We start from the raw sequence: 288358 nt of genomic DNA, 5'->3' as shown, positions 1-288358 counted from the left end.
CATCACATCTGCCTTGATTATGGGGAGAATGTGTTAACATCATTAGACATCAATACGATATTGAAAAACCAACGATAAATATATTAACACCAAATTATAGCCCCTATTTATGGGGTAAAATTATATTACAGAACTTAAAATTGTTTCTGCAAATGTTCCAGGTTCAATGACTGGTTTGTTATACAATCATTGGAAAATTTTCTCCGTTGACCATCCTGCTGTCTTGAGGATTTGGTCCATAGGAACATCCAACTTCATAGCTGCCGATGTAGCTGCAGCCATGGTGGAGTGAGATTTAAAATGCTAGTGTCTACTCCAGCCTTTATTAGGTCCTGTTTTAGCCATCTCAATATGATCTGGACTGTCACTTTTTTGTGTGGCTATTTGTAGCTGATTAAAAGTGACATTTCTTTGCCTCTGATGATCATAGTATACTCCATATATAATAGTAAGTGTGTTACAATACAGAGACATTCATCTGTCGGGTAGGCCCTGAATTCTGTTTTTAGGCATGCTGACCCCTGTCTGTTCTGTTTGACTAATTCATTGATGTGAAAAGTTAACTTTCCAGATGAAATAGTCATGTTGTCCAGCCTTAGTTTCTGTAGCGACTGGACCCTTTGTGCCGTGACCAAGGCCATCAGCATGACTGTTTTCATAGTCAGTTTCTGTAGGGACAGAGCTGTAGCTGGAGACCAGTTTCTTAACATGGTCAGTACAATGCTCACATCCCATATTTGGGAGTACCTGGTTCTTGGGGGATTAACATTAAAATGCCCCTCATGAGTTTGGTTACCAGGGGGTGTGTCCCAACAGAATGCCGCTCTGTTCCTTGCCACAGGTATGTTGACAGAGCACTTCTGGCGCAGTTGATGGCATTATAACTGAGCCCCTCATCGTAATGGAGGCTTGCCAGGAATTCCAGAACAGACGGGATGTTCCTAGATCTGTGGGTGATGTTATTGTTGTGACAGTACATTTCCCATTTCTTGATGTACACCAAGTACTGTTTTTTGGTGGACTGTCTGTGGGCCGCTGAAATAATATCCACTGTTCGGTCCGCCAGTCCCAGGTGTAGTAGAGGTGCTTTCAAACTCTACAAATTAATAGGTTTATATAATTATGACATGGGTAACTTTCCCTTGTTGCGGGATGAACCAGTAAATTAGGTCTATGATGGATGGTGATGCATGGTTCTAATACCATGTCGAGTATCACCGGGAACCATGGTTGAGTAGGCCAATCGGGTACTATCAAAATACCAGACGCAGAGTCTTGCTGTATTTTCCTTAATACCCGACTGATGAGGCAGAAAGGAGGGAATGCATAAATAAACAATTTCCCCCCAATGCAGCGAAAATGCATCTGTTGCCGCTGCCCCAGGGTCTGGTTCCCATGAAACATAATTCGATAACTGGTGATTGAGCCTGGATGTGAATAGGTCGATATCTGGTGTTCCATACCGTGCTGTAATTTCAGCAAATGCATTTTTATCCAACATCCATTCAGTGTTTTCATTGAATTTGCGTGACCTGGTGTCTGCCACTAAATTTAGTTTACCTGGTAAGTAGGTAGCTGATATCCAAATATCTCTCTGGATACACTATTGCCAAATTGTGTTGGCCAGATTGTCACATGATGTCGATTTGTTTCCACCCATATGGTTGATATATGCTACCACGGTGGTGTTGTCAATTTGTAGTCTAACATGCTGGTGATATAACCCAGAACAATATGACTTAAGGCCATGGAATGCACTTAACATTTCCAGGTAGTTTATGCCCAGTGTTTGTAATAATGATGCCTCCTGTGCATTCCATCTCCCCCACAGCTGGAGATGGAATTGGTAGCACCCCAACCAAGTGCACTGGCATCAGTTTGTAGTACCATAGACGGGTTGCTGATAATGATTGGATTGGAACAATGCCTAATGTTATCTTTCCACCATTTTAGTTCCATTATGGCCCCTGTTGGTAGCTTCATTGGTCAGTCAAAATGACCACCATAAATTTTTGAGTGCTCGTATTTTAGCCCTCTGTAAATTTCGATAATGTAAAGGTCCGAATTGTGTGGCTGGAAACGCAGCCACTATCTTGCCAATTATTCTTGCTACCAGTCTGATGGATGGTTTAGTGATGTCAATGATTTTGCTGCAAGCCTCTATTAAGCCTGTAACCTTTTTTTTCGGCAAAGTCACTGACATGTGAACTGAGTTAATGGTGAACCCCAGATAATCCATTGTGTTAAATAACATCTGTGGTCACCTCTTATGGGTACTGTATAGTAAGCATCTTTTAAATCGATGCTTGCCATGTAGTAACCTTTGGAAATCAATTTCTTAGCAGTAACAAAGGTTTCCATCTTGAAATGAATATATTGTACGAAAGTATTCAAATTAGTCAAATCTATGATGATGCGGCAACCACCATCTTTCTTGTTTATGATAAAGATTTTGGACACGAATTCCTGAGATTCGTGTTGGGTTTTCTCAATTACTCCTTTTTTATATAGCCGCTGTAGTTCAGCATGCGCTTTTGATTTTCCTATGCCTGTAAGCACGAACATTCGGTTCGGTACATGCTGAACTGGAGGGTTATGTTTTTGTATAAATTCTATGGTATAACCCTATACTGCTTAAAATATAAGTGTCGGTAGTTAACTTATTCCATGCATCCAGATAGAATTGTAATCTCCCACCAACCTCCATGCTCCCTTTAATTCGTAAGGAACCAGGCCCACCTACCTCCATGGTTACTAGTGGTAGGTTTGTTACTTTTTCGGCATCCTCCGTGGACGTTGAGGCGTCGGTGTCTGGATCTGTAGTTGGGTCAGTGTTGAGGGTTAGCGCATTTCCCAGGAAGGCCGGTCTGGGCCATGGCCTAAAAAAGACCGATGTTGAGTGTTCCTGGCCTTCGAGCTTTCACCAGTTTGTCTTGGCCGACTGGTGGTGCGTAGGGGTGCTGTTTCTGGCCGAAGTAGTTTTTAGACGTTGCTTTAATGAGCCCCAGGGTTTTAGCCTCTTCGTCAAGTTCTTTTACCTGTTTGGATAAGTCACCTCCAAATAGTAATATTGGTGGTTTGGAGGTTCCAGGTTTGCACAGGCCTGCAAATTTGGGGTCTAAAGCCGGTTGGATGGCACTCTTCCTAATGCTATTTCTCATATTGGGAGTTGCAAAATAAAGCCAGTGCATCCTGGTGATCTTGTGTCATGTCTTTTCGTTTATTGTGCGGGCGAAAGCCGTAATTCCCGCTGTTAGGACTTTCAGAACTTTCTGTGGTTTCAAGTCCCTGGCTCTGATTGAGGCTCCGACATGTTTCCAAATACACTGGATGACACTGGGAACATTCAGTGATTTGCAGTTCCCTGGTGGTAAGTGTCTTGCTGTGGTGTCCAATAATGCCTGTCCTTATAGCTGGTTGAATGACAAGTAGTCGATACTTGCAGCTATTTTAGGCTCCAGGTTTTGGCCAGTTTGGTCGGGTTGAATGAACTGGGACACCATATCCAATAGGTTTTCTTGCACCCCATGCACGCTAGGGGTATATTCTGCACACCCCTCTTCAGGGTCAGCCCAGAATTGACCACCCGTACTCCCCTCTGATGAGGGAGAAATACTGTGCAGCCCTACAAGAGGTACTGCTGTAGGACTTACTAGCTGCCCACTGTGACTAGTCTCCATCTCCTGCCACTTTGGAGTATTTGCTCCAACAGCCGCTCCAACTGGCTCCAATGCTCTCGGGCACTGGCCACTCGCAGCTGCTCCTGTTCCCCCAGCCGCTCCAACCGGCTCCAATGCTCACGGGCACTGGCCAGTCGCGGCTGTTCAAAGTCGGACTCATCGGAGTCAACGACTCTGTTAGTTTTTTGCTTCGCTTTACCGCCCGGCCGTGGCCGATGCGGGAGCGAAGTCGGGTATAGCTGTTCCCATTACGGAAGATTGGCGTGCCGTTGGCTGCTGCTGCTGGCTGCCCGCAACTCCGCGGTTCTCCCCCGCCAGCTTTTTCGCAGCCTTCGTGGATCTGTCCATGCCTCCACCTGTAAAGTAAGTGGAAAGAACGCAGAGTCTCCTTACCTGCTGTTCCCGGCTTTCAAATTCTGCCGCTAAGGGGAATGTCGTTCCCCCTGCTGTGACTCGTTGCAATGCATGTAGCGATATGACACACATGTGTCCTAGCGGGGTTCTTCACGTAGTCACTCACGTGACTCCAAAGTAAAATTACCGATTTTTGAAACGGCAACCTATTTTTAGTCGCGGCCGATTTTGAATTTTTTGAAATAATCGCCGGTACATAGAAGAAGCGGAAACCACTTTCGACCATTAGGGAGATGGACAAAAACCTCTGGGAACCGCATGGAAACCTTGGGTGGGGCGCAAAGCCTCCAGAGGTTTCCGTTCAGGTTTCCTAAGTGGGACAGGGGCATTAGGCTATTTTAAAAATATATCCTTTTCTTAAGAAATGGAATCTACGGGACATTCTTAATGGGAAAGTAGTGGGCAGAAAGGCATGTCATGCGTGGTTTGAAGAGCAAACATTTGTAGTTTGCAATGCCAAAAGTGAAAAGTTGAGGAAAAACAAGGTGTACAGAGTTGCTTATTGGTTAAAATCTGAGGAGTATGATGATGCTACTGATTATGATATGCCAGTGAACCAGCTAGCAACAATAGACAATAGACAATAGACAATAGGTGTATCCACAAAGACTCCACACACCCTTGTAATAGTCTGTTCGAACCTCTACCTTCCGGCAGACGTTACAAGGCCTTCTACGCCCGCACCTCCAGACTCAGGAACAGCTTCATCTCCAGAGCAATAGCTGCTCTGAACTGGCCCTGCTGAGTGCCCCCCACCCCCCATGAATTGTCTCCCTCAGATGGTCACGTTGGACATCGACCCAGCACAGACATATTTGCACTTTAGACTGTTTTACTGTTCTTTTTTATAAATCATGTTTCTCGGGGTATCTAAATTTTATTAGTTGTTTAAGTCGTGACATCGGATGGAAGCTGCATACCAAATCTCGTTGCACCTATGTGCAATGACAATAAAAGATATTATTATTATTATATTATTAGTAGGCCATTCGGCCCTTCGAGCCAGCACCGCCATTCAATATGATCATGGCTGATCATCCCCAATCAGTACCCCGTTCCTGCCTTCTCCCCATATCTCCTGACTCCGTTATTTTTAGGAGCCCTATCTAGCTCTCTCTTGAAAGCATCCAGAGAACCTGCCTCCATCACCCTCTGAGGCAGAGAATTCCAAGGACTCACCACTCTCTGTGAGAAAAAGTGTTTCCTCGTTTCCGTTCTAAATGGCTTACTCATTATTCTTAAATTGTGGCCCCTGGTTCTGGACTCCCCAACATCGGGAACATGTTTCCTGCCTCAAGTGTGTCCAAGCCCTTAACAATCTTATATGTTTCAATGAGATATCCTCTCATCCTTCTAAACTCCAGAATGTACAAGCCCAGCTGCTCCATTCTCTCAGCATATAACAGTCCCGCCATCCCAGGAATTAACCGTGTAAACCTACGCTGCACTCCCTCAATAGCAAGAATGTCCTTCCTCAAATTAGGGGACCAAAACTGCACACAATACTCCAGGTGTGGTCTCACTAGGGCTCTGTACAACTGCAGAAGGACCTATAAAGGCCAACATGCCATTCTCTTACTTCACTGCTCTTCTCCATAAAGACTTGGTCTATTGCCAGAAATTGTAATTTATTTACCTATCTGTTACAGACTTACAGCATCTAATACAATAATATTAAAGTTCTGATCTTGAGAATATCACATTTTTTAATTTTCAAGGCAGTCTGGGTGTTTATTACTATTTTAGCCCTATTCTATTGTGCTGCCCCATTTTGAACCTGCCTCAGAGGGCGGTGGAGGCAGGTTCTCTGGATGCTTTCAAGATAGAGCTAGATAGGGCTCTTAAAAATAGCGGAGTCAGGAGATATGGGGAGAAGGCAGGAACGGGGTACTGATTGGGGATGATCAGCCATGATCATATTGAATGGCGGTGCTGGCTCGAAGGGCCGAATGGCCTACGAATAATATAATAATAATAATATATTTTATTGTCATTGCACATAGGTGCAACGAGATTTGGTATGCAGCTTCCATCCGATGTCTCAACTTAAACAACTAACAATCTTCGGTGTTAACCAGCAGCTGCAGTTCCTTCCTACAAAATGACTCCCCTGATCTTCTGAAGATTGTGGATTGCAATCTTCCACGTCCATCTGGGGGAATCAACCATGCTTCAGTTTAAAGTCATTTTTGAAAGATGTCACAGCTTGATCTTAGCTGAGGATTTAGAGGAACAATGATAATATAACATGCATACTTAAAATGAAATATGAGGATTTCAGTGAAGAAGGTTGTGAACATATAATTTTGTGAAGCAGCAGTGAAATTGCTACCAAATGAGCCACTTCTCGTGTCTGTTTTATCAATTGCTAGTGATAACAATGAAGCATTCTACATTTCCTTACAATCATCTGCTTTGATCTGTCGTTTTCACACCTTACCCTTCTGTACCTGTAGACTCCTTCTCCCGTGACTCTCAGTCTGAAGAAGGGTCTCGACCTGAAGCGCCACCTCCAGAGATGCTGCCTGTCCCGCTGAGTTAGTCCAGAATGTTGTGTCTATCTTCGGTATAAACCAGCATCTGCTGTTCCTTCCAACCCGAGTGGTTTTATGGTATAGAAACATATAAAATTATAAAAGGACTGGCCAAGCTAGATGCAGGAAAAATGTTCCCAATGTTGGGCGAGTCCAGAACCAGGGGCCACAGTTTTAGAATAAAGGGGAGGCCATTTAAGACTGAGAAAAAACATTTTCACCCAGAGAGTTGTGAAATTGTGGAATTCCCTGCCACAGAGGGCAGTGAAGGCCAAATAACTGGATGGATTTAAGAGAGAGTTAGATAGAGCTCGAGGGGCTAGTGAAATCAAGGGATATGTGGAGAAGGCAGGCACAGGTTATTGATTGGGGATGATCAGCCATGATCACAATGAATGGCGGTGCTGGCTCGAAGGGCTGAATGGCCTCCTCCTGCACCTATTTACTATGTTTCTATGTTTGGATAATGATGCGAGCATTTCTGATCAGCTTTGAGCACTGAAATGTGAATTTGGAGAAATATATATAAAGCCAGTATTATTGAAGCATCCTAGTTTATCACATATATCATGATAAATAGCGTTATATGTCAACATCACCTTCCAAAGCAGAAAACCTATCGATCAAAGGAAAAACAGGAAGGCAGCTTCTTATTATAGGATGGTTGCAGTTGAAGACTGATATATATATGTCAACAAAATAGAGAGAGTACAGAGGAGATTTACTAGAATGTTGCCTGGGTTTCAGCAACTAAGTTACAGAGAAAGGTTGAACAAGTTAGGGCTTTATTCTTTGGAGCGCAGAAGGTTAAGGGGGGACTTGATAGAGGTTTTTAAAATGATGAGAGGGATAGACAGAGTTGACGTGGAAAAGCTTTTCCCACTGAGAGTAGGGAAGATTCAAACAAGGGGACATGACTTGAGAATTAAGGGACTGAAGTTTAGGGGTAACATGAGGGGGAACTTCTTTACTCAGAGAGTGGTAGCTGTGTGGAATGAGCTTCCAGTGGTGGTGGAGGCAGGTTCGTTTTTATCATTTAAAAATAAATTGGATAGTTATATGGATGGGAAAGGAATGGAGGGTTATGGTCTGAGCGCAGGTATATGGGACTAGGGGAGATTATGTGTTCGGCACGGACTAGAGGGGTCGAGATGGCCTGTTTCCGTGCTGTAATTGTTATATGGTTATATTATATGGTTATAATAGGACAGCCCGTCAAACAGTTAGTAATGCAAAAAACATTCATATTTAGCTGTTATGTATTCCCCAAAGACCTACAGTAAATCTGACTGATCTATCCTTATTTTGAACGTCAAAAAAATGTCTATTTTTTATCTCATGAATTACTGGATTTAGTGAATTAATAATAACTGGAAATCATAGTTTTAAAAGCTACATTCTGATGTTGCACCCAAACTAAAGGACTCCTCAACGAGGGTGGAATATACATCGTAGACAATAGACAATAGACAATAGGTGCAGGAGTAGGCCATTTGGCCCTTCGAGCCAGCACCGCCATTCAATGTCATCATGGCTGATCATCCCCAATCAGTACCCCGTTCCAGCCTTCTCCCCATATCCCCCGACTCCGCTATTTTTAAGAGCCCTATCTAGCTGACAATTGATTTCAATACCCTAATAATTGATTTCAATTCTTGGAAAATTCATATTTCAAATGTGCATTTCAGATAGAAGGGATCGGTTGCTGAAGTCACAAAATTAAAAAGGTTTTCCCCCATTATGTCCTGAATGCCTTTGCCAATATTTTATGACTCTCTGCCCATATTATTGTGCAACATTTGTTCATTTGATTTATTTTGAAAGGAAATGCATCTCTGAACTATCGTCATGCCACGGTACCATGAATGAAATTGACAGCATTGAAACACTGACTATCATTTGCACTTGCTCCATATTTCATTTTAAGTATGCATGTTATATTATCATTGTTCCTCTAAATTAACACTGTTCAGTTAAACATTCAATACAAAAGCAATTAATTACATTGAATATAGACACAAAAAGCTGGAGTAAATCAGCGGGTCAGACAGCATCTCTGGAGAAACGGAATTCTTCGGAAGAAGGGTCTCGACCCAAAACGCCACCTATTCCTTTTCTCCAGAGATGCTGTCTGACCCACTGGGTTACTCCAGCTTTTTGGTCTGTCTTCAGTTTAAATCGGCATCTGCAGTTCCTTCCTACATAGTTAATTACATTAACAACGAGGTTTATACAGCTTTTAAACTTGCTAAACCTCCAAAGAGAGTCCACAAAACGTGAACATGCAAATATTACATGAAGGAGATAACCAGGCAAATGCAGATTTACAGCGCAAACAAAGGGAGGAAAGTGAAGTAGGGAAATGGAAAGTTGTCAAGAGCAAATTCCAGGGCAACGTGCCTCAACGATTGAATGCAGACAAAAAATCAGCGGGTGAGGCAGCGTCTATGGAGTGAGGGAAATAGGCGACGTTTCGGTACAAGACCCTTCTTCAGACTGATGTGGGGGTGGGGGGGGGGGCGGGAAGAAGAAAGGAAGAGGCTGAGACAGTGGGCTGTGGGAGAGCTGCGAATGGAAGGGGAAAGAGGGAGAAAGCAGGGACTACCTGAAATTGGAGAAGTTAATGTTCATACCGCTGGGGTGTAAACTACCCAAGCGAAATATGAGGTGCTGCTCCTCAAATTTATGGTGGGCCTCACTCTGACCATGGAGGAGGCCCAGGACAGAAAGATCCCTCCTTGACTCCATCCAAGGACCCAAGCAGTCTTTCCAGGTGCGGCAGAGGTTCACCTGCACCTCCTCCAACCTCATGTATTGCATCCGCTGCTGTAGGTGTCAGCTGCTCTACATCGGTGAGACCAAGCGTAGGCTTGGCGATCGCTTCGCCCAACACCTCCGCTCGGTTCACAATAACCAACCTGATCTCAAGGTGGCTCAGAACTTCAACTTCCTCCTCCCATTCCGAATCCGACCTTTCTGTCCTGGGCCTCCTCCATGTCCAGGGTGAGGCCCATAGATGCCGCTGAGTTTCTCCAGCATTTTTGTCTATCAACGATTGAATGTATCTGTTCTTGATGAAGAGATTAAATCCACGAGTGATCGAACAATAGAGGGGCTTTAAACTCTGGTTGTCAGAGGGCGAGAGGACATAACAGAGAGATTGAGGAGTGGTGTTAGGAAGTGATTTCAAAACAAGAATGAGGTTTCATAACTGAGCTTAACTGATAGACATTGTAGGTCAGTGCGGATAGACACAAAAAACCAGAGTAACTCAGCGGGACAGGCAGCATCTCTGGTGAAAAGGAAGAGGTGACGTTTCGGGTACAGACCCTTCTTCAGACCAGTCAGATAAGTCAGTGAACAAGGGTTATGCGGGCTGACATTACTTCTAAATAGGCTCTCCAAGGCATACTCAGATCATCCACAAAAGAGTCATGGGTTGGTACGGTGGCACAGCAGTAGAGTTGCTGCCTCACAGCGCCAGAGACCCAGGTGCAATACTGACTATGGTTGCTACCTATACGGAATTTACACATTCTCACTGTGACTGCATGGGTTTTCTCCGGAATCTCCGATTTCCTCCCACACTCCAGACGTACAGTTTTGTAGGTTAATTGGCTTCAGTAAAAATGGTAATTTGTCCCTTGTGTATAGGATAATGCTAATGTACGGGGGAATTGCTGGTCGGCGCGGACTCAATGGGTCAAAGGACCTGTTTCACACAGAGAGTGGTGAATCTCTGGAATTCTCTGGCACAGAAGGTAGTTGAGGCCAGTTCACTGGCTATATTTAAGAGGGAGTTAGATGTGGCCCTTGTGGCTAAAGGTATGGAGAGAAGGCAGGTACAGGATACTGAGTTGGATGATCAGCCATGATCATATTGAATGGCGGTGCAGGCTCGAAGGGCCGAATGGCCTACTCCTGCACCTATTTTCTATGTTTCTATGTTTCCGCGCTGTATCTCTGAACTAAACTAAATTTGACCAAAGATTAGAAATACCCAATAGGACATGGCTCAATTGAATGCACTGTTCCTCAATTTGCCAACTGATGGCAACATCAGCCCCTCAAATACATAATCACTGGCAGACTGTAGCTGTGCTGTGGTTGCCTTGCAAGATAAATAGGCTGGAGAGGAGGGAAGGCAGTCTTCCGTTTCACTCAAAGGGATGAGCAAATCTTCATTGGAAAGGTATGGGCCTGTCCCACTTGGGCGACATTTGGGTGACTGCGGAGCATCAGTGACTGACACCCGTAAAACCGTCAAGTTGCACGACATACACGCTGACGTATGCTGTCATGTGGGTGATGCCCGGTTAGGGCTGAGGCTGTAAAATATTCTTCCTTCAATGCATGGATGTTAAACATTAATATGTTAAATTTAATACAATAAAGTCAATTGAGCAAATGAAAAGATGTCTGTCGGTCCGTTTTATTTATAGATGTATTGGTCCGCTTCCAGATCCGATCACCAGGGATGGATTCAGTGAGTGTAGACTGAACTCCCCTCTCCCACAATGATGGCGCATGGGTTCTCAGCAAACAATTGTTCCATCGTGCGATGGAAAACTTCGCTGGCGGAGTTGATGCCAAAGGGCATTCTCAGAAATTTGTATCGACCAAAGGGGCTGCCGTACGTAGTGAGATTGGATGAGTCTGGGTCCAGTGAAATCTGCCAAAATGAGCTTTTGGTATCTGGAATGGAGAATACTGATGCGTTGCCTATCTGAGCAGCAACTTCCTCCATTGTTCGCATTGGGTAATGTGGGCGTTTGATGGCAGTGTTAAGATCTCTGGGGTTTATGCAAATACGTATCTCCTCCTTGTTTTTCTTTGTCGCGACCACCATGGTGGAAACCCAGTCAGATGGGTCAGTAAAGGGCCTGTCCCACGAGCATGCAACTGCATGCGGCAAGCGCGACCAAACTGGAAGTGGGGGCCGCATGGGGGTCGCACGGAGGTCGAGTGATCCCCGTACAGGGCCGGTCCCACCAGCGCTGCAAGTGCGACCAAACCGGAAGTGGGGGCCGCGCGGAGGTCGAGTGAGTGATGTGAAGTTCGAGCGAAGTCCGCGGGAAGTTCACTCGTGACGTACGGCGTCAAGATGCTGCGTCCAGCGGTGAAACGCTGCGTATGCCCGCCGAGGCGGTGCGTATGGCATCGAAGCGGCCGCAGGCCGGCAGGCCGTTGCCGCGCGGAATTTTTGAACACTGTCAATTTTTCGGAGCCCCGCGTGATGTCGGGACCAGCTCCGCACAACTCCATACGGCTCCGGCGATCGAAGTGGGACTGGCCCCACAAGGCCGTACGGCTCAAGCGACCACGTTAGGTCGCGCTTGCCGCATGGAGTTGCATGCTCGTGGGACAGGCCCTTTACCTCAGCAATAACACCCACGGAGACCATCCGCTTGAGTTCATTGTGTACTCTGTCACGCATGGCATGCGGAACACGATGTGGTGCACGGACCACAGGAGTGACGTTGGGGTCGACAACAAAGTGGTATTTGATAGGCAACTTGCCAAGCTCGCCGTTAAACAGATCTTTGTGTTAAGAGAGTACCTGTTGAGTGGGTCCATCAGCAAGAAAGAGTTGATGGACAGCACGGCCAAAGTATACCAGGCCTAGATCGTGGCATGCATTGATACCGGGCAAAGTCTCCGAATCCCCCTTATCAATATAAAACTTTAAGGTACGTGTCTGCTTGTCTATGGTGCACTTTAAATCAGCTTGTCCAAGTGGGTGTAGAACATCTCCCCCGTAAGCCCAAAGTGTGGTCGAGGCCTTTTCAATACGTTCAGCATTATAATTTTTTTTAAACTCTGATAACGAGATGACATTGCATTTTGCGCCAGTATCAACCTTTGCGATCAAAGGCCTGTTATTTACAAACATGGTTATCTCAGTGTCAAGTTGCTCATTAGACATAGGGAGGAGAGAGTTGATGGCAGAACTGGTATCTGTACTCTCTGAGAGCAGAGCGGGAGATGGCAAGTCAGGCTCTTGGAAGTCATTATCAGCAAGCTCATGTTGTAGCAGGTGCAGGCTCGTCCTTGAAGCTGCTTGAGTCACACGAGAATGGCAGCATCGAGCAAAGTGGTTTAACCTCTTGCAGAAATGGTAGGTTTCACCAGAAGCAACACAGAACTACCGACCCATAGCATGGAAATAGTTGCAATTTTGACACCGAATAGTAGACCCTGTGCAGATGTTACGGGAGGAGGAGTCTGTAAGGTTAACACTATGCTGTGAACGGTGACCGGAGGGCACAGACTCAGTGTGGGAAGATGTTATCTCAGCAATCTGACAGGCATGCTCTGCTTGATTAAGGGGTTAGGTCAATATTATGAAGAAGTTCACCCCGTAACTTGCAATCAAGCATTCCTCCGACATGTTTGTCACGGATGAGCTAATTGCACAAATCACGAAATGGGCAGCATGCAGCCATGTGTTTTAAACCGCTGATAAAACGTTCAATCGGTTCACCAACCTGTTGCATACGAATACTTGGTCCGTTCAATAATGTAGTTCGAGGGCAGGTCACACAACTGTCTGAACTTTGCAAGTAAGACAGCAGGGTCGTCAATCGTCTCAGCAGGCACCAGGACCTGACAATTTGCATCCAGAGCAGCAGGCTCAAATGTGAAATTGTCGGCACGATTCATTGCCTCAGGTCCCGCTACGTTGAGCAATACAGAAGTACGCACATCGAGGGGGTTGTTGCGATGAACGATGCGAGCATAATAAGTGTAGTCGCGCTCGAAAAGACGCCAGCGTTCAGCAATGTCAGAGTCAAAGATCAGAGGACTGGGACGGCGACATGAATTTGCCATGATGGAGATAATAGACACATAAACTAATGGGAAAAAAACACGATTAACATGGACATAGTGGGCAAGATTCACTCTGACACCATGTAATGAGCTGAGTCAAACACATATCAAGATACAACACATGTTTATTAAATCTATTTACAGCATAGATCTGCAGGACATTACATTTACTAGCAGCTACTCATGCTAACTAGTGTTAGCAGGCTCTTGATAATATAAAGCTCATAATAGGCGGAGTCACTACTAACAAGCACTATATTTGGCTAATAGGAAATAGCCAATCTACACCTACCATAAAGTAACCCTAACCCTAACTCTAGGTTGATAGGCTTGGTATAAGTATAAATTGTCCCTAGCGTGTGTGGGATATTGTGCGGGGGATCGCTGGTTGGTGCGGACTCGGTGGGCTGAAGGGCACTGTATCTCTGAACTAAATGTGACACAGGAGCCCCAGGGGTTGGACTCGAACCCCCAATGGTCTGCCTGCTCCTCATGGGAACTAAACTGTTGGCCACGAGTTGTCCCAGAGGCAGATCTCTCTTCCAATGGTCTCTCTAAACCCCCAGAGGCAGCGGGCTTTTCAACTGGGTACAGGCAATGTTGTCAATGTACCAGTGCCACCCACCTGCTCCAGCCACTGAGTCTAAATACCCACCACCCATTGTGAAGCAAGGCAAGGGAGCGGGGTATTGTTCCAAAAGTCTGCATTTATCCCATAGTCAATGTTACTAAAACGGATGATGTGGCCTTTGTGCAGTACTATTAGTGGGATCTAGCTGTCACAGGCTGGGTCCACAAATGGGGGGTCGGGGAAAGTGTTGGGGTGGGGGGGGGGTTGGAGAATGGGAGAAGGGAAGAAGGGGATGTGAGGGGAGGGGGTAGTGGATCAGGGGGAGAATAGTGGAACGGGTAGAAGGGAGGAGAGGGGGACGCCCCCCATTTGTGGATCCAGCCTGTGACAGCTAGATCAAACTAACAACTCGTGGCCAACAGTTTAGTTCCCATGAGGGGCAGGCAGAAGCTAGGGTTGGGGCTAGGGTTAAGGGCCTGTCCCACCACACACACACACACACACACACACACACACACACACACACACACACACACACACACACACACACACACACACACACACACACACACACACACACACACACACACACACACACACACACACACACACACACACACACACACACACACACACTGCAAAGGCGGGGGAGCGCTGTCTGAAATTCACACCCACGATGAACTGGAAGGTAAAAGACGGCTGGCACAGTTACGGTAAGTCCTTTAGAGAGCGTGAAGGGGGGAGATGGGGAGAAAGGGGGGGGGGGGAGAAGGGGGGGAGAAGGAATGGAGATACTTTTAAGAAGCCAGACAACTTTTAATAAAGTTTAGCGGGCATTTAACATTACCGGTCGGTTTACTTACATTCTTTTTCTCAACGAGCTTTACCTTCAAATACCCTCGATTACCTTCGAGTGCCTTTGATTACCTACGATAACATTACGACCTACTACGACCTACCTTGACTAAACCTACGAGTAAAAAAATATCTATTTTTTCCATGACGACCTTTTATATTACTCGCGGGCATTTTTCAGCATGTTGAAAAAAATGCTGCGACCTAGCTGAGGCCTCGAGTATGTGGGGACTACTCTTGAGCATGAAGGGGAGTTACAAAGACCTCCGAGGACCTCGTATCGACCATGAGTATTAATCGAGGGCAAACTCTTCTACAGTCGCGAATTAGGTTGCCGCAGTGGGACAGGCCCTTTAGGGTTAGGGTTAGGGTTAGGGTTAGGGTTAGGGTTAGGGTTAGGGTTAGGGTTAGGGTTAGGGTTAGGGTTAGGGTTAGGGTTAGGGTTTCCACCCGCACTCCAAAGCCGCACAGGTTTGTATAAATTGTCTGTAGCGTGTGTGGGATAGTGTGCGGGGGATCGCTGGTCACAAGCTGGGTCCACAAATGGGGGGTGCCGGGGAAAGTGGGGGGGAGGGAGGAGGTGGAGAATGGGAGAAGGGAGGGAATGGGGGGGAAGGGGATGTGAGGGGAGGGTGGGTAGTGGATAAGGGGGAGAAGTGTGGAGCGGGAAGAAGGGAGGAAGAGGGGGGAATGGAAGAAGGGGGGGAGAGGGCAGGGGAGAAGGGTAGGGGGGAGTGGAGAAAGAGGGCTGGGGGCGTGAGGGGGGAAGAGAGGAGAGGGGAGTTCAGTCTACACTCACTGAATCCATCCCTGTTAAAAGAGACGGTGATCGGATCTGGAAGCAGACCAATACATCTATAAACAAAACTGAACGACTCAGACATCTTTTCATTTGCATAAGTGGTTTTAATGTATTAAATTTAATATATTAATGTTTAAAATCCATGCATTGAAGGAAGAATATTTTACACCCCATCTGTGGTCCCTAACCCCAACCCTAACCCTAAATGGGCATCACCCACAGGGCAGCATAGGTCAGCGTGTGACTGGGCGCATGACATGATGATACACCCAAATGTCGCCTCTGGATTTTGAACATTCCAAATTCCTGGGGCGAAAGGGAGGCACCGCACGTTCCCGGGTGTCGCTACATGCGTCACCACGCCTCACTACGCGTCACGCCCGCGTCACCACGTGCCAACCTCTTTTTCGGCTGTCGCCTAAATGTCGCCCAAATGATGCCCAAGTGGGGCAGGCCCTGTACACTGCAGGAGAGAGGTCTTGTGTTGGTTACCAGTGCCAACCAGATGTGTCTAGAACGAGCTAGGAATGTGGTTCTCTCTCGGATAGATCCTGGAGATCGAGATGCTAGAGCTCGCCAAGAAAGTGGTTCAACCTTTCTCCTCTGGGTGTGAAAACCCTCATTAATATGTACATAAAAACAGACAATTAGGAGCAGGAATAGACTACATCCACTGAAGTCTGGTCTGCCATTTAATATGATTAAGGCTGATTAGATTGTCACATCCACACTGCATTTTCATCTGTACGCAGAAACATTTCACTCCCTTGCTTTCTCTGTCTTAAAAATGTTCAAAAACTCTGCTTCTGCTGTCCTTTGAATAAGTGTAAAGGGTCTGTCCCACTTGGAGATGTTTTCTGCAACTGCCGGCATCATTGACTGGCGTACCAGGTCACTGAAAAATTCACGGCGTTATGGGGCGGTGACGTGGCATGACGCGACGTGATGACGTTCGACGCACGGTGTTTTTTCAAGTCGCAACTTGCTTCCTGTAGACTGGAAGCTGCCATTTTCCTAAAACAGGGATCACACAGAGATCAAATACCCTTCATCCACCAAAGAACACTTTTCTATGTGGGCAGGAACTGCAGATGCTGGTTGTAGATCAGTGCATGCTCCTTTAACATAGTGACCTCACCACTACTAACCACTCCCCATTGTCTCTTGTATAATTGTAGCTTCCCCACCTCCAGCTCTCTCTCTAGCTCCAGTGATGACCACGGACAGCTAGTCCATAGTGTGTGTAGTGCCTATAATAAAGTTATATAGTAAAAGACTTTGTGTGACAAGCAAGTCATTTTACACTGGTTCAAACCGAAGATGGACACAAAGAGCTGGGGTAACTCAGAGGGTCAGACAGCATCTCTGGAGAAAAGGAATAGGTGACGTTTTATAAGCTTACTCTGCTTGCAGTCATCAAAGACACTATATCACTCTATGTCTTTTCTTTATAAATGTGGTCATATTCCAGCCTGAAGTAGAAAGTGCATCGTCTCCCATGCTTTAATAGGCAAAACATTTAGCTGGGTTAGAATTATATTAGTATCTGCATTTATAAGTTAAGGCTCATTATACTTGGTCCCTTACATCTTTTATGTTGTGCGAGTTACATTATCGTTCTCTTTCAGCATTGTGAAATGACTTTCTCCAAACTGTTATCAGCTTATTAAATGCCAACCAAATTGCCTCAAGAAGGATTATAATGTTTATCGATTAATTTGTATTTCCATTCTGGAGAAAGCTAATTTGTTAGTCATAAAAGTATATAGGATGTAAAACAGTACAGCACAAGAACAGGCCCTTCAGCCCACAATGTGTGTGCTGAACATGATACCAAGACTATCACTTATCTACAAGCACTGTAAATCCTATACCTCCATTCCCTGCATATCCACAGCCTTTCTATATGACATTTCCACCCTGAGACAGAGGTTGTGACTGACTACCCAATCTACAGTATGTTATAACGTTATCGAGAGACCAGTGGACCCAAGTGCAATGTGGACACGGGAGTCAGTAGTAAGTTAAATTCAAAACGGCTTTTACTGATAAACAAGAATGGAATGCAATACTTTAGTGTCCTGTGTGACTGGGCACAGTGAGATTATTTGCAGTATACCCAATGTATACAAATAGCAGCCACCTACAGCGCTGCAAGGCTCGGCATAGGGAAATCCTAAACAACAAGTGTACAGATTAGATTAGATTAGAGTAGATACCGTCATTGTCACATGTGACCAGTCACACTGAGATGCTTTGTTTTGCATACCAAGGTATACAAAGTGTTGCAACATAAAGGGCACTGCCAAAGTTACAGTACCCCTTTTTTTGCCCCAATGGTTCCCTCCCCCCTTAATTCTTGACGTCTCCCCCCACTCCCCCTGTGCCTGGTCCCCCTTACCTCACGGTCCCCCTCCTTTGTTCTCAACGGCCCCTGATGCAACTCTGGGATTCGGGCCTCTGTCTGCTGGACCCCTGACCGATCTCAGCCGCTCCGATGCTGCTCCATTCCAGGAGAGTTCGGCAGGTCCTGGAGTCGGTGTGGGCAGAGGATGGTGAAGGATTGTCCGCTCTGCCCGCGGGCACCTCCATCTTGCTGCCGCCACTGCCAGAAGTCCTCCAGTTAGCACAAAACGCTGGAGTAACTCAGCAAGACATGCAGCATCTCCGGGGAGAGGGAATAGGCGACGTTTCAGGTCAGGGCCTGTTCTTCAGACTCATCTGGCTCAGCAGGAGACTCAGCATGAAAAAATGCAAGACTGAGCAAAGATAGAGACTAACATTAACACTTCAACAGGGAACTCAATAGGTAACACAAATGATATTAATGCACAAGTGAAGGCACTTAAACATAAATGGACATGCCATCCTCATACTCAGCAGAGGGATCAGCAGGAACCATAACTTCATCAGAGTGAGAGTCAGGGGAAAGGGGAATGAGAGTTATAGACGGTGATATAGAGAGATATAGAACAAATGAATGAAAGATATGCAAGAAGGTAACAATGATAAAGAAGACAGGCCATTGTTAGCTATGCTAGATGAAAACCAGTACAGACAATGAAACACAGTAGACGACTGAAGAAGGGTTTCAACCCGAAACGTTGCCCATTCCTTCTCTCCAGAGATGCTGCCTGTCCTGCTGAGTTACTCCAGTTTTTTGTGTCTACATTCGGTGAAACCAGTACAATGATTAGGATGGGGGACGAATGGAGAGAGAGGGGAAGCATGGGTTACTTGAAGTTAGAGAAATCAATGTTCATACCGCTGAGGTGTAAGCTGCCCAAGTGAAATATGAAGTGATGTTCCTCTAATTTGCATTGGCCTCACTCTGACAGTGGAGGGCTCATCGATTTGATTTGATCTGGCAACGTGTAGCACCTCACACTTTGCCCAGATTAAAGTCCACCTGATATTGCTTCAGCCATACCTCAAACTGACCTATTTCCTGTTATATTCTTTGACAGCCTTCTTCACTGTCCACAACTCCACCAATGTCGTCTGCAAACTTGCTAAACATTTCTGGAACTCTGGTACTGAGACGGCAAGATATCTCTGGAGAGAAGGAATGGGTGACGTTTCGGGTCGAGACCCTTCTTCAGACATTCAGACCCTTCTCCTAGATATTTTGATGGTTATCTTAGACACTGTGACATGAACCAGCTAATTCTCCAAGCCTGGACAATGGAGCAGGACTGTATACTGCTGGCCGTCAATGAAAACTTTCAGCACCACATCTTATATTGATAACAAATACAAATCTACCATGAAAACAAATCGGACTGCAAATGTTTGAATCTGGAACAAAAAAAAAACTTAACATTGGAAGAGCTCAGCAGGTCAAATAGCATCATCCAAGGTGATAAATGGTGAATGTTAATATTTTGTGTTGAGATCCTACAACCAGACTGAGAGGAAAAAGGAATGATTGTACCAAACACGGGCAGGTGGGGCTAGTGTAGCTGGGACATGTTGGCCGTTTGGGCAAGTTGGTCCGAAGGGCCTGTTTCCACACTGTATCACTCTATGAGTTGGGAAAAGTGGAAGTACAACGGGATCTGGGGGTCCTTGTTCATCAGTCAATGAAAGTAAGCATCCAGGTATAGCCGGCAGTGAAGAAAGCGAATGGCATGTTGGCCTTCATAACAAGAGGAGTTGAGTATAGGAGCAAAGAGGTCCTTCTGTAGTTGTTCAGTGCCCTAGTGAGACCACACCTGGTGTATTATGTGCAGTTTTGGTCTCCAAATTTGAGGAAGGACATTCTTGCTATTGAGGGAGTGCAGCGTTGGTTCACAAGGTTAATTCCCGGGATGGCGGGACTGTCATATGCTGAGAGAATGGAGCGGCTGGGCTTGTATACTCTGTATTTAGATGGATGAGAGGGGATCTTATTGAAACATATAAGATAATTAAGGGTTTGGACACGCTAGAGGCAGGAAACATTTTCCCGATGTTGGGGGAGTCCAGAACCAGGGGCCACAGTTTAAGAATAAGGGGTAAGCCATTTAGAACAGAGATGAGGAAACACCTTTTCACACAGAGAGTTGAGAGTGTGTGGAATTCTCTGCCTCAGAGGGTGGTGGAGGCCGGTTCTCTGGATACTTTCAAGAGAGAGCTGGATAGGGCTCTTAAAAATAGCGGAGTCAGGGGATATGGGGAGAAGGCAGGAATGGGATACTGATTGTGGATGATCAGCCATGATCACATTGAATGGCGGTGCTGGCTCGAAGGGCAAAATGTCCTACTCCTGCATCTATTGTCTATTGTCTATGACTTTGTACATCTGGGGGAGTGGGGGAGGAGGATGAGACAGGGACTAGTATGTCATCAAAGGAGCCAGATGAAGGGATGGGATGATGGACAGTGGGTACCAGGTGGGAATAGGGAAGAGGCAGAGGAGGTGAACAAAGAAGAAGAAAGATAGATGGTCAGATGAGTGTTCCTGGGTGGAAAACTTGGAGGAGTGTGAGTTATATGAGATTGGAACATTTATATTTCATACCAGTGGTTTGTAAACGATCCAGGCGGAAGGTGAGATGTTGTTCTTCCAATTCACATTTAGCATCACGGCAGACTGACGGCGGACAGAATGGAGTTGGAGCAGGAAGGTGCACATAAAGTGACATGTAACAGAAGCTCAAGATGACCTTTGAAGCTCAACACTCACCCATGTTCTCACACACACTCACCTATCCATCTAGGTTTCTTCTCCATTATTTACTTTTCCCATCCCCTTCCCCCACCACTGGTCCCTTCTACCCACCACCCTCCACCAAACCCACCCTCATCTGGTCCCACCAGTCTCGCCCCATGTTACCATATACTGGTAATCTGTCCTACTGCCTCTCACTCCTAATGCAGAATCTAAACTGATATTGACTTATCCCTAATCAAAGCCAACCATAACAGTAAGATAAGCACTGTGCAATGTTATTGAAGCATGAACTGCTTTCACACACAGGGGGCTCCAGCTGAAACTACTGCATCTTTTAAAAGAAAGTGTTAAAATAATGTAAGGCAGAGAATGATGCCGGGCATGCAGTAGAATTAGCTTGGATTGTATTCATAAAGACCACAGCGAACTTCGATACGTGATGAAATGCTTTGAGAGGCTGATCATGGAGCAAATCAACTCCTACCTCGACAAAAACCTGGACCCACGGCAGTTCGCTTACCGCCACAACAGATCAACGGTGGATGCGATCTCGCTGGCCCTCCACTCCGCACTGGACCACTTGGACAACAAAAACTCATATGTCAGGCTGTTATTCATCGGTTACAGCTCGGCATTCAACACAATCATCCCCTCCAAACTGGTTACCAAACTCGCAGAACTGGGTCTCTGTGCATCCCTCTGCAACTGGATCCTCGACTTCCTCATCCACAGACCACAGTCTGTTCGTATTGGTGGAAATGTGTCAGCCTCGATAACACTCAGCACGGGAGCACCTCAAGGCTGCGTGCTCAGCCCCCTGCTGTACTCACTCTATACCCATGACTGCGTAGCCAACCACAGTGCGAACTCCATCATCAAGTTCGCTGACGACACCACTGTTGTGGAGCGTATCACTGATGGGGATGAGTCAGAATATAGAAGGGAGATCGAGCAACTGTCCATATGGTGCCAGCGCAATAACCTGGCCCTCAACACCAGCAAAACCAAGGAACTGATTGTGGACTTTGGAAGGAGTAGGAGGGGGACCCACAGCCCCATTTATATCAACGGGTCGATGTTTGAAAGGGTCAAGAACTTCAAATTCCTGGGCGTGCACATCTCTGAAGATCTTTCCTGGTCCGAGAACACTAACGCAATTATCAAAAAAGCTCATCAGCGCCTCTACTTCCTGAGAAGATTACGGAGAGTCGGTTTGTCAAGGAAGACTCTCTCTAACTTCTACAGGTGCACAGTAGAGAGCATGCTGACCGGTTGCATCGTGGCTTGGTTCGGCAATTTGAGCGCCCTGGAGAGGAAAAGACTACAAAAAGTAGTAAACACTGCCCAGTCCATCATCGGCTCTGACCTTCCTTCCATCGAGGGGATTTATCGCAGTCGCTGCCTCAAAAAGGCTGGCAGTATCATCAAAGACCAACACCATCCTGGCCACACACTCATCTCCCTGCTACCTTCAGGTAGAAGGTACAGGAGCCTGAAGACTGCAACAACCAGGTTCAGGAATAGCTACTTCCCTACAGCCATCAGGCTATTAAACCTGGCTCGGACAAAACTCTGATTATTAATAACCACTTTCTGCTATTTGCACTTTATCAGTTTATTTATTCATGTGTGTATATATTTATATCATGGTATATGGACACATTTATCTGTTTTGTAGTAAATGCCTACTATTTTCTGTGTGCTTAAGCAAAGCAAGAATTTCATTGTCCTATACAGGGACACATGACAATAAACTCACTTGACTTGAATGTGTAGGAAGGAACTGCAGATGCTGATTTACTGTGAAGATGGTCACAAAATATTGGGGGGCTCGGCAGATCAGGCAGTATCTCTGGAAAAAAGGAATAGATGACCATATAACCATATAACAATTACAGCACGGAAACAGGCCATCTCGGCCCTTCAAGTCCGCGCCGAACACTTATTTTCCCCAGTCCCATCTACCTGCACTCAGACCATAACCCTCCATTCCTTTCCCGTCCATATACCTATCCAATTTATTTTTAAATGATAAAATCGAACCTGCCTCCACCACTTCCACTGGAAGCTCATTCCACACAGCTACCACTCTCTGAGTAAAGAAGTTCCCCCTCATGTTACCCCTAAACTTCTGTCCCTTAATTCTCAAGTCATGTCCTCTTGTTTGAATCTTCCCTACTCTCAATGGGAAAAGCTTATCCACGTCAACTCTGTCTATCCCTCTCATCATTTTAAAGACCTCTATCAAGTCCCCCCTTAACCTTCTGCGCTCCAAAGAATAAAGACCTAACTTGTTCAACCTTTCTCTGTAACCTAATTGCTGAAACCCAGGCAACATTCTAGTAAATCTCCTCTGTACTCCCTCTCTTTTGTTGACATCCTTTCTATAATTTGGCAACCAAAATTGTACACCATACTCCAGAATTGGCCTCACCAATGCCTTGTACAATTTTAACTTAACATCCCAACTTTTATACTCAATGCTCTGATTTATAAAGGCCAGCCAACCAAAAGCTTTCTTTACCACCCTATCTACCCTATGACGTTTCAGGTCGAGTCTGAAGAAGATCCCTCTTTTCGCCAGAGATGCTGCCTGACCCGCTGAGTTACTCCAGCATTTTGTGTCTATCTTCGACAACGTACACATTGGTTGCATTTCTCTTTTATGATATAGCCCTGACACAGATATTGTGGAGACAAGCTTCATTACATACTCCCCTTCAACCCCACAAAACACATTTGGAAATAAGTTTGAACCTATCTAGCTTATATTTGTGACCCATGAATTACTTTTAAATCAATAAAATGAAATATAAGTTTCACAGACAAGATATCTGTTAAAAAAGGACAAATATATGGAATAGTGACAGAGAAGTGGAATGTGTCGTTGATTTACTACAGGCTTTGTATTTGCAGTTAGCATTAATCTTCATTGCCTCAGACAAAAGTTGGCAAAGCTGATGTTTTTATAGCTTCAGAGGAACTAAATACTCGCACTTCAAAGTAAATGTTCGATGAACCTGCTTTATTACGAATGAATGGGTGAATGTGTGCAGTCCTACACTTGCTGACTGCCACATTCCTTTGTCAGCTAATTCTTCATTGCATTAAAGGTCTGTGGCACCAGGAGGTGGGAATATTTCCTCTGAATGTCTTTCAAGCAGCATCCGATTGCAGAATCCAAACTGAGAGGTCCATCAGCCACACAGTTGATCAGGACAAAACTATAACAAAGAACACAGTTCACAATTTCACAAAACATAGGAGTAGAATATGGCCATTCGGCCCATCGAGTCCACGCCGCCATTCAATCATGGCTGTTCTCTGCCTCCTAGTCCCATTTTTCTGCCTTTTCCCCATAACCATTGACACCCATTCTAATCAAGAATTTGTCTATCTCTGCCTTAAAAATAACCACCGACGTGGACTCCACAGCCCTCTGTGGCAATGAGTTCCACAGATTAACTACCCTCTGACTAAAGCTCCTCCTCACCTGCTTTCTAAAAGAGCGCTCTTTAATTCTGAGGCTATGACCTCTGGTCCTAGACTCTCAGACCAGTGGAAACATCCTTTCCACATCCACTCTATTCAAGCCTTCCATTATTGTGTAAGTTTCTATAAGATCCCCCTTTAACCTTCTAAACTTCAGTGAGTAGAGGCCCAGTGTTGTCAAACGCTCATCATATGCTAACCCACTCATTCCTGGAATCATTCTTGTAAACCTCCTCTGGACCCTCTCTGGAGCCAGCACATCCTTCCTCAGATATGGTGCCAACATTTACTCACAGTCCTCCAAATGCGGCCCGATCAGCGCCTTAGCAATACATCTGTTTTTGTATTCCAGTCCTCTTGATATGTAGTAAATGCTAGCATTGTATTTGCCTTATGATATGATCAATTAGAGCACTGATCTCACAAGAGGAAGGAATCTTACATTATGCAGAGATGAATAATGGATGTCTAAGAGTGACCGGCAAAATGAGCGCAAGCATATTTGTGTGCAGAAAGGAACTGCAGATGCTGGTTTAAACTGGATAGACACTAAAAGCTGGAGTAACTCAGCGGGTCAGACAGCATCACTGGAGAAAAGGAATCGGTGACGTTTCGGTTCGAGACCCTTCTTCAGACTGAGACTCACGGGGAAGGGAAACGAGAGATATAGACGGTGATATATAGAGATATAGAATAAATGAATGAAAGATATGCAAAAAAAGTTCGTATGAATATTGTTTTCGCTAACTTCAAATAAAACTTGCAAATCCCCGCTCTCTCCATCCCTCCCAAGTCGTGCCAGCTACAAAGTTGTCTTGTTGAGTCTTATTGTGTGTAACTCGTTCTCACCCAGCCCACAGCTAACAATGATCTATCTCCTTTATCATCATTACGTTTTTGCATATTGTTTACTCATTTGTTCTTTTATTCTCCACATCACCATCTATATCTCCCGTTTCCGTTTCCCCTGATGTTAATCTTTCCTTAAGAAATGGAAAGATGTTTAGATCTAGTAATTGAATTTTGGAATTAGCTACAATTGGGTAACTAACTAATTATGTGCTTTAATTTCAGGTCATCCAAGTAAGATTGTTTAATATTTGTTTCAGAATGCTTCAATCTATAATAACTGAAAATTTCTTTCAGTTCTCTTAATTTTTAATAAAGTTATGGGCTTAAGACTGTCCTCGATCACAGCTTTTGTGTTAAGTCAATGGAAAATCAATAGGGAACAAGATGCTAATTTCCGAGTATGAAAATGGCCATAACTTTTTTAATACTGAAGATATGAAAGTGAATTAGGTGTCAAATTAAACTTATTTTTATGCTTTATCTGATGGGATAAATTGCAGACTTCATTTTTAAAATCTCAAAATTTTGTAACATTGCTACATGGATAGGTGTCTTTACCAATCCATTCTCCAGGGATGCTCTGACCTGCTGAGTTACTGCAGCACATTGGGACAAATGTTTCATTTTAATTGGATAAAAACCATGTTGTAAAATTATTGGTTACAGTAATTATGATACAATTTTTATTTTTGAACCAAGGTGAGATAACGTTGGTCAGTGGTCGTGGCATCAGCCGGATTAAAAACAGTAAATGAACGATTTCCAGACCAGGACATCTGAGATGTCCCCATTCTTTAGGGAACGGACGGTTCCCTCTTCCATCACAGATGAGGCCCTCACTAGGATCCCCTCGGTATCCTGTAGCTTCGCTTTTGCTCCCCCTCCCCCCAGCCGCAACCGAGACAGTGTCCCCCTAGTCCTCACCTTCCACCCCATCAGCCGTCACATACAGCACATAATCCTTGACATTTTTGCCACGGGAGCCCACCACTAGCCACATCTTCCCATCTCCACTCCTTTCTGCTTTCTGCAGATACCGTTCCCTCTGCAACTCGCTGGCTAACCCATCCCTTCCCACCCAACACACACCCTCCCTAGGTACTCTCCTGCAACCGCAGGAGATGCAACACCTGTCCCTTTACCTCCGCCCTCGACTCTGTCCAGGGACCCTGACAGTCATTTCAGGTAAGGCAGATGTTCACTTGAAACTCCTCCAACCTCATCTACTGTATCCCCTGTTCCAGGTGTGGACTCTTGTATATTGACAAGACAAAGCGCAGGCTCGGCGATCGTTTCGTTGAACACCTTGGCTCGGTCCGCCTAAACCTACCTGATCTCCCGGTTGCTAAACACTTTAACTCCCCCTCCCATTCCCACACTGACCTTCCTATCCTGGGCCTCCTCCATTGTCAGAGTGAGGCCCAGCACAAATTGGAGGAACAGCACATCACATTTCATTTGGGCAGCTTACACCCCAGCAGTATGAACACTGACCTCAAGCTTCAAGTAACCCTTGCTTTCGTTCTCTCTCACTCCCTCCCCCACCCTAATTCTCCAACTAGTTTCACTGCCCTCCTGATTAATGTTACTGATTGTATGCCTCATTGTCACCTTCCCCATCACTAACAATGATACTTGATCTACATATCCTAGATCACCGGCTGCCTTGATCAGTTATTTTCACACCTTACCCTTCCATATCTCTTGGTCTGAAGAAGTGTCTCCACCAGAAACGTCTCTCCAGAGATGCTGCCTGTCCCGCTGAGTTACTCCAGTATTTTGTGCCTATCTTCGGTGTAAACCAGCATCTGCAATCCATTCCTACACAATGAATTTTGTTTAAGAAGGAACTGCAGATGCTGGAGTACCTACACATTGAATGATGCATTGTCCACTGTGGCACTAAACCCAACCGCTAGGTGGCGCTGTCCTCCCTATCCACCACATGGGAAAACAGCTCCTTTGAAGAAAATAATTTGAATTCTCCAAACGTGGTGTGAGCTGAATTTATGTTATTCTGTACATCCTTACGTACACATTTCAGACGCGAGGTGAACCTATTACTATTTTCATCCAGAGCAATGATAAAAATGCTATCTTTCAAAATGGATATTAATTCACTAAAATATCAAGCAGGAAGTACAGAAGACAGAGGTCACACCAAACCTGGTTTTAGAAGTTTCCTTCCTGCAATTATCAAGCCCTTGAACCAACCTGTACACCCCTAATCATACCTCGACCATGGAACACTGCCGACAACCTCTTCACCACCATCGATTTGTTATTTTGCTAATTTTGCATTAATGTCTTATCTTTTTCTATTGCAGTGTTTTTCTTTCATTTGACGGTCCTAAAAAAATGTTATGTGTAATTTACGTATAATCTATGCTTTTGTGTGTTTGTGTTAGTTTGTGTGTCAGTGATGGTGCTGCAAACAAGATTCTCATTGTATTAGTGCTTCACTGTATGTGTGCATACGACAATTAACTCAACGTGACTTGAAGAATCAAATTGAGATGCAATACAAAACCTCAGAAAAAGTGTTACAACGGTTTTGTAATCATTTTAGTAGTAGATTTATGGCATAATCAGAAAACAACCGTTTAAAAAACTGAACCCAATTAGGGCTGCACGGTGACATAGCGGTAGAATTGCTGCCTTACAGCACCAGAGACCAGAGTTCGATCTTGACTACAGGTGCTGTCTGTAAGAAATTCGTACGTTCTCCCCGTGACCTGCGTGGATTTTCTCAGAGATCTTCAGTTTCATCCCAAACTCCAAAGACGTACAGGTTCGTAGGATGATTGGCTTGGTATATATGTAAAATTATCCCAAGTGTGTGTAGGGTAGTACTAATGTGCGGGGATCGCTGGTCGGTGTGGACTCAGTGGGCCGAAGGGGCTGTATGTCTGAACTAAACTAAACTAAATATTTATCTTTCAAAGTAATAGAGCTGGTTATTTTGCCCAAATAAGGCAGTGTTCTGTCAAATAATAGAGTAACAGCATTGAGAAAGGTCATTCTCGCCATTGGGTCTATGTTAGTGTTTCTGATCCGCATTAGTCTCCTGCCAGCTCATAGCTTTCCATTATTTGGTACTATTCCTTTTTCCTTCATTATGGATCGAAACTTGATATATATCATCACTATATCATTAATTATATGATCACTATATCATCAATAATATCATCAATATATCATCACGATATCATCAATAATATCATCAATATATTATCACTATATCACTATTTTCTATTCACACAGTGAAGTCCAGATGAACTGAACGAGTTCTACGCACGGTTTGAGGTTAAAAACAGCACCCAGACACGTGCACTACTGCCATCTCCCAGTGACCAGTCGCTCAGGCTGTCCGCAGCCGGAGTTAAAAAGGCCTTTGCCAGCATCAATCCACGCAAAGCTGCAGGGCCGGACAACATTCCTGGATGCGTTTTAAGAGACTGCGCCGAGCAACTGAAAGATGTCTTCACAGACATTTTTAACATCTCTCTCAGCCAGGCAGTAGTGCCCAACTGTCTTAAGAGTGCCACCATCGTCCCTGTCCCGAAGAAACCAAACCCAGCCTGCCATAATGACTTTCGACCAGTGGCTCTAACACCCATAGCAATGAAGTGTTTTGAGCGACTGGTTATGCAGCACATCAAAAAGAGTCTACCTGCCGACCTAGACCCACTGCAGTTCGCCTACAGAGCCAACCGATCCACAGAGGACGCAGTCTCAACAACACTGAACCTCGTACTGTCACACCTTGATCGGAAAAATACTTATGCCAGGATCCTCTTCATAGACTTCAGCTCTGCGTTTAACACAATCATTCCGCAGCAGCTGGTGGAGAAGTTGGAGCTATTGGGGGTTGATGCTGGCACATGTAACTGGGTCCTGAACTTTCTATCACAACGGCAGCAGACAGTCAGGGTGGGCAGTAGGACATCAAAAACCATAGCCGTGAGCACTGGCTCGCCCCAAGGCTGTGTCCTAAGCCCCCTGCTGTTTAGTCTGCTTACACACGACTGTACTGCTAGACTCAATAACAACTTCATCAACAAGTTCGCTGATGACACAACAGTGGTGGGTCTCATCAGTGACAATGATGAGTCGGCGTACAGGATGGAGGTGGAGCTGCTCACAGGATGGTGCAAATCCCACAACCTCATTCTCAACGTGGGAAAAACTAAGGAGATGGTGGTTGACTTCAGGAGGGCGGGAAAACAACACCATACACCTCTGCACATCGATGGAGCTGATGTGGATAGGGTCAGCAGCGTGAAGTTCCTAGGACTCCACCTGTCAGATGACCTGATGTCCACAACCAACACCACAGCACTGGTCACGAGAGCCCAGCAGCGACTACACCCTCTCCGAAGACTACGTAAAGCAGGTCTCCCCACTACACATCTACGAACTTTTTATAGGGGGACAATCGAGAGCACATTAACCAACGGCATCACTTCCTGGTTCGGGAGCTGCAAGGCGTACGAACGGCACCAACTTGACAGGATTGTGAAGACCGCCAGCAGGATTATTGGTGCTCCACTCCCTTTCTTGCTGGACATATACAGGAAGAGATGTATCAACAGAGCCATCTCCATCATCAAAGACCCCTACCACCCATCGCATCACATATTCTCCATCCTGCCATCTGGGAAGAGGTACAGGAGCATTAGCTGCAAAACCTGCAGGATGCTCCTCAGCTTCTTCCCGCAGGCTATAAGACTGTTAAACGGACTTTGCCCCCTGCCAAAGTATCGCGCACCAACCACCAACCTGGACAGAGCTACTGTCGTGCCGCTGCCGATCGGAACGCCTGTTGATGTTTAGTTGAGAGTAGTGTTAAACTTGTTCATGATATATGTATTTTTATTTCTATTTATTTTTTACTGCACACTGAATGGACACTGGTTTGAGTAACGTTTTTTTGTTTCCTCTGGGTATGTGAGTACTCAGGAAAATAACAATAAAGATATACAATACAATACAATACAATATATCATCACTATATCATCAATATATCATCAATAATATCATCAATAATATCATCACTATATCATCAATATATCATCAATATTGCATCACGATATCATCAATATAGCATCAATATAGCATCACTACATTCTTTGAATAAAACACCAATCTATTCTCTTCGAAGGTAAACACAAAAAGCTGGAGTAACTCAGCGGAACAGGCAGCATCTCTGGAGAGAAGGAATGGGTGACTTTTCGGGTCGAGACCCTTCTAGTAATTTCCGCTAAATATTTTATTGGATCCATTAGTGACTATCCCATATTTATTCCGCCATTTTCTAGATTCTGTAACATGGAAACAGTCTCTCCTCATCTATCTTATTGGACACATTCATAATCAAATACATTGAGCCTCCTTATCAGGGAATAGAAAGCAAACTCCTCCAATCTTTATTGATGGTAATACCCTCTGTCTTCTGTAATGAGCCATGAATATATCTTCTGTAATTCTTTATTTGGTAACATGGAGACTCAGACCCCACGTGGTGCTTGCTTGAACCTAATGAAAGTTCTATGTAAATGTAACAGGGGTTCAACCCTTTGTGTTGTCTTTCCCCAGGCACCCCAGTCTGAAGAAGGGTCCCGCCCCAAAACGTCACCTATTCCTTCGCTCCATAGATGCTGCCTCACCCGCTGAGTTACTCCAGCATTTTTGTCTAACTTTGATTTTTCCAGCAACTGCAGTTCTTTCTTAAACTATAGTACTTTGTTTGCATCTTCTGTAGCCCTGTTCATTCTGCTGCTTCTTAGAGTGATTTATATTTCTCTGTTCCCAGATCTCTTTGCTTCTCTATCCCTTTCGATGTCATTTCTTCATCCAAGCAAAGCAATAACTTGACTCTTCACTGTCATAAATTCAATTTAGTTTGTTGACAGAAGAGCTACGATGAGGATATTTGGACTTTGCAAAAAGATTAGTTGAGTGATTGGGGAAAAAATTAGATACAAGGAACTGCAAATGCTGATTTACAAAAAAAAATACAGAAAGAGCTGAGGTTTTTGGAGTTTAGTTTCGAGTTTCGAGTTTAGAGACACTGTGCGGAAATAGGACCTTCGACCCACCAGGTCCGCGCCGACCAGTGATCCCCGCACACGGTCCAATTCTACACGGCCATCGTAGAGTCTGTTCTCACCTTCTCCATCATGGTCTGGTTTGGCTCAGCCACCAAGCACGACACCTGGAGGCTGCAGCGAATCATCCGATCAGCAGAGAAGATTATTGGCTGCAACCTTCCCTCCATTGATGAACTGTACACTGCAAGGGCCAGGAAGCGAGCGGGCAAGATCATCTCTGACCCCTCTCACCCTTGTCACAAACTCTTTGAATCACTTCCCTCTGGAAGGCGACTCCGGACTGTCAAAGCTGCCACAGCCAGACATAAAATCAGTTTTTATCCACGAGTAGTTGCTCTACTCAACAGCCAAAAATCTGTAGCCTCCCTTTGATCTGGTATTTTGTTGGTTCACATGCTTGATCAATGGTGTTTTATCATTAATGTTTTATTATTATTAATGTTTAGTGTTTTCTGAGTCATTCGTAACTGTCACTGTATGTCATGTTGTTACTTGTGGGTGGAGCACCAAGGCAAATTCCTTGTATGTGAATACTTGGGTAATAAACTTACTTACTTACATACTTATTTAACACTATCCTACTAGGAACCATTTTTACATTTACCAAGCCAATTAGCTTACATGCCTGTACTTCTTTGGAGGTAACTCAGCAGGCTAGGCAGCATCTCTGAAGAACATGGATAGATGGCATTTTGGGTGGGAACCAGTGCCATTGCTTGACCTGTTAAGTTACTCCAGCACTTTGTGGGCAAAAGCTTAGCAAGTGGAGCTTAATGCAAGAAAACGTGAGGTCTTGCAATTCAAAGGGAGGATTCAAAGGCAGATCATCATCTAAATGGAAGGAGATTTCAAATGAATGGACTACAGATGGTCTTGTGGAGTAGGTTGATGTGCATGAAACCCAAAATGTTAGCATATAGGTAATACTAGACTAAGTGGGACCTGTTGGGTCCCATGTTCACACGGGAGGCCTGGTCCCCCAATGCAATATTCCACCTATCCACCAATTCCAATATTGCTAACCAGCGGGGGGGGGGGGGGGGGGGGGTCTGGAGCACTAGTATGGGTGTTGTGGGTCAAAGGGACTGGTTTCCAGAGGGCTAGTATGGACATTGTGGGCCAAATGGATTCTTGGGCTGGCAGCTCAGTCACTCAGGCTTGGTGGGCTGGCAGCTCAGTCACTCAGGCCTGATGGGCTGACAGCTCAGTCACTCAGGCCTTGTGGGCTGGCAGCTCAGAAACTGCCAGAAATTCTGCCCAAAACAGGTGAGAGACTCTGAGGGAGAAGGGGGAGGGTGGAAAATCAATTTTAGACTTTTTCATCTTTTTCTGCAGATCACAGCAATGAAGGAGGAAAGTCTATCCTGGCCTGGATCTCACAGGGAGCCAATGAAGGGAGGGAAAAAATACTGGGGTGAGCTTTAATACTTGCAAGGGGAATACTTACTGATGGGCCGAAGGGACTCCTGGGCTAGTACATGCCTGATGGGCCGAAGGGGCTCTTAAAAAAAAGAGTGAAACCTCAGTGAAAGGCAATTTTCTGGACTTTTCCTGGCCTGGCACGGGCCTTTTGGGCCAAAATGCTCCTCCTGGGCTAATACGGGCATTTTGGGCACAAGGGACCAGTTTCTCGGCTAATAGGGGCCATGTGGGCCGAAATTAGTGGTTTCAGGCAGGCCAAACAACTAATTTCATTTAATTTCCAATTGCATTGCAGTTTCAAGCACAGGGCAGGCCGAATAGCTCATTGCATTTTCATTTAACTTCCATTGCCATTGCAGTTTCAAGCACAGGGCAGGCCAAGCCAAACAGCTGATTGCATTTTCACTTCATTGCCATTGCCATTGCGCTTTCAAGCACAGGGCAGGCTCAAGCTAAACAGCTGATTGCAATTCCGCTCCATTTCCATTGCCATTGCATTATCAAGCACAGGGCAGGCTCAAGCCAAACAGCTCATTGCATTTTCACTACATTTCCATTGCCATTGTAGTTTCAAGCACATGGCAGGCTCAAGCCAAACAGCTTATTGCATTTTCACTTCATTTCCATTGCCATTGCAGTTTCAAGCACAGGGCAGGCCAAACAACTCATTTCATTTTCATTTTGGGCTAGCAAATAATTTATTCAAGTACATTGCATACTCACAGTGTTCTGTAGTTTCCCAGTTCAGACAGAGAGCTGTGACCTCTCTCTCGCCATCTTGCAAACAGACTGAGCCACGCCCACACTTCTGGGTTTTATAGTCCCTCCCCCCTCCCACCGGAAGGGGCGTGGCCTTCGTGGCGGATTGACAGGAGAGAGAATCTCAAGATTTTTTAAACACTAATAAGTCTTTTACTTTTCATCGATGGGAAAATTCCTCGGGGCCTGCGCAGCGAAGGAGGACTCTGGGTAAGATGGCCAAAAAATCACAGCCATATGTGGTAGCGTTTTTTCTAAAATCAAAGCACAGTGCAAACAGGAAGTGGTCAGGAGGAGACTTTTGATTATATAGATACGTAGTTAGGATAGCACACGGTTTATTGGACTTTAACTTATTCAGTGCCTTGCCTAGTATACTCGGGTCATAAGGGATAGAAGCAGTATTAGACCATTCAGCCCATCAAGTCTACTCCGCCATTTTTTCATGGCTGATCTATCTTTCCCTCCTATCCCCATTCACCTGCCTTCTCCCCATAACCGTTGACACCCCTGTCATGGTCAATAATGGGGGGAAAACTTGGCAGTGAATAGGTTAATAGACCGGGGTTGAAGCTTGAAAGCAAAGAACATTGGTACAAATATATAGTGTCCTGGAACACTGCTTTATTTTATAAAGATTCACTTCGCTCATTTCTGGGATGAAAGAGTTGTCCATTCATGATTAGCTGAAGAGAACAAATTTGTTAGAATATTTTAAAATTTCAAAGAATGAGGTGTGTTTTTTTTTAAACGTATAAGATCTTACCCAAGCAGGACAAAGGCAAAGTTAAGTTATTTCCACTAGTTGGAGAATCTTGAATGGGGAGGATAATTAGGATTTTTTAGGGGAGATGGTGAATTTCTGGAATTCTCTGCACAGGAGAGTTGTAGAGGCTACACCATTGGAGGTACATTTCCAAAAAATTGGACAACTGAGTCAACGTGGAACTTTCACTGAGAGGAGTTTGAGAACCTTGATGGAATGGAATGGAGTGGCAAACTCGAGGGGTCAAATGACTCAATTCTGTTCCTATTCTCCTCTGCTGTTTTACTCTTGCTATTTTATTCATCCAATTATGCTTCTGGGACTTTCCAACGACTTCAGTGCCCACTCTTAGTCGTTACTGATAGATTTCTTCTCAATGCCTAAATCCACCAGCCTAAGATAAACACAAAAAACTGGAGTAACTGAGCAGGTCAGGCAGCATCTCTGGAGAATGGGAATAGGTGATGTTTCAGACTCGACCCGAAACGTCACCTATTCCTTCGCTCCAGAGATGTTGCCTGGCCCGATGAGTTACTCCAACTGTTTGTGTCTATCTTCGATTTAAGCCAGCATCTGCAGTTCTTTCCTAATCAATCCACCAGCCTAACCTATTATAGTATTGGTGCATTCAAACTAATGACGTCCTCATGGCAACAATAAATAAAACAAAAATGCTAATCTGTTCAATTGAGAAGCTTGGTGGGTGTTTAGTTCTTGTTTGTAAACTGAAAATAGCATGAAACAAATAAGAAGGAACTGCAGAACTTCAGAACTTCAGAAGAAGGGTCTCAACCCGAAACATGAAACAAATGTGCATTGCTCCAGGTTTTCACACCAATGTGACTTTCAAGTGATTATTATGGCTTGGACGTGTTTTTATTGACAATAGACAATAGACAATGGGTGTAGTAGTAGGTTATTCTGCCCATCGAGCCAGCACCACCATTCAATGTGATCATGGCTGATCATCCCCAATCAGTGCCCCGTTCCTGCCTTCTCCCCATATCCCCTGACTCCGCTATTTTTAAGAGCCCTATCTAGTTCTCGCTTGAAAGTATCCAGAAAACCTGCCTCCACCGCCCTCCGAGGCAGAGAATTCCACAGACTCACCACTCTCTCTGTGTGAAAAAGTTCCTCATCTCCGTTCTAAATGGCTTACTCCTTATTCTTAAAGTGTGAACATATACAAATATACTTTCATTACAAAATAGTTTACAAACTATTTTATGATTCCAACCTGATAGCAACAAAAGGCGCGCGGTACACATGGTTGCAGCAAAGAAGAACAAAGTTACGTCTTGCAAATTACCACACGTTTGAGAAAGAATTGTTGATGGCTTTGTGAAAATGGTCTCTCACCCCATTTGCCACTTTGTGATTTCCATCACATTGCTGTTTTGCACAAGAATTGCCTATTACAATCACTAAAGAAAGAGAAGTGTAACAATTTCCTACGTAAGTATATTTTTCCACTGTGTGCTGTGCGAATAACTGATAATCACAATTTCTGCTGGCTTTCAGTGCAATAAATCAAAGCACTCCACCTGCTTCATGTGAGCATAATCAGGCAGGAGTGGATACCAAGGCTAAATGTCATTAGATGTGGTTGGAAGCTGCTGTAAAGGAGCATCTTAAAGGATGAGTGGGATAAAGAAGCACAAATGTTTATAGGCTAGATCTGAAAGAGCTGATAATAGAAATTTTAAAATAAAAGATGCCCAAGTTGTGTTATGAAAACAAAAGAATCTCGGGCAGGAATTTTAAAGTCAAAAACGAATTTTAAAATTAACGTTTTCCACAATAGTTTTTTTTTTCTGTTAAATTTTTTTTTAAAATCTTAGTTCATTCTGTATTCTGTATACTATCACAACATGTAAGGAACGTTTGGACAGGTACATGGATTGGTACATGAGCAGGAAAGGATTGGAGGGATATGGGCCAAACGCAGGTAGGTAGGACTAGTGTAGATGGGGCATGTTGTTCGCAGGTTGGGTGAGTGGACTATGACTCATCATACTTCATAGTTCATTGTAACTACTCTGCAACCTCATCAACAGGCTTGCTTCAAAACTCCATTCATTTTATTCCCTGAATACTACCAATAATTCTGCGCCCACTACTCGGTCAAACAATGCATTGTAGATCATAACAACAAACTGCCTTTAAATAAAATCCTCAGAGTTTTGGGCCTTTACCTTAAATCCATATTCCTCTGGTTATTAGTGGTTCTGTCAATATAAATGGTCATTTACACTATTGGAATTAGTTCTGAGCATCTCTATTAAATTTCATATTGATTTTCGCAGCTCTGATAACCAGTCTCTTTGTCCTGGTATCATTCCAGTAAATTATTTCCGCATTCTGTTTCAAGCTTATCATCTTCCTTAATGATTTGGGTTCAGAATCAAATACTATTCTCTAACTGAAGCTCAGCCGGAGAACTACAAATGTTTAGCATCATCCTACGCCTTGTGGCTTCTCACTCCATTCCCCGTCCTCCTAGCTCGAGCCCACCCAGGATCTAAAGCATCTATACTCCGTGCACCAGCTCTCCCTTCTCCCTCTGCGTTATATTTTGTACCTTTCCTTCCCCTACTCCAAGCAGTATGAAGAACAATCCTGACTTGAAACACTATCTATCCATTCACTCCAATATGTCACAGGTTACAAGAAGAAGGCAGGAGAATGGGGTTGAGGGGGAAAAATAGATCAGCCATGGTTGAATGACAGAGCAGACGCGATGGGCCGAATGACCTAATGCTGCTCCTAGGTCTTATGAACCTATGTTGCTGGACCTGCTCGATTACTCTGGTACTTCGTGTTTTAATCTACAGTTCCGTGCATCTCTATTGAGCATAATCTTGTTATTTTTGTCATGTATTAATAAAGTCCAGAAGTTAATTTTTCCCACAGCTTTTTTAAAATCTGTTTGTATCAATCACATTGAATGGCGGTGCTCGCTCGAAGGGCCAAATGGCTTGCTTCTGCACCTAATGTCTATTGTCTAATGTCTATATACTATAATAAAGTTGTATACTTTCACCCCAAAGTCTCCCTCTTGCTGCACTCCCTTAAAATTGCACCTTTTAACTCACATTGCCTCTATCAGCCTCGCTATTGAAATGATTACCCTATAACTCAGTGTTCATTTGCTTCATCCTGTCTGCCTATTTCACTAATCAACAACATTCTATAATAGGATGCCGTTTGTCTTTATTCACTTTGCTCCATATACTTTGTAATGAAATCTCTACAAGTATTTCTCCTCCTCACATTATGTGGATGGGCACGTCAAAGCCATACACTCTGTCTCCACAACACTATTACTTTACATCCCATCAGCATTACTCTTTGTTAATATCATAAAATGACACAGCACAAACAATAAAGCATAGCATCATTGAGTCGAGTCTCATTGTCTGCTTTTTCATCCTAGCACGCAGCTAACAATGGTCTGTCTCCTTAATCATCGTTACTTTTTGCATAGCATAGAAACATAGAAAATAGATGCAGGAGTAGGCCATTTGCCCCATTGTGCCAGCACCACCATTCAATATGATCATGGCTGATCATCAAAAATCAGTTCCCTGTTTCCGCTTTTCCCCCCAAATCCCTTGATTACTTTAGCCCTAAGAGCTAAATCTAACGCTCTCTTGAAAACATCCAGTTGATTGGCCTCCACTGCCTTCTGTGGCAGAGAATTCCACAGATTCACAACCCTCTGGGTGAAAAAGGTTTTTCCCTCATCTCAGTCCTAAATGGCCTACCCCTTATTCTGAAACTGTGACCCCTGATTCTGGGTTCTCCCAACATCGGGAACATTTTTCCTGCATCTAGCCTGTCCAATCCCTCATGAATTGTATATGTTTCTATAAGTTCCCTCTCATCCTTCTAAATTCCAGTGAATATAAGCCCAGTCGATCCATTCTTTCATCATATGCCAGTCCAGCCATCCTGGGAATTAACCTCGTGAACCTCCGCTGCACTCCCTCAATAGCAAGTATATATTTCATTCATTTGTTCTATATTTCTCTACATCACCATCTATATCTCTTGTTTCCCTTTCTCCTGACTCTCAGTCTGAAGAAGAGTCTCGACCCGAAACATCACCTATTCCCTTTCTCCAGAGATGCTGAGTGTACTGCTGAGTTACTCCAGCTTTTTGTGTCTATCTTAAACCAGCATCTGCAGTTCCTTCCTACAAAGCATAGAATGTTGGGGTTTTTTAATGTGTAACAACGTTTCTGCCATTCCAATGTTCTACCAAACCTATCACCATTGAAGGGTTCCAATTAAGATTGGAGTTAAGAGTTTCATTGGCATATGTACCAGCAATGGGACAATGGCATTCTTACTTATGGCAGCATTACAGGTCTATTAACACAAAACATTCAAAATTAAATACAATAATCAATAATGGAAGAAATAAATATTCAGTGGTACTAGGTAACCAGACTACACTAGTTTACACCATGTGCCTTTTCTATTACATTTCTCTTTCTCTTATTTGGTTGTCAGTTTTATCATTTTATCACTGGGTGTATTAAAGAGAGAATTGGATAGAGCTCTTAAGGCTAACGGAATCAAGGGATATGGGGAGAAAGCAGGAACGGGGTACTAGTTATGGATGATCAGTCATGATCATATTGAATGGCGGTGCTGGCTCGAAGGGCTGAATGGCCTACGCCTGCACCTATTTTCTATGTTTCTATGTCTGCGTTTCTATATGGCATTAGGTTGAATAACAAAGAGTTTTTAAAGCAAAATAAAACATTTACTCTTCTGGTTATGAAGACAAAGTAGTTTCACTGCAAAACCTATCCAAACCAGGTTAGAAAATCCATGATAGAAATGCTGACTAAAAATCACCGTGATCTACCCAATTGAATATGTAATTTGTTTTCAAAAAGTAGGCTCGTTGTTTGATTTTGGCTGATGGTCATCTGCCTGCTCATTGTTAAAAGATTCCAGACACTCGCAAAGTGTTCTCGTCTCCACAGGTTCACATTACAGCAGCTACGATTTCAAGGATACAAAATAATTTTGTAAAGTACTTAGTGTTTTTTCCTTATTACATGCACAATTCATAACAACAGAATGTAAACATTATAATGGAAAACTATTCATTTCAAATTGATAAGGAGTACTAGACTAAATGGGACCCGTTGGGTCCCAGCATCACACGGGAGGGATGGTCACCCAACGCAATATTCCACCTCTCCACCAATTCCAATATTGCAGGCCAGTGGGGTGGGGGGCTTTCTGTTGCGCTAGTATGGGTGTTGTGGACCGAAGGGACTGGTTTCCAGAGGGATAGTATGGACATTGTGGGCCGAATCGATTCTTGGGCCAGCAGCTCAGTCACTGAGGCCTGGCAGTACACTCACTCGGGCCTGGCAGGCTGGCAGCTGAGAAACTGCCAGAAATTCTGCCCAAAACAGGTGACAGACTCTGTGAGAGAGAAGGGGGAGAGGATGGACTGAATGGATTATTGGGCTGGCACTTCAGTCACTTACGGCTGGTGGGCTGGCAGTTCAGTCACTTACTCACGGCTGGTAGGCTGGCAGTGCAGTCACTCACGACTAGTGGGCTGGCAGTTCAGTCACTTACAGTCGGTGGGCTGGCTGTTCACTTAGTCACAGCTGGTGGGCTGGCAGTTCAGTCACTTACAGCTGGTGAGCTGTCAGTTCACTTACTCACAGCTGGTGGGCTGGCAGTGCAGTCACTCACGTCTGGTGGGCTGGCAGTTCAGTCACTGACAGCTGGTGGGCTGACAGTTCACTTACTCACGGCTGGTGGGATGGCAGTGCAGTCACTCATGGCTGGTGGGCTGGCAGTTCAGTCACTCACAACTGATGGGCTGGCAGTATCCTTAAAATAATCGCAAACCGTACGTGGGTTTTGAATTACATTTTACTCAGATGCAAGCCGAGGAATGGCATAATTGTTACCTGTTAATTGGACATAATTGATCTCAGCAAATTGACAATATCCTATTGAAAGGGAGTGGGTGTTTAAGCTGTCAGGACATTTTATTATTTGCCAAAATATACATCTCAATACCATAATGATAGAAAACTTACTTTTCCACACACCACTCATAAGTCTGGAGATTTTTTTAATGATAAATTTAACTTCAGAAGCATTTTCATTTTGCATGTAAAAACCCACTTCAGAATCATGGGCGATTTTAAAATTTTACAGCCAGATTTATCACTTCTGAAACATTTTAGATACCAAAGGAATCAAGAAAAAAACACAAATAATGCCTTGATGAAATGCAGTGAGTAAGCGCGATAATTCCCAATATTTTCAATCTCGATATCTGCACGGCGAATGCTCTCCAAGCACTTTAGCTGTTGTTGGCCCTTCAGCTCTCGCTACTCTTTACCTTAATTTCTCTTCGCTTTTGGAATTCTGAAGTAGGATAGATGTCTCTCACGGTTACCCCGACTTCCACAATTATTTACAGCGCAAAAATTCACCATTTTGGCGGTTTTTAATAGGTAAGAAAGTACGCGTTTCGTGTATTAACAGCATATACTGGAAGCTGCGATGTCCTCCAGATGGATTGAGCGGTTCCATTCTTCAAGCCCTTTCACCCGGAGACCTTACGTGCAACCCCCATGTACTCACAGACACGCAGACACACAGACACACAGACACACTCAACCAATATTAAAATGCCAAGTAACTTCAGAACGTGGTGAACATACAGTGTGTAAACTGAATTATTCAAATGTTTAAAGCCTCCTGTCGAGGCTGCTGCTGAAGCAAAAATGTGCTTTAAATAACATCCACCAAACACACTCACCAGAGACAGAGCAGTAAGCTCTTTTGAATTATTCAACGACGTCTTCACTCTGTGCCTTCTGCAGTCAGCGCCATCTTGCCACGAACCGTAAATCACACACTCAGTGCCATCTTTCCGCTAACCGGAAATGATGTCATCGGCGCAATCTTGCCACTAAGTGGAAGTCACGGAATGAGCACCAATTTTGCAATTAAACAGTCCTGATCAAAGTAAAATGGTTATTCATGCTTTATGCATTCGAAAACTGTTGAAAGCCCTTTAAAAAGCCAAGCAAATTGGGCAAACACTTTGCAAGTCAACAAACCCATTTTCTGAAAGCCCCTTAAAAAGCCAAGCCAATTGGGCAAACACTTTGCAAGCCAACAAACACATTTTCTGAAAGCCCTGTAAAAATGCCAAGCCAATTGGGCAAACACTTTGCAAGCCCACAAACACATTTTCTGAAAGCCCTTTAAAAAGCCAAGCCAATTGGGCAAACACTTTGCAAGCCAACAAACACATTTTCTGAAAGCCCTTTAAAAAGCCAAGCCAATTGGGCAAACACTTTGCAAGCCAACAAACACATTTTCTGAAAGCCCTTTAAAAACGCCAAGCCAATCGGGCAAACACTTTGCAAGCCAACAAACACATTTTCTGAAAGCCCTTTAAAAAGCCAAGCCAATTGGGCAAACACTTTGCAAGCCAACAAACACATTTTCTGAAAGCCCTTTAAAAAGCCAAGCAAATTGGGCAAACACTTTGCAAGCCAACAAACACATTTTCTGAAAGCCCTTTAAAAAGCCAAGCCAATTGGGCAAACACTTTGCAAGCCAACAAACACATTTTCTGAAAGCCCTTTAAAAGCCAAGCCAATTGGGCAAACACTTTGCAAGCAACTAACACATTTTCTGAAGAGTCTTTAAAAGCCAAGCCAATTTGGCAAACACTTTGCAGGCAACAAACACATTTTCTGAAAACCAAATCGAGGGGACTCACCGTGGAGTAGACGTGCGTTCAGTGTTATTCACAACTCAGAGAGCCGTGACCCTCTCGCTTCCTCCGTCTCGCAGAGACTGAGTGAGGCACGACACTTCCGGGTTTTATAGTCTCTCCCCCTTGCCGCCAGCGGGGGCAGCTGAGAGAATGGTGAATTATTTTAAAACATTAATAACTCTCTGATTTTCCATCGATGGAAAAAATCCTCTGGTCCAATCCGGCGGAGGGGGACTCTGAGTGAGGTGGCCAAAATTGACGGCCGTAAGTGGCGGCGTTCTCTTGGAAATCTTGAAACAGAAAGTCGAAAGCGGTCAAGATCTTAGTTTTAGTAATATAGATTGTGTAGGAAGGAACTGCAGATGCCGGTTTAAACCAAAGATAGGCACAAAATGTTGGAGTAACTCAACGGGTCAGACAACATCTCTGGAGAAAAGAATAGGTGATATTTCGGGTCGAGACTCTCCAGAGTATTTTTGTGAAGACCTGGAATGCAAGTCAACGAACAGAATCATGCAAGTCAATGACTCAAACCATGAAAGCACAGGTTATTCATTATAATCTCATATTTATATTTGTTTTCAAGTGAACAATCACAAGTTAATTTATCAGCATTGGCAACATTTGATATATGTTATTTGAGGATGCCAGGATAGTGAGCTGGTTATGGATTGAGTCAATATCAAATATTGAGCCAATATCAAATATTGAGCCAATATCAAATTTCAATATCAAATATGAATATCAGTCAGAAGGATCTCGCCCATTCCTTCTCTCCAGAGATGCTGCCTCACCCTCTGAATTACTCCAACATTTTGTGTTTACTTTAGATTTAAACCACCATCTGCAATTCTTTCTTACATGAGTCAATATCAAAACTGCAAACTGCATAAGTACAAAGAAACCTGAGAGATAATACCAACATACAGAAGCAAATAGTGGGAATGTCTGGTTTATATACTCCCAGGATACAAAAAGCTTTTATTGTGCTGACCACTATAATGTGGGAGATTATTTTGATGAGGACTGAAGCACTGCAGACAATTGTGAACAGCCATTGTCCAGTGATAGCCACTTGCTGTTATTTTATATTCTGTAACACACAGTGAATATCATTGATGGATAATAAAACTGAGACTATTACCCAGTGAGAGAGGACAGTTATTGTCTGCTCAAAAGGAAAACTGGTCTCATGTAAAAGATTCATGAATATAAATGGCAACCACAAATGCTGATGATGGCAAGTAAACAGTTATCTACGAAGTGCAGCTGCGATCCACCCAGTGATCCGTTATCAACGGCAGTAGCCCATGTGATTAGACGCTGCATCAGTGGGTTTTGTTTCGCTTCAGGCTGGAAATTATTCTCAGTATTTGCATATGGATGGCCTGGGTATCTTTGGGCCTGGATAAGAACGTGTTTATACCTGTGGGGGAATAATGGAGGCACAAGGGACTGCTGGTGCTGTAATCTGGAGCAAAAAAAAAACAAACTGCTGGAGGAACTCAGCAGGTCAATGTTGTGATGCTGTGATGTTGCTTGATTCTGAGTCATAAGGTCATAAGTGATAGGAGCTAAATTAGGCCATTCAGCCCATCAAGTCTACTCCACCATTCAATCATGGCTGATCTATCTCTCCCTCCTAACCGCATTCTCCTGCCTCCCCCCCCCCCCCCCCCATTACCCCTGACATCTGTTCCTCGAGCTGTATGTTTCTGACGAAATGATGTCAGTGACAACTTTCTCCAAGCTCAAGAGACCAATGTAACTAATACTATTATTATATTACTTTTATTTCCTCTGGATATTTCAGAGCACTCCATAGTCATAATGATGCTATTACAACTGAAATGCTATGTGATCTTGTCCACGAGAGCATAAGAAACTGGAGCACAATTAGGCCATTCAACCTATTGAGTCTACTCCACCATTCAATCATGGCTGAGGAGCTCAAGCCAAGAAAAGACCAGGACCAAATAGGGCCAAATAGGGCCAGCTACAAATGACCTCAGGGAGGGCGTCGCATGGCAGGTTGGTTGTTGGCTGGTGAAGTTGTGATCTGAAGATGTCAAGAACTGTGGAATGGTAAAAAATTACTGGGGAAGAGGAAGGGGGCAAGGAGTGAGGGTGGAGTGGAGGGGAGTATGTGGTGAAGTTACTTAAAAGCAGAGAATTCAATGTTCATGTCGTTGGGTTGAGAACTAGGATGGGGAAGAGATGGAGGGAGAGGGAAAGCAAGGGTTACTTGAAGTTAGAGAAGTCAATATTCATACCGCTGGGGTGTAAGCTGCCCAAGCGAATTATGAGGTCCTGTTCCTCCAATATGTGTGTGGCTTCAGTCTGGCAATGGTAGTGGCCCAGGACAGAAAGTCAGTGTGGGAATGGGAAGGAAGGAGTGTTTAAATGGTTGGCACAATATGAGAATGGGAAGGAAAGTTGAAGGTTGGCAGTGTTTGGGAATGGGAAGGGGAGCTGTACCTCTTCTTACCTCATCTATTGCAGGGACCCCTAGAGTCCTTTCAAGTTAGACAGAGGTTCACATGTACTTCTTCTAGCCTCATCAACTGCAACATATTGTTTCCCTCTTGAGATCTCACCTTCCCTAGCCAACAATGGGCCTACCAGGCAGCCCGAGGTCATTTGTGGCTGGCCCTGATTGGTCCTGGTCTTTTCTCACCTCCAGCCTACACCTCCCTCTCATCCCTACTTTCAATCTGAAGAAGGGCCCCGATCTGAAACAAATCACCCACCTATCTCCAAATATGCTGCCTGACCCGCTGAGTTACTCCAGCACTTTGTCTGTCTTTGGTATAAGCCGGCATCTGCAGTTCTTTGATTCTACATTTGTACTTGCAAATTAACCTTTTGGGAATCCTGCACCAGCTCACACAAGTCCCCATGCACCTCCAATTTCTGAATCCTCACCCCATTTAGAAAGCAGTCAATGTCTTTATTCCTTCTGCCAAAGTGCATGACCATCCACTTTGCTACGCCGTATTCCATTTACCACCTCATTGCCCACTCTCCCAACCTGTCCAAGTCCTTCTGCAGCCTCCTTGCTTCCCCAACACTACCTGCCTCTGCACTTAAACTAATTCTCTGAAATGCATCTATCTCAAAACTGGCCTAGACTTAAGTATAGGCTCAGGGACAAAAAGTAGTCATCAGGCCAAACATTTCAGACTTTACTGCACCAATTTGTAAGTCATTTTACATTTATCCAGTTAAAAGCATTTGCCATGTTTTTCAATACCGCAAAATCACAATTTAAATTGAAATTCTGCATTGCATTGGAAAATGTCTGACAATGGATGTATCAGAGAAGAGAATAATTTGACCCAACAGTGGAGGTATGAAGCAAAATCATCTTTGCCTCTGGACAAGTTGAAAGTGTACAGAGAAGATTTACGAGGATGTTGCCAGGACTAGAGGGTGTGAGCTATAGGGGGAGGTTGAGTAGGCAGGGACTTTATCCCTTGGAGCGCAGGAGGATGATGGGAGATCTTATAGAGGTGTATAAAATCATGAGAGGAATAGATTGGGTAGATGCACAGTCTCGTGCCCAGAGTAGGGGAATCAAGGACCAGAGGACATAGGTTTAAGGTGAAGGGGAAAAGATTTAACAGGAATCTGTTTTCACACAAACTTTGTCACACAAAGAATGGTGGATGTATGAAACAAGCTGCCAGAGGATGTAGTTGAGGCAGGGACCATCCCAACATTTAAGAAACAGACAGGTACATGGATAGGACAGGTTTGGTGGGATATGGACAAAATGCAGGCAGGTGGGACTAGTGTGGCTAGAACATGTTGGCCGGTGGGCAAGATGGGCCGAAGTTCCTGTTTCCACACTGTATCACTATGACTCTAAGAGCTTCAGGCCTCCACACTGAAACAGAGAGTTCAGAGACAAGCGAGAGATCATCTCAACATGTCCTACACAGCCAGACCCATTATTGGGTCCAATGACTTTGTTGTTAAACATATTAATTCCCCTTCCCATTTCCACACAAACCTTTTTGTCCTAGGCCTCCTCCATTGTCAGAGTGAGGCTAAATACAAATTGGAGGAACAGCATCTCATATTTTACTTCTCTAACTTCAAGTAACCCTCCCCTTCCATTCTCACCTCGCTACAGCTAACAATGTTACTTTTTTGCATATCTTTCATTCATTTGTTCTATATCTCTCTACATCATTGTCTATATCAATCAGCGGGCTCAGAAATGGAAATTACTTGAATGCAAGCTCACTGAGAAGCACTAAAGAAAACTCAAAAGCAAATGGAATCGAAAGATATAGACCTGGAACTGACAGTACTCAGAACTGCTATTGAACCAACAGAATGCAGAACTGATTAGCCAGCACCCAATTGGTGATGATCTCAGATATCTATACCAAGTGATAGATTCGGGGAGCAGATTAAATGCAGGTGTAACTCCTAATAGCTCAGGGGGGAGGAGCGTGGAAAGAGTCTCAAGTGTCTGGGGGCATGGCAAATGTGACAATATCTCTTGTTTCCCTTTCCACTGACTCTCAGTCTGAAGAAGAGACTCAACCGGAAATGTCACCCATTCCTTCTCTCCACAGATGCTGCCTGAGTTACTCCAGCATTTTGTGTCTAATTTTGGTTTAAACCAGCATCTGCAGTTCCTTCCTACAAAGAAGAGGAGGGGTTGGATGTTATAGTGTGAGGCCTTTGTGACTAAAGGCACCATCAACAGGCAGCGAAAACCATTGTGAGATATTTTCAACAAAATGGCCAACGTACAGGGTAGGAATTTTAGACTTGATGAACAAGTTGAACAAGCATGATTCAGTATAGAAGAGGTAGGTAATAGGGTTTGTGTAATGCCCCTGTCCCACTTAGGAAACCTGAACGGAGACCTCTGGAGACTTTGCGCCCCACCCAAGGTTTCCGTGCGGTTCCCGGAGGTTCCCGGAGGTTTTTGTCAGTCTCCCTACCTGCTTCCACTACCTGCAACCTCCGGCAACCAGCTGTAACCTCCGGGAACCGCATGGAAACCTTGGGTGGGGCGCAAAGTCTCCAGAGGTTTCCGTTCAGGTTTCCTAAGTGGGACAGGGGCATAACAAGTTAAAGAACAGAAGCTGGAGGAGGGGAAATTGGCTCGAAGAGCACTGAAGTGGTCACGGATATGGGCGGCCAAAACATGAAAGAGTCTGCCTAAGCCTATGCGATCTCCCGGTTGCTAAACACTTTAACTCCACCTCCCATTCCCACACTGACCTTTCTGGCCTGGGCCTCCTCCACTGTTAGAGAATTGGGGGAACAGCATATCTTATTTCGCTTGGGCCATTTATAACCCAGCGGTACATATATTGATTTATCGAACTTCAAGTAACCCGTGCTTTATCTCTCTCTCCGTCCCTCCCCCACCCTAGTTCTCCAACTAGTTTCACTTTACTGATTGTATGTCTTTGTCACCTTGCCCTCAGCTAACGATGAACCATTCTATATTTCCTTGCTGCTTTGTCTGCTTTGAGCTGTCGTTTTCACACCTTACCCTTCCATATCTCTAGCCTCCCTCTCCCCTGACTCTTAGACTGAAGAAGGGTCTCCACCTGAAATGTCAACCATTCCTTCTCTCCAGAGATGCTGCCTGTCCCGCTGAGTTACTCCAGCTTTTTGTGTCTATTCTTCGATGTAAATCAGCATCTGCTGTTCCTTCTTACACATGAAGATTTCAGTAGCAGATATGATGTTATGGTGTTGCCCAGGAGGCAGAATTCAGGAGTTCAAACTTTAGGAGCTCCAGAAGTAGACAATAGACAATAGGTGCAGGAATAGGCCATTCGGCCCTTCGAGCCAGCACCGCCATAAAGCAGAAGTAATGCATAATCTGGGAACAGAGCTGATGAAGTTTGGCCCATGATGAGTGGGTAAAGGGAGGAATTAGAGCCCCACTGTAATGAACAATGAGGCAAGATGTTCGGCAGACCATAGAATAATACCAGTGTCAGTGGTTATGGGGAGAAGCCAGGAGACTGGGGTTAAGAGAGAAAGATAGATTAGCCATGATTGAATGGTGGAGTAGACTTGATGGGCCGAATGGCCTAATTCTGCTCCAATCACTTAGGAACTATGGACTTATGAACTTAAACAGTTCACAAAATCATTTAAAAAGAAAAATTGCACTTTCTTACTTTTTTTGAGGCTGAACATATCTACACAAAGCATAACTTGATTAGTCTTTCTAGACGTTGGCCTAGTGAAAGGTTGAACATTCTTTACAAGCTCTCCTCCATGTAATTACCTCCAGTAATGCATCCAAGCAACACATAAATCAAGACTGTTAAAGAATGAACTTTGGGGAAGTGTGAAATGAGGGGGTTCTTACTGGCAAGGATTTATTGCAGATCACACTTGTCTGTAGGGTAATCTTGCTCCTTGCATGGCAGATAGTCTGACCACTCACCATATTAATGATACTCTCCATCGTCAATATTAATCTGTGATGCAATATGATCAAAAGGAGAATGTGATTTGGTTCCATCCTTAACATGTGCCAAAGTATCACCAATTACCCGTCCTGGTTCCTCATCCACCCAACCGGTATTCATCTCTGAAGAACAAAATGCTGGAGTAAAGCACAATGGGTCAGACAGCGTCTCTGGAGAGGGGGAATAGGTGACGTTTTGGGTCGAGACGCTTCTTTTGACTGAGAGTCAGGGGAAATGGAAACAAGAGATATAGAGAGATATAGAACAAATACATGAACAATAGGCAAAAACATAATGATGATAAAGGAAACAGGCCATTGTTAGCTGTGGGCTCGGTGAAAACCAGTTACAGACAATGAGACTCAACTAGATGACTGAGCCTAGTACAACTAATTGGGAGGGGGAAGGATGGAGAGAGAGGGGATGCAAGAGTTACTTGAAGTAAGAGAAATCAATATTCATGCTGGTACACAAAAAAGCTGGAGAAACTCAGCGGGTGCAGCAGCATCTATGGAGCGAAGGAAAAAGGCAATGTTTCGGGCCGAAACCCTTCTTCAGACTGATCGGGGGTGGGTGGGGTGGGGAGAAGAAAGGAAAAAGGAGGAGGAGCCCGAAGGCTGGGGGATGGGAGGAGACAGCAGGAGGGCTGAGGGAGGGGAGGAGACAGCAAGGACTAACAAAATTGGGAGAATTCAATGTTCATGCCCCCAGGAAGCAGACTCCCCAAGCGGAATATGAGGTGCTGTTCCTCCAATTTGCGTTTGGCCTCGCTCTGTCATCATCTCCTTTGTCGTGCAGTATGGGGTCTCATTAGTAGGCATATGCAGACTATCCATGTTCAGTTTTAATTTAATGCTCAATTCTGAACCTGCAGACTGTATATATAAATCTAAATGAAATGCAACATAATTGTCAATTATTAAATCATACCTCCAGGTTTTTGACAGGTCTTGCTCTCAATTATTGCATTCTCCCTCAATTACTCCCCTGGGAAGGGGACGTCAGAAGGAGGAGGTGTGTACACAGTTTGATAGCCACAAGGAAAAGGGATCTCCTGTTTCTTCATCTATTGGAAGTAGAAGGTATCTATCATATCATCTATACTATCACTAAAACGCTCATCTTGTCCTCTTCTGATTTGCGTTGTTTTTAAATTTGCACAAAAATGGTACCCTATATCACTAGGATTTTTTGCCACCTTACTCAACGTTCCCCTCTGCTGCAAGCGCACCAAGTTTTGTTCTGATCGGTGGAATATTACAAAAGTTATGGTTTAAATATTGTGAGATCAGCAGATTGGTCTTCTCGCCTGTCAGTCACCATGAAGGTAATGCCCCTTCCAGCACCCACTGTCTATCACCGGGGCGAGGAGAATAAAGCCCCGGAGGCCGGGCATGAGTCCAGAAGTTGGCCATGAGTCAGACAGCCCGGAAGCCGAGTCCAGGAGCCGTGAGTGAGTGAACTGTGACTCCAGAAGCCGTGGCTGAGTGAACTGTGAGTCCAGAAGCCGTGATTTAGTGAACTGTGAGTCCAGAAACCGTGACTGAGTAAACTGTGAGTCTAGAAGCCGCCTGGTGCGTGGAGGAGGCCCAGAGCATGGAGCCTGCCCGATTGCTGCAAACTCGAGATCCTGCGGAAGTGAGGAGTGAGAGCGGCAGTGCTACCCCCCCACCGACCCCTGCCTGAAGCCTCCCCCTCCCCTGGCTACAGAATGCTCCCTCCGGCCCACACTTGACGCCTCCCCGTCCCCAGCTGTAGGACTAGCCCCAGAATCCACTCGGCCCACAATGTCCATACTAGCCCTCTGGAAACCAGTCCTTCGGCCCACAACACCCATACTAGCCCTCCAGAAAGCCCCCCCCACCCCGCCTGAAACCAACCCTCTCCCCTGGCTGCAGAACTCAACTAGAGACGCAACAAGAAAGAATGGACTGAATACATCTCCTCTTTAACATTTAAATTGTTGTTATATTTTAAGTTATTCACATGTTAAACTTTAATAAAGCCCTTTTCCACTTGCCCTGCCTGTCGGCTGCACCTGCACAGTAATACCTGCGTGTTCTACATCACAATGGGAACCCAATGGGAGGGAATGGCTGTGCCGCATGAGAGCCGTTAAGAGTGGATGTGGGGGGGGGGGGGGGGGGGATGGAGTGAGTGCGTGGGAGGGGGGGGGGAGGGCAAGGAGTGGTGAAATATTGGAATTGATGGAGAGGTGGAATATTGCATTGGGGGACCAGGCCTCCCGTGTGAGAATGGGACCCAACGGGTCCCACTTAGTCCTGTATAATTCTAAAACTCTCATCTTGTACGTGCATTTGTGCGTGTCTTTACAAATTCGCAAAAACACTACGCGGGAACGATAACAGTTTTACATATTCTGATTCACATTTTTCCCCTCTAGGCAGAGATTACCTTCACTGCACATTTTATGCTTTATTTCTCGACATTATTGAAAAAGTTTAAAAACATCAAAAGAATTTAAAACAACCAACTTTCACTGATGACGTTCCATTGGCTCAGCTTGGAACCATCTCACACACACAATCTTCCACGCGCTTCGAGTGACGTCACGCCCCCGACCCTCTCCGCCGGGTTCTTCACAATCCCCCCCGGGTTATTCACACTTCACACCCCCCCCCCCCCAGGTTATTCACACCCCCCGCACCACCGAAAAATACGCCGTAGATGGAACAATGATGAAGTCAGGGCCTGGACTGGAGACTGTGGCGGCCGAACTGACAGAGACGAATCAGAAACCGCAGCTCCAAACGACAGCAAACACCCCAGGGTTAGTCACACCCCTGACCCCTGAATTGGTAACATTCATCTCTCTATATCTCTCGTCTATATCTCGTTCCCGTTTCCCCTGACTCTGTCTGAAGAAGGGTCTCGACCTGAAACGTTACCTATTCCTTTTTTCCAGTGATGCTGCCCGACTCACTGAGTTACTCCAACCTTTTGTATGATTTTAGTTTAAACCAGCATCTGCAGTTCCTTCCTACACATTGAAAAATAGTTGTTGGACAATCAAGTCAACCCAACTGAAGGCCAGTGGATGGCAATGATGCATGAACCATCTCTTCATTCCAACACCAGAATGTGTTTTCTCAGAATGAGCTGGACTCTTGTACAGCACAATCTGGGGAGGATAGAGGATCGGGGATGACCAAGAGACTAGAAAGAAGATTCTATTTCGGAGGTTAGGGGAAAGTACTTGTTCTTCTAAGGTAGGTGCAACTATCAAAGTAGAATCTTGGATTTGTTAGAGATGTGCTTAGGGCCAAAACTATGACAGGTACAAGAAAGTTTGTGGAGCAACAGCATCCGCACAAGGCATTAAAGAGAATGAAATGGAGGAGCATGAAAGAAAGATGTCTAATGGTCCTATGACAATGGTCATCAAGAATAGGAGGCAATTCAAAGTGACGTGAAGCAGGGAACTCAAGCTATGGGAAGCTCTGGGACAGCTACTAATCAGCATCACCAGGATCAAGAGATGTTCCAGAAGCACAAAACATTCCTGCACCGAGATCTCAATAGACAATAGACAATAGGTGCAGGAGCAGGCCTTTCGGCCCTTCGAGCCAGCACCGCCATTCAATGTGACCATGGCTGATCATCCCCAATCAGTACCCCGTTCCTGCCTTCTCATCATATCCCCTGACTCCGCTATTTTTAAGAGCACTATCTAGCTCTTTCTTGAAAGCATCCAGAGAACCTGCCTCCACCACCCTCTGAGGCAGAGAATTCCACAGGATCACCACTCTCTGTGAGTAAAAGTGTTTCCTCGTCTCCATTCTAAATGGCTTACTCCTTATTCTAAAATGTGGCCCCTGGTTCGGGACTCCCCAACATCGGGAACATGTTTCCTGCCTTTAGCGTGTCCAAACTCTTAACAAACTTATATGTTTCAATGAGATGCCCTCTCATCCTTCTAAACTCCAGAGTGTACAAGCCCAGCTGCTCCATTCTCTCAGCATATGGCAGTCCCGCCATCCCGGGAATTAACCTTGTAAACCTACACTGCACTCCCTCAATAGCAAGAATGTCCTTCCTAAAATTAGGAGACCAAAACTGCACACAATGTTCGAGGTGTGGCCTCACTAGGGCTCTGTACAACTGCTGGAGGACCTCTTTGCTCCTATATTCACATCTGTGTCATAGTCACATCTGTGGAGTCTTTTAAGTTCCTGGGAACCATCATCTCCAAGGACCTTAAGTGGGGGACTACGATCGACTCCACAGTCAAAAAGGCACAACAGAGGATGTACTTCCTACGGCAGCTGAGGAAGCACAATCTGCCACAGGCAATGATGGTCCAATTCTACATGGCCATCGTAGAGTCTGTTCTCACCTTCTCCATCATGGTCTGGTTTGGCTCAGCCACCAAGCACAACACCTGGCGGCTGCAGCGAATCGTCCGCTCAGCAGAGGTTATTGGCTGCAACCTTCCCTCCATTGATGAACTGTACACTGCAAGGGCCAGGAAGCGAGCGGGCAAGATCATCTCTGACCCCTCTCACCCTGGCCACAAACTCTTTGAATCACTTCCCTCTGGAAGGTGACTCCAGACTGTCAAAGCTGCCACAGCCAGACATAAAAACAGTTTTTATCCACGAGTAGTTCTCCACTCAACAGCCAAAAATCTGTAGCCTCCATTTGATCTGGTATTTTGTTGGTTCACATGCTTGATCAATGGTGTTTTATCATTAATGTTTTATTATTATTAATGTTTAGTGTTTTCTGAGTCATTCGTAACTGTCACTGTATGTCATGTTGTTACTTGTGGGTGGAGCACCAAGGCAAATTCCTTGTATGTGAATACTTGGCCAATAAACTTACTTACTTACTTATTCGATTTCTCTTGTTATAAAGGCCAACATGCCATTCGCTTACTTCACTGCCTGCTGTACCCGCATGCTTACTTTCATAGACTGATGTACAAGGAGCCCCACATCCCGTTGTACTTCCCCTTTTCCCAACTTGACGCCATTTAGATAGTAATCTGCCTCAAAGAGTAATCTGTCTCAAAGAGTTATAAACATTTCACACATGTATGTTCTTTGAAAATGTTCACTTTTGTACAGTGTGGCTCACCTTTCAAAGTATGGTATGAGCATTAGGATGAAGTTATGTGTTGCCTTAAGGCTACTGGGATTGCTATTACCTTGAGACAGTATCACGTGCTGCAACATTATACCATATGTGGAAACAAAGAGCTGCAGATGCTGGTTGATACTATAGTTCCCTTCGATGCTGGGATGACCAGTATTCACCACTTTTTGTCATCTCCTTCATTCCTAGACATTTGACATGCTGAACCAGGCAGTGATGCAACCAGTCAAATTGCTCTCCACTGTACATCTGCAGAGGTTCAAGAGTATGTTTACGTACCAAATCTCAATTGACTAAGAACGTAGAGGCATTGAAAAACAGACGGCATTAATGTGCTGGATCCAAGCAGATATTCAGAGATATGCACGCTCAGGACCTTGAAGTTGACAACTCTTGGGATATTTTATTTGTTTCCTACTCCCCTCACCCAGATGATGATGGAATCCTGTAACTCATTGCCCAAAATGATAGTGGAGGCAAAAAACATTCATCACAAAGTACTTAAGATATGTACAGTAAACTCTCATTATAATTGACCATGTGGGAAGTGGGAATGGTGTCCATTATTGCCGATGGTCAGGCTGCATCTCAGGAGAACATGGAGAGGCGAAGCTGCAGTTCGGGACCTTTCTTCAGACTATTGTTGCAGAACTGGGCCTGGAATGCAGGTGAGTTGATGGCCCTGTCTTGCTGGCAGCTGGGGGAGAGGTGAGGATCGGTGACATTGGTTGCGGCCCAATGCAGGTGCAGGGGGGGTTGCAGCAGTGACAGCAGGGGAATGGACATGGTGAAGGCAGCAGCGGGAGGCACAGGCGGGGTGGAGGTGGCGGGTGACACCTGGGGTGACTTTGGCATCAGCAGTAGGCTGGCGCGGTGAGGGGCCAGGAAGGAGCGTGGGCAGACAGCACTGCTAGCGGCGCAGGCAGTCATTGGTAGGTCCATCCGCTATAACCAAAATCCATTATAGAGAAGTCTGTTAAAATGAGGGTATACTGTACTTGAAATACCAGGACAAGCAAGATTAAGTGTGGTGAAAAGTGGGATAACATTAGCTACCCTCCAATCCACAGGAACTGATCCTGAGTCTATAGAACATTGGAAAATCATCACCAAATGCATCCATGATTTCTAGAGCCACTTCCTTAAGTACTCTGGTATGCAGACCATCAGGCCCTGGGGATTTATCAGTCTTCAGTCCCATCAGTCTATCCAACACCATTTCCTGCCAAATGTGGATTTCCTTCAGTTCCTCCCTCACCCCAGATCCTCTGGCCAATACTATAGCAGGAAGATTGTTTGTGTCCTCCTTAGTGAAGACAGATCCAAAGTACCTGTTCAACTCATCTGCCGTTTCCTTGTTCCCCATAATAAATTCACCTTTTTCGGTCTTCAAGTGTCCAACTTTGGTCTTAACTAATTTTTTCCTCTTCACATACCTAAAGAAGCTTTTACTATCCTGCTTTATATTCTTGGCTAGCCTACCTTCGTACCTCATCTTTTCTTCCCGTATTGTCCTTTTGGTTATCTTCTGTTGTTCTTTAAACATTACCCAATCCTCTTGCTTTCTGCTCATCTTTGCTACGTTGTACTTCTTCGCTTTAATTTTTATACTGTCCCTTGTCATCCATGGTCGTCCCTTTCTCCCCATGGAATCTTTCTTCCTCCTAGGAATGAACTGATCCTGCACCTTCTGTATTATTCCTAGAAATACCTGCCATTTTTGTTTCACTGTCATCCCTGCTAGTGTATCTTTCCAGTCAACTTTGGCCAGCTCCTCCCTCATGGCCCCATAGTCCCCTTTATTCAACTGAAACACTGACACCTCCCATCTACTCTTCTCCCTCTCCAATTGTAGATTAAACCTGACCATGTTATGGTCACTGCATCCTAATGGCCCATTAACCTCGAGGTCCTTTATCATTGGATATGATAAAATAATAATAATAATAATAATAATAAATACTTTATTGATCCCTCAGGGAAATTCAGGAATATAGCTTGTGTTGGGGCCAGTAATATTAAAAAGCATTTTTATTCTGAGGATATAAGTTTGTGGCATCAATAGAAATATAGGAAAACTGATTTGAACATCAGACACATATATTCAAGGAGGCTTTAGTAGAGAAAGGGATAAAGGGAAAAACTTGTGGAAATTTAGTCCTTAAGATCCAGTGCTCTATGGCTTTCAGATTCTTTTAACATTAAAAGTAAGAATGGATTGTGAAAAACGTTGCCCCAGGACAGAGGTCCAAGAACAGAAAGCATTGCTTTAAGGTAAGTAATGGGCTTGTCCCACTTACTCGACTTTTATAGCGATTGCCAGCACACGTCATAGGTCGTTGCAGGTCGTCGAAAATTTTCAACATGTTGAAAATCCAGCGGCGACCAGAACAAGGTACGACTCTTTGGGCGACTACTCACGACCATACAGGCTTCACCCCGCGACATGTCGCCAGGGTGTCGCCTGTATGGTCGTGAGTAGTCTCCTCAGTCGCCCAAAGAGTCTTTCTAGTCGGCGCTGGATTTTCAACATGTTGAAAATTTTCAGCGACCGGCAACGACCTGTGACGGGTGCCGGCAGTTGCCGAAAAAGACGCGTAAGTGGGACAGGCCCATTAGGGGGAGAATCTCAGACTTCAAAAAATCAAGGGAAAATCTGGCAGACACTGCGTGAGATTGTGGAAGCAAATATTCCTGACATTTAAAGAAGTATTTGGATTAGTGCTTAAATTACCACGGCATAGAAGACTGCAGACCAAGTGCTGGCAAAGAAGTTTTGTATGTCTTGCTTTAAAGAACCATTGTATAGCTGCAATAATAGAACCATATAATTGAAATGAAATGTAATGTATTTTAGTCTTTATTAGATGGAAGATATTTTATGAATAGGTTTCACTTGCAATACAATAATTCTATAAAAGTCTTAGAAATATTACTTAAAATGCATTGCAAGTTACAAATCCTTGTAAAAGCACCACAAAGACTACAGGATGATTTTACATGCTTATGCAAACATAAAAATATATGGTACATACACATTAATCCACCATGGGACTTTACTTCAGCATGCCATTTTGAATAAGTGCAGCCAACTTAATGATGTACTGCTTAGATCAAACCTTGCATAGTATTTGGACTTTTTATTCTGATGCTTCCTGGCATGGTGAGATCTTCAGTAGACCTGGTCGTAAAGATAGGCTGTCCTTGCATTGCGAGAACAGCACATGCATGTGATACAAGCAGTGTAAATAAGATATCAAAGCAATACAAAAAACATTCTTATTTACAATTGTTTTTACAATGAAAACGCATGGCGACATTAAATGTGATGATGATGATATATGTAATTTTTTATAGACTTCATGGAATATCAGGATGGATCACTGTGAAGTACAAAACCAATCAAATGCAACAATACAATTTTGTTCAAATAACTACACAACTTCTCCAAGAGCAAAGACAAATTATTTTGGAATGGTTCTATTAAAGTGCTAAAATATGGGTAGGTAAATCCATAAAGTTATTTTGTACAGTATCAAAGCCACGGATTTCACAATTAAAATGCGTTTTTTTGGTTTTAAAAATGTAACATTTACACATAGAAAACAAATACACAAGTTGGAGTGCATCGGACGTATTTTGTGGCTTACTGTACATGTACCAAACCCCATTTTGTCTATCAATCAGTTGAGTTTTCTGGCTTCATAATTTGGTAGGTTATCAAATATTCTGGATAAGCCTGGTAAGAAAGAGAAAAAAAGTTTTAAAGGTCAACAAAATAGAGAGTACAGAGGAGATTTACTAGAATGTTGCCTGGGTTTCAACAACTAAGTTACAGAGATAGGTTGAATAAGTTAGGTCTTTATTCTCTGGAGCGCAGAAGGTTAAGGGGGGACTTGATAGAGGTCTTTAAAATGATGAGAGGGATAGACAGAGTTGATGTGATCAAGCTTCTCCCTTTGAGAATAGGGAAGATTCAAACAAGAGGACATGACTACAGAATTAAGGGACAGAAGTTTAGGGGTAACATGAGGGGGAACTTCTTTACTCAGAGAGTGGTAGCGGTGTGGAATGAGCTTCCAGTGGAAGTGGTGGCGGCAGGTTCGATTTTATCATTTAAAAATAAATTGGATAGGCATATGGATGAGAAGGGAATGGAGGGTTATGGTATGAGTGCAGGCAGGTGGGACTAAGGGAAAAAAGTTGTTCGGCACGGACTTGTAGGGCCGAGATGGCCTGTTTCCGTGCTGTAATTGTTATATGGTTATATGGTTATAAGGTGTCCCATAGTTTTAACTATTATTAAAAGTATTTTTCTCAATGTTTTGAAACTCTCATTAAATAAACTCTACAAAATTTAATAGATACATAAACAAAAGGATCCAGAATTCAAATAAAACCATTCTGCAAAGTGCAGTAAAGCAAGTTATCAATTTGTAATTAAAATAAAACATGTTAAAAACTGTCTAGGAAGGAACTGCAGATGCTGGTTTACATTGAAGATAGACATGCTGGAGTAACTCAGTGAGACAGGCAGCATCTCTGGATAGAAGGAATGGGTGACGTTTTGGGTCAAGAACCTTCTTCAGACAGTATTTTGCAAAATTGTTCTGGCAAGGAGGGAATATGCATCAGTTTGGAGGAATCTATCCTAATTTGACTGAATTAGTTTCAGAAGCCACTTTCCCTTGGTGTCAACTGTATAGTAGTTTTGGCTTCATTTATAGATGCACATTTAACAAAATCCCAAAGTTCAAAAAGCAAACAAACAAAATGTGGTATCATACTTGGGATCTGTGCCAAATAGTTACGATAATGGGATATTGTTGTATTTGTTGTGACATTAGGATTAATTTTCATTTCTTAGTGGTAGGTGAATGTTTGAATCAGCTGTGTTTCCCTTCTTTAAATCCTATTCTCAAATAAAACATTTATTGAATTAACACTGTAAAAAGTATTTGTGTATCAGTTGCAAAATTGCAGTGAAGGAATATTTCTTTAATATACCTGTTCACCTCTATAAATAACATATTCTGCCAATGCTAATCCATTTACACTAGGGCGACCAGTGACAGAATGGTGACCAGGTGGTGCATGAGCCATTTTCATTGCACTGAACTGCAAAAATGATTTGCCCAACGTAACACGACAGAACACTATTTGCCTGTTGAAGAGAAATAGTGAAAATTTAAATTGCCAGTAGAAAGCAGCCAGAAATAGAGAAAATACATCAATAACTTCACGACTCTTAAACCAATTAAAAGTGTTAATATTTTTTATACTGAGGCCAGTTAAGTCATAGACCACACTTCACGATTCTCAGTGCTTAAGCGATAGGCACAATATTTCAAAAGCTGTATTTCAGAAAGCGTGACATTAGAAAAATTATTTTGCAAAAGTATCAACAGCCAAGTTATTTCTAATCCCTCCACAAGCAGATGGCTGCACAACATACCCTTGTCCAAATGCAATTTCTACCCTAATAGGCATGACCACCTTGGGTGTTACTGATATAGCACCATCTATTTTGTATAACTGACTTGGCGGCATTTATTTTACACCATTTATTTGTAAGTATTGGTTACAAATCATGTCTTGTTCAAACATTTATGCATGAAAGCTATGAAAGGTCAGATTACTAATTAAAAGCCTATTTAAACACAATAAGAACATTTCCGTTATGAAGAAACATACATGTAATAGAACTTACCTATGACAAATGTAACAGGACCTATCTTTATGTGTTGGACAACCTGTGCCACCACCAATTCCATACACATACTGGTTACTTTTGGATGAATTTTCAGCAAAATAAATACCAGCTCCAAACATCCCTCCAATGTAAGCATGCCTTTCATCAAAACCCTTGTGAATAATGGCATTTACAAAGGGAGAACCTGGAGAGGAAAATATACATGAAATGAAAATAAATTCCATATATTATATTCTGCATCAGCTCTTCATGGGTGCCTTCCAACGCCCAATGAAACCATCGAAACAGTTATCATTTAAATACAAAAAAACACAAATATATATTCATTGTCAATAACTTGACTTGTGTGTTAACAATAAGTTCAAAGCCGATTTCAAGTTTCAAGTTTACATTTATTGTCACATGCACCAATTGGTAAAGTGAGATTTGCAATGTTGGAAGAGAACAAATTATCCATAACAAATGTCAGAGTAAATTCCATCCTGTGGGAAGGCCAGAGTTAGCCCCCTCGACAAGTTTGGGGCAAAAAAACAAAAACAAACAGCAGATGGATAATTCACACCTCTGTCTTAACCAACTGTCAAAATATTTCTTAAATATGTCTACTATGAGCTAAAAGAACTAAATAGAACTAAAAACAAATTTAAATGCAATACAAGGAATTAATATAGAATTAATGTAAATCAGTAGTTTATGTATGGTGTGGACAGTCAGCTGAAGGGCCTATTCCATGCTGCATCTCCCCGTGATTCCGAGTACTATGAACCACAAAAGTGCAGTCACACGTACCCTGTTGCTCTTACTTAGAATGATTAGAGAATCCGTCCCTCCATCAGAGGCAACCCTGGTGGAAAGGATTCCCTAAATTAGTGGAGACTCGCCACAATTTTAAGCTCCCATGCAAACCTCTAACATTGGGGCACAGTTGAAAAACCAAGTAAACACAACTGTGGAACACCAAGGTTTGCACAGAAACCATTAAGTGGACAGATGTCAACAACTATGTTGGGATCTGCCAATATTTCCTTGCAAAAGTCAAGGCCAACATCGCGGAGATAAAATCCGGAGAGGCAGTCTCAAATATTTCCATAAGTGTCTTTTTACAATACTGGAGAGTTTTGACGAACAAGATTAATATTCACTTTTTTACACCAATGCACTGTTCTTAACAAAAATCTACCTATCATGTGAAACCATATAAATAGCAGATATAAATTAGATAACTTCAAGACCGAAAGTCAAAAACCTTTTTCATAAAAGACAAATTTTCTTCGTTTTCCCACCAAAAGTGTGACATTAAAAACTCTGCCACATTTAGTCATGAATATTTAATTCATAGATAAACTTCATATGACCCCTCATACATATACATTTTGATAATGATCTAGGGAAATATCTTCATCAATACCAGGAGAAAAATACAGTAACATAAAGTTAATACAGTACAGTAATGATCCCGTAACGGTCATTGTTCTTGGTGTCCATTGTCACAACGACTGTTATCGGGGGCGGTACCTCCGTAAGTTAAATCACGGAGTCTCCAAACCTCTAAAGCTTTTCAAACACCCAACGAAGTATCCAATGGTAGTAGTGATCTTTGGGCAAGTTAATTATTTTTACTTATTTTCCAATTTAATATATCAAAAACATTGTGGTGTCAAAAACGCAACGACTGTATACGATATATTTTCCGACTTTTTAAAATCAATAAAAAAACATTTTTGACATAAATCGGTCATCAAAACTAAGAAACTGAGGCAATTTTCAAGTTGGCAACACACTGTCTCTTGTTTACCTGTCATATGGACCAATTTGCTAACCTCATTCCTTCGTGTCAACTTCGGGTAGCTCCGCAACGACCGTTACGGAGACATTTTACATACAAAAAAAATCAGCTCAAATCAAATGATCTGATGAATCATCGGCCATCGATATAGCTCAAATCCACAAGGTAATATCCCGTTTAGATCGGACATTGGTGAAAATGCGAACTAAACAGGATTGTTAATAATGTAACGTTTGTTTTCTGGGACACCAAATCTTTGAGTGTCCGCTGCAACGTACGTTTGTGTGTATGATGTGTAACGCGCGTTGTGGTGTCACACTCAGAAGGATGCAGTATTCTACTACATGATCATGTGGATGAAGTGGAAACGGTGTTTGCAATTTTATTGTTCCATGTGATATTCATAAACATAGAAAGGAATAAGAAATACGTGCACTGACTGTGCCAACCAGGTCACTGATGGACTCCACGCGACAACTGTTACACAAAATGTATTTGTGTATTCTGATGCCATTTTCAGAAACTTGCCATCAATATGCTATCTTTTCTTATATTTGTTGCTGATACTATGTTAGTCATGAAGGGTTTTCAACTTTATTGAAGGAATTTGAAATATAACCCCATTTGTCACATTTGTGTGTGCTGTATTGTAAAAAGACACATATTTAAGAATATATCTGTTGATTTTCAGATAGAGGAGAAGGACTAGTAAGAAGTAGATGTGTTCCGGAAGTAAACTACAAGGAGGAAGAACTGCTCAGTAAAGAAAAACAATACAGGCTTCCAGTAACAACTTACTTACCATGAAACAACATTCTTTCATTTGAATGGCTGTGATTTTCTTCAGATACTTCTTTTCTTCGATGTGTATATCTCTCCCAAAGTCTTTTATTGCACACCCTTTGAATCTGAAATCATTTTTTGTTGAGTTACTTCTTTCAATAAATAACACATAATACTGAGAGAAAATCAAAATTGATAAAGCAGACCTTCAAGAAATTGTATTTATTGAAGACTCCTCCGGAATGGCCGCCATCCCGATGTTCTCTCACGGTACTTTGCATCTATAACATGTTCATAAATTATTAAATTACCAGAGAAAGGCATTGCAGATTAAGTATACTGCATATTTTAAGTACCACATAAAGTAAAATTGGCACCTCTTCCTCCACAGATTGGAACTCCATATCCACCGGTAACAAATCAATCAGAATTGTACCACTGTTGGAATTGTTTAAAGTTAGATATGGGTTGATGCCTACATTTTAAAGAAAATGAATCAATTACTTTTATCGCTTTATGTACTGTCTCCAAATCGTATTTCTTTTAGCATTACAGTCCATTCTTAACTTAGTATTACTCAACTCAAACTATCTTATTTTTTTGTACTTTGTTGCAGTTATCACACTTAGTCCAAAGTATTGAATCATTTCAGTTTATTTGCACATTAGCAGTGCGAATCATCATACTTAAACATGATTGTAGCAAATGGCAAGCCTGCAAAGCCTAAACAAAGGACAAGGGCACTGCTTAGAAATTGAAAGATATCCAAAATTGGCACTGGAGAAATCACCAGCTAATAAGGGCTGATGCACAAGGAAACCCTTCTTTTGGGTGCTCCAAGGGAAATAGCACAAGACAGGGTGTGGCTGTGAGGTTGAGGTATCAGGATGAGAACTAGTTACTCCACTGCGGGGCATTGTGAAGGTGGCGACGGTGATGAATTATGTCAGCAGCTTACTGAGTGGGTTTGTGGGAAGAGATCAGATTAAGACATGAATGGTACTGTGGCAGGGTGATCAGACGGCTTGAGATTTGGGCAAGGGTCAAAAACTGGTGAAGTGGGAAGAAAGTGGAGAGGAATGATATGTGGGGCCTGAAGGAGAGCTGGGTCTGCATAATATTTAACAGGGGCTCGCCCAAACTGGTTTCAAAGTGTCAGACTGTGTAGAAGAACATTTACAAAGAACTGAAGCAGGAATCAAATGCCATTAAGGTTTGATTCCACAATAAAGTCAAGACCCTTCTTCAGACCTGAACGTCACCCATTCCTTCTCTCCAGAGATGCTGCCTGTCCCGCTAAGTTACTCCAGCTTTTTGTGACTATCTTCGGTTTAAACCAGCACCTGCAGTTCCTTCCTAGACATATCCTTCTAAATTGTAATCGCTGGAATTTAGAAGGCTGAGAGGGGATCTTATAGAAACATAAAATTCTTTGAGGATTGGACAGGAGAGATGTAGAAAAAATGTTCCCGATGTTGGGGAGTCCAGAACCAGGGGTCAGTTTAAGAATATGAGGTGGCCATTTAGGCTGAGATGAGGAAAAACATTTTCACCTAGAGAAGTATGAATCTGTAGAATTCTCTGCCACAGAAGGCAGTGGAGGCCAATTCACTGGATGTTTTCAAGAGAGAGTTAGATTTAGCTCTTAGGCTAAGGGAATCAAAGGATATGGGGGAAAAAGCCAGAATGGGGTACTAGATTTTGGATGATCAGCCATGATCATATTGAATGGTGGTGCTGGCTCGAAGGGTCGAATGGCCGGCTCCTGCACCTATTTTCTGTTTCTATGTAATAAATCAGTCATGGACAAAGAAAAATAACAGACCTTGTAAAAGCTTAGAGCAAGTTTCTGATTTCCCATTATCTTATTTAGCATTTGTTGCAAAAATGCAGCACAAAGCAATGCAACTTTAGTTCTACAAACAATTGTCATTCTGAAGTACTAAAGTATTAACTAAGAGACTTCTTTGGACATTATTAATGACCAAGTACTAATAGATGGAATACAAGCAAATGCTTCACCTTGCTGTACGGCTAAAAGACGTTCAACACCTTTGATGATTTTATGGCGATGTCCGTAAGCATTTATTCCAATTTCCTTTAGTTCTTTATGACCCATTTCAACCAATACATCCAGTGTGATCTGGAGAAGATTTTGAAATCAGTTATCCACAAACAGTATTAAAAGGCAAAGCTATTAAAGTAGTATGATCCTAAATCAACTAAATGCAATGAAGAATATCAAACTGATTGGAATGTGCAAATCTAACACTGCAAATAAGTTGAAGATTTCATTTTTCCTGGATAGAAGATCATCAAAATGTAATAGGTTCTCCCGATATGAGCTACTCTATATGGGTGAAAGCAAGTGTAGACTAAACTTGCCAAACAAACTGGAGCTCCCAGTTGCTAACAATGTATCTCCGCTTCCCATGCCAACCTACCTGCCCTCAGCCTCCTCCAATGCCAGAGTGAGACACCATGCAAACTATAAATGACTACGGGTGGCTTGATTGTAATCATGTATAGTCCTTCCGCTGACTGGACAGCACGCAACAAGAAGCTTTTCACTGTACCTCAGTACACGTGACTATAAACAAAGCTAAACTAAACTACGTGCTGCTACCTTCAGCAAGTTATGAACTTGGACTGACAGATCACTCCGAACATCAATGCTATTAATGGTCTAGCTATTAACTGTATACTCTCTCCTTAAATTCAACTTCCGAAAATGCATCACCTAATCCTTATTTGGATTAAACGGCATCTGCCATTTCTCTGCTCATTTCTGCAACTTGTCTATATCTCGCTGTATCTTCTTACAGCATTCCTCACTATCTGCAGCCCCTTCCAATTTTGGTGGTTCAGTCAGCAAATTTACTCATCTACAAGTCCAAGTCATTTATACATATTACAAACAGCAGAGGTCCCTGCACAGATCCCTGCAGAACTCCACTGGTCACAGCCCTATACTTCTTAAACTTTATGGTTGATCTGTACACCCCTAATCCTCCCGCACTTATTTAACATACCTATATTCTCAAGGAAGACACACAAAAATGCCAGTTTGGCATTAGATTCAGATAAAGACGATTACTAGGTCTTCAACAACAAACAATGAAGCAATTACTGAGAACATACACAAATCTGTAAACATACCTGTTCTTTTTCAAAAATATCACACAGATGTTCCAGTCCCAAATTCCTCAAAAACTGATTAATAGTCATGTGTATTCCAGGAACTTTAATGGAAAAAAAACCACCCAATAATGAGTAAACTATTGAATTCATATCTTCAAAGACATTATATGTGTTGTCATCTTTGGACAGTCAATTTGTATTTAAAGCATATAATTTCTTACATCTCCATTACAAAGTATTTGCTCATTTTCAATTGACACGACCTTTACTCAAATATAAAGATGTGTAGTTTAAGAGTTAAATTTCTAGATCCAGGAGAGAACCATTTTGATGGAAAAATTGAATACATTTATTTTGTTTTAACTGAATAACTGAGGTTCCGTATTGTTTAAATTTGTGATTTTCCTTTCAAAAGATGCCTATCATTTTGCATTTCAACCAGTTCCAAAAATATTTTCAGGCCAGATATGGTAATTTATTTTACAAAACTCGTTAATAAATAATCTATACTGCAAGCAAACTGCTCAAAAGTGTTTTAAAATCATAGATTGTTAAACAATTGTTTTAAAATCTGGATAGGGTTAGAGGAAATTAAAAGATGTATTTATGTTTTAGATAAGACAAGCTAGGGATATTGCCTGCACACAACTGTCAGTTTAAAGAAGCTTTTACCGTTACTTATGCACCTGTTCCTCGGCAAAATAACCAGGGTGTCACAAGGATTTATTCATTATTAACACAGCTCATTAACAATAAAAAATCCCTTACTTTCTTTTTTCTCTAAGTTACTGATTTCTTCTGCACCACACATGCTACCACTGGAAGTCAGCTCACAGAAGCCACTTGATAGATTGTCTAGATTACATGCAGCAGATGGATTTCCTGTATTTGATGGAATAGAAGGCAGAGACGCGGCTGTTTGTCCTGCTGCTTGTGAAGCATTGATAATAGCATGGGGCTTGTGGCAAGATGGCAATACAGAAGGAGGCATTGCAGCCATCAGCAAAGCTCGGACATCGTCTGCCTGTATAAGAAGATTGTTATTTGCATTTTTTTTAAATATTTCCTCAGAACATTATTCAATTAAAATACAAACTTTCCCAAAATGAAAATTTCAGGTTTTAATTTTATTAAAAGACACAGTACACCTTATTGACCTGACAGTCACTATTGTAAACATAAGCACAGAAGATAACTATTTTGACATCCAGAAAATATCCTTCAGGAATTGACCATATTTCTATCAATATTTTGTTACAACAAATTAAGATATCCTTTTTTTTTAAATTAAAGTTTCTTTCTTGTTTAAAAGTTACACCAGCAACTGCTTTTAAAATATTTGCTCAAGAGAAAACAATGACTACAGGTTGAACACTGATTTTCCAGCAACTGATGATCCACCCACCCCTATAATCTGGACAAAATTACCAGTTTAGTGGAAATTCCGTGAGCAGCCACAAATGGCTTTGCGAGTGGCAAGCGCTCTATCTGGTCATGTCCCTCTCCCGTCTCCCCAGCCATTTAGAACACCTGCTTCGAACCCCTCTCCCGACTCACAAGGCACCAGCAAGCCCTTCTTCACCCACTGAAAGGACACAAAGTGCTAGAGTAATTCAGCAGGTCAGCATCTCTGGAGAACATGGATAGGTGACATTGGGACCCTTCCTCAGGCCGATTTAGTCAGCTGAGTTACTCCAGCACTTTGTGTTGTTTCACTTTAAAACTAAGCGTTGATGCTGCTGATCTGCACCAGCGAACCCTGCTTCACCGGTGACACGGCTGTTATTACAGCTCACCTTGTAGCCCCTGGGAACAGTGCTTTCTTCACTGACAGAATGCACTCGGTCACCGTGAGGCTCCCTCCCCTCTCACCCGCTGTCGCTTCTATGGTGGAGAGCTTTGTTTATCGTCACGTGTACTGAGGTACAGTGAAAAGCTTCTTGTTGCATGCTGTCCAGTCAGCAGAAGGACTATACTTGATTATAATCAAGTCCGTGACTCCGTGAGAGATGGAGGCGGTGGGGGAATGAGGAGACGGCAACCTGAAGAAAGCATTGTCCCCAGGGGTTACAATTTGAGCCGCAACAACATCCGTGTCACCGGACCATGTGGTGGGTGAAGAAAAGCTTGCTGGTGCATCTTGTGCGTCGGTGGTGGGGTCAGAAGCCGGGGCTCTAAATGGCTGGGGAGACGCTGGGAGCCAGGGATGGGTCGGCAGGTAATTCCATTCACATTCAGTTTACATTTTATATTTGTTGTATTTACGTTTCTGGCACTCTATAGTGCTTTAGAAAAACGGGAGGGGTGTCATTAATGGGCCAGGGGTGTATTGTCATTTAACTATCACTTGACGTCTGGTGGTCCAGAAAAACAGATAATCCAAAAAGGCTTTGGAACAGAGGATGCCACAAAATCGGTATTCAACCTGTATTATAAATCAGTTTAATACTAGTAAACTATTGATAAAGTTGTGTATAATAAATCTTTTGTCTCTTCCCCAGAAACATGTTACATAATTAAGGTTGGGTAAAAGAAATCTTGCAATCCATTCTTGTATTAACACATTCACAAAGTTTCAGTCTTCCATTAAAATGCAAGAATGTACATAATCTGATTTAAAGTGCAAAAAGTTATAATGCAAATTACTTAAAAAAAATTAATGTCAATTTTAAAGTTAACAAATGTCACAATTCTAAAATGGATCAGATTGGGTCATTTTATTTCAGTAGAATACCTACAGTGATGAGATCTAATGGAGTTTGTCCTTCCTGGTTTCTCATAGTGGGGTCAGCTCCATGAGCGAGCAATAGGGTGCATAATTGTGTCCTCCCTTTCTGGGCTGCTTCATGAAGGGGAGTGAAAGCCCATTTGTCTGTTGCATTTACACATGCATTATATCTTATCAATAATGCTGCAACATCCACATGCTGGAACAAAAATACACACGTAAATTACTGAGCTGTAACAAGTACTGCATTTGGAAGATATTATCACTGGCAGGCAAATGGATCCTCAGCCTACCTGCCCAACCGAACAAGATCCTGCTCTAATCTTTAACAACCATCATTGCAATCTATAATACCACCCACTTTAGTGTAATCTGCAAACTTACTAATCATTTCTTGTACGTCCAAATCATTAATATTGATCACAATCAGTGATGGGCCCTACAGTGAACCCTGAGGCACAGACATCCACTTCGCAAAACAACCTTCCATCCTCTGCTTCCTTGCATGAAGCCAATTTTCTATCCAGTCGGCGAGCTCTCCTTGGGCGTGCCACGCGATCTAAGCTCGCCTTTAGCCCCATGCGATTTCAATGATAGGTTTGTTCAACTGAATATCTCTTTAAGAATTATTGGAGCAGCTCATCTGCCAGCCACCAACATTTCCAATGGACACAATTATGTTTTGCCAAAGTTAATAATTGGTGCTTAAGTGGACCATGACATCATTTTCCCTGACTGCTCTAGTGGATTCCATACAGAGTCCAATGGGAAACACCAATTTCCCCATAAAGCTCTGGCTAGGCAACTGTTTAAAACTTGAATTTTGGTCCATTGTCAGACAGTTGATATCTGGAATCTGTCAACATATCCCTGCCTACCAGAAATGTCTTTCCAAAGTGCATTAGCTCACACTTGTGATAAAATTGCACCTGTCACCACTAACTTTCCAGTTGATCCATAGACATATACTAAGACAACAATCTTAGTTATCACCACTCTATCAATTTTACTGTCACCTGCAAACATAGTAATGAGTTTGTTTTAGTTAGGTTTCTTGCCCATAAACCATCCTAGAAAATAAGGTAGTCCCAATAAATAAATAAAGGACAGATAAATACATGATGATCTTGTGTCAGGATATACATTAGAATCCAGAGAGCACCAATGGAGTTAACAAATCACAATTCTTAACCATGTTTAGAGAAGCTTAATCAAAATAATATAGATAAAAATCAGAAAGGGAGGGAGATGCTGACCATCTATCTTGAAGTAACATTATATCTACAACAGTAGATATATTTAGCTCCTTCAGAAGCAATTGACAGAAACATTTCCTGTTATCAAAAGCGCAAATGGATTTATACAGCACTATATTCCATCTTACCCCATATGAAGCAGCATTATGTAAAGGTATCAATCCACCTTTATCCTGAGCATTCACAGCTGCACCATGCTGCAGCAGATATTCTGCAACTTCTAAATTGTTATAACCAGCTGTTAAAACATAATCACAAGTTATAACCAAAAGATAAAGTCACCACACTGCCAAATACTGGTATTTGAAATAGCAAGTTGAACAGCTTCAAACAAAATTATAGACATGTTTTCAAATATTCCTCAGTGTTGATTGGTACAATCAATTTTTAAACTGAATATAGGATTATGCACAAAACTTGGATCTTCAGGGTCGAGTGGGGGGGGGGAGGTGTTAAAATAACATACCATACATTCATTTCGATACAAAAGTTGACAGAATTTACCATTGGCCCATTCCAGAAAATAGTCTTAAACTTTAATTTTGCGAGGTCAAAAATGACAAATGGCAGTAAGAGCCCTCTGGTCTAGGCTAGTTCATTAGAATATAGAGACACAAGAAGCTGCAGATACTGGAATCTTGAGCAATCCTGCTGCAGGGAAGGACAAAGTGCAGGAATAGTTCAGCGGGTTAGGCAACATCCCCGGAAAACATGATAGGTGACGTTTCGGGTTGGAACCCTTCTGCAGGATCTCAGTGCGTCAGGCTGTATATGTGGAGGGAATGGACAGATGAGATTTAGGGTCAGGATACTTCAGTCTGAAGTGGGGGCCTGATTAAAACGTCATCTGTCCATTCCTTCCACAGATGCTGCCTGACCTGCTCAGTTCCCCCAGCAGTTTGTGCTTGGCTCATTTGAATATACCACTGTTGTATGTGGAGCTGCCTGCACATTCCAACTACAATGGCAATCCTATTTACTCAGCACCCTGAACGGAGCACAATATCTGAAGATATTTTAGGGAATTATTAAACATCAGGGAATATTGGAGTCAGTGACTAAAGCTTGATCATAAAGTGGTGTCCAAGGAGAAACTTGAAGAAGGAGACAGAAAGATTTAGAGGGATTACAAGCACTTAGGATCTTAGCTGCTGAAGATATGGTTGTCAACTAAAGGTAAATATATTTGGAAACAAACAGAATAGGTAATATTACTAGGGCACAGACACATTCTGAAGCTCACAGTACAAACATGGCATTGAAGTAAAAGATAAAATCTTGCAGTCAATGGTTAACTGCTTTGTACAATTATTAAATAGAAAATTATTACTTCAATTTGTACAATGTATAAATCTCCAATCTATGTGTAGACAATCCACTGAACATGGGAACCTCAACACTTGTAGACTAGACTTGTGCAGTTCAAAATTATTTACTTCAATGGATGGAAAAAAATGCAGCATGTTTCTCACTGCTATTATGTATTCTGTAAATTGTCCATGGTTAAAATTCTGCTTTGATTCCATTTCATAACCGATAAGTAGATGCCTGGGAATGATTAAAAACAATTTAAATTTGGAAGATTAAGATGTAAAGTTGAATATTCAACTGTTGCCAGAACTTCAAGATGTGATTACAGTGGTAAATAAGTTAGAGAAAATTGTGGGGTTTTGAACTTTGGCCATATTTCAACCTTGATTATTAACAGCTTCAGGAGTTGCCATCATGAGTCGAGCATCGAGGCAGAACAATATTCGCTTAAATGGATAATCAGTTTCCTCCTGATATGTTAAAGTTAACAGATTCCTATGCTTGGGTTAGGCACTTAAAATTGCTCATAAATGGATAACTGTACAACACTGCTACAAGAGCCTTGAAATGAAGCCAAGGCCTTGTTCCCAATAGTCAGGAACTTTAACCCAGCCAACCTCAAGAGTGTACTACAATACTTTAAACACGTTTACTATTCGACCGGAGGCCCAAGCTCCCTTGACCATTGTTACACAACCATCAAAAGATGCTTACCACTCCATCCTCTGGCCGCATTTTGGAAAATGTGACTATCTGGCTGTGCTTCTAATTTCTTGCTTATAAACAGAAACTCAAGCAGGAGGATCCAGTACAGAAAGTTGTACAGTGCTGGTCTGAGGAAATAGATGAGATCTTTCGTGACTGCTTTGAGTCGGTGAACTGCATCATATTCAAGGACACTGCAGCTGATCTAATTGAGTATGCCACTGCCATTGTTAATGTGTAGAGGAGTGCATGCCAAAGACAATACAAGTGTTCCCCAACCGGAAAATATGCATCCTTTCCCAGGTGAAGTCCAAGCCTTCGGTGTTCAAGTCAAATTATCCCAAGTTATCAAATGGTTTACAACTTCTGCAAAGCCATCAGGGGTTTGGTAAGGTAAGGGGGAGATACAGCAGTACCTGGGTGTCCTTGTACTCCAGTCACTGAAAGTTGCCGTGCAGGCACAGCATGCAGTGAAGAAAGCCAATGGAATGTTGGCCTTCATCACAAGAAGATTTCAGCATAGGAGTAAAGAGGTTCTTCAGCAGTTGTATAGGGTTCTGGTAAGCCCGCATCTGGAGTATTGTGTACAGTTTTGGTCTCCTAATTTGAGGAAGGACATCCTTGTGATTGAGACAGTGCAGCGTAGGTTCACAAGATTGATCCCTGGGATGGCAGGACTGTCATATGAGGAAAGATTGAAAAGACTAGGCTTGTATTCACTGGAGTTTAGAAGGATGAGGGGGATCCTATAGAAACATATAAAATTATAAAAGGACTGGACAAGCTAGATGCAGGAAAAACGTTCCCTATGTTGGGCGAGTCCAGAACCAGAAGCCACAGTCTTAGAATAAAGGGGAGGCCATTTAAGACTGAGATGAGAAAAAACTTTTTCACCCAGAGAATTGTGAATTTATGGAATTCCCTGCCACAGAGGGCAGTGGAGGCCAAATCACTGGATGGATTTAAGAGAGTTAGATAGAGCTCTAGGGGCTAGTGGAATCAAGGGATATGGGGAGAAGGCAGGCACGGGTTATTGATTGGGGATGATCAGCCATGATCACATGAATGGCGGTGCTGGCTCGAAGGGCCAAATAGCCTACTCCTGCACTTATTGCCTATTGTAGAGGTGTACCTTTGTTATGGACTTAACCACTCCCGAGTGCATCGAGCTCCATATTCCCTGCCTCATGAATCTGGTTTTTTTTCCAATACATTTCTCACTGGATTTATCAATGATTTATATTACACTTAATTCGATTTGAGACTCCATCCTGGTTTGTTCTTGATTTCTCTTTAAATGGCCAAAGTATAGACCATTGCCAGAAGGTGATCTTAGTAGAAATTATTGACTAAAAATATCAAAAACTGATGGCTTAATTTTCAAAACTTTTGTCAGGTCTTCTAAAATAGATTACCTAGCATCTCAATTCTGTATTAAAAAATCTAACAGGATCAATGTGGTGACAATGAGAAGCTTAAAAGTAACTTTAAAGGAAAAAAGTCTAATGTGCATTGTTCTTCAAATTTAAATACCCAGATATTTCGCATATTCCGAGTTCAAGACAGTTAAAAATACATGCAATATACTATATGCACAAAATAAAATATAGATTTAACAAAATCAGACCTGCTAAATGCAAGGGTGTTGAATGTCTTCCCTGGGTATCTCTGCAGTTAACATTCTCTATTATGCATAATTTCTTCACCCTGGCCATGCACCCCTTCTTTGCAGCATCAAGTAAGGCAGCATCGCCACTCAGGAGGTCTTGTATGTCAATGTCTCCATCCTTTATTAGATCTAATGCTGTATTTCCATCCCGGTTCTTCTTGGTTGGATCAGCGCCATGCTAGAATTTAGTTTGAATAAATAATGAATACATTTGCCAATATTATTCACTTCATTTGCATAAATATACAACTATCAGTTGGACCCCAGGACTAGATGGTCTGAGCTATAGGGAGAGGTTGAGTAGGCTAGGACTCCTTGGAGTGCAGGGGGATGAGGGGTGATCTTATAGAGGTGTATAAAATCATGCGAGGAATAGATCGAGTAGATGCACAGAGACTCTTGCCCAAAGTAGGTGAATCGAGGATCAGAGGACATAGATTTAAGGGGAATGGGAATAGATTTAATAGGAACCTGAGGGGTAACATTTTCACACAAAGGATGGTGGGTGTATGGAATAAGCTGCCAGATGAGGTAATTGAGGCAGGGACGTTTAAGAAACAGTTAGACAGGTACATGGATAGGATTGGTTTGAAGGAATATGGACCAAACATGGGCAGGTGGGACTAATGTAGCTGGGACATGTTGGTCAGCGTGGGCAAGTTGGGCCTGTTTCCACACTGTATCACTCTATGACTCACACAAATCACACTATTTTAATTTGCTTTTTTGTTTCCTCATTGATTTTCTCACCACATAGCACTACTACAATGAAATCCCCAAAAAAGGGTTAAGGGCCTGTCCCAGTAACGCGACTTTTCAACAACTGTCTTCGACCTTCAAGCTCGAGGGCACTCGCCTGAAAAACCTCGAGCTGGATCGACCGTCAGCGATGAAACCGTGAGCTGGATCGACTGACCGCACACACGCACAAACACATCGCAAAGGTGGGGGGCCAGGGAAGCTGGGGAGCGCTGCCTGAAATTCACACCCGCGATGAACAGGAAGGGAAAAGGCGACTGGCATAGTGTACAGTAAGTCCTTTAGAGAGCGCGGGGGAGAGAGGGGGAGAAAAGGTGGAGAAAAGGGGGAGGGGGAAAAGAAGGAGTGAAGACACATTTAAAAAGCCAGACAAATTTTATTAAAGCTTAGCAGGCATTTAACATTACCGGTCGGTTTTCCTTGGTTCTGAAAACTCCAATGAGCCAATTAAAATGCCAGGTCAGCAAAGGAGATGCCTATGGCTACCTCGACTGCCTATAACTACATAGCGACACCACTCCACTGCACTACGAGTTCAAAAGTACCATGCCGACCAATTTTTACTCGCGGAAAATTTTTCAGCATGCTGAAAATTTTTCCTTGACCAAACTGAGGCTGCAAGTATGCGGGAACTTCCCTCGAGCATGAAGGAGAGTTACAGTGACCTCCTAAGACCACGTGTAAACCATGCTGCGAGTTTGAGTCGAGCGCAAACTCTTCTAAACTCGCAAATGAGGTCCCCGCCGTGGGGCAGGCACTTTAGGGTTACTACATTTTGAATGAGATGTTAAAAGTCTGGTCCCACTGCCTGAGGAATCACTATATTTATGAGACATTTATATAGGTAAGTAAATGGGTAAGTCCTGGAAGAATACAGACCTACTGCAGGCAAATGGAGTTAGTGTCAATCAGCATAGATGTGGAAGCAAAAGGACTACTTTCTGTGCTGTACAACTAAAAATTACTTGAGTTTTGTTTTTGAACAATGCAGTTGAATTTCAAGTTTATGTACAGAACCACGAACAAACATGCCTTTGGTGTCATGCTGACAGCAACAAAATGTCAACACTCATCTTCCCTTTCACTCAATCACGAGCTTAACTTTTGCTGTTCTCAGATGTCAACTTGTTGTCGGGTGTGGCCCTGATGCTAAATGATCGGACTGAACGTCATATGATGGGGAAGAACAAGCCCTGCTACAAAAAGGCCCAAGTATAAATTGACAGCTGGCAAAACCATGCCCCAGGTAAAATAATCAAATCAAATTACTGTTCAACATGTTAAAAACAAAACCCCACAGGATCATTACAGTATCTGTTCAAAAACTGAAGGTTACCACATGCTGATCCTGCTCTCTTACAGCTATTTCTTTTTCTTTCAAATTAGTGGACTGGCATGCAATCCAATGTCAGAGTGCAGTCAGGAAATCACTGCTGGATATAGAGATTTCCACACTCCTGCGCAAGTCTGCATCTGTCTAATACTCATGGATGACCAAATGCCTGCAATTTGGCCAAGAACTGCTGTCAACCTTTGCAAGATCCTGCCTTATGAGTTTTGCTCTGAGAATTGGAATTTTCAAATCTGAAACAATACAGTAACCTGAAAGGGGAATGTGTGCAAATTGGACAACCAGCTGAATATCATTTTGTGACCAAGTAAAGAGTTATTACTTAGACACAACTTGTAACTCAATTGTATACAAATCTGTGAAAAGCAAGATAAAATACATAAAGAAACCAACCTAAAATCTCCAATACTAAATAAAACCCGAAGGAATGTCTCTTCAATGTAAATGTATTTTTAGTTGAGAACAGCCAGTCACTAATCTCAATCCACATTTCAGCAAGATATCGTCATAGCCCAGTTCCAAGAAGATTTCAGACAGATATGTCCTGATTTCCACATTTAACTATTTAGATGACAAAACTTGCCAGATTTAATAAAGTCTCAAGTAATATTTCTACAGGGAAATTCAAGCCATTTGAATAGACTAACTTACTATTAACAGAAGTTTACAAATTTCATATTTTCCCTTGGCAGCAGCTTCATGTAAAGGGGTAAACTTCCACAAATCAGCTACGTTAACCACTGCACCATGTTTAATCAGCAGCTCTGCCACTTCATAATGTCCATACGAGCATGCATTGTGCAATGGAACCAAACCTCTGAAAGAGATAAAAAGGACAAAATAGTGAAGTGAGAAACAGAGGTCTAGAATTTTAAGGAATTAATATCATTCTCATCAAAACGTCCAAATACATTGAGCAATTTCAAACAAGTAAAGTTTAACAAAAAGGTAATTGTGAACATTGTGAATTCACAATACAGCTAGCCGAGTGTCCCCCCGATACATGTAATCTTTGTAGCAGAAATTGAAAATGATCGATCACTCCTTTTGAAGTCAAACAAAACATCCTGCTAGATTAACTAACAGAAGTGTGAGGAGAAATTGGACAGGCAGCATCGCTGGAGAGAAGGATTGGATGACATTTCGGGTCGAAATCCTTATTCAGACTGGACCAGTATGAAGAAGGGTCTCGACCCGAAACGTCACCCATTCCTTCTTTCCAGAGATGCTGCCTGTCCTACTCCAGCTTTTTGTTTCTATCTTCAGTTTAAACCAGGATCTGCAGTTCCTTCTTACATATAAGGAGAAACGATTTGGTATTACAAAAATATTAAAGCTGGTCCCTCGAGCAATTACAATCACAATTGCACATTTCAACTGATAAATTTTCTGTCAACTTTTATGACAAACTAATTAAATTATGCATTTATTGTCGATTGTTTAGGAAACCATTTCCAATAAAATGGAGAGCCATAGAAATTAAATATTACCCTTTGTCTTTGGCATGAACATCAGCACCATTTTCTAACAAATATTCCACGATAGATACACGGTTGTAACCAGCTGCAAAGTGGAGTGGGGTAGACTGGCGGCCTTCTACATCTCTGCAGTTTACATTCTGATGAGTGCATATTTTCTGAAATGAAAAGTATCTTTATTCATGCAAACAGTTTTGGTTCCCCAAGGACAATGTGCAAAGGCAAGAATCCGCAACCAACACTCTACAAAGCCTAGAAGCTGGAAATGTAGTTGCGACACCAATTGGAAGAACACTTCCAGGGGCATTTGATCCCAAGAACCTTGTGCTATGCTTACACATCTCAATCCCACTCTACAGTCTTTCTAAACTGTTGTTCAATCTCGTCTGAAAATGAATCAAGTTGATTTGATATAATATTATTTGCTTCAATGGTCTTTTTTTCCTCCATGCTTTATGACTTTTGCCTGCTTGCAACTTTGTGTGTGCACTTCAGCTGCGTCATTTGGGGGAAAAAAATCTTTGTTTTTGAAACATTTTTGATTAGATAATCAACATTCCTGAACTGCCACATTACCTCAATGAAGTTTAAACTATTTATCAAACAACTTGACTACTTTCATAGAAACGTAGACATAGATAAATAGGTGCAGGGGTAAGCCATTCGATATGGCTGATCATCTAAAATCAGTACCCCGTTCCTGCTTTCTCCCTATATCCCTTGATTCTGTTAAATCTAACTCTCTCTTGAAAACATCCAGTGAATTGGCCTCCACTGCTTTCTGTGGCAGAGAATTCCACAGATTCACAACTCTCTGGGTGAAGAAGTTTTTCCTCATCTCAATCCTAAATGGCCTACCCCTTATTCTTAAACTGTGACCCCTGGTTCTGGACTCCCCTAACATCAGGAACAATTTTCCTGCATGTAGCCTTCCCAATCCTTTAGGAATGTTATATGTTTCTATAAGATCCCTTCTCATCCTTCTAAATTTCAGCGTATACAAGCCCAGTCGACCCATTGTTTCATCATATGTGAGTCCCACCATCCCGGAAATTAACCTGGTGAACCTATGCTGCACTCCCTCAATAGTAATAATGTTCTTCCTCATATTAGGAGACCACAATTGCACACAATATTTCAGGTGCAGTCTCAACAGGGCCCTGTACAACTGCAGCAGGACCTCCTTGCTCCTAAACTCAAATCCTTTCGCTATGAAGGCCAACATGCCATTAGAAACATAGAAAATAGGTGCAATAGTAGTCCATTCGGCCCTTCGAGCCTGCACCGCCATTCAATATGATCATGGCTGATCATCCAACTCAGTATCCTGTACCTGCTTTCTCTCCATACCCCCTGATCCCTTTAGCCACAAGGGCCACATCTAACTCCCTCTTAAATATAGCCAATTAACTGGCCTCAACTACATTCTGTGGCAGAGAATTCCAGAGATTCACCACTCTCTGTGTAAAAAATGTTTTTCTCATCTCAGTCCTAAAATAATTCCCCTTTATCCTTAAACTATGACCCCTTGTTCTGGACTTCCCCAACATCGGGAACAATCTTCCTGCATCTAGCCTGCCCAACCCCTTAAGAATTTTGTAAGTTTCTATAAAATCCCCCCTAAATCTTCTAAATTCTAGCAAGTACAAGCCGAGTCCATCCAGTCTTACTTCATATGAAGATTAGTTTTCTTCACTGTCTGCTGGACCTGCATGCTTACATTCAGTGACTGACGCGCAAGCACACCCAGGTCCCGTTGCACCTCCCCTTCTCCTAATCTAATTCAGATAATAATCTGCCTTCTTGTTCTTGCCACCAAAGTGGATAACCTCACATTTATCCACATTATACTGCATCTGCCATGCATCTTCCCACTCTTTGCTCTGGGGATGACATTGAAAGATTTAGATTGAACCCCGATACGTATGGACAATAACCTCAACATCTTTTTTAACAACAAACTACATTATCCTAAACATAACATCTTCACCCCTTAACTATGGAAGTTAGGATGTTATTTTACAATTGTACAATACATTGGCGATGCCACTTTTAGGATATTGTGTTCAGTTTTGGTCATCCTGCTACAGACAAGAAGTTGTTAAGCTGGAAAGAATGCAGCGAGATGTGTAGGAAGGAACTGCAGATGCTGGTTTAAACCAAAGGTTGACACAAATAGCTGGAGTAACTCAGCGGGTCAGACAACATCTCTGGAGAAAAGGAATAGGTGACGTTTCGGGTTGAGATCCCTCCTTCAGATGTTTTATGAGAATGTTGTCAGGACTTTATGGCCTGAGTTACAGGCAGAGGTTGGGCAGGTTAGGACTACATTCCTTGGAGCGCAGGAGGATGTAGGGTGATCTAAGAGGTCTACAAGATCATGAGGGGAATAGAGTAAAATAATGTGTGCATCTACCCCGAATCAAGAATCAGAGATCATAGGTTTTAGGTATAAGGGGGGGTGGGAGATTACAACCTTCACGTGGTCCGCCCTGTTTAGACGAATGCAATCAACCTGGCGTGCACAATCAAGTAAGATCAAATAGAACAAGTTGTCCTGCAACTTTAGGCTGTGCACGCCATACGCAAGAAGAAGAAGGTATAAGGGGAACGATTTAGTAGGAACCAATGGGGAATCTTTTTCCACACAGGAAATGGATACATGAAATGAGTTGAAAGAAGAGGAAGAAGAGGAGGCAGATACTATAACAACATTTAAATGACATTTGGACAGGAACATGGATAGGAAAGGTTCAGAGGGATATGGGCCAAATGCAGGCAGATGGGACCACTGTAGATGGGGAATCTTGATCAGCATGGGCAATTTGGGCTGAAGGGACTATTTCCATGCTGTACGACCATGACCTGGGAGTTTTTTCCTCCTCGTTGATTTTAATAACATTTAAAGCATCAAAATGAGATTCATATGTGACCTAATAGCTAGGTTTCACAGGTTCAAAACTTTTATTGTGCTAGCAACAACAAAAAGGGTTGAATTACTGGGGGCGAAACAAAAATTACCTTGACAACATCCAAGTCCCCACTTTTGGATGCTTCCAATAGCTGTCTGTCAGAAGCACAATTTCCAACCATGGCACCTATTTGGGAAGAAGGGACAAAATGGTATAAAACATTTCTAAAAATAAGCACAGGCTCGGTTCAAAACAACACTGCCCATTGGCTTTGCTTCAACTCTGTACTATTGAACAATCCGTATTATGAAACATGTGGAGGCAGATAAAAATAATAATTGGTAGCAGTGATGATGCTGGGCTGGGGAAAGGGAATGATGATGGGTAGCGAGTTAGCTGTTCACATCTGAGTGAACAAAGCGGAAAGTTACAGATGACATAAAAATAATGTCGGGTTTAGCCTGTGAGGTTGGTAAAGGGAGCTCTGAACATTCGGAAGTGCAGGAACTCTGGATAAGGATTTGGTAATTTTCAGAGGGGAAGGCAGAGGGACGTCGCAAATCAGGAGGATCATAAAGTCTCTTCAAGATAATGGGGCTGAATGACTGAAGCATGAGCAAGTTTTTCTGTGTTAAGGGAGGAAATTGTGATTGGTGGGAAATAGGTATAGAAGAAGTATTTGGACAGATGAAGTTTTTGGTCTTGCCACTGATCTTGTCTACGTTGCTCCCACCACCCATCCCTAATACATAAAAATAAAGATAATACTGCTGACATTAATCAGATTGCCACGAACAACTCCAGATAAGGGAGTCCCTTTTTCTGAAGGCAGGGAACCAACTATCAGGATATTTGACAAAACAGACAGGCAATGGCATTGAAAGATTGGAACACAGAACAGAACCCATGAACTAAATGTTTCTACCTTGTAAAATCTGCTGCACACTTTCATTACCCATCTGTGATGCAGTGAAACCGTGAAGAGATATTATTAACGAATCAGATCCAGAAGCCAGCAAAAAGCGACATGTGTGATGATGGCCACAGCGAGCAGCCCTGTGTAAAGGTGTCTGACCAAGACTGTCCAGGGCATTCACCTATTAATCATAATGAATGCATGAATACTTTATTGTCACATGTGACAAGTAACAGTGAAATTCTTTGCTTGCATTCCCAAAGTGTGCAAATAGTCCCCACATAAAGGGCGCTTTTCAAAGTATCCACGCCATCCCCCTTTGTTCTGCACCCTCCCTCCCCCTCCCTCACGCTGCATCGCCGTTGCTCTTCCCCCTCCCTCACGGCGGTCCCCCCACGCCGGGTCCTCCTTTGTTCCATCCCTCAGCAGCTGCGTCCACACTTCCTAGTGGTCCGTCCTCGTCCGTCGGTCGGCACCATCATCGACCGCCGCACCGACCTCTCCACTATCACTGACGGGTCCTCTCAAGATGCCTCAGTGGTGCCCGACCCAGGCCCCAGCCACGGGCTCCGTCGAATGTTATACGATGATTCACAGAACTCACTTTCAACACAGTCTGCTTAGACCAAGTGGTACAAATTTCAGAACCCCAACCTGCTTATGCATCATGTGAATGGCATAAACATTACAAAAATCATATGATAAATCATAATTATATTATACACAAAACTTATGGTATAGAAAAGGTACATACCTTTGCATCATTTTTGATGAGTATTTCAATTATATCATTATGGGCCTTTTCTGATGCCACATGGAGGGGTGTCATGAGGCTAAAATAATAGTTTAGAGATACGTTGAAGAACATGTAAATACATACATACAAAACTTACAACATGTAAAAATGTAAACGTAAAACTTTCCAAATCATCTTACTCTTTTGTCTTTTCATCGACATTAGCTCCTTTCCTTAATAGTAGCTCAGCCACCTGTTTTCGTTTTGGATATGGAGATGCAGCAGCAAAATGCTATAAGGTTAAAAGATTCTATTACATAGAATATTTGTATATTCAAACCATCTAATCAAGATATGGACAAATGAAGAAAGCTACATTTGTAGATTTATTCGATTTTTAGACTACACATGAAGCACGTTGGTATCCACAAAATTATTACAAACAACTTTCCAATAACAACTGCGGATGTCAAACCAAATTTAAAAAAAAAACTGTTAAACTCCATGTCTAAATAATTATTCAACCGAGATAAATAACGTTTAATAAAACTTTTAGTTTCAAATAGCATAAAAATCAAGCTTGGATAGTGCAGAAGTTATTTCTTAATTTTTTTAATGGGTCACAAGGTTATGATTAAAAGGTGCCATTATATAAGTTTACATCAGTTTGAAAGCAAGGAGTTTCATCCCCCCCCCCCCCCTCCCCCATAATTTAATTAAATCATTAATTGAATTAAATAGTGGCTTCAACAAAGGTTTAATTTTTGAACAAAATTATGAGCATCTTAGCTTACTTCAATAAAAATATTTCCCTCTTAGCATGCATGGCTTTGCTAACCAGCTATGATTAAGGTCACATTTGCTCAATAGTCCTAAAGACAAATGGTTAAGATTTTTATGCTTTTTAAATAACCTGAATAGCTTAATATATTTAGAAACAGAAACATAGAAAATAGGTGCAGGAGGAGGCCATTCGGCCCTTCGAGCCAGCACCGCCATTCATTGTGATCATGGCTGATCGTCCCCAATCAATAACCCGTGCCTGCCTTCTCCCCATATCCCTTGATTCCACTAGCCCCTAGAGCTCTATCTAAATCTCTCTTATATCCATCCAGTGATTTGGCCTCCAATGCCCTCTGTGGCAGGGAATTCCACAAATTCAGAACTGGGTGAAAAAGTTTTTTCTCACCTCAGTCTTAAATGGCCTACCCTTTATTCTAAGACTGTGGCCCCTGGTTCTGGACTCGCCCAATATTGGGAACATTTTTCCTGCATCTATAATTTCCCCTGCATTTATAATTTGGGACGACAGATGGCACAATGGGCTAAGTGTTTTCGGCTGGCAACCGGAAGGTAGCTGGTTCGAATCCCGCTTGGAGTGCATACTGTCGTTGTGTCCTTGGGCAAGACACTTCACCCACCTTTGCCTGTGTGTGTCCTTGGGCAAGACACTTTACCCACCTTTGCCTGTGTGTGTGGATGTAATTATGTGAAGCACTTTGGGGTCAATGCAAGTTGACTAAAAATGTGCTATATAAATAAAGAAATTTAAAAGAAATTTAATTTAATATGTTTCTATAAGATACCCCCTCATCCTTCTAAACTCCAGTGAATACAAGCCTAGTCTTTTCAATCTTTCCTCATATGACAGTCCCGCCATCCCAGGGATCAATCTCGTGAACCTACGCTGCACTGCCTCAATCTCAAGGATGTCCTTCCTCAAATTAGGAAACCAAAACTGTACACAATACTCCAGATGTGGTCTTACCAGAGCCCTATACAACTGCAGAAGAACCTCTTTACTCCTATACTGAAATCCTCTTGTTATGAAGGCCAACATTCCATTAGCTTTCTTCATTGCCTGCTGTACCTGCACGCCAACTTTCAGTGACCGGTGTACAAGGACACACAGGTCTCGCTGCACCTCCCCCTTACCTAACCTAACTCCATTGAGATAATAATCTCCATCCTTGTTTTTGCCGCCAAAGTGGATAACCTCACATTTATCTATATTATACTGCATCTGCCACGCATCTGCCTACTCACTCAACCTGTCCAGGTCACCCTGCAACCTCCTAACATCCTCTTCACAGCTCACACTGCCACCCAGCTTTGTGTCATCCGCAAACTTGCTATTGTTGCTCCTAATTCCCTCTTCCAAATCATTAATATATATGGTAAACAGTTGCGGCCCCAACACCGAGCCTTGTGGCACTCCACTCGCCACTGCCTGCCATTCTGAAAAGGACCCATTCACTCCTACTCTTTGCTTCCTGTTTGCCAACCAATTTTCTATCCATGTCAACACCCTACCCACAATACCATGTGCTCTAATTTTAGTCACTGTGCGAGACCTTGTCAAAGGCTTTCTGAAAGTCTAGATACACTACATCCATGGCTCCCCTTCATCCATTTTACTTGTCACATCCTCAAAACATTCCAGAAGATTAGTCAAGCATGATTTCCCTTTCATAAATCCATGTTGACTTGGACTAATCCTTTTCCTGCTATCCAAATGCCCCATTATTACCTCTTTAATAATTGACTCCAGCATCTTTCCCACCACCGAAGTCAGGCTAACTGGTCTGGAATTCCCCATTTTCTCTCTCGCTCCTTTCTTGAAAAGTGAGATAACATTAGCTATCCTCCAATCCACAGGGACTGGTCCTGAATCTATTGAACATTGGAAAATGATCACCAATGCGTCCACTATTTCTAGAGCCACCTCCCTGAGGACCCTGGGATGCAGACCATCTGGCCAAGGGGATTTATCATCCTTCAGTCCCATTAGCCTACCCAATGCTATTTCTCGCCTAATGAACATTTATTTCAGTTCCTCTACCCCCTTAGATCCTCTGTCCTCCAGTACATCTGGGAGATTGTTTGTGTCTTCCTTAGTGATGACAGATCCAAAGTACCTGTTCAAATCTTCTGCTAATTCCTCGTTACCCATAATAATTTCACCCGTGTCTGCCTTCAAGGGACCCACATTTGACTTTGCTACTCTTTTTCCCTTAACATATCTAAAGAAGCTTTTATTGTCCTTCTTTATATTCTTGGCCAGCTTCCCCTCGTACTTCATCTTTTCAGCCCGTATTGCCTGTTTTTTCCCTTCTGTTGTCCTATGAAAGTTTCCTAATCCTCTGGCTTCCGGCTACTCTTTGCTGTGTTATACATCTTTTCTTTTAGTTTTATTCTATCCCTAACTTCTCTTGTCAGCCACGGTTGCCTCCTACTCCCCTTAGAATCTTTCTTCCTTTTTGGAATGAAATGATCCTGCGCCTTCCAGATTATGCCCAGAAATTCCTGCCATTGTTGTTCCACCGCCATTCCTGCTAGGATCCCTTTCCAGTCTACCTTGGCCAGCTCCTCTCCTCATGCCTTCATAGTCCCCTTTGTTCAACTGCATCACTGACACTTCCGATTTAACCTTCTCCTTCTCAAATTGCAGACTAAAACTAGTCATATTATGATCACTACCTCCAAGCCTTTCCTTTACCTCGAGTTCTCTTATCAAATCTGGTTCATTAGACAACACTTAATCCAGAATTGCCTTTTCTCTGGTTGGCTCCATTACAAGCTGCTCTAAGAATCCATCTCGGAGGCACTCTACAAACTCTCTTTCTTGGGGTCCTGAACCAACCTGATTTACCCAGTCCACCTGCATATTGAAATTCCCCATCATCACAGTGGCATTACCTTTGTTACATGCCAGTTTTAACTCCTGCTGCAACTTACACCCTACATCCGGGCTACTATTTGGGGGTCTGTAGATAACACCAATTAGTGTCTTCTTGCCTTTACAATTCCTCAACTCAACCCACAGTGACTCTACCTCGTCAGTCCCTATGTCTTCCCTCACAAGGGACTAAATTCCATCCCTCACCAGCAGAGCTACTGAGTTAATTTGAGTTCCTCCTTAGTCACAATAATGTTTCTGTACATTTTTGTATTCTGTATATTTTTATAAATACGTTATGATTTCATTTATAACTGAAATAAATAAATTAGGGCAGAGGAAACCAGAGATGAACCAGTATACAGATTTCAATTCTCACCAGCGCAGTTTCATGAGTTTGAAGTTGCTTGAAATTCACGTTCTCCAAGGAAAGATGTTTTTTCACACAGGCAACATCTGCTTCTTTTGCAGCCTGCAGCAATGAATGCCCTTTGAACTCATCTAGAAGTGTGAACACAAATTGATATGTACAAATATTAAGATTAAATCACATAATATTCCTGAAATCCCATGTTTCAAAACTGTATTCTTGCTATTCAGATAGAAAGAAAGAATAAATTAAAGGCCAGTTATTTCAATATTAATAGCACAATAAAATGCACTGCTATTTTAACACTGGTAACATGCTAACAGGACACTGATCAAATCATTGCATGTTTATATAGAATTAACTCAAATTTACAGAAGGCCTTTTCCAGTTTTGAAGTTCATTGACCTGAAACATTAATTTTGTTTCACTATTCATAAATGTTGCCTGACCAGTTATTTCTTATTTCTATTTTTAATTACAGAAGACCAACTTTGTTTCACAAATTAGAATATCTGGAGATTGTAATTAACAGAGCAAACAAGATGGGATGTAATGTGTTTCCTTTCATGAAGATGGTCATGACAGAGTCTGAGATCCCCAGGTAGAGTCCCCCAAGTCATTACCTTCCGCCACATCAGCCGTCGCATAAAACACATAACCCTCCGAAATTTCCGCCACCTCCAACGGGATCCCACCACTAGCCACATTTTCCCATCTCTAACCCTTTCCGCCTTCCGCAGAGACTGTTCCCTCTGCAACTCACTGATTAATACATCCCTTCCATTCCAAACTACCCCCTCCCCAGGTACCTTCCCCTGCAACCGCAGAAGATGCAACACTTGTCGCTGTACCTCCTCCCTCCACTCTGTACAGGGACCCCGACAGTTCTTTCAGGTTAGGCAGAGGTTCACTTGCACCTCCTCCAACCTCATCTACTGTATCCATTGTTCAAGATGTGGTCTCATATACATCGACGAGGACAAACGCAGACTGGGCGATTGTTTCGCGGAACACCTTCGCTCAGCCCACGTGAACCAACCTGATCTCCCGGTTGCTGAACACTTTAATTCTCCTTCCCATTCCTACACAGACCTTTCTATCGTCGGTCTCCTCCATTGTCAGAGTGAGGCTAACTGCAAATTGGAGGAACAGCATCTCATATTTCGCTTGGGCAACTTACAGCCCAGGGGTATGAATATTGATTTCTCTCACTTCAGGTAGCCCAGCATTCATTCTCTCATTCTCTCTCTCTCTCTCTCTCTCTCTCTCTCTCTCCCCCTCCCAAGTCACATAAGCTTCTCATTTTCACCCTACAAACTGTTTGTTGTGGCTGTTACCTTTATCATCGTTACCTTTCATTCATTGTTCTTTATCTCTCCACAACACCATCTATAACTCTCGTTTCCCTTATTCCTAGCCAGTCTGAAGGATCTCGACCCGAAACATCACCCATTCCTTCTCTCCAGAGATGCTGCTTGTCCCTCTGAGTTACTTCAGCTTTTTGTGTCTATCTTCGGTTTAAACCAGCATCTGCAGTTCTTTCTTACACATATGTCCTCTGCTCCCCAGATGTAGGATTACAAGTTATGAATCTGTGACCAAAATTCCTACCACAAGAATCCACACATGCATTGGTTAACACCATAGGTGGAATCCTTGTCTTCCTTCCATCCGTAAGCTCTTCAGCTCATGGATTTTTCGTAGAGCCTCTGCCTTCAGGTTCCTGCAGAGCAATTTGTTTTTCCTTGAGCTGTGATGGAGCTTTATTTCCAGCACCTACAGTATTTGTTGATACAAATTATCTCTGATCTCCTAATTATTCTCATTAAACCCACACTGAGGTTTTCTGGTAATGTAGCTGAGAGTTCCTCACAAGTGTTAATAGATCATGGACTTTAAGCACTGCAGCAGTAGTTAATTGGGGATCATCAGGTTGTCAGCAAGACAACAAAGTCAAAGGTATCAAAGGTATTTTATTGGTCACATTCACATACACCTAGGTGTAGTGAAGTGAAATGCTTCTTGCCATTTTGCAGCACATAAAGAAGGAATACAGACATAACATTAATAAGAGTTTTAAACATAAAGAACATCCCCCCACAATGGTTCCCATTATGAGGGAAGGCACAAAGTCCAGTCCCCAACCCCAGTTCACCCATAGTCGGGCCTATTGAGGCCTCCACAGTTGCCTCTACGGAGGCCCGATGTTCCAGGCCGTTCTCGCCGGGTGATGGTGCTCCGGCGTCGGGAGAGTCCTCTCAGCGGCTTGGGAACCCTGGAACGGCCGCTTCCGTACTGGAGGCCGCGGCTTCCGAAGCCAACAAGGCCGCGCCGGTTGGAACTCCACAACTGGCGACCTCATCTAGAGATCCCAGGCTCCCGGTGTAAAGTTCAGCGCCGCCGCCCGCAGCTGGTCGCTCCACAGTCCCGCAGCTCCGCGATGTTTTCCTCAGCGATCTTCAGCTCACCGGAGCTCCAGCGTGGCTACCCGGGCAAGGCATCGCCCGCTCCGCGATAGCGCTCCAGCGCTGTGCCGTCGCCGAAGCCGAGGTTCTGGGCGGGCCCCGACAGGAAACGCCGCTCCAGGCCCGCTGGTAGGCCGCGAGGACGGGTCGAAGCTGCAGCCCGGAGAAAAGCTGCCTCTCCGACCAGGTAGGGACCCTGAAAGGTAGTTTCCCCCTCCCCTCCCCCCCACCCCCACCCCCTCACATAAAAAAGTCTAGACCTCCAAACAAAACACTTTAACTAACTAAAATTAAAATTAAAAGATGAAAAGACAGACAGCTGCTGGCTGGGCAGCCATGCACAGGACAGCGTCCCCTTCTTCTGGCAGTATCAGGCAATGATTAGCACTGTTGCTTTGGGGGCTAAGGTGCTGGAGGTACTAAAGATATAAAGTAGTGATTTTTGAAGGCTGAAGTACAAGCCTCCTTAGCACACCCATGACTTCCAGTGTTGGGCATGTGATTTGCTGTACACGTTATCCACAGGAAGTCATTGAGGTGCCACAGTAGCTCATTGTCGATGAAGGGTCTCGACCCGAAACGCCACCCATTCCTTCTCTTCAGAGATGTTGCCTGTCCCGCTGAGTTACTCCAGCATCTTGTGTCTACTTTCATTGTTGATGATGTTGCTTACGTCATGCAAATATTGTTTGTCTTGCTCATTGCTCTTCAGGGGAAAGGGAAATCCAAATGATGCAACAGCGGGATCTCCTGTGTGTTGTATGATTTGATTGATCAGATTTAAAACTTTCTACTTTGTTTCCGATGGTTGCAAAGTACCAAACAGCTCAAGAGAAACCAGTGGATCAAGTAAACATTATAGAAACCTAACAAATGTGTATACAGAAATTAGGTATTATACAGTTGATGAGAAAAGGGACTGGACAATCTTACCATGAAGGTAACATATAAAATATATTAGAAAATATGCTCGTTTTTGCAGAGGACTAATACTCCCAAGCATTTCAGTACAAATGAAAAAAATAACTTACAAGCTAAGCGTTCTTTTAGTTGGGGTGTAGGAGCTAAATCAATGGCACTCTTAGAATGACAGTTCAGCAACGTTGGATCAGCACCGTAGCTCAGCAGTAGGGAACATACTTCTACTCTGTTCTTGGAGGCAGCTTCGTGCAAAGGAGTAAACTGCCAGAGGTCCATGGCATTCACATAGGCACCATGCTGCAAAGAGTTATAACATTCAAAAATAAGGCAAATTAAATGTAATAAATGGTTAAAGAATACACCAATTGTTCTGGTTTCAATTGAACTGTTCCAATTTCAAAACAGTACCAGATCTCATGATGCGAGGATGATGCGGCGGTGGTGGTAGAGGAATGGTGGTGAAGTGGACAAAGCAACAGCTGACAGGAAGAAGCGGTAGCTGGTGAGAGGGAGGGAGCCCCACTGTGACGTGCCGTCGATGGTGGCGGCCTGAAGTAAGCATTATCAACCGGGGCTACAACGCGAGCCGCAACAGCCACGTCAACTGGTTAGCTGCTGAAGAAGGGCTCGCTGGTGCACACCTGCGGCATCGGCATATAGTTGTAGGTGAAATTACACAAAGTGTTGGAGTAACGTAGCAGACTGAATCAGACTAAAGAAGGATACAGAAACAAAACGTCAACTATTCACGTTCTCAAGAGATGCTGCCTAACCTGCTGATTTACTCCAGCACTTTGTGTCCTTTTGTGTATTATCCAGCATCTGATGGTTTGTTTCTACCTAGTTTTAAGGCAATTCCCATGCGTAAATTCTGTCTTACATGAGGGTTAACGGAACGCAACCCTTACGCAAGTCGTGGGGGAGACGGGGGGGGGGGGGGGGGGGGACATCTGCAATTGAATCCCCAGCTGGATGCACAGGCATATTCATCATTATAGAAGAAGAAAAGCAGAATAAGGTGTTGCATCTTTTTAAATTTGGTACATTGATTAACGATTTACACTATAAAAATATACACATTTTTTTTTAAATGAAAACGTTTCAATCTGAAGCTGTCAAGATTTATAGTTAAAAACTAAAATTGAGTTTAAGTTTCAAGCTGATACTGCTCAGCTTTAGCAACTTTGGAAGTTTCATTCCGTCATATTTTCCTAAATAACAAAAATATCCACATAGTATTCACATACTGAGTGTCAACTATTAAATGTTCACTTTAAATACTAACCTTAATTAAAAGCTCTGTAACTTCATAATGACCATAGGAACAAGCATTGTGAAGAGGTACTAAATCTCTAAAAATAAAGGAAAAAAATGTTTTACATTTGAATGTGAAATATTAAAACCAGGTTTAAACTGCTATGTACAACTGCATGGGATTTATGAGACGTCTGGATAGGCATATGCATATGCAGAGAATGGAAGGATATGAATTATGTGCATCATGTTTGCAGACATTGTGGGCCAAAGGCCCTGTTCTCATGTTGTACTGTACAAGACCTCAGGATTTATTTGCAATTTGGCTTCTTTGTCTGAATGAATCAAAATGCAACTCTTCCCTCTCGGTAATGTGGCACTTCTGGTCTGAGAGCAATCCCATTTACCTTTTCCTTATTCTACAGAAATGGAACTTATTCTTTACATGCCTACCAACCTCCTCTTGATTCCTTCAAAACCTCACATACACTGGTGGACAATTGTACAGAAGACGACAGATGGCACAATGGGCTAAGTGTTCGGCTGACGACCGGAAGGTAGCCGGTTCGAATCCCGCTTGGAGTGCATACTGTCGTTGTGTCCTTGGGCAAGACACTTCACCCACCCTTGCCTGTGTGTGAATGTGTGTGAGTGATTGGTGGTGGTCGGAGGGGCCGTAGGCGCAGATTAGCAGCCACGCTTCCGTCAGTCTGCCCCAGGGCACCTGTGGCTACAGAAGTAGCTTACCACCACCGAGTGTGACTGAGGAGTGTATGAATAATGCGATGTAAAGCGCCTTGAGTATTCTAGAAAGGCGCTATATAAATCCCATCCATTATTATTATTATTAGAAGCTATGTGAACTAGCATAGAGTCAATGGACTGAAATAACTTCCTTCTATGTCTTCAGGATAGCAGGAACATGATCTGTCCGAGTCAGCATGGATTTACAAAGGGGAAATCATGCTTGACTAATCTTCTGGAATGTTTTGAGGATGTCACTAGGAAAATGGACAAGGGAGAGCCAGTGGATATAGTGTACCTGGACTTTCAGAAAACCTTTGATAAGGTCCACATAGGGGATTAGTGGGCAAAATTAGAGCACATGGTATTGGGGGTAGGGTACTGACATGGATAGAAAATTGGTTGGCAGACAGGAAACAGAGTAGGGAATAAGGGGTCCCTTTTAGAATGGCAGGCAGTGACTAGTGGGGTACCGTAAGGCTCGGTGCTTGGACTGTAGCTATTTACAATATACATTAACTGAAGGGATTACAAGTAACATTAGCAAATTTGCAGATGACACAAAGCTGGGTGGCAGTGTGAACTGTGAGGATGATGCTGAGGATGCAGGGTGACTTGGACAAGTTGGGTGAGTGGGCAGATGCAGTTTAATGTGGACAAATGTGAGGTTATCCACTTTGGTGGCATGAACAGGGAGGCAGATTATTATCTGAATGGTGTCAAGTTAGGAAAAGGGGAAGTACAACAAGAGTACAGAGAAGATTTACTAGAATGTTGCCTGGGTTTCAACAACTAAGTTACAGAGAAAGGTTGAATAAGTTAGGTCTTTATTCTCTGGAGCGCAGAAGGTTAAGGGGGGACTTGATAGAGGTCTTTAAAATGATGAGAGGGATAGACAGAGTTGATGTGGACAAGCTTTTCCCTTTGAGAATAGGGAAGATTCAAACAAGAGGACATGACTTCAGAATTAAGGGACAGAAGTTTAGGGGTAACATGAGGGGGAACTTCTTTACTCAGAGAGTGGTAGCGGTGTGGAATGAGCTTCCAGTGGAAGTGGTGGAGGCAGGTTCGTTGGTATCATTTAAAAATAAATTGGATAGGCATATGGATGAGAAGGGAATGGAGGGTTATGGTATGAGTGCAGGCAGGTGGGACAAAGGGAAAATAATTGTTCGGCACGGACTTGTAGGCCCGAGATGGCCTGTTTCCGTGCTGTAATTGTTATATGGTTATATGGTTATAAGATCTAGATGTCCTTCTTCATCAGTCACTGAAGGTAAGCATGCAGGTACAGCTGGCAGTGAAGAAAGCTAATGGCATGTTGGCCTTCATAACAAGAGGAGTTGAGTATAGGAGCAAAGAGGTCCTTCTGCAGTTGTACAGGGCCCTGGCGAGACCACACCTGGAGTGTTGTGTGCAGTATTGGTCTCCAAATTTGAGGAAGGACATTCTTGCTATTGAGGGAGTGCAGCATAGGTAGTTATAGGTTATACCGGACAAATAGTGGTGCTTACGGTGTATTTGATAAAACAACTTAGAAAGGAAGTTAACACTTATGTAATAGAAACTATTTATTGACCTGACACGGAAAAAGGCCAAGACAGAGGAGCTCGGGAACGGGGATGTTAGCATAGTCAAATTTGAAGGTTATCATAAATTCTAAAAGGTCGGGCTGGATTTTCCACAAATTAAGATTATAAATGATAGGTGGAGTGTGTCCTAGCTTGTCAAAATTTGCTCAAAATAGGCAGCCCGACAGTGCTACAGACAGAAGCAATGAAGTCGAGGTTAATACTTTGAGCAGAAAATTGTGATGCAGGTAAAAGTGAAATTATGTCCACTTGAAATACAAATAAGTTTTTTTTAAATTATGAACCAAAGACTTGCGTGCGAGGAAGGGGGTGGTGATGAGTTGAAAATGATCAATGCCCATACATTTCATCAACAGAATACAATCAAAAAAGGCTAACAAAATGTTGTCATTTTAGCTAGAAGACCAGATCCCATGCAAGGTGTTATAGTTAATCAAAACACTGGTTAGATTATATATAGATTAGTTTAGTTTAAAAATACAGTGTGGAAACAAGCTCGTCAGCCAACCGAGTCTGCACTGACCAACGATCACCCATGCACACAAGGGGAACATTTACAAAGCCAACAAGCAGGCAATGTGCAGGTGCGACTGTGTGGGTTTAGCATGATGTTGACAGACATCTCTCACTGCTATCATTTCTCCCATCATACCCAATCCCCCCCTTCCCATCTGCCTGCACCGTGTACATCAAAATTATTACCCTTTATCCTTAGCATGAACATCTGCACCATGTTGAAGTAACAGCTGTACGATGTTAACACGGTTATATCCTGCTGCTAAATGCAGTGGTGTGGACTGTAGAGAAAGAAAAAAGTCTTTAGTCTAGAATAGCTACATTCCTACAGGTTTCCCAGCCATGTGCAAAGTGTAATATAATTTGATTTAAGCCTCTTAGACTGCATTAAAATCTTAGGGAACAATGAAATACACAAAAGGTTATTCCTGGGTAATTAATTTTAATTTTCAAATTTTACAGGCATCCATAAGTCGATTTTGTCCGCAAGTTCAAAAATACACAAAAATCGTCTGATGCTAATCATACCTCATTATTGTAATGAATGATAGCAAAAGCACAAAAGACTGATAAGAATGAACAACGGACTGACAAGTGGAGAGAGGAAATTAGTTCTGCATTAGTCTAAACGAATGAATGAACATATGCATACACAGACTTTTGAATACAATAATATTCCTGGAGCTCATCTGTACAGGAGTCAAAGTCCGGCATTCGCAACCCAGGAACAGCCTGCATCCACATTCTGTTCATTATTGCAGAAATATAGTTTTGAGTTATGTTGAGTTGCCTTTTCCCAACAGACCATTTCCTGCACTTTTCCCATTTTCACACTAACCTTTTATGGTGATGAATCATCTCCAGGCAGAGCAAGTTACAAGCAATGGAAATGTCTGGCAGCAGGTCCCGAACCCCTATACCCAAATTCTCTGATGGCTTTTGGACAGCACACCAGTCAAAGACGCTAGTTTTTTTTTAAATGCCTTTTGAGAATGGTATTGGAGATATTTGATCAAAATTCAACTAGATTTAATTTAAACTATTAGAAATTGAAGATAAAGATAACCAAGATAAAGATAAATGATCTACTAACCTGCATTCATTATTTTATTGAACCTTACTCATACCAGCCATAGCTTGCATAAAAGCTGAGGGACCAGATTTAAACTGCATCTGGCCCTTAAAATCAGGAACTCAGTGGTGTATTGCAGGAGCATGTGTGTTCTTCTTCCCCAGTATCCAACCTCCAGCCCAGCTCACACTTCTGTATGTCATGGGCATGACCAGAAGGAATAAATGAGCTGTCCGCATACATATTCAGAACTGCTGGCTGAAGATCTGTACATCCGTCATAGTTGGACAACTGGACATATTCAGTGATCCAACAAATGTACAATGCATCTTTGTAACAGCACCTGCAAGTCTGTCAGTGCATGCAGAATTAGATTTGGATATTGTTGCATGCAACAATCCACAAGATTATTTTGTGGCATGCTGCAGCTTAAGTTCTTGCAATTATTCCCCATTCAAGCCGAGTATAACTTCAATTCTGATATAAATAGTATAGGGAAATGCTGGTCAGGTATGAAACAAGATGTGGACTCTTATACATCGGCAAGACCAAACGCAGACTGGATAATCGTTTCACAAAACACCTTTGCTCAGCCCGCCTGAACCAACCTAATCGCCCGGTTGTTGGACACATTAATTCTCCTTCACATTTTTACACAGACCTTTCTGTCCTCTGTCTCGTCCATTGTCAGCTAAACGCAAATTGATGGAACAGCATCTCATATTTTGCTTGTGCAGCTTACAGCCCAGTGGTATGACTTTGATTTCTCTCACTTCAGGTAGCCCCAACATTCCTTCTCTCTCTCTATCCCTCCCCCACCCAATTTGCACTAGCTTTTCGTTTTCACCATACAAACCAAAGATCCTATAGCAAGCAAGATAGACCACTCCTGCTAAATGCAAAGGGTTAACGTGTAGTACGCAACGGAGCGGAACGTGGGCCTTTTTTTCATCCATTTCTGTAACCCGACCCGCAATGTAATCAACGTTGCGGGGGAACAGTTTGTGTTAATAAATTATAATTCGGAAAATGAGGAGAAGATTTTTACCAAAGAACTTTTATTTTTACGAGGATGTTTCCGTAACTGGCTTCCGTCTCCGCACTAGTATCTTTGCTCCGCTTTGGGATCTTTGGTGCAGAGACGGAAGCCGGTTACAGAAATGGGGCCGAAAATTACCCATGAATCTGCCCATGACCGTACTACATCTTTTTCGTCGCGTGATCTATCTTGCTTGCTATAGGATCTTTGCTACAAAAAGCTTACAATGGCCTGTTTCCCTTTTCATTGTTACTTTTTTGCATATCTTTCATTCATTGTTCTTTATCTCTCCACATCACCGTCTGTATCTCTCGATTCGAAGCAATATCCATTCCTTCTCTCCAGAGATGCTGCCTGTCCCGCTGAGTTACTCCAGCTTTTTGTGTCTATCTTCTAAAAAGGTTCTGCATTGGATTCACTTGTCTCCCTCTCACACATGTACTTTGCTGCAATCAAATGACATTATATTGACTCATACCCATACAAATTACATTATAGCTACTAATATCCTTCCAAAAAAACAGGCTGGTATAATTTCCCCAGTCTCCCATTTAAAACAAGATAGCCACTGCTTAACAGACACCTTTCTGATTCAAAACTTATCACTTTACACAGTCTCTTTACCTATGGTGATCAATTCCACAAAAGCATTTCACTATCAAAGGCTCATTAAGAAATAAACATTCAAGAACTTAATGTACATTTGGTTCACAGTAATAATATGTTTACCTTCCGGCCATCACTAGCATGGCAGTTTACATTCAACGGTGTAAGTAGGGACATCAACTTTTCTTCATTTCCATTCCTATAAACAAATTTTAAAATTGCACAATTCACTATGCTGCTTAAGTGAATGCAATTTAGTAAATCCACAAGTTTTATAATTATAGATTTGGAAAATTATAGCTAGTTTACTTTTGTTTAACTGCCCTGAAATATCAATTATTTGTATTTCAGTGCCTAGAATTTGTCAGCTTGTTTGGACTACTGCATCCTGTATTCTAGTGAAAACAAAGACCTTACAATTAACAGAAATATGCAATTTAAAACATTCCCTGTTCATCCATGTTGTGGTGCTACAATGACACCTTGTGGTAAAATAAAACATAGCATCACTATTGGAAACTAATGTTTTTTATCCAAACAGAAATCAAGGTGTTGCTCTAATTAAAATGTATACATAGCAAAATAATGTTTTTATATTGTAAAAGGTATATCAGATTCATACTTTTAGATTTAAGAGAACCTAACACAGATTAAAATTTATTGAACAAGTTAAAGTTATTAAAAGTCACTAATCATTATTTTTAATTGCAGAAAGATTGATGAAAGACCAAAATATACAGAAGAAAAAGCATTTAAAATGTATGTTAAAATAGTGTCATGACTAGATGTTTAACATCACCTAAAAGCATAATCAACAGTATAATTTTATGGCAGCACTGGGGTGGGAGATTCACGTGGTCCGCCCTACTTCGAAGAATGCAATCAACCTGGCGTGCACAATCAAATAGAACAAGTTGTCCTACAACTTTAGGCTGTGCACGCCATACGCAAGAAGAAGATGGGAGCACTGAGGATTTTGCCGAAACAGACGTTTTGCTAAAATGTTTCTTTAGAAACATTGCCCACGTTTTGTTTCATATTTGGCTCATTTAGGTGGTCAGCAAACAAGATTTCGGGATGCCCTCCAGCATAGGATAATGCATAATTAATTTACAACAAAATTGGACATATCAACCAACATATTTTATTGAACAGGTTTTATAATAATTACAGCTTACAATACTATGCCACATACCCCACAGACTTTTCCCCTATAATCCACTAACTTATTTAAGTTACATAATTCAATTACAATATGCACTGGCCTGCAATCACAAGAAATATTAATTTAACTGTCCACTCCTTGCTTTCTTTCATATATATTATCCTATTCTGCAACATTTACAGTATTTACTTAGTCTAGTTGAAGTTGTGCTCTTAAAAGGCACTAATTCCAAAGTAAAAATACTATCTTACAATTACAGTTATGCATATGTCTGACTAATTTCACCAATTCACCTATACAATTCAATTGCACTTTTGTTGTTCATGAAGGTAATGTAACTCACTGATTAATTGCGGCAAACTTGAAACTTCTCACATATTAAGGTTATTACATTTTGTGTATCTATGGTTGCATGTATGATGTCATGCTTTGTGAGGTAGAATACAAATTGCATTTAAACAGATGACTATTCTGGAAGGCTTCCAGTCGCTCTCAATCAATGCAACACTTTCAATTTAAGAGCAGCACAGTTTTAAATAAATATTACTTTAATAATATCTGTATGCATCTTTTCTACAACTATTCCAAACCTTTGTGGTATGGTCCAGAATTAGGCAAATACTCTAAATCCAATCTAATATACATTTGACACTTCCTTTCCAAGAACATAGGGAATGAAAAACAAACCAAAATCTGGCCTATTCTCAAAATCAAGAAATAAAAAGCAATATGTCCATACCTTGCAGTCTCTAGTAGTTCATCTTTTTTGTATTCACCTGTAAAAATTAGTGTAACCCGGTAAATGTTTTAAGATCCAATTCAAATCATGAAAACTTGCAATATCTAATATTTCTCCATGTTTCCACATATCCCAGATCAACTGAATCAGGTAGCAGTCCATTTCACATTTACCGTTCCAAATAGCATTGCAAAAATAAATGTGATCTGCATGTTGCCATTTTATTTTCTATTTCAATATCTATGATGCAGGCTGGACCCTACTAAAGCTAGACTTCAAATATCCACCAGGAGACATGCAAGAGCAACTTACCAAACAAATGACCACATAATTTCACTTAGCATACGGGAATACAGGTGCACAACCTTTTATCCGGAGTTCCGGAAACCGAAAAGCTCCGAAAACCGGACATTTTTTCCAGGATGTCGTCTGCACACCAAAGCTCGCGTTTGGCGCCAAACTTGACCCGAAACGACCCACGGTCAACCCAGGTCTGTACTATTGTAGCGGCTGCCTCCTCCCCGGAAACCGGGGAGACACTTAAACATCTGTAAATCATTGCTTAAATGTTAGTCAGTTAGTTTGGAGGGCTTTTATGTGAAGGGGGGTGGGGGGTGAAGGGGGAAACTTTAATTCTTAGTCCCCTACCTGGTCGGAGAGGCGGGGAGCGGGCAATGCCTTACCGGGTCGCCGTGCAGTAAGCTCCGGAGCGCTGTGGCCGCCGACTCCCAACATCGCGGAGCTGGGGGCTGTGGGCGGCACCGGTTGTAGCTCCGACCCCGGCAACTCTACCCCTGGCTGCGCGGCGCTCCAAATCCAGCGCGGCCGGACGCCCGCATCCCCAGCTCCGCGATGTTGTGTGTCGGCGGCCACAGCGCTCCAGAGCTTACAGCACGGCCACCCGGTAAGGCATTACCCGCTCCCCGCTGGTGTCCCAGCGCTGCGACGCCGCCGACTCCCAACATCGCGGAGCTGGGGCTGCGGGCGTCCGGCCGCAGGTGGCGCTAGATTTGGAGCGCCGAGCAGCCAGGGGTAGAGTTGCCGGGGTCGGAGCTCCAACCGGCGCCGCCCGCAGCCCCCAGCTCAGCGATGTTGGGAGTCGGCGGCCACAGCGCTCCGGAGCTTACTGCACGGCGACCCGGTAAGGCATTGCCCGCTCCCCGCCTCTCCGACCAGGTAGGGGACTAAGAATTAAAGTTTCCCCCTTCACCCCCCCCACCACATAAAATCCCTCCAAACTAACTGACTAACATTTAAGCAATGATTTACAATGATTCCCCGGTCTCCGGGGAGGAGGCAGCCGCTCCAGACTTTTCAAGCCGCCCGTGCTACCTACCTAATCTACGCTAAAAATCTTCCATTCGGAAATCCGAAAAATTCCGAAATCCGAGAAGTGTCTGGTCCCAAGGCTTTCGGATAAAAAGTTGTGCACCTGTACTTCATCTTTTCCCCCCACTTCGGTTCACATTCTGCAACAAATCGATGAAATAGATCTAAAATTAACTGACCTGTCAATAGTGTTTTAGCAGATGAGTCTGCTAGATCTAATGCAGTTCTTCCATCGGTATTACGGATATGAAGATCAGCACCATTTTGGAGTAAAACTGTAATATAATCATGAAAATTAGATACATGTTAAGTAGAAAATGTATTGCACAGTAATAAGCTACATCATCTTAAAAATAAAAAGGGGCTGATACAGCATTTCAAAGTTTATTGCAAATGCCCCTGACAACAAAGGCATGCAGGCAATATTTTGATAGGTGGTTTTCAATGTTGACCCTGGTGATGGTATTGCAGATGTGCGCAGTGTCTCAGGAATAAACCTCTACTATAATAGTACAAAGCATCACACGTGAAAATAAATAATATTGGCCTCTTCAGATTTCAAATCTGTATTTGTAGGTCTGACTCCATTTCTCTATTTTTTGGAAAATACTCTTTTCTAATGCTCTGACCATTTCTCCAGGAAATTTTAATTAGCAGATAAAACTACTTATTTTAACCAGTGCAGACAGATCAGACTGTCAATACATTTATATTACCGTCATGATAAAACAAACATTTCCTACGTCCAAAGCTGAAATCCACCAAAGCACCAATTAATACATCGGCATTACACCAAGTATAGATGCAAATATAATTTAAAATTTAGAGCCTTACCTTAATTACTATTTTCCAATACATCTGATGGTACTGATTCAAACTTAGAAGCTAATGTATATCGATAACATCAACAGAAAAATGTTTGAACATTTAACCGCCCTCTTTTTCTGCTTACTCAAGATTATTTCAGGCAATCAGTTTACAATTTTTGCCATCAAATTAATAATCTCCAGTTTTGGTTGGGAATCTCAGTTTACTGATTTATGGACACACTCCTCCTGGATTCAGTACACAAACAGTATAGGTTTGGCATTGAGACAACATACATCACAATATAACCATGGGTGTTAAGGTCTATTCACTGAGGAATAAAACATGCAAAAAGTTGTGCATATCTCTTATGCCTGCAAACACACACAGTCAAAGGCAACTGTGAGATGGGCATTAACAAATTATATGTCAGAACTGAAATACATAGACAGCTGCTCCTCAAAATAAACTAATGTTTTACTCATTTCATATTGCCACAGGATTACATCAGGTTCAAAACAGCAATGAAAAATCCACCCAGATCTTAAAATCATAGAATAGTTGTTGAAAGAGTAATTTATTCCTTATCCATAATTACTCTGAAAATAATATCTCACAAGTGATTTTAGATGGAATCCCAGTTCAACAAAACTGCTGTTGAACTGGAGCCAAAAACTAGATTGCTCATCTAAAGAATGTGAGTGAACCATTACAAGAATCCATTAGCCTCATGCTTGATTTTACTAATTTTATGTTATCAAAAAATGGGAAAATAATTCAAATCTGCCATGACAAAATGTAGATTTGTTTAATAATGCCTTTTCTAGTTAACAGCCATGGTGCATCTCTCCAATTAAAAAAAAAAAAGATGCTTTCAAACTGCAAAAAAAAAATTTGAGATGATTTCAAACTACACCATCAAATCAACAGAAGCTATTATGAATAACAAAGATGTCCTTATGATAGATAAATATATGAGAAAATAAGAAATAGATATGGGTGAAGGGTAACATTGTTATACTGTCAAAGACAAGATGAATCAAATGATCTGTTTTGGTCGCTATATGTAAATTACTGGTTTCTTCCATGAGAAATATTGACCACAGCTGTGCCAAGTATGAAGTGCAAAACTGAAAAGACATTCATAATTTCAACTCATGCTAATAGCTGTTGGCTGCATTGATAGAGCTAGGGAGATCGGAGAGGGTAGGGACAATGATTGGTTAGGGTAGGCAGGATGGTGTGTGCCAGTGGAGAACAGAGAGAAAATAATAAAAACAAAAGAAAGGCATTAATAACCAAAAAGCACGAATCAGCTTTAGAATTAGAGGAATTGTCTGATCAAATTACATTTTCAAAGCATTTCAGGTTGGGCTAAACATATTGCACTAATTGATAGACCATCCACAAAACTGGTCATGGTCGTAAGAGTTTTTATTTTTACTAATTGTACACTTTCAGGCATTCAGAAGTTATTGGTAGTGTTTTGATATATTAGCGATGTAGGATCTGTAGGATCTGTAGGATCCTTTAAAAGCTGCTAGCAGCTTTCTTTTGGATTCACTTTAAAACTAATTTCATAATTTAATTAGCAAGTGATTCCATATACTTCCTGAAACTCACTTGTAAGTTTTTTTTAATTATTCAGGATGCCATTCAGCCCATCAGAGTGCAGAGACGATTTACAAGGATGTTGCCAGGACAATAGGGAGAGTTTGGGCAAGCTCGGAGTGCAGGAGGATGAGGGGTGATCGTTATGGAGGTGTATAAGATCATGAGGGGAATAGATAATGTAGATGTACAGTTTATTTTTACCCAGGGTAGGGGAATCAAGAACCAGAGGACAAAGGCTGAAGCTATGAGGGGAATGATTTAATAGGAACTGAATGGCAATCTTTTTCCACACGGACGGTGGTGGGTATATGAAACAAGCTGCCAGAGAGAGTAGTTGTGGCAGATTTAACATTTAAAAGACATTTGGACAGGTACATGGATATGAAAGGTTTAGAGGGATATTGGCCAAATGTGGGAAGGCGAGACAAGTGTAGATGGGGCATTGTGGTTGGCATGGGCAAGTTGGACCTATCTCCTTGTTGTATGAATCTATGACTCCAAATCTATGCCAATACGAAAAGCAATTCCACTACCCACTAAATTTGCAGTAATCTATTGTTCCCATCCTATTTAAAGAATCCACCAACTCACATCTTTAGCATCTGGGAATTGACCACAGCACTCAATGGAAACACATGCAAACTCCACATTAACAGCACCAGAGGTCAGAATTGGAGCTGGGCTGCCAGAGCTGTAAGACAGCAGCTCCATTGGATGTGCCACTGTATTGATCATCTCCAATCCTATTCTGGACTACCTGAGTTGTTGGCTACGTTCTCCATTTCCCTGATCCCATCGCCTTTGGATTGAGAACTCACATGACTGTCCCAGACAGTCTGGAGTCGAATTTAAACTCTCAAGTGGCCTCAATGGTCTTAATGGACCACTGAATCTGGTAGACTAGAATAGCCCAACCCAAAAATACACTGGGAAGCCCCCGAGATCAGCAAATCCTCAGGTTCAGATTTGCAGTGGTCATGTTTTTTCAATGTAGCCAGACATTAAAATTATGAAAAGCATTAAGCCAAACGATGTAAAGAAATGTAACTTACCGCATGCTTACCTTTCTTCCCTGAAGTCCTGAAACCCAGTTACATGAACATCTCATTAAAATCCAGGTATTGTATATTAAACCCTTGTGTAATAAACCCATTTCCAGCCTTATTAATAAAACTACACTCTAGATACATCACTCCCAAATATATCAAAATACAAACATTTTACTTTAAATATTGAATTTACCAGCATTTTGAACAAAATAATTAGAACTATTTTGCATGCCATTCATTCCCAGTGGATGGGAAAGGAATGGAGGGTTATAACCATATAACAATTACAATCTCGGCCCTACAAGTCTGGTTATGGTCTGAGTACAGGTAGATGGGACTAGGTGAGAGTAGGTGTTCGGCACAGACTAGATGGGCTGAGATGACCTGTTTCCGTGCTGTAATTGTTATATGGTTATATGGACCTGGAAATGCTGGAAGCAAGTTAAATATAAATCAAGACTTGAACAGAACAGCCCAACCCACCACAAAATATTTCTTCTACTTCCAGTAATTGTATTCTCTTCAAATTATTTTATTTTTATTACCGTGGGGAGAGAGAGAGAATTTCTTCTCAACTAAAACCCTACGCATAATAGTTTAGAACTACTTATGTATAATGCTGGGAAAAAGAGACAAAGTGCTGGAGTTATTCAGCAGACCAGGTAGCATCTCCAGATACTTTGGAAAGTGACGTTTTGGGGATGTGGCCCCTGTTCAGAGTAATAATGGGATCTGACTTAAGCTTCAAGTTGGAATAACTGATAAAAATTGTGAAACTTAAAGTGGTAATGAATTGGATTGATTTTGGCTTCAAGCAACACTAGCTAAAATTGACGATTATTTAACTACACACAGAATTTACTGCTGTAATTAATGCAAAAACAGCAGTATTCAACCTTACTATGCAAAACTAATGGCAACGTCTGTGTAAACATACGCATAGATTGCACAGAAGCAATTAATAAGAAATCAATTAATATACTGAGTATCTATATAACTAAAAGTATCATTTTGACTACTTCCTATCTGCAGTGTATGTTGATTTTAGAAAAAACTCTACCCATTATCACTATGATTTTTGGCCATCTTACTCACACTCCTCCTCCGCTGAGGCAGCCCTGAGGATTTTTCCGATCGAATAAAAAAAAGTTATGAATGTTTTAAAAATCCAGAGATCAGCTGGTTGATCCTCTTGCCTGTCAATCACCATGATGAAGGTAACACCCTTTCCAGTGGGGGGGGGGGGGGGCAGGACTATAAAACCCCGGATGCCTGGACGTGAGTCAGTCACTCTGGAAGATCGCGAGGGAGACTCCACAACTGTGATTCTAAGCTGTAAATCAACTGAACTGTGAGTCTGCAATGTACTTGCAATAAATGATTTGTTAGCCCTTAATGACAATACAATGAGCTGTTTGGCCTGTCCTGCCTGTGCTTGAAACTGCAATGCAAAATTGGAAATGAAGTGACAATGCAATGAGTTGCATGGCCTGCCCTGTCTGTGCTTGAAACTGCAATACAAAATTGGAAATGAAGTGACAATGCAATGAGTTGCTTGGCCTGCCCTGCCTGTGCTTGAAACTGCAATGCAAAATTGGAAATGAAATGACAATGCAATTAGTTGTTTGGCCTGCCCTGCCTGTGCTTGAAACTGCAATGCAAAATTGGAAATGAAGTGACAATGCAATGAGCTGTTTGGCCTGCCCTTGAAATGGATTGACTTGACTTGACTTGACTTGAAATGGATCGACTTGACGTCAAATGGATTGACTTGACTTGACGTGGATTGACTCGACTTGAAGTGGATTGACTCGACTTGAAGTGGATTGACTTGACTTGAAATGGATTGAATCGACTTCAGTTGAAATGGATTGTTCGCCCTGCACTCACTGTGCTTAACTTGACCCACAACACCCATGCTAGCGCTCCAGAAAGCCCCCCCCCCCCTTCCACTGGCCACCAACATTGGAATTGGTGGAGAGGTGAAATATTGCGTTGGGAGACCAGCCCTCCCGTGTGAACCTGGGTCCCAACGGTCGCACTTAGTCTAGTTTACACTATTCCTAATGCAAAGACTGCTGAAAATGCTAACCCTTGCTGAATGAGATGGAGACAAGATTTTGATGATATCCATCATAATTATTACTGAACTTAATGTGAACTGTTATTCTTCTACTCTATGCTAAAGCTTCTATTCAAGTTGTAGCTTTTGAAAGTGTCTGTTTATATTTCAGCTTGTCCTTAATCTATATTGACATGGATAGAGAATTGGTTGGCAGACAAGAAACAGGGTAAGAATAAACAGGTCCCTGTCAGAATGGCAGGCAGTGGCTAGTGGAGTGCCGCAAGGCTCGGTGCTGGGGCCGCAACTATTTACAATATATATTAATGATTTAGATGATGGGATTAAAAGTAACACTAGCAAATTTGCAGATAACACATACTGGGTGGCAGTGTGAACTGCAAAGAGGATGCTAGGAGGTTGCAGGGTGACTTGGACAGGTTGAGTGAGTGGGCAGATGCATGGTGGATGCAGTATAATGTAAATAAATGTGAGATTATCCATTTTGGCGGCAAGAACAAGGAGGCAGATTATTATCTCAATGGTGTCAGATTAGGATAAAGGGAAGTGCAACGAGACCTGGGTGTTCTTGTACACCAGTCACTGAAAGTAAACATGCAGGTACAGCAGCTGTGAAGAAAACTAATGGCATGTTGGCCTTCATAACAAGATGATTTGAGTATCGGAGTAAAGAGGTCCTTCTGCAGTTGTACAGGGCCCTGGTGAGATCACATCTAGAGTATTATGTGCAGTTTTGGTCTCCTAATTTGAGGAAGGGCATCCTTGCTATTGAGGCTGTGCAGCGTAGGTTCACGAGGTTAATCCCCGGGATGGCGGGAATACAAGGAAAGATTGGAAAGACTGGGCTTGTATTCACTGGAATTTAGAAGGATGAGAAGGAATTCTTATAGGAAATTATAAAATTATAAAAGGACTGGACAAGCTGGATGCAGGAAAAATGTTCCCAATGTTGGGGGAGTCCAGAACCAGAGGCCACAGTCTAAGAATAAAGGGAAGGCCATTTAAAATTGAGATGAGAAAAAAAATGTCATTCAGAGTTGTGAATTTGTGGAATTCTCTGCCACAGAAGGCAGTAGAGGCCAATTCACTGAATTAATTTAAAAGAGAGTTAGATAGAGCTCCAGGGGCTAGTGGAATCAAGTGATATGGGGAGAAGGCAGGCACAGGTTACTGATTGTGGATGATCAACATGATCACAAGCTCGAAGGGCCAATTGGCCTACTCCTGCACCTATTTTCTATGTTAATCCCATGTGTATGTCCCAATCTATATTTTGCTTTCTGTAAGACAGTAAAAAATGAATTATAACGTGGGGTTTTACTTCCTGGTTTGCTGATTTGAGATAATTCTTCATTGTTAGGCTTGTACAGCCTTCTACTGACTGCATCGTTACTGGACATCACAGATCCCAAAATATGGTGCCAGGTAAAAAGGCAGATCAAAATTGGAGAAATGGGTATCACAAACCCCAAACAACTCATGGGCAGCACTTTTTTTTTTTTAGAAAACAAACTATTTTCTATTGCAGATGGCAATTTGCAAAGCACTTTATCCCATATAATGGTGGAGTAGAAATACCCCTAACAATACCCCTTAACCTTACACAGATTCTGACCTTACACTGTTTTAGCAATAAAACAGCAATTAATGAATGGGTGCCTTCAGAATGGCAAACTCAAGGATCCATATATGAAGGATGAATGATATATGGCCTCTTTTAAGCCAGGATGGAAGGTAAATGAGACCAGGGTTTCGGAAATACCACGGCTTAAATTAATGGATTGCCCCCAGAGCACAGTTAATGCTACCTGTTATGGTGACAAAAGAAGCACCTGCACCAAGGTTAGTGCTAGTGGCCACTGTGTCCAATAAATGGGACGTATTTTGTATGTGGATTCTGGGCATACCCATAGTTACCTGGTATGCACCTGGGGATGAGAAGAACTGGGAAAGGTTGATCAGGCCAACCTACAACTGAAGGGGATGCTGTTATTTGACCTTTGTTGCCCCTCACATGTGATCTGTGTAGCATCTAACTGAATTGTATATCCTGATGAGGGCTAAGTATATTGGAGTCAGAGCGATTCTGGATGAATGCTTTTCCACTTTACGGTACAGCCAGTCTATCAGGGGAATTGATTGATATGACCTCTGGATTGGAGAAATTGGTTCATTAAACTGGGGACGCCTTTACCTACAAGCAAAAGGCCCTCATCCATGATGGCTGAAATGATTGCACTTTGCCCTATAGGATAATAGGAGGGACGTGCTATTATAGGATGCAAATGCTGCACTTACATTCCCGATGAATCCTCCAACATTACAGATTTAGCAGCACATATCACCAGAGAAATAAAGAAGATTACGGAGGTAGGGCAAGAGATGCATGACTTCAATAAAGATGGAGAATTGTGGCCATTTAGCATGTTTGGAGGAATATGGGGAATGATAATTCACTATGGATCTATTGCACTGCTGATTGTTGTATTAATCTATGTACTGAAATGCCTGAAGCCTTCACTGTATACCAACGAAGGACTGTAGTGTTATCATTAAAATGATAATAGGAATGAGAATATCCTAGTTATATAATATAAATTATAATGCAAGATATTTTACTAAGTAATGAGTAATTTGACTTTCTTTGAGATTTTGGGTTCTGAATAAGCTGAAGTTGCAAAGATGTGGGAATCAGGAAATTGGAGGCCTGCATTCAAGCTGCTTTCTGTTATGCCCAAGTAAAATACCATTGACAATGGTGGGACAGGATGTATTTCCTGAGAAGGTGGTAGCTTCTGTAAACAAAAGCCTTCTGGTTGGTAACTGACATCGATGATGTTGTTTAGAATGTGATCAACAGTTTGTGATTGATAGAACCACAAGATGACAAGTGTATTGTATCAGTGACAAGCATAGTTTGAATGTGATTGATTTGTATTAAACGTCATTGCTGTATTCGGTATAAACATGTAACACGTTTTCAAAACACTATAAAATATGTTGTGTGTCTTCATTCATTAGAGTGGTAGATCAGGAAATTCAAGCCTGTTGTATACTTGACTTTGTATCCCTGGCACTCTCGCCGGCTAATGATCAGTAAAGCTTGGGTAGACAAAAATGCTGGAGAAACTCAGCGGGTGAGGCAGCATCTATGGAGCGAAGGAAATAGACGATGTTTCGGGTTGAGACCCTTCTTCAGACTGATGTGGGGGGGTGGGTGGGGGGGTAGGGAGGGAAGGGAAAACAGGGACTACCTAAAATTGGAGAAATCAATGTTCATTTACAGTGGGCCTCACTCTGGTTCGCAATAACAAAACTGATCTCCCGGTGGCTCAGCCCTTCAACTCCCCCTCCCATTCCGAATCCGACCTTTCTGTCCTGGGCTTCCTCCATGGCCAGAGTGAGGCCAATGTAAATTGGAGGAACAGCACCTCATATTTCACTTGGGTAGTTTGCACCACAGCGGTATGAACATTGACCTCCAATTTTAGGTAGTCCCTGTTTCCACTTTTCCCCTCCCCTTCCCAGCTCTCCCACAGCCCACTGTCTCCGCCTCTTCCTTTCTTCTTCCCGTCCCCCCCCCCCCCAGCCCCACATCAGTCTGAAGAAGAGTCTCGACCCGAAACGTCGCCTATTTCCTTCACTCCATAGATGCTGCCTCACCCGCTGAGTTTCTCCAGCATTTTTGTCTACCTTTAATTTTCCAGCATCTGCAGTTCCTTCTTAAACATAAGTAAAGCTTGTGTTGGTTGCACCTAACCTATTGTGAGTTGGCTGTTTTAAGAAATGAACCTTAACACTTTACTGTTAAAAGTTTAATTTCTTGAAGTTTAGATTAATCTACTGACAAGTGAAGACATAATGGGCCTGTCCTACTTAGGCAATTTTTCAGGCGACTGCCGGCGACTGTCAAGTCATAGCAGGTTCCTGAAAAACTGGCGACTGGAACGGCGACTGTCAGAGTGGAACACACACACACATCGCTTCCTTCACCAGCCAGTTATGCAGGCGGGGGACAGGGCAAGTCTGAGAGAATGGCGGGGGAGCTCTGTCTGAGAGAAATTCACACGGTGCAAACGCAATGTGATACAGACACACACCACGATGAACAGGAAGGTTGGTGTTGTAATTAAGACGGTGAAAGCACTGATTACGGGAAGGGTCACTCCTTTAAAAGAGGGGGGGAGAGGGGGGAGAACGGGGAGACGGGGTGGGGAGGAGTGGAGACAACTTTTAAGAAACCAGAGATACACGGCTGTGAAGCTCAGCGGACATTAACATTACCGGTTGGTTATCCTTGGTTCTGAAAACTACTGTTTAAGTTTTTTTTCCCCCAAAGAGCCAATGAAATTCACCAGTCAGCCCGAGCGACAACCTACGACCTCTTGCCACCTCACTACCACTGCAGCTATGACACGCGAATTCTCACTACTCTCCATGGCGGCTTCATTCTGGTCGCCGCTAACTTTTCAGCATGTTGAAAAATTAGCGCCGACCAGAATGAATCTGCGACTAGTCCGAGAATGCGGAAACTACTCACGACCATGAAGGCGACTCTCCGGCAACCACCCACAAACTTGTGACGACGATGTGGCGAATGCTGTAGTCGCCTAAAATGTCGCCTAAGTGGGACAGGCCCATTACTTCCTCAATTGTAACAAGACAAAGCCTCAAAATTTCAGTTGTATGTCTGTTGAGATTCATTTGCTTCACACCTCTGCCGATTTCTCTCAAGAAAGGCTGTATATTACGTCTAGCTTGATTGGAATCTTGTTCAACAAATCTGCTTTATTTGCTCATACAATTGTGTAGATGTAATTATTGCGACAGCCTCCCTGCTTTGAAGCATGGCACGAAATGTCAAAGTAGTTCAGCATCAATGAAGGATCAGCAATATAATTCAACTAGACTGTGGGACCCGTTGGGTCCCATGTTCACACGGGAGAGCTGGTCCCCCAACGCAGTATTCCACCTCTCCACCAATTCCAATATTGATGGCCAGTGGGGGGGCTTTATGGTGCGCTAATATGGGTGTTGTGGGCTGAAGGGACTGGTTTCCAGAGGGCTAGTATGGACATTGTGGGCCAAATGGATTCTTGGGCTGGCAACTCAGTCACTCAAGCCTGGTGTGCTGGCAGCTCACTCACTCACGGCAGGTGGGCTGGCAGATGAGTCACGGCTATTCCTTGAAATTCCATTCCAAGCAGGGTGCAAGGCCATCAAATTCAAATGCAGTTTCATACCACTTCAAGCAGGGTGCAAGGCCACCAAATTCAAATGCAGTTTCATACCACTTCAAGCAGGGTGCAAGGCCACCAAATTCAAGTGCAGTTTCATACCATTTCAAGCAGGGTAAAACCACATAAAAACCACTCACAGTTCAGTAGACATTCAGTGTGTTCAGTTGATTCACAGCTCAGACTGGGTGTCATGACCTCTCCCTCCCCCATCTAGCAGAGACTGAGCCACGTCCACACTTCCTGGTTTTATAGTCCCTCCCCCCTCCCACCGGAAGGGGCGTGATTGACAGGAGAGAGAATCTCAACATTTTTTAAACATTAATAAGTCTTTTATTTTTCATCAATGTGAAAAATCCTCTGGCCCTGACGAGCGGAGGGGGACTTTGAGTAAGATGGCCAAAAATCACAGCTGTAAGTGGTAGCGTTTTTTTCTAAAATCAATATACAGCGAAAACAGGAAGTGGTCAAGATTAGACATTTAATTATATAGATGTCAGGATGGTGCGTTACTTGGAAGGGAAACAGTAGACACCCATCTTGCATACACCTGTTCTTGGTGGTACAGGCAATGGGTTAGGGAGGTACTGTCCAAATAACTGCAATGCCCCTTGTAGATGGCACGCACCATGCACATAGGATGGAGGGAAAAAAGCAATTGGGCTGCTTTTCTCTGGATGATGCCAAGTTAATACACATACACTATCAAATCTTCACATGCACCTTCTCCACGATAGAAAGCATTTAAGTATTAAATGTACTAACAAAAAGCCCCCGAAATTCTGAGTTATCAAAGTATTTATGTGGATGGTCCAACTACTAACACTATTGTCAGAGAACATTGGGATATTAATGCCATAACATTAGACAGGAAGATAATTGGGACTCACACTTGGAGGTCATTCAGCAAATTTGTGGAACTAATGTCACTTGTTGTTTATCAGCACATGACGGAATGTTATCTAGGTCTTGGTCAAGAGTGTTTAATTGTCATATGTACAGAGAATGGAACAATTAAATTTTTGGTTGAAATATGCAGATGCTTGGTGCACGCAGGCATGACCTGCTTTATTTTATTTGTTGCATCGAGCAATAATCAGCAAATATCCCTTACATTAGTTCACTCTTTACTTGCCACTAATCAACCTAACAGAACCCATGTGAGTCGCTGTGCTACCAAACTATTCTTGGTGAAGGACATTGATAGTCCCCATGTAGAGACAGCCCATGTGTTAGTATTTTGTGGTGCTTCTTCATGATTCAGCTGGTAATGAGGAAATGTCATTGACATGGGATACAGTCACATTGAAAACCCTTTTACCTGTACACTACTGTATACTTCTGTGTCACCACCTCTGGTAGACTAGATATTGCCAGTTGTAAAGAACAGAATGGAGTCTGGCAATTTGCTAGTAGAATTCAATAAGTGAGACCATCATTTAGGCATCAATCACAGAGATGAACCAAATTCAGTGGGTGTTTCCCTGTCTGAATATGGCACCTAAATTAATACCTAGTTATCCATACAGTTTTATCATTTTGTTACTTTGATGTAGTAGGATATTACAAGTCAACAATAACAGTCAGACAAATTAGTTGGTTTTTTGGAGCAATGCTCCCTCACTCCCACCTCCTCTCAATAATTGGATACAAAATCTACAGTTTCTGTTGTGAGATTTGAGTTTCTGTCTCTGGATTGCCGATTTGGTAATTTCAGTATTGCTTCGTCACTATGCCCTTGGTTCCATATCATTATATTTGATATGGAACGCAGGAAAATATACAATCCACTAATATTGAACCCAAAGTGTCCACGATATCGATTACAGCAGGTATAATATGGGTCAGAAGTGCTCTCGATATATTCGCACTCTCTGCAATTGATTTACGCATAACATTAACATTTCAAAAGATAATCGTTTTCAACTATTTTAATTCTGAGAAATATTTATTTAAAGAAATAAACAAAATTGCATAAAGTACCTCAGAAAATATCACCTACAGCGTGTATCAAAAAGAAAATAAACCACTAGTATTTTGGCACGGTGATCAAATACCTTACTGACAACTCTTCAATACTGCTTAAGTGTGTGTTTAAAATCACACAATATTAGAAAGCACATTTTCTCTTTTTAAGCTCTATGTATTAAAAGTCATTACATAACAGGTAAAACAGTGTGTGTGTGTGTGTGTGTGTGTGTGTGTGTGTGTGTGTGTGTGTGTGTGTGTGTGTGCGCGCGAAGATGGTTGTGAACGGTTTTAGCAGGATCTGGAGCGATTGGCCAGGTGGGCGGAGAAGTGTAATACAGTTTAATACAGTTGCATTTTGGGATGTCGAACAAGGGCAGGACCTATACAGTAAATGATAGGCCTCTGGTTAATGTTGTTGAGCAGAGGGATCTAGGAGTACAGGTGCATGGTTCCTTGAAGGACGAGTCACAGGTAGATAAGGTGGTCAAAAAGGCTTTTTGCACATTGGCCTTCATTAGCCAGAGCATTGAGTATAGAAGTAGGGAGGTCATGTTGCAATTGTATAAGACGTTGGTGAGACCACATTTAGAATATTGTGTTCAGTTCTGGGCACCATGTTATAGGAAAAATAGTGTCAAGCTTGAAAGGGTTCAGAAAAGATATACGAGGATGTTGCCAGGACTAGAGGGTGTGAGCTATAGGGAGTGGTTGAGTAGGCTGGGTCTCTATTCCATGGAGCGCAGGAGGATGAGTGGAGATCTTATAGAGTTATACAAAATCATGAGAGGAATAGATCCGGTAGATGCACAGAGTCTTTTGCCCATAGTAGGGGAATCAAGGACCAGAGGGCAAAGGTTCAAGGTGAAGGTGAAAAGATTTAACAGGAATTCAAGGAGTAACGTTTTCATACAAAGGGTGATGGGTGTATGGAACAAGCTGTCAGTGGAGGGAGTTGAGGCTGGGACTATCCCATCATTAAGAAACAGTTAGAAAGGTACATGGATAGGACAAGTTTGGAGGGATATGGACCAAGCGCAGGCCAGTGGGACTGGTGTAGCTGGGACATTGTTGGTCGATGTGGGCCGAAGGGCCTATTTCCACACTGTATATCTCTATGACTCTAATGCACGTGTCAGGTTAGGTGCACTGAGCTGTAGTGCAAATTGGAGGCACCTACACCAGTGCTATGGGGTATATTGCATCCAGTTCTTGGTCACACTTTGTAGAACAAGGCTAGGATCCACATATCCACATCATTAAGATGTCAACCAGTTACAGAAAATAATCAAAATCGCCAGTGAAATTGTCTTAATATCCAAAAGACTGGGGTACAATTTAATAGATGCTACAACAATAAGGCCATGGTTAGACAACTTGGTGTTGAGGACCATATTTTAGAAAATATAGGCTTGGAAGAAAGAAATATAGTTACCAAAATATTGCTTAAAGACCAAGAGTCAAATTGCAAGGAAAAAATAAGAGTAGCAGTGCACAATTTATAGCACCCTGCAAGAGATGCAGATTCAATCCTGTTCTTGTGAAGTTTTCTCTGTGATCGCCTGGATATCCTTATGGGTGCTCCAATTTCCTCCCAAGTCTCAAAGTCATGCAGGTTGGTAGGCTAATTGGTCACTGTAAATTGCCCCTGGTGTGTAGTCAAGAAGGAAGATCTGCACGGAGTAGGAGAATATGGGAAGAGTAAATGAGATTAATATTGGATTCATGCAAATGGATGGCTGATAGTCAGCACGGACTCTGCGGTCTCAAAGGCCTGTTTCCGGACTGCATGACTATGTCTCTAGGTTTTCAGAAATATATCAAGCCAAACTGATAGGGTGAAGAGTAAATATTTTTGTTGGTCCAGGGTTACAGGATGTAGTCTGAAATTTAGGCCATCCCCCAAGGTTCCATCAATTAAGTTGCCATAAACCATTGTTACCCGAACATCCATTTATTCCCCTCTCCTTTCTGTGATATCTTTGCTTCAGCTCAAGTACATCTAGACCATTCGCGTTAACTATTCTGTATATCTTGTTCTATCTGTTTGATAACGGCGAAGTCGTTATTGGCCACCAACATTTACGATCCTTAATTTTGATTCTGCAAGTAGAAACATCTATTGCAATAAGCTCATTACACACTGAAAGATCACCACTACCAGCCCCCCTCCACCAACCATCAAATGTGAAGTAGTTTCACTTTTTTTTCATAAAACTGCTGTGCCTTAGTTTGTCAGCCTGCAAAAAGTTAGATGCATTGCAAGCTTACGGACGTTCAAATATTTGCATTCCAGCATTGAACTTAAATTTACTTGCTTCAAATCAATATCTACTGTATTCTGAAATCGTTCATTGATGATTAATATATAGATATCTCCGAGTTAAGATCATTTTAAAAAGCATCTTTTTAAGCACACTTTTACAAATTGCTAAAATATATACATATTCAAAAAACAAAACCTATCGGTGATGAATACTAAAGAGATGACATTTTATGAAATTAGAGATGACTGCTAAGCAAATACAGTTTAATATCGGGTTCTAACAATACAGGTTTAAAAAAAATGCTGTAATTGTGAATTACAAAATCATAGCATTGTTAAAAAAAGTGTCAAAAATAATTACAACTGTTCTGTATTGCTGATAATGAACACACTTTGAGATGAGGAAAAACAATGCAGCTATTTGCATTTAACTAAATTACAGAAAAGCCTACCTATGCAAACGTCAATTTTGCCTTTGATGGCAGCTTCATGGAGAGGTGTGTAGTCCCAGTTATCACGAGCATTAGAATCAGCACCATGACTCAGCAGCATATTGACAACTTCTGCATGACCAAATGAACAGGCATTATGAAGAGGAATAAGGCCTCCATCGTCTCTTGTGTGGACATTAGCACCATTCTGAAGCAAAAATTCAACTACATCCTTCCGTCCAAAGCCTAAAGGGAAGGATGTAGAACCATAAGTTTTGCAGAAAACACAGGTTACTCCCGAATAACCATTCAATCGTATAATCTTCAGTCATTTGATTAATTTTCTTTTGTAATATGCATTAACTACATTTCTACTTAAAAGAATATTAAGCACAAATGTTATTTCTCACTTATTAACCAGAATATTGTCTTAGTCTGGCTGCATGCAAATAAGGATTGATTCATTTTCAGTTGCAAGACACAACAAAAAAATTGCAGTTATCAGTGAACTATTACAATACATCCCCATTTCTCACCTTCAGATGAAGGTTTGTGATTAAGCAGCTCAAGTCATTGCTCCATGAAACATATGTAATGATATTCTCAAATTGGGATAATTTATCTCCAAATCTATCGCCCTTAGACTGAGGTACAACACCAAATAATTTGGCATTTTCACCCAGATAGGTCAAATGTTGGTTTGAAATCAGGGATAGCAACCGTTTCTTAATATCATGTGGAGTTAATCAAATTCATGCAGGTTGATAGATGTTGGGTGGAGACTACAAGAAAACAATAATCAAGAGTGGTTTGGTAGCACTGCCAGTCGCCAAGCCTTGAATGATATTTTGGCCAGATACAGTATCCAAGTAGCAATGAATGAATCAGCACAGGCATTCAATCTTATTGGTCTCATCCTTATCAAGGCTCCTCCTGCATATGTACCCCGTTATGGAACATTCTGTGTTGTATAACATAAGAACGTAAGAAGGAATAAACATGTGGCATAGAATGCAAGAAAGTAAAAGAGGGAGGTTTCTAGCAACAGAATCCCTGCTGATTTAACCCTCAGCACCAGTTTCCTGCCTGTTCCCAATAATCCAACAGTCTTGAATATATTCAATGACTTTGCCTCCGCATCTCTCCACAGTAGAGAATGCCAAACATTCAAAATGTTCAATTCCTCTACCTCCATTTTAAATGAGCATATTTGAATAATAATCTCAAATTCTGGGATTTTGCCATAAGCAGGAGCATCGCCAGAACTCAAGATATTTTGTTTCATCTCTGTTTTTAAACTCGAATGAATATAAACCCCCAAGCCTCCCAATCATTCACCACTGGATAACACCTTTACTTCAGGAGCCAACCAAGTGAAAGTTCTTGAAACGTTATATTCCATGAGAAGTTTCTGCCCACTCTTTCAACGTCTCTCTTCGCAGAACTTGAATAAACTGATTTGGGTAAAGACTATCCAGTCCAGGGAACCTGACAGCTTTTAACCAAATTAATTTCCCCAGGATATTTCCTCGATAATGACTATTTGGTGTTCCTACTTTTACTTAAGCACTTTTAGCAATTTAAAGCAAAAAACAAAACGTGTTCAGTCTCTGCCATTTACACAATTCTCATTGATTAGCCAGTTGCATCCTCCAGGAACTAATATTTACTTTCCTCTCTATTACTTTGGAAAACTCTTACTATTTGTTTTTCTATCTCCTGTGGGGGAGGGGGGGTGACTTAGTATGGGAGACAAAAAAAGATTTCGTGTGAATCTGGGTATTGAAGGCGCTTCTGGTCTGCAGTGTGCAATAGTCACCAAAATACACTACATCTTTAGAAAGGAAAAATACAAAGCATGTCAATCCCACTGGATAGGCCTCAGTCATGGTGCTGTACAACACGGAAACAGGTCCTTCGGCCCAGCTTGGCCATGCCGTCCAAGTTGGCGTCTTGGGGTGGTCCTATTTGCCTGCATGTGGCCCATAGCCCTCTAAACCCATCCCATCCATTTATCTGTCATTAATAACCTCAAGAAATTATTAAGTCTACGTGAGCCTGCTTCAGTTTCCTAGGTCCAACTCAGAGATAATTCTCCCACCCTTTCCAGGGTTAATCGCTCCACTGTTCGGTGCGGTCGGTGCGGATTCGGTGGGCCGAAAGGCCCGTCTCCGCGCTGTATCTGTAAAACTAAAAACTAAACAGGGAATATGAAGCACAGTGGGGAAATAGGCCCAGACATTTCAGTGGTGTGAAGAAGGGTCTGGACCCGAAACGTGGGGGACAATAAATAGGAAGAGCGGCGTGCTTTGTAACTTTGTCAGCGCCATAGGTGACTGCTATTCGTATACATTGTGTATTCAAGCAAATAATTTCACCGTGCCTCGTCACATGTGATAATAAATTATTCCGATTCCTACTCCTTTTCTCCAGAGATGCTGCCTGAGTTACTCCGGCTTTTTGTATCTACCTTCGGGTGCCTCTGCAGTTCTTTCCCACACCTCTTCCATACACGACCGGCTAGAGCACAGGGGACATTTTGGGATGGGTTGAAAGTGTTTGTCTTCCCAGGTAATGGGATGCGCAGCTCATCCATCACTGGGTTTCCAGCCTCCTAGTATTCACAAATTGAGATACCGGAGTGCCACAGCGGTTAATATAATTATACCTGATATAGTCTTATATCTTCCAGAGACACACAGTTACACTCAAATGACTTAAGTTCAAATCCCACCAGGGTGACTATGGTATGTAAATTGTTATTGGTAATGGCAGATGACAGATGACTGTAAAAACATTTGTTTTTCACTTGCTTCTGAGTGCAGGAGTCTGACATCCTTGCCCGGTGTGATACACGTGTAACTTCTGGTCGCCCATAACGTGACCGACTCTGGAATGGGCGAGCAAGCCATTCAGCCAAGGACATTGGCCTTGTCAATAACAGCCAGATCCCGATAAATGAATATTTTTTTTTTGCCAAACACAAAAATGTTGGAATAAAATTCCAGCATTTTATTATTTATTTGTTCAAGATTCCATCACCTGCAATCTCTTGTTTCTCAATGTCACTAAGTTAGGTGGCGCGGCGGCATGATAGAGTTGCTGCCCCACAGCACCAGAGCCCGGGTTCGATCCCAACTTATGACTTTGCCATCAGCCAGGCTTGTGCTGGAGCTGTCGGGCTGGGGTGACTATAGGGCTCTGAAAACTTTGTTTCCCAGGGCTGGGGTGAGTGTGAAAGGGGTGGTTTCTGGGCAGATCTGCCCAATCTGCAATGTTTTGAGCCGCTGCTTTTTATACAGTTAAGTCGCGATGGTGGGACGGCTGCTCTAACGGACACACTGGTGAGTAGAGAGACACACACTGCTATCCCTCTGGTCTACTTGCTGTCTACTTGCTGTCGGGGGGAAAAATAACCTTAATGTTCAATTTACCTAATCTTTTTGTTAGAAGTTTACCAACGTTTTGATGAGAGATAAATTAAGGGAATAAAACAATCTTACTAGACACAAAAAGCTGCAGTAACTCAGCCAAGCCGGCAGCATCTCTGGAGAGAAGGGTCGAAACGTTTTTGCAATCTGAAGGGACTCGACCAGAAACGTCACCCATTCCTTCTCTCCAGAAATGCTGCATGTCCCGCTGAGTTACTCCAGCATTTTGTGTCTATCTTCGGTGTAAACCAGCATCTGCAGTTCCTCCCGACACAAAACAGCCTATGCCTTTCACTGATTGAGCCAGACCTTGAATAAATGCAGTTCAAATGGACTTTTGAATGCAATTTTGAAAGGATTGTTTCTTGAAACAAACTGCTCTAAATGTTTGAAGGAAGGAATTGCAGATACTAGTTTAAACCAAAGATAGACACAAAATGATGGACAGGCAGCATCTCTGGAGAAAATAAATAGGTGATGTTTCGGGTCGAGATCGTTCTTCAGGCTGGGTCTTTTTATAGTGAGATAAAAGTTGCATGAGTTGTTTACCATGTGATGATTTTTCCACACGTCGGTAGTCGTTGTGGCTCAAGAGTAGCTCGGGAGAGGAACTTGGTAACTCAGGAGAGGAACTTGGTACATCGCAGAAATGAGAAGCATACGGCAAACTTAGACATACACATGGGAACTCGTTTAAACTCGTGAACATAAACTTGGAATTTCGTAGACACCCACGAGTTTGATTTTTTCTTTCACTCGGGATCACCGCGAGACAGAGGTTTTAGCTAACTCGGTCTTCATACTTTTGGAATTGTGTTTAAACTGAAGTCATTACTTTCAGATAAGCATGCACTGACAGCATGCTTAATTATATAGACTCGCATTCGGTACAACACAATCCATAAGCAGAATTGTTTTTCCTCACACATTACTTCATGCATCAGCCAAATTATATTGTGCAGCTACAGCGCAGCCATCTACCCAACGTGGAAAGCTGCCTAAGCCCATGCTGTGCACAAAACACACGATAAACCCAATTTGAGAAAGACTGGTCAACAATTAGCCAGTCGACTAATGATCTCAGTGAACAGGTTACAATGGAAATTAACATGAGCCAGCATAATCTCAGTGGTCCAAAAATGGCTTTCTATGTGAATGGAAACAGAAGCTTGCATTTAATCAGGCCAACTGGATCTGCAGCTCTTTAGAGCCATGGACCAGAATCACCGACTTTGAGAAGCAAAGCAACTACGTTGGACATCAAAGTAGTGTGACAAAGGGGTTTAATAAAATCTAAAGTGCGTGGGCAGGAGTCGTAACTCACACAGAGATATTGTGGCAATTGGACATTCATTCTATTGCCACACATCAATGCATATGGTCCTCAAGGCATTTCAAGACGATCATTGATACGACCTGTTCTTTAAACCATCAGAAGTAGGATGCTGATCAGTGATTGTTCTACTCTGCCTGCAATTAAAAATCGCGAAAGAGCCAATGATTGCACACCTTATAAGTGCTACATAGTAACTACCCTATGGCTGCAAGCATGGAGGCAGCATATTCAGGGCTCGAAATTCACGGTTGCCCGGGTGCCAATGACCACTCAAACTGCCGCCGGGCAACCTAAATGGCGAGTCATTTTGCCCAGCTTGGCAACTAGGTTTATACCGAAGATAGACACACAAAAATTGGGGTCCGGCAGCATCTCTGGAGAAAAGGAACGTGACGTTTTGTGTCGGCGACGGTTGTGGGAAAGATGCTAAGTGTGGCGTGACGGAGGGTCGGAGCTAAAGACGGGCAGCAGCGGCGACGGCGACATCTCCTCCCGCAATCCGCCCCGCCCGGCGTGTTAGTGGCAGCTGCTGCCACTCTGCCAACGGCGCTTTCAAAACAGACCCTTGGAGGAGGGAGGTGTCGGTCAGAGGCGGAAGTAGAGTAGGGGCAGGGGTAGGGAGGGGTGATTGGAGGAGGGAGACGAACCAAAACACTCTTGGCAGACCTGCACAGCAGCCAGGATCGATCCCGGTCTCCGGCGCTGCAATCGCTGGACCATCCCCGTCCCCACCCGAGAGCCTCCACATGCCCGGGGATGGCCAGAGGCGTCGGGAGTCAGACGGGCGTGGCGCCCCCAGGCTCACAGACAGCGCAAAACCCAGCTCAGCTCTGCCTGTCCCGCCAGGTTAACCAGCAGCCATGTCTGGATTGAGACGGGGCTGTAGGCGTGACAGGCAGTTCAGCTGCATTTAGCGCTGGTTGAGCTGAAATTACCGTTCACAGAAGCCTCCGAATACTCGCGCGCGTGTGTGTGTGTGTGTGTGTGTGTGTGTGTGCGCATGCGGCCGCCAAGATATTCTGTCCGCGGTCCCCTCCATGTTTTGGTTGCGATTTCTGTGCCTGACAGGTGTTGTCCGAGGAGCGCTGGCCTTCCTTCCCACCTCCTCTGCCCCTTCCTCTCTCTCTCTCTTACACCCCCCTCCACTCCCCTTATCCTGAGAGCCCTCCTCTTCATCCCGCACTGATCCCCATTCCTGTCTCTATTCAGTCCTCACTGACATCCCCTGTGCTCCTCACTCACCCCCCCCCCCCCCCCCCCCCCCCCCCCCGTCTATTTATCCTGCACTGATCTCCCTAGCCACCTTGCATTGATTCTCCTGCCACTCCCCATCAATCCTACACTGGTCCCCCAATTCATCCTGTACTGACCCCCTTCCCGTCCATCCTGCACTGATCACCCCTTCATCCTGCACTGCTCCCCCATCCATCCTGCACAGATCCCCCCCATTCAACCCCACTGACATCCCCCGCGCTCTCCCCTCATAATTTTACCTACTCCAACCAACACTCACTAATTCCCCTGCCTCAATCCATCCAATCCACACCGATTCATACACCCCCCCCCCGACCCTATTGTGCTGGAAATGTCTTCAGAGCTAACATTGACTATGTTTGATAACGGAATGCAATCAAATATGTTTTAATTCCCAATGTTATTATTTGTTTTAATCCATAAAGATGGATTAATTAAATTTTGAACACGTGAAACATTAAAACCGCAGTTACACAAAATTGCTGGGGAAACTCAGCGGGTGCAGCAGCATCTATGGAGTGAAGGAAATAGGCGACGTTTCGGGCCGAAACCCTTCTTCAGACTGATGGGGGGTGGGGAAAGAAAGAAGGAAAAAGGGAGGAGGAGGAGGAGCCCGAGGGCGGGCGGATGGGAGGGTGGGAGGAGACAGCTAGAGGGTGAAGGAAGGGGAGGAGACAGCACGGGCTAGCCAAATTGGGAGAATTAAAACCGCAGTGTTCGATTGTCACTGACACGTTATTACAGAATTCATTTTAATGGCAAATCAATGCTGTTAATATGGAGTATCAGTACTGTAGTTATTTAATGAGCAACATTCACAACTATACGTTGGATTTATCCAGGTTTTACTTCTACAGTCATATACATCACAAATTTGGTCGGGATATTTCAGTTGCAATTTTAATGTTAATTCTGAATTGGGACTGATGGAAAAAGCGTTTATCAACAAATTTTTTTTAAATGGTGCTTACAAACTGGGTATCTTCATTGCCACATACATCTAATCTGAATGTCTGGTAATGTGGCGTCTTGACACCTTTAAATATATTACCAAACATTTGCTGCATTTATGTCCTTTGGCCATCTCTTGTTAGTGTAATGTCAGATGGGTATAGTCAGATTTGTCAGCTATTATCATAAAATGCCTTTAGAAAATTCCTTGCAACCTGTATATTTTGTTGTGGATAAATTATGTGGGAAGCGAGAGTGTTTCTGTACCAATAGCAATAACGGCCCATGCTATGGACATGTCATGATAATGTTCGGTCCTTCACAGAAACCATGCTTGTAGTGTGCATGGTTAAGCATATATGTTATCAAGGTCCAGGATTTATTGACACAGGTTGATCATACGCTGAATAATCCAACCACATTTTTGTTTGGAAGTGGAAAGAAATAATAAAAATTGCATTAATTGCAATGTGTAAAAAGAGTTGAGATACCATATTATAATTTTGCTGCATGTCATTGTGGTATATATCATGTCTTGATTGGTGAATATGTTAGTTTGTGGCTTTATTTGAAGCAGAAATAATATGTGAATGCGTAATTCCGACTGGTAACTGCGCACTTCGTCCGAGCACGCGTCATGCAAGCCATCTTAAATGACCACCTAAAATGTAATTTGGCAACCTAAAAAGCTGCCACGGTTGCCCGGCTGGCAACAGGGAAAAAAAGTTAAGCGAGAGCCCTGATATTAGAAGTCTTCTTTCACCAGAAATAACTGGCCTCAACATGTGAATGTGACCTGCTACACATTGTTTTGGTGTTCCTCTTTATCCCAGCTCTGCAAACTGCAGGTCATTGTAGGTTTCATACAAAACCTTCTATTTTACCTTCTATTTCACTTATTTTCCATTCAGTTGTTCTCAAGTCCCTTATTCTTTCCAAAGTCCCTACAACTTCCACAGCCATACTAATTTTGGAAACACCCACACAACTTGCTAAATTTACGATTTCCAGTCAAGCAGCGATGACTGGGTGGGACACTTGGCTAATGTTTCCCGTTCCGCATTCAGGGTGATCAGGCTGAGGTTGGTGTAGACATCGTGGGATTTGGAGTAATCCAAGTAATGCCCTTGGCAGCAATTTTCTTTTCAAATAATCCTTAATCTAATATCTAACCACTTCCCAATTTGGTAACCAGCTACAAATCTAAATCTGTCTAGATTACCCCACATCTAGACCTTGTCTACCTTTCCATTTCTTTCCAAACATTTAAATCAAGTTGGGCAGAGGAAAGATGGTTTGCCCCTTTGAAGCATAAATTTATGCATTTTACTCAAGTAATCCTCGCAATCAAAATCTGGTTTTAAATCATGGATTTTCACTTGAGCGATTTGCGGTTTTTATGACAGCAATTGTTTTTTGCCATTTCATTCCTGAATGAATATACTTCAGATATTCTATTCAAACAGAATGGAAACAAGTTGGGTTGATGATTCTTTAAACATGTAGGAGTCCTACAAAACTGATTTAAATGATACAATGTAGAGGAGCTGATTCTGTAATCTGATTTTAGAGACCACTATCTCTAAACAACAAAATCAATCTATAAATAACTTTACAATGGTACACTTTTTCAGATATAATGCTTAAATCTGACAATGTCCAAATTAGTGCTCGTATAAAAATATTTCTCATAAACCAGCACATTTTGAATCCATGAAAGTTTTTGCTATATCTTGCATATAATTTTGCTATTAATGGACTAAACCAGCACCAATCGGAAAGAACCATTTCATTAAAATTCCAACGACAAACTGATCACCGTGAACAGTTTTTCCCATAATTTCAATGCTCCGCTAGTGAAGAGAGACTTGGATATTTGCAAAGGTTCAACTGCAAATGTTATATTGGCCTTAGAATTTGCATAAATTCTGTAATTTATCCCAATTGTTTATAGGACAATCTTAAACTCAGCTCATTAGTCTACTGCCTTGTCCGATGTTCTGTCTCTGTTCTCTAGTGGTATTATCAATATTATGATAAAGTTCTTCCTCTGCTCCTCGATTCTCTTCAGAAGATGCAAAAGGAAATGATTCTTGCATTGTAAGAAATATTCTAGATAATTAATCTAACAGTTTTATAAAAGACTGCTAATTTATATATTTTTGAGTACTTTAATATTTTGGGAATGTAAATGGCCAAACAATGCATAAATTCTAATTTGGAGGAATTGATCCTTCAATAAAAAGTTGTTCTTTTCTATGTACAACATTGGTATGCAATAAGAATGGTTATTGAAAGTTAAAAAAAACTGCAGATGCTGGGGATAAAATCATGGTGCATTTTGTAGAGTGTGAATCTTTTTCAGTGCAGAATGTAATGATTATAACATATTCTTTGTAAACAAATTCTTTTAAACACCAATTTCAATGTGCGTCTGATACTTTTCAGTAATAAGCAAATACAGGTGCTGAACCTTTTATCCGAAAGCCTTGGGACCAGACACTTCTCGGATTTCGGAATTTTTTCGGATTTCGGAATGGAAGATTTTTAGCGTAGATTAGGTAAGTAGCGTGGGGCGGCTTGAAAAGTCTGGAGCGGCTGCCTCCTCCCCGGAGACCGGGGAATCATTGTAAATCATTGCTTAAATGTTAGTCAGTTAGTTTGGAGGGATTTTATGTGGGGGGGGGGGGTGAAGTGGGAAACTTTCAATCTTAGTCCCCTGCCTGGTCGGAGAGGCGGGGAGCGGGCAATGCCTTACCGGGTCGTCGTGCGGTAAGCTCCGGAGCGCTGTGGCCGCCGACTACCAACATCGCGGAGCTGGGGCTGCGGGCGTCCGGCCGCGGGCGGCGCCGGTTGTAGCTCCGACCCCGGCAACTCTACCCCTGGCTGCGCGGCGCTCCAAATCCAGCGCCGCCCGCGACCTGACGCCCGCAGCCACAGCTCCGCGATGTTGGGAGTCGGCGGCCACAGCGCTCCGGAGCTTACCGCACGGCGACCCGGTAAGGCATTGCCCACTCCCCGCTGGTATCCCAGCGCTGTGGCCGCCGACTCCCAACATCGCAGAGCTGGGGCTGCTGGCGGGCGGCGCTGGATTTGGAGCGCCGCGCAGCCAGGGGTAGAGTTGCCGGGGTCGGAGCTCCAACCGGCGCCGCCGGGTCGGAGAGGCGGGGAGCGGGCAATGCCTTACCGGGTCGCCGTCCAGTAAGCTCCGGAGCGCTGTGGCCGCCGTATCCCCACATCGCGGAGCTGGGGCTGCGGGCGTCCGGCCGCGGGCGGCGCCGGTTGGAGCTCCGACCCCGGAAACTCTACCCCTGGCTGCGCGGCGCTCCAAATCCAGCGCGCCCGCCCGCAGCCCCAGCTCCGCGATGTTGGGAGTCGGCGGCCACAGCGCTGGGATACCAGCGGGGAGCGGGCAATGCCTTACCGGGTCGCCGTGCGGTAAGCTCCGGAGCGCCGTGGCCGGCGACTCCCAACATCGCGGAGCTGAGGCTGCGGGCGTCCGGTCGCGGGCGGCGCTGGATTTGGAGCTCCGCGCAGCCAGGGGTAGAGTTGCTGGGGTCGGAGCTACAACCGGCACCGCCCGCGGCCGGACGCCCGCAGCCCCAGCTCCGCGCTGTTGGGAGTCGGTGGCCACAGCGCTCCGGAGCTTACTGCACTGCGACCCGGTAAGGCATTGCCCGCTCCCCGCCTCTCCGACCAGGTAGGGGACTAAGAATTAAAGTTTCCCCCTTCACCCCCCCCCCCCTCCTTCACATAAATGCCCTCCAAACTAACTGACTAACATTTAAGCAATGATTTACAGATGTTTAAGTGTCTCCCCGGTCTCCGGGGAGGAGGCAGCCGCTACAGTAGTACAGACCTGGGTTGACCGTGGGTCGTTTCGGGTCAAGTTTGGCGCCAAACGCGAGCTTTGGTGTGCAGACGACATCCTGGAAAAAATGTCCGGTTTTCGGAGCTTTTCGGTTTCCGGAACTCCGGATAAAAGGTTGTGCACCTGTAGTACATTCACTTGATGATAAACCGAACCTTAAGGGCCAGAGATTAAAATGTTGCTTCATAATCTCCCTTACGCCCATACCCCCAGTTTTTGGCTTGCTCGACTTGCTGTGTTTGTTACAAAAAGGTTATATATTATAGACTCATTGAGGTCTTATACCATTTAAAAAAAATGCAGAACTGGCTTTTCAAGCATAACCTAACTACTTCCAGGTTGGTTCTCCGATCAGCCAAACAGACGATCAATCGTTATTCTTATTTTCTTCATTCCTCATATTTCCTTTTGACATGCAAGGCACTCAACCTAGTGGGATCACAGTTAATGTTGCTGTCTGACAACTCCAGGATTGATAGTAAACATCAATGCTGCCTGCCAGTTATTTATTGGATGCAGTAAACTATTCTTCACTGCAGCTGTGGGGAAAAGGGGCTGCGAGGAATGCAAGAGCTAATATAGCCTTTTAATGAACTGAATGGTCTTTTCCATCAGCTCATTCATGTAGACTCAATGAGCTGATGGAACTGGTGGCTTTGCTGCCAGGTTCACGGATAATATGGAGAAAAGTGAGGAGCAGGTAATGTTGAGGAAGCAGGGAGTCAGGAAGATAAACACAAAATGCTGGAGTAACAGCAGAACAGGCAGCATCTCTGGATAGAATGAATGGATGAAGTTTCAAGTCAAGACCCTGCTTCAGACTGAGTCGGGGTGAGGGAGACACAGAGTCAAAGAAGTGTAAAGTGTGAAAACAAGACATCAAAGGGGATGGAGATCAATGAAAATGTAGAATAGACCATTGTTAGCTAGGAGAAGCATACAGAGATTAAATTTAATCAGGGGGACAGTCAGTCTGGGAGGGGGAGGGATGGAGAGAGAGAGGGAAAGCAAGGATTACAAAATTAGAGAAATCAATATTCATACCACTGAGGTATAAGCTGCCAAAGTGAAATATGAATGCAGTTCCTCCAATTTGTGTGGGCCTCACTCTGACCATGGAGGAGGCCCAGGACTGAAAGGTCAGTATGGGAATGGGAGGAGGAGTTAAAGTGTTTAGCAACCGGGAGATCAGGTAGGTTTGTGTGGACTGAGCGGAGGTGTTCAACGAAACGATCGCCGAGCCTGCACTTGGTCACGCCGATATATAGGAGTCCACACCTGGAACAGTGGATACTGTAGATGAGGTTCAAGGAGGTGCATGTGAACCTCTGCATTACCTGAATAGACAGTCAGGGTCCTAGGATGGAGTTGAGGGAGGAGGTATAGGGACAGGTGTTACATCTTTTGCGGTTGCAGGAGAAAGTACCTGGGGAGGGGGTGGTTTGGGTCGGAATGGACGAGTTAACCAGGGAGTTGCGGGGGGAACGGTCTCTACAGAAAGGGGTGGAGATGGGAAGATGTAGCTAGTGGTGCGATCCCATTGGAGGTTGCGAAAATGTCAGAGGATTATGCTGTATACAACGGCTGCAATGATACAATAGAACTTTATTTATCCCAGGAGGGAAATTGGTAAGCCAACAGTCATAAAACACAACAAGATAGATGAAACATTAAATTAAAGTGACGAGTGTAAATTCCAAGATTGGGGATGCGCAAAGTTTGGAGAAGTGGGGAATGGGAGTCAGTCTACCCCATGATAGTAGGGGGAGGAGTTGTAGTACTTTGATAGCCACAGGAAAAAAACTATCCCCTGTGCCGTTCTGCGCTGCATCTTGGAGGAACCAGTCTTTTGCTGAAGGCACTCCTCAGGTTGACCAGTGTGTCATGGAAAGGGCGAGCTGTATTGTCCAAAATGCTCCGCAGTTTGAGGGGCACCCTCCCCTCCATAGAAAATAGGTGCAGGATGAGGCCATTCGCCCCTTCGAGCCAGCACCGCCATTCATTGTGATCATGGCTGATTGTCCCCTATCAATAACCCATGTCTGCCTTCTCCCCATATCCCTCGACTCAACTAACCCCTAGAGCTCTATCTAACTCTCTCTTAAATCCATCTGATGACTTGGCCTCCACTGCCCTCTGTGGCAGGGAATTCCATAAATTCGCAACTCTCTGGGTGAAAATTTTTTTTCTCACCTCAGTCTTAAATGACCTCCCCTTTATTCTAAGACTGTGAAACTCCAAGATCACGTCCATTGAATCCAACTCCACTCCCAGGACAGAGCCAGCCTTCCTGATGAGCTTGTTGATCCTATTGGCATCCGCTGCGTTCGACCTGTTGCCCAGCACACGACAGCGAAGAAGATTACACTGGCCACCACCGATTGATAGAACAACTACAGCATCTTACTGCAGACGTTGAAAGAGCGAAGCCTCCTCAGAAAGTACAGACAGCTCTGTCCCTTCTTATACAGGGCCTCAGCATTCCTGGACCAGTCCAGTTTACCGTCCAGGTAAACTCAAAGGCACTTGTACTCAGTGATAAACTGCACATCCACTCCCTTGATGGAGACAGGGCTGTTGCGTCCTCCTAAAGTCCACCAATAACTCCTTTGTCTTGTCGGTGTGAAAGGTGAGGACTAAGGGGACTCTGTTCCTGTTGCGACGGACGGGGGCTGGGGGGCGGAAATAAAGGAGGAGCAAGAGTGGAGCTGCGGGATATACTAAGTCTGACCTACTAAGTCTGTATAAGGGCAGGGACAGGTTTGGAGTGTGGGTAAAGAAGTGGCAAACGGAATACAGCATAGTAAAGTGTGCAGTCATGCACAATGACATAGGTGATTTTCTAAATGGGAAGATGATTCAGAATTCTGCAGTGCAATAAGACTTGGGAGTGCTGGCGCAGGTCTCCCAAAAGATTAATTTGCAGGTTGCTAACAAAAGCAATGTTAGCATTTATCTCGAAAGGACTGGAATATAAAAGTAAGAACTTAATGCCGAGACTTTATAAGGTGCTGTTTAGACCACATTTGGAATATTGGGAGCAGTTTTAGGCCCCATATCTGAAGAAGGACGTGGAGGGGGTCCAGAGGAGGTTTACGAGAATTATCCCGGAAATGATCGGGTTAACGTATGTGGAGCATTTGATGGCTCTGGACCTGTATTCCCCAGAGTTTAAAAAGACATGGGAGGATCTCACTGCAACTTACAAATTAATGAAAGGCCTAGATAGAGTGGATGTGGAGAGGATGTTTCCAGTAATGGGAGAGTCTAGGATCAAAGGACACAGCCACAGAATGAAAGGATGGATGTACCTTTTCTTCAGCCAGTGGGTGGTGAATCTATGATATTCGTTGCCATTGACGATGATGGAGGCCATCATAGGGTATTTTTAAAGTGGAGATTGATATGTTCTTGGTTAGCAAGGATGTCAAAGACTACAGGGAGAAAGCAGGAAAATGGGGTCAAGAAGAAAAAAATAGATCAGCCATGATTGAATAGCGGAGCAGACTCAATGGTCCAAATGGGTTAATTCTGCTCCTATGTCAGGTCGAGAGTCAAGAGTCAAGAGTGTTTTATTATCATATGTCCCAGATAGGACAATGAAATTCTTGCTTGCTGTAGCACAACAGAATATGTGAACATAGTACATAACAGGAGAAAAAAAAAAGTTCAGTGTGTATATATATACACATGCACACATACTCAATAAATAAACAAATATAGTGCAATAATAATAGTCTGTTGTAGTTCAGAGCTTATTTGTTGTCGTGTTTAATAGCCTGATGGCTGTAGGGAAGAAGCTGTTCCTGAACCTGAACGTTACAGTTTTCAGGCTCCTGTACCTTGCCAATGGTGAAATGAGTGTCTGGCCAGGATGGTGTGGGTCTTTGATGATATTGGCTGCCTTTTTGAGGCAGCGACTTCGATAGATCTCTTCGATGGTGGGGAGGTCAGAACCAGTAATGGACTGTGCAGTGTCTTATGGTCAGCTTCTACGCTGTGAGGAAGTACACAAGTATATGCCGATACTTGGTGTAATCCTATTCCTCTGTTAATACACATGCCCATTATCAACTCAATATTCTTCCACCAGCCACTGACACTGGGCATAATTTACAGTAACCAATTAACCTAACAACCTGAATATCTTGAAGAGGAAGATTTTGAAGAATTAGGACTAATTAACAAGTTTGAATTAAGGCAGAAGCTAGAAGTATTATTTTTTGTTTCAGACTGAACTTCTTGAGACTTACTCTGCTCTGTGATTTTATCAACATTTCCCTGCTTATTTTCAGTACAGGCTTGATACATAATGGCATAAATAAAATATGACATTTATAAAGAAACCACCGCACACTAAAGGAATTAATATTGAGTCACAAAGTGTTGGAGTAACAGGCAGCATCCCTGGAGAACATGGCTAGGTGACATTTCTGACCAGGACCCTTCTTCAGTCATTTTTTGTAAACTGCATCTGCAGTTCCTGGTTTCTATAATTAATCTTAAGTGTCTACCAAAACCTGAGTGGGGTGAGATAGGATTTCTTCCAGCATATTCCCTAAGAGTAACAGTTTGATGTTGAAATGAAAGAATCCGAACCAAATAAAAATAGGAAAATCAATGTCTGCGTGCCATCATAGTCATAGAGTGATACAGTGTGGAAACAGGCACTTTGGCCCAACTTGCCCACACTAGCCAACATGTCCCAGCTACACTAGTCCTATCTGCCCTAGTTTGGTCCATATCCCTCCAAACCCGTCCTACATATGTACCTGTATAATTGTTTCTTAAATGTTGGGACATTCCCTACCTCAGCTATCTTCTCTGGCAGTGGTTCAATAAACCCACCACCCTTTGTGTGAAAAGGTTACCCCTCAGATTCCTATTAACTGTTTTCCCCTTCATCTTAAACCTATGTCCTCTGGTCCTCATCACACTACATAATCACTTGGACTGTGCAGTTTGAATTGTTATTAAATGAGACTCAGTAAGGTAGCTCGTTGATAGACACAAAAAGCTGGAGTAACTCAGTGGGTCAGACGGCATCTCTGGAGAGAAGGAATAGATGACGTTTAGGGTCAAGACGTCACCTTTTCCTTTCTCCAGAGATGCCGTCTGACCTGCCGAGTTACTCCAGCTTTTTGTGTCTATCTTCGATTTAAACCAGCATCTGCAGTTCCTTCCTGCACAAGATAGCTCGTTTCCCAGACTGGTGGTCCAGGTATTCGTGGGCATACCAAGGCTCAGCATTTCTGGCAAAGGTATCCTATAGGGGCGGTCCCACTGCGGCGACCTCATTGGCGAGTTTAGGAGTGTTGTCATGTTGAAGACCTCCTTCGACTATGTAAAAGACCTCCTTCGACAATATTGAAGACTAGCTTCGAGAAACTTGGACACCGAATAGTGTAGAGTGAAGACGACCTCCTTCGATCTCCCTTCGACTATGTTGAAGGCTATCTACGACTACCTTCGACTAACATGCCGACCTACCTCGACCAAACCGACAAGTCAAACAAGTATCGATTTTTTCCATGGCAACCTTTTTTTACTTGTGGGCATTTTTCAGCATGTTGAAAAATACGCCGCGACCTAGCTGAGGCCTCGAGTATGTGGGGACTGCTCTCAAGCATGAAGGAGAGTTACAAAGACCTCCTAGGACCTCGTGTCGACCATGCTGCGAGTACGAGTCGAGGGCAAACGCTTCTGAACTTGCGGATTAGGTCGCCGCAGTGAGACAGCCCCTTATAATAGTGAATGCAAACGAGTGGTGTACCAGTCGGTTTCTTTGTTAAAATTTACTTCAAATGTAATTGCCTTTAAAATATTTCTGAATGTCAATACCCTGAATGTTATACCCACAAGCCTCAGGAGATGAAGCTCCACCCCAACCTTTTAAAGAGACTGCCAATGAGGGATAGCACAGTGAATGTCTCACACTGCACATAAAGCAACAAATATAAAAAAAGAAACACACAATAGTAACAATAAAAACGATTACAATTAACTCAGACAAAAATAATGTCTTTACAACTGTCATTCACCTTGACAAACATACATCTCCACTCAAATGAGATTGATATTTGTGTCAGGCATATTTCTGTACCTGGCGTATGTAAACTAGACATTTCCGTTTTAATGTACAACTTTACACTAATTCCAATGGTCTGAGCTTTGTGAAAATTCTGACATTTCACGTTGGACCCCTCGTGTAGGATTTCCACTCAGAATCACAAAGGTAAGTCCTCACAGTTCCTCGTGAGAATCTGCCGACTTTTCAGCCCACAAGCCACAAAATGATGGCAATCCAATTCCAGCCTACCCGAAATATCACACAGGCAATATTGCAAAGACTGCAAATCGGTGCAGTGAGCTCGCTCACCATATTATCACGATGAACAACATTAAATGACAACCCCTTTCAAACAACGCCTTTAAACCGATCCTTTGCACTGTGCTACTGAACCCAAACACATCATCACGATATTCTGTTGGGAGAATAGTGGTATAGCAGGTCGAAGCAATCCTTCCAACCACCCTGCCCTCTCTTGCAATACTACATTTTGCAATATATTATTGGCCGCGATTGTTGTTGTCTTTACCTGCAGCAAAATGTAGCGGGCTGGACTTGCGGCCGGCCGTGTCCCTGGCGTTAACATTGTCCGCCTTCACCAGCCTCTTCACCCGGGCCACGTCGCCGCTGCGGCAGCCCTCGAACAGTTCCCTGGCGGCGGGGTCCGGGTGAGCAGAGGCGGGCAGCGGCAGCGGCAGCGGCAGCGGCGGCGGAGGCTGCTCTCCCGCACTCGGGCCTAGCGCCCCGGGACACCGGCGAGCCGCCATGGGCGGGGATGGAGTCCACCACGCCAGCTTCTTCAAGGTCACTTTATTGTACCAATTAAGGCACAGTGAGTGAAATAACAATTACTTCGGTTTAAACCAGCATCTGCGGTTCCTTCCTACACATTTTGCGTCGGGTGATGGAGTCGGCTCTGCTGTACTCCAGCGTATTTGTGTCTATCTACATCTGCTCCACTCGGCTCGGGTAAAGAAGGATCTGTTCCATTCGACTGGCGTCGGCTGGGCTCGGCTCCACTCGGCTCTGGTGGAGTCGGCTCGGCTCCACTCGGCTCTGGTGGAGTCGGTTCGGCTCGGCTCGGCTCCACTCGGCTCTGGTGGAGTCGGCTCGGCTCGGCTCCACTCGGCTCTGGTGGAGTCGGCTCGGCTCGGCTCCACTCGGCAGCTCTAGTACTCGGTTCTGCTCGCGCCGACCCGCCAGAGACCAACCGCCGCCCCACGAGCACCACCCGCCCGCCTCGCGGACTGTGCGCGGACCAACGCTGGTTTGAGTGAACAGTGGTCTGCAGTGAAACATGACGTGGATCAGGTCAACTAGGCAAATATATTGGCTTATATTCCTTATATCTTATAGGGGAAATAATAAAGGCAAATATAATTGCCTTTATGGCTTATGTGCATCATGAGAATGGCTCATGTACATCATGAGTTGCTTTAAATCAAAGTTGTATCTGATCCATGAGGAACTTTGAAATCTATTATCTCTATCTTGCCTCTCACACACACAGAAACACACACATACCGTTCCCCCACGACACTGATTAAACCAAAGATCATAGAATTCATATGGTCCAGAGACCTTTCATTGCGCATTGTTGCTCATTTTATACGCAGTTTCCCTTTTTAATTTAAAAAAAAAGAAACACCATATTTATTATAAACAAAGATAATAATGGTCTAACATAGAAGGCTAAGAGACCAAGATAAACTGCAAAATTCAATGGACTGACGTGGATTAGACTGCGAGAGGCATAACGGAGATCGGGGTCTTATTCCTAAAATGGCGGAAGTGATGTTCCGATGCGTACTACACGTCAATCCATTGGATTTCGCAGGAGTGGTCTATCTTGCTCCTCTAGTATCTTTGGTACTGACTGATCTACAGTGACACGGTTGTCGGTGTGGTTCACATTGTAGCCACTGGGGAAAGCGCTTTCTTCAGCTGCCTCCACCGACAAAACGTGCTCGTTCACCGTGGGGCTCCCTCTCCTCTCACGGGCTGGTGCAAGTTTTTGCTGTCGACGGAGACTTTGTCTCCTTCTCCCCCGGAGTCACCGACATGCTCCACCTTGGAACGTTCGTAGATGACGGGAGGGAGTCCCACGGTGACCGAGAGCTTGCTGTCGTTGGCAACGGCCTGAAGAAAGTGTGTCCTGTCTGGGAAACTACGTGAGCTGCAACAACAGCCGTGTGAAACGGTGAAGTAGGGCGCACTGGAGCACACCAGCGGCATCAACGTCTAGTTTTAAAGTGAAACAGCACCAAGTGCTGGAGTAACTCAGTAGACTGAATCAGTCTGAGGAAGGGTCACAATGTCACCTATCCATGTTCTCCAGAGATCCTAAACTGATTAATTACTCCAGCACTTTGTGTCCTTTTGTCTATTAACCATCATCTGCAGTTCGTTGTTTCAAATACAATAGACAATAGGTGCAGGAGTAGGCCATTCGGCCCTTTGAGCCAGCACCGCCATTCAATGTGATCATGGCTGATCATCCCCAATCAGTGCCCCGTTCCTGCCTTCTCTCCATATCCCCTGACTCTGCTATCTTTAAGAGCCCTATCTAGCTCTCTCTTGAAAGTATCCAGCTCTCCCGATGTTGGGGGAGTCCAGAACCAGGGGCCACAGTTTAAAAATAAGGGGTAAGTCATTTAGAACGGAGACGAGGAAACACTTTTTCACACAGACAGTTGTAAGTCTGTGGAATTCTCTGCCTCAGAGGGCGGTGGAGGCAGGTTCTCTGGATACTTTCAAGAGAGAGCTAAATCTTCTCTGTACCCTTTCCAGCTTGGCAACATCTGTCATATAACATGGTGGCCAGAACTGAACACAATACTCTAAATGCGGCCTCACCAACATTTTATACAACTGCAACATGACCTCCCAATTTCAATACTCAATACTCTGGCTGATGAAGGGCAATGTGCCAAAAGCCATTTTGACCACCCTATCTACCTGCAATTCCACCAAGGAACCAAGCACCTACACGCCTTGATCCCTCTGCTGGGGTGGGAGATTGCAACCTTCACGTGATCCGCCCTGTTTCGACGAATGCAATCAACCTGGCATGCACAATCAAATAAGGTCAAATAGAACAAGTTGTCCTACAAGTTTAGGCTGTGCATGCCATACGCAAGAAGAAGATCCCTCTGCTCTACAACACTCCCCAGAGCCCTACCATTCACTATTCAAGAACTTTATTTGTCACATAAACATCCAGGATATACAGTGAAATGAACGTGGCAATGCTTACGGGATTGGGCAAAACATCGGAACCAGTATTTACAATTAAAAATAGAAACAACAATATTTACAATACTTACGATAAAAAGAGCAACACTATTTGCAGTAGAAGCGGATATAAATAAATATAAATAAGTATGTGTATGCATTATAAGTATGTGTGTGCTTGCATGAGATGGGCAGTATGAGGGACATGGTGGGTGCCCTGGTGAGATCAGTGTTTACAGTCCTGATGGCCTGCGGGAAGAAATTCCGTTTCAGTCTCTCTGTTTTTGCTGCGTGACAGTGGAGGTGCCTGACCGCAGCATCTGGAAAAGTCCGTTGTTGGGGTGGTGGGGGTCCTTCATGATCCTACAAACTGGTTCTGCACCTCCTGCTATACAGGTCCTGCAGGTGGGGGGAGTGTAGTTCCCATGGTGCGTTCGGCCAAACGCACTACTCTCTGCAGAACCCTCCTGTCCTGGGCAGAGCTGTGTAGGTCCTGCCCATGTTAGACTTCCCAGAATGCAACACCTCACATTTCTCTGTATAAAATTCCATCAACCATTCCTCAACCCACCTGGCTACTTGATCAAGATCAATAGACAATAGACAATAGACAAAAGGTGCAGGAGTAGGCCATTTGGCCCTTCGAGCCAGCACCGGCATTCAATGTGATCATGGCTGATCATCCCCAATCAGTACCCCGTTCCTGCCTCCACCGCCCTCTGAAGCAGAGAATTCCACAGACTCACCACTCCCTGTGATCCTGCTGCAATTATTCACAACCATCTTCACTATCTGCAAAACCACCCAGTTTGTATCATCTGTAAACCTGCTAATCTTGCCGTGTATGTTCTCATCCAAACATTGATATAGATGACACATAGTAATGGGCCCAGAACTGAACCCTGAGGCACACCACTAGTCACAGACCTTAAGTCCAAGAAGCGACCTTTCACCATCACCCTCTGCTTCCTTCCATGATGCCAATTCTCTATCCATTGATCTATCTCTCCTTGGATCCCATCCGATCTAACCTTCCAGAGCAGCCTACCATGCGGAACCTTGTCGAATGCTTTGCTGAAGTCCATTTACACAACATCTACAGCTTTCCCCAGATCGACCATTTTGGTTACATGTTCAAAAAAATAAATCAGATTTGTGAGGCACGAATGTACAAAACCATGTTGACTATCCCTAATCAGCCGTTGTCCATCTAAATGCCTGTATAACCTATCCCTCAGAATACTCCAGTAATTTTCCGACTATAGATGTTAAGCTCACCGGCCTATAGTTCCCAGCATTTTCCCTGCAGCCCTTCTTGAATAGAGGTACAACATTTCCTACCCTCCAGTCTTCTGGCACCTCTCCTGTATTTAACGATGACGGATAAATTTCAACCAGGGCTCCCGCAATTTCCCCTCTAGTTTCCCCGCAATGTCCTCCCCTAGGAAAATCTGACACGCTGCCATTTTCCTGTTGCCGGAGTATAAACAGAGGATAGTTCGGGAAGCGGTAGAGACGAGGGACGTAAAGCGGTGGTCCGACCAGTCAGAGGCCATGCTGCAAGATGCACTGAGTGATGTCGACTGGAATATGTTCGAAGCAAGTTCCAGTGACGTCAGTGAGTTCGCGGAAGCAGTCACGGACTTCATCGCAACAGTAACCGACAACATCGTCCCCACGGTAAGGGTAAGCACCTTTCCGAACCAAAAACCCTGGGTAGACAGGTCTGTTCGTGTGGCCCTGAATGCTCGCACCACTGCCTACAACTCGGGCCTGGCATCAGGAAACATGGACGTCTACAAGGCAGAGTCCTATCGACTGCGAAGGGCGGTGAAGGACGCAAAGAGGAGGTACAGAGACAAGATGGAGTCACAGATGGAGCAGCAGGACACCAGAAGCCTGTGGCAGGGGCTACGGATTGTAACCAACTACCGGAGCATCCCTCCATCATCCGCAAGTGCCGGCACCTCCCTAGCTGATGACCTGAACTCCTTTTACGCTCGTTTTGAGAGGGGCAACACCACCCCAGGTCTGCCGACTATCGACAGTACTGCCAGCGGGCTGGCTACCGAAGCTGAAGGGAGGAATGTGCACACATTCTCGCTGTCCGAGCACGACGTGAGGAGGGCTCTGACACGGGTGAACACGAGAAAAGCTGCAGGCCCCGATGGCATCTCGGGGCGAGTACTCAAGTCCTGTGCTACGCAGCTAGCTCCAGTGCTCACTACAATATTCAACCTCTCCCTGGACATGTCCATGGTCCCTGCCTGCTTCAAAAAATTTATCATTGCACCGGTACCTAAAAATGCCTCCCCAGCCTGTCTGAATGACTACCGTCCGGTGGCCCTTACCTCGGTAGTCATGAAATGCTTTGAGAGGCTGGTGAAGAAACACATCTGCGCCTTCCTCCCTCGGAACATGGACCCGTTGCAGTTCGCATACCGTCCGAACAGATCCACGGACGATGCGGTCTCCCAGGTCTTGCACACCGCTCTCTCCCATCTGGACAGCCAGAAGGGGGGCTACGTGAGGATGCTGTTCATGGACTACAGTTCAGCCTTCAATACGATAGTCCCCACCAGACTGGCCGGGAAGCTAATGGAATTGGGGCTCAACACCTCCCTGTGTGCCTGGGTCCTGGACTTTCTCACCACCAGGCCCCAGGTAGTCAAGATGGGAGGGAATACATCGAAGTCCCTCACCCTGAGCACAGGATTGCCCCAGGGTTGCGTCCTCAGCCCCCTATTGTACTCCCTGTACACACATGACTGTGTGGCTAGGTTCAGCTCCAACTCAATAATTAAGTTTGCTGATGACACTGTGGTGGTGGGCCTGATCTCAGACAACGATGAGAAGGCCTACCGGGAGGAGGTGGCTGATCTAGCACTCTGGTGCCAGGATAACAGCCTCCTCTTGAACATCAAAAAAACGAAGGAGCTGATCATGGACTTTAGGAGGGCATATCATCCGAGGACGTACACTCCATTGAGGATAAATGGGGATCCTGTGGATAGGGTGAACTGTTTTAAATATCTGGGAGTCCACATCTCCGAGGATATGACATGGGCATCACACGCCTCAGCACTCGTGAGTAAGGCAAGGCAGCGCCTTTACCACCTCAGGCAATTGAGGAAATTCAGAGTGTCTCCGAGGATCCTCCAGTGCTTCTACGCAGCGGCGGTGGAAAGCATCTTGTCCGGGAACATTACCATCTGGTTTGGGAATTGCTCTGCCAAGGACAAGAAGGCTCTGCAGAGAGTAGTGCGTTCGGCCGAACGCACTATGGGAACTTCACTTGCCCCCCTGCAGGAACTATACATCAGGAGGTGCAACTCCAGAGCCAACAATATCATGAGAGACCCCTTCCACCCCTGCAACGGACTGTTCCAGCTGCTACGGTCAGGCAAACGCCTCCGTTGCCATGCTGTGAGAACGGAGAGGTTGAGAAGGAGTTTCTTCCCAGAGGCCATTCGGACTGTAAACGCCTATCTCACCAGGGACTAACTCTACTGAACGTATTTCCTTCCATTATTTATTATGTAAAGGTATATGTGTGTTATGATTGTGTTTATAGTTTGTTTGATTGTTTGTCTTTTTGCACAAAAGTCCGCGAGCATTGCCACTTTCATTTCACTGCACATCTCGTATGTGTATGTGACAAATAAACTTGACTTGACTATATTTATCTTGCCAAACATCTGATAAGTGGTGGGTTGAATTCTGAAAAACGCACAATTTATGCAGAATTAGTTTACATTGAATAACACATTGAAATCAAACTGCATAATTCTCAAATGCACGGCCCCATAATTTAATTTCTGGGCCTTTTTGCTGTTACATTATTACTCCCATCAGTCCATTATAACTGTCCTGTTATTAATTGTTAATAAACGAATATAGAAACACAAGTGAATTCATGTGTATTAACATTCCCCTATAGCGGGCGAATAAACAAGCCATGCTTGGTGAAACTAAGAGATCTTTATTATAACAGTTCTTTAAGAAAGAACTGCAGATGCTGGAAAAATCGAAGGTAGACCAAAATGCTAGAGAAACTCAGCAGGTGAGGCAGCATCCATGGAGCGAAGGAATAGGTGATGTTTCGGGTCATTATAAGTAATGAGATCAGCACACGCTAATGGGGGAAGGTTAACCCAGGGTTCATTATAGATACCAGGGTACACCCCTAAACCCCGTGACGACTCCTTTCCGCCAAACGCAGTCACATGAACCTGCCCCCGACTGCCGAGGGTTCTCCCAGCAAGTGGCCTAACCAGCGGGTGGCGCCACACCCTAAAGAAAAGCAGGAGAGATGAAACATTGGAAGAGCAGCAACAATGTCATATTTTGAGTTTGTGCTCTCAGGCAGGAGGCTCTTTTGCTGGACATATTTCGTGGAACACCTTCGCTCAGCCCGCATGAACCAACCTGGAAGGTTGGTTAAGAAGGTTAAACTGTTGGGTATAAATGCAGGAATAGCAAGATGGATTCAGCAGTGGCTGAATGGGAGATGCCAGAGGGTAATGGTGGATGGCTGTTTGTCGGGTTGGAGGCAGGTGACTAGTGGGGTGCCTCAGGGATCTGTGTTGGGTCCTTTGTTGTTTGTCATGTACATCAATGATCTGGATGAAGGGGTGGTAAATTGGATTAGTAAGTATGCAGATGATACCAAGATAGGGGGTGTTGTGGATAATGAAGAGGATTTCCAAAGTCTACAGAGTGATTTAGGCCATTTGGAAAAATGGGCTGAAAGATGGCAGATGGAGTTTAATGCTGATAAATGTGAGGTGTTACACCTTGGCAGGACAAATCAAAATAGGACGTACATGATAAATGGTAGGGAATTGAAGAATACAGTTGAACAGAGGGATCTGGGAATAACCGTGCATAGTTCCTTGAAGGTGGAATCTCATATAGATAGGGTGGTAAAGAAAGCTTTTGGTATGCTAGCCTTTATAAATCAGAGCATTGAGTATAGAAGCTGGGATGTAATGTTAAAATTGTACAAGGCATTGGTGAGACCAAATCTGGAGTATGGTGTACAATTTTGGTCGCCCAATTATAGGAAGGATGTCAACAAAATAGAGAGAGTACAGAGGAGATTTACTAGAATGTTGCCTGGGTTTCAACAACTAAGTTACAGAGATAGGTTGAATAAGTTAGGTCTTTATTCTCTGGAGCGCAGAAGGTTAAGGGGGGACTTGATAGAGGTCTTTAAAATGATGAGAGGGATAGACAGAGTTGATGTGAGCAAGCTTTTCCCTTTGAGAATAGGGAAGATTCAAACAAGAGGACATGACTTCAGAATTAAGGGACAGAAGTTTAGGGGTAACATGAGGGGGAACTTCTTTACTCAGAGAGTGGTAGCGGTGTGGAATGAGCTTCCAGTGGAAGTGGTGGCGGCAGGTTCGTTGGTATCATTTAAGAATAAATTGGATAGGCATATGGATGAGAAGGGAATGGAGGGTTATGGTATGAGTGCAGGCAGGTGGGACTAAGGGAAAAAAAATTGTTCGGCGCGGACTTGTAGGGCCGAGATGGCCTGTTTCCGTGCTGTAATTGTTATATGGTTATATGGTTATATGATCTCCCGGTTGCTGGACATCAATTTAATTCTCCTTCCCATTCCCACACAGACCTTTCTGTCCTCGGTCTCCTCCACTGTCAGAGTGAGGCTAAACACAAATTGGAGGAACAGCATCTCATATTTCGCTTGGGCAGCTTACAGCCCAGTGGTATGAATATTGATTTCTCTAACTTCAGGTAGCCCCTGCATTCACTCTCTCCCTATCCCTCCCCCACCCAAGTCGCACTAGCTTCTCATTTTCACCATACAAACAGCTTGCAATGGTGTTTCCTTTGTCATCGTTACTTTTTTGCATATGTTTCATTTATTTTTCTGTATCTCTTCACATCACCGTCTCTGTCTCTTGTTCCCTTATCCCTCACCAGTCTGAAGAAGGGTCTCGACCCGAAACGTCACCCATTCCTTCTCTCCAGGGATGCTGCCTGTCCCGCTGAGTTGCTCCAGCTTTTTGTGTCCATCTTCGGTTGAAACCTACATCTGCAGTTCCTTCTCACACATATCTTTAATAAACTTTGTTGTATGTGTAATTTCCTTTAATCAAGAAACAAAATGTGGTGTTCCTTTCATCAAGATTATGGGTATGTAATTTTTTTGTTCACCACTTGGGTGCAGTTTTACACTGGACATTTGTGTTCCTATTCTCAATGTCAACTTGCTTAAGTGGTTCCTGACATTACCTGCTGATACATTCTTACTTCCAAAAATAATTTTAGCAGTGATGGACTTGTTTCAGCTGTTGTATGGCATATTTTAAGCTGACTTTAAGAAAACTACCAAGTCAATCAAGCCACATTATTTTAGGCAAAATAGTTATGGATTTTTTGAACTACTAAAATTATTGTGGGAAAATTATTTTCTGTGCTTCCTTCAATTTCTGATATGGACCAATATCCCAAATTCTTGTGATCAAAATTCACACATGATGTGAGAAGCTGGAAAGCTATCTTTATGATAGCAGACTTTAAAAATCACAGGCTAACAACACAAAGTACATAACCATATAACCATATAACAATTACAGCACGGAAACAGGCCATCTCGGCCCTACAAGTCCGTGCCGAACAACTTTTTTCCCTTAGTCCCACCTGCCTGCACTCATACCATAACCCTCCATTCCCTTCTCATCCATATGCCTATCCAATTTATTTTAAAATGATACCAACGAACCTGCCGCCACCACTTCCACTGGAAACTCATTCCACACCGCTACCACTCTCTGAGTAAAGAAGTTCCCCCTCATGTTACTCCTAAACTTCTGTCCCTTCATTCTGAAGTCATGTCCTCTTGTTTGAATCTTCCCTATTCTCAAAGGGAAAAGCTTGATCACATCAACTCTGTCTATCCCTCTCATAATTTTAAAGACCTCTATCAAGTCCCCCCTTAACCTTCTGCGCTCCAGAGAATAAAGACCTAACTTATTCAACCTATCTCTGTAACTTAGTTGTTGAAACCCAGGCAACATTCTAGTAAATCTCCTCTGTACTCTCTCTATTTGTTGACATCCTTCCTATAATTGGGCGACCAAAATTGTACACCATACTCCAGATTTGGTCTCACCAATGCCTTGTACAATTTTAACATTACATCCCAGCTTCTATACTCAATGCTCTGATTTATAAAGGCTAGCATACCAAAAGCTTTCTTTACCACCCTATCTATATGAGATTCCACCTTCAAGGAACTATGCACGGTTATTCCCAGATCGCTCTGTTCAACTGTATTCTTCAATTCCCTACCATTTATCATGTACGTCCTATTTTGATTTGTTCTGCCAAGGTGTAACACCTCACATTTATCAGCATTAAACTCCATCTGCCATGTTTCAGCCCATTTTTCCAAATGGCCTAAATCACTCTGTAGACTTTGGAAATCCTCTTCATTATCCACAACACCCCCTATCTTGGTATCATCTGCATACTTACTAATCCAATTTACCACTCCTTCATCCAGATCATTGATGTACATGACAAACAACAAAGGACCCAACACAGATCCCTGAGGCACCCCACTAGTCACCTGCCTCCAACCCGACAAACAGCCATCCACCATTACCCTCTGGCTTCTCCCATTCAGCCACTGCTGAATCCATCTTGCTATTCCTGCATTTATACCCAACAGTTTAACCTTTTTAACCAACCTTCCATGAGGAACCTTGTCAAAGGCCTTACTAAAGTCCATATAGACAACATCCACTGCTTTACCTTCGTCAATTTCCCTAGTAACCTCTTCAAAAAATTCAAGAAGATTAGTCAAACATGACCTTCCAGGCACAAATCCATATTGACTGTTCCTAATCAGGCCCTGTTTATCCAGATGCTTATATATATTATCTCTAAGTATCTTTTCCATTAATTTGCCCACCACTGAAGTCAAACTAACAGGTCTATAATTGCTAGGTTTACTCTTAGAACCCTTTTTAAACAATGGAACAACATGCGCAGTACGCCAATCCTCGGGGACTATTCCCGTTTCTAATGACATTTGATGTGTGACATGTGTAGGAAGGAACTGCAGATGATGGTTTAAACCGAAGATAGACACAAAAAAGCTGGAGTAACTCAGTGGGCCAGGAGGCATCTCTGGAGAAAATGAATAAGTGATCTTTTGGGCCGAGACCCTTCTTCAGACTGAGCGTCAGGACAAAGGGAAACAAGAGATTAAAGACAATGATGTTGAGAGATAAAGAACATTGAACAAATGAATGAAAGAGATGCAAAAATGCAACGATGATACAGGAAACAGGCCATTGTTAGCTGTGTTCCAGGTGAAAACGAGTATAGCTCTTGCTCACTCTCCCCCTAGTCATTACTTTTCCCCCTATCAGCCGTCGCATGCAACACATAATCCTCCATTATTGCCACCTCCAAAGGGATCCCACCACTAGTTACATCTTCCCATTAACACCCCTTTTCCGCCTTCCGCAGAGACCATTCCCTCTGCAACTCCCTGATTAACTCATCCTTTCCTACCCAAACCAGATGTGGTCTCTTATACAAATGGTGAAGGATGCAAACCAAAGGTCATAGAGCAGATCTTTGATGCAAGCGGTGGAAGTTCTTCCTGCAATTCAGGTTTGATTTCGTACACAATGCTCCCACTCTATGTTATATCCAAATCCCAGAATTCCAACTGCATAGCAATGTCTGCAGATTGTGATCGGTATATGATATTTGCCAAATTAAATTGCTGAGTCAACAGTATTAACATCAATCTTTGTGCAAAACTGATTTGGCACATGCTGTGCTAATTTGGTTCATCATTTAGAGTCTATATAATGCATGAGCCTGGCACAGGAAACCCCAAGTCTGAACAGAAGGAAGAATCTGCATGAATTTGGACAATTTAAAGTGCTCCATAACTCGTTGCAGATGTGGTAGGGGCTTCAGTGCAGCAAAATAGTATTGGTGGATGTCTTAAAGCAACATTTGCTTCAATGCTGAGAAGAAGATTCCTTATTATTTGTAATATAGGAGTCTTAGCAGTGGTGGATCTCGTTCTCAAACAGAATAAATAGTGGGGACAAAGTCAACATCTCCATGCCTTAGGGGACTAAAGTAGACCAGGATGGTGCTGTTATGATCCAGTGAACTGACCACTGTCTTGTCGAGGCCAAACATCAGTTTCCAGACACATTCTCAAACCTCTCTCAGGATGGAAACCGCACTCATGAACAATTACCATTCTCAACTTCCCCACAGAGCACTATTCTATCTCCTGCCCAATATGCACAAACTATCCGGGTAGGTCCATTAGCTTCAACCTGCTCTTGCTCCAGCAAACCTATGTCTTCTGACATTATCTCGATCCTTTCTCCCCTACTCCAGCCCTTCCCATTTATATCCATGTTAACTAAGATGCTTTCTGCCACTCTGACGATTTCCAATAGCCTGGTGCTATTTATGGATGTACAATCCCTTCACATCTATGTCATCCAATCTGTTTCTTTCTTATTGAATTGAATTGAATACTTTATTGGCAAATGTGACAAGTCACAGTGAAATTCTTTGCTTGCCTTCTCAAGGTACGCAAATAGTCCGCCATAAAGAGCGTTTACAACGTTACAAATCCCCCCCCACCCCGCGCCAGGTCCCCCTTTGTTCTCCCCCCCCACCTCCTTCCCTCCCCATCACAACGGTCCCCCCACTCTGAGTCCTCCTTTGTTCCTTCCCCCGGCAGCTGCGTCCTCACTTCCAGGTGGTCCGACCTCGTCCGTCGGTAGGCGCCATAATCGACCGACGCACCGCCCTCTCCACTAACGCTGCCGGATCCTCTCAGGACGCCTCCGAGGCCCCAGCCGCGGGCTCCGTCGACCCAGGCACTGATGGCCGTGGGCTTTGTCGACCCGCAAGTCTCCACCGCCGACCCGCGAGTCTCTTCCTCTGACCCACGATGTTCCGGCCCGCGAGGCCCCTCCGCCGGCCGATGAGGCCCGGTCAGTGAGACATCGGCCTCGGCTTCTCTGCGGCACCTCCAGATGGCATCTGTCAGCAGTGTCACCTCCGGCGTCTCGATCTCTTAGAAAGAGACCCAACCAGTTACCCTCGATCAAAGCCTTCAGTTGTACTTGGAAGAACTTGGTCTGACATTGAACAACTTCCTCCTAAATTCCATTCTCTGTCTCCAGATCAAAGGCATAGCCATAGCCATTTACACAGGCTCAAATACATTTGTTTGATATGTGGAACAATCTTTATTCCAGTCCTATGGACCCCTCCCTCAACTCTTTTTCCTGTACCTCAACAAGGACATTGGTGCTGCTTTCTCTGCTGATACAGAGATTTCACTGCCAATTTCCCCCATCACTCCCCTTCACTTGGTCCTTCTCTGACTCTTTCTTACATTTCTGGATATCTGTCTCCATCTCAGGAGAAATGCTGCCACAAACATCCGTTACGAGCCCACAGCTATCTCAACCGTACTTCCTCGGGCTCTGCAGCCTGTTTTGACTTCATTCCATTATTTCAATTCCTTTGTCACCACCTTATTTACTCTGATAATGAGGCTTTCCATACAGCTGCCTCTGAATTATTTCCTGTCTTCCTGAAACATTCCCTCTTCCTCCTCATTATTGATAGAGTCCATGATTGTGTCTCATTTAATTTCCTGCGTCTGTTCTCCCACCTCCTTTCCTCCTGGAGTGAACAAGAGTAAAATTGTTCATCTTGTACCCCAATTTATTCCACGGTGTGTAACAAGGAACTGCAGATGCTGGTTTGCACTGAGATAGACACAAAATGCTGGAGTAACTCAGCGGGACAGCTTCTGTCTCCTCTCAGCATTATCAAGTCAAGAGTCAAGAGTGTTTTATTGTCATATGTCCCAGATAGAACAATGACATTCTTATTTGCTGCAACACAACAGAATATATAATCGTATTAAATAATATAACAACTCAGAGAAAATAGAACAAACAATAACGGTGTAATAATAATAATAAAAATAGTCTATTGTAGTTCATAGCTCATGAGGTTGTAGTGTTTAATAGCCTGATGGTTGTAGGGAAGAATCTGTTCCTGATCCTGGACGTTACAGTTCTCAGGCTCCTGTACCTTCTTCCCGACGGCAATGGTGAGATGAGTGTGTGGCCAGGATGGTGTGGGTCTCTGATGATGTTGGCTGCCTTTTTGAGGCAGCAACTACAATAGATCCCTTCAATGGTGGGGAGGTTAGAGCCGGTGATGGCCAGGACAGTGGTCACCTTTTTACCTTTATGACTCCCCATCAATCACTCCCCATTGTAAGGTGCATTCCCATGCATCTGCAGAAATTGTGGACATAGCTCAGATCATCAAAAAACCAGCCTCCCTTCCATTGACTTAATCTACACTTCATTCTGCCTTGGCAAGGCCACCAGCATAATCACATTTCACACTAGTCGCTCCCTCTTCTTCCCACTCGCATCAGGCAAAAGGTACAGAAGTTTTAAAATGCATACCTTCAGATTCAAGGACTGATTCTTCCCAGCTCCAATCAGAGAACTGAACAGTCTTCTTATCAGCTAGAATGGGGTCCTGAACTCACAGCGACCTCATTGGAGACCTTTCAACTATCTTTATCTGACTTTAACTTGCACTAAATGTTGTATCCTTTATCTGTAAACTGTGGACGGCTTAATTTTAATTGTGTCTATGTCATATATAAACCTTTTCTTTGACTGGATAGCACGCAAACAAAAGCTTCTCATTGTACCTCAGCGCAGGTGACGATAATAAACTAAACTAAACTAAACCTGTCCTTTTACCTCTTCCCTTAAAGAGTGATACCATGGTGCAGCTGGTAGAGCTGCTGCTTCACAGCGCTAGTGACGTAGGATCGATCTGGAACTGGTGCTGTCTGTGTGGTGTTTGCATGTGACTGCATGGGTTTCTTCTGGGTGCTCTAGCTACATCCAAAAAACATGCAGGATTGTCGGTTAATTGGCCTCTGTAAATTTCCTCAAGTATGTAGGAAGTTGATGCGAAAGTGGGATAACAACACAACAACCTTGTTCTCAATGTCAGTAAGACCAAGGAACTGATTGTGGACTTTGGAAGAGGAAGGATGAGGATCCACAAACCTGTCTATACCGACAGGACAATGGTGGAGAGAGTCAAAAGCTTCAAATTCCTGGGTGTGCATATTTCTGAAGATCTGTCCTGGACCCACCACACTGGTTCAGCAACTTGAATGCACAGGAGCGAAGAAAACTGCAAAAAGTTGTGAACGCTGCCTAGTCCATCACAGGTTCTGACCTCCCCACCGTCAAAGGGATTTACCGGAGTCTCTGCCTCAAAAAGGCAGCCAACATCATCAAAGACCCACACCGTCCTGGCCACACACTCATCTCACCCTTGCCATCAGGAAGGAGGTACAGGAGACTGAAAACTCAATTGTCCAGGTTCAGGAAGTTTCTTCCCTGCAGCCGTTAGGCTATTAAACACTACAACCTCCTTTAAGCTCTGAACTACATAGACTATTATTGTTATTAATTATTGCACTATTATTGTTTGTTTTTTATGTGTACGAGTGTGTATGTTTAGGTATATATGTTATGTGTGTGTGTGTATACACATACTGAACTTTTCTCTCATTTATTATATTGTTTACAGTGTACTATGTTTATATATTCTGTTGTGCTGCTGCAAGTAAGAATTTGATTGTTCTATCTGGGACATTTGACAATAAAACACTCTTGACTTGACTCGTGATTCTTGAGCTGGTGTGAAAGGGTGATTGATGGTTGGCGTGGGCCAGTTTCACCACTTTTTCAAATGCATTGGAGAAACCCAATGCATATTAGGTGATTGCTTTGCGGAACATCGCCATTCTGTCTGGGATGTCTCAGTGTTCCAAGTTGCCTACCACTTTAATTTTCCATACCACCCCATCTCTGATGTATGAGGCACAGCCTCCTGTACTGTTATAATAGACCCAAAGTAAACCTGAGGAAGAGCAACTCATCTTCCATCTGAGCAAGTTGTATGCATTTAGACTCACTATGGAATTCTACAACTTTAAATAACTTATTTTTTCTGTCTCTATCTGTCTGGCCATTTCTACTGTCGTCGCCCATCAGTCAAATTGACCCCTGTTTTTCTCACTCCATTTGCACACCCTACCAGCTGAGCATTTTGTAACTTACTAGACTAAATGGGATCCCATGTTCACACGGGAGGGCTGCTCCCCCGATGCAATATTCCACCTCTCCACCAATTCCAATATTGGTGGCCAGTTGGGGGAGGGGGCTTTCTGGAGCACTAGTATGGGTGTTGTGGGCCGAAGGGACTGGTTTCCAGAGGGCTAGTATGGACATTGTGGGCCGAATGGATTCTTGGGCTGGCAGCTCAGTCACTCAGGCCTGGTGGGCTGGCAGCTCAGTCACTCAGGCCTGCTGGGCTGGTAGCTCAGTCACTCAGGCCTGGTGGGCTGGCAGCTCAGAAACTGCCAGAAATTCTGCCCAAAACAGGTGTGAGACCGTGAGAGAGAGAAGGGGGAGAGGGTAGAGAATCAATTTTAGGCAATTTTCATCTTTTGCTGCAGATCATATCAATGAAGGAGGAAAGTCTATCCTGGCCTGGATCTCACAGGGAGCCAATGAGGGAGGGAGAAAAATACTGGGGTGAAGTTTAATACTTGCAGGGGAATACTTACTGGTGGGCCGAAGGGGCTCCTGGGCTAGTACAGGCCTGATGGGCTGAAGGGGCTCTTTAAAAAATAAAAACCGGAGTGAAATCTCAGTGAAAGGCACTTTTTCTGGACTTTTCCTGGCCTGGCATGGGCCTTTTGGGCCAAAATGCCCCTCCTAGGCTAATACGGGCATTATGGGCAAAAGGGCCTGGTTTCTCAGCCTTGTGGGTCGAAATTAGTATTTTCAGGCAGGCCAAACAACTCATTTCAATTCATTTCCATTTCAATTTCAAGCATAGGGCAGACAAAACAGCTCTTTGCCCTTTCCATTTCCATTTCAATTTCAAGCACGGGACAGGCCAAACAGCTCATGCATTTTCATTTCATTTCCATTGCCATTGCAGTTTCAAGCACAGGGCAGGCCTAACAGCTCATTGCATTTTCATTTCATTTCCATTGCCATTGCATTTTCAAGCACAGGGCAGGCCAAACAGCTGATTGCATTTTCATTTCATTTCCATTGCCATTGCAGTTCCAAGCACAGGGCAGGCCAAACAGCTCATTGCATTTTCATTTCATTTCCATTGCCATTGCAGTTTCAAGCACAGGGCAGGCAAAGCAGCTCATTGCATTTTCATTTCATTTCCATTGCCATTGCAGATTCAAGGACAGGGCAGGTCAAACAACTAATTTCATTTTCATTTAGGGCTATCAAATCAGTTATTGCAAGTACATTGCAAACTCACAGTTCAGTTGATTCACAGCTTAGAATGAGAGTCGTAGCCTCCCCCTCGCGATCTTGCAGAGTGACTGAGTCATGTCTAGGCATCCGGGGTTTTATTGTCCTCGGGGCCTGCTCAGCGGAGGAGGACTGTGAGTAAGATGGCCAAAAATCATAGCGATATATCTAAAGCGTTTTTTCTAAACACAATATACAGCACAGACAGGAAGTGGTCAAGATGACACTTTTAATTATATAGATAGATAATGTCTTTTTTTTAAATTTAGAAGTGCCCTAATCTCAGAGCTTTTGTTCATTTCCTGTCTGTCTGAACAAATTGATGCAATGATTGATACAATTTGTTCCCGTACAAATCTGGCTTCACCCTCTTTGCAAATTAAGGCAAACCTTTTCTTTCTTTCCCCATTCTGAGGAATAGTTTTCAAGCTGAAACATTATTGTCTTTAAAAGACATTAGGACAGGTACATGGATATGAAAGGTTTACAGGGATATGGGACAAACACGGGCAGGTGGGATTATGTTAGATGGGGTATTCTGGTTGACATGGGCAAGCTGGGGCAAAGGGTCAGTTTCTATGCTCTATAACCCTGACTCTCTTTCCGTAGATGCTGCCTGTCCAGTTGAGTATTTTGAGCATGATCCATTTCTATTTCATGTTTTTATTTCATGTGTAGAGAGCATATTGACTGGTTGCATCACAGCCTGGTTCAGCAAATCCTACGCCCAGGATCAAAGAAGACTGCAAAAAGTGGTGAACACTGCCCATCACAGCAGTCCATCAGGAGTATTGACCTCCCCAACATCCGTACATGTCGCTACAGGAGTTGCTGCCTCAAAAAGGCAGCCAACATCATTAGGTACCCACACTACCCTGGCCATGCTCTTATTTCATTCCTGCCATTGGGAATTAGGTACAGGAGCCTGAAAATTGTAACGTCATATATATATATGACGTTACACAGTAAGATGCTGCAGATGATCTACTAATCGGTGGTAGCCGGTGCCATCTTCTTCACTGCCGTGTGCCGGGGCAGCAGGGCGAAGGTTGCGGACGTCAATAGAATTAACAAACTCATCAGGACGACTGGCTCCATCCTGGGGGCGGAGTTGGATTCATGGGAGGTGGTCTTTGAGGGGAGGATGCTCCTCAAGCTGCGGAGCATTTTGGACAATACAGCTCACCCCCTCCATGACACACTGGTCAACCTGAGGAGCACCTTCAGCAAAAGACTGGTTCCACCAAGATGCAGGACAGAACGTCACAGGAGATCCTTCTTCCCTGTGGCTATCAAACTGTGCAACTCCTCCTCCTTCTGTCATGGGGTAGACTGAGATTGAACACCCTCCCCCCCCCCCCCCATGATTACAATGAAAGGCGGTGCTGGCTGGAAGGGCCGAATGGCCTCATCCTGCACCTATTTTCTATGTTTCTTTGGTTGTAGGCCAAAGTGGCCTCTTGTTTGCTTCAATTGATGGTGGTCGCTATTTGTCATATGTTGTAGTTCACAGTTTGTAGCTGTATCTACGACATCACAGAGGCTCTTTACCCAAGAATTCTGCTTGTGTAGACAACATAACATGTGTAGATTTGTTCAGATGTGAACTTGTCAAAGGTTCAGACAGGGTCAAGTGACAGGTATGTGGAACCTCAGTCCCAACTGGTGTACACAACTTGTTTTGAAACTCTCTGAAGATGCAAATAACATGTGACCACTGTTCACAGTTTAGTATTCTCGTTATTATTCACATTAGAACGCATTATCATCAAGTAGAGGCAGTTTGCTTCATGAGTTCAACCTGTACTAGCTTTGAGGATAATGGTAACAATCTTTGGGCACCTTCAACCGCTCAATGGTAACTTCCAAACCTCACTCCAAAAATGCATTTTGTTGCTCTTTTGCGACTATTGGGTCACAAGGGTGGCACGGTGGTGCAGCGGTAGAGATACTGCCTTACAGCGCCAGAGACCCCGGTTCGATCCTGACTGCGGGTGCTTATCGGTATGGAGTTTGCACCTCCGTTTGTTTTCTCCAAGATCTTCGATTTCCTCTCACGCTCCAAAGACGTACAGGTTTGTAGGTTGTGTGTAAGAAGGAACTGCACATACTGGCTTAAACCAAATATAGACACAAAAAGCTGGTGTAGCTCTGGAGTAACTCAGCAGGACGGGCAGCATCTCTGGAGAGAAGGAATGGGTGACGTTTTGGGTCAAGACCCTTCTGAAGAAGCTCCAGCTTTTTGTATCTATCAGGTTTGTTGGTTAATTGGCTTGGTATGAATGTAAAATTGTCCCCAGTGTGCGTAGGGTAGTGTTAATGTGCGGGGATCGCTGGTCGGCGTGGACTCTGTGGGTCAAAGGGCCTGTTTCCGTGCTGTATCTCCAGAACTAAACTCCAGAACTACTCTTCGAAGAGAGCCTTGGAAATTCCTAGAAAATTCAGATTCAGATTAGTTTATTGTCATATCCACAAGGGTGCAATGAAATTCCCTGTTAACATAGAAACATAGAAAATAGGTGCAGGAGGAGACCATTCGGCCCTTCGAGCCAGCACCGCCATTCATTGTGATCATCGTCCCCAATCAATAACCCGTGCCTGCCTTTTCCCCATATCCCTTGATTCCACTAGCTCCTAGAGCTCTATCTAACTCTCTCTTAAATCCATCCAGTGATTTGTTCACATGAAGCTCTCGAAGTAATTAGTACACATACATCAATAATAAATACAAACTGATGAATACAATTAATGATATCTACATGTGAAGTAGAGCAAACATAAATACTTAAGTACAATAGCAGAAGAACTGAATGATGTAGAGTTAAGAGTAGGCATGTATAGCAGCACCTCCAGGAAGCAGGTGTGAAAGATGTGATTGGTTCAGGATTCTGATAGCCCTGGTGAAGACGTCTGGACAAGTGCTTTCAAGCTCTTGTATCTTTTCCCAGAAGGTATAAAGAGAAAAAGCAATGGTCAGGGTAGTAGGCATCCTTGATGATACTGGCAGCCATCCTGATGCAACACACCATTAAGATGGACTGGATGGAAAGAAGTGATGAGTCTGTGATGGAGTGAGCTGTGTTCTCTGCAGGCTCAGGCAGTCAACAGCAGGGTGTGAAGAAGGGTCTCCACCCGAAACGTCACCTATTCCTTTTCTCCGGAGATGCTGTCTGACCTGTTGAGTTACTCCAGCTTTTTCCGTCTATCTTCGGTTTAAACCAGCGCCTGCAGTTTCTTCCTAGTTCCTACATACAACAGCAGAACAGTTGCCATACCAGGATCATATGCATCCCGTCAGAATACGTTATGCAGCACATCAGTAGAAGATTGAGAGATTCCTCGTGGACATGTCAAATCTTAGATGGCTGAGAAAGTAAATATGCTGATGATCACCATGTCAATGTGAAGAGAACAGGTCAGGATGCTGGTGATATGAATGCCTAGACACTTGAAGCTGTTGACTGTCACTACAGCAGCACCATTCATGAGTACAAAGTTGTGTTGATACCCCACTCCTTCCTCTATCCCCCCCTCCTGCCCTGCTTCCTCAGGTTATAAACAACCCTTTCATCGTGCTGCCATTCAGGGCTGGGTTGTTGTCCTGACACCTTCTCTCCTTCTCATTATTGTTGATGATCCAGTCATCTGCAGTGGTATCATTGGCATCTGTACGAGCTGGCAGGCATCGACGAACCATCTCGAAGATGTGATCGGGCAGCTGCAGTAGAACGCTTCAATGCGGACACAGACCCCCACCACCCCTTACTCAATCACCAACATGCCAAGAAACACGTGAAGAGTCGGAACTGCTTCATGGAACTAGAGCCAACCGTGCCAGGCACCAAAACCAAACAACAGATGGCACCAGGACACCACCTGCCTTATACTACCTGGAAAGCCCTAAATCACCTCCGCACTAGAGTGGGACGCTGCGGACTCAACCTGAAGAAGTGGGGCCTCTCGGACTCTGATATGTGCAACTGTGGAGAGGTACAGACCCTGGCCACCCACTGACTTGCAGCGGAGAGGCATGCACTGTGGATGATCTCTGCAGAGGCACAGATGTGGCACTGGCTGTGGCAAAGCGACGGCAGAACTTCATCTGGCACACGAGCGAACCAAATTGGCAAACTTAAAGATTGAGTTGGTGCTGTACTGGCCACACAATCATGGCGGACAGGGGACTGGGCACCCAGTTCTGAGGAGTACCAATATTGAGGATCAGGCTGCAGGAAATGTTATGATCAGTTCTAACCGATTGTGGTCAGAAGCCAGTTGCAGATGGAGACCTCAAGTTCAAGGAGCATGAGTTTGGAGTTGAAGAAGATCTCTGTTTACTAGCTTCAGTGAAAATTAGGGATTGTCAATCAACACTGACAGCTCACCAACACCCATATCATATGTGCTTATAAATAAAGAGGTATCTCCATCTCTATTACAGCACTGTTCTTTAGTTGTCTGTCCCATGGCTGACCATCTCAGTGCCAGCTTGACGCAACAAGAATCTTGTAAAGCAATGAAGCATACTAATTAAGTTCATATGTGATAGGTGCAGCATGAGGCCATTCAGCCCATCAACTTTACTCTGCCGTTCAATCATGGCTGATCTATATCTCCCTCCTCACCCCCATTCTCCTGCCTTGCCCCCATAACCCCTGACACCCGTACTAATCAAGATCTATTTATCTCTGCCTTAAAAATATCCATTGACATGGCCTACACAGCCTTCTGTGGCAATTAATTCCACAGATTCCCACCCTCTGACTAAAGAAACTCCTCAACTTTTTCCTAAAGGAACGTCCTTTTATTCTGAGGCTATGACCACTGGTCCTAGACTGCCACTTGTGGAAACATTCTCTCCACATCCCCTCATTCTTCTAAACTCCAGCGAGTACAGGCCCAGTGTCGCCAAACGCTCATCACATGTTAACCCACTCATTCCTTGGATCATTCTCATAAACCTCCTCTGGACCTGCTTCAGCGCCAGCCCACCCTTCCTCAGATAAGGGGTCCAAAACTGCTCACAATACCCCTAATGCAGTCTGACCACCACTTTCTGGGGCCTCAGCATTACATAGAAACATAGAAAATAGGTGCAGGAGTAGGCCATTCGGCCCTTCGAGCCTGCACCGCCATTCAATATGATCATGGCTGAACATCCAACTCAGTATCCTGTACCTGCCTTCTCTCCATACCCCCTGATCCCTTTAGCCATAAGGGCCACATCTAACTTCCTCTTAAATATAGCCAATGAACTGGCTTCAACTACCTTCTGTGGCAGAGAATTCCACAGATTCACCACTCCCTGTGTGAAAAAGAATTTTTCATCTCGGTCCTAAAAGACTTTCCCCTTATCCTTAAACTGTGACCCCTTCTTCTGGACTTCCCCAACATCGGGAACAATCTTCCTGCATCTACCCTGTCCAACCCCTTAAGAATTTTGTAAGTTTCTATAAGATCCCCCCTCAATCTTCTAAATTCTAGCGAGTACAAGCCGAGTCTATCCAGTCTTTCTTCATATGAAAGTCCTGCCATCCCAGGAATCAGTCTTGTGAACCTTCTCTGTACTCCCTCTATGGCAAGAATGTCTTTCCTCAGATTCGGAGACCAAAACTGTACACAATACTCCAGGTGTGGCCTCACCAAGACCCTGTACAACTGCAGTAGAACCTCCCTGCTCTTATACTCAAATCCTTTTGCTATGAATGCTAACATACCATTCACTTTCTTCACTGCCTGCTGCACCTGCATGCCTACTTTCAATGACTTGTGTACCACGACACCCAGGTCTCGTTGCATCTCCCCTTTTCCTAATCGGTCACCATCCCTGTTTTTGTATTCTAGTCCTCTCGAAATAAATGCTAGCATTGCGTTTGCCTTCCTTACTACCGATTCGACTTGCAGATTAACTTTTTGGGAATCCTGCACCAGCACTCCCAAGTCCCTTTGCACCTCTGATTTCTGAATTCTCTCTCCATTTAGAAAATAGTCCACGCCTTTATTCCAACTACCAAAATGCATGACTCTGCACTTTGCTACACTATATTCTATCTGCCACTTCTCTACCCTTTCTCCCAACCTGCCCATGATCTGCCTGCATGAGTGCCTGCTTTCTGTACACTACCTGCTCCTCCACCTATTTGCCTAGAATCTGCAAACTTGGACACTAAGCAGCTAATCAATAACAAAATCATATGTTAATTGACTAATCACATTTGTGAACATGCTAAATGCCCACCTTTCTGAAGCCGTTGCCCAATCTACTATTATAACATGTTTTCTCAGTGGGGTCAATCATCTTTGTAATGGGCTCTTTTCCTGCAGTGGACATGGCTGCAGACGGCTTTTCAGAACAACCTTGATCAGGTCTGTGCCCAATAGCCATTGTTTCAGATAGGACCATCTCACCATGAATCTGACCTGCCCACTTAACTAACAACATCCTTAAAGTATCTTTGAACATTAAATCCAGAGCTGAAGCAGGGATGCATGTTCCAGGTGCAGTGTTGAGGTGCTTTCTTCATTGTCTTACTATTCACCAGCTGCTGCCTAGGATTGTGAAGGACCTAGTGTTCCCGAAAGGAGAAAATAAAGTATAGTTAAGACAAATAATAGGGACACGTTTAACCCATCTGCATCTTGAAAACAATCTGATAATAAGATGAGTGATAAGTGGGATTTGGGAAAGAGAATAGTTATACACTACCATTCTCAATAATGTCTGCACTGCTGGTTGCAGGCTCTGATCTTTTTGATATCTGCCTCTATAGTCACCAACGTGCCTTGGTGTTGGCCACTGATCTGCTATTGCTGCTTGTGCTTGAATATCACCTTCCTCCGTGACAGTGGGAGGAAAGATTTAGTGTCAGTCTAATATTGCTGCAGGCTTGAATAGCTAACAGTGCAAGTAGGTTGTGAGATGATTGTTTGAGAACATAGGAAATAGATGCAGATTGGTGCCATTTGGCCCCTTGCAACTTCTCATTTCGACAATGACCACTATTTTGGTTTAGCTCAACTTTTCTGTCGTATCCAGATCACAGGATTAGTGGTAAAATAATGTATGCAGTAGAGCATATGATAGGTTAGGTACAGTGGTGATAGGAATGATTGTGAGATAAGGGATGGGAATGTATTGCAGAGAGCAGAGTTATTTGTGGATGAGATTTACAGATGTACTTACTGACCCTGACAAAGCATTTGAAGTCATTAAACTATTTCTGGGACTACTGCAAATTCTTGGGACATCACAGCTGCCAGCAGTTTTTCTCAGATCCTTCCCTCTCTAACACTGCATTTCTGTTCTGGGGGTCTCTTTGTACCATTGAGCATGGGAAGACCTTCTTCTCATCTCATTAACTGATAAGTTAAGTTTCATGTTCGTCCGAGAAACAGAGTCGTTCCTCGACAAGTCCTACAGTAAGATTGTTACACCTAAGGTACTGGAAGAGAGAAGGTGGGTGACGGTGAGAAAGGGAGGGAAACATGGAATGCAAACGTCCCCGGGTGTTATACCTCTTGTGAACAGGTTCACCCACTTAGAAGCTGTCGGGACAGAAGACGTTCTTACACTGAGCGGCGGACTGACTTGCGAAGCAAAAAGGGCTGTTTAGCCAAAACCAAAGAGGCCAACGTCAGGCAACGCCATTGTAGGTGGAGACTCCATTGTGAGAAGTACGGACACAGGGTTTCTGCAGGAACAGACAGGATTCGAGGATGGTGTGCTGCCTTCCTGGTGCCAGGATCGAGGATGTCATGGACAGAGTGCAGAAAATCCTCAAGGGCAAAGGTGAACAGCCGGAAGTGGTAGTGCATGTCGGCACAAATGATGTCGGAAAGAAGGGGATGAATATTCTGCAGGAGAACTCGGAAAAATGCTGAAAAGCAAGACCTCCAGGGTGGTTATCTCCAGTTTGCTTCCAGTTCCTCGTGCTGGCGAGAGCAGGAGCAGGGAGATACGGGACCTGAAGGTGTGGCTGAGGAACTGGTGCACGGGGCAGGGATTTAGATTCTTAGATCACTGGGATCTGTTTTGGAGTAAGGGGGAACTGTACAAAAGGTACGGATTGCATCTTAACAGGTGGGGGACCAGCATTCTGGCAGGCAAGTTTGCCACTGCTACATGGGTGGTTTTAAACTGAATAAGGGGGATGGGGTGTCAAATGGGATAGTTGTGGATGGAGTTAAAGGGAAAGAGAGTAAAGGGATAGTTAATGACCCCAGAATTAACGGGAAAGGAAGCTCACAAAGGGATAGGAGAGTATGGCCAAGTGTAATAGGGATCGATGTGAAGGTGCAGGTAGACTGGGAAGATCAGGTTGGTTCAAGACCCCAAGAAAGAGAGTTTGTAGAATGCCTCCGAGATGGATTCTTAGAGCAGCTTGTAATGGAGCCGACCAGAGAAAAGGCAATTCTATAACTCTCAACATCAACAACACTCTACATCAACAGATGTTACTTGAATTTTCCTTTCTCCTGGCTCTCAGTCTGAAGAAGCGTCTCGACTCGAAACGTCACCTATTCCTTTTCTCCAGCATCTGCAGTTCCTTCCTACACATGCTGTCTGACCCGCTGAGTTGCTCCAGTTTTTTGTGTCTATTTTCAGCCTAAGTGCAGCCTATCAGTCCTTTACCATCTGGGTGTTGTGCATACATAAATCACTGTAAAAAAAACTGGTTCCCTTTGAGGCCCTAAATCTGTTTCTGAATTAAACAAGTGTGACACAAATTAAACCAATGCTGTTGCTCTCATTGACTTTTGCTATTCAATTAATTTGTACTATACCCCAATTTCTGTTAACAATGCTACTTATTCAATGTTAGAGAATGATTTGTTAAGTGAAATGATTGGTCATTATACATATTGCTCGGCTATTTTATAATAGTTGGCTGTGAAATTATTGTACAGTTTAGTTTAGTTTTGAGATATAATCACAATCACAACAATACTTTAGTATATTTGTGATACAAAGTAACGATGACAAAAGGAATCAGGTCAGTGTTAGCTGTATGTTAGGTGAGAACGAGTTACAGACAATAAGACTCAACAAGATGACTTTGAAGCTGGTACGATTTGGATGGGGGAGGGATAGAGAGAGAGGGAATGCCGTGGCTACTTGAAGTTAGAGAAATCAATATTCATACCACTGGATTGTGAGCGGCCCAAGCGAAATATGAGATGCTGTTTCTCTAATTTGCATTTAGCCTCACTCTGACAATGGAGGAGGCCTAGGACAGAAAGGTCAATGTGGGAATAGGATGGGGAATTAAAGTGTCCAGCAGCCGGGAGATCAGGTAGGTTCAGGAGGACTGAGAAAGGTGTTCAGTGAAACGATCGCCCAGTCTACGTTTGGTCTCACCGATGTATAAGAGTCCACACCTTGAACAACAGATACAGTAGATGAGGTTGGAGAAGGTGCAAGTGAACCACTGCCTAACCTAATAGCCCTGTCTCACGGTGCGAGTTCATTCCAAGAGCTCTCCCGAGTTTAAAAAAAATCAAACTCATGGTAAGCACGGAGAATGAACGTGGCGGGTATGTCAGAGCTCGGGGACATCTCTTAGCGGCTCGTAACGCTAACGGCAAGTACTCGGGAAGACTCGCTAACGGCAGGTAAGCACGGGAAGACTCGTGAAGATTTTTCAACACGTTGAAAAATGTCCACTAGAGCCCCGAATACCGATGAGTGGCCATTACCGTAAAACTCAGAGTTCGAATCAGGGCAAACTCGGGAGAGCTCTTGGAATGAACTCGTACCGTGGGACAGGGCTTTTAGGCTTCTTTTGTGAATCAAGTCAAGAGTGTTTAATCATTCATTGTCAGGCTGCATTTATTAACTAACCATTGAGCTGAGCATCATATTTAAGCCACAACATTATGGCCTATTTCATTCTTCCACAGATCCTGATCATCATCTCCCTCTGGGCTTCTGTTTACACAGAAGAGAACATGTAAGAGAACATGTAGGAAGGAACTGCAGATGCTGGTTTAAACTGAAGATAGACACTAAAGGCTGGAGTACATCAACAGATCAGGCAGCATCTCCGGAGAGAACGAATGGGTGACATTTTGGGTCAAGACCCTTCATCAGGCTACATTTTTCAGCGTCTGAAGAAGGGTCTCGACCCGAAACGTCACATTCCTTCTCTCCAGAGATGCTGTCTGACCCGCTGAGTTACCGCATCATTTTGTATAGAAACATAGAAACATAGAAATTAGGTGCAGGAGTAGGCCATTCGGCCCTTCGAGCCTGCACCGCCATTCAATATGATCATGGCTGATCATCCAACTCAGTATCCCGTACCTGCCTTCTCTCCATACCCTCTGATCCCCTTAGCCACAAGGGCCACATCTAACTCCCTCTTAAATATAGCCAATGAACTGGCCTCGACTACCCTCTGTGGCAGGGAGTTCCAGAGATTCACCACTCTCTGTGTGAAAAAAGTTCTTCTCATCTCGGTTTTAAAGGATTTCCCCCTTATCCTTAAGCTGTGACCCCTTGTCCTGGACTTCCCCAACATCGGGAGCAATCTTCCTGCATCTAGCCTGTCCAACCCCTTAAGAATTTTGTAAGTTTCTATAAGATCCCCTCTCAATCTCCTAAATTCTAGAGAGTATAAACCAAGTCTATCCAGTCTTTCTTCATAAGACAGTCCTGACATCCCAGGAATCAGTCTGGTGAACCTTCTCTGCACTCCCTCTATGGCAATAATGTCCTTCCTCAGATTTGGAGACCAAAACTGTACGCAATACTCCAGGTGTGGTCTCACCAAGACCCTGTACAACTGCAGTAGAACCTCCCTGCTCCTGTACTCAAATCCTTTTGCTATGAAAGCTAACATACCATTCGCTTTCTTCACTGCCTGCTGCACCTGCATGCCCACTTTCAATGACTGGTGTACCATGACACCCAGGTCTCGCTGCATCTCCCCTTTTCCTAGTCGGCCACCATTTAGATAATAGTCTGCTTTCCTGTTTTTGCCACCAAAATGGATAACCTCACATTTATCCACATTATACTGCATCTGCCAAACATTTGCCCACTCACCCAGCCTATCCAAGTCACCTTGCAGTCTCCTAGCATCCTCCTCACAGCTAACACTGCCCCCCAGCTTAGTGTCATCCGCAAACTTGGAGATGTTGCCTTCAATTCCCTCATCCAGATCATTAATATATATTGTAAATAGCTGGGGTCCCAGCACTGAGCCTTGCGGTACCCCACTAGTCACTGCCTGCCATTGTGAAAAGGACCCGTTTACTCCTACTCTTTGCTTCCTGTTTGCCAGCCAGTTCTCTATCCACATCAATACTGAACCCCCAATGCCGTGTGCTTTAAGTTTGTAAACTAATCTCTTATGTGGGACCTTGTCGAAAGCCTTCTGGAAGTCCAGATACACCACATCCACTGGTTCTCCCCTATCCACGCTACTAGTTACATCCTCGAAAAATTCTATAAGATTCGTCAGACATGATTTACCTTTTGTAAATCCATGCTGACTTTGTCCAATGATTTCACCACTTTCCAAATGTGCTGCTATCCCATCTTTAATAACTGACTCTAGCAGTTTCCCCACTACCGATGTTAGACTAACTGGTCTGTAATTCCCCGTTTTCTCTCTCCCTCCCTTCTTAAAAAGTGGGGTTACGTTTGCTACCCGCCAATCCTCAGGAACTACTCCAGAATCTAAAGAGTTTTGAAAGATTATTACTAATGCATCCACTATTTCTGGAGCTACTTCCTTAAGTACTCTGGGATGCAGCCTATCTGGCCCTGGGGATTTATCGGCCTTTAATCCATTTAATTTACCCAACACCACTTCCCGGCTAACCTGGATTTCACTCAATTCCTCCAACTCCTTTGACCCGCGGTCCCCTGCTATTTCCGGCAGATTATTTATGTCTTCCTTAGTGAAGACGGAACCAAAGTAGTTATTCAATTGGTCCGCCATATCCTTGTTCCCCATGATCAACTCACCCGTTTCTGACTGCAAGGGACCTACATTTGTTTTAACTAATCTCTTTCTTTTCACATATCTATAAAAACTTTTGCAGTCAGTTTTTATGTTCCCTGCCAGTTTTCTTTCATAATCTATTTTTCCTTTCCTAATTAAGCCCTTTGTCCTCCTCTGCTGGTCTCTGAATTTCTCCCAGTCCTCCGGTATGCTGCTTTTTCTGGCTAATTTGTACGCATCATCCTTCGCTTTGATACTATCCCTGATTTCCCTTGTTATCCACGGATGCACTACCTTCCCTGATTTATTCTTTTGCCAAACTGGGATGAACAATTTTTGTAGTTCATCCATGCAGTCTTTAAATGTCTTCCATTGCATATCCACCGTCAACCCTTTTAGAATTAATTGCCAGTCAATCTTGGCCAATTCACGTCTCATACCCTCAAAGTTACCTTTCTTTAAGTTCAGAACCATTGTTTCTGAATTAACAATGTCACTCTCCATCCTAATGAAGAACTCAACCATATTATGGTCACTCTTGCCCAAGGGGGCACGTACAACAAGACTGCTAACTAACCCTTCCTCATTACTCAATACCCAGTCTAAAATAGCCTGCTCTCTCGTTGGTTCCTCTACATGTTGATTTAGATAACTATCCCGCATACATTCCAAAAAATCCTCTTCCTCAGCACCCCTGCCAATTTGATGCACCCAATCTATATGTAGATTGAAGTCACCCATTATAACGGTTTTGCCTTTGTCGCACGCATTTCTAATTTCCTGTTTGATACCATCTCCAACTTCACTACTACTGTTAGGTGGCCTGTACACAACACCCACCAGCGTTTTCTGCCCCTTAGTGTTTCGCAGCTCTACCCATACCGATTCCACATCCTGCAAACTAATGTCCTTCCTTTCCATTGCGTTAATCTCCTGTCTAATCAGCAACGCTACCCCACCTCCTTTTCCTTTCTCTCTATCCCTCCTGAATATTGAATATCCCTGGATGTTCAGCTCCCAGCCTTGGTCACCCTGGAGCCATGTCTCCGTGATCCCAACTATATCATAGTCATTAATAGCTATCTGCACATTCAACTCATCCACCTTATTACGAATGCTCCTTGCATTGAGACACAAAGCCTTCAGGCTTGTTTTTACAACACTCTTACCCCTTATACAATTTTGTTGAAAAGTGGCCCTTTTTGATTTTTGCCCTGGATTTTCCGGCCTGCCACTTTTACTTTTCACCTTGCTACCTATTGCTTCTACCCTCATTTTACACCCCTCTGTCTCTACGCTCACACATTTAAGAAACCCTTTCCCTTTAACTCCATCCTCCACTAGCCCATTCGACACCCCACCCCCCTTATTCAGTTTAAAACCACCCGTGTAGCAGTGGCAAACCTGCCTGCCAGAATGCTGGTCCCACACCTGTTAAGATGCAATCCGTCCCTTTTGTACAGTTCCCCCTTACCCCAAAACAGATCCCAGTGATCTAAGAATCTAAATCCCTGCCCCGTGCACCAGTTCCTCAGCCACACGTTCAGGTCCCGTATCTCCCTGTTCCTGCTCTCGCCAGCACGAGGAACTGGAAGCAAACCGGAGATAACAACCCTGGAGGTCCTGTTTTTCAGCATTTTTCCGAGCTCTCTAAAGTCACGCTGCAGAATATTCATCCCCTTCTATCTAAGAGAGCATGTAAGTCCTCTCTAAGTGTTCTGTCAGGTGCATTTTAATGCACAAACCATGTAATGATTGTTTGATCTTGAATGGCCCAGTGTGGTTAAAGTCTACAGAAGAAAGGAATTCCATGCATCATTTTCAGCTGTTAAATTAATGAAGACACCATCAGGAGTGAATGATGGGCTGCATAAACACAGCAGGCACTATATCTTTATAGTATTCATCAAAGCCTGCAGGATCCCACTGCATTTCTGCAGTCTGGGGAAGTGATGGCTACCTCAATACCACATGGAGATGGGCTGGCATTGAGTCAAGTCCACAACTCAATTGTAAACATGGGCCTTCTAAATCCTAATCCAACACTAAAGTGCCTTTGAAAAGATCAACGCTCAAATCTTTGTTGGAATTAAATCCATTCATTAACTTTTCAAGTTCCTGATAATCCGAGAAGAGTTCCCATGGAAACACTTTGCCATGGTAATCGTCTAAACATTAATAGGGGTGATTTTCCCGTAAAGGGATAATCGAGTAACTCACTGACACGGGAGCAAGGAAAATCCTTCTCACAGACCTACAGCAAAAGACAAGTTGAAGAAACAGGTAGGATTGGGGTTGAAGCGGGCGGTCCAGTAGTGGTGTGGGCGTTGAGGCAAGCAAATTGTCAATGGTGGAATTTTGCTTTTCTTAGAAGATATAAATGTTCATGAAAATGTCACCAAACTGATCTACTATACAAATGGAAACTCTAATGCAAATTTAGGGCTACACCAGCATACCCACGTAATGGAAAACATTCACTTCTCTTATGGAAGTGCTTACATTGACATTCCGATAACAACTTGTTCAAATACATTTATCTATTTATCTATTTATTGGTATAATTTTAGGTGGAGTCTTGGATTAATAGGAACATAGAACATAGAAAATAGGTGCAGGAGTAGGCCATTCGGCCCTTCGAGCCTGCACCGCCATTCAATATGATCATGGCTGATCATCCAACTCAGTATCCTGTACCTGCCTTCACTCCATACCCCCTGATCCCTTTAGCCACAAGGGCCACATCTAACTCCCTCTTAAATATAGCCAATGAACTGGCCTCAACTGCCTTCTGTGGCAGAGAATTCCAGAGTTCACCACTCTCTGTGTGAAAAATGTTTTTCTCATCTTGGTCCTAATGTAGGATTCAGATTGGTGGTGGGTGCAGATGACATGTTTAGTTCAGGTAGAGATACAGCATGGAAACAGACCTTTGATCCACCGAATCGATGCCCACCATTGATCACCAGTTCACTCTAGTTCCATGTTATTCCACTTTCTCATCCACTCCCAGCATATTAGGGGAGATTTTGCCTGGGCCAATTAGTTTACAAACCGAAAATAGACACAAAAAGGTGGAGTAACTCAGAGAAGAAGGGTCTCGACCCGAAACATCACCCATTCCTTCTCACCAGAGATGTTGCATGTCCGGCTGAGTTACTCCAGCTTTTTGTGTCTATCTTCAGTTTAAATCAGCATCTGTCGTTCCTTCCTACACAATAATATGTCTTATACACCTCTATGTTCACCCTCATCCTCCTGCGCTCCAAGGAATAGAGTCCCAGCCTACACAACCTCTCCCTGTAGCACAGCCCCTCTATTCCTGGCACCATCCTCGTAAGTTGGCAAAAGAGCTGGAAAAACTCAGCGGGTGCGGCAGCATCTATGGAGCAAAGGAAATAGGCATTGTTTCGGGCCGAAACCCTTCTTCAGACATCCTCATAAATCTTTTCTATACCCTTTCCAGCTTGATAACATCTTTCCTGTAACATGGTGCCCAGAACTGAACACAATATGGCCACACCAACATCTTATACGACTGCAACATAACCTCACAACTTCTATACTCAATATGCCAACAACACATTTAAACATTTACTGAAGTTGCCATGATTCACTGAGTGCATCTTTCTTGGAATCAAAGAACAGTCAAACCAGAAACAGATGCCATTCAGATGGTGAAGTTGAACAGTCTATGTAAGAGCAATATATCCAAAACTACGATCCATAAGCAAATCTATATCATTAGTGTAAGAAGGACCTGTATATGCTGGTTTAAACTGAAGATAGACATAAAAAGCTGGAGTAACTCAGCGGGACAGGCAGCAGCTCTGGAGAGAAGGAATGGGTGACGTTTCGGGTCGATGCCCTTCTTCAGACTGGTTAGGGATAAGGGAACTGAGAGATATAGACGGCAATGTGGAGAGAGATGCTGCCTGTCCCGCTGAGTTACTCCAGCTTTTTGTGTCTATGTTCTATATCATTAGTATATAGTAAAACATTCTGAAACCTTACTACTGAATGTGGGAGTTCAATTGAACACCAGCTCCCAGTCCAAAAATCCTTCCTGTTTCCATTTACAGCTAATTTTTTGGTCATGAGGCTGCAGCTCCTTTTATGATGTGACTTTCATTCTTGTATTATAGAAACATAGAAACCTAGAAAATAGGTGCAGGAGGAGGCCATTCCGCCCTTTGAGCCAGCACCGCCATTCATTGTGATCATGGCTGATCGTCCCCAATCAATAACCCGTGCCTGCCCTCTCCCCATATCCCTTGATTCCACTGGCCCCTAGAGCTATCTAACTTTCTCTTAAATGTGGCATCTCATCAAATGCATTTGGGGGTGCACACACCTCAGTGGATACATTTCCCTCTTGGATCCTTCTCTAATACTTAACAATAAAAACATGAGTGGCTTTGAAGATAGACACAAAATGCTGTAGTAACTCTGCGGGACAAACAGCATCTCTGGATAAAAGGAATGGGTGACATTTAAGGACGAGACCCTTCTTCAGACTTTGAGACCCTTCTTGAATGGATGTCTTTCATCAAAATATTCATTCTTTCAGGTGCAATTTTCAATGTTCTCAGTTTTTCAGACCTGAATTTATAAATATCTGGAAGATTAAGATCAAGGCCTCTGTAAGATTTCCCCTTACTCCCGCGGTAACCTCGGATGCATTCCATCTATAACAGGTATTGTATCCCTTTTAAATGTAGCTAGCGCTTCAAGTGTCCTTTGCTGAGTTTCCAGCAGCATACGTTTTTCACGGTGAAGAATGATGTAAAATACTCACATAATACGTCCATCTTGCTCTTTGCTTTGGGAGTAAGTTTCTTTTTCCGTCACTGAAATTTGCGTCAGCGCTTTTCTCGTCTTATGAACCTTTTCCTATGTCAAAGGACTATATTTGGAATAACTTTCACGTTTGTTGTCAATCTTTTCCCCTCTCTCGTTGCTTCTTCCCCTCTCTCTTTGCTTCCCTTAATCCCTTTTTTAAATTTCCGCTCTGACTTTTCTGTAGTCAGCCTGATTCTCACTTGTGTTAACAACCTACCATTCCATCTGTTTTTTTATGCTTAACCCTCAACACCACCCCCCCCCCCCCCCTTCACACCCACCCCCCTCTTTCTCTGCCCTTTATTCTCTCTTTTTGATCATTCATGGAGTCCCGCCATTAATTTCACAGCACTTTCTCTTGAACTGTAGCTGAATCATCCCTGCTTTAAAAACCTCCAGCTGTCAAGCCTTGTTTCTAATGTACCTAAACCAAAGCTGTTCTTGCCCGGTAAATGCTAGTCCTTCTGCGATACACCTGTTTTATTTCAGAGTGGCCTGTGTCTTTCTCCGTAGCTATTCTAAACCTAATGATAGTATGAATATTGACACTTGTTCATTTGGTCCATTGCCCAGAACCATCTAGCAATACCAACTTATTTTGTGGCCCACAAACATTCAGATCCCAACCTGAAATGTCACCCATTCCTTCTCTCCAGACATATACTGCTGTCCCGTTAAGATACTCCAGCATTTTGTGTCTATCTTCAATGTAAACCAGTATCTGCAGTTCCTTCCCACAGATTAAAGGGCCTGTCCCACTTTCACAACCTAATTCACAACCTCTGCCGAGTTTGCCCTTGACTCATACTCGCAGCATGGTCGTCACGAGGTCGTAGGAGGTCGTAAGAGGTTGTAGCAGGCCGTGATGCTAGTCGTAGGTACTCGTGGCATCAAGTAGGTCGGGGCGTTTTTCTAGCCTGATGAAAAATGTCCATGAGTAACAAAGGTCGTGAATTAGGTCACGAAAGTGGGACAGGCCCTTAACAAAGCTGTCCTGAAAACACTTCAGAAACATCTTGCCTTTTAGCCTCTCATGTTATTGCTTACCCAGACTGTATTTGAAAATTTGAAGCTCCCCAATTATCTGGATGCATATCTCTGTTATTTCCCTGCAAGTTTTTACATGATCTAATTTTTCCTGAGATGTGTAAAGTAGCCATAGTCAAAATGAAAGCTGTTTTTGTAATAGTATGTAGCTGTATGATTCCCCATTCCCCAAAGCATTTTGTTATGGATCAAAATGGGGAATCTTAGTTACATTATAGAATAAAGTATTTTCATTAGTGAAATCTTTCTTTTCACTGCTGTGTGTTGTGTTGGTCTTATTTCAGAAAGTTATTCATACAATGAATGGAAAGAATGTGGACACAAATCAGGAAAATCTGACACCCCCTCATGAAAACTGACAACTCACCAGGGATCTGGTTTCCTGAGTAACGGGAGTAGAGGTCTCTCCTATGGTACATTAAAGCATGCTATCAAAACGACAGCACTACCCTGGTGGATCAAGATACAAAGTGTAAGGTAAAGCCTTAAAGCACAACCCTGCAAGTTCCGCTGTACATTCTGGTCACTTGCTGGCTTGCACTCTGTGTTAAATGCATTGTCATTCACAGGCGGTTCTGCAACATTTAATCTAGGGAATGAAGCAATGCAAAAGGAAAATACTGCAAACTCTGTAAAAATGAAATAAAGACTCAAAATATTGAAAAAAAGTTAGCGGTTCAGGCAATATTTTATAAAGAGAGAACCAGGGTTTACTGCTTCTGGTCAATAATCTTTCATTCGTAAGGTGAAGAAGGGTCTCGACTCGAAACATCATCTATTCCTTCACTCCAGAGATGCTACCTGTCCCACTGAGTTATTCCAGCATTTTGTGTCAACCAGCATCTGCATTTCCTTCCTACACAGAAAATACAAATTTGCCGGCAGGGAAGGTTTGGTGAGATGGGGAAGAGAGTTGGGAGTGGGGGATTATGGAAGAGCTATATTGTAGGTCAATGACAGAGTGCTAAGCAGGAGCAATTCAATCAGAAAAGGGAATTAAGTTACAAGGAGAAAGAAAATGTGATTTCACGCCAAATAAATAACATTTATATCTCCTCCTTTACACCACTATCATTTTATTCTTTCTTTGCTCTTTCCCTTTGTCCTTGTACTTTGACATCACAACCTTTTCCTGATCCGAGGAAAGGTTATGAACCCGTTTCTCATTCTTCAGATGCTCCCTGGACTTCAAATTAGAACTGACTATTTTTCTTGGTCAGCTGATGAGGGCACAGCATAGATCATGTCCTCGCATCGCCATGGCAAGATCTAAAAGCACCTACTTATAACTGAGTAGATCTGCTCAATCCACCTCACGAGCACGCGGGCTACTTTGGGAGCTAACATTCCTCGTCAACTCCTGCTAGTCCTCAAGCTTCATGAAATTAGTGGAATTCCAAAACTAATACCGTTCCTGTCAGCAATAGTTGCTGCACATTGTAATACAACTCCCTCAAATGATAACCGGTGAAAATCTAACTGAAAGGGGAAAAAAATCTGAAATGCGAATAACATGATAAATCTACATAAATGTAATAATAGGAAATAATAGTAGAGAAAAAAATAATATTTAAAAACCTGCAGCAGTCAGTGAAGACAGCGAATGGTATGTTAGCATTCATAGCAAAAGGAAGTGGCGGCGCTGGGAACGGCTACGACTCGCCTGCAGTCCGTTTGTCTTTTACTTTTTTGTGTTTTTTTTCGTTTTGTCTAGTTACGTTTTTGGTTTTTAGGTTGTGTTTATGTGGGGGGGGGGGGGGTGGGGGAGTGAAACGGGGCTTGCTGTCTCTCCCTTCGGGGGAATACGACTTTTTTGTCGTATCCCCCTTCTCTGCCTCCGTCTACACTGAGGCCTAATGGCGGAGCTGGCGACCTCGGGACTCTGGAGGCAGCTGACAGGACTCACCCTGAGCTCGTTCCCGTGAGGGTGGCCCAGCTCGGGGCTGGAACTGCGCTCTCATGAGAGCGGCCTGGCGAGGGGCTGAGGGACTCTCCCGTGAGGGGCTGTGGCCCGTCGGAGTGGCCCAGCCCAAGGGAGAACGGCACTCCCAACGGAGTGGCCCAGCCCAAGGGAGAACGGCACTCCCGTCGGAGTGGCCCAGCCTGAGGGAGAATGGCACTCCCGTCGGAGTGGCCCAGCCCGAGGGAGAACGGAACTCCCGTCGGAGTGGCCCAGCCCGAAGGAGAACGGCACTCCCGTCGGAGTGGCCCAGCCCAAGGGAGAACGGCGCTCCCGTCGGAGTGGCCCAGCCCAAGGGAGAACGGTACTCACGTGAGGGCGATCCGGCTCGGGGCTGGAACGGTGCTCCGGTGGCTGGGACGGCGTTCTGGTGGCGGTGACCTGAGTCCGGGGTTCAGCCGCGGGCCAGCGGCTGCGTGTGCTGGACTGGAGGGCGGCAGCTTCGACCACCCCCGGGCCGCGGTGTTTGAACCGGCCCGTTTGCGGGGTTCGGTGAGCCGCGGGACTGTTGTGCCATCGCCCGGTGGGGAATCGCCTCAGCGCAGAGGGAGAAAAGGAGGGAAGAGACAGTAACCCTAAGATTTTTGCCTCCACCACAGTGAGGAGGTGCTTGGAGGATACACTGTGGTGGATGTTAATTTGTGTTTATTGTTGTTTATTATTGTATGATTGTATGTATGACTGCAGGCACGAAATTTCGTTCAGACCGAAAGGTCTGAATGACAATAAAGGTATTCAATTCAATTCAATTCAAAAAAAAAATTGAGTATAGGAGCAGGGAAGTTCTACTGCAGTTGTACAGGGTCTTGGTGAGACCACACCTGGAGTATTGCGTACAGTTTTGGTCTCCTAATCTGAGGAAAGACATTCTTGCCATAGAGGGAGTACAGAGAAGGTTCACCAGACTGACTCCTGGGATTTCAGGAATTTCATATGAAGAAAGACTGGATAGACTCGGCTTGTACTCGCTAGAATTTAGAAGATTGATGGGGGATCTTATAGAAACTTACAAAATTCTTAAGGGGTTGGACAGGCTAGATGCAGGAAGATTGTTCCCGATGTTGGGGAAGTCCAGAACAAGGGGTCACAGTTTAAGGATAAGGGGGAAATCTTTTAGGACCGAGATGAGAAAAACATTTTTCACACAGAGAGTGGTGAATCTCTGGAATTCTCTGCCACAGAAGGTAGTTGAGGCCAGTTCATTGGCTATATTTAAGAGGGAGTTAGATGTGGCCCTTGTGGCTCAAGGGATCGGGGGGTATGGAGAGAAGGCAGGTACAGGATACTGAGTTGGATGATCAGCCATGATCATATTGAATGGCAGTGCAGGCTTAAAGGGCCGAACCTATTTTCCATGTTTCTATGTTTCGATATTACACTTCCAGAAAGATCAGGAAGATATTTTTCTTGGAACTTTGTCAGATTATATGCAATGAAATAGTCATGATGCTGATAGGGTTAAAACACTCTCGCCTTTAATTAACTCAAGGATCTAACGAGAATTTCTAGAAATACAGGTTGGACCCACTGAGTCCACGCTGATCATCAATCACCCATTATGATGCGACACGGTAGAACTTTATTCATCCCCGGAGGGAACTTGGTCAGCCAACAGTCACAACACACAACAAGGTACACCAAAACTTGAAATTAAAATTCAATTCTAAGTGAAAAAAAAAGACAAAGACAAGCGACTGTTGTCTGGCCGCTGTGGGCAGAGTGCCTTCACCGGAACAAACAAACAAACAAACAAACAAACAAACAAACCAATGAACGCAGACTGTTTAAAAAGGAACTGCAGATGCTGGAAAATCAAAGGTAGACAAAAATGCTGGAGAAACTCAGCTGATGAGGCAGCATCTTTGGAGTGAAGGAAATAGGCAACGTTTCGGGTCGAGACCCTTCTTCAGACTGTTGTGAGGGTGGGGGGGGGGGGGGGGGAAGACGAAGGGAAGAGGCGGAGACAGTGGGCTGAGGGAGAGCTGAGAAGGGGAGGATAAAGCAGGGACTACTAGAAATTAGATAAGTCAATGTTCATCCCGCTGGGGTGTAAACTGCCCAAGCGAAATGTGAGGCGCTGCTCCTCCAATTTAGAGTGGAGAACGCAGACTTATCTCCTGGGCAGAGGATTCTAAAACTAGTGTGCCCCCCCCCCCCCCCGCTGGGTCCCCATTGTTCTTCCCCATTTTGCACTAATCCTACATTAATTCTGTGTTTCTTATTTTTCTCACATTCCCAGAACATCGTCCCCAGATTCCAGCTCTCGCCCACACACTGGGGGCGACTTACAATGGCTAATTAAACTACCCACCCCCATGTCTTGCGGGATGTGAGAGAAGATATGAATACTTGGAGAAAGTCCACGTTGTCACCAGTAGAACATGCAAACTCCACACATACTGCTCCTGAGATCAAAACTGAAGCTGGGTCTCTGGTGCTGTGAAGCACCAAGTCATACCTCTGTCAGTATGACCATCCTGTTTCCTCAATCAATACTGCACTCATTGGAAAGTAATGGTCAGCAAGTTCTGGGCTTGTTTTCTCCACAGAGATGCATTGGCATATTTTCTCTGATGATACACAAAAAGCTGGAGTAACTCAGCGGGACAGGCAGCATCTCTGGAGAGAAGGAATGGGTGGCGTTTCGGGTCGAGACCAGATTTTCTCTTATGCAACACACTGATATGAAAAGAGGAAAATCTCTTCAGTTCTTCGTTTGGCATGTGTTTCTGTTTTAAACACAGACTGCTTATATTTCTGGGATTAAAATCCACGAATAACCAACTCCTACCGTCCTATATTAACAATAAACAAAAGACTATTTTGATGTATGTATTTTTTTCCAGTTTATTTTTTAAAATCCTTCAAGTGTGGCACAGCTGGTAGATCTGCTGCCTCACAGCGCCAGGGGCTTGGGTGTGATCCTGACCTTGGTAGCCGTCTGCATAGAGTTTGCACATTTTGTCTGTGACCATGTAGATTTCCTCTGGGGGCTTCAGTTTCCTCCCACATCCAAAAATATGCGGGTTTGTAAGGTTTCTGAAAAACTGCCCTAAGGAGTTAGTAGATGAAAAAGTGGGATCATAAGGCTATCTTCTCACAGAGAGTGGTGAGTCTGTGGAATTCTCTGCCTCAGAGGGCGGTGGAGGCAGGTTCTCTGGATGCTTTCAAGCGAGAGCTAGATAGAGCTCTTAAAAATAGCGGAGTCAAGGGATATGGTGAGAAGGCAGGAACGGGGTACTGATTGTGGATGATCAGCCATGATCACATTGAATGGCAGTGCTGACTCGAAGGGCCAAATGGCCTACTCCTGCACCTATTGTCTATTGTCTATGTGATAGGAGTAGAATTAGGCCATTTGGCCCATCAAGTCTACTCCGTCATTCAATCATGGCATATCTATACTGTATCTCTCCCAACCCCATTCTCCTGCCTTCACCCATAACCTCTCACACCTGTAGTAATCAAAGATCTATCTAAGGTAGACAAAAATGCTGGAGGAACTCAGCGGGTGAGGCAGCACCTATGGAGAGAAGAAATAGGCAACGTTTCGGGTCCAACCCTTCTTCAAAAAAATTCCTTAAACAAAGATCTATCTATCTCTGCCTTAAAAATATCCACTGTCTCTACAGCCCTCTGTGGCAAAGAATTCCACAGATTCATCACCCTCTGACTAAAGAAATCTCTCCTCATCTCATTCCAAAAAGAATGTCCTTTAATTCTGAGGCTATGACCCCTAGTCCTAGACTCTCCCACTGGTGCAAACATCCTCTCCACATCCACTATATCCAAGCCTTTCATTATTCTGCATGTTTCAATGAGGTCCCCCCTCATTCTTCTAAACCCCAGCGAGTACAGGCCCAGTGCCAACAAACGCTCATCATAGGTTAACCTACTAATTCCTGGGATCATTCTTGTAAACCTCCTCTGGACCCTCTCCAGCGCCAGTACGTCCTTCCTCAGATATGGTGCCCAAAATTGCTCACAATATTCCGAATGTGGCCTTACCAGCACCTTATAGAGCCTCAACATTTCACCCATGTTTTTGTGTACGAGCCCTCTTGAAATAAATGCGAGCATTGAGTTTGCTTTCTTTACTACCGATTCAACTTGCAGATTAACTTTTTGGGAATCCTGCACCATCACTCCCAAGTCCCTTTGATCAGCATGGATTTGTTAGGCTAAAGGGCTTGTTTCCATGCTGTGTCTCTAAACTAAAACCTAAACCAACATAAAACTTTCCTTGTGGAGTAAGGAACTGCAGATGCTAGTTTACACTGAAGATAGACGTGACATGCTGGAGTAACTCAGCAGCACAGGCAGCATCTCTGGAGAGAAGGAATGGGTGACATTTTGGGTTGAGACCCTTTAGACAGTCTGAAGAAGGGTCTCGACACGAAACATCAGCCATTCCTTCTATGCAGAGATGCTGCCTGACCGACTGAGTTACTCCAGCATTTTGTGTCTACCTTAAAATACCTTCATTTATTGGTGGTTTTTCAAATTCCTCAAATAGTTCAATCACAGGAAAACACGGTACAATGCATAGATCTCTCATATGTGGTATGGGTTTTAGATTCTTCCAATACAGACCCAGAATGATGACTGTGGGTAGAGTGGCCTCAGTGGAATGCTGGAATGCAAATCTAAGATCTAAAATCCTGTAACATCGTTAATAGTGTTGAAATGAATCATTCTGTTGCTCTGCAATCATTCATATGATAAGCAGAGTGCAGTTTACTGGATTTATTTTCTCCATATAGGACAAAAATGCTGATCTTTTTCATGAAGAAATTACGATGCAAAATGTGTGACTAAGCTCAAATGGTGGAATGAAAGGCAAGCAGGACGTGAGGAGAAAACTAATCTGGCTTTAATTCAAGGGAGTTTTGCCAGAAAGAAAGAAAACAAGTATTTATTCAGGCAGCAGTAGACTGGAATTACTGGCAATTATGTGAACTGCCTGTGATTGCCTTGTCTGCGTACTTTCAGAAAATATATTATTAGAACTTCACCTCTTCAAATTGTTTCCATATATAGAATGTGCTGTGCTCACAACTGTTTGCTATTTTCCATGGTGATGTGTTAACAGTTGTGGATCAAAGTGGTACAACTAATAAAATATAAACAGCTCAAATTGACCTTTCATATCAATAGTTGGCCATTGTCCAAAACATTACAGCATGGTAATTCAGTACTACCAGAAACGGAGCTTTTCATATAGGACATGATCTGGTCTAACCCCCTTACCATCTAGTTGCCGAATCATTGACTTATACAGTGTATCATTTTAAAATGTTTCATTTAATTCCAATTGAAAGTGCCATTTCCCGCCAAGTATCCCGCCACTCAGACCCAGCAGCAGGCCGAGACCGTCCACCACGGACACAAGCCTGGGGACCGGTCCAGATTTTTCCATGTCTTTCATTCATTCGTTCCATATCTCTCTACATCACAGTCTATATCTATTATTTCCCTTTCCCCTGACTCTCAGTCTGAAGAAAGGTCTCGACCCAAAAATTCACCCATTCATTTTCTCCAGAGATGCTGCCTGCCCCGCTGAGTTTCTCCAGCTTTTCGGTTTATAGCAGCATCTGCTGTTCCTGCCTACACTGTTCTTGTGTTTATCTGCACTTGCAATACTGGATGCAAAATTAGATGAAGATATCTTTCAAGAAACTGCACATTTTGTAGCCAGCTACAATAGTGGAATGGAAAAATTATAAAGATGGGTGTGCACATGGTGGGCCAAAGGCTCAGTTTCCAGGCTGGATCTTTCAATGAAGCTTCGCAAGAACTTAGAAGATTTATTCCATTAACTGATTTAAAGTAAAATGTTAAATTGCAGAAAAAGCCAATGATCAATGTGCAGATAATATTGGCATTGTGTCCCCATTTAAAACTATGAATCATTTTATGTTCAATTTGGTAATTTTATTGTGCTTTAGCAAAAAAATAAACTTTTGCACTGCTTTAGAACTTAAGTACGTTTATTACCTCGGTGTTATTAAACCAAGCATATTAATACAGAGGTTAGCTCCAATGACTTACTCATTAAGATAAATAGATCTCTCACTGGGCCAGTTTTTTTGAAAAAACAGTAACCATAATTTGATAATACTCAATGACTCAACAAACTCAAATTTTTGCCTGTACTTGGCAGCCTTCTGTCAGATACCACACTTGAAAGACTTCAACTATATTTGGTATGTTACATTCTTCTCTAGAATGAGGCAGTTTCAAATGCATCCAAGAATGCCAGCTGCAGTATTTGAAAAATAAAAACTGTGAACATTTTAGCTTATACGTCTGTTCAAAAGTTTTCTTTTATCTAACCTTGTATTCCTCTTTCTGCTAATGTTAATATAATCTATTTCAGTTACTATTTCGAGCTACTCTAGTGTAAAGTCTAGCTTTAATCTATTTTTTAATTTCAAATATATATTTTATTCACAATATGCAGTAAATTAGGTTTAGATTTAGGTGTATTATTGCATACTCCAGCATTTTGAGTCTAGCCTCAATGGTATGAATGTGGAAATGATTGAGAGCTTCAGGTTTCTTGGCATTAATGCAGTGATGGAAATGGGGGGGTACGCAGGGGGATGGTGTTCCCCTACTTTTCAGTTTCCAGTTTCCATCCTGTGCGTGAATTCACAGCTTTATCCTGCGCTACTTAATCCAAGGGCGAGCGAACGAGCGGACAGACGGACGAAAGCTATGATCATAGAGTGGAATAGATGACATTTTGGGTCAAGACCCTTCTTCAGACTGAGTCAGAGAAAAGAGGAACAAGAGATATAGACGATACTAAGGACAAATGAATGGAAGATATGTCTATATCTCCCGTTTCTCTTTCCTTTGTCTGAAGAAGGGTCTCAACGTGAAATGTCACCTATTCCACTATGATCGTTGCTTCCGTCCATCTGTCCGCTCGTTTGCTCGCTCTTGGTGCTGGCGCTTCTCCCCTCAGACTCCGTGAAAGAAACACAAGTACACACGCACATCATGTCCGGCAGATCGGTGCGGGCCAAGACCAGGAGCAGGGCGAAAGATTAATTACATAATACATTAATTAATAATATAATATATTATATTAATAATAATTGTTATTATTGTTTGTTTTTTATATGTACATGTGTGTATATGTGTGTGTGTGTACATATGTATATGTGTGTGTATGTATATATATATTATATATATATATACATATAGAGGGTGTGAGCTATAGGGAGAGGTCGAGTAGGCTGGGTTTCTACTTCATGGAACGCAGGAGGATGAGGGGTGACCTTATACAAGATCATGAGAGGAATTGATCGGATATCTAGATACACAGTCTTTCACCCAGAGTAGGGGAATCAAGGACCAGAGGACGTAGGTTCAAGGTGAAGGGGAAAAGATTTAATTGGAATCCGAGAGGTAACTTTTTCACACAGAGGGTGGTGAGTGTATAGAACACGCTGCCAGAGGAGGTAGTTGAGGCTGGGTCTATCCCATCGTTTAAGAAACAGATACATGGATAGGACAGGTTTGGAGGGATATGGACCAAGCGCAGGCAAGTGGGACTGGTGTAGCTGGGACATTGTTGGCCAGTGTGGGCGAGTTGGGCATTAGGGCCTGTTTCCACACTGTATCACTTTATGACTATGACTCTATATATATTTATGCATGTCTGAGTATGTCTATATATACACACACTGAACATTTTTTCTCATTTATGATACTGTGTACAGTGTACTATGTTTACATATTCTGTCGTGCTGCTGCAAGTAAAGGGCCTGCCCCACTGTACGAGTAATTCTCCTGAGTTCTCCCCTGATTCGAGCTTGTGTAATGTACGTAGCGGGTACATAGGGGCTCGTGCGAGTTGACAATAGACAATAGACAATAGGTGCAGGAGTAGGCCATTTGGCCCTTCGAGCCAGCACCGCCATTCAATGTGATCATGGCTGATCATCCCCAATCAGTACCCCGTTCCTGCCTTCTCCCCATATCCCCTGACTCCGCTATTTTTAAGAGCCCTATCTAGCTCTCTCTTGAAAGCATCCAAAGAACCTGCCTCCACCGCCCTCTGAGGCAAAGAATTCCACAGACTCACCACTCTCTGTGAGAAAAAGTGTTTCCTCGTCTCCGTTCGAAATGGCTTACTCCTTATTCTTAAACTGTGGCCCCTGGTTCTGGACTCCCCCAACATCGGGAACATGTTTCCTGCCTCTAGCGTGTCCAAGCCCTGAACAATCTTATTTGTTTCAATGAGATACCCTCTCATCCTTCTAAACTCCAGAGTGGAGAAGCCCAGCTGCTCCATTCTCTCAGCATATGACAGTCCCGCCATCCCGGGAATTAACCTTATAAACCTACGCTGCACTCCCTCAATAGCAAGAATGTCCTTCCTCAAATTAGGGGACCAAAACAGTATTTTGTGTATAACTCCAACATAATTTCTTTAGTAATGTTGATGGCAATTTCCAAATCACAGATTATAAATAATAAATAATAAATAATAAACTTGATTGGTCACACTCGCTGTAAGTGGAGCACAGAGGCATCAACAATAGCACTCTGCCACAGTATATTTTCTCATTGTTGACTTTTAATCATAATAATAATCATAATCATACTTTATTAGCCAAGTATGTTCTGCAACATACGAATAATTTCATTTGCCATACAGATATACCAATAAAAAGTAATAGAACACACAAAATATATTTTAACATGAACATCCACCACAGTGACTCCTCCACATTCCGCACTGTGATGGAAGGAGAAAAAAAAGTTCAATCTCTTCCCTTTTTGTTCTCCCGCAGTCGGGGGCCGCGAGCCTCCGTTGATGGGGGGATCTTGGCTCCCGTAGCCTGCGGCGTTTACATGTGAAGGTTCACCTACTACATTTATTGGTGCAGTATTTTAAGTTGGTGTTAATTGTTTATTTTAAATGGGTGAATTTAAACCTGTCAAAAAATAGGGCACAGGATTTTGGAAGATTAGCTGGAGCTTTAACAGTGATTAATATATGCATCAATTTACGGAGCAATACACCCTGAAACAAATGAATCCTCCACCACTCATTCAAACCCGTGAATGCTTGTAGATAGAAACAAAAAGCTGGAGTAACTCAGCGGGCCAGGCAGCATCTCTGAGAGAAAGAGTCTGAAGAAGGGTCTCGACCCGAAACGTCACCCATTCCTTCTCTCCAGAGATGCTGCCTGTCCCGCTGAGTTACTCCAGCATTTTGTGTCTATCTTCGGAGGATATTACTCCTTTGCTCAAACAAGGTAGTAAGGATAAAGCTAGTAATTGTGGCCAGTCATAGAAAACTGATTGAGGGACTGATTTGAGGAAGGACATTCTTGCTATTGAGGGAGTGCAGCGTAGGTTTACAAGGTTAATTCCCGGGATGACGGGACTGTCATATGCTGAGAGAATGGAGCAGCTGGGCTTGTACACTCTGGAGTTTAGGATGAGAGGGATCTTATTTAAACATATAAGATTGTTAAGGTTTTGGACACGCTAGAGGCAGGAAACATGTTCCCAATGTTGGGGGAGTCCTCTGGTTCTTAATTCCATACTCTGGGTAAAAAAACGATGTGTGTCTAGCTTATCATGATCTTGCACACCTTTATAAAATCACCTCTCATCCTCCTGCGCTCCAAGGCATAAGTCTGCCCAACCTCTCCCTATAGATAAGCCCTTCAAGTCCTGGCTCATCTTTGTAAATTTTCTCTGCATTCTTTCCAGCTACACAGCAATTTTTCTCTAACAGGGTGAACAAAACTGAACACTATACTTCTTTAAATGTGGCCTCACCAACATCCTGTACAACTGTAACATAGCATCCAAACTTCTATACTCGGTATGTGTAATAGCCCTGTCCCATGGTACGAGTTCTGGGAGTTTGTCTAGTGTACAACGCTGCCATTTTACAGAAGATAGACATAAAACTGGATTAACTAAGCTGGCCAGACAGCATTTCTAAAGAAAAGGAATAGGTGTGGTTTCAAGTCGAGGCCCTTCTTCAGACACTTCTTCAGCCATTTTACATTTGTGTTCTTTTATGTCATAGCAGAGATACTATTTTGTTTTGAATGATATTGTCGTCTAAAAGGATATTAAACTGAAATATTTGTTGTTAAAATGCAGTTTTTATTTAACTTACAAAGAATTTAGCTTTCTTGCAGTACCAGGCTAATCCTTGATGTTCACATTCCAGCCTGAGAAAAATGTAAGGACTGCACTTTTTGCAGATCGAGATATAAATTTCAGCCTGAGTCTGCATTCCAGAATCACAATGGTGCAACAGAAAAACATTACTGCTGATTGAATGTGGATTTTAAACCTAGCTTCATTATTAATGCATGTATTATCAATTAAGAAAAGCTTGGTTTAAATTTAAAACCAGTATTTTAGTTTAGTTAGAAGGAATGGGTGACGTTTCGGGTCGAGACCCTTCTTCAGACTGAGGGTCAGGGGAGAGGGAGATGAGAGATAGGGGAGGGTAAGATGTGAAAATGAGAGATCAAAGGGGATGGGGGTCAAGGAAAATGTGGAATAGATCTTTGTTGGCTAGGAGAAGCTAACAACGAAGCGTACAGAGATAAAATTTAATCAGGGGGACCGTCAAACTGGTCGGAGAACTAGGAAGGAACTGCAGATGCTGGTTTAAACCAGAGATAGACACAAAATGCTGGAGTAACTCAGCATTTTGTGTCTAACTTCTGTGTAAACCAGCATCTGCAGTTCCTTCCTACACATTTTAATTTAGTTCATTTATTGTCACATGTACTGAGGTACAGTGAAAAGCTTTTGTTACGTGCTAACCAGGTTGTATTATCCAGTATCCAGTATAAATGAAGTCCCACGTTCCCACCTCACTCAGTATGTTACTGAATGCACAGACCTTCCCAACACAGTGCATATGGCCATGGCAGGCATGCTTTGTTCCCAAGCACTAACCTGTCTGCCTCTCCCCACACACCTTCACTGCTGCAGCTCACTGCAACTGCTGTCAGCATTAAGAGGCATAAGAACAGATTGCACATTGCTCTTTATTTGATCTCTCATTCATTGTGCACTCTGAAGAGCATGCCAACAGCATGGTGGCCATATAGTATGAAGATGGGGGCGCAGTAATGTTAGTGTCAAAATCACTGCTCCTTTGCACACCAATAAATGCAGCTTGGGTTACAGTGTGGATGAGTTTCAGCATTGTTCATCTGCTGTTGTAGAGATAGACACAAATTGCTGGAGTAACTCGGCGGGACAGGCAGCATCTCTGGAGAGAAGGAATGGGTGACGTTTCGGGTCGAGACCCATCTTCAGGGAGTCAGGGGAAAGAGAAACACAGAGATAAGGAAGCGTAAAGTGTGAAAACGAGACATCAAAGGGGATGGCGATCAAGGAAAATGTAGACTTGATAATTGTTAGCCAGGAGAAGCTGACAACGAAGCTTACAGAGATAAAATGTAATCAGGAGGACAGTCAGACTGGTCGGAGAACTAGGAATGGGGGGGTGTAGGAAGGAACTGCAGATGCTGGTTTAAACCGGAGATAGACACAAAATGAGGTAACTCAGCGGGGCAGGCAGCAGAGAAGGACTGGGTGGAAGAGGGAGGGATGGGAGAGAGGGGGAAAGCAAGGATTACTTGAAGTTACCCAAGTGAAATATGGGGTGCTGTTCCTCCAATTTGCGCTGGACCATACTCTGACAACGGAGGAGGCCCAGGACAGAAAGAACGTTCCCACACTGCTTGATCTTAAAACCTATATGTACACACCAAGCTGAAGATAATTAACCCTCATCTGACATTACATGGCTGGAATTATTCCACTGGTAATGTCAAGGCTGCTTGGTCTGGGGTAATCTATCAATGCTGAGAATAGTGCAGCATTGGAAGCTGCAGTGAATAATGATACTTGTGTCCACCTGTCTCTGGGTGCAGGTTGTGAGCATTGCAAGATCACCAGGGACAGCTGCATTGGAGTGGTCATATGCAAAAAGGCTGAGAAGATCTGGCATTGTTGATATGAATTCAGGTAGTTAACGTACTGTGTGAAGTGATATTTGCCGGGAGATGCCAATCGCATTATATGATGGTTCTAGATTATCCAGATGCAAATGGGAATGATCATTAGACTTCATGATTGGGCGGTATGGTGGCGTAGCAGTAAAGCTACCGCATCAAACTGCAGCTACAATTGCACGATGGCTGTATTTCGCCAACAGAAATGCTAATCACATCACATTCTCCCCCTTGCAATCCTCACATCCGCAAGTACATATGTCATCCATCAGTTGCAAAACACAGCTTTCAGTAGTTGTGACCATCTGGTATGTCAGAGAGGATTCTCTTGAGCTTCCACAGGTGTACAGCAGAGTACATATTGACTGGTTGCATCACGACCTGATTCAACAACTTTAATGCCCAGGAGCGAAGAAGACTGCAAAATGTTGTGACCACTGCCCAGTCCATCACGGGTTCTCACCTCCCCACCATCGAAGAGATTTATCGGAGTCACTGCCTCAAAAAGGCAGCAGCATCATCAGAGACCCACACCATCCTGGCCACACACTCATTTCACCCCTGCCATCGGGATGAAGGTACACGAGTCTGAAAACTGTAACGTCCAGGTTCAGGAACAGCTTCTTCCAGGCATTCATCTGGCTGTTAAACACAACAACCTCAAATAAGCTCTGAACTACAATAGACTATTATTTTTATTATTGCACTATGTTTTTGATGTATATGTGTGTGTATATATATATATACATAATTGTGTGTGTGTGTGTGTACAAATACTGAACTTTTTTTCTTGTTTATTATATTGTTTACAGTGTACTATGTTTACATATTCCATTGTGCTGCTGCAAGTAAGAATTTCATTGTTCTATCTGGGACATATTACAATAAAACACTCTTGACTCTTGACTCCACAGCTCCCTCTACTCACATTAGGCACGTGCTGACTATTACTGATGTATAGGGATGAACAGCAGATGCTGGCTAAGACTAGTCCTTGTACAAGTGTTTGGCCTGTTTAGTCCCTCTGCTTGTTTACTCATTGTCACCTATCCCACACCCAACAATGGCCAATGTGTGCCTCACCTTTCATTCATCATCAGTGCTTTTAGCACACAGAGTCATAGAGTGATACAGTGTAGAAACAGGCCCTTCGGCCCAACTTGCCCCATCACCCAACATGTCCCAGTTACACCAGTCCCACCTGCCTGCGTTTGGTCCATATCCCTCCAAACTTGTCCTATCCATGTAGCTGTCTAACTGTTTCTTCGTTCCTCCTTTCATTCATTTCTCCTAAGTACCATCTATATCTTTTGTTCCCCATTTACCTGAGTCTGAAGAAGGGTCACAACCCGAAATGTTACCCATTCCTCTTCTCCATCGATGTTGCCTGGCTCGCCGAGTTACTCCAGCCATTTGCGTCTGTCTTCTGCCTATTACCCAGTCTGTGGAATTCTCTGGCTCAGAGGGTGGTGGAGGCAGGTTCTCTGGATGCTTTCAAGAGAGAGCTAGATAGGGCTCTTAAAGATAGCGGAGTCAAGGGATATGGGGAGAAGGCAGGAACGGGGTACTGATTGGGGATGATCGGCCATGATCACATTGAATGGCGGTGCTGGCTTGAAGGGCCAAATGGCCTACTCCTGCACCTATTGTCTATTGTCTATTGTACCTAACTGTCCAAGCACGGCACACTATTCATGGATAGGTCACTGCTCAGCTGTGTCAATGTCACGGGAAAATACAAGGTTAGTAAGAGTGCATTCAGGAGTCCTCTGGACACCATGCATACTTAGACTATGCGGCCATGCATAACACTCATTAGTTGTACTCCCATGCCTCATTACATGGCTGATGACACCCGTGCCTCCTCGTCTCCCTGTGTCACTCTGCCCTCCATTAGCAGTCAGGACACCAGCTGGCAGAAAGACTGCAGTCTTAACCTCCATTAGTATAGGCAGGTCTGCCACCCTACATTGTAGATAGTCAGTGTTTATTGAATGCCAACCTCACCAAGCATACACTGTTGAATCCTTGAAGATACCAGGGACATGGAGAAGGAAAAAAACCAAAAACGTATAAATTCTGGCAGCATGAGGAATGTCATTCAGTTTCTTCCTGCACTCCACGCTGTTTCTGAGCATGTTGGAATACACAATCACCATTTGGGTGAGATCTTTCCAAGAGGTTTGATCGTGGAATTCCCAAAGATTCACACTCTTCATAAATGTACCTCATTGAGGAGACTATCTCTGGGAATCAATCTATGGCTCACCTAACTTCCTCACACTGGCTTACCTTCTCTCTGGAGAAAATGTGTGCAAAAATACACAAAACACAGAGAAAAGGGCAGTTTCCATGCTTTGTCCACCTTCAATTCTTCTGCATTATTGCTTCTCATACTACTTTTCATTAATTCCACCTGCTCAATAGATTCTAAGGTCCCTAGCAATGATGAAATATTACTTGTGGCCTCTGGTCAATGAAAGCAAGTTCTGTTGACAGAATAGGCAGATGTAAGGAGGGCGTGGGGAAAGACTGGATGGATTGACTTGCATTTCATTCATCGTGAGAGGTTTGACAGGCAATGTGGATGAACTCAGGGCCTGATAAAAGAGGGAGTGGCTTTACTGATGCAGGAGAACATCATGGCAATTGTTTGAGATGTCGTTACTGTTAGTTCATCCAGTGAGGTTATATGGGTGGAGCTGAGAAATGAAAAAGGGGATGTGTAGGAAGGAACTGCAGATGCTGGTTTACACTGAAGATAGACACACAATGATGGAGTAACTCGGCGGGCCAGGCAGCATCTCTGGAGAGAAGGAATGGGTGACGTTTCGGGTCAAGACCCTTCTTCAGACGAAGGAACGGGTGACGTTTCGGGTCGAGACCCTTCTTTGTCTGAAGAAGGATCTTGACCCAAAACATCACCCATTCCTTCTCTCCAGATATGCTGTCTGACCCCCTTAATAAAAAAAAGAATGACCACCTTGTTGGGAACATACTATAGGCCCCCAAATAGACAATGGCAATTAACAGAACAAATATGCCGGGAGATTGCAGGCAGCTGTAAGAGTAATAGGGTTGTGATTTTAGGCGACTTTAACATTCCCAATATAGACTGGGACTGCCATAGTGTCACGGGCTTAGATGGGGTGGAATTTGTCAGATGTGTTTAGGAAAGTTTCCTAGCCCAGAAGGAAGAGGTTTAAGGCTTGACCTACTCTTAGGAAATAGAGAAAGCTAAGGGACTTGAAGTGTCAGGAGGCAAGCTATTTGGGATCAGTGACTACAATTCTATTTGCCTTAAAATACTTATGGATACGGACAGGTCTGGTCCACAAGTTACAATCCTGAATTAGGGCAAGGTCAACTTGGATGGTATAAGACAGGAACTGGCAAGAGTTGATTGGAGTAGATTGTTTGCTGACAAAGGGATGGCCGGGATGCTTTTAAAAGTGTGACAGTGAAAGTTCAAAGCATGCATGTTCCTGTTAACATGAAAGACGAGGTGGGTGGCAGTAGGTGGGAGTAGGTTGGTTTGCTGAACACCTCTGCTCAATCCACCTAAACCTACCCGTTCTCCCAGTTGCTAAACATTTTAACTCCCCCTCCTATTCCCACACTGACCGTTCTATCCTGGGCAGCCTCCACTGTCAGAGTGAAGCCCAGGGCAAATTGGAGGAGCAGCACCTCATATATCGCTTGTGCATCTTACAACCCAGCGGTATAAACATTGACTTCTCTAACTACAAGTAACCCTTGGTTTTCCTCTCTCTCCATCCCTCCCGCCATTCTAGTTCTCCGACCAGTCTGACTGTCCTCCTGGTTAAAATTTTATCTCTGTACGCTTCGTTGTCACCTTCCCCTCGCTAACAATGGTCTATTCTACATTTTTCTTGATTCTCCATCCCCTTTGATGTCCCGCTTTCACACCTTACCCATCCATGTCTGAAGAAGGGTCTCGACCCGAAATGTCACCCATTGTTTCTATCCAGAGATGCTGCCAGTCCCGCTGAGTTACTCCAGCATTTTGTGCCTATCCTCAGAAACCAAAACAGTCATATATTTGAAAAGCCTCAGGAGATGAGCAAGGTCTTCAATGATTATTTCTCCTCTATTTTCACTGTACAGAAAGACATGAACACTAGGGAACTTGCAGCAGGAAATGGAGAGTCCGTATTATGGTTGAGGAGGTGCCTAACATTTTAAGGCATATGAAGTTAGATAAATATCCTGGCCTAAAATTTCAGGACCCTTAACTGAGGGCTCAGGCCTTTAACATGATGGCAATTCCATGCTATATTGGGAAAGTTGATCCTTGTTCGAGACGTACCAGGGCCCCATCCCCGACCTCTACCTCCGCTACATCGACGACTGCATTGGTGCTACCTCCTGCACCCATACACAACTGACTGACTTCATCCGCTTCACCACTAACTTCCATCCTGCACTCAAATACACCTGGACCATTTCTGAAACTTCCCTACCATTTCTAGACCTCACTATCTCCATCGCAGGTAACAGACTTCTGACCGACATCCACTACAAACCCACTGACTCCCATGGCTATGTAGACTACACTTCTACACACCCTGCTTCCTGTAACGACTCCATCCCCTACTCCCAATTCCTCCGTCTACGCCGCATCTGCTCCCAGGATGTGGTTTTCCACACCAGGGCATCGGAGATGTCCTCATTCCTCAGGGAAAGTGGGTTCCCCTCCCCAACTATAGATGAGGCTCTCACCAGGGTCTCTTCTATACTCCGTAACACTGCTCTCTCTCCCCATCCCCCCACTTGTAACAAGGGCAGAGTCCCCCTAATCCTCACCTTCTACCCTACTAGCCGTCACATACAACAAATAGTCCTCCGTCATTTTCACCACCTCCAACGTGACCCCACCACTCGCCACATCTTCCCATCTCCCCCACTGTCTGCTTTCCGCAAAGACCGCTCCCTCCGTAACTCCCTGGTCAATTCATCCCTTCTCTCCCGTACCACTCCCTCCCCAGGCACTTTCCCTTGCAACCGCAAGAGATGCTACACTTGTCGCTTTACCTCCCCCCTCGACTCCATTCAAGGACCCAAGCAGTCGTTCCAGATGCGATAGAGGTTCACCTGCATCTCCTCCAACCTCATCCATTGCATCCGCTGCTCTAGATGTCAGCTGATCTATATCGGTGAGAGCAATCGTAGGCTTGGCGATCATTTCGATGAACACCTCCGCTCGGTCCGCACTAACTTACCCGATCTCCTTGTGGCTCAGCAGTTCAACTCCCTCTCCCATTCCGAATCTGACCTTTCTGTCCTGGGCCTCCTCCATGGCCTAAGTGAGCACCACTGGAAATTGGAGGAGCAGCACCTCATATTTCGTTTGGGCAGTTTATACCCCAGTGGCATGAACATTGACCTCCAATTTCCGGTAGCCCTTGCTGTCTCCTCCCCTTCCCAGCTCTCCCTCACCCCTCTGGCTCCTCCTCTTCCGCTCTTCTAACCGCCCCCCACCCCACCCTACATCAATCTGAAGAAGGGTCTCGGCCTGAAACGTTGCCTATTTCCTTCGCTCCATAGATGCAGCCGCACCCGCTGAGTTTCTCCAGCATTTTTGTGTACCTTGGGAAAGTTAACATTTAGTTTAGTTTAGTTTATTATTTTTGTCATGTGTATCTCACCGAGATCCAGTGATATGTTTTTGTTTGTGTGCTACACTGTAGACAATAGACAATACGTGCAGGAGTAGACCATTAGGCACTTCAAGCCAGCACTGCCATTCACTGTGATCCTGGCTGATCATTCCCATTCCTGCCATCTCCCCATTTCCCCTTGACTCTGCTTTCTTTCAGAGCTCTATCTAACTCTCTCTTGAAAGCATCCAAATAATTGGCCTCCACTGCCTCTGAGGCAGAGAATTCCACAGATTCACAACTCTCTGGGTGAAAAAGTTTTTCCTCATCTGTATTCTAAATGGCCGACCCCTTATTCTTAAACTGTGGCCCCTGGTTCTGAACTCCCCCTACATCAGGAACATGTTTCCTGCCTCTAGCGTGCCCAATCCATTAATAATCTTATATGTTTCAATGAGATTTCCTCTCATCCTTCTAAATTCCAGTGTATACAAGCCCCAGTCGCTCCATTCTTTCAACATATGACAGTCCTGCCATCCCAGATATTAACCTTGTGTACCTATGCTGCACTCCCTCAAAAGCAAGAATGTCCTTCCTCACATTTGGAGACCAAAACTGCACACAATACTCAAGGTGTGGTCTCACAGGTAGGGCCCTGTACAACTGCAGAAGGACCTCTTTGCTCCTATACTCAACTCCTCTTGTTATGAAGGCCAACATGCCATTAGCTTTCTTCACTGCCTGCTGTACCTGCATGCAAAAAAATACTTTTTGTGAATACAATCAAGTCATCCACTTTGCAAAGATAAAGGATAAAGACTACCACATTTAGTGCAAAGATATAACATTGAAGTTCGATCTGGGTAGTGTTGTAGAGCAGAGGGATCTAGGAGGACAGGTGCATGGTTACTTGAAGGTCAAATCGCAGGTAGCTAAGGTGGTCAAATAGGCTTTTGACACTTTGGCCTTCATCAGTCAGAGTATAGAGTATAGAAGTTGGGATGTTGCAATTGTATAAGACATTGGTAAGACTGCATTTAGAATATTGTGTTCAGTTCTGGGCATGATGTTATAGGAAAGATATTGTCAAGCTTGATAGGGTTCAGAGAAGATTTACAAGGATGTTGCCAGGACTAGAGGGTGTGAGCTATAGGGAGTGGTTGAGTAGGCTGGGTCTCTATTCCATGGAGCACAGGAAGATGAGGGGAGATCTTATAGAGGTATACAAAATCATGAGAGGAATAGATTGGGTTGATGCACAGAGTCTCTTGCCCAGAGTAGGGGAATTGAGGACCAGAGGACATAGATTCAAGGTGAAGGGGAAAAGATTTAATAGGTATCTGAGGAGTAACATTTTCACACAAAGGGTGGTGGGTGCATGGAACAAGCTGCCAGATGAGGTGGTTGAGGCTGGGACTATCCCTACGTTTTAAGAAACAGTTATACAGATGCATGGATAGGACAGGTTTGGAGGGATATGGACCAAGTGCAGGCAGGTGGAACTAATGCAGCTGGGACCGATATTGTCAAGCTTGGCCGGTGTGGGCGAGTTGGGCCAAAGGGCCTGTTTCCCCACTGTATCACTCTATGACACTATGACTCTAAAGTCGGTTTAAAGTTAGTTCAAAGGTCTCCAAAGAGGTAGATGGGAGGTCAGGACTAAACTCTAGCTGATGAGAGGATCATTCAGTAGTCTGATACCAGCTGGGAAGAAACTGTTCCTTTAGTTTTTAGTATTAATTTTAGAGATACAGCATGGAAACAAGCCCTTCGGCCCATCGAGTCTGCACCGACCAGTGATCCATGTACACTAACACTATCCTACACCCACTAGGGACAATTTACACATACACCAAGCCAATTAACCTACATACCTGTACGTCTTTGGAGTGTGGGAGGAAACCGAAGGTCTCGGAGAAAACCCACGCAGTCACGGGGAGAACAGACAGGCAGCACCTGTGGTCGGGATCGAACCCAGGTCTCCGTCGCTGCAAACGCTGTAAGAAAGCAACCCTACCACTGCGCCACCGTGCCACCCAAAAGCTGAATCTGGAGGTGCTTTTTTCTTTCAAACGTTTGTATCTGCTGCCTGATGGGAGAGGGGAGAAGAGGGAGTGAGCAGGGTGAGACTGGTCCTTGATTATGCTGCTGGCCTTGCCAAGGTAGCATGGTGTAGATGGAGTCGATGGAAGGGAGGCTGGTTTGTGCGATGGTCTGGAATCATCATCAGACACAGGGGCGGTGCTGGATGACTGGGGGGTACCTAATGATGTACCTCTATTTAAGAAGGGCAGCAAGGAAAAAGCCTGGGATCTATAGACCAGTGACTTGTTACTGGGGAGGATTCAGAAGGATAAGATCAATGTGCATTTGGATAGACAGAGGTTGATTAAGGATATGGTTTTGTACGAGGGAGATCATGTCTCACAAATTTGATTGGTTTTTTGAAGAAGCACGGTGGTGCAGCGGTAGAGTTGCTGCCTTACACCGCTTGCAGCACCAGAGACCCGGGTTCGATCCTGACTACGGGTGCTTGTCTGTACCGAGTTTGTACGTTCTCCCTGCCACTGCTTGGGTTTTCCCAGAGACCTTCGGTTTCCTCCCACACTTAAAAGACGTACAATTGACTTGGTATAAATGGTAATTGTCCTGAAGGGCCTGTTTCCGTGCTGTATCACTAAACTAAACTAAGTTACCAAGAAGGTTGATGAGGGCAAGGCCATAGACATTGTCGATATGGCCCTCAGCAAGGCATTTGATAAGGTTTGATATGGTCGGCCTCTCTGTGAGGTAAGATTGCCTGGGATTTAGGGAGAGTTAGCTGCTGGATAAAGAATTGACGATATGGAAGGAAACAGAGGGTGGTGATGGAAGGTTGGACTAGTGGAGTGACTAGTGCCTTGGGGACCAGATCTGGGCAATATATGCTGCTTGCAGTTTATATCAACGATTTAGATGAGAATGTGCAAAGCATGATTATTAATGTTTGCACATGACACCAATGTAGGTGGTATCATAGACTGTGAAGATAGTTGTCAAAATTACAGCAGGACTTCAACAGCTGGACAAATGAGCTGCACAAGAAAATGGCCAATGGAATTTAGTGGACAAGTGTGAGGTGTTGCATTTTGGAAAGACAATCCAGGGCAGGACCTTCATAGTGAACGGCGGGCCCTGGGAGAGTGTTGTGGAGCAAATGGATCTCGGAGTACTGCTACATAGTCCACTGAAAGTGGCATCACAGGTAGATGGTCAAGAAGACATCTGGTACATTGGCCTACATCAGTCAGGATATTGATTATAGAAGTTGGGATGTTAATTTACAGCTGTACAAGACGTTAGTGAGGCCATATTTGGAGTACTGTGCTCAGTTTTGGTCACCCTCCGATAGGAAGGATGTCATTAGGCTGGAAGGAGTGCAGAGAAGGTTTACGAAGATGTTGCCTGAACATGAGGGCCTGAGCTATAGCGAGAGATTGGGCATAATGGGACTAAACCTCAATGCACTGAAAGCTAAGGGGTGATTTTATAGAGGTGTGTATAGAGTTGATAGGGTGAATGCACATTCTTTAGCCCAGGGTAGGGGATTCAAGAATCAGAGGGCATTGGTTTAAGAAGTGAGCAACAAGATTTAATAGGAACCTGAGGGACCACTTATTCAATGAGAGAGTGGAAATGCTGTGGAATAAGCTGCCAGAGGAGGTAATGGAGGCAGGTACAATAAAACATGTAAAAGACACTTGGACAAGGAAATGGATTGGAAAGGTTTGGAGGGAGATGGGTCAAATGCAGGCAAATGGGACTAGATGGGGCCTCTTCTTTGCCATGGATGAATTGGGGTGAAGCCTGTTTCCGTGCTGTATGACACTATAACTCTATCACTCAATAGGTTTTTCCCCCATTATAAAGTTCCACACTTTTTGTCTTGGGGGACCTACATCAGTATTCAGCAATCTTTCTTTAAAGTTCTTACAATTCACTTTTATGTTTTTTACATGTTCACATCCATTCTTTGTTCTCTTTTGTTGAATCTCAACTCATTCCAATCCTCAATGTTGCCCATTTTTTCTAGTCATATATGACTGCTTTTTGAATCTAATCATATCCTTAATAAGCTCTTTGTGGCCAACCTAATTAAAAATTATATCACATTATGGTTATTCTTCAACAGTTGTCATAGTCATAGTGTCATCCAACATGGAAACAGTCCTTTGGCCCAACCTGCCCATACTAACCAAGATGCCCTCACTATTCCCACCTGCCTGCATTTGGCCCATATCCCTCTAAATATTTCCTATCCATTGCCCTTGACTCAAACTCGCAACATGGTCGACACGTGGAGGTCCTATGAGGTCACTGGAACTCTCCTTCATGCTCGAGGGAAGTTCCCGCATAGTCGCGGCCTCAGCTAGGTTGAGGAATATTTTTCAGCATGTTGAAAAAATTTCCGTGAGTAAAAATTGGTCGGCATGGTTCTTTTGAACTCGTAGTGCAGTGGAGTGGGGTCGCTATGGCAGGCTGGACAAGCAGTCGAGGGCAGCCGTAGGCAATCGCCTTCACTGACTGGACATTTTAATTGGCTCATTGGAGTTTTCAGGACCAAGGAAAGCCGACCGGTAATTTAAATGCCCGCTAAACTTTATTAAACGTTGTCTAGCTTCATAAAATGTCTCCACTCCTTCTCTTCCTACTTCTCTCCCCCCTTCTCTCCCCTTCTCTCTCCTTCTCTCCCCCTCTCTCCCCTTCTCTCCCCTCCCCCCTCTCCGTGCTCTCTAAAGGACTTAGTGTACACTGTGCAGCCGTCATTTACCTTCCTGTTCATCGAGGGTGTGAATTTCAGACAGCGCTCCCCTGCTCTCCCTGGCCCCCGCTTTTGCGATGTGTTTGTGTGTTTGTGTGTGTGTGTGTGCGGTGGGTCGATCCAGCTCGTGGTTTCAACGCTGACGGTCGATCCAGCTCGAGATTTTTCAGGCGAGTGCCCTCGAGCTTGAAGGTTTAAGACACTCTTCTGAATTTGCGGATTAGGTCACCGCTGTGGGATGGCCCCTTTCCGCTTAGTTACTCCAGCATTTTGTGTCTATCTTCACTGTAAATCAGCATCTGCAGATCCTTCCTGCACCATACATTTAAAAAAGTATTCAACTAAAACTTTAAGGAAAGATGAGTCTGACTGACCAGTAAAAAGACATTTCAGATACAAATAATCAGCAGATGAAGTGCTCAGACACCAGGAAGACTCAGTTAATTCATTTAAATTATATATCGCATTATTGCATTAGATCTTCTGATAAAGGTATTTGAAGGCATAGAGTTTTTGAAACAGCAACTGAAAAGATTCATATTACAAAATGTATCGGCATCAGCTGGTCAAAGGACAACTGCTATTTAAGATTCTGACCTTTCACAAAGTGGACAGTGGGCATTCTACAATGTGTTTGCACGGAGTATAATGGATAACACAAATTATCATATAATGGTTATGACTCATATTTCATCAAATAATGGTCACGGCTATTGGAAAGCTCATATTTCATTATATGGTGTTTATGATTATTGGAAAGCTGATATTTATTGATCATATTAAGCAGTGGAATAGACCCAAATTAGTGATATGTCAGGACGGGATTAAACATAGAAACATAGAAATAGGTGCAGGAGGAGGCCATTCAGCCCTTTGAGCCCGCACCGCCATTCATTGTGATCATGGCTGATCGGCCCCAATCAATAACCCGTGCCTGCCTTCTCCCCATATCCCTTGATTCCACTAGCCCCTAGAGCTCTATCTAACTCTCTCTTAAATCCATCCAGTGACGGCCTCCACTGCCCTCTGTGGCAGGGAATTCCACAAATTCACAACTCTCTGGGTGAAAAAGTTTTTTCTCACCTCAGTCTTAAATGGCTTCCCCTTTATTCTAAGACTGCGGCCCCTGGTTCTGGACACGCCCAATATTGGGAACATTTTTCCTGCATCTAGCTTGTCCAGTCCTTTTATAATTTTATATGTTTCTATAAGATCCCCCCACATCCTTCTAAACTCCAGTGAATACAAGCCTAGTCTTTTCAATCTTTCCTCATATGACAGTCCAGCCATCCCAGGGTTCAATCTCGTGAACCTACGCTGCACTGCCTCAATCACAAGGATGTCCTTCCTCAAATTAGGAGACCAAAACTGGACACAATACTCCAGATGTGGTCTCACCAGAGCCCTATACAACTGCAGAAGAACATCTTTACTCCAATACTGATTGTGTGTGTGACTTAGAGACAAACCGGAGGCATTCATATTCCCACATGAATGTTCTTATTATCTGAATGGTGGCCGATTAGGAAAGGGGGAGATGCAACGAGACCTGGGTGTCATGGTACACCAGTCATTAAAAGTAGGCATGCAGGTGCAGCAGGCAGTGAAGAAGGCGAATGGTATGTTAGCATTCATAGCAAAAGGATTTGAGTATAGGAGCAGGGAGGTTCTACTGCAGTTGTACATGGTCTTGGTGAGACCACACCTGGAATATTGCGTACAGTTTTGGTCTCCTAATCTGAGGAAAGACATTCTTGCCATAGAGGGAGTACAGAGAAGGTTCACCAGACTGATTCCTGGGATGTCAGGACTTTCATATGAAGAAAGACTGGATAGACTCGGTTTGTACTCGCTAGAATTTAGAAGATGGCCTACTCCTGCACCTATTTTCTATGTTTCTATGTTTCTTCTGTCTGATTGTTCTGAAGTGGGAATGATTGAATAAGGGCTGTTTTCAAAGTCAAGTCAAGTTTATTTGTCACATAAACAAACAAGATGTGCAGTGAAATGAAGTGGCAATGCCTGCGGATTGTGCAAAAAACTACCGAACAGAATAGAACAGAAACAGTATTTACATATTAGAAAAAAAACGTAAAAAGACACACAATAGTAAATTAGTCCCTGGTGAGATCAGAGTTTACAGTCCTGACAGCCTGTGGGAAGAAACTCCGTCTCATCCTCTCTGTTTTCACAGCATGCCAGCGGAGGCGTTTGCCTGACCGTAGCAGCTGGAACAGTCCGTGCTGGGGTGGTAGGGGTCCTACATAATGTTGCTGGCTCTGGATCTGCACCTCCTGATGTATAGGTCCTGCAGGGGGCGAGTGTAGTTCCCATAGTGCGTTCGGCTGAACGCACTACTCTTAGCAGAGCCTTCTTGTCCTTGGCAGAGCAGTTCAAACGTTGGCAACATGCTGCAGTGCTTGGTACACATTAAAGTCAGGATGTGTTGTTGGTGGACAGAGCAAATATTTGAAGTCAAGAATGAGCTGCCAACAATATAGTTGGTTGCTTTGTAAGGTTGAAATTACATTTCATGAACACTGTTGGATTTGCAACCATCCAGGAAAAAGGAGAGAATTCCATTCTGCTCTTGAATTATTGCTTTGTGGATTTGTAAATGCCTGGGGATCTGGTGGTGAGTCATTTCCAGTGGTTAACCAGTTTCCAACCCATAAGCTGTGGTGATGCTTTTGCAGGTTTTGCTTTTGTGGTTGAACTCTTTCATTCTGAAGATGTTCCATGTGTGGGATTTAATCAGCACAGAGATTGCATGCCATGTGGACACAAAATGCCAGAGTAACTCAGCAGGTGAGGCAGCAGCATCTCTGGAGAAAATGGATAGTCAATGTTTGGGGTCGGGACCCTTCTTCAGACTGAATGCTTGCCACTTCCATCCTTGAAGCAGAAACAGTTCCCAGCTCTTTGATGACATTGTCATTTTCCTTACCAGAGGTGCACAATTTTAATTGACCACAGTGAGCACAATTAAATATCCCCATGCCTGACCTTATGACGAGACAAAGTCATCATTGTAGCAGCTGAATTGCTTCCATCTCAAATATTTCCCTGAGCAATTGCTGCAACAATAACCACGAGCTGAGACGATTTACCCCAACATGGATGAGCTGGCTTCCTTTAGGTTTTGTTTAGAGATACAGTGCGGAAACAGGTCCTTCAGCCCACCGAGTCCACACCGACCAGCAATCCCTGTACATTAACACAAGCCTACACACACTAGGGACAATTTTACACTTATACCAAGTATACAAACCGAAGCCAATTAACCGACAAACATGTACATCTTTCGAGTGTGGGAGGAAACCGAAAATCTTGGAGAAAACCCAGGCGGTCACGGGGAGAATGTACAAACTTTGTACAGGCAGAACCCGTGGTCGGGATCAAAGTCGGGATGGAACGCGGGTCTCTGACGCTGTAAGCGTTGTAAGGCAGCAACTCTAACGGGGCGCCACCGTGTCGCATTTGGACTTGGTGTTGAGTTCAAGGTTGGTGCAGCCATGATAATGGTGGAACAAGCTCCATGGCTTCTGGTTTCTTCTGTCCTTCTTTCTTCGGTCCATAACTACCCTCCTGTGTGTTAAGTAGAAAGTTTTCCTGATTTCAGTTTCACATGTGGTCTCTGAAGTAACATTTCATTTGATGTTGATTTGATGTCAAGGGCAATCTATCTCAGCCTCATCATCTCTGGAATCCAATCCTTTGGTCCATGTTCGGACCGCAGCTGAGAAGTCTCAGCAGAGCCCGAACAAAGCATCCCTGAGCAGACAATTAAGTGCCCATGATGGTAAACCTTTCTCATGACTTTGTTGATAACTTCAGTACACTGAGTTCATTCTTCATTGTTGAAAACATTAGCCACACAGTGGTGCTGGTTTCCAATGGGGACGGTGACGGACGTACCACACATCTCTGTCCGCCAGTTCCTGCGGACTTCCGCCACTGGAAGTATAGGATTTTGGTGTGTGTGTTTTATCATCATTCCTTACAATGCTGTGTACGACAGTGATCGCAACTTTTCTGAAGTGTGGATGGCCGTTGTCTCATTAACAGCTCAACCGCCCTTTGACAGGTCTTGTTTTTGGTCCTGCTGGGGGTCCACAGCCCTCTCCTCATCTGGCAAACCAGGTGGGGGAGACGGTTTAGTCGCCGACTATCCGACCATGGAGCAGGGAGCACAGGATTACATGGTACCCATGGTGGGGGGAACTCCCCCCGGCCTCTGTGAAGAGAGCGTAATTAATCGGATTAGATGTGTCCTTTTTGTGGTTGGGACTGACATGGGCAATTTTCCGATTGTTGGGTAGCTGCCAGTGTTATATCTGTACTGGAACATTTTGTTCGAGCCATGGCCAATTCTGGAGTACATATCTTCAGAGATGGAATTGTGTTGCCTTCCATCGTTGCATTCACTGTTCCTGGCAGCTTCAGGATGTCACAAGGAGTGTATCAAAATTGGTAAGGGTTGGTTTCTGGGACGTGGGGATCTCAAGAACAACCCAAGATGGTTCATCCACTCAAGTGATAGATAGACACAAAACGCTGGAGTAACTCAATGGGTCAGGCAGCATCTCTGGAGAAAGGGAAGAGGTGACGTTTTGGGTTGAGACCCTTCTTCAGAGTTCATCCAGCCAATTCTTGTGGTTGAAGATGTTGTGTGTGCTTGATTCCTTCACTGTGGAGAAAGAGGGTGTTTGGAGAACTTTCTCCTCTCATTACCATTCACAACTGGATGTTGCAGGATTGCTGAACTTAGCCGTGTCCTATTTCTCTTTCGGTAACACGCTACCATCCATTGCTAAGCACATTTGTAGTCCTGTCAGTAGTTGGGTCTGAAAAAGGGTCTTGACCCGAAACGTCACTTATTCCTTTTCTCCAGAAATGCTGGCTGACCCGCAGAGTTACTACAGCATTTTGTGTCTATCAGTAGTTTCAGCATTTGGGCAATTCATTTCAGCACACGTGTTGCTGTTTCGTTAAAGCCCCTGCCCCACGATGCTAGTTTACCCAAGAGATGTCGCAAGTTAAAAAAAATCAAACTCGTGGTACTTCATCACAAGTATTTTTTTACTCTTGGAAAATTGAAAAAACTTCACGAGTTTCCGAGTTTCCCGAGTACCTGCCGTTGGCGTTACGAGCCGCTATGAGAAATCCACGAGCTCCGACATAGCCGCTACGTACATTCTACGCACTTCCACAAGTTTGATTTTTTTTTTAACTCGGGAGAGCGCTTGGGTAAACTCGCATCGTGGGACAGGGCCTTTAAGCTCTTTTGCTAATTTAATCAAGGTTAATCTTCTAGTTTTCTGACAGTGATGGAGTGAGGGCAACACAGGGCCATTAATTTATATATGATGGTGTTGATTCACATAGTTGTCCATTGTTAAGCTGGTACATTTGGTCGAACTATCCTGTTTAGCATGGTGGTGGTGTCGCACAGCATAATGGAGAGTGGATATACAAGAAATTGCAGATGCTGCTTTACAAAAAAGACTCAAAGTGCTGGAGGAATTCAGCAGGTCAAACAGCATCTCTGGAGAACATGGGTAGATGACATTTTGGGTGGGGACTCTAGATAGCTGTGGGAGTCAGTAGGTTTATAATAGATGTCAGTCAATAGTCTATCACCTGTGATGAGGCGCATGACGTGCAGCCAAATACCAGTCTAACTCAATTTATAAGTCCTCAGACAACAGCACCGTAGTGGGGTCGGATATCAACTAATGACAGAAAGCAGATTGAGAACCTCGTAACCTGGTGCCAAGACACCAGCCTCTCCCCCAAAGTCAGTAAGACAAAGGAGATTGTGATTGCCTTCAGGAAGTGAAGCGGTACACACACCCTGGTAAACATTGATAGTGCTGAAGTAGAGATGGTCGATAGCTTCAAGTTCTTAGGATAAACATCACCAGCAATTTGTCCTGGACCAGCCACTCAAAGCTATGGCCAAGAGAGCAGACCAACGCCTCTACTTCCTGAGAAGACATAGGAATTTCAACATGCCCCCAACAGCCATCGCCTAATTCTGCAGGTGCGCCATATAAAGCCATAGAAAGCATGTTATCAGGATGCATCACAGCATGGTTTGAGCACAGATCCAATCCAAGATCGCATGAAATTGTAGAGAATTGTGGACATAGCTCAGACCATCACACAGGCACTCGAGAAGAAAACTTGACCCGTGCATCTCTTTAAATTTGACCCCTTTCAACTTAAATCTATGTCCTCTGGTCATAGACATAGCTTTGTACAGCATGGAAATAGGCCCTTCGGCCCAACATGCCCACAGCAACCTAGATGCCCATCTACATGTCCCACCTGCCCACATAAAGCCCAGGGCTCTCAAACCCATTCCCATCCATGAACCTGTACAAATGTCTTTTAAACTAGACTAAGTGGGACCCGTTGGGTCCCATGTTCACACGGGAGGGCTGGTCCCCCAACGCAATATTCCACCTCTCCACCAATTCCATTATTGGTAGCCGGGTGGTAGGGGCTTTCTGGAGTGTTAGTATGGGTATTATGGGCTGAAGGGACTGGTTTCCTGAGGGCTAGTATGGACATTGTGGGCCAAATGGATTCTTGGGGTGACAGCTCAGTCCCTCAAGCCTGATGTGCTGGCAGCTCACTCACAGCTAGTGGACGAGCAGTTGACTCACGGCTATTCCTTGAAATTCCATTTCAAGCAGGGTGCAAGGCCACCAAATTCAAATGCAGTTTCCTACCATTTCAAGCAGGGTGCAAGGCCACCAAATTCAAGTGCAGTTTCTTACCACTTCAAGCAGGGTGCAAGGCCACCAAATTCAATTGCAGTTTCATACCACTTCAAGCAGGGTGCAAGACCACCTAATTCAGGCGCAGTTTCCTACCACTTCAAGCAGGTTACAAAGCCACCAAATTCAAGTACAGTTTCCTACCATTTCAAGCAGGGTGCAAGGCCACCGAATTCAAATGCAGTTTCCTACCACTTCAAGCAGGGTGCAAGGCCACCAAATTCAAATGCAGTTTCCTACCACTTCAAGCAGGGTGCAAGGGCACCACATGCTAGTGCTGTTTAATGCCATTTCAAGCAAGGTGCAAGACAACCAAATTGAAGTGCAGTTTCATACCATTTTAAGCAGGGTGCAAGGCCACAAAATTGAAGTGCAGTTTCATACCATTTCATGCAGGGTGCAAGGCCATCACATTCAAATGCAGTTTCATACCATTTCAAGCAGGGTGAAACCACCATAAAACCACACAAAAGACCACATAAACACCACATTCATAGTTCAGTAGACATTCAGTGTGTTCAGTTGATTCACAGCTCAGACGGAGTCGTGACTTCTCCCTCCCCCATCTTGCAGAGACTGAGCCACACCCACACTTCCGGGTTTTATAATCCCTCCCCCCTCCCGCCGGAAGTGGCGTGGCTGTCATGGCGTGATTGACAAGAGAGAGATTCTCAACATTTTTTTAAACACTAATAACACTTTTATTTTTCATTGATGGGAAGAATCCTCTGCACATGATGAGCGGAGGGGGACTGAGTAAGATGGCCAAAAATAAGTTGTAGCGTTTTATATAAAATAAATATACAGTGAAAACAGGAAGTTGTCAAGTTACCACCACCAACAACCATTTGCAGTGCAGCATTTCAAAGCAGTCACTGCCACCAACAACCATTTGCAGTGCAGCATTTCAAAGCTTCAAATGTTTTCTTCAGAGTTAGAGATGGAATTGTGTTGCCTTCAATCGTTGCATTCACTGTTCCTGGCAGCTTCAGGATGTCACAAGGAGTGTATCAAAATTGGTAAGGGTTGGTTACCGGGATGTGTGGATCTCAAGAACAACCCAAGATGGCTCATCCACTCAACTGATAGATAGACACAAAACGCTGGAGTCATTCAATGGGTCAGGCAGCATCTCTGGAGAAAAGGAAGAGGTAATGTTTCAGGTTGAGACCCTTCTTCAGAGTTCATCCAGCCAATTCTTGTGGTTGAAGCTGTTGTGTGAGCTTGATTCCTTCACTATGGAGAAAGAGGGTGTTTTGGAGAATTTTCTCCTCCCATTATCTCAAACCCGTGGTACTTCATCGTGAGTATTTTTTTACTCTTGGAAAATTTTCACACTGTTGAAAAAACAACGAGTTTCTGTAGTGGCCGTTTGACCTGTTTTGCATGTCATTGAGGATGGCATGTGCCTTTAAATTATAGACTGCCCGTTATATTGTGCGTGGGATTTATGACGTGTTTTTGGGCGTGTTTGGAGCTTAGCTCCTTGTGCAGTAGTTTAATTTTTAGATTAGTTTGGAGAGACCATCGGGAAGGTTAACCCTTCCACCATGCGGGATCATGCGAGCCATGCGGGCCATGCGGGGTCCATAGGAGATCTAAAGGAGTTCATGCCAGATCTTGCCAGTGTTACGGAGACACGGGGGAGTTTACTAATATCTAAAGTAATAAGCTGGAGTTGGAAGAAGATTGTAGTAACGAGTCGGAAGAAACTTGGATGTATCTTACTGTTTTCTAGCAACAATAAAGCATTTATTCATCAAAAGACTGTGTTTTGAAGTCATATCTGAGAAGGAGCTCTGAAGGTCTCTGTGAGTAAGCTTGCATATGTTTAGAATACACCCCCTTCAACCATTCTCATCCAACTAGAGGCTAGGGTGCTAATTACCGGAAAGATATGATAATCTGCCGCTACAGTTTCCGCATTTCCCGAGTACCTGCCGTTAGCATTACGAGCCTCTACGAGACATCCACGAGCTCCGACGTACCCGTTACGTACATTCTACGCACTTATCACGAGTTTGATTTTTTTCAAACTTGGGAGAGTTCTTGGGTAAACTCGCATCATGGGACAGGGCCTTTAAGCTCTTTTGCTAATTTAATCAAGGTTAATCCTCTAGTTGTCTGACAGTGATGGAGTGAGGGCAACACAGGGCCATTAATTTATATATGATGGTGTTGATTCACATAGTTGTCCATTGTTAAGCTGGTACATTTGGTCGAACTATCCTGTTTAGCATGGTGGTGGTGTCGCACAGCATATTGGAGAGTGGATATACAAGAAATTGCAGATGCTGCTTTACAAAAAAGACTCAAAGTGCTGGAGGAATTCAGCAGGTCAAACAGCATCTCTGGAGAACATGGGAAGGTAACATTTTGGGTAGGGACTCTTCATTGATGAGATTGTTGAAGACAATGTTATTAGTTCTTTTATCATTTGTTTTTTATCACTGGGTCCTCAAAACTAGAATATACCCTCAAAATATTGCTGGAGAAATCCTGGCCTGCGTTTGGTCTCACCGATATGTAGGAGTACACACCAGGAACTGCAGATACAGTAGATGAGGTTGGAGGAGGTGCAAGTGAACTTCTGCCTCACCTGAAAGGACTGTCGGGTTCCTTGGATGGAGTCGAGGGAGGAGGTATAGGGACAGGTGTTGCATCTTCTGCGGTTACAGGGAAGGTACCTGGGGAGGGGGTGGTATGGGTGGGAATGAATGAGTTAACCATGGAGTTGCGGAGGGAGCGGTCTCTGCGGAAGGCGGAAAGGGGTGGAGATGGGAAGATGTGATTAGTGTTGGGATCCCGTTGGAGGTGGTGAAAATATCAGAGGATTATGTGTTGTATGCGACGGTTGATGGGGTGAAAGGTGAGGATAGGGGGACTCTGTCTCTGTTGTGACTAGGGGGAGGGGGAGCAAGGGCGGAGCTGCAGGGTACCGAGGAGACTCGAGTGAGGGCCTCATCAATGATGGAAGCGGGGAACCCCCGTTCCCTAAAGAATGAGGACATCTCCGGTCATCTGGTCGGGAACATCTCAACTTGGGCGCAATTGCAGCGTAGACGGAGGAATTAGTAGGGGATAAAGTCTTTGCAGGAAGTAGGGTGGAAAGAAGTGTAGTCTAGATAGCTGTGGGAGTCAATAGGTTTATAATAGATGTCAGTCGATAGTCTATCACCTGTGATGAGACAGTGAGACAGAGAAATAGTAACTCAGCGGGACCGGCAGCATCTCTGGAGAGAAGCAATGGGTGATGTTTCGTGTCAAGACTCATCTTCAGTCTGAAAAGAAGGGTCTTGACCCGAAACGTCATCCATTGCATTTTGTGTCTATCTTCAATTTTCTTGGCCCCGCTCTGGGAGTAGATGTGGGGGCTGATCCAGACCGCAACGGCCGTGAGCCCCAGGCTGAGCTCGGCGATTGTTTGCTTGCTTCTGCTGCTGTTGGAGGTGAGATGTTGCGTCGCGCCAGGGTCTTGGGCCTGTCCCACTTTGTCCGTCAGTTACGCGACAGGCCGTTGGCACGCGAAGATTTCGTTCACTACAAACATTTCGGAGCGCCGCGCGATGTCGCGCACAACTACATACCCCTTCTAAGTGGGATTGGCCCCGCACGGCCATAAGATGCCCGTGCGCCTCAACGCGTCCACGTGGTCGCGTAATTCTGGTGCCAAGGACTCGTAAGTAAGACAGGCCCTTTAGGAATTTCAACATGTCCCCAACAGCCATCACCTAATTCTGCAGGTGCGCCATAGAAAGCCATAGCAAGCATGTTACCAGGATGCATCACAGCATGGTTTGAGAACAGATCCAATCCAAGATCGCATGAAATTGTAGAGAATTGTGGACATAGCTCAGACCATCTCACAGGCAGCCGCGAAGAAAACTTGACACATGCATCTCTTTAAATTTGAACCCCCTCAACTTAAATCTATGTCCTCTGGTCGTAGACATAGCTTTGTACAGCATGGAAATAGGCCCTTCGGCCCAACATGCCCACAGCAACCTAGATGCCCCATCTACATGTCCCACCTGCCCACATATAGCCCATGGCTCTCAAAACCACTCCCATCCATGAACCTGTAAATGTTGTTATAGTACCTGCCTCAACGACCTCCTCTGGCAGCTCGTACCACCACCCTCTCAACTCACCACCATCTATGTGAAAATGTCGCCCCTCAGGTTCCGATTAAATTTTTCCCCTCTCAGCTTAAACCTTGAACACATTCTCATCCTGATCATTGATATAAACCACAAACGTCAATGGGCCCAGCACCCATCCCTGAGGCACACCATTAGTCACAGGCCTCCATTCCAAAAACAACCTTCCACTTTCACCTTTCCTTCCATGAAGCCAATTCCCTATCCTGTTGGCTAGCTCACCCTGGATCCCTGGTCTTTGGCATTTCCAGCCTGAGAATAAAGTTCTGACGGTTTACTGTTTATGCCTCTCATAATTTTATATGCTTCTATCAGGTCTCCCCTCAGCCTCCGACACTCCAGAAAACAACCAATGTTTGTCCAACCTCTCCTTCTGGTTACTACTCTCTAATTGAGGCAACATTCTGGTAAACCTATTCTGCAGCCTCTCCTAAGCCTCCATATTCTTCCTGTAAAGGGGTGACTAGAACTGCACACAATACTCCAAATACGGCCTAATCATTGGGACCTACTGAGAGACGGGAGATTGATCACCTTCATTCCGTGTGCTGCTTCTCCACTGGCAGAGGAGGCACTTTTGCAGTGGTAGTGACCGGTCCCCACCCAGTCATGTTGGTGCCAGAGGGCTTTGTGAGTGTGGAGTGATTCCGACTGGGATTAACCTTGTTTGGCCTGAATTGCTCATTGGACCCAAGCCCCAGGATCTTTATGGGCTGTGGGTCCCACAAGGCTTGAGCCATCTCTCGGCACTGGCGTGTATATCCCTCCGTGAGTGGGGAAACATTTTTCTCTACGTGCTGCTCTTGCACACTCCACATTCTTGCCCTCATCTGCCATCTGGACATGTGGCTGTGGAGAGCATCTTATCCGGAATCATCACGATTTGGTTTGGGAACTGCTCTGCCCAGGACAAGAAGGCTCTGCAGAGAGTAGTGCGTTCGGCCGAACGCACTATGGGAACTACACTCGCCCCCCTGCAGGAACTATACATCAGAAGGTGCAGATCCAGAGCCAACAAGATCATGGAGGACCCCTTCCACCCCAGCACCAGACTGTTCCAGCTGCTACGGTCAGGCAAACGCCTCCGTTGCCATGCTGTGAAAAGGGAGAGGATGAGAAGGAGTTTCTTTGCGGAGGCTATTAGGACTGTAAACTCCTATCTCACCAGGGACTAACTTTACTGTACCATTTTACTGTTGTGGTGTCTTTTTAAAATTGCTGCTTTTTTTCTTTTTTTCCTCCCACAAATATGTAATATGTGAATATGTGTTTCTGTCCCATTCTGTTGTGTAGTTTGTTTTTTGTTGCACAATCCGCAAGCATTACCACTTTTCATTTCACTGCACTTCTCGTATGTGTATGTGACGAATAAACTTGACTTGACTTGATGCCGTGGCAGTCCGTCTTGCCCCCCCACAGTGAGGGGGGGGGGGGGGCCCAATGATGGTCTCTGTACATGGGAGTCCTCCCCCTTTACATCGGGGACATGGGGTTGAGAGTGTTGCACAGAGCTTTAATGTGTGACTGCCGTTAAGGCTGCTCATGGACTACTCTTCCACCTGCTGTTCCTGCGGCCAGGAGCAGCCGCCTACCACGTGTACATGGGATGTGAGAGGCTGCAACCTCTCTTCGAATACTTCAAGTAGTCAGGAGGTCGGTCAGGAGATCTCTTGGTCAATCTTGCTGGTAAGCCTGCCATTCATGGGTCATGGCAGCTGGCAGCCAAGGTCTCTACTCAAGCTGACTGACTGACCCTCTTTCTTGGCTATCACCCATGCCTGGGTGGTACAGGCAAAAGCACTAGATGTCCACAGGAATTTTGACCGCTTTCCGGGACTGCTGGAATGCTTCCTGATGTGTAGGAAGGAACTGCAGATGCTGGGGTACACCAAAGATAGACACAAAATGCTGGAGCAACTCAGCAGGTCAGGCAGCATCAATTGTGGAAATGAATTCAGTGGGACAGGAGCAGCAGAAACATTGGGTAAGCCAAGAAGGTTGTGTTTATGGATTTTGGGGAGAAGATAAAACCCGGGCCATGTAGGGCTGGGGAACGATAAGGTTAGAGGCTGTGGAGGGCGGGTAGCCAAAAGTGATAAAATCAGAAATGGTGGTGAGATTATGGCCTGGTGCTCATCTGTGGTCGTCAGTCTGAAGAAGGGTCTTGGCCCGAAACATCTCCCAGAGATGCTGCCTGTCCCGCTGAGTTACTCCAACATTTTGTGCCTATCTTAGATTGGAGTAACAATGTTTTGTTTAGATACTTTTAGTATATTCTTTTTATGGATTTGATGTTTTAGTTATCTTTTTGTACCTGTAAATAGACTTACGACAAAATGGCCTCACCAAAGTCCTAAAGGCTGCAACATAATTTCCTGACTCTTAGACTCAATGTCCGACTGATGAAAGCAAGCATACCGTATGCCTGATTGACCAATCTATCTACTTGGGTTTCTACTCTCAGGGAGCTGTGGAGTTGAACACCAACATTGCGACCCAATGACAGTAAGAATAGAACCTTTTGAAAAGAATAGATATGGTTTAATTATTAACAAAGTTAACAATATTCCTGTGTAGAATTGTGTCAAATTTAATGCTGCCTGACCTGTTGGTTTAAACTGAAAAAAGACACAAAATGCTGGAGTAACTCAGCATCTTTGGAGAAAAGTAATAGGTGACATTTCGGGTCGAGACCCTTCTTCAGACAATATTCTAAATGAACAAATAGAATTGAGAACTCTTCACCTCAGAATTTCTCTTTGACAGAGAAGACATTTTATTCATTTTCCCCATAACTATCAAATTACGCGGGTTCGTGCCTTTCGAGCTAGCAGAGTACAAGAAGCAGTAAGGGCCTGGCCCGCTTGGTGATTTTTTCGGCGACTGCTGGCATCATTGACTGACGTGTCAGGTCACTGAGAAAGTCGCGGCACGATGCGGCGTGACGCGGCGTGATGACGTATTGACGCGCGATGTTTCCTCAAGTGTCACAACATTTTTATTGTCGCCACTGGATTTTGAAATGTTCAAAATCTATCGGTGACCCTGATACATCAGTCAATGACGCCAGCAGTCGCTGAAAAAAATCGCCAAGTGGGACAGGCCCTGAACATTATGGAAGAACTGCACTTATGGAGTGACATGCAGGAATGGCGTAAGAAGGAACTACAGATGCAGATTTTAAATCGAAAATAGATACAAAGAGTTGGTGTGACTCAGCGGGTCAGACAGCATCAGGAGAAAAAGAATAGGTGAAGGTTTTTAGGTCGAGACAACTTCTTTAGACTGGATGAAATAAATGCTTGGTGTAAGCACTGCCAAGAACACTTTATACTTATTATCATGCACTAAAAATGCATGCACTTCTGCTGGATCAATAACATCCTTTGTAGCTGTTGTTGCTTCATCAGATATAATAGCAAATGTCCAGAGGCACTGAGTTAAGAACTGTATCTAATATTGCTGCCAGATCACCAATAAAACAATAGATGAATCAGGATACGTTTTGAAGGACGAATATGAAATCTTCCAAATGTATTGAACAAAATGCACAACAATTATTGATTCAGTCCATTTCCATACACCATTTCTGATGAATCAGCTGGCAATTTAGTGAAGGATATTCTTTGAACTTGAATTAAATCTTCTTCTAAGCCATCCCCTGGTGATCCAGAATGACTTGCTTTCACATGGATTTGGTGGTGTCTGAGGTGACTGATGAAGCCATTGTGGCACCAGATAGCACTGGAGATAACTGGTAGGATGGTGGGCAGATTGTGAGGTTGCACATTCCTTCTGTCTACTGTATGTCATTTTCAATGCTCCCTATCCACTTTGAACGATCATGACCCCAAGTCCATTAACGATTCCAAATAGAAATGTATCAAATAATTAGAATTACCCTTGATATAACATAGCCTGTCTCAAAATCTTCGCAAATAATACTCTGAACATTGTGAATCCTATTGGGGAGCGAACATATGATATGAAAAATGTAATTTACATGATTTTTCAAGAAATGCAGCTTGGTCTCCAACCTGGTTGTATGAATATTGATTTATCTAACTTCAATTAACCCTTGAATCCCCTCTCTCCCCATCCCTCCCCCACCCAAATTGCACCAGCTTCAGTCATCTTGCTGAGTCTCATTGTCTGTAACTCATTTTTAACCACAACTAACAATGGCCTGTTTCCTTTATCGTTGTTACTTTATTGCGCATCTTTCATTCATTGTTCTATATCTCTCTACATCACCGTCTATATCTTTTGTTTCCCTTTCCCCTGACTCTCAGACTGAAGTAGGGTCTCAACCCGAAATGTCACCTATTCCTTGTAAATCCGATGTATTCATGAGAGAGTTAGATTTAGCACAGAGCTAATGGAATAAACGGATATGGGGAGAAAGCAGGAACATGGTGCTGATTGTGGATGATTAGCCATGATCATATTGAATGGTGGTGCTGGCTTGAATGGCCAAATGGCCTACTCCTGCACCTATTTTCTATGTTTCTATGTTTCCTTTACTCCAGAGATGTTGTCTGACCTGCTGAGTAACTCCAGCATTCCCTGTCTATCTTTAACCTGTTCTATACACTGATATTAGGCTAAGATTTGTTTTATTAATTTCTGGTAAAAAAAAAATAAGGAGAAATTGAACCACCAAGAAGCATGTTTCAGATCAAAAATGTTTCGTCAGAACTGGCAAAGTGAGAAGGCAAGCATGTTTTAAATTGCAGAGGGAGGTGGGGAGAACAGAGCTTGCCGCAGTAGAGAAAGGAACAAAGTTGTCTAGGTAACAATGCCTGCAGGTGAAGGCAGAAGTGGTTTGGTTAAGAAATGTTGCTCAGTCTGTTTTCCAATGTGATCCACACTTAAGTCTTCTCATGCATGCTGTATAGGTGGAGGAGGAAGAAAATGGAGGTCGAATCAGTAGAAAGGAAGGCAAACTTAATGCTGGCATTTATTTCAAGAGGGCTAGAATACCAAAACAGGGATGTAATGCTGAGGCTCTACAAGGTGCTGGTCAGGCCGCATTTGGAGTATTATGAGCAATTTCCTGCACCATATCTGAGGAAGGATGTGCAGGCTCTGGAGAGGGTCCAGAGGAGGATTACAAGAATGATCCCAGGAATGAGTGGGTTAACATATGATGAGCATTTGACAGCACTGGGCCTGTACTCACTGGTGTTTAGAAGAATGAGGGGAGAACTCATTGAAACGTATTTGGAAAAGATGTTTCCACTAGTGGAAGAGTCTAGCACTAGAGGTCATAGCTTCAGAATTAATGGACGTTCCTTTAGGAAGGAGATGAGGAGGAATTTCTTTTGTCAGAGGGCGGTGAATCTGTGGAATTCTTTACCACAGAAGGCCAAGTCAATGGGTATTTTAAGACAGAGATAGCTAGATACTTGATTAGTACGGGTGTCAAGGGTTATGGGGAGAAGGCAGGAGAATGGGATTAGGAGGGAGAGATAGATCAGCCATGATTGAATGGGGGAGTAGACTTGATGGGCCGAATGGCCTAATTCTGCTCCTATCACATGACCTTATGACCTTACGAAGTGATCCCAATGCAACTAAAACTCATAATGTCTCTGCCCTCTCTCTCTGTCTCTGGCCTCTCTCTGTCTCTGCCCTCTCTCTCTGCCCCCTCCTTCTCTGCCCCTCCTATTTCTCTGCTCCCCCCTCCCTCACTGCCCCTCCTCCCTCTCTGCCCCCCCCCATCTCTTTCTGACCCCCCCATTTCTCTGCCCCACTCCCTCTCTACCCCCCTGCCTCTCTGCTCCCCCCTCTCTGCCCACCCCCTCCCTCTCTACTCCCCTCCCTCTCTAGTGAGTGGTGAGTATTCGTACCTATGGGTGAGTGGTGGAGTATTGCTTTCGGGAACCAGCCCTCCCCATGACGCCGTGCGCCCCGTCCCATCCCTTAAAATCTACACCCTCCCTCTCTACACCTCCCCTCCCACTCTAGCCACACCTGCGGAGTTGGGGGCTTTGCGTGCGTGGGTAGGGCAGGGGATGGGGTAAACGGAGCAAATTAATAATATTAATATAATATCAAGGAGGGGGTAAGTGTGTGTGTCTGTGGGGGGTGGTTAGTGCGTGTGTGTGATGCCACAGGCCGCCCTCCCCCCCTCTACAACCGCGCATTGATGGGAGGGGACCCAACGGGTCCACCTTGGTCTTACCTATTAAAACTCTGATCTTGTATGTGTATATATATCTTATATATTACTAAAAGTCTGTTCTTGACCGGTTTTGGCGATCTGTGCTGCGATTTCCGAGAGAATGCCGCCACCTATGGCTGTCATTTTTGGCCACCTCGCTCAGAGCCGCCCTCCGCCGCATGTGTGCCGAGGATTTTTCCAGTCGATGAAAAATGACAGCGATATTAATGATTTTACAAAATTCCCCATTCTCTCTGCTGCCCCCGCTGGCGGCAGGTGGGATGGACTATAAAACCAGGAAGTGGTGTGCCTCAATTAGTCTGCAAGCTGGAGGAAGGCAGAGGGTCACGTTTCTCTGAGCTGTGAATAACACTGAACACATGTCCACACAACTGTGAGTAAGTACCCTTAATGTGGTTTGAGAATGAAAATATGGTTAAAGTAAAAAAGCACTGCCTGCAAATGGTTGTTTGGGGGGTTTGGGTTGAAATAAAAAGGCACTCTCTCTCCCCCCCCTCCTCTCACCTCCCCCTCTCCCCTCCCCCTCTCCTCTCACCCCCTCTCCTCTCACCCCCCTCTCCTCTCCCCCCCTCCTCTCCTCTTCTCCCCTCCTCTCCCCTCCCCTCCTCCACCCCCCTCCTCTCCCTCCTCCACCCCCCCTCCACCCCCCCCCCCCTCCTCCCCCTCCCCCCGCATCCCCTCCCCCCCTCCCCCCTCCTCTCCCCCCTCCCCTCCTCTCTCCCCTCCCCCTCCTCCCCCTCCCCCCCTCCTCTCTCCCCTCTCCTCTCCCCCCCCTCCTCCCCCCTCCTCTCTCCCCCCTCCCACTCCTCTCCGCCCTCCTCCCTCCTCCCCCTCCTCCTCTCCTCCCCCTCTCCTCTCCCCCCTCTCCTCTCCCCCCTCTCCTCTCCACTCCCCCCTCTCTCTCTCCCCTCTTTTTCTCCCCCTCCTCCCCTCCATCCCCTCCCCCCACCGTCCCTCCCCTAAACCCCCTTCCCCTCCACACACCCCTGCCGCCTTCCCTCCACCCTCCCTGCTCCCCACCTCTCCCCCTCCCCTCACCCCCCCTCCCCTCACCTCTCCCCCTCTCTCCCCCTCACTCTCACCCTCTCTCTCCTCCCCTCCACCCCCACCTTTCCCCTCTCACCCACCCTCCCTCTTCTTCTCCTCGCCACCCCCTCTCCCTCTTGCCCCTCTCTCTGTGTCTCTGCCCCTTCTCTCTCTGCCCTCATTCTTTACCCCGCCCTCCCCCCCTCTCTAGATGTGACTGCAAGTTGGGGGCTATGCGTCATGGTGGTTATGGGTGGTTATGGGGTAAAAGGAGCAAATTAATAATATTAATATAATATCAAGGGGGTAATTAGCGTGAGTGCGGGGGGGGGGGATAGTTAGTGTATGTGACGCTGTATGCCGCCTCCCCCCCCCACAACCGCACGTTGGGGGAACAGACCCAACGGGTCTGCACTTGGTCTAGTATATATATATATATACATCTATATACTTGTATATATACATATATACATCTATATACTTTTAAAACACTATGTGTGTGTGTGTGTGTGTGTGTGTGTGTGTGTGTGTGTGTGTGTGTGTGTGTGTGTGTGTGTGTGTGTGTGTGTGTGTGTGTATGTCATTTTTTTTGCCTTTGATTCGTTACTCCGCGAAAACCAGACGCAAAAATGCCGAGATTTTTACCATTTAGTTAGCGATTTTACTTTTACATTCGCTGATCCTCATTAAATGTATTCATTTTTCTGTACACATTTTTAATAAAATCCTTTCCCCCCCACCCCCCACTCATTTTTTCGCCTCCCACTGGCCACCTTCTCATCGCGTGCCCCGCGCGACCATAACGCCTGCTGCCACCCAGCTCTCATCCCCTCCCCCCCCCCCCCACCCCCCCCCCCCCCGGCCCAGCCCGGCTTTGTCACGCTGGCGGAAGCCAAAGATCAGCTGGTCCCCCGCTGCTTTTTGCCGTCCTCGCTGGCGGCCCGCAAGCTCACTCAGGATCACGCCCGCCCGCCCACTCCACCCTCCCCCGCCCTCCCCGTACTCGGGGTCTGAAGCACCGAGGATGCGAGGCCATGGAGCTGAGGCTCACTCTGAGGCCGCCGGCTGCTGAGCGGCCCTCCCCTCTCTTCCCTCCCTTCTTAATATAATATCAATGGGGGTGGTGTGTGAGAGGTTGGTTAGTGTGTGTGTGACGCCTCAGGCCGACCCCTCCCCTCACAACCGCGCATGTGTGTGTTTTTACAACTTCGTGAAAAAACTACGCGGTAACGATCAAATATTTACATATTCCTGTTGACATTTCGCTGATGACGTCACAATGGGTCTGCTCGGCGTCGCCTCGGGTCCGATGAGTGAGTGGTGGAGTATTGCGTTCAGAAACCAGCCCTCCCCTGTGACACCACGCCCCCACACCCCTCAAACACTACCCCCTCTCTACCCCCTCTCCCTCTCCCTCTCTGGCCACTCCTGCGCAGTTGGGGGCTATGCGTGTGTGGATAGGATGGGGGATGGGGTAAAAGGAGCGAATTAATAATCTATATTACTAAAAGTCTGATCTTGACCACTTCCTGTTGTTCTGTATATTGATTTTAGAAAAAACACTGCCACTTGCGGCTATGATTTTTGGCCATCTTACTCAGAGTCCCCCTCCGCTGCGCAGGACAAGTGGATTTGAAAAATAAAAGAGTTTATGGTTTAATAACTGCGAAAAAACTGCAAAAAAACATACTTAAATTCTGGAAAAAGATAACAGTCCCCACAGTGAAGATGTGGATCACAGAAATGACCGGGACACTACATCTAGAAAAAATAAGGCTTGTCTTGACTGACAAACCAGATCAATTTTCCAAAATATGGTCTCCTTTTATTGAATTTCTTTAACAACATAATGGTTGAACACAAACTCAAAACCGATGCTAGGGTCGGTTGAGCGGGCGTATGGAAGGGCAGTGGGATATATCTCCGTTTCTTTCACTTCTTTGTTAGTTCTGGAAAAATAGTTTTTCTATTTTCTTTTTCGTGTCTTTCTCGAAATTCTTTCTTTTCTCTTTCTTTTCTTCTTTCTTTACCTTTTTTCCTTTTTAGTTATTAGTTTATAAAATATTAAAATTGAAGCAGTATGAAAATTGTATAACTGTTATGTCGATTACTTTCTCTTTGTACAATTGCTTCTAATAAAATAAATATTTAAAAAAAGAAAAAGAAAAGATTTAAAAAAAAAATTATTAGTGTTTTAAAAATGTTGAGATTCTCTCTCCTGAAGGCCACGCCCCTTCCGGAGGGACTTTAAAATGCAGAAGTGTTGAGTGCCTCAGTCAGTCTCTGCAAGATGGGGGAGCGAGAGGGTCACGTCGCTCAGTCTGAGCTGTGAATAACAATGTCTACTAAACTGTGAGTGGTTTTACTGACTTGTCAGTGCCCTTAATGTGGTTTGAAAATATAGTTTGGAAATGGTAAAGCTGTGTTGCCTTTGGTTTGGAAATGGTAAAGCTGTGTTGCCTTTGGTTTGGAAATGCTAAAGCTTTGTTGCCTTTGGTTTCGAAATGCTAAATCTGTGTTGCCTTTGGTTTGGAAATGCTAAAGCTGTGTTGCCTTTGGTTTGGAAATGCTAAAGCTGTGTTGCCTTTGGTTTGGAAATGTTAAAGCTGTGTTGCCTTTGGTTTGGAAATGCTAAAGCTGTGTTGCCTAATTAAAGTTGCCTTGCCTAATTAAAGTTGCCTTGCCTAATTAAAGTTGCGTTGCTTAATTAAAGTTGCCTTGCCTTCTATATCAATAAAAGTCTAATCTTGACCACTTCCTGTTTGCGCTTTATATTGATTTTAGACAAAACGCAACCACGTACAGCTGTGATTTTTGGCCATCTTACTCAGAGTCCCCAACCGCTCATCAGGTGCCGAGGATTTTCCCCACCGATGAAAAGTAAAAGAGTTATTAGTGTTTAAAATATGTTGAGATTCTCTCTCCTGTCAATCACATCATGAAGGCCATGCCCCTTCTGGTGGGAGGGGGAGGGACTATAAAACCCAGAAGTGTGGGCGTGGCTGAGACTCTGCAAGATGGAGGAGGGAGAGGTCACGACTCGCTGTCTTTAGTGGCCTTGCACCCTTCTTGAAATGGTATGAAACTGCACTTGAATTTGGTGGCCTTGCACCCTGCTTGAAGTGCTAAGAAACTGCACTTGAATTTGGTGGCCTTGCACCCTGCTTGAAATGGAATTTCAAGGAATAGCCGTGAGTCAACTGCCAGCCCACCAGCCGTGATTGAGGGAGCTGCCAGCACAACAGGCTTGAGTGACTGAGCCGCCAGCCCAAGAATCCATTTGGCCCACAATGTCCATACTAGCCCTCTGGAAACCAGTCGCTTCAGCCCACAACACCCATACTAGCGCTCCAGAAAGTCCCCCTCTCCCCACTGGCCACCAATATTGGAATTGGTCCCGTCCCCTCAACCGCGCGTTGAGGGGACGGGACCCAACGTGTCCCCCTTGGTCTAATATATATATATATATGTGTGTGTGTGTGTGTGTGTGTGTGTGTGTGTGTGTGTGTGTGTGTGTGTGGGTGTGTGTGTGTGTATGTGTTTGTGTGTGTGGCTTCTTCTTCTTTTCGTGTCCATCTTGTTACAAATGTTGACCTCGCTGTCATCGTCCGTCCTGAAAACGACGCAAGCTTCCGGCGACAATCAGCGGAAGCCATCACTTGTCGCAATAGATGATGGTGGTAGAAGAATTAGCTCTGGATACTTTCAGTTTCCAGCCATGCGAAGTGGACGCTTCTGCTATGTGGCCCTTATATGTCTGTATGCATGTATGTGTATATGTATATGTGCACACACTGAACTTTTTTCTTGTTCATTATATTTTTTACAGTGTACTATGTTTACAGGTTCTGTTGCAGCAAGTAAGAATGTAATTGTTCTATCTGGGACATGACAATAAAACACTCTTGACTCTTGAGGTATCTGCTAGCTAGTTACCACTTGTTTTAGATCATCGCACCATGCCAGATTATACCTGTGTGAAACGTTATTATATGCCAATCTTTACACGGGACTGCATGTTGGGCTTCCCTTGATTAATCATCATGGAGCTTTTCAACATGAAAACAGGCCCTTTGGTCCAACTTGTCCATGCTGTCCAAGTTGCCTGAGCAAGTCCCATCTGGCCCATATCCCTCCAATTTCTATCCATGCCATGTCCAAGTGTCTTTTAAATATTGTAATTGTACCTGCCCCCATCGCTTCCTCTGGCAGCGTACTCCATGTATGCACTTCACTCCGTGAGAAAAATCACCTTTTAGGTTTTAATTTTATCTTTCCTATCTCACCTTAGACCTATGCCATCGAATTTTAGATTCCCCAGGAAAAGACAGGCTCATTCATCTTACCGATACGATACGATAGAACTTTATCTATCCCAGGAAGGAAATTGATCTGCTAACGGTCATAAAAACACAGTGATGAGGAAAAACTTTTTCACCCAGAGAGTTGTGACTCCGTGGAATTCTCTGCCTCAGAAGGCAGTGGAGGCGATTCTCTGGATGCTTTCAAGAGAGAGTTAGACAGGGCTCTTAAAGATAGCGGAGTCAAGGGATATGGGGATAAGGCAGGAAAGGGTTATTGATTGTGGATGATCAGCCATGATCACAATGAATGGTGGTGCTGGCTCGAAGGACCGGATGGCCTACTCCTGCACCTATTGTCTATTGTTATGCCAATCCACACATACAACGTCGTAATATTATGGCCAACAAGATTGTCCCAATGGTCAGTCCCCAGTGCACCACAGTTGTCCACCATCCTCCAAACATCCCAAAAAGCCACCATCCTCCCGGCTTCCTGGTTGTGGTCAGCAAGGTAGGTGATGTTCCCCTTTACTCCAATCAGGGTCAAACCAGTCACTTATTCTGTATGACCACGCATGGTACAAATTAACTTGTTTTGTTGGAGGTCTCAAACCTTAATGTCATCATCGATACCACCAGAGATAATCTGATCGCTTGTGTCATTAAACGTTGCTGCCAATACTTGGTATGTGTTTTGAAACGTATGGATTGCAGCCTTCTTCCGAATGTCCCATTGCTTCACTGTTTCGTTGTCGCTTCCTGTACAGACCAACCGTGGTCCCCGTCGGGCTGGATAACATGAATTCACGAAGGATGTGTGACCTTTAAGTCTCATGATTCTTTCACCTATTTCAGTCCCACACTGCTACAGTTTTGTCTGGTGATGCTGTAGAAAGCATGCTGCCATCTGTGTTATAATGCAATTCCATCATTGCTCCACTGTGACCTTTCAATGTAGCATAATTATTGCAGTCGCCATATACATTCCAAAACAATACGCATCGATCAAATCCTGCAGATGCCAGTGGTGATCCATTCAGGTGAAATTTACAACAATAAACTTCTCCCTTGTTGACCGTTAAAAGCATTAGAGGAGCTTGAAGATGCAAGGTTCTTGGTCCTGCCTGCAGCATGAACTGCTGTGGGCTCCCCTGCACCAAGGGCAGCAGCTTGTTGCTGGGGTCCTTGGCCTGCACCAGCGCCATCTCGTTTGCTATTTCTTTTTACCAAACTTTTTCTATTGTATTCGTCAGATCCTGCCGACTACGCCAATTGTTTCAAGAGAACAGGTTCAAGGATCTGACCATTAGAACAGAAAAAGGCTCGCTCGTCTGTTTAGTTACAAATCAGTTTTATTGGCAAGAGAGAACCAAAACAATACTTGTCTTGATATGTGCGGGGTCCAGTTTACAGCAGCACACCTCTCTCTCTCTCTCGCTGCCTCTGTCCGCGGCGTTGATTGCAACTCAGCCCGTTGGAGAACTCCTCGCGTACATGAACTCACTTCTGGCTTCCTGGTGCCTGCCTTAAACAGGCAAGAAATCAGCGGTTGAAATAACCGCCGGAAAGTCTTGGCCAATAGCACTGCTCCCAAATTCAAACTATAACCAAAGGCAGGGGACTGCATCCGAGCGAGGTGTCCCCCCACCCCCCCCCACTTTGGGAATGAACTGCTATTAGCCGCAGACTTGGCGCATAAATCAATACACACAACGCTGCCGGTTTGGCGCGCAAAGGTTTAAATAGAGCGCTGTCGGCTGCAGCGCTATGGCTTCAAATACAGCGTGGCCGGCCGCAGTGCCATGGGCGTTAAGGCCACAGTGCCATGGGCGTTAAACATAGCGCCAAGGCCACAGTGCAATGGGTCACAGACTGTACGGGCAAAATTCTCGTATAACGCCCACGGCAGAAGTGGGAGGAGTTGTACAGTTTGATCGCCACAGGGAAGAATGATCTGTTTAAGAAAGAACTGCAGATGCTGGTAAAATCGAAGGTAGATACAAAATGCTGGAGAAACTCGGTGGGTGAGGCAGCATCTCTGGAGAGAAGGAATAGGCGATGTTTCGGATCGAGACCCTTCTTCAGAAGAAGGATCTCCTGTGGCGTTCTGTGCTGCATATTGGTGGAACCAGTCTGTTGCTGACAGTACTCCTCAGGTTCAGCAGTGTGTGAATGGACCCATGGCTTTCATGATTTTATAAACCACTGTAAAGTCACTCTTCATCCTCTCATGCTCCAGGGGGAAAAGACCCAGCCTATTCAGCCTGTCCTTATAACTCAAATCTTCCAGTAACATCCTTGTATATCTTTTGCACTTGTTCCACTTTAATGTCATCCTTACTGTAGATGGGCGACCAGAACTGTACACAGGTAAGTCTCGCCAAAGTCCTGTACAGCTGTGACATAACATCCTAAATCAGATGCTGGTTTACACCCAAGATAGACACAGAATGGAATATTTTATTGTCACATGTAACAAGTCCCAGTGAAATTACTTGCTTGAATACCCAAGGTATGCAAATAGTCGCCACATAAAGGACACTGGCAAAGTTACAAAGTATTTGCCCCTATGTCCTCCTTTGTTCTCCCCCCTCCCCCCCCACTCCCCACCCTCCCCACACTGCAGTCCCCCCATGGCGGGTCTTCCATTGTTCTTCCCCCTCCCGCTCCACGGCGTTTCCCCGCGCCTTCATCGACTGCCAAATGCAGGTTGACTGACGAAGCTTCACCACCGCCACCGAGGCTCCACCACCACCGAGGCCCCATCGCGCTGCCGAGGCTCCACCAACCCAGGCAGGCTTCCTCGCCCGGCTTCTCCGCCGACTCCTGGGAGGCGATAATGGAGCAACTCAACAGGACAGTCAGCATCTCTGTAGAGAAGGAATGGTGACGTTTTGGGTCAAGACCCTTCTTCAGACAGAGGGTCAGGGTAGAGGGAGATTTGAGATATGTGAAAATGACAGATCAAAACAACTGTAGGAAATGTAGAAAGGTTGATTGTTAGCAGGGGGAAGCTGACAACAAAGCATACCATTAGAAAAATTAATCAGGGGGACAGTGAAATTAGTCAGAGAACTGGGATGGGGAGAGATTGGAAAGCAAGGGTTACTTGAAGGTAGAGAATTCAATATTCATACTGAAGGTAGACACAAAAAGCTGGAGTAACTTAGCAGGACAGGCAGCATCTCTGCAGAGAAGGAATGGGTGACGTTTCGGGGCGAGTCTGAAGAAGGGTCTCAATGCGAAATGCCACCCATTCCTTCTCTCCAGAGATGTTACCTGTTCTGTTGAATTACTTGAGCTTTTTGTGTCTATCCTCAGTTTAAAGCAGCATCTGCAGTTCCTTCTTACACACTCAATGTTCATACCGCTGGGTTGTAAGCTGCCCAAACAAAATATAAGGTGCCGTTCCTCCGATTTGCATTGGGCCTCACTCTGACAATGGAGGAGGCCCAGGACAGAGAGGTCAGTGTGGGAATGAGAGGGGGAGTTAAACTGGGAGACTGGAACAGGGAGACTGTATACGCCAAGACGGACTGAGCAGAGCTCCACTAAATACACTGACCGATGAAGGCAGGTGTGCCAAATCTCTTCTTCACTACCTTGCCTAGCCGAGCCGCCACTTCCATGGAAGTATGCAGCTGCAGGTCCATGTCTATATTTTACATCACTTCCCATGGCCCTACCATTTGTGTTGTATGATTTCCCTTGCTTTTTATCTTTATAATCTCTCTGCTTTGCCTTCAGCTCAGCTTTGAAACACTTTATGTGGAGGAAGAAACTGCAGATGCTGGTCTACAGTCTGAAGAAGGGTCTCGACCCGAAACGTCGACCATTCCTTCTCTCCAGAGATGCTGCCTGACCCAAAGATAGACACAAAATGCTGGTAGACAAAAATGCTGGAGAAACTCAGCATTTCTCCAGCATTTTTGTCTACCTTTGACTTTCCAGCATCTACAGTTCCTTCTTAAACACAAAATGCTGGAGTAACTCAGCGGCGTAACAAGCAGCGTCTCTGGAGAGACGGAATGGAGAGAGGGACGTTTCGGGTCGAGACCCTTCTACAGAGTCCCAGGGGAGAGAGAGACTAGAGATAATATAGAAACATAGAAAATAGGTGCAGGACGAGGCCATTCGGCCCTTCGAGCCAGCACCGCCAGTCTTTGTGATCATGGCTGATCATCCCCAATCAATAACCCGTGCCTGCCTTCTCCCCATATCCCTTGATTCCACTAGCCCCTAGAGCTCTATCTAACTCTCTCTTAAATCCATCTATTGATTTGGCCTCCACTGCTCTCTGTGGCAGTGAATTCCACAAATTCACAACTCTCTGGGTGAAAACGTTTTTTCTCACCTCAGTCTTAAATGGCCTCCCCTTTATTCTAAGACTGTGGCCCCTGGTTCTGGGCTCACCCAACATTGGGAACATTTTTCCTGCATCTAGCTTGTCCAGTCCTTTTATAATTTTATATGTTTCTATAAGATACCCCCTCATCCTTCTAAACTCCAGTGAATACAAGCCTAGTCTTTTCAATCTTTCCTCATATGACAGTCCCACCATCCCAGGGATCAATCTCGTGAACCTACGCTGCACTGCCACAATCACAAGGATGTCCTTCCTCAAATTAGGAAACCAAAACTGTACGCAATATTCCAGATGTGGTCTTACCAGAACCCTATACGACTGCTGAAGAACCTCTTTACTCCAATACTGAAATCCTCTTGTTATGAAGGCCAACATTCCATTAGCTTTAGAAACATAGTAAATAGGTGCAGGAGGAGGCCATTCGGCCCTTCGAGCCAGCACCGCCATTCATTGTGATCATGGCTGATCGTCCCCTATCAATAACCCGTGTCTGCCTTCTCCCCATATCCCTTGACTCCACTAGCCCCTAGAGCTCTATCTAACTCTCCTAGCTCTCCTAACTTTCTAAGGTATGAAAACAGGAGATCCAAGGAAACTGTAGGATAAGAGTTACTCCAGCATTCAGTGTGTACGTTGGGTGAGGAGACCTGAAGCAACCTGACATTGAAGCAACAGTTCCAGAACAAGGGGTCACAGTTTAAGGATAAGGGGGAAATCTTTTAGGACTGAGATGAGAAAAACATTTTTTACACAGAGAGTGGTGAATCTCTGGAACTCTCTGCCACAGAATGTAGTTGAGGCCAGTTCATTGTCTATATTTAAGAGGGAGTTGGATGTGGCCCTTGTGGGGATCAGGGTGTATGGAGAGAAGGCAGGTACGGGATACTGAGTTGGATGATCAGCCACGATCATATTGAATGGCGATGCAGGCTCGAAGGGCCGAATGGCCTACTCCTGCACCTATGTTTCTAGGTGTCCATGTTTCTGAGCAGGTCCAGGGCACCTTGTGCGCCTCCCAGTGGTCACCCGGGGATGTCACAGAGCCAGGGCAAGGCAAGGTGTGTGATTGGTGGGGGGTAGTGGGTGGTGAGGGCGGTGATTGGGCCGTGGGGGTGTGGGCGGGGCGGGGCGGGCAGTATAAGAGAGGCGGCGGGGGCCAGGATACAGCCGAGTGACTCTAGGTGGACATGCACCGCCAACACGCGTGCTTCAGTTGTTGTTACTCCGTTATGATCTCTGCATTCCTGAACCTCTCCTAACTAAACTACGCCGATGAACTGCACCAGGTAACCGCGCCGCTCATTGTTCCCGCACACCTATCACCGAACATAGGCACAAAGTGCTGGGCTAACTCAGCGGGACAAGCGGCATCTCTGCAGAGAAGGAATGGGGAAGCTGCCTGTCCCGCTGAGTTACCCCCAGCATTTTGTGAATCTATCTTCAATGTAAACCGGCATCTGTAAGTTCCTTCCTACATATTTATAACCGGTCAACCACGATATATGTTATTTCAACAGGATTTCGCGGTGACGGTAGGTAGAAAGCCATTACGTTTTAATGTGTTGCAAGGAACTACAGATGCTGGTTTAAACCGAAGATAGACACACAAAAAGCTGGGGTAACTCAGCAGGACAGGCAACGTCTCTGGAGAGAAGGAACGGGCGACGTTTCTGGTCGAGACCCTTCTTCAGACTGGCCACTAAAATTTTAAATTCGGCGTTGTACTTGCCTCGGAATTGCTAGCCATTTTCTTTGTTACTTGCGATACTCATCTCCCCTGGTCAATGGGAAGTTGCTTCGGGCTGATCGTGGTATGTGCTGCCACTATAATTAACCACTTTATCGTCGGCAAGTTCGCTTGAGCTTTGTCTGCTTTGTTTATGAACCTGTATGTACCAAACGTACTAAAATATTTCGCCGCGCCCAACACTTCGAAGGAATGTTTGTTTTAACGTTTGCTTTTAAAGTTTTAACTGCGCCTCTTCAAGGACATAAGTATTCCAATTCCGACCCGAAATATTGCCCCTTTCTCTCCCCGCATACTGAATTCCACGAGCAGTGTATTTTTGTCCTGCACAAAAATCACGCATGTTCAAATAGCCGGTAATAATATATATATTTTTTAATGTTGCGTTATTTATGTTGCATGATAGTGATGGTCTTTCCCACTAGAAGTTCAAGCCAAGCGTGTTATCCATTGAGTGATTGGCTCAGTAATAATAATAATAATAACTTTATTTCGGACTCAAGGTCCAGACAAGGGGCAACATTACATAAAAATGTATTGCATATTAAAAAATAACATAAAGTACATATAAAATCTTAGTATATCACTTATAAACATAAATAATATATTTTAAACAACCACAATACATGAATTAAAAAAATATATTGTGAAGTCATAGTTGCATTTTAAACTTTTGAATTTTTTTCAATGTTGATCATGTTGAACTTGGCGTTTTCAGGGTTTACCACATTCTGGACAACAGATCGCACCCACCTGTGTCTATTATGCCAGTTGATTTAGCCTTGAGACTCTGCCTGGCGCACTCGCCGCCCATGAGGAATTTCCTCGGGCCGTACGAAGGCTGCAGGGGACTGAACGGCGGTGGTGGCGGCGGCAGCAGTAGACTCAAGCCGCTGCGGCCGTGCATCAGCGCCAGGGTAGCGGCCGCCGAGTCGTGCAACGACGCCTGGGCTCACCACGCCCGGGGCAAGAGGAAGAAAACCGTGGTGTTTGCAGACGACAAAGGTTTCGCCCTCACAGCCGTTCACCTCTTCTCCGAGTTTGACGACTCGCTCGCCGAGCTGCAGTTCGAACTGACCGACCTCGACCACACGATCGGCGGGCTGGAGGCGGACGGCAACAAGCCGCTGGCGCTGGATTTCCCGCAGCCGTCCACCGACTACCTGGAGTTCCGCAGCCGCCTGATGAAGAACATGGTCTGCCTGGAAAACTGCACTCTGCAGGAGAAGTTCATCGCGGGCACCGTGGTCGTGAGGAATCTGAGTTACCACAAAGCCGTCCAGATCCGAATTTCCTTCGACGCTTGGAAGAGTTATAAGGATGTGGACTGTACATTTGTAAACAATATTTATGGCTGCTCCGACACCGACACCTTCTCGTTCGCCATCGACCTACCCACCTACGTGACGCCGCAGGAGAAGATCGAGTTCTGTGTCTCCTTCAAGAGCGGGGAGCAGACGTACTGGGACAACAACGACGGCAAGAACTACGGCATCGTTCACGTCGAGTGGAAATCTGACGGAATCCAAGCCCCCGTCATCAAGAACGAAATGGTGGCGAAACTATCTGGGAAGACGGCGTTGATTGAATGCGGCCACTATGGCAGCCCCCGGGCATCGAGTGGCTTGGTCCCAGAGTGGCACAGCTGGGGCAAGATTGAGACAGGCCTTCCATACTGGTGACCAGAGTTAGGTTTTCTGTAGTGTTTGCTGGAGAGATGCATCAATTTCCATATTAAACTTATGAAAACATGGATCTGTAAATCGCTCTCCCCCACCGATTTCACTTCCAACTATTAATGTTTTCCTTTGCTTCCACCTACTGCACGAACATTCTCAACAACAAAAAATAGTTTAGTGGCTGAGCACATCTTGTACTTGATGTGTGGGTGGGTGGCTCCTAATATCGATGATATGGTGTTGAACTGCATCCTGGAATTGTGGTAACTGTGTCCCCTGTTGGGCTCGGTTTGAACACTGAGCAATTCTTAGGGGTACAATAAGACACGGGGAGAGCTAGAGCACTGAGATGCACTGTGAATGAAGATAGACCGAGAATATTACTGTAGTTCATGTTGGTGTTGTAGGGAACTTGGAGATCTGTCAGTGGTCACATTTGCTGTGATGAGCCAAGTGTATGTGATAGACTAAAATGGGTGTTAGCAAGAAACCCATTGCACTTTATATAAAATGTGAGTGCCTTTTTGTTCAGTGAATGGCAATGTTAAATGGTAAGACACTAATGCTGAGTTAAATTTAACGATAAACTGAAGACTTGGTCAAAAAATAGGCAGGCAATTAACTTTGTTTTAAGGACTAACTTTTTTGTATTTCTTATATCTTGAAGGGCAAATTTCAAAATCCTTTCTGAACCAAACGACAACACTAGCTCCCATTTTACGATCAGCTTGCTAGCATTGTGTAAATGATTGCAAGAGGTTCCTTTTTGGGAGTAGGTCCTGAGAATCCATAACTGCTGTGTGTAGCATTATGCTGTGCTGTTCCATGGTAATTTATATTCTAAAATGTTCTGCTAGTCAATCCAGAAGTGGTGTTCATTATGAACATTTGATTCTTTCTTCTGCTAGGGTGACCGTTCTCTTATTTTGATTGTTTAGATTGTTTGATTGCTTAGATTTTAGGAGAGGGATGGGTTTTGGGGAGAACCTGCCAGAAGTCTATTTCTAACTAACAATCTGCCCTTAGGAGCAGTGTTTTTTAAATAGCCAAAATTAACAATCTTTTGTATTGTTTTCAAAAACATGATTGTGGCACTGTATTTTTCTAAGTGTATGAACACAAAGCCTCATGGTCCTCTTGGAAGAAATTCTCCTTCATATTGAAGGTTGGAAAGTTTAAACTTGTACCTGGTTACATATAGGCACCTAAAGGGCCTGTCCCACTTACGCGACCTTTACAGGCGACTGCCGGCACCCGTCATAGGTCGCCGAAATTTTCAACATGTTGAAAATTCAGCGGCGAGCAGAAAGTTGCTACGACTCTTTGGAGACCTCTCACGACCATAGGCTGTATGGTCGTGAGAGGTTTCCTATGGTTGTGAGAGGTCACCCGCAACATGTTGACAGGGGCCGCCTGTATGGTCGTGAGGTCTCCAAAGAGTCGTAGCGTCTTTCTGGTCGCCACTGAATTTTCAACATGTTGAAAATTTCGGCAACCTACGACTGGTGCCGGCAGTCGCCTGTAAAGGTCGCGTAAGTGGGACAGGCCCTTTACAAATTTAAGAATAAATTTCTGGAGACGACTATTTGATTCGGAACTTCAACCCATTGCACACCTCATTGTTTTTTTTTGCCTTTTTCTCTCTAATGGCAAAAGTATTGCCAGTGTAGGAAATTCAATGTAATGACTAAGCATGTAGTTTTACTGTTTGTTTTAATGTTTGTCATTTTTACAGCCTTTGATAATGCAACACAAACTGGCATAAGGAAGAGCATTTTGCTCATCTTAACTAACTAAGACAAAAGCTTGTTTGCTTTCTTCCCCCCCCCCCCCTCCCCTCTCCTCTGTGAATTAGGATAAGAAGCGCTTCTAAATGTCCATGGTCTCTTGAGGTTCATGAAGTACGCTAACTAGTGTTTGATCTCTTCAGGCAAACTCGGACGAGTTTTAAATGGCAATGTTGCCAATTTGAATGCCTATCCCTTTTCCAAAGTCTTCATGATATCCCCTGACACCTCTTTTCAAATTGTTGGGGGTTTTTGTACCGTTGTTTCTTCATGGAACCTGCATTTTGAGAGTTTAAACATATTTGATCTGAACAGAATGAGCATTTGCTGCCTCAAAAGCATGAATATTTTCCCGACTGCTATTTTATCCCTTGGCAAATACATTGCCCAATCAGTTCAGATGCAGGGCTTTTTTGTACATTAATATACTGTACCAAGTCTTTGTAAATTCATCTGAATATAAATCCACACCACTGTCTGATAAATGAATCATCTGGTTATTTAAACACATTTAGATCTGCATCTGATTGTGGAGCCAAACTTCAGAAGCTGATTCAATGCCTGAAGAATCCAGCTTTCCTATATTTAGCTTCAAGCAGATGATTCTGATTAAATTCACAAAGCTGTCATGACAGGTGAACCCTTATCTCTCAATTATTAGTCCAGAAGTTTAACTATTGGAGTACATTTGAAAGCTGTACTGTGTCCAAAGTGTGACTTGGTTACCTGTTATAAGTCCTGAGGTTAATATTTTTATTTTGCATGTGGATGATGGCTCTTCAGATTTCTCAAATGTCCCAACTTGTTTACTTGCTGTCTATTTATTCTCTGTGCCCACCTTTATTTGTTCCCTTAATCCAGCAATTTTCACTACCTTCAGTTTTCTAAAACTTTTTGCAGAGCTTGGAACATCCTGATTAATGTCAGATGATTATCATCCAAATTGCTACTTTTATCCAACTAATATTACTTTATATACCTTCATAACATTTGCCGATACTTATAACTTGGGGTTTCTGTCCAAGTCCAGTACCAGTCCTTTGGATTTTATCCCTCCGAGAACATGGACCTCTTTGGAGTGCTGGTGATTAACCTACTATCATCAATACTGTGTTGCATTTGAAAAAGAGCTTCTTGTCTGCTTTAACATTTCTGATGACTGGTTGCCGATTTCTCTTAAATTTTTCTCGTCCATATAATGTGATTGTAAATGGTTTGGAACGTGACTTTAAATTGTGACCCCCTCCGTCTGCTTTGGATTTAAAGACTTGCTGAAGTAAAATATAAAATGGTATCCAGAATGGTTAAAACAAACTCAATAATCACTGAAATATTTTTCTATTGTTTTTGTTTGTTAAAAAAAAAAAAAGTAGGTTACTTTAATATTAAGAGGGAAAATATATTTTTACTCAAAGTTTGGGGGTGGATGAGGGGGGAAATTGCCAATTTTCTTGTCTCTTGCACTGTTTCTCCCTTCAGCAATGAACTTGACAGGAGAAGTTAAATCAACTGGATTTTTCGTGACATTTCTTGATAAATTGTCAAGATTAATTCCATTCTATAAAGTCCTTTGTGTAAAATGTAAAATCTCCTGATTTTCCCTTGAAATGTACAAAAAATAAATGCTATATATTGTTCAACATCTTTTGTCTCCCAACATTTTGTCAACCAAAATGCAATCCTGCTGATGTTTATTACAGTATCCTCAGCCACTGATTAAATGTATTGTAGATTTGTATATTGGACGCTTATTATGGGAACTGAGTTTGAAATTGGAACAGAATCAATTTCATGATCGGTGGATAAAGGTTGACAAAATTATTCACTGTTCAAAGTGCTGAAAAATGTTATCCGCAGTGGCCGTTATTATATGCTGGACTTGGTGAAGAGGTATCAGTGCTCTGAGGGATAGTGATTTTAGACTTGCCACATCTATTTAGCCGTGAAATAGATTTTAATTTCTGTCACCTGTAAAATGGAAAATGTACTGGAATTTGGTTATCCCATCAGCATGATGTTCGCAAGATGAATGTCTTCCAGGAGATGAACATTTGTTGTGTATGTTTAACCTGGTGCTCTGTTGTAGTTCGGGAAGCTATCTCTCAATGTGGGTTTGATGCAGAATGGACCACAACTCCATTACGGCTAAAGGCAAATGTGTAAACTTTATGGCATTTCAAAGTGCTACATGTGACTATACAGTAAATTAGAATATACAGTACAGAATACAATTAAAGTGATGTAATGACTCAAAATCTGCTCTTGCAAATGTTCTCTTCTGAAGAGCAGTGATTCAAGGATGTGCAAGTCCTTGTTGGTCTGAGATCTGTAGTTACACATCTATGTAAAGGTTCACTTAGTTCAATGCTGTCTATCCTGGAAACCAATGACTTTCAGAATGCAAACTGATGTGCCCATGTACACATAAGCAGTATACAACTTGCTCAGATCCATGAACAAGGTTTTGCCCTGTTATCATAATAAAATATACTTTGTATTCCACAGCTTGTATGCTCCCATCCTCTAACAAACAATAGACATTGACCATTGCTGTATAGAACTGGCCTCAACTGCCTTCTGTGGCAGAATTCCAGAGATTCACCACTCTTGTGTGAAAAATGTTTTTCTCATCTCGGTCACTAAAGGATTTCTCCCTTATCCTTAAACTGTGACCCCTTGTTCTGGACTTCCCCAACATCGGGAACAATCTTCCTGCATCTAGCCTGTCCAACCTCTTAAGAATTTTGTAAGTTTCTATAAGATCTCCCCCCCAATCTTCTAAATTCTAGCGAGTACAAGCAGAGTCTATCCAGTCTTTCTTCATATGAAAGTCCTGACATCCCAGGAATCAGTCTGGTGAACCTTCTCTGTACTCCCTCTATGGCACGAATGTCTTTCCTCAACTTAGGAGACCAAAACTGTACGCAGTACTCCAGGTGTGGTCTCACCAAGACCCTGTACAACTGCAGTAGACCCTCCCTGCCCCTATACTCAAATCCTTTTGCTATGAATGCTAACATACCATTCGCTTTCTTCACTGCCTGCTGCACCTGCATGCCTACTTTTAATGACTGGTGTACCATGACACTGAGGGCTCGTTGCATCTCCCCCTTTCCTAATCGGCCACCATTCAGATAATAGTCTACTTGCCTGTTTTTGCCACCAAAGTGGATAACCTCACATTTATCCACATTATACTGCATCTGCCATGCATTTGCCTACTCACCCAGCCTATCCAAGTCACCTTGCAGCCTCCTAGCATCCTCACAGCTAACACTGCCCCCCAGCTTCGTGTCATCCGCAAACTTGGAGATGTTGCATTCAATTCCCTTGTCCAAATCATTAATATATATTGTAAATAGCTGGGGTCCCAGCACAGCCTTGCGGTACTGCACTAGTCACTGCATGCCATTCTGAAAAGGACCCATTTACTCCTACTCTTTGCTTCCTGTCTGCCAGCCAGTTCTCTATCCACATCAATACTGAACCCCCAATACCGTGTGCTTTAAGTTTGTATACTAATCTCTTATGTGGGACCTTGTCGAAAGCCTTTTGAAAGTCCAGATATAACACATCCACTGGTTCTCCCTTATCCACTCTACTAGTTACATCCTCGAAAAATTCTGTAAGATTTGTCAGACATGATTTACCTTTCATAAATCCATGCTGACTTTGTCCAATGATTTCACCACTTTCCAAATGTGCTGCTATCTCATCTTTAATAACTGACTCTAGCAGTTTCCCCACTACCGATGTTAGACTAACTAGTCTGTAATTCCCCGTTTTCTCTCTCCTTTCCTTTTAAAAAGTGGGGTTACATTAGCTACCCTCCAATCCTCAGGAACTACTCCAGAATCTAAAGAGTTTTGAAAAATTATCACTAATGCATCCACTATTTCTGGGGCTACTTCCTCAGTTCCTCCATTTCATTTGACCCCCGATCCCCTGCTATTTCCGGCAGATTATTTATGTCTTCCTTAGTGAAGACAGACCCAAAGTGGTTCTTCAATTGGGTCTGCCATGTCCTTGTTCCCCATGATCAATTCACCTGTTTCTGACTGCAAGGGACCTACAGTTGTTTTAACTAATCTTTTTCTCTTCACATATCTATTAAAAACTTTTGCAGTCAGTTTTTATGTTCCCTGACAGTTTTCTTTCATAATTAAGCCCTTTGTCCTCTGCTGTACTCTGAATTTCTCCCAGTCCTCTGGTAGGCTGCTTTTTCTGTATGCTTCATCTTTTGTTTTGATACTATCCCTGATCTCCCTTGTTATCCACGAATGCACTACCTTCCCCGATTTATTATTTTGCCAAACTGGGATGAACAATTGTTGTAGTTCATCCATGCAGTCTTTAAATGCCTTCCATTGCATATCCACCGTCAACCCTTTAAGAATCAATTGCCAGTCTTGGCCAATTCGCGTCTCATACCCTGAAAGTTACTTTTCTTTAAGTTCAGAACCCTTGTTTCTGAATTAATTATGTCACTCTCCATCCTAATGAAGAACTCAACCATATTATGGTCACTCTTGCGCAAGGGGCCATGCACAACAAGACTGCTAACTAACCCTTCCTCATTACTCAATACCCAGTCTAGAATAGCCTGCTCTCTCGTTGGTTCCTCTACATGTTGGTTTAGAAAACTATCCCCCATACATTCCAAGAAATCCTCTTCCTCAGCACCCCTGCCAATTTGATTCACCCAATCTATATGTAGATTGAAGTCGCCCATTATAACTGTTTTACCTTTGTTGCACGCATTTCTAATTTCCTGTTTGATGCCATCCCCAACTCCACTACTACTGTTAGGTGGCCTGTACACAACTCCCACTAGCGTTTTCTGCCCCTTTGTGTTTCGCAGCTCTACCCATATCGAATCTACATCCTCCAAGCTAATGTCCTTCCTTTCTATTACGTTAATCTCCTCTCTAACCAGCAATGCTACCCCACCTCCTTTTCCTTTCTGTCTATCCCTCCTGAATATTGAATATCCTTGGATGTTCAGCTCCCAGCCTTGGTCACCCTGGAGCCATGTCTCCGTGATCCCAACTATATCAGTCATTAATAGCTATCTGCACATTCAACTCGTCCACCTTATTACGAATGCTCCTTGCATTGAGACACAAAGCCTTCAGGCTTGTTCTTACAACAATCTTACCTCTTACACAATTACTGTATGTTGAAAAGTGGCCCTTTTTGATTTTTGCCCTGGATTTGTCTGCCTGCCACTTTTACTTTTCACCTTGCTACCTATTGCTTCTACCCTCATTTTACACCCCTCTGTCTCTCCGCTCACACATTTAAAAAACCCTTTCCCTTTAACTCCATCCTCGACTATCCCATTTGACACCCCACCCCCCTTATTCAGTTTAAAACCACCCGTGTAGCAATGGCAAACCTGCCTGCCAGAATGCTGGTCCCCCACCTGTTAAGATGCAATCCGTCCCTTTTGTACAATTTCCCCCTTACTCCAAAACAGATCCCAGTGATCTAAGAATCTAAATCCCTGCCCCGTGCACCAGTTCTTCAGCCACACATTTGGGTCCAGTATCTCCCTGTTCCTGCTCTCGCCAGCACGAGGAACTGGAAGCAAACTGGAGATAACAACCCTGGAGGTCCTGCTTTTCAGCATTTTTCCAAGCTCTCAAGTCACGCTGCAGAATATTCATCCCCTTCTTTCCGACATCGTTTGTGCCGACATGCACTACCACTTCCGGCTATTCACCTTCGCCCTTGAGGATTTTCTGCACTCTGACCGTGACATCCTGGATCCTGGCACCAGAAAGGCAGCACACCATCCTCGAATCCCATCTGTTGCCACAGTTACCCCTGTCTGTACCTCTCACAATGGAGTCTCCCACTACAATGGTGTTGCCTGACGTTGGCCTCTTTGGTTTTGGCTCAACAGCCCTATTTGCATCGCAAGCCAGTCCGCCGCTTAGTGTAATAACATCTTCTGTCCCGACAGCTTCTAAGTGGGTGAACCTGTTCACAAGAGGTACAACACCCGGGGATGTTTGCATTCCATGCTTCCCTCCCTTTCTCACCGTCACCCACCTTCTCTCTTCCAGTACCTTAGGTGTAACAATCTTACTGTAGGACTTGTCGAGGAACGACAAATATATTAATACTCAAAATAATTCAAACTTATCTGATGGAGTTTAAAAATAGATCTGTAGTTAGATATTTTTTAAGAACTTGGCTAAACAGCAGAAGGACCATTTCCATTTCTGCATCTTTGTACGTTCTGTTTGTACTTCAAGTAATTGGCGTATTACATTTGAGTAAGGACACTTTTTTATTTGTGCATTCTTGAATCATGAAGCCCACACAATTGAAAGCATACTGCTCTGATAATGCTACTTTCTATAGTTCACGACTAATCTATAAGTAGTTTGCATTCCGTGGCTTTTAGAAGTGCCAAACGCATTACGTCCAGTTATTTAATTAGTGATTTCTTTCTCTATGTGGGTTGGGCTTTAACCAGTATTTTTATTAGTAAAAACTAATATCCCATCTTTAGTTCTAGATTCTGGCTAACATGCTTTCTTTTTACACCACCCCTCTCTGTGGAAGCCGTGGTCGATCACTGCAGTGATAATTTAAAGCAAAAGTGAGCAGACACTGAATAGGATGAGAATACAACAATGCTCCACTCCACAATGCGTGGAGACAAGATTTGCTCCAATAACCCATTGGGCTCTGCGTGAAGCAACAAACTTCATTGTTCCCAATACAAATGGACATCTTGATTACAACAAATTTTGTCTGCTATATATAAAGAAGTCTGTAATAAGGAGGAAAGAGTGCCCATCAATATATTGTGGCAACCTCATCATTCCATCCACTGGTCACGGGCCAACACTGTGTAGCTGGTTATTACATTTGCCCTTTGACAACATCATGTTTTCTAGGGTTTTATTAATTGCATGTTCAAATAAAGGCACTGCTCTTTCAACATCTGCAGTAAGATGCTGCAGTTCTACCAATTGGTGGTAGCCAGTGCCATCTTCGCCGTTGTGTGCAGGGGAAGTATGGCGAAGGCCGTGGACGACAACAGGATTAACAAGCTCATCTGGAAGGCTGGCTCTGTCCTGGGTGCAGAGGTGGTCTTGGAGGGGAGGGTGGTCAACCTGAGGAGTACCTTCAGCAACAGATTTGTTCCACCAAAATGCAGTACAGAGCACCACAGGGGATCCTTTTTCCATGTAGCTATCAAACTACAACTCCTCCCCCTTCTGTCGTGGGGTAGGCTGTCTTCTCTCTCCCCCCCCCCCCTCAGTCTTTGCACATCCCCAGTCCTTTCCACTTGTCACTTTAATTTAATGTTTCATGTATTGTGTTTTATGACTGTTGGCAGATCAATTTCCCTCCTGGGATAAATAAGGTTCTATTGTAAAGTATTTTGACTACACCACCCCAAGTAACTATGTAGTTAATTAATATGACAACTTGAAAAATTAACTGCACAAGCAGTTGGGCTACATTTGGTGCTCCACCAGCACCCATGTAATGGAACAACAAGTACCTTTCATAACAATGCTTGTTTTATAGGGCAGGACCTACACAGTAAATGGTGGGCCTCTGGGTACTGTTGTAGAGCAGAGGGATCTAGGAGTACATGTGCTTGGTTCCTTGAAGGTCAAGTTGCATGTAGATAGGGTGGTCAAAAAGGCTTTTGGTACTTTGGCCTTCATCAGTCAGAATATTGAGTATAGAAGTTGGGAGGTCATGTTGCAGTTGTATAAGATGTTGGTGAGACCGCATTTAGAATATTGTGTTCCATTCTGGGCACCATGTTATAGGAAAGATATTGTGAAGCTTGAAAGGGTTCAGAAAAGATTTACGAGGATGTTACCAGGACTAGAGGGTGTGAGCTATAGGGAGAGGTTGAGAAGGCTGGGTCTCTATTCCATGGAGGGTAGAAGGATGAGGGGAGATCTTGGAGGCAGGAAACTTGTTCCCGATGTTGGGGGAGTCCAGAACCAGGGGCCACAGTTTAAGAATAAGGAGTAAGCCATTTAGAACGGAGACGAGGAAACACTTTTTCTCACAGAGACTGGTGAGTCTGGAATTCTCTGCTTCAGAAGGCGGTGGAGGCAGGTTCTCTGGATGCTTTCAAGAGAGAGCTCGATAGGGCTCTTAAAAATAGTGGTCGGGATATGGGGAGAAGGCAGGAACGAGGTACTGATTGGGGATGATCAGTCATGATCACATTGAATGGTGGTGCTGGCTCGAAGGGCCGAATGGCCTACTCCTGCACCTATTGTCTATTGTCTATCTTAGAGGTATACAAAATCATGGGAGGAATAGATCGGGTAGATGCACATAGTCTTTTGCCCAGAGTAGGGGAATCGAGGACCAGAGGACATAGGTTCAAGGTGAAGGAGAAAAGAGTTAGTAGGAATCCGAGGGGTAACTTTTTCACACAAAGGGTGGTGGGTGTATGGAACAAGCTGCCAGAGGAGGTAATTGAGGCTGGGACTATCCCATCGTTTAAGAAACAATTAGACAGGTACATGGATAGGACAGGTTTGGAGGGATATGGACCAAGCGCAGGCAGGTTGGACGAATGTAACTGGGACATTGTTGGCCGGTGTGGGCATGTTGGGCTGAAGGGCCTGTTTCCACACTGAATCACACTATGACCCTATGATTATCAAGGCAGTCTTTATTCCACTTCACATTTTTCTGATGCTGACCATTGATACTGAAGGGTAATCTTCAATTACAGAATGATATTGATTAGCTTGTAAAATTAGTGGAAAATGTTGAATGGAATTGTTTTCTGATGAGTGTGAGGTAATATAGTTTAGAGCATCCGTGCATGGGAGATGCATCGTGGAAGTTAGGGCCATAAATAATGTTGATGTACAAATCAATAAATCCATAAAGATAGCAACACGTACAACCTTTAAAGCCTTTTGTTAGGAGTTGGAGTCTTGAGTATAATTCTGGTTGCCATACTATAGCAAGGATGTTATCGCTTTGGAGAGTGTATAGAGGAGATTTGCCAGCAAATTGCCTGGGTTGGGGTGTTTCAGTTATGAGGATCGGCCTGGCTTGTTTTTCATGGATCAGAGGAGGCAGATGGGGGTGTGGGGCGGAGGGAACTTGATTAACATATACAGTTGTAATTTGGAATGCAGTCTGGGACGGAGGCAGAGGCAGGAACTCTCTTAACATTTAAATATCTGAATGTATCAGCAAGGGCGGTGGAGTTGTTGCTTTATAGTGCTGCAGAAGCGCCGGAGACTGGGGTTCGATCCCGACTACAAGTGCTGTTTGCACAGAGTTTGTGCTTTCTCCCCGTGACCGCGTGGGTTTTCTCAGAGATCTTCAGTTTCCTCCCGCACAGGTTTGTAGGTTAATTGGCTTGGGTTTGTATACTTGGTATAAGTGTAAAATGTCTCTAGTGTGTCGGATAATATTAATGTGCAGTCGGTGCAGACTCAGTGGGCTGAATGAAGGGCCTGTTTCCTAAATTATAGACTGCATCACCAAAGACATAGAAGGCAATGGTCCAGATGCTGATGAATGGGATAGTATAGATGTACTTAACAGTTGCCACGAGTACGCTGGGCCAAATGGTCTGCTTCTGTGTCAAATGCAACTATGAATCTGTGCACATCAATCTCCATACTTTACAAACTTCCATTTATTGGCATAACTTTATCGTTCATTTAAATCTTGGGTACATTAACTTGTACCGTTGCTATTCTATTAAATGAAACTTAATTAGTTCAGTGACTTTGGAAAAAGACTCACAAATCTTATTGCATTAATTAAAACCCCAATCAAGAAATCTGTCATACTTTCTTGAACTAGCTTTTCTTTTAGTTTAAAAAAAAAAAAAAATGTGGGCTGAATAAGCCATTTAATATTTTCCCCCTGAAACTGACCACTGATGGAGCAATCTGCAGAATGTACTGAATTTACTCAATAGTTAAAGGACAACCACAGGCCTGATAATCTGACTAACTACGGCATTTAACTTTGTTTCAGGTCTAAAGGTGGCAGGATTAGCAGAGTCCCTTGCTGATATGAGCATTGGACCTTGATAGCAGGCTTGTTGCAGAGTCGCTCCTTTGCAGCACAACTGCGAGCTGAACGTTCGGCAGTTGTCCACTTAGTCGTCTCCTCAGACTTGGCACCTAGGTTGACGTGTCTACCTAAAAGAATCTATAGTTGCTTTCCCTGTTCACACTAATTTCAGATTCCCCTGTAAATGGTTTGCTGAAATGATGTGCAGCCTTTGGTACTTCTAAATTTGTTTTAACCCTTGCGACATGGTGACGCATTGGTAAAGTTGTTGCCATACAGCGCCAGAGTCTTGGGTTCGATCCTGACTATGGGCGGCGCGACTCGCCCGTTGCAGCGGCCCCTACAGCCTGTCTGTCTTTTTTTTTTTTTTTTTTTTCGTTAAATGTAGTGTTGGTGTTTTTTAATACTGGTTTTAAATGTGTATATGGGGGGGAGGGGGAAACTGTTTAAAATCTCTTCCCTGTCGGGTCTCCGTTGTCGTTGGGGCCTAGCACCGTGGAGCGGCCTCCAACCTGAACGACCCGGGGGCTCGGGAAACTGCGGAACTGCGCACTACTCACTACTCGCTGGCCGGCCTCGGAGCGTGGGGAGCGGTGTTTACTCGGAGGCTCCAGCAACGCAGCCGCAGGTCCGGTGGACTGGGATATCGGGAGCTCGCGGGTCCGGGTGGAGAGACCGCTTCCCGGAGCTCCAGCAACGCGACTTCTCCAGCCTGTGTCGCGGGATTGGAAGGACCCGGAGCGGGGCCGTACATCGCGCGGCTTCATGGCCGTGGGACATTCCAACGCCCGCCGGGGGCTCCAACATTGTGACTTTTAGACCGGGAGCGGGGCTGTAAATCGCCCGGCATGGCCTAAAATGGCCGTGGGAGTTATCATCGCCCGCCTGGGGCTTGGACATCGGGAGAGAAATGGAGAACAGGGGAGAGAAAAGACTTTGCCTTCCATCACAGTGGGTCCACTGTGATGGATGTTTCTGTGAATTTAGTTGTGTGTATGTCTGTAGGAAATTGTCTTTGTTTGTATGGCTGTGGAAACGGAATTTCGTTTGAGCCTCACTGAGGCTCAAATGACAATAAATATTATATTGTATTGTATATTGTATTGGGTGCTGTCTGTACGGAGTTTGCATGATCTCCCTGTGACATGCGTGGCTTTTCTCCAAGCTCTTCGGTTTCTACCTACATTCCAAACACGTTCAGGTTTGTAGGTTAATTGGCTTGGCATGAATGTAAAATTGTCCTTAGTGTGCAGGATAGTGTTAATGTGCAAGGATCGCTGGTTGGTGCGGACTCGGTGGGCCAAAGTGTCTGTTTCCGTGCTGTGTCTCTAAACTTGTATTTGTGCTGCTTAACAAAAATAATGTTACTACCTTGTGTTCCATAGGTTAGCTACATAACTTGCTCTTCAGAGATGGTGGTGGGGTAGAACATAGTGCATGTGTGTAGCACTCACATTTGAAGCTGTATCCAATGATTACTAAAGAAGACCATGCACATGTTCGTGTATTGGGTAGAGAATTAGCAAAGTACTTCAATGCAAAAATCCCCGCCTCCATTACAGCTTTTGTACAGCTTACAGCTACAATTCTGTAGCAGGGATTTTTGTAAGGTCACGGTACACAAAAATGCTGGAGAAACTCAGCGGGTGCAGCAGCATTTATGGAGCGAAGGAGATAGGCAACGTTTCCGTCCGAAACCCTTCTTGAGACTGATGGGGGGTGGGGGGAGGTGGGGAGAAGAAAGGAATAAGGAGAAGGAGCACAAGGGCTGAGGGAGAGGTAGGAAGTGGAGGAGACAGCAAGGGCTAACATAATTGTGAGAATTCAATGTTCATGCTACCAGTATGCAGACTCCCCAAGCGGAATATGAGGTGCTGTTCCTCCAAGTTCCGGTGTTGCTCACTCTGGCCGTGGAGGAGGCCCAAGACAGAGAGGTCGGATACGGAATGGGAGGGGGAGTTGAAGTGCTGAGCCACCAGGAGGTCAGGTTGGTTATTGCGAACCGAGCGGAGGTGTTTGGCGAAACGATCGCCCAGCCTGCGCTTGGTCTCACCGATGTAGATCAGCTGACATCTAGAGCAGCGGATGCAATAGATGAGGTTGGAGGAGATGCAGGTGAACCTCTGTCGCACCTGGAACAACTGCTTGGGTCCTTGAGTCGAGGGGGGAGGTAAAGGGGCAAGTGTAGCATCTCTTGCGGTTGCAAGGGAAAGTGCCCGGGGAGGGGGTGGTGCAGGATGGAAGGGAAGAATTGACAAGGGAGCTACGGAGGGAGTGATCTTTGCGGAAGGCAGATGGGGGGGGGGGGGGGGGGGGGGGGGGGTGGGGGGGGGATCATGTTGGAGATGGCGAAACTGACGGAGGACTATTTGTTGTATCTGCCGGCTGGTGGGGTGAAAGGTGAGGACTAGGGGGACTCTGCCCTTGTTGCGAGTGGGGGGATGGGGGAGAGAGCAGTGCTACGAGGTATGGAAGAGACCCTGGTGCGAGCCTCATCTATAGTAGGGGAGGGGAACTCGTGTTCCCTGAAGAATGAGGACATTTGCGATGCCCTGGTGTGGAAAACCTCATCCTGGGAGCAGATGCGGCGTAGACGGAGGAATTGGGAGTAGGAGATAGAGTCCCTACAGGAAGCAGGGTGGGAGGAAGAGTAGTCTAGATAGCCATGGGAGTCAGTAGGTTTATAGTGGATGTCGGTCAGAAGTCTATCACCTGCGATGGAGATAGTGAGGTCAAGAAATGGTAGGGAAGTGTCGGAAATGGTCCAGGTGTATTGGAGTGCCGGATGGAAGTTAATGGTGAAATGGATTAAGTCAGTCAGTTGTGTGTGGGTGCAGGAGGTGGCACCAAAGCAATTGTCGATGTAACAGAGGTAGAGGTCGGGGATGAGGCCCTGGTACGCCTCGAACAAGGATTGTTCGACATAGCTGACATAGAGGCAGATGTAGCTGGGGCCCAAGTGCGTGCCCATAGGTACGCCTTGTATTTGGAGGAAATGGGAGGTGTCAAACGAGGTTATTGAGGGTAAGGACCAGCTCCGCTAGGCGGAGGAGAGTATCAGTGGCCTGGTATAGGTTGCTCCAGTCGAGGAAGAACCGGAGGGCTTTGAGACCATCCTGGTGGGGGATGGAGGTGTAGAGTGACTGGACGTCCATGGTGAAGATGAGGGGATGGGGGCCTAGTGAATGGAATGCGCGGAGACGACGGAGAGTGTCTGATGTGTCTTGAACATAGGTAGGGAGGGATTTAACCAAGGGGGATAGGATGGAGTCAAGGTATGTGGAGATGAGTTCGGTGGGGCACGAACAGGCAGAGAAAATGGGTCTACCGGGACAGTCAGGTTTGTGGATTTTGGGGAGATGGTAAAATCGGGCCGTGCGGGGCTGGGGAACGATGAGGTTAGTGGCTCAGGGGGGCAGGGAGCCGGAGTTGATAAAGTCGGTGATGGTGCTAGAGATGGTGGCCTGGTGCTCATCAGTGGGGTCATGGTCCAGGGGTAAGTAGGAGGAGGTGTCCGAGAGTTGGCGCGTGGCCTCAGCTTTGTAGAGATCGACGCGCCAGACTACCACGGCACCTCCCTTGTCAGCGGGTTTGATAACCCAGTCTGGGTTGGTGCGGAGTGAGTCGATGGCAGTACGTTCGGGGGGGGGGGGGGGGAGAGATTGGAGTGAGGCAGGGGAGTGGGGAAGTTGAGACGGTTGATGTTGCGACGGCAGTTTTGGATAAAAAATTCTAAAGCCGGAGGGCCACGAGCGGGTGGGGGTTCGTTGGAGACGGGAGAAGGGGTCATCAATGGGGGGGCGAGGGCTCCTTCCCGTGGAAGAACGCTGTGAGGCGGAGGCGATGGTGGAAGAGCCACTTTGTAAGGTTATGGTTCAGTACACTGGTTCAGACAAAAGCAAATGTGTTTGGGGTTGACTGGGCATTGCCATTGTTCACTTGATTAAGATTTCAGATTTGCCTGAGGGGCAAGTTGAAGAATAGGGATCCTCTCCCAAAGGTGCAGATAACGGTTAGAATCATTTTGTCACTGGGACTGGCTTTTCTCCGTTAGTATTGTGTGCATTTCTAATACTAAAGCGCAACTGACAAAGATGGACGATTCAATTACCGGTACCTATCTTTTGAGCTGATCATCTAATTTAAAAATTGTTACGACTGTGGGAGGAGATTTTTGCAGAAAGACAGAAAAAGGTTGCCTGAAATGCTGTTTGATTTGTTAATTAAGTTTGATACTTGGCAGTTGAAGCTACTTCTCTTTAATACTCTCAGATACAGAGCATTGTGGAGGGTGAGGGTGAAGATAAGATCAGAGTGTACAATGTTGAAAAGCAAATGGTTGCAGCTTTGTGTAGAAAGGAACTGCAGATACTGGTTTAAACTGAAGATGGACACAAAGCTGGTGTAATTCAGTGGGTCAGACAGCATTTCCAGAGAAAGGGGATAGGTGACGTTTTGAGACTTTCAATTTTACTGGGTTTACTTTCAATGCAAAGAAGTATCTAGGCGAGCACTAGTTGAGGCCATCTGGCAGATAGCTAAGTGTCTGACAAATGAATGCCTGCTAAATCCATGAAAAAGATGGCATGATATTTTGACGGATAGCACTTTCATTAGCAGCCTCCTGACTCTGGGCAGCTGTGCAGGAAAATGAATGCTCAGTAGTTTGAGTAATATACAAGCTCTTCTGCTTTAAGGGACTGTCCCATTAGGCTATTTTTTGGCGACTGTCATAGTCGCAGGTCGCTGAGAAACCGGCGACTGGACCCCCCTTCGACATAATTTGAAATGGAATCATTACTTTAACAACAAAAAAAACGAAGTCAGCACCGGTGGCGACAACCTACGTTAACCTGGCGACAACCTTCAACAGCACCTATGTCAGGAGAAGTCAAGCTACGCTCATTGGCATCAAACCCACTGTTGCCGACTGTCTCTGAAAATGTTTCAACATGTTGAAAATCCAGCGGCGACCAGAAAAACATTACGACTGGGTGACTGAGCATACAGGTGCAGCAGGCAGTGAAGAAAGCGAATGGCATGTTGGCCTTTATAACAAGAGGAGTTGAGTAGAGAAGCAAAGAGGTCCTTTATCAGGTAAACGTAATTAAAACTAATTAGTACATTTGTGATTCCTTTTTATGTATGAGAAATGGAGTGATTTTGATTGAGTAGTCATACAGCTTGTAAACAAGCCTTTCAGCCCAATTTGTCCTCGTGAGAAAAATAGATCAGGTAGATTTACATTCTCTTGTCCAGAATATGAGCGTTGAGGACCAGAGGACATTGGTTTGATGTGAAGGGGAAAAGATTTTATATGAATCTGGGGCAAAAAAAAATTCACACTCTGGAATGAGCTGCCAGAGAAGGTAGTTGAGGTGGGACTATCCCAATGTTTAATAAACAGTTAGACAGGTACATGAATAGGACGGGTTTGGAGGGATATGGGGCAAACGCAGACAGGTGGGGCTAAGTGTAACTGGGACATGTTGAGCAAGTTGGGCCAAAGGGCCTGTTTCCACTATCACTCTGACTCTATGGCCTAACAAGATGCCCCATCTAAGGTAGTCCTATTTACCTACTTTTGGCTCACATCCCTTATAGTATCTGCCTCAACTACCACCTTTGGCAGCTCATTCCAGATATCTACAACTGAGTGAAAGCATTGGGGGAAAAAACCCAATGTATAATATTAGGGCTCCCTTTTGACTTTGAAGGACACAATACTATATGAAAAGCACCAGCTGGTGCAAGAAATCGGGACATAAGAGTAACCTAGATCTTAATTGTTTTACCTTCTCTCATTTTCCCCTTGCCTCTCTCTTCTCTCCTCCTCCCTCTCCTCCTCCCTCTCCTCCTCCCTCTCCTCCTCCCTCTCCTCCTCCCTCTCCTCCTCCCTCTCCTCCTTCCTCTCCCCCTCCATCTCCACCTCCCTCCTCCTCCCACCCCTCTCTCCCCTCTCCCTCCCCTCTCCCTCCCCTCTCCCTCCCCTCTCCCTCCCCTCTCCCTCCCCTCTCTCTCCCCTCTCTCTCCCCTCTCTCTCCCCTCTCCCTCCCCTCCCCTCTCCCTCCCACCTCCTGTATGGTTCAGGGTATCCCTCTCTGTTCACCTCCTTTGCCAGCTTCTCCACTGTCAGGTGGGAATCGATGCACTTGCTCCCTTAGACCTGGAGTCATCATGAAACATGGTATAAATATCAGCTGGCAAACTCCTTGCCCTCAGTTGTAGTTAGTTGGGGGTTGGTGGTTTCAGAGTGGGACATTTAGTGCACATGGGGTTACATATTCTGCTTCATAAATTCGATTCTAACCAGCAATTGAATGGTGTTGGAGGGAACTGCAGATGCTGGTTTAAACCGAAGATAGACACAAAAAATTGGTGTGACTCAGCAGGACAGACAGCATCTCTGGAGAGAAGGAATAGGTGACTGGAGTCAAAAGAGGAGTCTCAACCCAAAACATCACCTATTACTTCTCTCCAGAGATGCTGTCTGTCCTGCTGAGTTATTCCAGCTTTTTGTGTCTGATCTTCTAGCATTTGAATGGAGGTGATTTGGTCCCTCCTGGGCAAATTTAAATTGCATGAAGTACTCTAATCCTCAAGTTGATTCAAACTATAGATTTTAAATGTGCTGCATTGTAATGCGAACCATTTTATTCCTTCTCATTATCCATTGTCTAACTACAATGGTGGCAATTCTATCACTAGTTATTGCATGAACCCATTTGACCCAGCATCGTTCTATGGCTGTGGGCCAAGAAAAGCGTATTGGATTTCACCCAGTCAGCCTTCGGAGAGATGCTGCATTCTTTCTTGATTTTTATCTTGCTTATGTAAACAAATGAACCTTCTGAACCTTCTGAATGTTGTAGTCGGCAGGGCAGTACTCTGCATATCGCCAACGTGGACAATTTAACATTTTTATCAAACCAATTAATCTACAAACCTGTACGTCTTTGGAGTGTGGGAGGAAACCGAAGATCTCGGAGAAAACCCACGGGGAGAACGTACAAACTCCATACAGACAGCACCCGTAGTCTGGATCGAACCTGGGTCTCTGGCGCTGCATTTTGCTGTAAGGCAGCAACTCTACCGCTGTGCCACCGTGACTGCCGTTTGTTGACTTTAGAGTTTCAATCTTAACCTTTTGCATAGGTTATCAACATCCAAGTTTGGACTTGGATAGCTATGTGACAAGTTTGATTACGATATATCAATATTTGCATTCCATTCCTTGTTCTGAAATTCAAAACAAACGTGTTGACCCGCTGAACAACTCATTGACAATGATCATTCATTCAACATTTTCTCTGAGCTCAAGGGTTAGCACTACGTTTTGTTTCAGTCAATACGATGCATACAAACAAGATCTTGTACATGGTTAAATATTGTAATCTATGTTGCTCCTAAGTTTTGTTTAAATGCTAAAGATGTAGCAGTCAATGCATGCAATCATAGTTAAATATTTTCTTAGTATATGTATTGTGACCAAATCTATTAGTATTTCTCAATTGAATGATTCTAAATTGCCAAATGTTTGCATTTTTCTAAATAAGTCAATTTATGTGGAATTTATTTTAAAATTACTCCATATTAAAAAATATATATTAATGTAAAGATCTTTTTCCATTAGCCTATTGATAAATCTCCTTTTTATTGATCAACATTTTTCCATAAAATACCCTGTGAAATCTTTTAACCATGTTGGTCTGTTATGGAAGCATTATGGAAGCAATTACAAAGCTTGCATTCCTGTCTAATCTTCCAACATCGATGTCATAAGAGACTGCCGATGCTGGAATATTGGGCAAAAAGTAGCTGCTGGAAGGACTCGGCAGGTCAAACAACCTCTGTGATTTATGTGTTTGTCAATCTTGTAAAAGAGCCTGGCAAAGTTCACTGTATAACAGACAGATAAACATTGCAACATGAAGGGAAATCAATAGCAGACTTCAAAACGGAGTGCTAACCCTTTCCTTGCAAAAAGAGCTTTATGTGTTTTTGTAAGTTTTAGGAGCAGAATTAGGCCATTCGGCATTTCAAGTCAATCATGGCTGGTCTATCTTTCCCATTCTCCTGCCTTTACCTCATTACCCCTAATCTAAATGATTTTATTCTGGTATTTGAACATGTCAGCAGCGATGACTTTGAAAAAAAATATTCTTCCCATCAGTGTAAGTATTGAAAATTTACATTCAATGGATACAGTCGTGAATTAGATTAGAATTTTTCTTTGGGGAAAGTCAAATTCAAACATCGTGAACTGGTTACCTTAATAAAGATGGCCTCTAAAGTAGACAAAAAATGCTGGAGAAACTCAGCGGGTGAGGAGAAAAGGAGTAGGGTCGAGACCCTTCTTCAGACTGATGTCGGGGGGGGGGGGGGAATACAGATGGTCTCTAACTGGTTTTAAGACTTGCCAGAAGAATCGACTAGAGCACAGTTAATAGTTGATTTCTGAGCATCTGTTATAATATCACTTTGAAGTTAATGGAAGCACATCTGGAATCATAGGTGGCTCATCAGTGACAATGAATGTTATTGGTCAGTAAATTGCAACAGTTCTGGAGCTTCAGAGAAACACAACACATGGAACAAAGTTAGACACACAATGCTGGAGTAACTCGGCATCGCTGGAGAGAAGGAATGGGTGAAGTTTCCAATCGAGACCTTTCTTCAGGCCGAAGGTCGGAGGAGAGGGAAATTAGAGATATGGAAGGATACAAAGAACATATAAGGGGTAAAAAGGACAGATCAAAGCAGATTATGGTTGAGTTCATTGTTGGCTGAGGGGAAAGTGATAACGAGGTATACAAACAGTAAAATTAATAAGGAGGACAGTGAAGCTAGTCAGATAACTAAGGTGGGGGATGGACAGAGAGAGAGGACAGCAAGGTTTACAAAGTTAGAGAAATCAAGATCATACAGCTGGGTTGTAAGCTGCCCAAGTGAAATATGAGATGGTGTTGCTGCAATTTGTGTTGGGCCTCACTCTGACAGTGGAGGAGGCCCAGGACAGTTAGTGTTCAGCAAATGGGAGATTGCATAGGCCCAGGTGGACTGAGCGAAGGTGTTCAGTGAAATGATCTCCGAGCCTGCGCTTGGGCTCGCCAATGTAACCTGGAACAGCGAATACAGTAGATGAGGTTGGAGGAGGTGCAAGTGAACCTCTGCCTCACCAACAAGAGTAACACCAGATCACCATATGGTACTCTTTAATTGCTACTTTTTTACTTTATTGTTTGTTTTTTTTTTGTCTTTTGTTTTTACCTTGTTTGGGATGTGTTTACCTTGTGTTGGGACTAAAGATGGAAATTAGCTACTGGCTACAATCTTGCATATTACATGCAAATGTTTATTAATATGCACTGTCCCTAATAAAATCAATTCAATTCAATTCAAACACATTCCTTGCACGAATGAGTGATTTCAAACATAAACCAATATTTTGACTCAATTGAGATTTTTTTTGTTGGGGGGAGGGGGAGAAAGAGGAATATGGCTGACATGGGCAGGGCTAACATTGTCAATCACTGATCACCCTTCAAGAGTTAGCACTGAGCTGTATCTTGAACGACTGCGATTCTATGATGGTGCTCCCACAGTGCTATTAGGTAGTGTTTCTGGATTTTGGGTTTGCAAGATTGAAGGGCTGGTGACATGTTCCAGGTTGGAAAGGTGAGTGACTTGAGGTAGAACCATCAGTAACTTTTAACAGGTTAACATATGATGAGCGTTTGACGGCACTGGGCCTGTACTCGCTGGAGTTTAGAATAATGAGGGGGGACCTCATTGAAACATACAGAATAGTGAAAGGTTTGGATAGAGTGGATGTGGAGATGATGTTTCCACTAGTGGGAGAGTCTAGGACTAGAGGTCATAGCCTCAGAATTAAAGTATGTTCTTTTAGGAAGGAGATGAGGAGGAATTTCTTTAGTCAGAGGGTGGTGAATCTGTGGAATTCTTTGCCACAGAAAGCTGTGGAGGCCGTCAGTGGATATTTTTAAGATGGAGATAAGATAGATTCTTGATTAGTATGGGTGGCAGAGGTTATGGGGAGAAGGCAGGAGAACGGGGTTAGGAGAGGGAGATAGATCAGCCTTGATTGAATGGTGGAGTAGGCATGATGGGCCGAATGGCCTAATTCTGCTCGGATCACTTATGACCTTGACAAAACAGTGTGGTCTAAGCTGCGGAAAGGAAAGATGAAGAGAGAAGGAACTAATTTCAATAGTTCATGAAAGGGGGAGGAAATATAAAAAAAATAATTGTTGCCAACTTGCTATTGAGTAGACAAGGTGCAAAGGTTAAGATGCGTACGGTGAACACAACATCCACACACATTCCATTGGAAAAGGAAAACTAAACTATTTTCCCACAGTCTGAAACAAATGGACTAGAATAATTTGATTATATGGTATTTTGAGGCTTGCATTGTGCTTGTCTTGTGTTTGTTTGTTAATTATGAGGAAGCTTCCAATTAAAATTCCTTTCATTATTTGTGGTAAACATAATTTTGGACCAATTACATTGTGTGCCCTTGTTATGGGGAATTTAACCAAATGATCACCAAACTGCTGAAATGGGGAAACATTCTCAAGTAGAGAAATGTGCTCTCTCTATTTAAAAAGTCCCCAGGGAGTGTGATATTTTCTGCCCAGCAGTTTAAGAACGGTTACATTAGGAGGCTGGAGGTACATCGAGGGATAAAGGGTGAAAGTAGTGGTTATTTGGGGGGTAGGAGCACAGTTATTCAGTGGTGTGTGAAGAGATTGGAATCTGTTCAGTTTCAGTTTAGTTTATTGTCACGTGTACCGAGGTACAGTGAAAAGCTTTTGTTGTGTGCTAACCTGTCAGCTGAAAGACAATACATGATTACAATCGATCCATTTACAGTGTACATGATAAGGGAATAATGTTTAGTGCGAGGTAAAGCCAGCAAAGTCCGGTCAAGGATAGTCCGAGGGACATCAAAGAGGACATGAGTATCTGTTTGACCCCGTCAGTGTGAGTGTGTGTCTGGCCTGACCTCGTGTTTGGCCCGACCTCGAGGCTCCGCTCGTTTGCTTTGGTCTGTGACCTTGCTTTGATTGCGGGTGTTGCTTTGGCCTGTGCAATCAGACATGCACCATTTTATTTTTGATAATGCTTGTCCTGCAAGCTTTTAACCAAAGATCCTATTGCAGAGCAAGATAGACCACTCCTTCTAAATGCAATGGGGTGACGTGTAGTACGCAATGGAGTGGAACGTGGGGCTTTTTTTCATCCATTTCAGTGACCAGACCTGACTCGCAGTGTAATCAACGTTGCGGGGGAACAGTTTGTGTTAATAAATTATAATTCTGAAAATGAGGAGAAGATTTTTACCAAAGAACTTTATTTTTATGAAGATGTTTCCGTAACCGGCTTCCGTCTCCGCACTAGTATCTTTGGTGCGGAGACCGAAACCGGTTACGGAAATGGGGCAGAAAATTACCCATGAATCTGCCCATGACCGTACTATGTCTTTCTCGGAGAGTGATCTATCTTGCTTGCTATAGGATCTTTGCTTTTAACACCAATTCACAGCTAATTTGTTAAAAGGAACATAGCTTCCCACAAATAGTATTACAAAATTGAAAAGTGGTACTTTCTTTGCCCATTTTTTTTTTTGCTTTGTAATGGGATAGAAGCTGGTTTCGCCCCTCGATCAGGTTGAGAATTCTTCATTTGTGGTGGTTATTTATTGGTACTACGTGCGTTTTAAACATTTTAATTGTGTCTAACAAGGATGTGAACTAAACAGGAAAACAATTTGGAAAAATAACATTTGGAGTTCAGAGATCGAGGGTTTTAAACTGTCTTTGCTTTTAGTAATCTGAGGGTCTGAAGAAAAGTCTCAACCCGAAACATCACCAAGTTCTTCTATCTAGAGATGCTGCCTGTCCTGCTGAGTTACGCCGGCATTTTGTGCCCATCTTTGACATTTAGTCATTTGTTATTAAAATGAAACATGGAATTGCTTCTGGCACATCGCAAGTACACTTTGTACTGAAGTGACACAGAAGGAAATAAGCCATGCAGAGGATAGCAGTGTGTATCATTGGGCCGTGGCATTAGCCATGGCTAGCACACTTTGATCACAAATATCAGGCTCTAAGTCATGGTGTTGCTTAACGATCTGTCAGCTGGTGCACCAACTAGGGTTGCCAACTGTCCCATATTAGCTGGGATATCCCGTATATTGGGCTAAATTGGTTTGTCCCATACGCGACCGCCCTTGTCCCATATTTGATTGTTACTACTCGGGTCGAGGGGACTTTCGGGTCGGAGCGCCGTGTCCGGCCCCGCCTCACCCATCCCGACGTAGTGCAGCCTATGGAGTGCAGCAGCAGCGCCTCGCCCGTGGCCCCGACCAGCAGCCTGGCCAGCTGTCCGACCTTCGGACCTTCGCTTACCGCCAACTCCACCACCTCTCCTTCTCATGGCTGATCATCGGTTCATGAGTTGGACGGGGCGCCGGACTTTGCGCGCGACGTCTCACGGGCCAAAACTCCTCAGCTGGCCCGCCGGCTGGGCTATGTGTGCAGTCCAGCACCCGGGCCAACTCATCATTCACCCAGCCACGGCCGAGTCGGTCAACGAATTGCCGTCGGGAATTTGTCCCTTATTTTCACCTTTTTGTCCCTTGTTTGGGAGTGAGAAAGTTGGCAACCCGAGCACCATCATCGTCAAGTTTGGTCAAATGTCTCACTTCATTTTGCCCATGCTTCACTGCATAATCTTACTAAAGCAGTAAAATAACTATCGGATGTTGCTGCATTCTTTCATTTCCTGCAGTGAGTGAGGAAGCTATTACTTGTATCCTGCTTTGTGTTGGCATGTGATCATGCCTTGTGTATTTCTGTAAAGATGCAATGATTTTGAATTAAGGCTTTAAAGATGCAGGATTTTGGCTTTGCAGCTTCAATGTGTGCTGATGGTATGCATACTAATAACAAAAACTGTAAAATAGTTTTGAGTGCAATGGGCCAACCGTGCATATCTCGTTTCCCTTATCCCTAATCAGTCTGAAGAAGGGTCTCGACCCGAAACGTCATCCATTCCTTCTCTCCTGAAATGCTGCCTGCCACATTGAGTTACTCCAGCTTTTTGTGTCTATTGTATATGTGTGTCTGTTCACCTACCAAATTCCCTGTTTATTTATAGGAAACTGTTAATTATTTAACCCTTTCAGTTATTTTAATGAACCACTTCAGCATGACTGATGTATGAGTTCAATTAATGGAATTCTGCTTTGATTAAATGTTAAGATTTTTACTTTTTCATGTGATCATTTCCCCTCATCAACATTGCTGGTAATTTAAGAATTTACAGGAGTTTGTCAATGCAGAATATATAAGACTTTGGTTACAGTAAAACACTTGTCTCACTGCATTTAGAAAAAGCAGAAGACATGAGCAATTTGCGCACTTCTTTAATTTGCAAATCATTTCTAATAAAGGAAACAATATCATTAACAATATCTGCAATTCAAAAATCATTTCGCTGTAAATTTAAGAAAACCAAATTTACAGCAGAACATTTATTAAGACAGAATCTACATTGGCCCGGGTGCTGGACTGCACACAAAGCCCAGCCGGCGGGCCAGCTGAGGGGTTTTGGCCCAGGCCACACGACGTCGTGTGCAAAGTCCGACACCCCATCCAACTCATGAACCGATGATCGGCCATGCGAAGGAGAGGATGGTGGTGTCGGCGGTAAGCGAAGGTCCGAAGGTTGGACAGCTGGCCGGGCTGCCGACCGACGGGACCACGGGCAAGGCGCTGCTGCTGCACTACGGCGGGACGGGTGTGGCGGGGCGCTCCGACCCGACAGTCCCCTCGACCCGAGTAGTAGCAGTCAATTACGGGCCAAGGGCGGTCCCATATGGGACAAACCAATTTAGCCCAATATACGGGATGTCCCGGCTAATATGAGACAGTTGGCAACCCTAGTTGTGAGACATACGATGTGGGGCAATGCCCTGTTGCCGTGCTGTACTGTTCTATGTATCTAAATGTACATGTGTCGGTTAATAACTTACATAGAAACATGGAAAACAGATGCAGGAGGAGGCCATTCGGCCCTTCAAGCCAGCACCGCCATTCATTGTGATCATGGCTGATCGTCCCCAATCAATAACCCGTGCCTGCCTTCTCCCCATATCCCTTGATTCTACTAGCCCCTAGAGCTCTATCTAACTCTCTCTTAAATCCATCCAGTGACTTGGCCTCCACTTCCCTCTGCGGCAGGGAATTCCACAAATTCACAACTCTCCGGGTGAAAAAGTTTTTTCTCACCTCAGTCCTAAATGACCTCCCCTTTATTCTAAGACTGTGGCCCCTGGTTCTGGACTCGCTCAACATTGGGAACATTTTTCTTGCATCTAGCTTGTCCAGTCCTTTTATCTATATTACTAAATCTCTGATCTTTACTGCTTTTGGCCGACTGTGCTGCGATTTCCGAGAGAACGCCGACACCTACGGCCGTCATTTTTGGCCACCTCGCTCAGAGCCCCCCTCCGCCGTATGGGTGCGGAGGACTTTTTCCGTTGATGAAAAATTAGAAAAATATTAATGTTTTTACAAAATTCCCCATTCTCTCTGCTGCCCCCGCTGGTGGCAGGGGGAGGAACTATAAAACCAGGAAGTGTCGTGCCTCTCTCAGTCTCTGCCAGACCAAGAAGCGAGAGGGTCACGGCTCTCTGAGCTGCAAATAACACTGAACGCACGTCTACTCCACGGTGAGGCGGCGCGTAGGCGGCGCGACTCTCGTCAGCAGCGGCCTCTGCAGTCCGTCTGCGTTTTTATTATTTTATGTCTATGTTTTTATGTAGTTTTTGTTATTTTTGTTGGGGTATGTGTGTGGGGGGGTGGGGGTGGTGTGGGGGGGGAGGGGGTAACTTTTGAATCTCTCCCTGCACGGGAGACCCGACCTTTTCTTTGTCGGGTCTCCGTTGTCGTTGGGGCTGCAACGAGGAGCGGCCTCCAACAGGAAGACCGGGGGCTGTGGTGCCGACTACTCACCTCACCGTCGCGGAGCTGGCCGAGTCCAGAGCGGGTGGTGCTGTGGTGGACGCTGCTGCGACCCGACCCCCGGAGATTCGGTGGCTGCAACTGCGGGTTTGGCGGGCGGCACCGGGAGCCCGCGGGTCCCTGGAGGGAGACCGCTTTTCAGGGCTTCCGCAACGGCGACTTCTCCCGCCCGAGTTGCGGGGTTGAAGAGCTCCTGGAGCGGGGCCTTACAGCACCGCCCCGCGCGGCTTGGAATGGCCGCGGGAGTTTGCGAGCGCACGCCGGGGGCTCTAACACCAAGACCCGGTATGCGACCTTGCATCACCCGACGTGGCTTTAATGGCCATGGGACAATTCGCCATCGCCCGCCGGGGGCTTTGACTTTGACTTTGACTCTGACATCGGGGGGGAGAGTGCAGTGGAGAACTACTACCTACCTATCTATCCATGATCAGACTTTATTGGCTTCACCTTGCACTAAATGTTATTCCCTTAAAGCTATCCCCTCTAGCCTTAGATATTTCCACACTGGGCAAAAGGTTTGTGTCTGTGTGCTTCATAATTGTATATACTTCCATCATATATCCCTATAAACCCCTGTGCTCCAGAGAAAATATAATCCTCCGACCTCCCCTTGTAACTAATACCTTCTCATACAGGCAGCATTCTGGCAAACCTCATCAGCACCCTCTTCAAAGCCTGCAATCTTTCCTATAATGGGGCAACCAGAACTGCGTTCAATACTCTGAATGTGATCCAACCAAAGCAGAAAAGCCAAATCATGGCTTCCCAATCTTATATGCAATGCCCTGACCACTGAAAGCAAGCAAATCATGCTCCTTTTTTACCTTGCTATTTGCCTGTGTGCCACTTTCAGGGAGCTATGTATTTGTACCCCCAGAACCTTCTGTACACCTATGTTGTTAAGGGTCTTGCCATTAATTGTATATTTCCCCTTTGCATTCAATCTTCCAAAATGGTACACCTCACCTTATTTTGGAGCATTTTTGCACCAAATTTACGACTATTTCAGAAATAGTTTTGGTTCAGTCAAGAGCAATGAGTGGTTGGAATGGGATGAATGGGGTCGTTGTTGTATACATTTTTTTAAAACAAGAATCAAAGCTGTTCTTATTTTAATAATCAAGTTGTACTGTAAAATGTTATGTAAAATGTTATAAAGGAGCATGCAAACACTGCAAATAAAATACTGAGTTTTTGCAGTAAATAAAACCTTTTTTTAGAAAATGTTTTGTGTGCGGATTTGATTGCCTGTTACTGTTCAACTGTGTTAGTGTGTGCACATTAAACATATGATGCAAAATGAAAGTCGCTATGGAAACTGGAATTCATATTTTTCAGTATTGTTATCAAGGAAAGAAAGCAGTTCCAATTGTTTGATATAATTGATATGGAAGAGAAAATATAATTGCTCTAAATCTTACCTTAATTTTGCAATCTCACTAAGGAGGAGACAACGGGAGAAGAGACCTCCCGACGAAAGACCCATAAGCGAAGAGAGACAAAGCCCCAAGGCTGAGGGCAGAAAGAGGAGGAGAGCGAGAGAGAGAGAGACGACAGGAGGAGAGAGAGAGGACAGAGCGCGAACAGCGAGAGAAGAGAGAGACGAAAGAGAGAGAGAGAGAGACGAGAGAGAGAAAAGAGAAGAAAGAGAGAGAGAGAGAGAGAGAGCAGAAGACAAGAGAAGAACGAGAGAGAGAGAGCGAGAGAGAGCGAGAGCAGACAGAAGAAACCGAAAGACGCGCGAGAGGCGCGAGGAGACGAAGAAAAAGAGAAGAAAGAGAGAGCGGGAGCAGAGAAGGCGAAGACGCGCAGAGCGAGAAGAGAGCGAGCGAGGCGACAGGAGCGAAGGCCGAAAACGCGCGAACGCGCGCGCGCGCAGCGAGACGAACACTCCAGACAGAGAGCGCTCGCCGAACGCTATCGAGATCGACGCGCGAGCGAGGCATACAATCGCGAACCTAGCTCTCTACTCCTACCCCTCTCTCTCTCTCTCTCTCCTACCCCTCTCTCTCTCTCTCTCTCCTCCTACCTCTCTCTCTCTCTCCACACATCCCACCTCTCCCTCCCTCTCCCTCCCATGCAGCGAGGCTCCGATTCCACACAAATCTGGCTCTGGTGGAGACAGTTACAGTGGCAGTTAGGAGGCTTTTAGGTTTGCAGTGAATGGAGGGATATGGATCATGTGCAGGCAGACGAGATTAATTTATTATGACATGTTTGGCACAGACATTGTGGGCTGAAGATCTGTTCCTCTGCTGGTATTATTCTTTGTTCCATGTTTAGATGCTGCATTTCATGCTTTAAACTTAGGTTGTCAACTACAATAGGGTCTCATGTGAGCTGCCTGTGATCTGTTTGTCTGTCATCACCTTGTAGTTTCTGGAATGTCTTTTATCTTGCCTTTACATACTTTAAATTTTCCTACCAAATCTTGTTTCCCCTCCCAAGTCATATTTGAGATTGTCTGTTGCACAGAAGGTTACATTACATTATCACTTTTAGGAGTTGGTGTTTGTAATTATTTTCATATATAGCAATGTTTATTGTACGGCTACCTTACTGAAGGGCAAGTGTGTGGATGGGGGGGAACTTAATTTAATCTGAAGAAGGGTCTCGACCCAAAAAGTCACCCATTCCTTCTCTCCAGAGATCGCTGAGTTACTCCAGCATTTTGTGTCTATCTTTGGTGTAAACCAGTATCTGCAGTTCCTTTCTACAAATAATTTATTTATCCATTGGTAAATTTATTTAGCGCACGTCGAGTACTCATTCTAGAGTTTACATTAGTTTCGACTCTGTAAATGGGTACACGATTCCAACTTCTATATTGCTGGTGCATGCATACTTGGCGTTAAAGCAAGAACACATAATCCATGTGTGCCCAGAGCTGTGAATAGACTTGAGTATTAGATTGATGGCGTATATACATAAGAATGCTGATCCTAATGAGGATGAGACCACTTGCAATGTTCATCTACATAGAACACAGAATAGTACAGTACACAAACAGGCCCTTTGGCCCGTGCTGAATGTGATGCCGTTGAGCTTATCTCTGGTTGCTTGTGATCAATATCCATCCATTCCCTGCTTATCCACATGCTTACATAAAAATCTCTGAAGTGCCTCTATCGTATCTGTCTCTACCACTATCCATGGCAGTGTGTTCCAGGCACCCATCTTTTAAAACAAAACCTGCCCTGCACATCTCTTTCAAACATTCATAGAAAATAGGTGCAGGAGGAGGCCTTCGAGTCAGCACCGCCAGTCATTGCGATCATGGCTGATCATCCTCAATCAATAACCCGTGCCTGCCTTCTCCCCATATCCCACGATTCCACTAGCCCCCTAGAGCTCTATCTAACTCTCTTAAATCCATCCAGTGATTTGTCCTCCACTGCCCTCTGTGGCAGGAAATTCCACAAATTCACAACTCCCTGGGTGAAAACGTTTTTTCTCACCTCAGTCTTAAATGGCCTCCCCTTTATTCTAAGACTGGCACCTGGTTCTGGACTCACCCAACATTGGGAACATTTTTCCTACATCTAGCTTGTCCAGTCCTTTTATAATTTTATAATTTTATGTTTCTATAAGATATCTCTTCATCCTTCTAAACTCCAGTGAATACAAGCCTAGTCTTTTCAATCTTTCCTCATATGACAGTCCTGCCATCCCAGGGATCAATATCGTGAACCTAAGCTGCACTGCCTCAATCACAAGGATGTCCTTCCTCAAATCATTAATTTCATCTTAAAGTTATGGCCTCTAGTCCTTGACATTCCCCCACTCTGGGCGGAATTGGGTTAAGAAACAGTTGGACAGGTACATGGATAGGACAGGTTTGGATGGATATGGACCAAGCGCAGGCAGGTGGGACTAGTGTAGCTGGGACATTGTTGGCCGGTGTGGGCGAGTTGGGCCGAAGGGCCTGTTTCCATACTCTCATTCTATGATTCTAAAATGTTCTGATTATATTTTCTATCTTTGCCTCTGACCAGCATCCCGGCCATTCAATATTTAATTGTATTTTACTCTCGACATCATTTATCTTGTATGTCATTTCAAATCACAATTGAGAAATCAAGTTAACGACCATTCTAATGAAAAGATTGACATTTCTCTTTCCACTGATGCTGACTGACCCGCCAAGTATTTCCAGTTATTTTTGTTTATTTTCATATTTTCAACATCTGCATTTTATTCCTTTTGGTTTAACCATAATCTAGTGTTATTTTGTGTTTGTGGTTTCTCCCTGTGCAGTACAATTCCCAGCTGCAATGGAGACCTTCTGAGGAATCTGTGTGCACACACCCGACTATAAATAGGGCCAGGTATTTAATTTAAGATAATTTTTATTTTTATCCATGCTTGGCCATGCTTCAAAGAATATTTTCTTTGTGCTTTGGCTCTTTACTTGCCCCAGAATTTACTCCAAAACTGCTCACCCAGTTTTGCAGTAAGTGAGGTGGCATTGATAGCTCCTAACCATTCAAAAATGCCTACTTCCTTTCATTAATGCCGCTTTAAAAGGGAAATCTTCTAAATTCTGCCGAAGTTGCCAAGTTGTTTTGTCTGCCTGTCAAAGTGAGGTTACTTCAGAGAGTTGAGCTGTTCATAAAATTAGAAAACACTCACTGTTGAGTTACGCCCTCAAGTTTTGCTGATCTGTTTAATTACTCTGAAGGTGTTAAGACATTTACGTTTTTTAAATCCTTCCTATAAGCTTATAAATTCTCCCTAAGAGAACTACCAATGCTAGGAGGGGCAACTTGTCTTGTTTCTGCTTGTACATTACTATTCACAGCTATTGGAAGAGCTAAGCATGCAAAGAACATGACAATAATAAATCTAAATTGTAGCATTTCAGTGCGGGTGGAATCTTGGTCTTTTGTCTATTGCTGTTAATGTTATAGAACGCACCCTGAATGTGGCAGATTATACAACAGTCTTTATAATAAAGTGAGTTTATAATATCATTGCACTGTATAATAACTAGATACACGTCAGGTCATTGAGCATACCACAACCTATATTGTAATTAAAGCAAAATCTTAGCGGGTTTACTGTAAATATCACACAAAGTATTGGTAAAACATGGATTATCAGGTGAGTGGCTTTGATGCAGTCCGGTTATGCTGAAGGCTTGATCCTCATGCCATTCACACTCTAATTAGACAATAGACAATAGGTGCAGGAGTAGGCCATTTGGCCCTTCAGAAATGAACTAAAGCGGGTGAATGTTCCAGGCAGTTCCTGATTTCAAACTTGACTGACTCGAAGACAACAAATAGAAGAGCACCTCTGGAGGAACAGCACCTCATATTCCGTCTGGGGACCTTGCGTCCGTATGGCATTAACATTGAATTCTCCCCCCCACCCCCCATCAGTCTGAAGAAGGGTTTCGGCCCGAAACGTCGCCTATTTCCCTCGCTCCATAGATGCTGCTGCACCCGCTGAGTTTCCCCAGCAATTTTGTGTACCTCTGGTTTCACTGTTCGTTCACAGTCTTGTTTCCTCGATAACAGGTTATGTGTTAGTTTAGTTTAGAGATATAGTGCGGAAACAGGCCCTTCGGCCCATCAAGTCCGCACTGACCAGCGATCTCCACACATTAACACTATCCTGCACACACTAGGGACAATTTTTACATTTATACCAAGCCTATGAGCCCGTACGTCTTTGGAGTGTGGGAGGAAACTGAAGATCTCGGAGAAAACCCACGCAAGTCATGGGGAGAATGTACAAACTCCGTACAGACAACACCCGTAGTCGGCATCGAACCCGAGTCTCTGGCGCTGTGAGGCAGAAACTCTACTGCTGCGCCATCGTTTAATGCAGTTGCTTTTCTGGTATTTATGTCAACTGTCAATTTTTTATGGAATGATGAAACTCTGTAATCCTTAACCTAATGGATAATCTTGTGGCCTTTTGGAAAGTTCAGCTCTTGCAATATTGAGTGATGGGTTTGTGTTATAATCAGAATATCTGGAGACCTTTCAGCTGATCCAGGGGCACTCTCCTAGAAATGTCACCCATTCCTCTCCAGAGATGCTGCCTGTCCCGCTGTTACTCCAGCATTTTGTGTCCATCTTCGGTTTAAACCAGCATCTGCAGTTCCTTCTTACACAATCTTCCATATATGCTTGTTGTGGTATCTGCTCAATAAGCAGATTGGCAAGCACCGGAAATTTCATTCTTGAAATAAAAATGAAATACTGTGATTTAAGCCCTACAACAATTTGTTGGTGTTTGCTTTTCTCATCTAAGTCGTGTCTAAATCATGCCATGCTTTAAGTTTTGCAAGGAAGTTTTGCACTCATTTGTGCCCATTTTGTCTTCATTGAAGTTAATGTGTTCTTGAGCCTCTTGAACAACATCGACAATTATGGTTAAACCGTATTTTAAATAGAGCGGAGACTTGTAAGGAGAGAGTAATTAAAGCAAATCTCTTTTACACTTGCCAAACATGGCACATGGGATAACTCTCCCCTCTGTTTCCCACCATTTGGGGTGGTTCTTGGCAGTAGCTGGGTAGGTCCAAGCAGCGAATTGGCCATCGTTCATTGCTTCAGAGCTCACTGCATGTCTGAAAGATAGAGTCTGTCAAAGACAAACGCAGAGAAGCTGGAAACTGTGCCAGGCAGCATCAGTCTTCCAGAAAACAGCCCTAACATTTCAAGTCAACAATCCTACATCTGAACTTACAGATCATCGTCCCAGCAGTGAGAACTTCACATAAAGTGAACAATTTCTTAACTTCTAAAAAGAATGTCACCAACATTTCTCACTTTTATTTAACCCATTATCATCCTTTTTTGATTTTTTTTCTCTCATTATATATTTCTTACAAGGATAGTGTGCAAAGTAGACATCCAGCAATCCATAAGTGTTGTCACTCAAATGGCTGAAATTAATTGTATTATTAAGTGACGAAATAGCATTTCCAGGTAAATCCTTGCAGTCAGTCACAAAGCTATTTAAGGTTCAAAGGTTCAAAGGTTGATTTATTGTCACATACACCTAGATGTAGTGAAATTCTTTTTGCCAATGCAGCACATTAAAAAGGAATACAAACATAACAATAATAAATAGCTTTAACATAAAAAACATTAAGGGTGTACTGCAGAACCTTCCAATTGCAATGGAATAAAATTACATAATTGGAGGTTTAATTTTGAACTTCAAAGAAATGCAAGTCGCTGGTTGTGTAATACACAAATCGTCAATCTAATGATCCTTTGGTATAAGCAGTGAGGTTTCTTCACGTATTAGGTTTTATTGCATATATGCATTGTGGGCAGTGTAGATTGGTTTATGCATGAAAGCCAACCATAGTAGAATAGCATCACTAACCCCACCTTACTGTATGATTCATACTAACACCCACTTCCTATACTAGTCAGTCTTGGAAGTGGTCACGATGTACTAACAACCAACGACCTGCTGTACCGTCATAATATGGGTACTGATTAAAGATGATCTTGAACTTCAGATTGTGGACTTTGACTATTTACATTGTGTCAGAAGTGGGATTCGAACCCACGCCTCCAATCGGACAGGCAGTATGAAATGGCTTGCATTAAAACGCCAATATTCTGAACTCTGCCTTAGTGCCAATAAAGTATTGAAGGTACTTATAGATGTGTCTCAGTTTTGGGAGTCAAATTATGGAACGGGCTTAGTGATGAGTTGACATTTTGTGGCTCTCTGTTGAGTTTCAAAAAAGCCTTAAAATGTAAAATAATTAAGGATTATAATGTAAAATGATTAAAATGTAAAATAAGTAAGGATTACAATTTAGAGTAAATTTTATTTTTTTTCTTTCCTTTGTAATGCTGATATTCTGGGTTATTTTATGGATTGTATAGGATAGACAAAAATAAGCTTTGTGGCTTCAGCCTATTCCTTTTTCAGTCATTGATTATGTGAACGTTGTGTGAAATGCATACGGTGTTGGTTCATATTCACACAGATTGTAAAGTTTTGGCCTTTTTAATGTATGACCAAAATAAACTATTTATTCATTCATTCAAGGCAGTTTTATGCAAGTTACATTGGAGCTTTCTGGGTTAATGGAGGGGATATTTACGTGTGAATTCACTCCAACCTGCCCCATGTAGTTTGTATATTTTCTCTACCAAACAGCAAATGTGGAGTTTTAGAGTAAATGCTGCTGCTCCTCATATAAAACTGAAGGGTGAGGAAAAGCAGGCATGCAGTTGTGGGAAAACCACGGAAAGAATGCGGAATGTTTTGGATTGATAGCAAGGCTGCTAAAGAGATTATTTGCTTCAATGCAGTTTACTACAGTTGCTTGAGAATTTTTTTACTCACTTACTCTGGTAACATGTGGCGATTTTGTTTCAGCCGCATTTATTAAATGAAGAGATTTTCCTTTCCATGGAATTTTTCTTCCATATATAAAGATGTTGTTTTTTTGGGTAACGTGGGAGGGGGCACATGACAAAGCTGGAAATAATGTCAGAACAAATTGAAAAGCAACAATCTAGAAATTCTTTTAACCCCATAAATATATAATCATACAGCATGGAACCAGACCTGATGGCCACCACATTCATGCCAAATCTCAGCCCAGTTATTGAATTTGTCCATATTGGGGCAAAAACTGCTGCACCTTATTTAAGTGCTTGCTGAACTGGCTCTTTAAATGTAATGACGGTATCTGATTTCTTCATGTCTGGCAGTGAGTTTCAGATATTAACTGCAGTATTTTAAAGAACGTTTTGCTCAATTTCCTTTAAAAAAAAAAAAAATCCTTTGATCTTAAACACTTCCACTTATCTTTGATATCCTTGCTTTTTGAGGAGGGGGAGGGGGGGGGGGGGTAGAGAAGAATAAATTTCTGACTAGCTACCCTATTTATGCCTCTTACAATTTTACATCCCACTATCAGATCACTACTTGACCTCCCTATTGCTGCATGGCTGTCACGGTGGCACAGCTGCAGAGTTGCTGCCTCACAGCGAATGCAGTACTGGAGTTCGATCCCGACTACGGGTGCTGTCTGTACGGAGTTTGTACGTTCTTCCTGTGACTGTGTGGGTTTTCTCCGAGGATTGTAGGTTAATAGGCTTGGAAAATGTAAAGAAAATCCTAGTGGGTGTAGGATAGTGTTAATGTGCGGGGATCGCTGGTCGGCGCGGACCCGGTGGACCTAAGGGCTTGTTTCCCCACTGTATCTGCAAACTAAACTAAAAAACAAATTGAACATATCCAATCTCTCCCCTAATTAAAGTCCTCAAATCCTGCTGAAGATAGACACAAAAAAGCAGGAGTAACTCAATGGGACAGACGGCATCTCTGGAGAAAAAGGATGTTCGGGTGACGGTTTGAGTTGGGACCCATCGTCAGGCGGGAAGTATAGGGGATGGAATTGGGGGGGAAGAAAAAGCCAGAGAAATCCACATTCATATGGCTGGGTTGGGCAGCTTACAAGTGGACTAGTGTTGCTGCATCTGCCTGCTGCTCTGTCCTATTGGAATTTGACTATGCTTCTTGTGCAAGAGTATAAGTATATTTAAAATGTGAAGCACCTTGAAGCCATTTATTCTTGCCTTTTATCTAATCGGTAGCTCTCACCTGTCAAACTGACTTGAATTGACGGCTGGTTGTGAGTTCTTTAGTTTTAGTTTAGAGATACAGGACAGAAACAAGCCTTTCTGCCCACCGAGTCTGTGGTGACCAGCGATCCCCGCACACTAACACAATCCGGCAATTTACAATTTGGCCAAGCCAATTAACCTACATACGTCTTTGGAATGTGGGAGAAAACTGGAGCTCCAGGAGAAAACCCCACAGGGCACGGGGAGAACGTACAAACTCCGTACAGACAGCACCCGTAATGGGGATCGAACCCAGGTCACTGGCGCTGTAAGGCAGCAACTCTACCGCAGCACCACTGAGCCGCCCTAAAGAGTTGATTTATTCCGTTGCTGGACATTGTTCTGGGATCTTCCAGCTGTAATGTTCAGCTTGCCAGTGATCACTCCCCCCCCGCCCACCCACCCCCTGGCCCCTTGATGTTTAGTGGAAGGGACTAACGGGAATTTTGAGATGAAGTACAAGCAAGGTGCAATGTATTGTAGGCTTGGTTCCAAAAGAGATAAATGTCGTGGTTGTCATGGCTTCAATATCACTAAGATTCAATATCTCACTTGTTGGTCGGGTTTAGTTCTGTAATCCTGGATTATCATTGAAAATTGTCCGCCTAGCGTGACACGGATAGTCAACCCAGCATTGTAGCCATCTCTGCTGCACTAACGGTAGATCAGAATGGTGGTAGAGTAGCACTCTCACATATCTCTCAGCTGATACACATGCTGGTATACATGTGCTTCTTCAATCCTATTATCCCCTCCAATTTCAGTAGCGCAATAATAATAGCAATAATAAATATGTTTGTTGGCCAAATATGTACACATACAAGGAATTTGCCTTGGTGCTCCGCTCGCAAGTAACATAGAAACATAGAAAATAGGTGCAGGAGTAGGCCATTCGGCCCTTCGAGCCTGCACCGCCATTCAATATGATCATGGCTGATCATCCAACTCAGTATCCTGTACCTGCCTTCTCTCCATACCCCCTGATCCCTTTAGCCACAAGGGCCACATCTAACTCCCTCTTAAATATAGCCAAATGAACTGGGCTCAACTACCTTCTGTGGCAGAGAATTCCACAGATTCACCACTCTCTGTGTGAAATCTTTTTTTCTCATCTCGGTCCTAAAAGACTTCCCCCTTATCTTTGACCCCTTGTTCTGGGCTTCCCCAACATCGGGAACAATCTTCCTGCATCTAGCCTGTCCAACCCCTTAAGAATTTTGTAAGTTTCTATAAGATCCCACATCAATCTTCTAAATTCTAGTGAGTACAAGCTGAGTCGATCCAGTCTTTATTCATATGAAAGTCCTGACATCCCAGGAATCAGTCTGGTGAACCTTCTCTGGCAAGAATGTCTTTCCTCAAATTAGGAGACCAAAACAAATACTCCAGGTGTGGTCTCACCAAGACCCTGTACAACTGCAGTAGAATCTCCCTGCTCCTATACTCAAATCCTTTTGTTATGAATGCTAACATACCATTCGCTTTCTTCACTGCCTGCTGCACCTGCATGCTTACTTTCAATGACTGGTGTACCATGACACCCAGGTCTCGTTGCATCTCCCCTTTACCTAATCGGCCACCATTCAGATAATAGTCTACTTTCCTGTTCTTGCCACCAAAGTGGATAACCTAACATTTATCCACATTATACTGCATCTGCCATGCATTTGCCCACTCACCCAACCTATCCAAGTCACCTTGCAGCCTCCTAGCATCCTCCTCACAGCTAACACTGCCCCCCAGCTTCGTGTCATCCGCAAACTTGGAGATGTTGCATTCAATTATCTCGTCCAGATCATTAATATATATTGTAAATAGCTGGGGTCCCAGTACTGAGCCTTGTGGTACCCCACTAGTCACTGCCTGCCATTCTGAAAAGGACCCGTTTACTCCTACTCTTTGCTTCCTGTCTGCCAGCCAGTTCTCTATCCACATCAATACTGAACCCCCAATACCGTGTGCTTTAAGTTTGCATACTAATCTCTTATGTGGGACCTTGTCGAAAGCCTTTTGAAAGTCCAGATATAACACATCCACTGGTTTTCCCTTATCCACTCTACTCGTTACATCCTCGAAAAATTCTATAAGATTTGTCAGACATGATTTACCTTTCATAAATCCATGCTGACTTTGTCCAATGATGTCACCACTTTCCAAATGTGCTGCTATCCCATTTTTAATAACTGACTCTAGCATTTTCTCCACTACCGATGTTAGACTAACTGGTCTGTAATTCCCCTCTCCCCCTCCCTTTTTCTCTCTCCCTCCCTTTTAAAAAGTGGGGTTACATTAGCTACCCTCCAGTCCTCAGGAACAACTCCAGAATCTAAAGTGTTTTGAAAAAATTATCACCAATGCATCCACTATTTCTGGGGCTACTTCCTTAAGTACTCTGGGATGCAGCCTATCTGGCCCTGGGGATTTATCGGCCTTTAATCCATTCAATTTACCTAACGCCACTTCCCGGCTAACCTGGATTTCAATCAGTTCCTCCATCTCATTTGACACCCGGTCCCCTGCTATTTCCGGCAGATTATTTATGTCTTTCTTAGTGAAGACAGAACCAAAGTAGTTATTCAATTGGTCTGCCATGTCCTTGTGCCCCATGATCAGTTCACCTGTTTCTGACTGCAAAAGACCTACATTTGTTGTAAGTAATCTTTTTCTCTTCACATATCTATAAAAACTTTTGCAGTCAGTTTTTATGTTCCCTGCCAGTTTTCTTTCATAATGTATTTTCCCTTTCCTAATTAATCCCTTTGTCTTGTCTGCTGGACTGGATTCCTCCCAGTCCTCTGGTAGGCTGCTTTTTCTGGCTAATTTGTATGCTTCATCTTTTGTTTTGATACTATCCCTGATTTCCCTCGTTATCCACGGATGCACTCCTTTCCCTGATTTATTCTTTTGCCGAACTGGGATGAACAATTGTTGTAGTTCATCCATGCAGTCTTTAAATGCCTTCCATTGCATATCCACCGTCAACCCATTTAGAATCAATTGCCAGTCTATCTTGGCCAATTCACGTCTCATACCCTTTCTTTAAGTTCAGAACCCTTGTTTCTGAATTAACAATGTCACTCTCCATCCAACATGACATACAGTAAACAATTAAGAAAAAAACATAAAACATTAAAACATTAAGAATAAAACATTATTGATTAAACATGTGAATGAAATAAAATACCAGAGCAAAAGGAGGCTACAGATTTTTGGTTATTGTCTTGAGCTACTACTTGTGGAAAAAAAGCTGTTTTTATGTCTGGCTGTGGCAGCTTTGACAGTCCGGAGTCGCCTTCGAGAGGGAAGTGATTCAAAGAGTTTGTGGCCAGGGTGAGAGGGGTCAGAGATGATCTTATCCGCTCACTTAACGAAATTCCTCCTCATCTCCTTCCTAGAGGGACATCCTATAGTTCTGAGGTTCCAGATTGTGGTGATCTTCATGCCGGGCATGTATTAGACCCTGGTTCCAGCACCCTTAGATGTAGGAGTGGAGCTGCTCGGGGCCCTACACCATTTTGTTCACAGGTTGTTTACATCCCCTTCTTGAAGATGGTGTGGACAGATCTCAGGAGTCCCAGGCAGTCGGAAGCCAGTTGGGCTTTATCTTGAATCCTGCTGGTGTAACGCAGGTGTATCTGAATATATCGACCAAAGGGACGACTGGAGACCTGGTGCAGGGCTCAAGGCCATCAATCGTCTCGTTGTGGACATACTTCAGCTCGTACTCCCCCTCACCGTACCACGTCCACAGGCACCCTCTGCCTGGCTGGCACAGCCGGATCACTCGCTGCCCCTCCTCCGAGTGATCCCACCCCTATCCAGTGATGCTGCCTGTCCCGCTGGGTTACTCCAGCATTTTGTTTCTCTCTATTATTTAAGAACTAGCCTGTTTTTCAATCTGAGCTAGAAGAAGGATTTAAGACGTGCCGTTTGCAATTAAGTTTAATTGTATTGGATGTAGAGCAGGGAGAGGAAATGTCAACATTAGCAGGAGAGGACTAAATCAAAGCTGCATTGTGTTGTTTTGCTGTGAGTGATGTGGGCCAGAGTGCACCTTGTTGCCTCCGCAACTCCTGCAAATGAACAAGTTGTTTGTTCTCGTTCCCGACAATGTCAAGCGGTAATGTTGATTGTGTGACCATGCCAAATCTAATCATGTGGCTAAATTCATCGAGCGCAAAGTGTTGTATATCCCGCATCTGATCTACACCAATTGGCTGACAATCAATGCATGAGCAGTGCAGAAACGGGTTTGGTTTTGATATGCTGTTGATAGAATGTCAGGAAGGAACTGCAGATGCTGATTTAAACCAAAGATAGACACAAAGTGCTGGAGTAACTCAACGGGACAGGCAGCATCTCTGGAGAGTAGGAATGGGTGATATTTTGGGTCGAGACCCTTCCTCAGTCTGAGACTTCTTCATGAACCTTTCTTGGGTTTCGACGCAAAACATCACCCATTCCTTCTATCCAGAGATGCTGCCTGTCCCGCTGAGTTACTCCAGCATTTTGTGTTCAAGATAGGATTTCAGTTTCACCCGGTCAAAGCAATTGGTGGAAAGCCCAAGTCCCTTGCATACTAATCATACATACTGCTAACACTAATCACACTTCTTAATGGCAATTTGTTGGTGTGCAATTGCCTGGAGGAGTAACTGCTACTTAAGTCTATAGCCTTCTTAAAGACAACATTCACCTCACAGAAGTGGAAAGTGGAGAACAACTGATTTAACTTGGCAGTATAATTTGGTATGGTAGTTGAAGCAAGTGATTTCATTATCAACATATGAGTAAACGGAAAATGACTGACTGCAACATTGGGAGTCAAGAGTCAAGAGTGTTTTAAGTAAGGAAGTAAGTTTATTGGCCAAGTATTCACATACAAGGAATTTGCCTTGGTGCTCCGCCCACAAGTAACAACATGCCATATAGTGACAGTTACGAATGACTCGGAAAACACTAAACATTAATAATAATAAAACATTAATGATAAAACACCATTGATCAAGCATGTGAACCAACAAAATACCAGATCAAAGGGAGGCTACAGATTTTTGGCTGTTGAGTAGAGCAACTACTCGTGGATAAAAACTGTTTTTATGTCTGGCTGTGGCAGCTTTGACAGTCCGGACACTTCCAGAGGGAAGTGATTCAAAGAGTTTGTGGCCAGGGTGAGAGGGGTCAGAGATGATCTTGCCCGCTCGCTTCCTGGCCCTTGCAGTGTACAGTTCATCAATGGAGGGAAGGTTACAGCCAATAACCTTCTCAGCTGATCGGACGATTCGCTGCAGCCTCCAGATGTCGTGCTTGGTGGCTGAGCCAAACCAGACCGTGATGGAGAAGGTGAGAACAGACTCTACGATGGCCATGTAGAATTGGACCATCATTGCCTGTGGCAGATTGTGCTTCCTCAGCTGCCGTAGGAAGTACACCCTCTGTTGGGCCTTTTTGACTGTGGAATCGATGGTAGCCCCCCATTTAAGGTCCTTGGAGATGATGGTTCCCAGGAACTTAAAAGACTCCACAGATGTGACTGTGGTGTTGTTGATGGTGAGTGGGGTGAGGGGAGGGGAAGCTCTCCTAAAGTCTACAATCAGTTCCACAGTCTTAAGAGCATTGAGCTCTAGGTTGTTGCGATGGCACCAGGACGCCAGCTGTGACACTTCCTGTCTGTAGGCAGATTCCTCCCCATCCTGGATCAGTCCAATCAGGGTTGTGTCGTCCGCAAACTTGAGAAGCCTGACAGAGGTGTCTGTGGACGTGCAGTCGTTGGTGTAGAGAGAGTAGAGGAGAGGGGAGAGTACGCAGCCTTGCGGTGCTCCTATGCTGAGTGTTTGCGGGTTCGAGATGTGCTTTCCCAGCCTCACATGCTGCTTCCTGTCTGTCAGGAAGCTGGTGATCCACCGACAGAGGGGTTCAGACACAGTCAACTCGGAAAGTTTGGAGTGTAGTAGTTCTGGCACAATGGTGTTGAATGCAGAGCTAAAATCAACAAACAGGATCCTCGCATAGTTTCCCTGGCGGTCTAGGTGCTGGAGGATGAAGTGCAGGCCCAGATTGACTGCATCATCCACAGATCTATTGGCCCGATATGCAAACTGCAGAGGGTCCAGCAGGGAGTTTGTGATATTTTTCAGCTTGGCCAGCACAAGCCTTTCAAGTGTCTTCATGACTACAGAGGTCATTTATTGTCATTTAGAAACATAGAAACATAGAAAATAAGGTGCAGGAGTAGGCCATTCGGCCCTTCGAGCCTGCACCGCCATTCTATATGATCATGGCTGATCATCCAACTCAGTATCCTGTATCTGCCTTCTCTCCATAACCCCTGATCCCTTTAGCCACAAGGGCCACATCTAACTCCCTCTTAAATATAGCCAATGAACTGGCCTCAACTACCTTCTGTGGCAGAGAATTCCAGAGATTCACCACTCTCTGTGTGAAAAAATGTTTTCCTCATCTCGGTCCTAAAAGATTTCCCCCTTATCCTTAAACTGTGACCCCTTGTTCTGGACTTCCCCAACATCGGGAACAATCTTCCTGCATCTAGCCTGTCCAACCCCTTAAGAATTTTGTAAGTTTCTATGAGATCCCCCCTCAATCTTCTAAATTCTAGCGAGTACAAACCGAGTCTATCCAGTCTTTCTTCATATGAAAGTCCTGACATCCCAGGAATCAGTCTGGTGAACCTTCTCTGTACTGCCTCCATGGCAAGAATGTCTTTCCTCAGATTACGAGACCAAAACTGTACGCAATACTCCAGGTGTGGTCTCACCAAGACCCTGTACAACTGCATTAGAACCTCCCTGCTCCTATACTCAAATCCTTTTGCTATGAATGCTAACATACCATTCGCTTTCTTCACTGCCTGCTGCACCTGCATGCCTACTTTTAATGACAGGTGTACCATGACACCCAGGTCTCGTTGCATCTCCCCTTTTCCTAATCGGCCACCATTCAGATATAACCATATAACCATATAACAATTACAGCACGGAAACAGGCCATCTCGACCCCTCTAGTCCGTGCCGAACACATAATCTCTCCTAGTCCCATATACCTGCGCTCAGACCATAACCCTCCATTCCTTTCCCATCCATATAACTATCCAATTTATTTTTAAATGATAAAAACGAACCTGCCTCCACCACCTTCACTGGAAGCTCATTCCACACAGCTACCACTCTCTGAGTAAAGAAGTTCCCCCTCATGTTACCCCTAAACTTCAGTCCCTTAATTCTCAAGTCATGTCCCCTTGTTTGAATCTTCCCTACTCTCAGTGGGAAAAGCTTTTCCACGTCAACTCTGTCTATCCCTCTCATCATTTTAAAAACCTCTATCAAGTCCCCCCTTAACCTTCTGCGCTCCAAAGAATAAAGTCCTAACTTGTTCAACCTTTCTCTGTAACTTAGTTGCTGAAACCCAGGCAACATTCTAGTAAATCTCCTCTGTACTCTCTCTATTTTGTTGACATCCTTCCTATAATTAGGCGACCAAAATTGTACACCATACTCCAGAATTGGCCTCACCAATGCCTTGTACAATTTTAACATTACATCCCAACTTCTATACTCAATGCTCTGATTTATAAAGGCCAGCACACCAAAAGCTTTCTTTACCACCCTATCTACATGAGATTCCACTTTCATGGAACTGTGCACAGTTATTCCCAGATCCCTCTGTTCACCTACATTCTTCAATTCCCTACCATTTACCATGTACGTCCTATTTTGATTTGTCCTGCCAAGATGTAGCACCTCACACTTATCAGCATTAAACTCCATCTGCCATCTTTCAGCCCACTCTTCCAACTGGCATAAATCTCTCTGTAGACTTTGAAACTCTACTTCATTACCCGCAACCCCACCTATCTTAGTATCATCTGCATACTTACTAATCCAATTTACCACACCATCGTCCAGATCATTGATGTACATGACAAACAACAGTGGACCCAACACAGATCCCTGTGGCACCCCACTCGTCACTGGCCTCCAACCTGACAAACAACCATCCACCATTACTCTCTGGCATCTCCCATTCAGCCACTGTTGAATCCATCTTGCTACTCCACCATTAATACCCAACCATTGAACCTTCTTAACCAACCTTCCATGAGGAACCTTGTCAAAGGCCTTACTGAAGTCCATATACACAACATCCACTGCTTTACCCTCATCAATTTCCCGAGTAACATCTTCAAAAAATTCAAGAAGATTAGTTAAACATGACCTTCCAGGCACAAATCCATGTTGACTGTTCCTAATCAGACCCTGTTTATCCAGATGCTTATATATATTATCTCTAAGTATTCTTTCCATTAATTTGCCCACCACTGACGTCAAACTAACAGGTCTATAATTGCTAGGTTTACTCTTAGACCCCTTTTTAACAATGGAACAACATGCGCAGTACGCCAATCCTCCGGCACTATTCCCGTTTCTAATGACATTTGAAATATTTCTGCCATAGCCCCTGCTATTTCTACACTAACTTCCCTCAATGTCCTAGGGAATATCCTGTCCGGACCTGGAGACTTATCCACTTTTATATTTCTCAAAAGTGTCAGTACTTCCTCTTCTTTGATCCTCATAGTTTCCATAGCTACTCTACTTGTTTCCCTTACCTCACATAATTCAATATCCTTCTCCTTGGTGAATACCGAAGAAAAGAAACTGTTCAATATCTCCCCCATCTCTTTTGGCTCTGCAGATAGTTGGCCACTCTGACTCTCTAATGGACCAATTTTATCCCTCGTTATCCTTTTGCTATTAATATAGCGGTAGAAACCCTTCGGATTTACTTTTACCTTACTTGCCAAAGCAACCTCATATCTTCTTTTAGCTTTTCTAATTTCTTTCTTAAGATTCTTTTTACATTCTTTATACTCCTCAAGCACCTCATTTACTCCATGCTGCCTATAACTATTGTAGATCTCCCTCTTTTTCCGAACCAAGTGTCCAATTTCCCTTGAAAACCATGGCTCTTTACAATTTTTACGATTTCCTTTCAACCGAACAGGGACATAAAGATTCTGTACTCTTAAAATTTCACCTTTAAATGTACTCCATTTCTCTTCCACATCTTTCCCATAAAACAAACTGTCCCAATTTACTCCTTTTAAATCCTTTCGCATCTCCTCAAAGTTAGCCTTTCTCCAATCAAAAATCTCAAGCCTAGGTCCAGTTTTGTCCCTCTCCATAATTATATTGAAACTAATGGTATTGTGATCACTGGACCCGAACTGTTACCCAACGCATACCTCTGCCACCTGACCCATCTCATTTCCTAACAGGAGGTCCAGTACCACCCCTTCTCTAGTAGGTACTTCTATGTATTGTTGCAAAAAACTATCCTGCACACATTTTACAAACTCCAACCCATCCAGCCCATTTACAGAATGTGTTTCCCAGTCTATGTGTGGAAAATTGAAATCTCCCACAATCACTACCTTGTGCTTACTACTAATATCTGCAATCTCCTTACATATTTGCTCTTCCAATTCTCGCTCCCCATTTGGCGGTCTATAATACACCCCTATAAGTGTTGCTACCCCTTTCCCATTTCTCAGTTCCACCCAAAAAGCCTCCCTAGACGAGCCCTCTAATCTATCCTGCCAAAGCACTGCTGTAATATCTTCCCTGATAAGCAATGCAACACCTCCACCTCTTGCCCCTCCAATTCTATCACACCTGAAGCAATGAAATCCTGGAATATTTAGTTTCCAATCACAGCCCTCCTGCAACCATGTTTCACTGATCGCCACAACATCATACTTCCAGGTGTCAATCCAGGCTCTCAGTTCATCCACTTTTCTTACAATGCTCCTAGCATTAAAATATACACATTAAGAAACCCACCCTCTCTTATTCTCTGATTATTTTCTTTTTCTTCTCTCTCCCCTACATTTTGGGTCAGAGTGCTACCATTCTCTGCCTCCTGCCTCACACACTGACTGCTAGCTTTCCCAAATTGAGTCCCTCCCGGGTGGGACAATGAAATTCTTACTTGCTGCAGCACAACAGAATATGTGAATATGTAAACAATGTATATAATAGGGGAAGAGAAAAAAAAGAAAAAAATCAATAAATAACAAATATAGTGCAATAAAAATATTGTATTTTGCAGTTCAGAGCTAATTTGTTGTTGTGTTTAATAGCATGATGGCTGTAGGGAAGAAGCTGTTCCTGAACCTGGAAGTTTCAGTTTTCAGGCTCCTGAACCTTCTTCCTGATGGCAATGGTGAAATGAGCTAGGATGGTGCGGGCTGTAATGTAGGAATAAATGTTAATATTTTCACCAGGGTTGTGGTAAATCCCAGTTACAATATCCCTTGCAACCTGCACAGCCTGCAGCTCCGACTCTGCTTCAGGCACAGATAATCCTCATATCACCCACTATTCATGCTATCCACAACTGCAATGGCCTTTTTGGTGCCTTTCCTTCAGTTTCAGTTAGTTTATTGTCACATGTACCGAGGTACAGTGAAAAGCTTTTGTTGTGTGCTATCCATTCAGTTGAAGGACTGTATATGATTACAATCGAGCCATTTATTATGCATAGATATGTGATAATGGAATAACATTTAATGGCAAGGAAAGCTTACAGTTTACAGCTACATAGTAATCATATCTGTCTCAACCACTTACGTTGATTTTTTCTCCTACATATCTTCCAAAGCCCTAAGGTCTCTGGTCAACCCACTTTCACCGTGGAAAAACTGGTGCATGATTTAAGAGGGTGTGTGAGAGCCTGTATTCACACAGTGACTCTGATGGGGGATGTGACCAGCAGCAGTATTGACCAAGGATCGGTGTGCAGCTTTGGTGATTGTGAGGTGCAACGTTGTGCTTAAACAAAACCTATGCTAGTTAATTTGCACCAGTCTGCATCAATCCGGTGGATTAAAGGTGATGAGTCACTGACACATCCTGAGCTGAGCAAAATGTTCAATTATAACTGCAGCACAGGCATCTCCATTACAGTCTCCTCTGTAGTACTGGAGCCCCACTCGTGCTTTACTGGATGAAACTAAGATATTAGAAGTGAGACAGACTGTACGAAGGCCTCTCCTCTTCCCAGCTACCCGCAGGTTACGTAAAGTAAACATAGTCTTATAAATAGACCCCGGGCAATTGAGGAACAAAATGGGAAGAGCTAAAAATGGGGCAGCACGGTGGTGCAACGGTAGAGTCGCTGCCTTGTAGCACCAGAGACCCGGGTTCAATTTCAACTATGGGTGCTGTCTGTATGGAGTTTCTGTTCTCCCTGCATCCACGTGCAATATCTTTGGGTTCTTCGGTTTCCTCCCGTGCTCCAAAGACGTGACACGGTTCTAGGTTTAATTGACTTTGGTAAGTTGTAAAGTTGTCCCTAGTGTGTGTTGTATCGTTGGTCCGCATGGAAGGGCCTGTTTCCATGCTGAATCTCTGAAGTCTAAAGTAGTCCTACACACTCTGAATACTCCTATCCAATTTGTTCTACACCCCTCCCCCGGTATAAAGGCATTTTTCCAGATCATCCATGATGATGAGCGAATATCAAGATCCTAATATTTCTAACTTTGCATTCATTATTCTTCTTTTCAGAAATCGAAGAGAGAATTGATTGTACAGATGAGCTTTGCTACTTCAAGGAGCACAGATTTGGCAACAGCTAAAAAGAAACGCCAAAGAGATTCTGTGCCTGCCTTTCCCCATGGGCTGGTACACAAAATTGCTGGGGAAACTCAGCGGGTTCAGCAGCATTTATGGAGCGAAGGAAATAGGCGACGTTTCGGGCCGAAACCCTTCTTCAGACTGATGGGGGGTGGGAGAAAGAAGGAAAAGGGGAGGAGGGGGAGGAGCCCGAGGGCGGGCGGATGGGAGGGTGGGAGGAGACAGCTAGAGGGTTAAGGAAGGGGAGGAGACAGCAAGGGCTAGCAAAATTGGGAGAATTCAATGTTAATGCCATAAGGACGCAAGGTCCCCAGACGGAATATGAGGTGCTGTTCCTCCAATTTCCGCTGTTGCTCACTCTGGCAATGGAGGAGACCCAGGACAGAGAGGTCGGATTGGGAATGGGAGGGGGAGTTGAAGTGCTGAGCCACCGGGTGTTCAGGTAGGTTTTTGCGGACTAAGCGGAGGTGTTCGGCGAAACGATCGCCCAACCTACGCTTGGTCTCCCCGATGTAAATCAGCTGACATCTAGAGCAGCGGATGCAGTAGATGAGGTTGGAGGAGATACAGGTGAACCTTTGTCGCACCTGGAACGACTGCTTGGGTGGAGCCCCCATGGGCTGTTGTCTCAGACTCTATGCTGGTGCAGCAGATGGGGCTTTGACTAAAGTAGTTTAGTTTGCATTGCTGTCGTGTAACCGTTCTGTGCCTTCATGCCTTGTTCTTTTCTGTGTATTTTCAACTTGAACTCCCAAGAGATTTATTATGATTTGCTTGTAGCAATGTCCGCATGGCTTCTAAGGCTCTTCCAACGTTTCTTTTAAGTGTTCGCGAAAATACATGTAGTGTTATGCATTAAATTATCACTTGGGCAGACAGATTTTTAAAGTCAACATTCAAAATGTGTGGATTATGTTAGGATAAGGCTAAACATTTTTGTGACTTACTTTAACTCCTTGCTTGCATCATGCTTTGGATGGGGTGTTCCTCTGAGAAGCTGAAGGCAAGTGTGACCTCCAGATGTAGTGGTTCAGAGAGGAAACCCGAGTACTTTGATGCTTTGTCCTCTCACTCCGTCCCTCCCTCACCCTAGTCATTGTACCAGTTTCACTGGCGTCCTGCTGAGTTCTCATTGTTATAACTCGTTATCACCAAGCCCGCAGCTTACAATGGGCCACTTCCTTGATTATGTTTAAGAAAGAACTGCAGATGCTGGAAAAATCGAAGGTAGACAAAAATACTGGAGAAACTCAGCGGGTGAGGCAGCATCTATGGAGCGAAGGAATAGGCGACGTTTTGGGTCTTTTGTGAAGAAGGGTCTCGACCCGAAATGTCGCCTATTCCTTCGCTCCATAGATGCTGCCTCTCCCGCTGAGTTTCTCCAGCAATTTTATCTAACTTCCTTGATTATTGCTACATTTTGCATATCTATCATTTCTTTGTTCTATATCTCATTATATCGGTGTCTATACCTCTCGTATCCCTTTCCCCGGCTCGCAGTCTGAAGAAGGGTCTCGATCCGAAACGTCACCCATTTCTTCTCTCCAGAGATGCTAGCTGCCCAGCTGAGTTACTCCAGCATTTTTTTGGCTATCCTGAGTCATCAGTTAGCCATGTTCAGTATTCCTGTTCATTGACCACATACATCCAGCAATATTGTGGGAGTGTCGGAACCAGAGGGTAGTGGTTCTGAAGGTAGCTTGCCACCTTCTTGAGGGCAATAAGGGTCGGATAGAAATGCAGGCCTGGCAGATGAAGAAAAATGTCAAGAAGATATTTACAGTATTGCATTGGAATAGCAGCTTAGATAGATCTGCATGAATCATCAGTCACTGAATCACAACTTTCTGACTCAGGGGCACATCGCTCCCAAAAGTACCTTGTTCCTATCTATCCCTGCTCCATAGTGTTGCATTTATAATCTGTCTCTCAGATATAAACCATACAAGATCAGGAGCAAATCGGATCAAATAGGGCCTTCGGTGAAATATTTCATTGTCTCGTTCGCACTGAGACACCTCATAAATAAATGTAATATTATGAAGGTTTGTTTGCATCTGGCTAGTTTTTGACACAGGGATGTCAGTTACGGGATCCAAGAGTGGTTGATGAACAAGACGTCTGAGAAAATGCTGCCATCTCAGTGGCGCTATTGTGTAAACAATGGCCTGGATTGCTGTTTTACACTTTGAAGTAAATTCTAGGGTTGCCAACTTTCTCCCTCCCAAATAAGGGACAAAAGGTCAAAATAAGGGACAAATCCCAGACAGCAATTTGTTGACCGACTCGGCCGTGACTGGGCGAATGATGAGTTGGCCCGGGTGCTGGACTGCACACAATGCCCAGCCGGCGGGCCAGTAGAGGAGTTTTGACACTCCATCCAAAGTCCGGCACTCCATCCAACTCATGAACCGATGATCGGCCATGAGAAGGATGGGTGGTGGTGTCGGCCAGGCATGGAAATCACTATCAAAACATGGGGGGTGGGGGCATAGTTCTTGGTGCGCACACACACACACACACGCACACGCAAACACACGGAATTATGGGAACAACGACCCAGGCTTACAGCAAGCGCGGAGAAGCAGCACTATATCCAGCTCAACTCTGCCTGTCTCGCCAGTTAACCTACACCCCTGCCTGGACTGAAGGGACACCAGACCGGAGCCGTGGAGCTAGCATGCTTCTCCGCGCTGGCTGTAAACCTGGGCCGTTGTTCCCGTAAGTCCAGGCAGGTGCTGTAGGTTAACCTGGCGGGACAGGCAGAGTTGAGCTAGATTTAGTGCTGTTTCTCTGCGCCGGCTGTGGGCCTGGGGGCACCGCTCCCGTCTGATTCCCGACGTCTCTGGCCACCCCCGGGCGTGGGGACACTCGGGTGGGGATGGGGATGGTCCAGTGGCGGTTGCGGCGCCAAAGACCCGGGATCGATCCTGGCTGCGGATGAGGCGCAGCTCTGTGTCCAGGGCTGCCGGGACTGTTTTTTGCTTGTGACCCTTTGACCTGGGCATGCAATTGAAGCTCCGATCTATGATCTCTGCTCCACCTGGACGTCGCCCTCCTCCAATCACCGCGCTCTATCCTCAGTCCCACCCCCCTACTTCTGCCCCTGACCGACACCTCCCTCCTCCAATCATCGCACTGAATCATCATGGTCCCCCCCCCCATTCCCTGCTGACCAACGTCTCTCTCGTCCAATCGGCACCCTCGATCATCAGTCCCACCCCCACTGTCTCGCGGAAAGCGGAAATTTCACCGGGTTTTAAAATCCGGATTGCAAAAAATGGGGGGGATCGCCCCCCACCTCTCGAAACGGTGGGGGGGGGGACGTGTCCCCTTTGGCCCTCCCCGGATTTCCGCCCCTATCAGCGGTAAGCGAAGGTCCGAAGGTCGGACAGCTGGCCAGGCTGCTGACCAACGGGGGCCATGGGTGAGGTGCTGCTGCTGCACTCCATGGGCTGCACTATATCCGGACAGGGGAGGCGGAGCTGGACGTGACGCTCCGACCCGACAGTCCCCTTGACAGGAGTATTATGGGACAAACCAATTTAGCCCTATATATGAGGGATGTCCCGGCTAATACGGCACAGTTAGCAACCCTAGATGCAATAGTAAAGAATTAAAACATGGGTGAAGTATGTGGGACAAGCAATTTGATCCAAAACGATGACAAGCACAATGGTTTTACTCATGAGTAGGAAGGAACTGCAGTTACTGGTTTATACCGAAGATAGACACAAAATGGTGGAGCAACTCAGCAGGACTGGCAGCATCTCTGGACAGAAGGAATGGGTCCTTCTTTCTCTATCCATTCCATCTCTGCAGGTTATTGAAAGCTGGGCACATATGTCACTGCATCGTGGTATTAGTTGGATTCTGGATGCAACAGGATATGATTTTTGCTTCAAACGATATTTATTTGCAGTCAACATGAATAACTCTGCTTACAGACAGGAATTTATTTGAACATCTGTCTTTTCATGGCCTTGTTTTATAAAACAAACTTGCTTGGGGCTAAATGCAATTTTAAATGAGATCAGGTTATCTGTAATCAATTGCAAGCTTTTAAAAACAAAAAACTGGTCTGTTGAGAATTGAGATTCCTCGTTTAATCTAAAACCCATGTCCCACTGTGTGAGTTCATTCCAAAAGTTCTCCCAAGTTTTCCCTGATTCGAACTCGGAGATTTACGGTAATGGCCACTCGTCGGTACTCGGGGCTCTCATGGACATTTTTCAACGTGTTGAAAAATCTTCATGAGTCTTCCCGTGCTTACCTGCTGTTAGAGAGTCTTCCCGAGTACTTGTTAGCGTACGAGCAGCTAAGAGACGTCCCCGAGCTCCGACGTACCCGCTACGTTCATTCTCCCTGCTTACCCCGAGTTTGATTTTTTTTAAACTCGGGAGAGGTCTTGGAATGAACTCGTACCGTGGGACAGGGCTATAAGGTGGGATACATAGGAAACAAACTTGCAACGTTTCATTGGTGCTGCTCTTGGTTACTAAAGTAAATGAGGTTGTCAGCCTGTCTCCTGAGGGTGAGGGGAACATTTAAATAAAAATTGAAATTCACCCCATCCCTCTGTTGATCTTGGAGTCTCTCTCTGACCTGCAACCGTTTTAGTCAAGATAGACACAAAATGCTGGAGTAACTCAGCGGGACCGGCAGCCTCTCTGGAGAGAAGGAATGGGTGACGGTTCGGGTCGAGACATCGATCTGTGTTACTCCAGCATTTTATGTCTACTTTCGGTCTAAACTAACATCTTTTTGAAAGCGCTCATTAAAATTTTGAGGACTAAAACGTATCATAATTAAAATGATTGTATGAACTGTATCCCCATAACCCCATCCACATCTGTGCTATTAATAGTTTGAATGATTTCCTGTTTCAATGTTGATATTATAATGGGCTCTTGTTTTGAGCCAGACATTTTGAGCCAATAAATGTCCGATTCTTGCTATCAGCAAGCATTATACAGTGAAAGAGACTCATGCTGGCAGTCTGGGGTTGCACCTTAATCATTCTTCCTCTGAAGAGAATCTAAAACACAAACAGGGAAAATATAGACAACATGGCAAAATTCCACAGGATGTGCAGGAACAGAGGTGGTAGTGTAATGGTGCATAATCTTCGAAAGTGGTGGAACATGGTGACAGATTGGTTACTGAAACACATGGAATTCTGTGATTTACGAATGAAGGTACAAATGCAAAAGTCTGGATGTTATGTTGAGTTTACAAGCGACACCAGCTTGTCCACAGTGGAGTATTGTGTTCTGCTCTGTGCATGGATCCAACTCCTTCTGCACTGTGATGAGGCCAGGCAGCCTCATTATGTGCGTGTGCGTGTGCGTGTGCGTGTGCGTGTGCGTGTGGTGTATGCGTGTGTGTGTGTGTGTGTGTGTGGTGTGTGTGTGTGGTGTGTGTGTGTGTGTGGTGTGTGGTGTGTGCGTGTGTGCGTGTGTGCGTGTGTGTGGTATGTGCGTGTGTGTGTGTGTGTGTGGTGTGTGGTGTGTGTGTGTGTGGTGTGGTGTGTGGTGTGTGTGTGTGTGTGGTGTGTGTGTGTGGTGTGTGTGTGTATATGTGTGTGTGGTGTGTATGTGTGTGTGGTGTGGTGTGTGTGTGTGTGTGTGTGTGTGTCGTATGAGTGTGAGATGTGGTGTGTGTGTGTGGTGTGTGTGTGTGGTGTGTGTGGGGTGTGTGTGAAGGTGTGTTTTTGTGTGTGTGAAGGTGTGTGTTTGTGTGTGTGTGTGTGTGTGTGTGTGGGTGGTGTGGGGTCTGTGTGGGGTGTGTGTGTGTGTGGTGTGTGTGTGTGTGTGTGTGTGTGGTGTGTGTGTGTGTGTGTGTGTGTGGTATGTGTGTGTGTGTGTGTGTGTGTGTGTGGTGTGTGTGTGTGTGTGGTGTGGTGTGTGTGTATGTGTGTGTGTGGTGTGTGTGGTGTGTGTGTGTGTGTGTGGTGTGTGTGTGTGTGGTGTGTGTGGTGTCCAGTATGGAGTAGTGAGAATGGACAGGCCTCTGCACAGCGGGACCAGGTATCCTGCTTACAGGAGTAAACACATGACCAGAGGGAGAAGTCATCTTTCCTTCAGGGACAGACATCGAAAAAATCTAATGTCAAATTTATCCAACACAGGCCGTCACAGTGGTGCAACGATAGAGCTACAGCCTCACAGCGCCGGAGACCCGGGTTCGATCCCGACCATGGGTGCTGTCTGTACGTTTTACGTTCTCCCCGTGACCTGCATAGGTTTTCTCCGAGATCTTCGGTTTCCTCCCACACTCCAAAGACGTACAGGTTTATGCATTAATTGGCTTGGTGTAAATGTAAATTGTTCCTAGTGTGTGTAGGGTAGTGTTAACGTGCGGGGGGAATCACTGGTTGGGGCAGAATCATTGGGCCGAAGGGCCTGTTTCTGCACTGTACCTCTACACTAAACTAATAAATCTAGTGTCAATTGGAAATTCAATCCAAAAATGGTCAGAAATCATAAAATAATTTATCATAAATTTCATATAATCTTTCAATTTGGGGTTGATAATTAATTTAGATCAAAGTACTGTGAGCAAATGCATTCTGAACCATTCTGAATATTCTGCGTAACACCACTGATGTTGTCAAAATATCAGACTGCACTTTCCAGATCCAATTTGTCACAAATTATTGTGCAGGATTTGTTACATGTTTACAAGCTGTTGTTCGAATGAGCAACAGAGGTTCATTGAGTATAATGCAGTTGAGCAGTCGGTTGAAAAGAATGAGGTGACCTTGAACTCTCAAATGAAAACCAGATGACGGACATTACTTGCCAACAGGCCAAGCTCATCTCTATTTAAAAAACATTCTCCAGAAGCACAGTCATTACCCAGTTTCTAAATCTTCCCTAGTTGTTCATAAACTACATAGACTTACAAAATATTGCATTGCTTTGAAAAGCATCACGCTATTGAATGTGGATGCCATTTATAGAGTTGACGGTCCCTAAAATTCTCGTGCATTGGTTTGGTTGACACACTGCATGTCGTTATGGGCACATTGGACTGTCAAGTCAAGTTTATTCGTTACATACACATACGAGATGTGCAGTGAAATGAAAAGTGGCAATGCTTGCGGATTGTGCAAAAAAACTACAAAACAGAATGGAACAGAAACACATATTCACATATTACATATTTGTGGGAGGAAAAAAAGAAAAAACAGCAATTTTAAAAAGACACCACAACAGTAGAGTGGTACAGTAAAGTTAGTCCCTGGTGAAAGAGGAGTTTACAGTCCTAATAGCCTCCGGGAAGAAACTCTTCATCCTCTCTGTTTTCACAGCATGGCAACGGAGGCGTTTGCCTGACTAGCAGCTGGAACAGTCCGTTGCTGGGGTGGAAGGGGTCCCCCATGATCTTGGCAGAAGAAGGGATTCGGCCCGAAACGTCGCCTATTTCCTTCGCTCCATAGATGCTGCTGCACCCGCTGAGTTTCCCCAGCAATTGTGTGTACCTTCCCCCATGATCTTGTTGGCTCTGGATTTGCACCTTCTGATGTATAGTTCCTGCAGGGGGGCGAGTGTAGTTCCCATAGTGCGTTCAGCCGAACGCACTACTCTCTGCAGAGCCTTCTTGTCCTTGGCAGAGCAATTCCCAAACAAGATTGTGATGTTTCCAGACAAGATGCTTTCCACAGCCGCTGAGTAGAAGCACTGGAGGATCCTCAAAGACACTGAATTTCTGGGCAGTTTGTTGGTGAAACTACGATGTCCAATTCTATCTTGTTGACGCGTCTGGTCCGGGGAGAGGCTGGTGACTGGAGCTACCATCAGCATTGGGCACTCGGGCTGGAGAGCACTGGTGAAGAATTGAGGGGAGATCGATACAAGTTGTAATCGTGTGCTGAGTTTTCAGTGGCATGTGACTCGCTTTCTGAACTCACCTTCTACCTGTGCAGCTCACAAGTCCACAGTGTGAAGGACCACAATGGAGGACCTCGGCGTGGGGGGCCCGCCGTGAGACAGGGCGGAGGCAAGGAAGAACAAAGGGGGAACCGGCACGGTCGTGGGGATTTGTAACTTTGTATGGCCAACTATTTACATACCTTGGGTATGCATGCAAGCAAAGAATTTCACAGTGACAATAATTCACATGTGACAATAATTCATTTCAATCAATGAATGTGAGTACAGTTTAACTCCATCCAAGACAATGCAGTCTGATTGATTTGTATCCAATCCTCTACCTCACTGCAAGTACACCATAGTTGTATGAGCTCCATACATAAAATGCACCAGTTACTCATCAAGGCTACTCACTGTGTGCCTCCAAAATATGCAACTTGTATTTGCCAAGAGGGACAAGAACAACAAGAGCATGGGAAGACAAACAGCACTGTGGGAGGACCAGCAGCATAAATTCTGCAGTGGTTCAAGAAAGCTACCCATCCTCCATAGATAGACACAAATAGCCGGAGTAACTTAGCGGGACAGGCAGCATCTCTGGAGAGAAGGAATGGGTGACGTTTCAGGGGTCTCGACTGAGTTACTCCAGCTATTTGTGTTTATCTTTGGTTTAAACCAGCATCCGCAGTTCCTTCCTTCCTCACATTTCATCTGGTAGAGTAGTTACATATCAAGAGCAATCAATAAAAACCTCATTAGCAGATTGAATATGCATGAGGGCCACATGAGTGTGTGGTAAATTGTGTGATTTGCATGAATTGAATATATGCATAGCTGAGAATGTCAGAAGATTATTATTTTTTCACATTTCCTGTATTGTACTTTTTTTAAACTTGAATGAAGTTTATGCTGACTTTAATAAAGATTGTATATTAGCATGTATATTGCTGAGATTGTCAGAATATGTTTCTGTACAGAACCTGTTTTTGTTTTTTGTTTTTTTAATAGAATAAAGTATAAATATTTTGATTATTTTTTTTAAAGCAGATTGAATATTTGCAGGTTACATTTCTTATTGAGGGCTCAGATGTAGATCAATGTTAATTATGTGGGACAGGCAGCATCTCTGCAGGGAAGGAATGGGTAACGTTTCTCCAGCATTTTGTGTCTACCCTCGATTTAAACCAGCATCTGCTGTTCTTTCTTACACATTTTGTCCGCTCCAATGAAAAAGATCAGACTGAAAGAGAGTCTCGACCCAAAACGTCACCCATTCCTTCTCTCCGGAGTTGCTGCCTGTCCCGCTGAGTTACTCCAGCATTTTGTGTCTACCTTCGATTTAAACCAGCATCTGCATTTTTTTCCGACACAGTATTAATTATGTAATCTTTAACTGCATCATTGCACACTGTAGCACCCAACCCAAACGACATGTGACAGACATAAGATATGCCAATAAATCAAGTGTTCCTCTCAGAACATGATCTGCTTCATTCCTATTCCATAATATGTTATCACTCTCTGCTGAGGTACACAGATGAACCACATCTTCTGGAAGAAACTGTAAAGTTATTTTATAGCTTCCTACGCAAATTATGTTTAAAGGCGAGACATATCTTTTTGGATAATAGACACAAAATTCTGGAGTCACACAATGGGGCAGGCTGCATCTCTGGAGAAAAGGAGTGGGTGATATTTTGGGTGGAGGCCCTTCTTCAGACTGAGAGTCAGGGGAGAGGGAGACACTGAGATATGGAGGTGGAAGGTGTGAAAACCCAAAACATCACCCATTCATAGAGTCATAATCATACAGTGTGGAAACAGGCCCTTCGGCCCAACTTGCCCAAACTAGCCAACATGCCCCATCTACACTCGTCCCACCTGCCTGCATTTGGTCCATATCCCTCCAAACCTGTCCTATCCATGTAAAAGGTGATGTCCCACCAACATTCTCCCCAGAGATGCTGTCTGTCCCTCTGAGTTACTCCAGCATTTTGCGTCTATCTTCAGTATAAACCAGCATCTGCAGTTCCTTCCGACTCTTTTTGGATAATATTATTCACGCTGATTTGTTTGAAACAGTTGCTTCTGTAGGTGACTTCCCTGCAGAAACTCAATGATACGATGTAATACAACTTTATTTATCCCTATGAAGATCTTTCCTGGTCCAAGAACACTAACGCAATTATCAAAAAAGCTCATCAGCGCCTCTACTTCCTGAGAAGATTACGGAGAGTCGGATTGTCAAGGAAGACTCTCTCTAACTTCTACAGGTGCACAGTCGAGAGCATACTGACCGGTTGCATCGTGGCTTGGTTCGGCAATTTGAGCGCCCTGGAGAGGAAAAGACTACAAAAAGTAGTAAACACTGCCCAGTCCATCATCAGCTGACCTTCCTTCCATCGAGGGGATTTATCGCAGTCGCTGCCTCAAAAAGGCTGGCAGTATCATCAAAGACCCACACCATCCTGGCCACACACTCATCTCCCTGCTACCTTCAGGTAGAAGGTACAGGAGCCTGAAGACTGCAACAACCAGGTTCAGGAATAGCTACTTCCCCACAGCCATCAGGCTATTAAACCTGGCTCGGACAAAACTCTGATTATTAATAACCACTTTCTGTTATTTGCACTTTACCAGTTTATTTATTCATGTGTGTATATATTTATATCATGGTATATGGACACATTTATCTGTTTTGTAGTAAATGCCGACTATTTTCTGTGTGCTTAAGCAAAGCAAGAATTTCATTGTCCTATACAGGGACACATGGCAATAAACTCACTTGAACTTGAACTTGAACTTGAACTTGGTCTGCCACCAGTAAAGATACAGTTACAAGGCATTGAAAGTGTGATGTGCATTATAATAATAATCATGACATTAAATGACCAGATATTGCACACCACATATGTAATATATATATAACATTATTAATGTGTGTTCACGAGGTTAATTCCTGGGATGGCAAGACTGACATATAATGAAAGAATGAAATGACTAGGCTTATATTCACTGGAATTTAGGATGAGAGGAGATCTTATCTATCTATCTTCTGTATACATAAGTAAAACTTTGATCTTGTGCTCTTCCGGTTTGTGTTTTTTATCTCTTTGCTCAAAACCGGTACATGATAGCGCTATGATTTTTTCGCCACCTTACTCACCATTCTCCCGTGCTCAAGTGCAGCAAATTTTGTTCCAATCGATAGTATAGTTTCAAAGTTATTAAGGTTTGAAAATCTTAAAAACCGTGCATGCGCAGATTGGTCTCCTCTCCTGTCAGCGACCGGCAGGCAGATTGGTCTCCTGTCCTGTCATTCACCGGCGGCGCCCACCTCGCCTAGCGTTGCACGGCCACAGCCACACAGCCAGTCGGCCGGAAGCAGCCGGAGGGGATGGCCAGAGCCGCAGCCGCCGCAGTTCCGAGGAATAGGAGACTCTGGGGAGGTGAGGAGGGAGGGTGGGGGGATTGAGGGAGATGGGGGGGGGGGGGGGCAGGGATGGAGAGGAGGAGGTAGGGAGGGAGAGGGGGAAAGTAGGGGAGGTGAGGAGGGATAGTGGGGGGATAGGGGGAGGTGAGGATTGGGGAAGGTGGGGGATAGAGGGATAGGAGGAGGATAAGGAGGGGAGAGGAGATGGAGGGAGGGAGGGACTGAGGGTAGGGGCAACGAGAGGGAGGGGCACGCAAGGAGGGAAAGGAGCGGCACCCTCAAGATCCTGGGGAGGTGAGGAGGGAGAGTGGGGGGGATAGGGGAGGTGAGAAGTGGGGGATAGAGAGATGGGAGGGGGTAGGGAGGGGAGAGGAGTTATGGAGGGAGGGAGTGACTGAGGGTAGGGGAATGGAGAGGTAGGGAGAGGTGAGGGAGGGATTGGCGAAGGGAGGAGGAGAGGGGAAAGAAGAGGGAGGATGAAGAGGTGGGGGTGGCAGTGCTGGGGGATGAGGGGAATTGAGCCGTGCCCGCGCAGTTGGGATATGGTGAGTGGTGGAATATTGCTGTGGGCTCCAGTGAGGCAGGGGACCACTTAGTCCAGTAGAAACATAAAATTATTAAGGGATTGGACAGGCTAGATGCAGGAAAAATGCTCCTGATGTTGGGGGACTCCAGAAGCAGGGTTCACAGTTAAAGAATAAGCGGTAGGCCATTTAGGACTGAGATGCTTTCACTCAGTGAATTGTGAATCTGTGGAACTTTCAAGAGGAAGTTAGTTAGCTCTTAGGGCTAACGGAATCAAGGGATATGAGAGAAAACAGGATTTGGGTACTGATTCTAGATCAAGAAAACTCTATGAAGAGAATGTAGCCCGGGAAGAAGTTGTTAGCCTGCATCTGATCTCTCATCACCAGAGAAACTGCAGTTATACAATCTGAAAATGAGGATAAAAATGTGTTTTTTACTTACCGGTCGGTAGTTGTCTTGAGAGGTAAGTGCTCTGGTAGGACTGTATTTCCTGCCTGCCCCATTGGGAGAACATCCTGACATGGGATGGAATCTACCCAGGGAGAAAGCCAAGGATATCATTAGATTGACTTCTTTGCAGCAGACTGTTGCAGAGAACAACATATGATCTGGGTGAAGTTGTCACATAAGTTGGATTTTCCTGGTTTTCCTCGCCAGACATGTTATAATATTCCCACAACACTTTACACTGAGCCTGCATGGCTACTTCAATTAAATCCTGTTGCATTAACAGCCTGTCCCACTTGGCGGTCATTTGCGCGCCATTTACGTGACCTGGTAGCGTGTGGTTAGCGCGGGACGAGCGCATGGAGTGGCGTGGTGGAGTGTGGAGTTGCGCGCGGTATAGTGCAGCGCGCCAGGATTTTGTGCTGCACGAAATCTTCGCACGCCACCGGCCTGTCGTGTAAATGACGGCCAAGTGGGACGGGGTGACGTTACGGGTCAAGACCCTTCTTAAGACTGAAACATTATCCATTCCTTCTCTACAGAGATGCTGCCGGTCCCGCTGAGTTACTCCTGCATTTTATGTCTATCTTCAATTTAAACCAGCATCTGCAGTTCCTTCCCACAGATTAATTTGGTCTGCAGCTTGCTACTTTTCATTCACCTCTTTTTTTGAATAGGGGCATTACATCTGCAGTTTTCCCATTGCTAGCACCACTCAAGAAACTGGACATTTTTAGAAAATCACCATAAATATCATAAACTGGGTAAATATTATGAACTGGATATTCAAATGACACTCCAGACGGCTGTGTGGACGCATGATGACGCGCGTGACAGTCACTACTGGCCTGTCGCGTAAATGACGGCCAAGTGGGACAGGCCCTTAGTGTTGATGATGTTTTCACGGGTCATCAAGTCCAGGTACAGTTGTCCAGATATATCCTCTTGCCTGCAGCTCTTCATGAAGTTGTCTCACAGATGCTGGTGGATATCTGAAACAAGCTGCCAGAGGAGGTCGTTCAGGCAGGTGAGATAACATTAAAAAGGCGATACGGGGAGAAAAGATGAGGTACGAAGGTAAGCTAGCCAAGAATATAAAGGAGGACAGTAAAAGCTTCTTTAGGTATGTGAAGGGGAAAAAATTAGTTAAGACCAAAGTTGGACCCTTGAAGACTGAAAAGGGTGAATTTATTATGGGGAACAAGGAAATGGCAGATGAGTTGAACAGGTACTTTGGATCCATCTAAGGAGGACACAAACAATCTTCCTGATATACTAGCCAGAGAATCTGGGGTGACGGAGGAACTGAAGGAAATCCACATTAGGCATTACTGATGGGACTGAAGGCTGATAAATCCCCAGGGCCTGATGGTCTGCATCCCAGGGTACTTAAGGAGGTGGCTCTAGAAATCGTGGATGCATTGGTGATAATTTTCCAATGTTCTATAGATTCAGGATCAGTTCCTGTGGATTGGAGGGTAGCTAATGTTATCCCACTTCTTAAGAAAGGCGAAGAGAGAAAACAAGGAATTATAGACCAGTTAGCCTGACATCAGTGGTGGGGAAGATGCTGGAGTCAATCATAAAAGATGAAATAGCGGCACATTTGGATAGCAGTAACAGGATTGGTCCGAGTCAGCATGGATTTACGAAGGGGAAATCATGTTTGACTAATCTTCTGGAATGTTTTGAGGGTGTAACTGGGAAAATGGACAAGGGAGAGCCAGTGGATGTTTCCCTGGACTTTCAGAAAGCATTTGATAAGGTCCCACATAGGAGCTTAGTGGGCAAAATTAGGGCACATGGTATTGGGGGTAGAGTGCTGACATGGATAGAAAATTGGTTGGCAGACAGGAAACAAAGAGTAGGGATTAACGGGTCCCTTTCAGAATGGCAGGCAGTGACTAGTGGGGTACCGCAAGGTGCGGTGCTGGGACCACAGCTATTTACAATATGCATCAATGATTTAGATGAAGGGATTCAAAGTAACATTAACAAATTTGCAGATGACACAAAGCTGGGTGGCAGTGTGAACTGTGAGGAGGATGCTATGAGAATGCACGGTGACTTGGACAGGTTGGGGGAGTGGGCAGATGCATGGCAGATGAAGTTTAATGCAGATAAATGTGAGGTTATCCACTTTGGTAGCAAAAACAGGAAGGCAGATTATTATCTAAATGGTGTCAAGTTGGGAAAAGGGGAAGTACAACGGGATCTGGGGATCAAAAGAGGGAAGTACAACGGGATCAGTCAATAAAAGTAAGCATGCAGGTACAGCAGGCAGTGAAGAAAGCAAATGGCATGTTGGCCTTCATAACAAGAGGAGTTGGGGATAGGAGCAAAGAGGCTGTTCTGCAGTTGTACAGGGCCCTAATGAGACCACACCTGGAGTATTATGTGCAGTTTTGGTCCCCTAATTTGAAGAGGGACATTCTTGCTATTGAGGGAGTGCAGCATAGGTTCACAAGGTAAATTCCCGGGATGGGGGGACTGTCATATGCTGAGAGAATGGAGCAGCTGGGCTTGTATACTCTGGAATTTAGAAGGATGAGAGGGTATTTTATTGAAACATGTAAGATTATTCAGATTCAGATTCAGATTCAGATTCAACTTTAATTGTCATTGTCAGTGTACAGTACAGAGACAACGAAATGCAGTTAGCATCTCCCTGGAAGAGCGACATAGTCTCCCTGGAAGAGCGACATAGTCTCCCTGGAAGAGCGACATAGAATCTGATCTGAATCTGAATCTGAATCTGGGGCCGGTTTTCTGGATACTTTCAAGAGAGAGTTTGATAGGGCTCTTAAAGATAGAGAAGTCAGGGGATATGGGGAGAAGGCAGGAACGGGGTACTGATTGTGGATGATCAGCCATGATCACATTGAATGACAGTGCTAGCTCGAAAGGTCGAATGGCCTACTCCTGCACCTATTGTCTATTGTCTATTTAAAATACATTTGGACTGGTACATGGATAGGAAATATTGAGAAGGCTATGGCCAAATGTGGGCAGGTGGGGCTAGCATAGAGGGAGGGGGCATCTTGGTTGAAATGGACAAGCTGGGCTGAAGGGCCTGTGTCCATGTTCCATGACTGTAGTCCTTATCAATATTTTTGTCTTTAACCTCACCTGAAACCTCCATGACACCAATTCTAAAGTGTTAGAGGAGCTCAAATATCGACACAAAATGCTGGAGTAACTCCACGGGACAGGCAGCATCCCTGGATAGACTGAGAGTCAGGGGAGGGGGAGACACAGAGATATGGAAGGGGAAGGGTAAGCTCAGTGGGTCCAAAGACATCAAGGAGGGGAATGAACAGGCAACGATTCAGATCAGAGAGGGAAATTGCACTATGATCCTGCTCCAGATGAGCTCCATTTGGGTGAGATGACCTGTGTGTGTACTCTGTATCCAATCTAATCTAATGTTTGCACAGTTTGTGTACCCAGACTGCGAGTGAGCTGAAATGGCAGTGCTTTGGCCTACATCCCTGCTTACCTCAGTCTACTCCTCCACTGATGGGCTTGGCTGCTGTTCCAGATTATCTTGCAGGAAGGGGATGCAAGTAAACAGTTGTTAAGGCAACCATGGAATACAAAGGCTAGTGCAGGAAAGCCTAGTAACAGGAAAAGATTTATGATCTTATTCAACAGCAGAGACGGCACCAAGACCCAAATGGCCTCCTTCTGTTTTTGCTTTGTATGATCTGGTGTTTACAGGAAGCAGCTTGTGTGAAATAGGATTAGTCAGGAATGCACTTTGACCTTTGATAGTTTGAGGGCCACCACTAACTTTAGGCTCAATAATGGATGCTCCACCAATGTTTAATTTTCCGATTTTAATTTTATAGATACAGCGTGGAAACAAGGTCTTCGGCCCACCGAGTCCGTGCCGACCAGTTATCCCTCATGCAATAGTTCTATTCTGCACTCCAGGGACAATTTACAGAAGAGAATTAACCAACAAAGCAGCATGTCTTTGGAATGTGGGAGAAAACCGATACACCCAGAGAAAACCCACGTGGTCACGGGGAGAACATACAAATTCCTTAAGGGCCAGTCCCATCAACGTGATCGTTCAGCAACTGTCTTCGACCTTCAAGCTCCAGGGCACTCGCCTGAAAAACCTCGAGCTGAATCGACCAACCGCACACAGGGGGGGGAAGGGGGAAGGGGGGGGGGGGGGGGAGAAGGGGGGGCAGAAGGGGGGGGTGGGGAAGAAGGGGGGGGGTGGGGAAGAAGGGGGGGGGTGGGGAAGAAGGGGGGTGGGGAAGAAGGGGGGGGTGGGGAAGAAGGGGGGTGTGGGGAAGAAGGGGGGGGGTGGGGAAGAAGGGGGGGGTGGGGAAGAAGGGGGGGGTGGGGAAGAAGGGGGGGGTGGGGAAGAAGGGGGGGTGGGGAAGAAGGGGGGGGGGGGGGAAGAAGGGGGGGGTGGGGAAGAAGGGGGGGTGGGGAAGAAGGGGGGGTGGGGAAGAAGGGGGGGTGGGGAAGAAGGGGGGGGGAAGAAGGGGGGGGAGAAGGGGGGGGAGAAGGGGGGGGAGAAGGGGGGCGGAAGAAGGGGGGAAGGGGGGGAGAAGAAGGGGGGGGAAGAAGGGGGGGAGAAGGGGGGGAGGGAAGAAGGGGGGGGAGAAGGGGGGGGAGAAGGAGGGGGGGAGGAGAAGGGGGGGGGGTGAAGGGGGGGGGAGAGAAGAAGGGGGGAGAGAAGGGGGGGGGGGGAGAAGGGGGGGGGGGGGGAGATGGGGGGGGAGAAGGGGTGGAGACACTTTTAAGAAACCACACAACTTATAATAAAGTTTAGCGGGCATTTAACATTACCGGTCGGTTTTCCTTGGTCCTGATAACTCCAATGAGCCAATTAAAATGCCCGGTCAACGAAGGAGATTGCCCACAGCTGCCCTCGACTGCCTGTAACTAAATAGTGACCCCACTCCACTGCACCATAAGTTCAAAAGAACCATGCCGACCAATTGTTACTCGCGGAAAATGTTTCAACATGCTGAATAATTTTCCTCGACCAAACTGAGGCCGCGAGTATGTGGGAACTTCCCTCGAGCATGAAGGAGAGTTACAATAACCTCCTAGGACCTCCTAGGACCACGTGTCGACCATGCTGCGAGTTTGAGTTGAGGGCAAACTCTTCTAAACTCGCAGATTAGGTCGCCGCAGTGGGACAGCCCCTCTACAAACAACACCCATAGTCAGGATTGAGCCTGGGCCTCTGGTGCTGTAAGGCAGCAACTCTAATGCTGTGGTTAGCTTATCTCCACCATTAACTGTAAGAATGGTACTCTTCCATGTAGATAGCATCTGCTGCTGGTAATTATGCACTTGTTTAGCAACGTAGATAAAAACGTGTTAGTGCAAACGTGTTTATTTGGCCACGTTCATGTCACGGTTGTATAACGCCAGCTGTCCACCTGTGTATGAGGGCTGCAGCAGTGTAAAACGTGTAGATGGATGAATGTTTAAGTGACACTGATTCCTAGTGGGTGAGGGACAGACATCTCGCTGCAACCATCGTGGAGGGGGTACAGGTGCCTGAAACAGGAACCCCTCTACCTTCCTAAACCATCAGGTTCTTGAATTGACTTTCACAGCCCTAATCCGACTTCAGGAACAGTACTGAAGGCCTCTTGCACCACAGTGGCTATGTTTACAATCGTCTCTTTGCATAGTCTCTTATTTTCATTGTCTGGGATAATTCACACACAATTATCTGCAGGAGGATGAGGGGTGAGCTTATAGAGGTGCATAAGATCATGAGAGGAATAGATCAGGTAGATACACAGAGTCTCTTGCCCAGAGTAGGGGAATCGAGGACCAGAGGACATAGGTTTAAGATGAAGGGGAAAAGATTTAATAGGAATCAGAGGGGTAACTTTTTCACACAAAGGGTGGTGGGTGTATGGAACAAGCTGCCAGAGGAGGTAGTTGATGCTGGGACTATCCCAATGTTTAATAAACAGTTAGATAGGTACATGGATAGGACAGGATTGGAGGGATATGGACCAAACGCATGCAGGTGGGACTAGTGTAGCTTGGCCGGTGTGGGCAAGTTGGGCTGAAGGGTCTGTTTCCACACTGTATCACTCTATGACTTCATGATGTGTAGTTTTATGTTCTGTGTGTTTTATCTAGGTGCCCATGATGCTGGTGAAAGCAGTTTTTTCCATTGTACCTGTTCCTCACCGTACAACTCAACTTGTCATCTTGAAAGATATAAAAAGTTGGAGTAACTCAGCAGGTCGGGCAGCATCTCTGGAGAGGAGGAATAGGTAGAGTTTCAGGTCGAGACCCTTCTTCAGACTTATCTTGACATGCGGAGCAGTATGTGAAACTGTGATGGGTTTAGAAAGATAAGGCATTTGCTGATGCATTCATTGACTTTGAGGAAGCCATTGGACTAACAGAACTATAATTAGTTGATCAGGTGTAGGAAGGAACTGCAGAGGCTGGTTTACACAAGATAGACATACTTAAGAAAGGATGTACTAGCCCTGGAGGCAGTGCAGCGAAGGTTTACAAGATTAATTCCTGCAATGAGGGGATTGACATATGAGGAAAGGTTAAGTAGGCTGGAACTCTACTCTTTGGAGTTTAGAAGAATGAGAGGCGATCTCATTGAAACATATAAGATCGTGAGGGGCCTTGATCGGGTGGATGCACCGAGGATGTTCCCAATGATCGGGGAAACTAGAACTAGGGGACATAGTTGCAGAATAAGGGGGGGCTCTTTTAAAACTGAGATGAGGAAGAACTTCTTCACCCAGAGGGTGGTTAATTTATGGAATTCACTGCCCCAGGGAGCAGTGGAAGCAGAAACTTTAAATATATTTAAGACTAAAATAGATGTTTTTTTAGCTGCCAAGGGGATAAGGGGCTACGGGGAGAGGGCAGGGATATGGACCTAGGTATGGTTAGTATAGTAAGACCTGAGTGATCTCCTGGACAAGTGTCGATCGCCTGGATTGGGGTCGGAGAGGAATTTCCCGGATTTTTTTCCCGAATTGGACCTGGGTTTTAATCC

At 44.2% G+C, this 288358-nt stretch overlaps 2 protein-coding genes, 3 long non-coding RNA genes and 1 pseudogene across 8 annotated transcripts; 3 read left to right on the top strand and 3 right to left on the bottom strand.

Moving 5' to 3' along the window:
- Positions 1-15086: 15086 nt before the first annotated feature.
- Positions 15087-36157, bottom strand: LOC116981603. The gene is made up of 3 exons (XR_004414244.1): positions 36109-36157; positions 29078-29083; positions 15087-15100 (listed from the first exon to the last, which is right to left on the bottom strand). It is a non-coding gene; the product is annotated as an uncharacterized LOC116981603 (long non-coding RNA).
- A 20285-nt stretch (positions 36158-56442) lies between these two features.
- Positions 56443-131724, bottom strand: tnks2 (tankyrase 2). Of its 3 annotated transcripts, none has more exons than XM_033033572.1 (27): positions 131244-131724; positions 113823-114047; positions 98526-98621; positions 97018-97054; positions 95237-95312; positions 92583-92677; positions 89576-89642; positions 88401-88587; positions 84914-85035; positions 81056-81147; positions 80874-80952; positions 80129-80300; positions 79313-79389; positions 76304-76449; positions 75465-75630; positions 72662-72881; positions 69147-69256; positions 67773-67961; positions 65803-66058; positions 65053-65135; positions 63916-64036; positions 62271-62368; positions 62100-62174; positions 61913-62018; positions 59322-59508; positions 58619-58775; positions 56443-57350 (listed from the first exon to the last, which is right to left on the bottom strand). In XM_033033572.1, the coding sequence occupies exons 1-27, from the start codon at positions 131479-131481 to the stop codon at positions 57291-57293; spliced, it is 3537 nt and encodes a 1178-aa protein (XP_032889463.1). In that variant the 5' UTR covers positions 131482-131724; the 3' UTR covers positions 56443-57290. The 3 variants fall into 3 exon arrangements, with proteins under 3 accessions (XP_032889463.1, XP_032889464.1, XP_032889465.1); XM_033033573.1 differs by having other exon boundaries at positions 113823-113933; positions 131244-131723; XM_033033574.1 differs by lacking the exon at positions 113823-114047 and having other exon boundaries at positions 131244-131722.
- Positions 106574-126073, top strand: LOC116980992. The gene is made up of 3 exons (XR_004414137.1): positions 106574-106736; positions 120612-120615; positions 126064-126073. It is a non-coding gene; the product is annotated as an uncharacterized LOC116980992 (long non-coding RNA).
- Positions 131725-137024: 5300 nt separating the features above from the next.
- LOC116981602 lies at positions 137025-139989 on the top strand. The gene is made up of 3 exons (XR_004414243.1): positions 137025-137035; positions 138626-138628; positions 139716-139989. It is a non-coding gene; the product is annotated as an uncharacterized LOC116981602 (long non-coding RNA).
- A 3021-nt stretch (positions 139990-143010) lies between these two features.
- LOC116981647 lies at positions 143011-214295 on the bottom strand (annotated as a pseudogene).
- A 4309-nt stretch (positions 214296-218604) lies between these two features.
- Positions 218605-221045, top strand: ppp1r3c (protein phosphatase 1 regulatory subunit 3C). 2 transcript variants are annotated; one of them, XM_033033563.1, is made up of 2 exons: positions 218605-218742; positions 219922-221045. In XM_033033563.1, exons 1-2 carry the CDS (start codon positions 218729-218731, stop codon positions 220883-220885), a joined length of 978 nt encoding a protein of 325 aa, XP_032889454.1. In that variant the 5' UTR covers positions 218605-218728; the 3' UTR covers positions 220886-221045. The 2 variants fall into 2 exon arrangements, with proteins under 2 accessions (XP_032889454.1, XP_032889455.1); XM_033033564.1 differs by lacking the exon at positions 218605-218742 and adding an exon at positions 219461-219559.
- The last annotated feature ends 67313 nt before the right edge of the window (positions 221046-288358 follow it).

The sequence above is a fragment of the Amblyraja radiata genome, chromosome 15 (genome assembly GCF_010909765.2).
Source record: "Amblyraja radiata isolate CabotCenter1 chromosome 15, sAmbRad1.1.pri, whole genome shotgun sequence".
NCBI classification, from domain to species: domain Eukaryota; kingdom Metazoa; phylum Chordata; class Chondrichthyes; order Rajiformes; family Rajidae; genus Amblyraja; species Amblyraja radiata.
This window is presented reverse-complemented; position numbering and strand designations above follow the sequence as displayed.

Excerpts from the sequence above, each read along its gene's own strand:
- tnks2 (XM_033033572.1), bottom strand. The coding sequence starts at position 131,481 with ATGGCGGCTCGCCGGTGTCCCGGGGCGCTAGGCCCGAGTGCGGGAGAG. Across the intron at positions 80,953-81,055 it reads GTCGATGAAAAGACAAAAGA|CCTCATGACACCCCTCCATG; the intron begins GTAAGATGATTT and ends CTATTATTTTAG. Across the intron at positions 75,631-76,303 it reads GTTCATGCCAAAGACAAAGG|AGGTTTGGTTCCATTGCACA; the intron begins GTAATATTTAAT and ends TATCTCTTTCAG.